This window comes from Anomaloglossus baeobatrachus, chromosome 2 (assembly GCF_048569485.1).
Source record: "Anomaloglossus baeobatrachus isolate aAnoBae1 chromosome 2, aAnoBae1.hap1, whole genome shotgun sequence".
NCBI classification, from domain to species: Eukaryota; Metazoa; Chordata; class Amphibia; order Anura; family Aromobatidae; genus Anomaloglossus; species Anomaloglossus baeobatrachus.
This window is the reverse complement of record NC_134354.1, coordinates 162,537,827-162,826,184: the sequence shown is the minus strand read 5'-3', so window position 1 is coordinate 162,826,184 and position 288,358 is coordinate 162,537,827. Positions and strand designations below refer to the sequence as shown.

At 44.1% G+C, this 288,358-nt stretch overlaps 1 protein-coding gene across 1 annotated transcript; it reads left to right on the top strand.

The window, feature by feature from the left end:
- Positions 1 to 58,889: 58,889 nt before the first annotated feature.
- MXRA5 (matrix remodeling associated 5) lies at positions 58,890 to 188,550 on the top strand. Its single transcript, XM_075335474.1, has 7 exons — positions 58,890 to 59,259; positions 141,065 to 141,275; positions 143,149 to 143,278; positions 160,500 to 160,890; positions 176,441 to 181,219; positions 182,575 to 183,475; positions 185,845 to 188,550. Exons 2-7 carry the CDS (start codon positions 141,073 to 141,075, stop codon positions 187,748 to 187,750), a joined length of 8,310 nt encoding a protein of 2,769 aa, XP_075191589.1. The 5' UTR covers positions 58,890 to 59,259; positions 141,065 to 141,072; the 3' UTR covers positions 187,751 to 188,550.
- Positions 188,551 to 288,358: the final 99,808 nt, after the last annotated feature.

The window sequence follows — 288,358 nt, the reverse complement described above, 5'->3', positions numbered from 1 at the left end:
GACAGTATGTGGTGTGTCCTATGCGCCAAATATAAAAAAGCTTCTGACCATGAAACATGGCTACTTCTGAGACACGTAAATGAGAACTACTGGATATTACTTGTTAATATACAGTTAGGTCCAGAAATATTTGGACAGTGACACAATTTTCGCGAGTTGGGCTCTGCATGCCACCACATTGGATTTGAAATGAAACCTCTACAACAGAATTCAAGTGCAGATTGTAACGTTTAATTTGAAGGTTTGAACAAAAATATCTGATAGAAATTGTAGGAATTGTACACATTTCTTTACAAACACTCCACATTTTAGGAGGTCAAAAGTAATTGGACAAATAAACCAAACCCAAACAAAATATTTTTATTTTCAATATTTTGTTGCGAATCCTTTGGAGGCAATCACTGCCTTAAGTCTGGAACCCATGGACATCACCAAACGCTGGGTTTCCTCCTTCTTAATGCTTTGCCAGGCCTTTACAGCCGCAGCCTTCAGGTCTTGCTTGTTTGTGGGTCTTTCCGTCTTAAGTCTGGATTTGAGCAAGTGAAATGCATGCTCAATTGGGTTAAGATCTGGTGATTGACTTGGCCATTACAGAATGTTCCATTTTTTGCACTCATGAACTCCTGGGTAGCTTTGGCTGTATGCTTGGGGTCATTGTCCATCTGTACTATGAAGCGCCGTCCGATCAACTTTGCAGCATTTGGCTGAATCTGGGCTGAAAGTATATCCCTGTACACTTCAGAATTCATCCGGCTACTCTTGTCTGCTGTTATGTCATCAATAAACACAAGTGACCCAGTGCCATTGAAAGCCATGCATGCCCATGCCATCACGTTGCCTCCACCATGTTTTACAGATGATGTGGTGTGCCTTGGATCATGTGCCGTTCCCTTTCTTCTCCAAACTTTTTTCTTCCCATCATTCTGGTACAGGTTGATCTTTGTCTCATCTGTCCATAGACTAGTTTTCCAGAACTGAGCTGGCTTTATGAGGTGTTTTTCAGCAAATTTAACTCTGGCCTGTCTATTTTTGGAATTGATGAATGGTTTGCATCTAGATGTGAACCCTTTGTATTTACTTTCATGGAGTCTTCTCTTTACTGTTGACTTAGAGACAGATACACCTACTTCACTGAGAGTGTTCTGGACTTCAGTTGATGTTGTGAACGGGTTCTTCTTCACCAAAGAAAGTATGCGGCGATCATCCACCACTGTTGTCATCCGTGGATGCCCAGGCCTTTTTGAGTTCCCAAGCTCACCAGTCAATTCCTTTTTTCTCAGAATGTACCCGATTGTTGATTTTGCTACTCCAAGCATGTCTGCTATCTCTCTGATGGATTTTTTTCTTTTTTTTCAGCCTCAGGATGTTCTGCTTCACCTCAATTGAGAGTTCCTTAGACCGCATGTTGTCTGGTCACAGCAACAGCTTCCAAATGCAAAACCACACACCTGTAATCAACCCTAGACCTTTTAACTACTTCATTGATTACAGGTTAACGAGGGAGACGCCTTCAGAGTTAATTGCAGCCCTTAGAGTCCCTTGTCCAATTACTTTTGGTCCCTTGAAAAAGAGGAGGCTATGCATTACAGAGCGATGATTCCTAAACCCTTTCTCCGATTTGGATGTGAAAACTCTCATAGTGCAGCTGGGAGTGTGCACTTTCAGCCCATATTATATATATAATTGTATTTCTGAACATGTTTTTGTAAACAGCTAAAATAACAAAACTTGTGTCACTGTCCAAATATTTCTGGCCCTGACTGTATGTATAGTAAATGAACCAACTGAACACATTGGAAACTTAAATGTTGTCCTATCGGTAAGGTTGGAGTCACACTTGCAAGTGACTTGCGCGAGTCTTGCATCACATCTTCCGACACCGCAGCTGCTCTTTGGACAGCATCGGGTCAGCTTCATGTATTTCTATGCAGCTGAGAGGCTACTGTCCAGAGAGTAGCAGGTTGCGCCGTGTAATGCGATGCGAGACTCGCACGTCAATTGGAAGTGTGATTCCGGCCTAAATTTGAGACATACTGGTTATGAAAACATGTTGACTGACAACCTATATTTACTATTTACAGTCTTGTAGTTGTAGGGTCTACATATAGATAACCAGTCTCACATAATATAGCTGTAAACTGGTATTATAAAAAGGGGAAAAAACAGTGTCGTAGTGCAGAAAAACTCTAAAAGCCAAACCGCCTTATACTATTACTGAGACTACTGGATTCCTAGAGTACAGTGTGATACATATTTTTAGAGACTCTGATTGGCACTTCAGCTATTCATCACTACCACTCGCCTATAAAAATGTCATTAGGGCAGTGGTGTAGCAAGAGTTACCCGGCTGCAGGACAAAGCAAATTTTGTACTCCCAATAATGTCTTCTTAAAAGTAAGTTTGCCATCTGAGTTTGCCCTCAAAAGTAATGATGTCAGCTTTATGCCATCACCCACATTCTGACTGACCCACCCAGTTGCACTAGCAGTGCCACTCTTAGTTTCTTTCTTAGACAAGAAAGCAACTGGTGACAAACCTAGTCAAGTATTTGGCCCATAGTTTCTGTATCACCCAGCATGACGTACACTCTCTTGACAGGAGCGCCTCAGCTGCATGGAAATACATGCAGCTGACCCGCTCTTGTCCGGAGAGTGTGCGCTGTGCCGGGTAATACTGATGTGAGACTCTCTCAGTGACAGTCAAAGTTCAATCAAGTCCATGGCTCATGGACTCGGGTGAACCCTGATGTCACCGTGAACACGACTGAAAAAAGCTGAAAACTGACAAGCGACGAGCAGTGCAATGACTACCACTAGACGCTAATGATCTGACCAGGAAGCAGAAGCGGCCGGGAGACAGCAGCTGAGCAGGTCTGCAGGATGCGTTGCGGGACTGGTAAGTATAATCATAATGCTTTTTACTAATGTGCATATTTTTACAGCCCTTGGACCCAAACTGTAACACAAGCTTCCCAGGAAAACTCATGTTTGGAACTGTGTGCACAAACACTATGTGTTCAGAACGGACACGAACTTTACAGTTCGGGTTCACCCATCACTAGTTCTCACAACTTCCTAAAGAGGTCCATTCACTATATGAAAAGTGATCAGTGTTTGCTCTTACTTTATTCTCACTGCTGCCCTTATGATTTAGTTTTTTATTTATTTTTTTATAAATCTCTCTAATTGTTCCAGCAGTATGGATGTTTTTATTTGGTGCAAATTATGGGGTGGGGTTGTCAAAGGGGTGTGGTTCACAGGATTCTCTGTAGAGTGGTGTCTTTAGACTACTTTGCAAAATTACTCTGTAAGCCATGCCACCTTGGTAAAGACCAAAACAAGCAACACTAAATAGAAAAGTACATATCTCTGGAACCATACTGTGGGTTTTAAAAATGAACAAAAGAAAAATGATTACTCAAGGGAACAGCGTAAATTAAAATAATAGGAGAAGTTTCCACTTTTGACCTGTTACACCTTAAATTCCCAAATATAGAATTAATAACGTCATCTTTTGTACACAAGTTTCACTATCCTTTAACATACTAAATGATTTGTGTATTCATAGACCTTATTTTATTGCAGGAAGTGATGAGGTTTATTTCTCAAAATATCATGGTTATTAAAACACTTTGAACATGGTTAGTATTTGAAGAGTACAAAGACAAATTGTAATATTTAGAACCACATGTAGAAAGTCTGGACACCAGCTGATTATTTGATCCACTAGTGGAGCTTAAGAAATCTGCGCCAGCTAAGCCCAAACTTGACCACAAGCTTTAGTAGAACACTAAAAAATAGACATGTGGGAATATAATTGAAGAGCAAAGAACCAGGAAGGCTTCATTTTACTTAAATATTGCAAGTCTATTAGAATCTGCCTGAAGAACGTTTAGAATATGGGAATCACTTACATCTCCTCGAATGTAGTACCTCGGCTGGCTGTTAGAGGACAACATCTGTCTTTACCTCGCCTTGTAGTATTCCCCATTCATGCGATGTTTTAATTTTGAGGGCCTTTGCCTAGCTATGCCCTTCTCTTGAATGGCTTATTAATCATTATCCTCTCCCCTTGTACTTTTGATGCTGGTTCAAACTTTCCACCATCACCTACTTCCCTTGAAGATCTTTTATTCCCCTTGGCACAGTGTAAGTTTTAGTGGTGCCACACTCCACGAGTAACTAACTACCTCAACTTCTGAAACTAAGTGCTTTTCACCTACAAGATGTCTAATATTCCACAAATAATCTTATAATCGATGTTTTTGGACTTTTTCTTTGCAAAAGATAAACCTTACCATGGCTAAAATGATAAATAATCCCACCAATTTCTTCAGCACCTTGACCATTAGGTAAACTATGTGACTCAAAAAAACCTGATATACAGTTAGGTCCAGAAATATTTGGACAGTGACACAAGTTTTGTTATTTTAGCTGTTTACAAAAACATGTTCAGAAATACAATTATATATATAATATGGGCTGAAAGTGCACACTCCCAGCTGCAATATGAGAGTTTTCACATCCAAATCGGAGAAAGGGTTTAGGAATCATAGCTCTGTAATGCATAGCCTCCTCTTTTTCAAGGGACCAAAAGTAATTGGACAAGGGACTCTAAGGGCTGCAATTAACTCTGAAGGCGTCTCCCTCATTAACTTTTAATAAATGAAGTAGTTAAAAGGTCTGGGGTTGATTACAGGTGTGTGGTTTTGCATTTGGAAGCTGTTGCTGTGACCAGACAACATGCGGTCTAAGGAACTCTCAATTGAGGTGAAGCAGAACATCCTGAGGCTGAAAAAAAAGAAAAAAATCCATCAGAGAGATAGCAGACATGCTTGGAGTAGCAAAATCAACAATCGGGTACATTCTGAGAAAAAAGGAATTGACTGGTGAGCTTGGGAACTCAAAAAGGCCTGGACGTCCACGGATGACAACAGTGGTGGATGATCGCCGCATACTTTCTTTGGTGAAGAAGAACCCGTTCACAACATCAACTGAAGTCCAGAACACTCTCAGTGAAGTAGGTGTATCTGTCTCTAAGTCAACAGTAAAGAGAAGACTCCATGAAAGTAAATACAAAGGGTTCACATCTAGATGCAAACCATTCATCAATTCCAAAAATAGACAGGCCAGAGTTAAATTTGCTGAAAAACACCTCATGAAGCCAGCTCAGTTCTGGAAAACTATTCTATGGACAGATGAGACAAAGATCAACCTGTACCAGAATGATGGGAAGAAAAAAGTTTGGAGAAGAAAGGGAACGGCACATGATCCAAGGCACACCACATCCTCTGTAAAACATGGTGGAGGCAACGTGATGGCATGGGCATGCATGGCTTTCAATGGCACTGGGTCACTTGTGTTTATTGATGACATAACAGCAGACAAGAGTAGCCGGATGAATTCTGAAGTGTACAGGGATATACTTTCAGCCCAGATTCAGCCAAATGCCACAAAGTTGATCGGACGGCGCTTCATAGTACAGATGGACAATGACCCCAAGCATACAGCCAAAGCTACCCAGGAGTTCATGAGTGCAAAAAAGTGGAACATTCTGCAATGGCCAAGTCAATCACCAGATCTTAACCCAATTGAGCATGCATTTCACTTGCTCAAATCCAGACTTAAGACGGAAAGACCCACAAACAAGCAAGACCTGAAGGCTGCGGCTGTAAAGGCCTGGCAAAGCATTAAGAAGGAGGAAACCCAGCGTTTGGTGATGTCCATGGGTTCCAGACTTAAGGCAGTGATTGCCTCCAAAGGATTCGCAACAAAATATTGAAAATAAAAATATTTTGTTTGGGTTTGGTTTATTTGTCCAATTACTTTTGACCTCCAAAAATGTGGAGTGTTTGTAAAGAAATGTGTACAATTCCTACAATTTCTATCAGATATTTTTGTTCAAACCTTCAAATTAAACGTTACAATCTGCACTTGAATTCTGTTGTAGAGGTTTCATTTCAAATCCAATGTGGTGGCATGCAGAGCCCAACTCGCGAAAATTGTGTCACTGTCCAAATATTTCTGGACCTAACTGTACATTTTTTCACTCATTGTTAGTGATGGATGAACTGTAAAATTTGGGATCCGTACCAGATACCCAGTATCCATGCACAGACCCCGGACATGGAGTCTTCAGAGACCGCTGTGTAACTATCCAGATTCAGCCTCCCAGATAATTATGAAAAAAATAAAGGAAAAATAAAGAAAATAGGGAATAAAGCAGGAGCATTATACTTACCGAGTCTCCCGCGCGGCTGTAACACTACTTCCAGAGTCACTGATTACCCTGTTACATATTCACTGCTTCCCCTGGCCACTGGCAGTTCCAAAGTCTCTGATTGGTGGCAGTCAGACTGCGCCCCCACCCAGTGTGACAGAATGTCTAACTGCTTTCTAATCATACATTCTGTCTGCATGTCTATAGTAGTGTAAAAATATATACGTAAATAAAAAAATTGGCATAGGGTCCCCTCCATATTATGATGCCCAGCCACATAAAGCTTACAGTTACAGGCTGAAGCCCCCAGCCATGTGCTTATCTTGGCTGTGTAGTAAAATAAGAGGGACACCATGTGGATTTTTTTTTTTAATTATTTAAATAAATAATTTTAAAAAATGCTGTGTGGTCCCCCGCAATTTTGACAATCAGGGTAATACAAGGGGTTAATAATAGCTCACAGCCACCACTAAGCCCTAGATTAGCAATGGAAGGTGTCTATGAGACCCCATTACTAATCTGTAAGTGAAAAGAAATAAACACAAACCAAAAAAAATCCTTAATTTGAAATAAAATACAAAAAAACCCATCCTCTTTCTCCAATTTATTTATCCCAAACACCCAGTTCTGACGTAATCCAGGCGTAGTCCCAGGACTATTCTAGCTCTGCTACATACTGAAGTCACCACATGGGCACAGAACACGTCCGCATGCTGTGGCTTCAGGCAGAGACTGACTGAGCAACAGCTGTGAGCGATGACTTTACTCAGTTTATCTGTGGTCACAGCTGGAGGCTTCCATGGTACCCCACCTGTGATTGCAGCTAAAATGACCTCAGGTAACCTCATTAAACTCAGTGACCTCACGTCAGATGAACTGAAGTCACAGACCTGCATCTCCTGGCAGAAAACTGTATTTTTTTGCCAAGAGATGCCTATTTGATGCTGAAATTTATTCACCATATTCCTGACATCAATTTATTTTTTTATTTATTTATACACCACTATAGAGACACAGAAAGTGTGTGTGATTCCAAGCAATCAGACACACTGTCAGACAGGGTGGGGGCGCGGTCTGACTGCAACCAATCAGAGATGCTGAGATTTCTGGTGGGCAGGGGAAGCAGATATGCATGAGGTTAATGAACAGCTCCAGAAGTAGTGCTACAGTCAGGCGGGAGACTGGTAAGTATAATGTGCATGCTTTACCCCTATGTTCTTTCTTTTTCCTTTTATTTTCTTTAATTACCTAGATGGCCGGATCAGGATAATTACCCAGAGTTCCCTAAGAACTCTGGGCTCGGGATCACAGGTACTAGGTAACCCATGTGGATCTGGACTTGTACAGTTTGGGTCCGCCCATAACTAGACACAATGCATTTATTACTAAATGCATAATATTATACCTTGATCTGATGAGGGCCCTTTTGAAGATTTTTGTTTAATAAATATATTAAGTTAAGGCAAGAAAAACACAACTACAGTAAAATAAATAATTGATTATTGTTTTCACAATACTAACATTACACATTAATGAACAGATCTCTTAAAGCTAAAGAGGAATTAGAGTTTCAATATCCTTATTCAGAGTTCTCCCACCTGAGATCAAAATGAGAATTTTATGGGTTGAGATAAATTGTGAGTTCATCTTTCCAGTGTATTCATAAGCTTCTTATAATCATCTCCACCCACCACTGACCATCTTCTCAATGTCCCACCTCACATTGTGTAATGCAAGATGCATCTTGTCAATCTGGTTACGTGTGCAGAAATTGAGATTATCTCATTAACCACTTCACGCCATAGCCATTTTCTGTTTTGTTATTTTTTGGTTGTTTTTTTTTTTCATTTTAAATTTTTCCTCCCCTTCTTCCAAGAGCCATAACCTTTTATTTTTTCGATCATTAGAGATGTATCAGGTCGTTTTTTTTGTGAGATGAGATGGACTTTTGAACTACAACATTAACTTTACCATATAGTGTATTGAAACATTTGGAAAAAATTTCAAGTTCGGTGAATTTGCAATTCCACAATTTTTAAATATATGGTTAAACAGACCTGGCAGTATGATTCTCCAGGTCAGCACAGCACATTTTTTGCTTTTGTTGCCATTTTCTGAGACTCACAACTTTTTTATTTTTTGGGAACTGGGGTTGTGTAATTGCTTATTGTTTGCGCACTAAGCTGGCATTTTTACTGATGCGATTTTGGAGTAGAGACAATGTTTTCATTACCTCTTATTGAATTTTATTGCGATGTTGGGGCACCCCAAAAAAATGCATAATTCTGGAGTTTTTAATTTTTTCATACATTGTTAACTTAATGGATTAATTTATTTTATATTTTGATTAAAGATGAGCTGACCTGTGCAAATTTGGGTTCTGCAGGTTCAGCCATCAGGGGTGTGCCGAGGGAGCTGGGAATGAAGCGATCCCCACCGGTGCATATTAAATCAGCCATCATGTGCAGGTTAAAAGGGTGGTTCACCCATATTTTTTATTTTCTAGATTGATATTATGTTGAGAAACAGTGTTTCTCTCAAATACCTTATGTTGGCAATAGTGCCTGTGAGAGGCGCTATTGCGGATTACTGTTCCCCATCGCCTGATCCAGTGATGTCACGTCAAGTTCCTGTTAACTTGACATCACCGCGGACGGCCGTAGTGTCCGTGAGTGATGGATGGGCAGTGGGCGGTTTTTCACCGCTCAGCACATCCCAGCATGACAGCCCATCAGCTCCCTCCTCCCTCACAGCAGAGCGCTGCAATCAGGAGACACACTGGGCTGTGACGACCGGTGAAATGCCACTCACAGCTCAGTGAGTCAGGAAGACTGCAGCCGGCCGTGGTGGTGTCAGGTTAACGGGAATTTGACGTGACATCACCGGATCCCCGAGGTTACAGACCCCAGGTGTCTGGCATGGTGAACAGCGGTCTGCAATAATGACTCTCACAGGCACTATTGCAAACATAAGGTATTTGAGAGAAACATTGTTTCTCAACATAACATCAATCTAGAAAATAAAAAATATGGGTGAATCACCCCTTTAAGATGCGAAATCGGCATGCGCCCGAATCAAACCAAGGGAAATTACATATAACTTAGGAAACAGTCACAGTATCTTATGGCATCCGATGCAAAAGCATCCAGTGTGATATGCTAATGACACTCAGCTCCTGCTCTGCTGTGAGTGTGAGCTGAGTGTCATACATCTCTGATGAGATCCTGCAATCGGATCACAGCTGCGGAGGAGAGGGAGAGACTAATCTCTCTATCTCATCCAGTGTCAGCCTGTGTGTATATTGCACTGCACTTGGATGTCATCTGAGTACAGTCCGATGTTTCACTTGCACCCATAGACTTGTATGGGTGTGAGGGATCCAAGACTCGCAGAAAATCGTGGAATGCTGTGATTTTTTCCACGGTCCGATAAGGGCTGAGGAAAAACTCGCAGATCTGAGCTCCACCATTGTCTTAAATGGGGCTATGTACAATGCGAGATTTTCTCGCATTGCACTTGTGTGACTGATACGCCAGTATGACTCTGACCTTAAAGGATTATTCCCATCTCCAAGATCCTATCCAACATGTACTAGGTGTCCTTGTAATTTTTACTGTATTTCCTGGAAAACTCTGTAACATGGTCACGGTTCAAAATACTTTAAGTTTATGTCATATGTCATGAAGGGGTTAATACACTAGACTAGACTGATAACATGAATTTTTAAAGTGAGTAATACCAGTCACATGAGGTCTAAGAGATCTATTAAAAAATGTGTACAGATTGTATTGAGAAATATGGTGACAGATCTTGTCAGTATGTTAATAAGAGAAAAATCATCTTTTTAAAACTAGTATATAACTCGTAAGTTTCTAACAGTACCCTGAATAGCCTAGGGGCACAAGCATACTTGAAAAGTTCATATGGAATTAGGAGCGCTCATTTTTATCTTTTACGTGCTGGATTAAGTGCAAGTCACAGAGGAAGACTCTTTGTCCATAATACCTGCTGAGTTTGTAAATTTTAAACCGTGCTGACTATATAAGCTTAATGCTTCAGTCACATCTGCGTATAAAATGTGCGAGTGCAATGCGAGAAAACATCCCATTGCACGCGCACCAATGTTAACCAATAGTGAAGGGCAAATCTGCTAGTTTTATTTCTGAAATATTCTGCATGTCTACGAGTGGCTCCATATCTTGGCAATATAAATCAATGGGTGCAAGAAAAACACGCGGCACATAGATCGCACACGGACTGCACAGACGCGCGTTTTTAACATGGAATTTTACATGCATTCAAAAGCTAGAAAGATAGATAGCTGGATAGGTAGAAAGCTAGGTAGATAGATAGAGAGCTAGATTTGAAACTCATATATATAATGTCCCACCCCCCTGCGTATGGTAATCTTGCACCCTATAGTACCTTTCATGTGGCACTTAAGGGTGTTTAACCTTGTTTTTAGATCCAAATTCATTATGAAAAAAAAAATTGACTTGGGTGTCCCCCTTATTTTTTTTTAGCCAACTAAGGTGAAGCAGACAGCTACAGCCTGCAGACCACTGTTGGCAGCTTTACCTTGACTGGCAATCCAACCCAGAGGGCACCCCATGCTGTTATTTTAAATTATTTATTTAACATTTAAAAAATAGTTTAAAACAAAAAACATGGGGTCTCTCCCATAAAGGATCACCAGTAGTGATAAGCAGAGTCGTAGACAATCGGGAACAGTGGACCTTACCGGATTAAAAAAATCCGTTTCAAGGCCAGAATTGATCCCAGATATCTGGCCGTATACTGGCTTCAATATACATCTATGGGGACCAGATTCCAGCGCTTATAAAATGGTAGTTGAAGGGATAGGGCAAGAGCGCTATACTTAACGAGTCTCCAGTGTGGCTGTAACTGCTTTCAGGCTGCTCATTCTTCTTCCAGGGTAACTCATTATTTCTCATTCATAGTTAATACTTATCCCGCCCACCAGCAGTCCTGGCGTCTGTTATTGGTTGCAGTCAGACACAAACCCAGCCTGTGTGACAGTGTCTGACTGCAACAAATCACAGGCTCTGTCTGCGGGTCACTGTAGATTGGAGTAAAAATAAATAAATAAATAAAAATTGGAATAGGGTCTCCCCATATTATGACCAACACAGTTAAAGCATACAACTACAAGCTGTAGCCCCTAGCCATGCGCTTATCTTGGCTGTGTATCAAAATAACAAGAACCGCATGCAGATTTTTTTTTTTATTGTTATTTAAATAAATAATTTAAAAAGACAGCATGGGGTCTTTTAATTTTGATACCCAGCCATGATAAAGCCCAACAGCTGGGGGTTGGTATTCTCAGGCTGGGCATACCAATGCTTATTGGGTTTCCCACAAGCTTTGGGTCTCAGAAAAATAGCAGCCTACAGCCACCCGGAATTGCCGTACCTATTAGATGTGACAATTCCGGCACTTTACCCGGCTCTTCCGATTGCCTGGGTGTGGTGGCAATCAGGGTAATAAGGGGTTACTAACAACCCACAGCTGCCACTAAGCCCTAGATTTGTAATGGGAGGTGTCTATGAGACCCCCTCATTACTACTCTGTAAGTGAAAATAAATAAACACAAACACTGAAAAAATCCTTAATTTGAAATAAAAGACAAAAAAGCACTCTTTTTAACTACTTTATTAACCCCCAAAACACCCCTGCAGGTCCTATGACAATTCCAGCTCTGCTATATCTGAACGCACAGCAAGCGTTCATAGAACAATGACTGTCCGTTGTGAGCTTCAGGCAGAGATTGAGTGAACCGTGCAATCAGTGATGATGTCACTCAGGTGATTTGAAGTCACAATTGGAGGACTGTGGAACTTGAAAAATAATCAAGTCTCCATATGTATCACAGTGGCAGAAAAGCCTGTGAACCGCATAGATGGCTATGGCAATTTTCCAACCTTCTTCCTACCTGCACATTTGGCACTGAAGCCATGGGATGGCTGGAAACTGTTGCTTCCTTATTAAATGTAAAGAGGTGTTGCAGCAGCTGAGAACAGCTGCAGCACACAAAGAAACATTTTGAGACAATCCAAAGAGGAGATGCTTCTAGACTGACATAACAGTACATAGCAGAAGCCAAACAGATGGTAGAGCATGGCTCTACATCAAGATTTGTTGATCATGCTACACTAGTAGAGGCCTAGCTGGTGAGAAAGGTAGACTCGCAACTGGACTCCATGAAGGCAGTCTACTAAAAAGCGTCAGCAGGTGCACGGGTGATGAAAAGTTTGTTGTGTACTCTGCACTTTATCCAACAAAACAAAGTTGAGCAATGTCCACATGGGTCTGAAAAAGGATTACACAGTTGGGATGAAGTTGAAGGACACCGGTGATATGGACTGTAATCATAACTAGCATGCAGATTTGCAACAGTGAGAGACATTTGACAGCAGTTTGTAAGATGACCCAAGAAGTGATATGGAAGACAGAGCAGTAAAGTGATGTTGAGGTGTACCAAGCAGATGTTCAGCATGTGGATTGTTGTGTTGGAGGTTAACTCCGGCACACTACCACTTCCCATATGCCCAAAAAAAGGAGGAATACAGTTGTTGGATGTCAAAAATCCTTTTTCTCTTATTTTATTTAGTGCCAAAAGTGAAACAGTGCTGTACAATTGTCCGCCAGGAGTCGACGTTTCGGCTAGCAAGCCTTCATCAGGTCGGACAGGCTGAGTATATTATTTACAAGTGAGAAAACAAAATAAAAGAACAAAGATAAATAGAATTAATGACATTAAATCGGTATATTCATCTGGGTACAATAGGCAAAGTTTAGGAACAAGGAGAGAATCAGGGGTGATACCAAGAACATAGGAACAAGGGTACATCATACAGATATTGTAACATTGAAACACTGTGTACCATAAATATATAGGACCTAATAGTCGTGGTGGTGGTGCCACATGGTAGCAGGGTGGAGGTGAGATACAAGAATTTGTGGAGTGTCCGCACAAAGTGCATGGTAAGGATGCTCACCTTAGTTTGTAATAAGATGATGATGCAGTATAAATGCAGAGTAGTTGCAAGAATGTAGGGCCCTCCGTTTGGAGATAGCTAAAGGGGAAAGACAAGTAGAATAAGGGAAATTGTATTGGTAGAACAGAAAGAGCACAATAAAGAAAAGCTGAAAATGGTGATCACTATGACATACCCAGTGCCAGAAGCCGTGGAAAGCCCCGGGAGATCTATGGTATGTTGGATCCTGAGAGGTTTTATGGATTAGGACCAGGGAGATTTGAGACAGAGAGTATTAAGTATATCTAGAAGAATAAAATAAAATGTGAAATGATCAATTGGGCTAGGGAGTAAGTCTGTCTTGGTAGGTGCTCCTATTCGAGAGGTAAAGTGGTGATTACCTTGTTGGTAGGTTATATCCCTTTTGGTATATAAGGCCGTACTTGTGACCATGTGTGTCCCAGGTGAATGGCAGTTCTTGCAGTGGGATGTTGGTATCTATGGTTCCAATAGGACATCATGTTAACAGAGTCACCGTCGCCATGAAAAGAGATAGTGAGTGTGGTAAAATGCAATATTACCTATTAGCTCTGTAAGTATAGCCTAGGGGGATCGCTGCGGCTAGAGGTATATCTGTCAGTGACTCTTATGGAGTAAAAATAGATGTCCAAGATTCACGTGTAGAATCAGGATGGTATGCCTGACCGAGAATCTGTGGTCACAGAAGGATGACATGAGAACAGTGTTACCAACAATAGGAGGTGAAGACACAGTAACAAAAGGGAATTGTAAGGAATTACCTAATGATTTGTTAGGAGAAGTACTTGGATAGAGATTACATGAGAAGGGATGTTCCTGCAATGAGGAGTCAAGGTCCAGGATTCATCCTGGTGATCAAGATATAGAGACTAAATGCCGCTGTATTGAAAGAAAGTGGAGAGGGATTAAGTGAGAATAGAGAGGGAAAAAGATATGAGGAAGAAAGGGAAGAGACGGTTACCTAGTGACTCTGAGGGATATGGCATGGAGGGAGGTCCGTTGGCCCAGGATAGAGTCAAATCTAGCTAGCCAGGAAGAGAGGAGAATTAGTAAAATGACAGATGATAAATGTACAATACGTTGGTGGTATAGGTATGGTAATGTCTGAGTGAGCCACCTTACCAAGCGCCAGTGGTGCCGCAGAGCTGGATCGCACGTCCTGTGGGGTGAAAGGAGTGCAGGAAAAGCATCTATTTAACCACGAGCGTGCTGTGACGTTACTTCCGGTTTTCGTGTGGAATGGTGTCTGCTGGGAACAGGCGTCCTGCGCATGCGTAGGAGAATTCCAATGGTGGAGGAAGTGCTCCGTGGAACGCGGAAGTGGAGCCTTGGAACGCACACGTGACAGGCATGTGATGATGGGGGCGTAACAGTGAGTCACATGGCCATGTGTCCGGACCCGGTTTACATGTTGCGGTGCAGGAGTGAGTGACATACTGATATACCACTGTCACGCAGTGGTATTAGTTCTGTAAAGTAGAAAAGAGGAATTAGGACACAATGTAATACGATAATCACATATTCACATATTTCATCATATATTTAATATCATATTTACGCTGTGGTAAATAAAATGGGATAATGATGAGGACACAATCAATACATAGATTTTTACATCATTGGAAGAGTAATGAATCAACGGTTTGATTAGACCATATGCCCCATTAAATAAGAGGTGGTTCGGAGATAGGAACCCAGGATGCCTCAGATGGATTATGTATGTATATGGCCTACGTATGCATGTGATAAGGACATGTTCGTAGTGGTATCGATGCAATGGGTTCTTTGTCTCTTAATGTAAAGAGGATGGGGAAGAAAGAAGGGGAAAGGGGAGGGAAAGGGAAGTCCTACCACTTACATAAGAAAGGGATTATGTGATGTGAAGGGACCGTACCTCTGTGCAACACTCTGGTCCTCGGTGGATATAATTATGTGGGTACTACAACAGTAGAGGTCAAAAAACTTGTTCATATCTCCGGTTCAGGCCATGGGGCTCAAGAGTGCCAAGGGTATGGATCCATCTAGCTTCCTTCTCCCGAAGGAGTTTGACCCTATCACCACCTCTGCGACTAGTGCCAACTAGATCTATGACTTGAAACCTCAACTGTGAGATCCTATGGCCTGCTGTAATGAAGTGGAGGGGGATGGGAAGTAGGGTATGACCGCACCTGATGTCCGACTTATGTTTGTTAATACGGTCTCGGATATGTTGGGTGGTCTCTCCAACATATCCGAGACCGCAAGGACACTTAATTAGATAAACTACAAAAGAACTGTCACAAGTAAAAAAATCCCTAATTGGGAAGGCTCTACCGGTTCTGGGGTGTGTGAAAGAGCTCCCTTTAGTGATGTTTGAGCATTGGGTACATCTTAGACATGGGAAGGTGCCAAATTGTGGGTTATTAAGAAACCTCTGTCTGGGAACGTGATGACTGGGGCCTATATCCGCTCGAACCAATTTGTCCCTAATGTTTGGGGATTTTTTGTAACAGAAAAGTGGTGGTGTCTTAAATTCACTGATTTGAGGGTAAGCAAGGCCAAGAAGTGGCCAGTGCTTCAAGATGATTCTCTTGACCATTGGAGAGAAGGGGTGAAATGTGTTGATAAGGGGCATACGGTCTGATTGTGTTTGCGGCCTATGGGATACGGGTCTCGTATTAGTCGCTATGTTATCAGGGTAGCCCCTCTGCCTAAACTTGTTGGTCATCTCAACATGTCTCGTCCTGCGTGTGTTGTTGTCACTTACGATCCGATCTACCCTTGTATGCTGGCTGATTGGCAGAGAATTTTTAGTGTGTTTTGGGTGGTTGCTGGTATAATGAAGAAGACTGTTTTTGTCCGTGGGCTTGGTGTAGATGTCGGTCGTAACGGAACCATCCCTGTTTTTGATGACCCAACAATCTAGGAAGTTGATCCTCTCAGTACTATGATTAATGGAAAATGTTAAGCCTGGTTGGAAGGTGTTGATCTCTCCATAAAATGTGAGTAGGGAGTCTAAGTCGCCGTCCCAGATCAGGAAGACATCGTCTATGTATCTCCGCCAGATCAACGCGTGGCGTATGATCAGAGGGTGAGAATGTATGTACCTGTCTTCGAATGCGGTCATGAAGATGTTAGCGTAGGGGGGCGCGACGTTAGAGCCCATCGCGGTCCCCCTACGCTGTACATAAAATTGATCCTGAAATAGGAAGAAATTCCTTTCCAGGATAATCCTAAGTAAGTCAATGCAGAATTCTCTGTTTTCCATTGGTAAGGTGGTGAATTGTTCGAAGAACCATTTCACTGATGCCAGGCCCTCCTCATGGTCAATACTCGTATATAGTGAGTTAACGTCAAGTGTCACCAATATAGATGTGTCTGGGATGTGGTGGAGATCCATTAATATCTCCAAAAAATGGGACGTGTCCTTGAGATACGACGGGGTCAGGGGAATGAAAGGTGAGAGGATCTTCTCGACTGTGCGGGCCAATGGGGAAAGGACAGAGTCCGTTGAGGCCACTATGGGCCTGCCTGGGGGTCGGGTGAGGTGTTTATGGACTTTTGGCAATGTGTAGAAGACAGGGGTGATTGGATGTGGGTTGCTGAGAAAGTCCCTCAATTTCTGGTCAATAACCCCTCGTTCAAAGTGTAGTTGAGCCGTAGTTTTAATGAGAGAAGAAATGGCTGATGTTGGATTGTGGGAGACTGGTTCATAGGTAGATGTGTCAGACAATTGGCCGAGGATTTCTGCGATGTAGTACTGTCGGTCAAGGACCACAATGGCTCCCCCCTTATCAGCCGGCTTGATAATAACCGTCTGGTTGTCCCTCAAGTTGTTAAGGGCCCTAGATTCATCAGCTGACAAGTTGTTCCTGACGTGGAATGTGCCGGCATGAATCTGTTTGTTCAGGTTATCAATATCATTGGAGACTAATGAAACAAAGGTTTCGACCGGATGATATGATCTGGGGGGCATGAATGAACTAGGTGATTTGAGTTGTAGGGATTTCAGCGAGAAGCAAGGGGGAGAGGCTGTGGAAGCCACATCAGTATTAGTAACATGGTCAACAGTATTCATGTTGTCAAAATGCACTTTCAGCCGTACAGTTCGGAAGAAATGCTCCAACTCCTTTTGTACAGCAAAGGTGTCATATGCAGGAGTGGGGCTAAACGAGAGCCCCTTCTGTAGGACAAGATGCTCGGCAGGTGATAGATTGTACGAAGAAATGTTATAGACTAAGTTCGTGTTACCTGTGACCTTGTCCATACTCGGTCCTCCCGGTAGTTGCGGTTGCCGCCTGTACCCCCTCCTCGTCTTCTTACGGGGGGCCGACGTTGGCCTAAAAAACCGGGCTGCTGACGCTGGGGGCGGGTATCGAAGTCCGAACTCCCTGAGGATGAATAGCCTGTGTAACGAGAAGGACGTCGTGAGACAAAGGAGGAGGACTCCCCTGAGCGCCATCGGTAGACGGTCCCCTGGGAGTAGTCCTCCTGATCTCTGAGAAATTTATTGCGCTTCTTAGCCTCTAGAGTCTTCCTGAAGTTGGAAATGTAATCATCAGTCTCTTTCTTGAGTTGTTCTAGCTCGGTGGCTGGTAGAATCTGTTTCAGCTGTGTTTCAGTTGCTGAGATACTAGTAGATAATAGATCAACTTCTTTCTGCAGGAAGTCAATAGTAAGGGTAATAATGTCCATTGAACATTTATTTAATATTGCTTCGAACTTGTCACAGTATTCACTGTTATCAGAAAAAATTGTTGGTCTTAATGTGACCCGCAGACCCCTTGGAATACGCTTTGTCCGATGGTACTCAGCCAGAGTGGTCAGGTGGAGATCCAGGGAAGCATGTTTCTGTAGCACCTTCTCCAGGTCTCGTTTCTTAGTTTCCTCTGCTGGTATGTTCAGAAAAGAGCAGGGCTTAGTGACCCTTGATACTATGTTGTTGGATTCATCTTCATTGTACGTTATGTACAGCGTAGGGGGACCGCGATGGGCTCTAACGTCGCGCCCCCCTACGCTAACATCTTCATGACCGCATTCGAAGACAGGTACATACATTCTCACCCTCTGATCATACGCCACGCGTTGATCTGGCGGAGATACATAGACGATGTCTTCCTGATCTGGGACGGCGACTTAGACTCCCTACTCACATTTTATGGAGAGATCAACACCTTCCAACCAGGCTTAACATTTTCCATTAATCATAGTACTGAGAGGATCAACTTCCTAGATTGTTGGGTCATCAAAAACAGGGATGGTTCCGTTAAGACCGACATCTACACCAAGCCCACGGACAAAAACAGTCTTCTTCATTATACCAGCAACCACCCAAAACACACTAAAAATTCTCTGCCAATCAGCCAGCATACAAGGGTAGATCGGATCGTAAGTGACAACAACACACGCAGGACGAGACATGTTGAGATGACCAACAAGTTTAGGCAGAGGGGCTACCCTGATAACATAGCGACTAATACGAGACCCGTATCCCATAGGCCGCAAACACAATCAGACCGTATGCCCCTTATCAACACATTTCACCCCTTCTCTCCAATGGTCAAGAGAATCATCTTGAAGCACTGGCCACTTCTTGGCCTTGCTTACCCTCAAATCAGTGAATTTAAGACACCACCACTTTTCTGTTACAAAAAATCCCCAAACATTAGGGACAAATTGGTTCGAGCGGATATAGGCCCCAGTCATCACGTTCCCAGACAGAGGTTTCTTAATAACCCACAATTTGGCACCTTCCCATGTCTAAGATGTGCCCAATGCTCAAACATCACTAAAGGGAGCTCTTTCACACACCCCAGAACCGGTAGAGCCTTCCCAATTAGGGATTTTTTTACTTGTGACAGTTCTTTTGTAGTTTATCTAATTAAGTGTCCTTGCGGTCTCGGATATGTTGGAGAGACCACCCAACATATCCGAGACCGTATTAACAAACATAAGTCGGACATCAGGTGCGGTCATACCCTACTTCCCATCCCCCTCCACTTCATTACAGCAGGCCATAGGATCTCACAGTTGAGGTTTCAAGTCATAGATCTAGTTGGCACTAGTCGCAGAGGTGGTGATAGGGTCAAACTCCTTCGGGAGAAGGAAGCTAGATGGATCCATACCCTTGGCACTCTTGAGCCCCATGGCCTGAACCGGAGATATGAACAAGTTTTTTGACCTCTACTGTTGTAGTACCCACATAATTATATCCACCGAGGACCAGAGTGTTGCACAGAGGTACGGTCCCTTCACATCACATAATCCCTTTCTTATGTAAGTGGTAGGACTTCCCTTTCCCTCCCCTTTCCCCTTCTTTCTTCCCCATCCTCTTTACATTAAGAGACAAAGAACCCATTGCATCGATACCACTACGAACATGTCCTTATCACATGCATACGTAGGCCATATACATACATAATCCATCTGAGGCATCCTGGGTTCCTATCTCCGAACCACCTCTTATTTAATGGGGCATATGGTCTAATCAAACCGTTGATTCATTACTCTTCCAATGATGTAAAAATCTATGTATTGATTGTGTCCTCATCATTATCCCATTTTATTTACCACAGCGTAAATATGATATTAAATATATGATGAAATATGTGAATATGTGATTATCGTATTACATTGTGTCCTAATTCCTCTTTTCTACTTTACAGAACTAATACCACTGCGTGACAGTGGTATATCAGTATGTCACTCACTCCTGCACCGCAACATGTAAACCGGGTCCGGACACATGGCCATGTGACTCACTGTTACGCCCCCATCATCACATGCCTGTCACGTGTGCGTTCCAAGGCTCCACTTCCGCGTTCCACGGAGCACTTCCTCCACCATTGGAATTCTCCTACGCATGCGCAGGACGCCTGTTCCCAGCAGACACCATTCCACACGAAAACCGGAAGTAACGTCACAGCACGCTCGTGGTTAAATAGATGCTTTTCCTGCACTCCTTTCACCCCACAGGACGTGCGATCCAGCTCTGCGGCACCACTGGCGCTTGGTAAGGTGGCTCACTCAGACATTACCATACCTATACCACCAACGTATTGTACATTTATCATCTGTCATTTTACTAATTCTCCTCTCTTCCTGGCTAGCTAGATTTGACTCTATCCTGGGCCAACGGACCTCCCTCCATGCCATATCCCTCAGAGTCACTAGGTAACCGTCTCTTCCCTTTCTTCCTCATATCTTTTTCCCTCTCTATTCTCACTTAATCCCTCTCCACTTTCTTTCAATACAGCGGCATTTAGTCTCTATATCTTGATCACCAGGATGAATCCTGGACCTTGACTCCTCATTGCAGGAACATCCCTTCTCATGTAATCTCTATCCAAGTACTTCTCCTAACAAATCATTAGGTAATTCCTTACAATTCCCTTTTGTTACTGTGTCTTCACCTCCTATTGTTGGTAACACTGTTCTCATGTCATCCTTCTGTGACCACAGATTCTCGGTCAGGCATACCATCCTGATTCTACACGTGAATCTTGGACATCTATTTTTACTCCATAAGAGTCACTGACAGATATACCTCTAGCCGCAGCGATCCCCCTAGGCTATACTTACAGAGCTAATAGGTAATATTGCATTTTACCACACTCACTATCTCTTTTCATGGCGACGGTGACTCTGTTAACATGATGTCCTATTGGAACCATAGATACCAACATCCCACTGCAAGAACTGCCATTCACCTGGGACACACATGGTCACAAGTACGGCCTTATATACCAAAAGGGATATAACCTACCAACAAGGTAATCACCACTTTACCTCTCGAATAGGAGCACCTACCAAGACAGACTTACTCCCTAGCCCAATTGATCATTTCACATTTTATTTTATTCTTCTAGATATACTTAATACTCTCTGTCTCAAATCTCCCTGGTCCTAATCCATAAAACCTCTCAGGATCCAACATACCATAGATCTCCCGGGGCTTTCCACGGCTTCTGGCACTGGGTATGTCATAGTGATCACCATTTTCAGCTTTTCTTTATTGTGCTCTTTCTGTTCTACCAATACAATTTCCCTTATTCTACTTGTCTTTCCCCTTTAGCTATCTCCAAACGGAGGGCCCTACATTCTTGCAACTACTCTGCATTTATACTGCATCATCATCTTATTACAAACTAAGGTGAGCATCCTTACCATGCACTTTGTGCGGACACTCCACAAATTCTTGTACCTCACCTCCACCCTGCTACCATGTGGCACCACCACCACGACTATTAGGTCCTATATATTTATGGTACACAGTGTTTCAATGTTACAATATCTGTATGATGTACCCTTGTTCCTATGTTCTTGGTATCACCCCTGATTCTCTCCTTGTTCCTAAACTTTGCCTATTGTACCCAGATGAATATACCGATTTAATGTCATTAATTCTATTTATCTTTGTTCTTTTATTTTGTTTTCTCACTTGTAAATAATATACTCAGCCTGTCCGACCTGATGAAGGCTTGCTAGCCGAAACGTCGACTCCTGGCGGACAATTGTACAGCACTGTTTCACTTTTGGCACTAAATAAAATAAGAGAAAAAGGATTTTTGACATCCAACAACTGTATTCCTCCTTTTTTTGGGCATATGGGAAGTGGTAGTGTGCCGGAGTTAACCTCCAATGCTAGTCTTATTTTCTCCTGAGCACCTACAAGAGGTGATGCATGGTCTTTTTCACTTTATTGTGGATTGTTGTGAACTGTTCAAGTAGCACATATTGATTGACTGTAATCATGTGCTTTCCACCCAATAAATATTCTTCTGTAACTGCTATGATCCAGTACCTGTGTGTAAAGTCCTTGAAAAGTATCTACTTTTTTTCTAGGATATGGCAGGGAATGGACCTCAGCAATTGCTTTTAAAACTTGTCCAATGTATGCTGCTCATGAGTGCACCCAGAGAGGTCTATATCTATAGAAAGTCTTTAACTTTATACTTTACACAATGCAATATAATGCATAGAGATTAAACATGTACCACAAATATTGCCTTTTACAATTAAAGTATGCGTGAAAATAATATACAGTTAGGTCCAGAAATATTTGGACAGTGACACAAGTTTTGTTATTTTAGCTGTTTACAAAAACATGTTCAGAAATACAATTATATATATAATATGGGCTGAAAGTGCACACTCCCAGCTGCAATATGAGAGTTTTCACATCCAAATCGGAGAAAGGGTTTAGGAATCATAGCTCTGTAATGCATAGCCTCCTCTTTTTAAAGGGACCAAAAGTAATTGGACAAGGGACTCTAAGGGCTGCAATTAACTCTGAAGGCGTCTCCCTCGTTAACCTGTAATCAATGAAGTAGTTAAAAGGTCTGGGATTGATTACAGGTGTGTGGTTTTGCATTTGGAAGCTGTTGCTGTGACCAGACAACATGCGGTCTAAGGAACTCTCAATTGAGGTGAAGCAGAACATCCTGAGGCTGAAAAAAAGAAAAAATCCATCAGAGAGATAGCAGACATGCTTGGAGTAGCAAAATCAACAGTCGGGTACATTCTGAGAAAAAAGGAATTGACTGGTGAGCTTGGGAACTCAAAAAGGCCTGGGCGTCCACGGATGACAACAGTGGTGAATGATCGCCGCATACTTTCTTTGGTGAAGAAGAACCCGTTCACAACATCAACTGAAGTCCAGAGCACTCTCAGTGAAGTAGGTGTATCTGTCTCTAAGTCAACAGTAAAGAGAAGACTCCATGAAAGTAAATACAAAGGGTTCACATCTAGATGCAAACCATTAATCAATTCCAAAAATAGACAGGCCAGAGTTAAATTTGCTGAAAAACACCTCATGAAGCCAGCTCAGTTCTGGAAAAGTATTCTATGGACAGATGAGACAAAGATCAACCTGTACCAGAATGATGGGAAGAAAAAAGTTTGGAGAAGAAAGGGAACGGCACATGATCCAAGGCACACCACATCCTCTGTAAAACATGGTGGAGGTAACGTGATGGCATGGGCATGCATGGCTTTCAATGGCACTGGGTCACTTGTGTTTATTGATGACATAACAGCAGACAAGAGTAGCCGGATGAATTCTGAAGTGTACCGGGATATGCTTTCAGCCCAGATTCAGCCAAATGCCGCAAAGTTGATCGGACGGCGCTTCATAGTACAGATGGACAATGACCCCAAGCATACAGCCAAAGCTACCCATTAGTTCATGAGTGCAAAAAAGTGGAACATTCTGCAATGGCTAAGTCAATCACCAGATCTTAACCCAATTGAGCATGCATTTCACTTGCTCAAATCCAGACTTAAGACGGAAAGACCCACAAACAAGCAAGACCTGAAGTCTGCGGCTGTAAAGGCCTGGCAAAGCATTAAGAAGGAGGAAACCCAGCGTTTGGTGATGTCCATGGGTTCCAGACTTAAGGCAGTGATTGCCTCCAAAGGATTCGTAACAAAATATTGAAAATAAAAATATTTTGTTTGGGTTTGGTTTATTTGTCCAATTACTTTTGACCTCCTAAAATGTGGAGTGTTTGTAAAGAAATGTGTACAATTCCTACAACTTCTATCACATATTTTTGTTCAAACCTTCAAATTAAACGTTACAATCTGCACTTGAATTCTGTTGTAGAGGTTTCATTTGAAATCCAATGTGGTGGCATGCAGAGCCCAACTCGCCAAAATTGTGTCACTGTCCAAATATTTCTGGACCTAACTGTATTTTAATTATACAAAGATATCATGCACTCATTTTACTGAGTTAAAGTTAAAAAAAAAGAAACTGCAGCATGTGCAATGCTTCATTGTCACATATCCTCTAAGGAAATACTCCAAGGCATTTACATTTACAGTATGATCCGATTGACAGCTAGGAATGAACAAGAACAGGCATGAGCTCCAGAGAGCCAGAATGCAGAAACAAACATTTCAAAGCAGCAGTTTAAAGGGAATCTGTCAGCAGGATTTCAACCCCAATCTATTTATATGCACATGTAGATCTGTCAAAGACAAGTCCAGCAATATCTTTACATGGCCAGTACTTTAATGAGAAAACAACGTTTAAATTTATATACAAATTATGCTGAACAGCTATTTGCATATCTAAAGCCCCTGTCACTCCAGCTCTGTCAGAGCCAACTCTGATAGAGCCCCTGTCACTCCAGCTCTGTCAGAGCCAACTTTCTGACCAAAATAAAGACTTTATAAAGTGGTACCTTTTTGAATTCAGATCTTGAAAGCGACAGGGAGGCAGACTAACGGACACCAGAGAGCCCACCCCCGTGTACCATTATCAAGATCTGAATACAAAAAGGTACCACTTTACAAAGTCTTTATTTTGGTCAGAAAGGGGGCACATAAACAACAGGAACATTGCTAGAATGCAGCCCAGGAGCTGCAGAGGGGGAATCTTTTAGGTTTAGTGCAAAATTTCTGATGACAGGTTCCCTTTAAGTAGAGACATACTTGAGTTTTCTTGAGAGCATGCCCAGAAAGATTCAGGCATAGTAATGAGCGAAATATATTTGTTACTATTCACTATTCACAGTATTCAGGCTATTAGGTATATAGCGAGAAATGGTATATTTGCCTCGCTATATTCAAATGTCCCGCCCAGCATGTTTGGTACCTGATTTGCAGCCACTAAACATGTTTGGCTTCTTAACCAACCACAGTAATGCCGAAGTCATCTTGGCTGTGGCATTACTGTGATTGGTTGGCCGCCACCATTTAGTGCACATTACATTGCCAGCAACTCTCTCCAAGCACTTCATACTCACTGATTACGGTGCAGCACAGCTGTGATACTGCTCCTGCTGCCTCTCTTCTTCTTCTCTACCCTCTCATTAGCCTCATTACATATTCACTGCACTCGCTCGGTGGGCGGAGGAAGCAGTGAATACGAGATGGAATAATGAGCGGCCGGCATTTTCAAAAGCAGGAGAAGCCGCCGGAGCAGTGTGACAGCTGTGCAGCGCTGCGCCGGTGATTGGTGAGAATGAGAAAGGGGGTGAGAGGGAGAGACCGACTGACAGAGAGCGAGAGACCAGAGAGAGAGACCTACCGACAGACAGATAGAGAGAGAGAGAGAGAGAATTTTAGGCAATTTCAATTTTTCCTATGGCTAATTGCATTTTTCATTCCTTATGTATTATAAAGCAGTTATGCTTGTTCATATTTCTCTGAGTTTTTGTGCAGCTTTCAGTTTACAAAGAGAGAGAGAGAGAGAGACTTCACAGACGGCTTTCCCGTCCTATGCGGCTTTCCCGTCCGGTGCTTCGCTTCCTCGCCGCCTCCCCTCCCGATCCTAAGTTAGGACCGGGCGAAGAGTGCAGCGCCAGAGAGTGGGGAGTGAAGCATCGGGCAGCGGGGAGCGCAGCACCATGGAACGAAGGACCAGGGCGGGGAGCATGCATCCGCTGATTGCTTAAAAAAGCCGGCGGCTTTTTACCGCCCAGCTTTTAAACAATCATGCATCTGTTCCACCCCAGGGCTATGGGGTACTCGGTCTCAGTCGGTGTATTACTGGGATGTGTCACTGGGTGGCCATTGCCTGGTTCTGTGAACCTGGGGGTCGCTTGAAGGGGTTATGTACAGGGTAATATTTATAAAGTTTGTATCGAGAGGCCACTTGCGGGTTGCAGTATAGGTGATGGAACCGCAGCTGCACAGTCTCTCACTGCTGCAGCTGATGTTAGTGGCAGCCTGGATATTGGGCCCTCCGCAAGTAGCGCTGGGGCCCCAGGGGGTAGATAATATAGTTAGGTGTGGAAAGAAGGTAGGCCTCACAAGGGGTTGCAGTGTAACTGGGCTCTTTACTCACAGTAGGTTGATAGCTGGTACCCGGAGGAAGGCTAGTTCTCACCACTGGTCCCCTTAGTCCTAGTTCTGGTTTGGTGACCTGGTGGCTTCTTTACCCTTCACCCTTCTCTAGTTGGTGGGTCCCCGTGGCTTGGGGCATCTGGGGGTCCCCTCCTGGTATTCTCTCAGTCTTTAGTCCGTACGACGGCAGTTTCAACCCGGTGGGGTCGGTGTTCCATTCCGGTCCCTGGTTCTCCTGTCACTGTTGGTGCCCCCGGACTTTACGGTCAGAGAGGTCCTCACTGTGGGCCCCTCACTGTGCAGATTTTATCAGGTCTCCCTGGAGCGTTTGCCTGACCTAGGGCTCTATATCCCTTCAGTGCTATGGTTCCGGGAGTACTCCACCAACAACCACACGCCTGGGCCTTCAGGTCACTGTCACACACTCCCGTCATACCGTCAGTACGGTTACATCCGTTTCCTCTCCCTTCCACTTACTGACTCCCTCATTGTCTGACCCCTCCCACCTGGTTGTCATCTAGTGGACTGGATTGGCTCCACCCCTAGGTGGCCATCCATTGGGTCCAACTCTAGTCTGTCACCAGTCCTAGGGGATGGGGAAAAACTGGGATTATAATGTGTTGTTGTTGCCAGCTGTTTGCTGTTCCCGGCACTGGTCTTCCAGGTTCCTAGGGGTAGGCCCTCTATCTTTGACAGGATGCAGTACCTTGTAGCTCCTGATGGGTTCAGGGGCGCTACACATCCATTTCAGCCTTTTACTCAGCTCCCAGACTGCTCTAGAGGGTCCAGCAGACAATTACTCGCATTTCTCATTGACTTGCATTAGACTCGCTATTCCTAACGAGTAATTACAATGATACTCGTGGAGTAATGAGTAGCCCGAATACCGTACTACTTGGCGAGTACCGAGTAGTCACGAGTATACTCGCTCATCTCTAGCTCTGATAGATGGTCATGAGCCCCATCCAACTCCCCCACCACACAAGTAGTGACATCCAGTTCCTGCTTTCCTACAGGAGTGACACACAGAACCCCCATTACCAATTTAATGACAGCCATAAAATCCCCATAGATATCACACAGAAACAGTATTTTAGATACAGGAGTCCCACCTTACCTAAAATTGGTATACTTGCATCAGGCACTCCCACCACACAATCAAATTCAGTGCCAAGCACCTTGTCTGACTGGCAGTTTCATCCTATACCAAGACAGTTATATAGTATATGCTAATCTGGATCTGATTTTCTGTGCAGGACTATTAAAAAAAGTCACCAACTGGAAACTTGTTCTTGTTAGCCATTTGTTAGATCTGATACAAATGTACCAAGCTGACAGGCAGGCACAAGCCACACATCAGGGGCCCACGAGCTGCACGTAGTCCCCGAGCCACAGGTTGGAGACCAAAAACTTAGAAAATAGACCTAGGGTTGTATTTCCAGTGATATTTACATATTTGTATTATTTATTTTTATGGGCAGATCGGGCACTAAATGTATTCCTATTTATTTATTTTATTGTACTACTATTTACTACGATGTACTCTTGGGCAGTATCTGTATCTTCTTTTTACTGTGGAAAATAGTCAATGGAGAAAGGGTTAAAAGCCATGCTGCCACTATAAGAGACAACTATAGATTCCTGGAAAAGTGATTTATTCAACGCGTTTCAGAGTGGATACTCCTTCAGGATAATCCCATATTACGTACTGCACAATATTGGAGGTATATATAGCAAGAAACAAGGAAACAACTATAATTAATGTAATAACTGTAATTGAAAAATGCAGTAGTTAAAAAAATACTGCAAAACATTGAAAAATTTAAAATAATGAAAGAAATGTGAATAAATAAATTTGTGTAAATAGCGCTATATTCTATGTGCTTGTTGTCAGAGTGTTTTATCTTCCAGCTCTAGCACAGTGGATGCATGGAGGGGACAATATGACATGTTACACAGTGTCTGAACTGAGTCAAAAATAAGATTTGCTGAATAAAGATGCTGTAATGTGAACAGTAAATGAAGGCATAGTTACAGACTAGAAAAGATGTGGATTTATTGTTGGGGATAATAATTTCTCTGGGTGAGACGCATTATTTTGGGATTCAAAGAGTAATTACAAACAGGTTTGTTATAACCACTATGTCTATTTACAGCAGAAATGTTTGAAGAATTGGGGTAACTCAACCCATAGAAGAGCAGAATGAGGGGCCTGCAGCCATCAGGAGAAGTAGGGTGCAGTTAGGAAATGTAGTTTCATCAGCTAAACAGAGAACTACCTATTTAACTCTATGAATGTCTACTTTCAACCTTAAAAACTGTTAAAAAAAATCTGATTGCACAGAGGTGAAGATGGAGATGAAAAACGACACAAATGTTCAAAAATAGAAACTGAGTGTAAGGCTTGATCTATACATTAGCAAAAGTTATGCGGACACTGTTTTTTGTAAAAAATAATGTGATTATTGTAACAACCATTTATATAAAATATTGCCCTATATTCTTGATACAATTTTGCCATAATTTTAAATTTAATACAGTGGTTCTTGAAAGCTTGTGACTAGAGATGAGTGGATCTGTGGAAGTTCAGGCTTGCTGGATTGGGTCGGACTTTAATAAAAAGTTTAGTTTGGGACCCGAACTTGACCCAGACCCTGAACCCCAAATAAGTCAATGAGGACCCGAACGTCTATGCTGTAAAATGGCTGTAAAATGGTTGTAGTAAGGGCTAAGGGGCTGTAAAAGAAAGAAAATGTGGGCAATTGCCCTGCAAGCAAATGTGGATAGGGAGTTAAAAAAATGTTGGTGACTTTGCCATAATTTTGATAACTAGACAAGGTAAAGCAGACAGCTGTGGGATAGTGTTATCAAGGTTGAAGGGTCCCTCATTATTTTGCCCCTTCCAGCCTAGAAATAGTTGCCTGCAGCTGCCAATTGTGATACTTTATCCAGCTCTTCCCCATTGCCTTGGTGCATGTGGCAATTGGGGTAATACGTTTGGGGTTGATGTCAGGTGAGAATTGACAGCTGACATCAAGCCCTGGGGTTAGTAATGGAGAGACAGCTATCAGGCACCCCATTACTAACCCAATAAGTATAGAGTTAAAAAAGACACACAAGAAAAAATGTTTATTTGAATAAAGTCTCTCCCACACTCTCTCGTTCACCAATTTATTAATTCAAAAGGAATCCTGGAAGTTCAGACGCACTCTACTATGGAATTCTGTACTAGGATGCCCATTGATCCCGATGAAGCTTAGTCTCGACAACTTTCTCAGAACGAGGCTCCATAGGTCGGTGGTAGGTACAGAATTTCTCACGAGCGTGAGAAATTCCCAGAGTGCTACTGACAAATAGTTTCACAACACAGAATACAAATTGTTATACAAAATAAGGGTTAAAGCAGAAGAATGATTAAGTTTTTGAACAGCCAAGTCAAAGTCCTACCCTAATCCTCTAGAAATGTTGTGGGAGGACCTGAAGTGACTTGATGCTGTTTTGTAGGGAGCTGATGCGTAAGACTATTCCGCAACTAGCGGAAAAAACTGTAGTTATTGCAGCACTAGGGTGTTGCATCAGATTCAGAAAGCAAAGGATCAAACACCTTTTTCAGACATGAGACATTAAATAATTTTCCATGACAAAGTCTATTTTTTTTTACTCATTTGTTTGATTTAGTTCCATTTATCTACTTTTAGGATTTGTGTGAAAATCTGATGTACTTTTAGATCAAATTTATTAAAAATATGGAAAATTCCTAAGTGTTTCTCAAACTTTAAAGCCCCACCATACATATTATTTGACTAATGTATATCATACCATATAAACAAATTTATAAAAAATACAGAGATCTTGACAGGTTATGACAAATTTATATAAATCCATTTCCAAGACACTTCTTAGTGTATAAATTTCAAATACTTCAGAGAAGGTTATAATAACTTTTAAGCAATCATATAAAATACTGCAGCAGAAATGTAATGCCCCTATCCACACATTTCTCACTGTTACGCTGTAGCTTGTGATACAATTATATAAAATATTTAAAATCGACATTGCCCAATATGGATAAAAGCTGGTGCTACGCAGTGTGCCGGCAGATGACTAAGGTCATGAAATAAAACATTGTTTAAAAGAACTGAAGTCCTCAGTGGTTGATTCCTTTTAATGGCTAACTGAAAAGATGGTAATATTAGCAAGCTTTCGAGACTACTCAGGTCTCTTCTTCAGGCTCAATAAAGAAGAGACCTGAGTAGTCTCGAAAGCTTGCTATTATTACCATCTTTTCAGTTAGCCATTTAAAGGTATCAACCACTGAGGACTTCAGTGTTTGTTTTAAACAATTTTTTATCTCTACTGGCTAACACGGTGCAAAGATATATTTTACCTGTATCAAAGTGAAGTAATGAAAGAAATTCATATACGTCATTCAAGGGGTTCTCCATGGTGGCACTAGGATTATTGAAGAAAACATTTGAAATGTTAATACTTTCCAATATAATTATCTCCTCTGAAGATCTACAATTGAAGATTTTACAATGTGGGGTACATTTCTCAAGTGTAATGATAAAGAATACTGCAGGAAAAAAATTGGAACCCATTTGCCCAAGAATTCTTATTCTTTCTTTATTTGCCTCTCTTGCCATTTTTCCAGAAGGGAAATGGTCATAAATTAAATAAGCACTCCCATTAATATTTTTTTTTCCCATTAAATGTGTCTATATGCACTCTCCAGGATCCAGAGTCATTCCGCCTCTCTGAGTGATGTCACCGCTCTTCAGACTCTCCGATTACATTGTGCTCTTCGTGACCCAGGAGTGGCTTTTACAATCTAAGGCCCCTTTCACACGTCAGTGATTCTGGGACGTTTGTGCTTTTTTTTTCACGTACCAGAATCACTGACATACGCAGACCCATTATAATCAATGGGTCTGCTCACACATCAGTGTTTTTTCACTGAACGTGGCTCCGTGCGGCGTACCCGCGTGTCCGTGATTGCTGCACGGAGACATGTCCATTTTTTTCTGGCATCACTGATGTCCCACGGACCACACAGTGGTGTGATCTGTGAAACGTGCCAGAAAAAAATGTGCATATAAAATAAAAATCAGTTTACTCACCTGGCTTCAGCCGCGCTCTCTGCAGCCTGTATAGCCTGCTGCTTCTGAGCCGGCTCATTACTGTCGTGCATATTCTTGAATGCACGACACAGCCGACCCGGAAACAGCTGCTGCGGGGTCAGTGCTGGCCGGATGCTGCACCGCGGGAGCGTTCAGCACCATAAAGAGCGGGAGCGGGCACAGGTGAGTTAATCCCTATGTGCAATCACGGACCACGGAGAACGGAGCCCGGATTGCACATAGACAACCCACGTGTGCTGTGAATCACAGCACACGGAGGGACATGTGCGTGTTTTACACGTCAGTGAAGAACATCTGTGTTTTTCACTGATGTGTGAAACGGGCCTAAGTCTTTGAAACATCAGATCAAGGCTCCATTGATTTACATTGCTTAGAGCATGCAATAATGTCACTGAATAGAGGAATGGAATGGCGCTGGATCCCAGGGAAAGTAGAGGTAGGTGAGTATAATAATTAATTCACAAAACATGCATATATACACAGATTTCAGGAAAAAAAATCCATAGGAGGGCTTTTTAAAGTGGTAAGGTTTGTCAGCAATAAATTTGTTTGTGGTGTATAGACAACCCAAGATGCACCAAAGAGGTGTGAGGGCATACTACATCCAAACAAATTTACTCTAGTTTATGCTAGAAATAGGAAATAATGCAAAACCTTTTCAGTAATATCCATTTGTGGAGCATGGATATTACAAGATACACCAAATTTTATCAGCAGAGCTACACCATAACTTCTGTGTAAAAAACTGGCGATGGCCCTGGTGTGAAATTTGGATCTGGATTAGTCAAATATATGGGCCCTTGTAGTGTTATAAATCTTATGAGGACATATGAGTTGCCCCCCCTCTAATAATGTCCGTCATCTTGGGCTAATCCTAGTACTTAAGTCCCCCATCCTTTAGTATGGGGGACTTAAATCCTCCTTCCTTGTGTATAAATTCTCCTTCCTGGTATATATGTCCCCATCTTGGGTCCCTTCTTCGTATAGACTGATGATAAAATGGGTAACTATGTTTTGAACTTTTGACTTTCAGGCTCCATATCTCACCATTCACTACAGCTTTCAGCATGAGACTAGCATCATTTTATAGACAATCATCTTGGCTATCTCCTACATAAATTTGACTTGCAACTATTTATCATTTGATTAATTATGCAGATTCTTGTCATGTCACTCCATTGTTACAGTTTTGCTCCTTAAAATCTAAATTTTAACTTTTATTATTTTGTTAGTATTTTGTAAATCCACCTTTTTTCTTTCAACACTACATGAATAGAGATGAGCAAGTACTGTAATATTCATATTCGTTATACTTGTAACGAGTACTTTGTAATATTTGTGCATTCGTTACGAATAGCGAGTGCAATGCAAGTCAATGGGAAATGCGAGTAATTTTCTGCTGGACTTAACAGAGAGGTCTGGGAGCCTGAGGAAAAAGCTGAAATGGATGGGAGCGGGATGAAACTGAATGGGAAGAGCCTGCAGAATATGCCTGCATGCATTTCTGACTCACATATGGTTCCTGGGATGAGGATGTCACAGTATTATGCCACTTATTCTCTTTTTCTCTCTCTCTGTCTGTCTGTCTCTCTCTTTCCAAGCGCTTTATATTCACCAATCATGGCGCTGCACGGCTGTCACACTGCTCCCGCTGCCTCTCTTCTTCTTACCTACCTGCTCATTAGCCTCATCACATATTCACTGCACCCCCTCATTAGGCTCATACATATTCACTGCTTCCCCCGCACACCAGTGGCCATGATTGGTTGCATTCAGAGTGATAGCTGTTTAACTGCAACCACAGTACATTCTGCAGCCAGGAGGAGCTGCCAAAACCCCAGGCTGAGAACAGATGGCAGGCTGTGATCACCGCTCGCAGCAGAATGTACTGACCTCAGTCGCCGGCAGCTCCTCCTGTCAGAGCTGTGTGCTCTTCCAGCAAGAGCTGCCGAGACACTCCAGGCTGACAATAGATTGCAGGCTTTGATCACTGCTCTCCCCGGACGGCATTGTCAGTGTTGCAGTACTGGCAGGGAATGGGACACGGCCCTTAACTTTAACACTCACAATGCCATCCAGGGAGTTCGAGTCAGCCCGCACCTCCATGCCGGCACTGACCCTGTTAAAGTAAAGGACACACCCCACATTTTAAGAGTGCTTCAGGTCACCAGAGGTCATACCAAAGGAACCCGGGTATGACCTCTGATGAACTGTGTGACATCACTACTGCCAACTGGGTCCTTCTTGTCAGTGTTTCCCAGAGCCTGGAGAGATCGAACATGTTTTCAGTCTCTCCAGGCTTGGATGTAGCAGGGCCAGGACTGTCATGTGACCTCGTGTGAGTTACATCGGGTGTTATTGGGGTTAAAAAAGTGATGACAGAGGGTGGTTTTGTATTTTATTCCAAATAAAGAATTTTTCTTGGTGTATGTGTATTTCTTTTTACTTGTAGGATTAGTGATGGGGGGGTCTCATAGAAGACCCCTTCATATCACTAATTCTGGGTTTGACCGGTGGTTGTGATTAGCTGCAGTCAGACAGCTGCCCCTCAGTGTGGGGGCAGGTCTGACTGCAACCAATCACGGCTACCGGTGTGCGGAGAAAGCAGTGAATATGTATGAGCTTAATGAGCGAGTGCAGTGAATATGTAATGAGGCTAATGAGAGGGTAGGGAAGAAGAAGAGAGCCATCAGGAGCAGTATCACAGCTGTGCTGCACCGTAATCAGTGAGTATGAAGTGCTTGGAGAGAGTTGCTGGCAATGTAATGTGCACCAAATGATTGCGGCCAGCCAATCACAGTAATGCCACAGCCAAGATGACTTCGGCATTACTGTGATTGGTTAAGAAGCCAAACATGTTTAGTGGCTGAAAATCAGGCACCAAACATGCTGGGCGGGACATTTGAATATAGCGAGGCAAATATACCATTTCTCGCTATATACCTAATAGCCTGAATACTGTGAATAGTGAATAGTAACGAATACATTTCGCTCATTACTATGCCTGAATCTTTCTGGGCATGCTCTCAAGAAAACTCAAGTATGTCACTACTTAAATGTGATCCTAGGTCTCTTCCACACATTCCTAAAGTTGGTGCAAACTGGTCAACCCAATTGAGTAACTAAACAGCGTTTTCTTGAACGCTATACAAAATTGTTCAATTGGATAAGGCTTGGACTGTGGGGGCCGCTACTTCATTGCTATTAAACTATTTCTTCTCCAATCTTGACCTAAGCTTCAGTCGTTATCCTGCTGGAACACTATGTCGTCATTTTCATACCCATAGCACTCTAGTGTATGAAGTAACTTATCTTGTAGAATACTCACAAACAGCTCAGCAATGAGATCACCATCGATCCTCGTAAAGTATCCAACGCCTCTGACTATGATACAAACCCATATCATTAGGCTTAATCCACCAATTTCTTGATCCCTTATCCCCTTTTTCCCTTGTTTGTAACAGACCCATTTGTACCCATCACAGACTATTTTTTTTACTTTCATCTCGTCACTACAAATGACCTATTGTCAATATTCTACTGCAAACTCAAGCGAACATTTCTTATGACAATATTAAAGTTGAGGCTTCTTCACTTTTTTAGGGCCACAATTCAAGACTTGTATGTCATGCATTGCACGATGGTTGCAAGGACATCTGTTATCTCACTTTTACAAAGCATACGAGCCACCTCCACTGCAGTGTTTGTTGCGCCACAACAGATAGATCTTGTGATGACCAGACTTGTTGACTCTAATATTTTGCCTGGATGTCCACCTCTTGGCATTTGAATGGATGGACGGACATCATATCATATTATTCCAACTGTCATCACTAGAGTTGAGCGCGGTTCGCGGTTCGAGGTTCTCCAGTTCTAGGCTCGAGTGATTTTGGGGCCTGTTCTAGATCGAACTAGAACTCGAGCTTTTTGCAAAAGCTCGATAGTTCTAGATACGTTCGAGAACGGTTCAAGCAGCAAAAAAACAGCTAATTCCTAGCTGGCTTTCCGCTGTAATAGTGTAAATCACTCTGTAACTCACACTATTATGACATTTCAGTGTATAGTGTGCGGGAAAAGCGCCTTCAGATCACTGCTGTATGGATAATGGATCGCCATTTTTTTTTTTTTTCTTGTCTTCCTTCCCTAAGCGCGCGCGTGTAGTGGGGAGGGCCAGCATGTCAGCCAATCCCAGACACACACACAGCTAAGTGGACTTTTAGCCAGAGAAGCAACGGCATGTGTGATAGGATGTCCATGTCACATGTCCCTGCATTATAAAACCGGACATTTTCCTCCAGCACGCCATTATCTGCCTTCTGCGTCCTTGGTGTCAGACACCACTGGCGCAGCTCCGTCCTTTGTCCTATCGCCGATACTGCTGTATGCGCTCCATACACAGCGCTGGACAGCTTAGGGATAGCACTTTCTATCAGTCCTTTTAAGGGCTCGTACCGGCAGGGTCAGAGCCATAGGTGACAGGTCCTGAAAACAGAGACAGCGTCTGTGTAGCTAAGGTCAGGGATTTCCTCGCTGCATTTCCCCATTAGGAGGGAATAGAAAGGCAGGCTTCCTTTCCTCTACCCAGAGCCCCACAATCCTGGCACTGCACCCTCCTGTCCTCTGCACACTCCAACTCATTATAACTAAGCCATTATACTAGCAAACACTGAGTGTACCTAGTGGCATCCTAAACGTGGCTGTTGGACTTCTGTATAGTCCCAGTAGTGCACAGATATTTGCAGCACGTCTGCCTGCATTGCACACTCAAACTGATAGTTACTAAGCCATTATACTAGCAAACACTAAGTGTACCTAGTGGCATCCTAAACGTGGCTGTTGGACTTCTGTATAGTCCCAGTAGTGCACAGATATTTGCAGCACGTCTGCCTGCATTGCACACTCAAACTGATAGTTACTAAGCCATTATACTAGCAAACACTGAGTGAACTTAGTGTCATCCTAAACGTGGCTGTTGGACTTCTGTATAGTCCCACTAGTGCAAAGATATTTGCAGCACGTCTGCCTGCATTGCACACTCAAACTGATAGTTTCTAAGCCATTATACTAGCAAACACTGAGTGAACTTAGTGTCATCCTAAACGTGGCTGTTGGACTTCTGTATAGTCCCAGTAGTGCACAGATATTTGCAGCACCTCTGCCTGCATTGCACACTCAAACTGATAGTTACTAAGCCATTATACTAGCAAACACTGAGTGTACCTAGTGGCATCCTAAACGTGGCTGTTGGACTTCTGTATAGTCCCAGTAGTGCACAGATATTTGCAGCACGTCTGCCTGCATTTCACACTCAAACTGATAGTTACTAAGCCATTATACTAGCAAACACTGAGTGAACTTAGTGTCATCCTAAACGTGGCTGTTGGACTTCTGTATAGTCCCAGTAGTGCACAGATATTTGCAGCACCTCTGCCTGCATTGCACACTCAAACTGATAGTTACTAAGCCATTATACTAGCAAACACTGAGTGAACTTAGTGTCATCCTAAACGTGGCTGTTGGACTTCTGTATAGTCCCAGTAGTGCACAGATATTTGCAGCACCTCTGCCTGCATTGCACACTCAAACTGATAGTTACTAAGCCATTATACTAGCAAACACTGAGTGTACCTAGTGTCATCCTAAACGTGGCTGTTGGACTTCTGTAAAGTCCCACTAGTGCAAAGATATTTGCAGCACGTCTGCCTGCATTACACACTCAAACTGATAGTTACTAAGCCATTATACTAGCAATTTATGCTGCCAGTTTAAGGGCCATAGTTGCATTGGCAGGGATAGTTATTTTTGTTTATTCTGCTGTTAATAAAGCTAGACCACCGCTGCAATCTACACCATCTCTCAATTTTTACTACCACATTTTCAGTGCACAATCTTGTCGCAATCAACATGAGTGGCAAAATGACAGATGCTGGTGGAAAGGGGAAGAGGCGTGGTGGAAAAGGAAAAAAAGGGTTTGTCCGTGGGGAAGGTGGCAAAGCTCCACTATCATCTGCTGAAGATAGACCATCTACCAGCAAAAGTAAGATGTCTACTACTTACCGTGGACAATCCGATGTGCTCCCTTTTTTACGGACACGAACAACAGGAACAAAGGTAGATGATGGCCAAAAAAGGAAAATGCTTGAATGGATCTCAAGTGGTCCAACAAGTGCCCTCTCAGCCACTTCAAGTACCACATCCAAAAAACACCAGTCCTCTGAGTTGTCATCCCAATCAAACTTGCTTTCTCCCAGCTCTGAAGTCTCCATCAGCCCTGCACAGTATGGTGGAACTGAGATGGCTGAGTCTGCAGAGCTGTTCAGTCACACTATAGCCTGGGAATCAGAGGTCTGCTCCCAAGCTACAGTGAGTACAAAACAGAAAATGGTCTGCAGTGATGCCCAGAACCTTTGTGACTCTGATTCAGGCCGTGAGGACCAAGTTTCCGAGCATAATGTTGACCCTTTGTCACAAACTGTAACACCTGTGGTTATAGACAATGAGGAACATACTGATGAAGATGAGACGCAGATACCCGATTGGGATGACAACTTAAATATTCAGTCAGGGCAAGAAGAGGCTCGGTCTAAGGGGGAGGGGAGTGCAAACACAACAATTGATGATGAAGTTCTAGATCCCACCTACTGTCAACCCACAGTCAGGCACTCGAGGAGGTCAACAGAGGTGGTGGAGGAGGATGCAACTGATGACGAAGTTACCTTGCGCCTTCCTGGACAGAGTCGGAATACTGGTAGCACGTCTACAACTGCATCCTCAGCCACCACTCTGACTCTGAGCACTAGTCGGGGTGGATCAACAGGTCGCATGCCCTCTAAGCCTTGCCTAGCCTGGTCCTTTTTTGACATAGCAAAAGATCGCCCAAATTATGTGATCTGTAAAATTTGTCATGGTTCTCTTAGTAGAGGTCAAAACCTCAGCAGTTTGACAACTTCTTCCATGAATCGTCACATGAATAAATATCATATGTCCCGGTGGGAAGCTCACCGTGCTGCAATGCGGCCTAGCGGAGCGAACCATCCACCGCCTGCCCCTTCCAGTGCATCCGCGCGCTCTTCATCTTCTAGGACTGTGGGGACAGCTGTCACACCTGTTTTTCCACGCACAACTTCCACCACTGTAACCGCAACAGGCACTTTGCTTGGTAGGTCGTCAGTTGGTTTGGAAGGGGAAACAAGTGAGTGTGTACAGCTCTCTCAGACATCGATAGCACCAACGTTGGATGAAGGCAACATCATGTCTCCGCCTGCACTTTCCTCACAAACCTGCATTTTTCCAGGGACACCCTACTCAACACCGTCTACGCACAGCAGCCAGATCTCTGTCCCTCAGATGTGGTCAAATAAAAGGCCATTTCCTGCGACCCATGACAAAGCTAAGAGGTTGACTCTATCCCTCTGTAAGCTTTTGGCTACCGAAAATCTGCCTTTCCGCCTAGTGGACACACAGGGTTTTAGAGACCTTATGTCTGTCGCTGTGCCCCAGTACCAGATGCCTAGTTGCCACTACTTCTCTAAGAAAGGTGTGTCCGCGCTACATCAGCATGTCGCACAAAACATCACCGCTTCCTTGAGAAACTCTGTGTGTGAACGGGTGCATTTCACCACTGATACTTGGACCAGTAAGCATGGACAGGGACGTTACATGTCGCTGACTGGGCACTGGGTAACTATGGTGATAGATGGTGAAGGGTCTGCTGCACAAGTCTTGCCGTCCCCACGACTTGTGTGTCAATCCTCTGTCTGTCCAAGTTCCGCCACTGCTTCTGCCTCCTCCACCTCATCTGGGTCCTCCACCTCTGCCTCAAGCCTGCCTGGTCAGGCCACCAGCGTTCTCACTGCGTAGAAGGAATCACGCACCCCTCATTACTATGCTGGCAGCAGAGCGCAACGGCATCAGGCGGTCTTTAGCTTGACATGTCTTGGGAATAAGAGTCACACAGCTGAGGAGTTGTGGTCAGCTCTGCGGTCCGAGTTTAATAAATGGTTGTCTCCATTCAACCTGCAGCCTGGTAAGGCCGTGTGCGACATTGCTGCAAACCTGGGTGCGGCCCTTCGCCTGAGCAAGGTGACACACGTACCTTGTATGGCTCACGTGTTGAACCTTGTCGTCCAGCAATTTTTAACACACTATCCCGGCCTAGATGGCCTTCTGACCAGGGCACGAAAACTGTCTGCTCACTTCCGCCGTTCAAGCGCTGCAGCTGAGCGACTTGCATCGCTCCAGAAGTCTTTCGGCCTGCCGGTTCATCGCCTGAAATGCGATGTGCCGACACGCTGGAATTCGACTCTCCACATGTTACAGCGACTGTGGTAGCACCGCCGAGCCCTGGTGCAATACGTCATGATGTATAGCCTGGGCCAACGAGATACAGAGGAGGGGCAGATCACCCTGATGGAGTGGTCTCAGATCAAGGACCTATGCACCCTTCTGCACAGTTTCGACATGGCGACGAATATGTTTAGCGCTGACAATGCCATTATCAGCATGACAATTCCAGTCATTTACATGCTGGAGCACACGCTAAACACTATTCGGAGTCAGGGGGTGGGACAACAGGAAGGGGAGGAACTACAGGAGGATTCATATGCGCAAGGGACAACAACATCACCAAGGTCCAGACGTTCATCATCACCAACGCAGCAGGCATGGGACCATGGGGGACAGGGATCAACAAGGGCGCATAGTAGCAGGCTAAATGTTGAGGAAGGTGCAGGAGAACATGAAGAAATGGAGGACGAACTCTCCATGGACATGGAAGACTCAGCAGATGAGGGAGACCTTGGTCAAATTTCTGTTGAAAGAGGTTGGGGGGAGATGTCAGAGGAAGAAAGAACGGTTAGCACCTCTATGCCACAAACACAGCGTGGACTTGGTCCGCATGGCTGCGCAAGACACAAGAGTGCCTTCTTGTTGCACTACCTCCAACATGACCCTCGTATTGTCAAAATTAGAAGTGATGATGACTACTGGATTGCCACACTATTAGATCCCCGGTACAAGTCCAAATTTTGTGACATAATTCCAGCCATAGAAAGGGACGCACGTATGCAGGAGTATCAGCAGAAACTGTTACTCGATCTTAGCTCGGCTTTTCCACTAAACAACCGTGCAGGTGCAGGGAGTGATTCTCCCAGTTGTAACTTGCCAAACATGGGACGGTCTCGTCATCTTCAACAGTCTACCCGTACCAGTAGGACCGTATCTGGTGCTGGTAACAGCAATTTTATGGAATCTTTTCATAATTTTTTTAGACCCTCCTTTGCAAGGCCACCAGACAACAAGTCTGACACATAGTCAACGGCTGGAGAGGATGATACAGCAGTATCTCCAAATGAACATCGATGCCATGACTTTGCAAATGGAGCCTTGCTCCTTTTGGGCTTCAAATCTAGAAAAATGGCCAGAGCTCTCCAGTTACGCCTTGGAGATTTTGTCGTGTCCAGCTGCCAGCGTTGTCTCTGAACGTGTCTTCAGTGCTGCTGGGTGTGTGCTGACAGATAAGCGCACTCGTCTGTCCAGTGACAATGTGGACAGACTAATGTTCATCGAAATGAACAAGTTATGGATCCACCAGGAATTTACTACCCCTGTGTCATCCTGGGGAGAGTAAATGCTTGTGGATTTTGAATGTGCTTGATGCAAATCTAGCTGTGAAGTGTACAACTAGGGCACAAGTGCTGCCACTGAATGGGTGGGTGTGTGTGGGGCACAATTTTTGGAAAAAAAAGGGAGACTCCGCTTGGAGTAACCCTTGATTGCTGTGTTTTTTTAAAATGATCCAAGATGAACAGAGCTGGGATCAGGAAAGACTTTGCTACCTACCCCGGTGTCATCCTGGGGACGGTTAAGAATAGCGTATTTTTGAATGTGCTTGATGCAAATCAAAACATCCTGTTTGCAACTAGGGCACAAGTGCTGCCACTGATAAGGTGTCTGTGTGGCCCAATTTTTTGAAAAAAGGGAGACTCTGCTTGGAGTAACCCTTACTTACATTGTTTTTAAAAGAAGCCAAGATGAACAAGTCATGGTTCAGCAAAGACTTTGCTACCAACCCCAGTGTCATCCTGGGGACGGTTAAGTATGGCATATTTTTGAATGTGCTTGATGCAAATCTAGCTGTGAAGTGTACAACTGTGGCACAACTGCTGCCACTGAAGGGGTGGGTGTGTGTGGGGCACAATTTTTGGAAAAAAAGGAGACTCCGCTTGGAGTAACCCTTGCTTACATTGTTTTTAAAAGAAGCCAAGATGAACAGAGCTGGGATCAGGAAAGACTTTGCTACCTACCCCGGTGTCATCCTGGGGACGGTTAAGGATAGCGTATTTTTGAATGTGCTTGATGCAAATCAAAACATCCTGTTTGCAACTAGGGCACAAGTGCTGCCACTGATAAGGTGTCTGTGTGGCCCAATTTTTTGAAAAAAGGGAGACTCCGCTTGGAGTAACCCTTACTTACATTGTTTTTAAAAGGAGCCAAGATGAACAAGTCATGGTTCAGCAAAGACTTTGCTACCTACCCCGGTGTCATCCTGGGGACGGTTAATTATGGCATATTTTTGAATGTGATTGATGCAAATCTAGCTGTGAAGTGTACAACTGGGGCACAACTGCTGCCACTGAATGGGTGGGTGTGTGTGGGGCCCAATTTTTGGAAAAAAGGGAGACTCCGCTTGGAGTCACCTTGCGGTGTTTTACATGATTTTTGAAGGGTGTGCCATGCCTATATCTGTGTGTCCTCCTCTTTTTCCTTCTCCAGCTGTTTTGTTTTCGCATGAGTATATGTCCTCGTCACTTTCCCATGTGTTTGTGTTGTGTTGTGAGTTGTTTGTCACCTTTTGGACACCTTTGAGGGTGTTTTCTAGGTGTTTTTATGTGTTTGTGAATGCCTGCCATTGTTTCCTATGCAGTTTGAGTTCGGTTCGTCGAACGTTCGACGAACCGAACTCGAACGGGACCTCCGTTCGACGAACCGACCTCGAGCCGAACCGGGACCGGTTCGCTCATCTCTAGTCATCACACTTACATGATGCAGTTTGGCAATTTTCTTGGCTGAGAGACCACTACTGATAACTGGATGATGCTGTTTCTTTTTTACTTACATCGTACACATGAGTTCTATGGGCATGGATATGGCTTCCAGCAGGACAACGACCCAAAGCATACATCGAGATTGGTGAAGAAATGGTTCAATGACAATGAAGTAGAGGTGTTGTGTTGCCCCCCCCACCTACAATCCAAAGACCTCAACCCAATCGAACACTTGTGGGTAGAGTTGAAGAAAAAGCTAAATACATACCCAATTGAGATAACCATTATGCATCAAGATTGGGAATATGTAGAAAATATATCACATAAAATAAGGAAATACCAAAACATAAAAAAGTAATAATTTAGAGTCAAAATACCAGAAAAACTGCCAAAATCAAAAAAGAGTATTTAAAAGAGGCAAAGGAAATGAATAATACATAACTGAATTACTTTATTTTGAAAACATGTTTAAAATGACACATAAAAGCCACAAGACAGGGACAAATTAAAAGAACAGAGTGAATAAAGGGGAGGGGGAGAGGCGAGTCTAATTGTAGTGAGAGTAATGAATTAATATTTAGATGAATTGAGATTCACTCATAAATAACACAATGGGAATATGACAGTACATGTGTTCTAGAGCATGATATTATATACATATAAAACTGTGTTTCATATACACAAATACATAAAGTATTGCAAGGAAAATGTGCACATAAAGTGAATATAGCTACATCTCAACTATCATAGCAATACATTATGGAGCAATCAGTGTGCTATACATCAAAAATTGCATGTTCCCCATTATACTGTTAATATATTGTACACACTTGTTGGACATCGATAGATGACCAAATTAGAGGAGTGACACCACTTTGCAGTAAAAACAATCTTTATTTATAAACATAATAAAAAAATATTTTTAGCATGAAGGTACCGAATGAAAGAGAGACACTGGCAGGAAATTAATTAAATCCCTATAATAATCCTAAATCAGTAGTTGGGATATTCACACCAAAATCCAGATGAATGTGTATTAATATTACAGCCAAATATCATATATTAATGAACAAGTGCAGACTCCGTGGTTCTAACCGCGCTGTTATCAGTATTGAAGTAAATTTTCATCACAAAGTCCCCCGTCAATATCTTATACCCATAAGAATAAATAGATAATTAAAAGAGCGTATGGGTTTGGGGTCCATTGTGCAGAAAAGTAATTCAAAGGCATAATATAAATGCAAGTGGAAGCGCATAGAGATTAGCACAGAGCATGCACAGTCCTTCAAGTAAGATAAAACATGTAACATAGGCCGACACATAGCATTGTATCAATAAATTACATCACCTGAATAGAAGTGACCTGCCGTGACCCTCACACTCCGACACGTGTTTCGCAAATGGCTTTCTCGAGGAGTGTGTCAGAGGTGAGGGGCGGGCTGGTTTAAAAGCACAGAGTGACCAATAGAAACAAAGAGCTCTGATCACGTTATTGCGTCAGAGCAGGAAGCAAGATAATCCAATCAGACGGCGCAGGACAACAGTTGCCACAAATGCTGATAAATAGACCTCCCACAGATTGCGATCACGTGACTGTGATGTCACGACCCATATAATGATGAGTCATTGGGAAAGCCTGCGGGTGGCACGGCGGTCATGCACTGGATAATCTGCTGCACTTAGGTGAAAAACAGAGAAGTGTTATAGCTGTTTAATGCTCATTATCGACAGATTTAGATAAGCAGATATTTAGAGGCACACATTTCTTAACAAGAGCCTGCTATTATAAATAGGATGTCAGGACAAATAACTATTTGTATAATTGCTTATTCAAAAACACACATATACAGAAAAGGGCCTTGCTTATAATGTAATAAACCTTCATTACTATGCATTATTTATATATAATCGCTGAAAATCGCAGTAATTCTCATTACAGATACTAGCCCATTATACAAAAAGTTGTCTAACAGTCTCTGGAAAAACTTAAAAATTGGTTCCTCTTCATGGCCATCAATGACTGTCAGAAATAGACATCTCTGTAAGTGTAAGGATAGTACACTCAATAGGTGATAATAAACCGAACATATGGTAACCTAATAAACTGAAAAAACAAACAATTAAGATCATATAAAAACAAAAACCAGGTATACAAATGCAAGAACGCATCAAGAGACTCAAACCATCATATGGACATAAAGATTAGTAACCCCCACTAGACACCACCAAATTGGTTATAAAAAAGCTGAGAACCCCATATTCTCATTCAAACCATTGGGAGTCAACGTTCCCAACTTATATATCCACTTGCTTTCAACCTGGGCGAGGAACCTGCCAAGGTCACCCCTCCTAGACCCTTCATAGACCCCAATGAAACGAGGTCAATACCCTTTGCTTTCAACAATGTGGAATTGCAACCATGAAATGTTTTGTAATGTCTGGGAATAGTTTTTAACTGACTCTCATCAATAACACCTTTAGCTTTATCAATGTCCAAACAGTGCTCACGGACTCTGATTTTTAACTCCCTTGTGGTCAACCCAATGTATACTTTTTTACATGGGCACTCAATCCTGTAAATTACTCCTTTTGAGGAACACGTGATCCGATGTCTAATATCGAACTCACGTGATCCATCAAAATTATGAAATTTCTTAGATTTCACAAGATTGGCACATGCCTTGCAAAGACCACAAGGAAAAAAGCCCACTGGTAATGGTTGACTGGACATACCTATCCGAGATGGTTCATAATTACTATGGACCAGCTTATCCCTCAAGTTTTTGCCACACTTGGCCACAATAGATGGTCGTGATGGGAGAATTCTTTTTAGAACCGGGTCCGTCAACAGAATATTCCAATGTTTTTGGACAATTGTCTTCATTCTGTCCCACTTATTATTATAAGTGGTGATGAGACGCACTGTTTGATCATTTTTAGCTTTCACAGTGTAGGAAAAAAGAAGGGAATTTCTAGATGACCCTGCCGCTCTCTTAAAGCCAAGTCTTATAGTTCTCCGACTATAGCCTCTTGATTCAAATCTATGAGCCAGCTCCTCAGAATGAGTCATGAAACCAGTGTCATCAGAACAAATCCTTCTAACCCTGAGGAACTGGCTGATAGGAGTCCCCTTGATGGTATTTTTGGGGTGAGCGGATGACGCAAGCAGTAAGGAATTGTTGGCAGTAGGTTTACGAAACACCTGAGTAGACAGAAGGCCATCCGGTAATGCCGCAATCCTCAGATCCAAAAAATTGATTTCACGGCCATATTCGAAGGTAAGTTTAATGTTCAAATTGTTTTGATTTAAACATTGCATAAATTCCTGTAATCCATCAACATCACCCTCCCAAATAAACCATACGTCATCTATGTACCTGATCCAGTTCAAGACCTGATGTGTACATAGGTTATTATCACTCACAAAGATCTGCCGTTCCCATGCTCCCAAAAAAAGATTGGCATAAGATGGCGCACAACAAGCACCCATGGCAGTGCCCTGGGTTTGTAGGTAGCACTTCCCATTGGATATAAAGATATTATGTGTCAGTATATATTCTAATAAGACTAGAATTAAATCCACCGTAGGTCGTGCAATATTACTAGATTCCAGGTACCACGAGACAGCTCTCAGACCATCCGGATGTCTGATGGAAGTATACAGAGATTCGATGTCAGCAGACACTATCATCATGTTATCCTCCAGATGAATCCCATCCAGACGTCTGAGAGCCGCTGTGGTATCCTGGATGTAAGATGGCAATTCCCATACCAGCGGTTTCAAATAATAGTCAATAACCTGACAAACCAATTCAATGAGGCTACCATTCCCTGATATTATGGGCCTGCCAGGGGGGTTAATAGGATCCTTGTGGATTTTAGGGATCAGGTACAGAGCCGGAAGTCGTGGATGGAGTTTTTTGACAGTATCCAGGAATTTTTTAGGTATAATCCCCTTCTCTTATGCCTGTTCTAAAATCAAGATTAGGGAACTAAGGAAAGACGAGGTAGGATTACATGGTAATTTCCGGTAGCAATTGCTATCTCTAGTTTGTTAGCCTGCTCCTCATATTTGTCACAAGGCCATATAACAAGGTTACCGCCTTTATCAGCTGGCTTAATTATGACATCCTGCCAGGACTGTAACTCCTTCAAACCAGCCCACTCGGCTTTACTGAGATTTCGGGCTGGTGAGGGTAAGGCAGCTAAATCCTCAATCTCCTGAGAGACCAGTCTTGTAAAAACCTCTAGGGCCGGACAGATACTCAGGCTTGGGAATTTTTTAGATTTATTCATAAGCTGCAACGGTAAATTACCAACCTCATATTCAGAGCTCTCCTCCTCCAAGGACTGCAAAATTGAAAGTGCCTCTTGCTCCTCCCTAGTGGTGAAAATATCGGAAACTTGTGTCTTGTGATGTAATTTTTTAAGCAATATTTTTGTTGAGAAAAGGTGGATATCCTTCACCGGTTTGAACGCGTCTAAAGGATTGGAAGGGGAGAATGTTAATGAGAGCTTGTGTTGAGACAGATTAATTACCTGTGGCCCATCCTTACGTTTGTCCCTAGGATTAAAGATGTCATATCCTTTACGTTTCCCTTTATATCCATTATATGAGGGATCTCTGGGACCTTCTGAGCCACTTGTAGACACAATGCTCTCAGATGCAGAATTCAGGGATTGATTGGAGGCAAACCTAGAGGCAGCCATTTTAGGTTCCTTTTTGGTCTGCCATTTATTAATTCTCTTGGTCTCAAAATCTTGAACATCACATTGATATTTTTTTAGCTTATCAGCACTAATCTCCTTCTCCCAGCGTTCAAAGTCCTTATCCAAGCTCAAAAAAAGTTCTTGTAAATCATCTTTGGACAGATCTTTTTGAATACCTTCCTCTAGCTCCTTTATCTCCTCCTCTAGCTTTTGCAAAGTAATTTTGTTTTTTTCATTTATAATTTTTATAAACTCAAAGGAGCATTTAGCAGCAGGTCAAAACTGGGGTATAGGTGGATTCTAAGACCCCGGGGAATAATCTCTTGTTCACAATAGCGTTCAAGGGAGTTACTTGTCCACCAACTCTTTGTTTTCTTATGTAAAGCATTCTTGTATCTCTTAATGCTATCCTTACATGACACCTGGGGTAAATTCACACCGGCACCCTTGCTAAATATAGTGGAAGCTATATTATATATTGTAAGATTTCATGGTTCCATAATTAGTGGTCAATATGGAGAACCATCGTTAAAGATAAGTATAGTATACAACATATGAATAGGCAATCTCAGTATGCAATCACAATTGTTTATTTTCATTTGTTTCGGTGAGAATAATAACCAAACAACTCAAAATGTAAAAAAAATGCATTCCTGACATTACATATACTGTATATCAGTGACCAATATATGAATCTTCATTTAAATAATTGTCATAAATAGAGATGAACGAATCTTTTTAAATTTAAATATGCAAACTTCAACAAATTTTCCCCAATACTAGATGTTTGTAATTGCTCTTAAAATACAGGTGGGAGAGAGAGAACTTTGCTGACCATAAGAGCTCACACTTTAGAGAGGAGAGACTTATCCAGTGACTTTGGAGATGGAAAATGACTATTCCATAGAAACTGTGCTCCGCTGGGAACAACTGATCACTGATGGTCCAGGTACTGACCCCCACTGTACAAGGTATGAAAATACAGGAGATGTAACAGCTGCAGGGCATTATAGGGAAGCCCAAACAACAGTTTAAATACACCAACAGTGTGGTAAATGGTGACTGGCAAGTTTTGGGTTTTTCTGCAAACCGTAAATTTGATCTAAAAAGGACTGAATTTGCGAGAAACCACACATTGCAGGAATCTCGATACTCCATAAAACAATCTGCTCATTTCTAGTCATAAGCATTCCATCCATGGAGTTTGTCACTTTCTTAATCTGTCGATGAGCAACTTTTTCTGCAGGCCCAGACAAGAGGTGTACTGTTTTTCTACACTGTAAGGCTATGTGCGCAAGTAGCGTTCTGTCCCTGCAGAAATTTCTGCAGCAATTTGAACAGCACACGTGCACTTCAAATCGCTGCAGAAAGAGTCCGTAATGAAAAAAAAAAAAGCCGATTGCATGCGCTCTGAGTGCAGCCCCTCCCATAGACAAAGTGGGGACTGCATGCAAAGCGCACGAAAGAAATGACATGTCACTTCTTAGAATGCGCACTTCGGGCAGCAGCCGAAGCGCTGCGCTCTAATACGCCACGTGCGCACATCTCCTGCATAATCTTCATAGATTATGCTGGGGACGCAGGACGCATCCAGTTACACTGCGGTGCAGATCGCAGCGTAACTGCATGCAAATACGCAATGTGTGCACATAGCCTAAACCTCCAGTTTTAAAAGGGCCCACAAGTTCTCAATAGATTTAGGAACTGATGAGGAAGCTGGTCATGTCATTACTCTTTCATCTTTAAAGGGAATCTGTCAGCATGTTTTGTTATCCTTAGTTTAAAACAATTGCACACACCCTGATAAGAGAAGCAGAGTTTCTTTTTCTTTTTTTTTTTAACTCTTACATAGGGCTGAATGACCTGGACTATAAAAGTCCAGATCCACGTGGTTTCAAAGATGCCCGGGTGCTGGATCCGGGCCCGGGATTCCAGGTGTTTGGTCCGGATTCGGCACTCAAGATATTAAAAAAAATAAAGAAAAATAATAAAACAAGGATGAAGCGAGAGCTTCATACTCACCGAGTCTTGGTGTCATTGCGGCACACTACTTCCGGGTCGCACATTCACTTCTTGTGCCACAATCACATACACATGATTTTCCCTGCTTTCCCCGCCCACCAGCCTTCCTGTTGTCTGTGATTGGTTGCAGTCAGACACACCCCAAGCATGTTTGACAGTGTCTGACTGCAATCACTGACAGACTCTGTACGCGGGTCAGTACCGAGGTATAAAAATAAATAAAGCAATTAGTGCAGGGTTCCACCCGTTATTCTGATACCCAGCACAGATAAAGCTCATGGATACAACCCCCGTTATCTTGGCTGTGTATCAAAAGAAGAGGAACTGCATGCAGCTTTTTTTTTATTTAAATAAATAAATAATTTAAAAAAAAAACATTGTGCGGTCCCCTAAAATTTTCACACCCAGCCATGATAAAGCCAGCTCAGGACTGGTATTCTCAGGCTGGTAAGACCCAGCCTAAAAATTTCAGCCTCCAGCCGCCTGCTGCTTTACAACTTCCCTCATGCATTGATGCTGTGTCAATTGGGGTAATAAGGGATTAATGACAGCGTACAGCTGCTACTAAACCCCAGATTTGTGATGGCCCCGCATCACTAATCCATCAGTGAGAGTAAATTAACACAAACACTGAAAAAATCCTTTATTTGTAAAAAAAGACAAAAAACACCCTCTTCCCCCTCTTTTTTAACTGCTGCCGGGTGATGCGATGCGAGACTTGCATGAGTGCACCGTAAGGCCGGAGTCACACACTTGCATGAGTCTCGCATCACATCGCCCAGCAGCCGCACACTCTTCTGACAGGAGCATGCATTGTGCATGAATTTCTATGCAGCTGCACGCTCGTGTCTTGAGAGTGTGCGCCTGTGATTGGTTGTGGTCAGGCACTCGGGGTGGGGGCGCGTCTAACTGCAACCAATTACACGTGCTGGTGGGTGGGGAAAGCAGTGAATATTCAATGAGGGTTAGTTGCCGGCTCCGTAAGCATGACCCGAAGGAATGTGACGCTATGACGAAGGTTTGGTGAGTACACCGCACACGCTCCTACCCCCTATCCTTTCTACCAACATTTTAATCTCTGGATTTTGGTTCCCATAGACTCAAATGGCTACCAGATTCCAGACCGGATCTGAGTTTTTTTAAAAATTCAGCAGGGACCCGCCGATCCCGGTTTTCTGCGAGTTTGATCAACTCTTCCTGTACCACTGCTTAAAGAGAGAGGCTTCCAGTAGGTTTGGGAGTTGATTTTTGTATGATCTTCAACCTGAAATGGTCCAACTAGCTTATCTTTAAAACTACCAACCTATAACAATACCCCACCTCCACCTTGCTGGGGTCTGAGTGGAGATCTGTGTCCGATACCGATTCTGCCACATGCCCATCTATCTGGTCCTTCAAGAGTTGGTTTGATCTCACCTGTCCATAAAATCTTTGAGAATTTGTATTCAGATTTTTTTTGGCCCAGCCTTAATGTTTACAATTTATGCCTCTTCTTCAGTGGTGGTCGGGTTTCAGTCCTCCTTGGCCTTGTCTCTGAGCACTGAACACCTTGTACATCTAGACACTCCATGGAGGCTGCAGTTCTGGAATATAACAGCACTGGAAGATTATGGGTTCCTAGTCGTTTCATGTTTGTTTCTTATTAAATCTTTGGCAGTTATTGTGCCACCCTTTTTTTCGTCAACAAATTTTTGTGACCCTGTTGACTATTTGCAACTGAACTTTTGATGGTTCTCGTATCATGCCCCAATATCTTAGCAAATTTGAGAATCCTAGATCATTTTATAGAGTTTTAACAATTTTTTACTTTAGTCAGTTATATCTCTCTTTTCTGCCTATTTTGCCTGAGGAAAACAATCTTCCTAATAATTCTACACACTGGTGTTGATATCCTTAGGCCTCACCCTCCTTATTACACAAATGCACATCACTTGATATGGTCTATGCAATAAACATTCAAGCTTAGAGGTGGAACATATGTATTAAAATGATGATATGGTCAAAATACTCACTTGCTTAATAATTCTGCACGCAGTGTATAGTAGTAGCAGTAGCAGTAACAGACCTAGTAGGTAAATACTAATAATAGAACTTGTAATAATCATAGTAGCAGGAGCAGTAGTAGAAATAATAATAGTAATAGCAATGGTAGCAGTAATAGTAGCAAAATGGTAGAAATTGAATTATTAATAATAATAGTGATAGCAATACTAGTGTGGCGCCCTGGACAAGCCAGGACGTCACAGGTAGTACAACAACACACCCCACACTCCGGCTAGGCACACCGAAGTCAGATAAAAATCCTTGTTGCCTCCCTCCAGGGGCTGATGTCCACACCAGGGGGTGGAGCCAGGCGGTTGGCCCCACCCACCGAGGAGTTCACAGTCCTGGAGGCGGGAAAAGGCAGTTCAGTTTTGGAGTTGAGTTGGAGAGTAGAGGAGTGAAGTAGGAGTGGAGCAGACTGACCATGTCCGAGTGCGTGGCCCGGGCACATACAGCAAGGTTGGCAGATGGTGGTGACCGTCTGCAGGAGGGGCTGATTGACTTGAACCGTAAGGACCGGGGACGGGCGGTGGCCCGCCGGTACTGGATCGGGGAGCGAAGAGAAGCCAGCACCATTCGGCAGGGCCTACGGACCCCGACCGGGCTTGGAGTCGCCGTAAAACCGGTCAAATCCGTTAGCGAAGGGAACCTCCTGGGTTTCCTAGCAGTCAAGACCCAATTGAAGGCAACCGCTCAAACCGTGAAGGGAAATACAGTCACCGCCAAGGCTACAGTTCCCAGGGCCAGAGCCTGCGGGCAAAAGGGGCTCCCTCAGCATCCATCCAAGCTGGGGAGCGGGTTACCAGTGGGAAGCCATCAGAACCGAGCACATAACACAGGTGCAGGGAAAGGCAGTCACCGCCAACCTACCGGGAGAAGAACCACCGCAGCCGTCTGTGGGACCCGTCCATCCAGCCGTTTGTTTTACCGGAGACTTTGCATTCATCATTGGCTGAGTGAGTACCACCGTGCCGTGTGGCACCGCACTGCCCCCGCGACCCTGCACCTCACCAGGCCCCGTAACCCACCTGCCATTCCTCCCTCACCGGGCCCCGGGACAACCAACCCCCCTACCAATGGAGGGGAAAAACAACATCTAAGCTGCTCCCTGTCATCGCTCCCGGGATCCCCGTCCAGAGCAGCGGTGGTGTCCCAACCTCACCACAACCGTGGGTGGCGTCACGGACAATAAATCCCCCAAACCATTGCCCTTTTCACTCACGGGCGAGGAGCGCCGCTCGAGTCCCCGGATCCGGCCCACCGCTCGAGCCACCAAGCAGCAAGCGAAGCAGCAGCAGTGCCGGACCCGAGCGTGGTGAGCACAGCGTCCTCCTCCCCGCCCGCGACAACTTGGCGTCACGAACAGGATCTTACCGCTCTGCCATCTGGTAGAGGTGGCCTTGTGTCCTGCCGGAGGTGTCCGGCCGAAAATTTTGAGAAGCCGCCATTTTGGGCGCGAAAAGTCCCCACTCGAGCGTCTCCTCGTGCAGTGGAGGCGCGAAAGCCAAAACCCCGCCCCTGTAGAGGAGGAGCCGGAAAATGACTAAGGGGGACGGATGGCGTCTGGCCACATGTAAGCTGCAGCTATAAAAGCAGGGACGCTAGGACTCTGCAGCCATACTGGGTTCCTGGAAAGCACCATTGGCGAGATGCACAGTCCAACCAACAACATTGTAGTCCCAGCGCCCGGCACCGCGGCGTGGGTGAAGGACTGGACCGCCCCGCTGAGTAACCGTCTACAGGCCCGCATGCAGCTCCTCCTGGAGGAGTGGGAGGCCGACATGGCGGATGTGGTGGCTGCTATGCGGAGACGCGAGGTGGAGGAAGATCTGGAGGAGCGGGTAAGAGACCCACGCCCCTGTATTCCCGAGGGATCGGCCACTGCGGTTGAGGGGCCCGGCCTGCACCCGCTCACCCTGCCGCCTCCCCCGCTACCCGTGTTAGTCACTGCCGCCCCGCCACTAGGCCCGCTACCCGCCCAACCGGTAGTGGTACCCTGCCCGAGCGGACCGACCGGCTGCAGACACTCGGGGCCGCCCTGAACTGCTCCCCTGGGAGCCGCCGAGGCCGCAGCCCCTTAACGAAAATGTATCAGAGGCTCCGGAAGGGATCGCGCTAGGTTCCGTGCCCGAGCCCGGGACAGTGGCGTGGATAAAGGCCAGAGTAATTGAATTCAACCAACACCAACAGAATCAGATATACCTCATGATGGAGCAGTGGACCAATGAGGTGGAAACGCTGGTTGCGACTGGCCCAATGTATGAGATGGGAGCCGACATGATGGGGCCGGCGAGTGACCCACGCCTCCATGTCATCAAGGACCGGCCACTGCGGATGGGGGGCCCGATCCGGTCTCGGCCCTCGTATCGTCCCTGCCATTGCCCATGGGGCGCCTCAGTGTTGACCGACCTGACCTGCTGCCTCGTGCTACAACAGTATAAAAAAGCAAAAAGGAAAATATCATTACTTACAGCAAGATGGAATTGCAGCTGTATATTGCTCAGGCCAAAAGACTACTACTACTCCAGCAGGATACAGCTAAACCCCCACTAGGTGGAGCCATTCACACTCACTTCCAAATATGGAGGAGGTGATGGCTGGATGGTAAAACTGCACACTGGTGGCTTGCATAGAGCACTGTTCACACTAGCAGACGCACAGTCACAAACCCGCAGCCTATTAGGTGACGCCCATACTATTAGATCAGGCGGGCTGCCAAGCCGTACCCCCACTGCGCGCTACGTAGGGACAGAAACTCTGATAGCAAGGCCTAACAAAAAGGGGCCTGGCTGTATCCTGTACAAAAAAGTTTTTGAGGTTTTTTGTTAGCGTTATGGCCATAAGACGTAAGCCTACAACCCTCGTCACGGGAACCTCGTGCTACAACAGTAGAACCTGACGTGCTGAGTGCCGGAAACCCGGAGACTGCGGCAGCTGGCGGCAACCCGCCTGGTGCAGGGACAGATGATAATGACTCCGGCCCCGAGCCCGTCTCTGAGTCTGAGAAGGCGAGTGAGCGTCTCCGCTATGAAGGAGGGCCGGTGGTTTTCTATAGCCCGCACACCGGTGGAAATGGATACCGGGCACCCCTCTCCCAACAGGCCTGTCACTGCATGTTCAAAATGTTAGTAGCAGAGGATGAGGCCACCTCAGCGGAAGAGTCAGAATGATGGCAGCGGAGCCCCGCTGCAAGTTGTCCCCGTTGGGACCACCAGTACCGTTAGCAGTTTGAATGATAAGAATAATCAACCGAAGAAGTTATCTGATTGGAATCGTGATTGAACCGGCCGTTGCCGGCAACTAGTCCCCGTAGGGACTTTCTGCAGCCGTTTGCATAAGGAACTGCTTACGGACAAGCCTGAGAACTTGCAGGGCAACCACAAACTTGTGGGATGTAAATATTTGTTTGGCTTAAACCGTTACCGCCTCCGGAGAGGCAGATTTGGAGGATGGGCCTGGAGGAAAGAGATGGCCCAGGCCCGCCACTACCGTAACCGGTGGCGATCCTCTGGGGGTTCAGGGGTCCCCATGGACGCGGGTCCCCTGACAGGGACTGTACCCGCTTGGGCAACTTGGTTCTGGACTGGGGTCATGGGGTGTTGCCCACTTCTTAGGGGCAGCATCAGGGCCAGGTTGTTTGGGTGGGAGAAGAGCGGAAGCCGTTACCGTTTAATAAAAAGACAACCGTTTCATAACGTTTAAGAATGTGCCTCCCATTATGGGAAGTTTGATTAAAAATGCTTATGTTTTAAATGTGTTTACTCTTTTACAGTTGTGAAAATAAAACCGGTGATGGACAGGCAGCCCGCGGATGGTCTGCATATTACTAAGGGGGAATGTGGCGCCCTGGAAAAGTAGCAGTAGCAGTAACAGACCTAGTAGGTAAATACTAATAATAGAACTTGTAATAATCATAGTAGCAGGAGCAGTAGTAGAAATAATAATAGTAATAGCAATGGTAGCAGTAATAGTAGCAAAATGGTAGAAATTGAATTATTAATAATAATAGTGATAGCAATACTAGTGTGGCGCCCTGGACAAGCCAGGACGTCACAGGTACTGCAACAACACACCCCACACTCCGGCTAGGCACACCGAAGTCAGATAAAAATCCTTGTTGCCTCCCTCCAGGGGCTGATGTCCACACCAGAGGGTGGAGCCAGGCGGTTGGCCCCACCCACCGAGGAGTTCACAGTCCTGGAGGCAGGAAAAGGCAGTTCAGTTTTGGAGTTGAGTTGGAGAGTAGAGGAGTGAAGTAGGAGTGGAGCAGACTGACCTTGTCCGGGTGTGTGGCCTGGGCACATACAGCAAGGTTGGCAGACGGTGGTGACCGTCTGCAGGAGGGGCTGATTGACGTGAACTGTAAGGACCGGGGACGGGCGGTGGCCCGCCGGTACCGGATCGGGGAGCGAAGAGAAGCCAGCACCATTTGGCAGGGCCTACGGACCCCGACCAGGCTAGGAGTCGCCGTAAAACCGGTCAAATCCAATAGCGAAGGGAACCTCCTGGGTTTCCCAGCAGTCAAGACCCGATTGAAGGCAACCGCTCAAACCGTGAAGGGAAATACAGTCACCGCCAAGGCTACAGTTCCCAGGGCCAGAGCCTGCGGGCAAAAGGGGCTCCCTCAGCATCCATCCAATCTGGGGAGCGGGTTAATGGTGGGAAGCCATCAGAACCAAGAACATACCACAGGTGCAGGGAAAGGCAGTCACCGCCAACCTACCGGGAGAAGAACCACCGCAGCCGTCTGTGGGACCCGTCCATCCAGCCGTTTGTTTTACCGGAGACTTTGCATTCATAATTGGCTGAGTGAGTACCACCGTGCCATGCGGCATCGCGCTGCCCCCGCGACCCTGCACCTCACCAGGCCCGTAACCCACCTGCCATTCCTCCCTCACCGGGCCCCGGGACAACCAACCCCCCTACCCACAGAGGGGAAAAACAACATCTAAGCTGCTCCCTGTCATCGCTCCCGGGATCCCCGTCCAGAGCAGCGGTGGTGTCCCAACCTCACCACAACCGTGGGTGGTGTCACGGACAATAAATCCCCCAAACCATTCCCCTTTTCACTCACGGGCTAGGAGCGCCGCTCCAGTCCCCGGATCCGGCCCATCGCTCGAGCCACCAAGCAGCAAGTGAAGCAGCAGCAGTGCCGGACCCGAGCGTGGTGAGCGCAGCATCCTCCTCCCCGCCCGCGACACTAGCAGCACTAATAGTAGTGGTAGTAGTAGTAATAGCAGTAGTAGTTATTATAATAGTAAAGTAGTAAGTAGTAATAGCAATAGTAGCAGTTGTAGTAATAATGGTAGTGGTTTTAGAATTAGTAATAGTAACATTAGCAGTAATAGAAGTAATTGTAGTATTAGTAGTAGTAATAGTAGTAATAATAGTATGAGTCCTGCAGCAGTACAAGAGCCTCAGGATGGGATCCACTGCTCCATTACTTGCTGCCCATAGATATGTCCAATACCTATATGTAAAACTGTAATAACAAATAAATGGTCTGCACTCAGGCTGAGTTGAGGATGGTGCTAGTGAAAATGGGGTAATACCCGAAAGTCATGTATGAATAAATTCACTGCACTCGTTATTGAACGTGAAATAATTTTTAATGAAACATGGAAAAGAAAAAATATCCAACGACGTTTCGACCCACCGGGTCTTTATCAAGTCGCTAGAGTGAAAATACAAACATATAATCAAAATTAAAGAACGTATATACAGTAATTCCTAATATACAATATAAATGTATACAAAATATATGCAGATAAAACAGATCAAAATATCAAGTCCAGGATATGGTGGTATGTAGATATGGGATAAACAGGAGAAATGCACACCGGCAAGGATTTACCTGTCTGATAGGTGACTGTATAAGGTGAGGAATATAGTGCACTGAAGCACTAAGACAATTGAAAAAGGTGCCTGGTGAAATAGAACAACATTTCACCAGGCACCTTTTTCAATTGTCTTAGTGCTTCAGTGAACCTATCAGACAGGTAAATCCTTGCCGGTGTACTTACTATTGTGTGCATTTCTCCTGTTTATCCATTATGCCTCAGTGATGCTATTCAAACTCCAGCATTTAATGATTTTACATCTAATTTCTTGTGTCTATAAGCGTTAACATATAAATATGATACTTGTAATTTTGAACGGAATATAAAATTCTACTTGTTACTATGTTGCCATAGCAACTGTTCCCATATCTACATACCACCATATCCTGGACTTGATATTTTGATCTGTTTTATCTGCATATATTTTGTATACGTTTATATTGTATATTAGGAATTACTGTATATACTTTCTTTAATTTTGATTATATGTTTGTATTTTCACTCTAGCGACTTGATAAAGACCCGGTGGGTCAAAACGTCGTTGGATATTTTTTCTTTTCCACGTTTCATTAAAAATTATTTCACGTTCAATAACGAGTGCAGTGAATTTATTCATACATATAAGTAAAACTGTACATAGCCAAATCTTTGACAACTAGTGATAGGCAAGCAGTACAATAATTGGTGTTCGGTACTCGTAATGATGAGTGAACACTTTGAGTGCTCTTTACTCGAGTCCAGCTGGTCAGACGATCTGATGGGCTTGACTCCAGTAGTGAGTATATAGGAATTCAATAATTAGGCAGTTTGGGTCTCCACCCACATACAGGAAGCCATACACAGTGCATTTCTGGAGAAGAGTGGGTGTTTTTGGTTCTTTTTTTTAGACACACTGCATCGGAAAATGTTGATTTTATCCCCAGTGAGAGCCATTCAGAGACTAAAGCCTAAGACACACGGCATGAAAATTGGTGCGAGTGGAGTGCGATAAAAAATCGCATTCTACTCGGACCAATATTAGCCTGTGTGTCAGCACACATGAGTGAATATTTTCTCAGCCCTAATCAGACCGAGAAAACAATCGCAGAATGCTGCGATTGTAATGCGATCATTGTTTCTCTCGCACCCATTCAAGTCAATGGGCTGAGAGAAAAATCGCACTGCACTCACGGTACACTGGTGTACCACGAGTGCAGTGCGAGGATGGCAATAGCCGGCTATAGAGGAGAGAGGGAGATAAATCTCTCCCTCCCCTCCTCAGCACCGCCCCGCTCCTCCTCAGTACCGGCATGATTGGATCTCAATCACAGGGACACTCGCATGACACTCGACTCTGACGTACTGCCAGCGTGAGCCGAGTGTCATTCGAGGGGATTGCAGTAATCCCCGTGTGGCCCCGGCCTATAAGTGGCTCTCACTGGGGTGCTGGCTCCCATCATTCAGTGAATCAAACCTGTGTTTTGTGTTCGATGTTTCATGAACGACACATCTGAAGTCCAGTGATATTTGGCCAAACACAGAGCATACCCAAGCACCCAGATGCTCAATTGAGTACCGAGCAGTGCCGAGTATGCTTGCCCATCATTACTGAAAACCCATTTTTTGCCTGCTCATTTTTGAACTATATCTGTAGCAATAATGAATTTTTCATGAGCTAATTTAGGCTGGGGAAAATCTCATGTATATTTTGTCAGCCTAATTTGTCCAAGACACGTATTGTATACTTAAAGCTGACAACTTGCAAATCAGCTTACTGCTTGTAAGTAGCCCAGATCTGTGTAATTCATATGTTAGGATTGCTGTTTGCTTATACCCACTGCTATGGGCTCAGTGTGTTTGCACTAGGATTGTTTCTGTGCCTTGGGGAATTTCTCTCTCAGTCTACCTCCACACCATCTGAGAAGTTCAGGCTAGCTCCTTCCAGCATCTCCAGGCTTCCTTTGCATCAGGTCCTGTCTGGAGATGGAGCCGCCCACCAGGCTGCACACCCCTCCTAAACACACTCCACAAAAGAAGGACGGAGCAGGGCACGAGTCCTTATTCTAAGGTTCATGCTTCCAGTCTTGCTTGCTCCCTTATCTTGGATCACTATTTCTAAATGGATGATGCTGTATGATTCTGAAATGAAATTCTGCTTCAGACTTCGCTCTCCTTAAAGTTGACTAATATTTGGAATATTCCGCATCAGTTTCTGGAGCTGTTAAATGGATTTGTGTTTTCATCTGTACTTATATATCTGTGCTTCCTTCAAGTGGATACAGTGATAACAGTATACAGATCACAAAGGGTTAAAACACTAAATCACAGGAGCAGAGAGAGTGCAGAGGCGCAGGAGTTTTCTCCAAACTTCCAAGTTACTGATTCTATTCTCAGCAAGATGGACTGTGACAGATTGGTGTGACAGTGCTGCAATATTGCCACCAGCCAGGTATGTTTATATACTCAGTTTAGCATTTTTTTAGCTACTGTTTCTTCTAATTTTAGCATTTTTTTGTCACTTTTGCATGTAGATTTCTTTTAGGAATAGCTATTATGCAATTTGATGAAGTAGCATGTAATAATATGCACATTCTAAAACACTTTTTGTAATATACTTTGTGTTATCTCTAAGGTATTGGCTTTCTAACTATGGCATTTATTATACGTTTTGCTGTTTTTTTTATATATATATATATATATATATATATATAGGAGCGCAATTGAAATTTACAGCAATATAGTAACAGACTTCATCCAACTCATGACCAGTTTTGAATATCTATATTACTGATTCTCTGATTCTGAATAGTTTTTTATACAGTAGTATAGTAATTGTAGAGCGATAGTTGATGATCTTGAAGGATAGACATATGTAATTGCCTATGTGTGCAGTTTTATCTATAATCAGTGAGGATAATAATGGATGTTTCAAAACTGCACAAGTTTTAGGTAATAACTCATCCCACTTTGGCTGTTGTGTGTCTCCATCCTCAAAGCTATGCTGTGATCACATGTATTGTCCAAAACTTTCTAAAATAGCATTGTTTCTATAGGATTTTAGGAAACCACTCTGATATGTGAGCTCGACCATAGTCTTGGTGCGAGTGTGATGCCTGGATGAATGAGTTTGGCTAGGTTCCCACCACATTTGGGGTCAGTGTTTAATGCTGAGTAATTTGGTAAATGTAGACTATCCTTCGCTCCTTATGTGTCTATTGTATACAATTGGATGGCATAACGCAATATACCTTTACCACAGCAGTGATGTCCTCTTTTGGCGTGAAAGGAGATGGCAGACCTAATTGGCATATAGTTGCATACATGTGGGCATGTGCTTGATGGACCATTTTGAATGGTCCTGCCTTAGTTGACCTCAACGTTGTGGGAACCCAGCTTTGGGCATAATGGCACATTGTGCTGCATCGTTGCTACAATGGAAGGTGGTTCTCATACAAGCGGAGTCCTCTGAGGAGCCATACATGTGACCAATTTTAATAAATGCTGTCAAGTATAGAGGAAGACCCCGTTTCATTATTCTCATTCTCCCTTTATATGGAGTCATTTCCTCCTTTTTAGTAGCTTTACTATGTGCTTCTCATTCTCCATATGTTTTGAGCCACTTTTTATATTGTCTTTCTTATTTGTTTTTTTTAATTTTCCTTAACAACTTTGCTTGTTTAGACAAACTCATGAAATGCAACTTTTACCAAATGTCTCGTTATTTTTGGGGGCTCATCTCCTCCATTCCACCGTGCCTCAAATAAAGTTTCTGGAGAAGATTTCAATTTTGAGCATTTTTGCCTCTTTTTAAAGGGGCTAAAAATGTGGTTAAAGTGAAAAAAAAAGCATTTTTGATTTTCCTTCAAATTCATGAACTTAAAGAATTTGGCGCAAAAAAGCTTCAATGAATAGAAGGGCATAAAAAGGAAGGTGACCAATAAATCACAAATGATGAATCCGTTCCCGTGTCTTTACATGCCCCAACACATCTCCTCTCATGAACACATTTATATAAAGAGCAGCAACACAAAAAAAGGTACATAAACTATATAAATCTGGGGAAAACAACTCTAATAGTTTACAAGAGCAAAGGATTAGGATATTTATGAAGATAAATCTCTGAATATCACAACGTCATATTAATCACTAAATTATCTTTATATAAATGAAACCCCCCGAAGTATACAGTGTAATAGAAATAGCAGAAACTCGGACCTTCGAATGGAAACTTACATAGATTAAAATAAATCTTTCCATTTGGTTTCTTTTCCTTTGTATGTCGCCCTGGTATAGGGTTAACAGCCTTCATTAGAGCTCAGTGAAGTAGCAGAGTTTGCTAATGGGAATCATGTGTCAGTGAGGATGATGGCAGGCAGGGGGCAGGTGTGTCCGTACTCTGCTCACCGACTGCTGCCAGACATAGGATCATAAAAGGGGATAGTAGGAGGAAAAACTTCCTTCGCTGCTTATGTAGCTGGTTAAGTCATCAGCATATCAATGTGTTGCTGTATTTTACTCAGTTGGAAGACATAAGGAAACTCATGCCAAGCAATTCTGCCTCCTGCTGTATTAAATCAAACGCCTTCTAAATGTGTCTGGACAAGGGTGAAAGATGACAGTCCCTATCTGCGGGGTGAAAGATGACAGTATCTATCTTCGGGGTGAAAGATGACAGTACCTATAAGCAGAGTGAAAGATGACAGTACCTATCGGTGAGGTGAAAGATGACATTATCTATCGATGGGGTGAAAGATGACAGTACCTATTGGTGGGGTGAAAGATGACAGTACCTATCGGTGGGGTGAAAGCTGACAGTACCTATTGGTAGGGTGAAAGATGGCAGTACCTATCGGCGGGGTGAAAGATGACAGTACCTATCGGTGGGGTGAAAGATGACAGTACCTATCAGCGAGGTGAAAGATGACAGTACCTATCGGTGGGGTGAAAAATGACAGTACCTATCAGCGGGGTGAAATATGACAGTACCTATTGGTAGGGTGAAAGATGGCAGTACCTATGGGCGGGGTGAAAGATGACAGTACCTATCGGTGGGGTGAAAGATGACAGTACCTATCAGCGGGGTGAAAGATGACAATACCTATTGGTAGGGTGAAAGATGGCAGTACCTATCTGCGGGGTGAAAGATGACAGTACCTATTGGTGGGGTGAAAGATGACATTACCTATCGATGGGGTGAAAGATGACAGTACCTATTGGTGGGGTGAAAGATGACAGTACCTATCGGCGGGGTGAAAGATGACAGTACATATCAGCGAGGTGAAAGATGACAGTACCTATCGGTGGGGTGAAAAATGACTGTACCTATCGGTGGGGTGAAAGATGACAGTACCTATTATGACCAGACCTCATCTTTTTAGAGGTGGCATCTGTGGAAGTCACTTTTTTTTCTTAAGCATTATATCAAATATCCAAAATGTCATAAGCCAATATCAAAATTCTTCTTTAGAAAATGAAGAAGGAAGTTTACTTATATTCATAGACATTGTTACCTCACTTAAACCATTTGTGCTTACCATTTTCACTGGATTTCTGGAAAGCTCACTTTATTTATAACATCACAATGTAATATGGTGGCGGTTCCAAATCCATAAAAGGGTTAATCCCATCTTCCAGATGCTATCCCAATAAGTAGAAGGTGTAATAATAATAATATTAGCGAATACCTCCAATTAGAAATGTAATATAGTTCTCCTCATAAAGTCATGTCTCTTACCTCATGTGCAGGGCATTGCAGCTTAGGTATCCATGGTTATGTCCACTCATATAGTGACAGTTGCTTGTGGTCGTTGTGATGACATGGACTCTGTCAATGCCTATCATGGGTTAAGTTTCTTAAAATTTAGCCAGACATGAAGATAGTTTGTTTATAGACGGGGGATAAGCCCCTCAATGTTTCTACAAGACTCTTAGTAGTCTAGTGTTACAGTTCTTGTTGACTCATGTAATTGCCTTAGCCAGTGAAGGTCAGACACCCAGACAAATCAATTATGCAAACCTCCCATTGTATTACTATGTGTATTGCTAAATGTGATGTAACTTAGCTGTCTCTCCCTTGTCTCTGGATATTTTATATATGGCTTGAAATCTAGCCAATAAGAGCCCAGTCTTATCCACCAATCGTGAAAACCCCAATGGTCTGAATGGAGAGCTCAGGGGTATAAGAAGGAGGACTGTCCATTGCCTGGGTAGACTCTTGCTACATGATACCAATCTATGACCTGTGGATCCGATTGGCAAGCCATAATCAAACCTGGATTATAATACTATATGGACTTCAGCATCGAATGCAAGGATTGGCTGAGCTATCAAAGACTACCTAAGGATCCAGCTTGGGACAATCCAGTCACCTGACTACAGGTTTTGCGGTCCTCAACCAGCTTCCTAAATCTGGTGTTATTCCATTCTCGGTGGGTGCTTGCCGAAAGCGGGGTGCTGCTGGTTTGGAGTAAGTAGCCCTGGAATGTCTGAGGCATGGACATTCTAATCCCTGGTGAGCCAGCGAAAGGGTGAGAAACTGTTGCCGGTTACATTCTGTGGTTTTGCTGGTTATGTGCCATATGCCGTTAATTGTTTGTGTATCCAATAAAGTCTTAATATTGTAATTCCCTCACCCTGTGTTGTCTGAGTAGTGTTCCGCCCACGATTAAGGAGGTTGGGCGTTCACTTGGGATGAGCACTGGGCCATGCTGTCTTTCTAAAGGCTGCCGGGCCAGCGGACGAGAGCACACCACTAACCCCCGTGTCTCCACAGTCGTAACCATGGATACCTACTCTGCAATGCCCTGCAAATGAGGTAACAGAAATGGAGAACTATACTACATTTCTAATTTGGAGGCATTTGCTAATATTATTATTATTACACCAACTACATAATGAAATAGGCTCTTGGAGAGGGGAATACCCCTTTAATTCCATATTATTAATTAAAAATGTATTGTTCTGATCCTCCACTTGGCACATGCTGCCATAAAGGAAAAGTTTACTTTTGATTCTTCCATTGGCAGTAGGTTTTCTGGTTTTAATGCAGGTAAATGAGCATATTATTGTGCCAACAATGCATATAACACACGGACACTTTAAAGGTAAGATATATGGACATGTGCAAAGTTTACCTAGTAATTTACTTTTGTTAGTTGTCTCCAACTCATGACTCTAGAGTTATTTAAGTCCTTGAGTCAGCCCTGGTTTCAAAACCAATGTACCTCAGTATGCCTCCATGTCTACATGGCAGAGTTAGGTAGAGTATGACTCTATAGAGACATAGACAGGTTTTGCTGAATCCCATTTCATTGGAAATTGTATTACCAGAAGCATTCGCAAGGGGGATACAATGTTAAAAGATTGGATTACCAAAATGTAAAAGTTGAAATTAAGTCTAAGAAGGATAGCATTGAAGTCATGATGTGAGAAGCAACAATCCTTTATTATTCATCCAACAGGGAATAGAGTGCAGGCTCTTGTGTCTACACCAGCTAGTCACTCAGGTCTACTGTGCTTCCCTGGCGGACCTTTGTATAGTACTGTTTCACCTTTCACGAGCAAAATAAAAAGATAAAAAGATGTTTTCAATTTACTATGTTTCTTTGGTTCTTACGGGAAATTAGTAGTGTGCCCGAGTTACCCCACTCTATTTACTGTGCTTCCCTGCACCATGTACCGTGCAGGACGAGGCCCCATAGAAGCCCCTCAGGGAGGAGATCACCCGGGGATGTGCTTGGAGCCTCCACCTATCAATTAGATAGGAGGAAGCAGCTGCTGCACAACAGCTTCTGTACCCAGCTCCGTGTTGAGTTATCATAGAGCTCTAGACTACTGCATGAGATTATACACAAAAAAGTTTTCTGCCAGGAGATGCAGGTCTGGGGATTCAGTGAGAGTTCATTAAGGTCCCCAAAGGTCAGGTTACCTGCAGTCACATGTGGAGGGCCGTGGGAATCTCTGGCTGTGACCGCAAATAACCTGAGTGACCTCACCACTGATCATTGGAGCTCAGTCTCTGCCTGAAGCTCACAGCAGGGGGAGATGTTATGGGCCGCATGCTATTCCTTCAGATGTAGCAGAACTGGAATTATCGTGTACCTAATGTGGGTTACATCAGACTTTGGTCTCTTGGGAGTTAATAAAGTGGTAAAAAAGGATTTTTAGTCTTTTATTTCAAATTAAGGATTTTTTGGGTGTTTGTGTTTATGTACTTTAACTGACAGATTAGTAATGGGGGTCTCATAGATGCCTCCCATTACTAATCTAGGACTTAGTGGCAGCTCTGAGCTGACATTAAGCCTTTATTTCCCCGATTGCCACTGCAAAAGGACAATCGGGAAGAGCCATGTAAGGTGCTGGGATTGTCACATCTAATAGATGCGACAATACTGGGCAGCTGCAGGTTGCTATTTTTAGGCTGGGGAGACCTAATAAGCATGGGTCTCTCCAGCCTGATAATACCAGTCCCCAGCTGTTTGGCTTTATCTTGGCTGGGTATCAAAATTGGAGGAGACCACACATTTTTTTAAAATTATTTATTTAAATAGTTTATTTAAAAAAAGTTGCATGCATTTCCTCCTATTTTGATACTCAGCCAAGATAAGCACAGGGCAGCCTATAGTCAGTCGTGGGCTTTATCTGTGCTCATATCAATAGATGGGGGGACCCTACACCAATTTTATTTATTTATATATTTTATACCGCGATATAGATGCGCAGACAGGGTCTGTGATTCCAACCAATCACAGACGCAGTCTGGGAGTGGGGTTTGACTGCAGTCAATCAGAGACGCCGGTGTGTGGTGAAAGCAGTGAATATGGATGAGGGATAATCAACAGCCCTGGAAGTAGAGCCGCGGGAGCATTTACAGCCAAGGGGAGACTCAGTAGGTATGTCGTGCTTTAACCCTTTTGCTGCCTTTTTTTTACAGTGATTTCCCTGGCCAATCACAGCCATGCTAATGCTTGACATGGCTGTGATGGGGCCGAGAATGGGTTTTCTGCAAACGAACACTTACTGAACAATGCCGAATGAACCAGCCAAGACTTGTACCGAAGCTAAAACAGGTTTGCTCATCTGTAGTAAGAACACCCATAATTCTTAATTTTTCCAACCTGAATAAGAAAGGAGCCTCACTTGGGACCATCTTACTATAAGCCACAATGAAAATCTGAAAAACCCAACTCATCCATGCTTTACATGGGAAACTATTCTTTTAAACAACAATCATTTTATGCTATAGTTCTCCTGCAAAACCCTTTTCTAGAAAAATGAGTGGGCATATTACCAGTGATTGTAAATTATTGCCAAACTTTTTTCAAAAAAGGTTTAATGAGACCAGCCCTGGTACAAGCCCACCTGGTTTGTTGCCCCTAAAAGCAAACTTCATATTTACGCAATGTATTTCTTTTGCTAAGACTTCTGGCTTCAATAATCATAAAGAGACATGGTTTAATAGTTATTAGCAATGCAACCCATTTATTAAGTGAAGAAATATGGCAAACAGACCGACAACTAAAGCAACATTTATAAATTTCCAGCTTCATATGCTTGTCTGTAGGGATTCATGCCCCCTAGCATTTGAAGCATAAGAATTAATTACACATGCTTGAAAAATGCCTTAAATCATTGGATTTTATGCTAAGTTTGGCCCGGTGTGAGCTGTCTGTTACTGACATTGTGTCTTCACAATAATAAAGATTCATTGATTTCATAGAACAGTGATGCCTGTAATAAGCGCCATTACTGCTGAACCTTCACATGACGGATGGAGAAGACAGCATGGGTGGAGTGCAGAAGCATGCAGCATTACATACCAATTAGTCATACCCTGGTAGATGCCAATGTTTTAGGATCTCCTCAAAAGTTGAAATTGCAGTGAAAATGTACTAATCAACTCCACTAGTAGCTTCCATCCAGATCTGTTCTGTATTACTTCATAGACCTACACATGAATGAAGTACCTTAAAGGGAACCTGTCACCAGATTTGGGGCCTATAAGCTGCGGCCACCACCAGTGGGCTCTTATATACAGAATTCTAACATTCTGTATATAAGAGGCCAGACCGCTGTGCAGAATGTAAAAATCACTTTATAATACTTACCTAAATGGTCGCTGCAGTGAAGTTGGGTCATATAGACGTCTCCATTCTCCGGTGCCTGCGCCATCCTCTTTCGACCATCTTTGTCATCCTTCTTGTGAATCCGGGGTACATGACATGTCCTACATCATCCACACTTGCCGGCATTGAGGTCTTGCGCAGGCGTCATGCACACAGGCTTCAGAAGGAGGACGAAGATGGCTGAAAGAGGAGGCACTGGCACCGGAGATGCCCATATGGCCCAACTCCACCGCAGCGACCATTTAGGTAAGTATTATAAATAAGGATGATCGAATACCTAAATATCCGCCTTCGTGAATATCTGACGAATAGGTCGGCACTAGTCGACTATTTGCGAATATTCAATGCACAGTGTAAGTCTATGGGAAACTCGGATTTCATTTCATTTCATGTTGGACCTAATGGCGAGCTGTGGTGACTGAGGAAGAGGCGTAAATGGATGGGAAAAGGTAGAAACAGTATGGGCACAGGCACAGTCTCTCTCTCTCTCGGCGTGTACATTTCCAGAATGTCAGATTGCCTTCCTTTGACTCTCGATCACATGACTCCAATGCCCGCCCATAATCTGAATGAAAATTAAAGTATCGAGCGGATGTGGTTTTATCCATCGGATACCGAATGGTGCGATCAGCCTGTTATCCGTCGGATACCAAATAATGGCGAATACATTAGCTCATCCCTAATTAAAAAGTGTTTTTTACATTCTACACAGTGGCCTGGGTTCTTATATACAGCATGTTACAATTCTGTATATAAGAGCCCACTGGTGGTGGCCACAGCTTATAGGCCCAAAATCTGCTGACAGGTTCCCTTTAAACATGTCTATCCTACATGCACATTTTTAAAAGTAAGAATTTAGGGGGAGATTTTTTTTAACAGCCTTAAGAGCAAAAAAATGCATTACATGGCATACTAAAATGAACACTATATATAAAAAAAACATAGAAAAACCTCTAATTTTTTTTATAAAGATTGTTCATTTTGCTAACACACCTACATGTATAGTAACTACAATCCAATGAACCTCAGGGTAAATTTTGGATGTGGCCCCTACTATATTTAAATACATTATGTTAAAATTATTACAAGTAATCCTGCTAGTCAAAAATCCGTAAACATATTTTTTGCATTCAACGCCCTAGTATAAAGAACACATATTTGCGCACCTTTTAACCCCTTCACCCTCAAGCAATTTTCCGTTTTTTATTTTTCCTCCCTTTCTTCCAAGAGCCATAACTTTTTTATTTTTCCATAAATATTGGGATATGAGGACTTATTTTTTGTTTGATGAGTTGTACTTTTGAAGGAAATCATAGTTTTACCCTATGGTGTACTGGAAGACGGGGAAAAAAATCCAAGTGCTGTGAAATTGCAAAAACAGTGCAATTGCACGATAGTTTTTTTGGATTTTTTTTACCACATTCACTCTGTGGTAAAACTGATGGGTCCATATAATGCCTGACTTCGGTACGAATTCGGAGATACCAAATTTGTATGCTTTTTACTTTTATCTAAGTGGTGAAAAAAAATTCAGAACTTTGTCCAAATAATACCACTTTTGTCGCTATATTATGAGACCCATAGCCAGTGGCGTACCGTCCATAGAGGCAGGCCCCGCCACTGCTATGGGGCCCGGGACCATGTAGTGATAATATTTGGTCATTGTGTGGCGGCATTATTTTGCATTTATACTAGTGTTATTGGTTTTGATATGTGGGTGCTGAGCGAGCGTCAGGCAGCGCGGTGCTGAGCGAGCGTCAGGCAGCACGGTGCTGAGCGAGCGTCAGGCAGCGCGGTGCTTAGCGAGCGTCAGGCCCTGCGGTGCTGAGCGAGCGTCAGGCCCTGCGGTGCTGAGCAAGCGTCAGTCAGTGCGGTGCTGAGTGAGCGTCAGCAGTGCGGTGCTGAGCGAGCATCAAGCAGTGCGGTGCTGAGCGAGCATCAGGCAGTGCGGTGCTGAGCGAGAATCAGTCAGTGCGGTGCTGAGCGAGCGCCAGGCCCTGCAGTGCAGAGCGAGCGTCAAGCCCTGCGGTGCAGAGCGAGCGTCAGGCCCTGCGGTGCTGAGCGAGCGTTAGGCCTTGCGGTGCTGAGCGAGCGTCAGGCCCTGCGGTGCTGAGTGAGCGTCAGGCCCTGCGGTGCTGAGCGAGCGTCACGCCGTGCGGTGCTGAGCGAGCGTCAGGCCCTGCGGTGCTCAGCAAGGGTCAGGCCCTGAGGTGCTTAGTGAGCGTCAGGCGGTACGATGCTCAGAAAGCATCGGGCACTGTTACTTTGGCTGCTGCTGGTTTGTACTTTTTTAAGAGGTTCTTGAAGGTATTCCAGGGTTGTTCTATTCACATCAATGGTACAATGCTGTAATACTGCTATATAGTCGGCCGATGGATTGATCTCCAGATGTGATAATGGCCTGTCCTAAGGAAAAGACCTGAAACTGTGAAGGTTGGAACATGCACTTGATGCTGTGCAGTGGACTACTCTGAAATGAAATGAAATTTAATTTTATTCCTAAATCTCTGTCTATCTAAATTCGCAATTTAATATTTTTCTAATATACAGTACTCCATTTCAGGAGCTGGGCTCGTCCTTGCTCTATTGATTATATGCCGGCTGTCAATTACCACGGATAGTCAGTGGAATCTTGTAACTGTGCAGAATTCTTCTCAGTGCACAATGGCAGTGCACTCCCTCGCCGGTTCTGATTACAAGTGACAAGCTGGCAGCAGACCGCACGGTCAGTGCACATGCTAAGTAAAGAACGAGCAAACAGAGACCAGAGCCATTCCCACAAGTGACGTCACTTCTGGACAGAGCTGGCGAAGGAGTGCACTGTCATTGTGCACTGAGAAGAATAGTGCAGTGGTAAGATTCTACTGAGCATCTGTTGGAATTGACAGCTGGTGCATACAAAATAAAGCACAGATTAGCCTGGCCCCTGAAATGGAGGTCACTGATGATGTTTTGTTTCAGCAAGAGGGCAGAGGCTGCAGATTGACCAGTCTCTGCCCCTTAATGACGTTTGAGTATCCCAGGGTGCAATGGGAATCTTCAAACAAAGTGTCATCATAGAGGAAGTAGTAAAACAATAAGGCAGAGGAGTGAGAGAATTTTTCATTAACGTATTTTAGAAAAAAGATTGGATTATAACAGATTTAGAAGTAAAGTAAAATTTAGTTTTGGACCACCTCTTTAATGAATCAGAGCCAATAAGTATAGGCCACTTATCAGGGGCCACTGCTTTGTGCTTGACCCCCAGGAAAATATTCGCCAGCCAGCCCCTGATTCCCAGCCAGGCTGAGTGTCAGACTGTCAGTGTCTAAAGGTCAGCGCCGGTGTGTCGTGTACACTGCAGTGTCCTAGAGGTTCCTCCTGCTCTGTTGCGCTTCTGGAGGCAGGCAGGCGGGTAGTAGCCATTGGTATTTGTACTGCTCACGGGCGGCTCAGCACGGAGTCTGCACCCGGCAGAGACTCAAATGGGCGCACCAGGCACAGTCAAAACAGCAGCATGGTAATAGTCTACTTACTGGACTGGCACCGGAGACGCCCATATGGCCCAACTCCACCGCAGCGACCATTTAGGTAAGTATTATAAATAAGGATGATCGAATACCTAAATATCCGCCTTCGTGAATATCTGACGAATAGGTCGGCACTAGTCGACTATTTGCGAATATTCAATGCACAGTGTAAGTCTATGGGAAACTCGGATTTCATTTCATTTCATGTTGGACCTAATGGCGAGCTGTGGTGACTGAGGAAGAGGCGTAAATGGATGGGAAAAGGTAGAAACAGTATGGGCACAGGCACAGTCTCTCTCTCTCTCGGCGTGTACATTTCCAGAATGTCAGATTGCCTTCCTTTGACTCTCGATCACATGACTCCAATGCCCGCCCATAATCTGAATGAAAATTAAAGTATCGAGCGGATGTGGTTTTATCCATCGGATACCGAATGGTGCGATCAGCCTGTTATCCGTCGGATACCAAATAATGGCGAATACATTAGCTCATCCCTAATTAAAAAGTGTTTTTTACATTCTACACAGCGGCCTGGGTTCTTATATACAGCATGTTACAATTCTGTATATAAGAGCCCACTGGTGGTGGCCGCAGCTTATAGGCCCAAAATCTGCTGACAGGTTCCCTTTAAACATGTCTATCCTACATGCACATTTTTAAAAGTAAGAATTTAGGGGGAGATTTTTTTTAACAGCCTTAAGAGCAAAAAAATGCATTATATGGCATACTAAAATGAACACTATATATAAAAAAAACATAGAAAAACCTCTAATTTTTTTTATAAAGATTGTTCATTTTGCTAACACACCTACATGTACAGTAACTACAATCCAATGAACCTCAGGGTAAATTTTGGATGTGGCCCCTACTATATTTAAATACATTATGTTAAAATTATTACAAGTAATCCTGCTAGTCAAAAATCCGTAAACATATTTTTTGCATTCAACGCCCTAGTATAAAGAACACATATTTGCGCACCTTTTAACCCCTTCACCCTCAAGCAATTTTCCGTTTTTTATTTTTCCTCCCTTTCTTCCAAGAGCCATAACTTTTTTATTTTTCCATAAATATTGGGATATGAGGACTTATTTTTTGTTTGATGAGTTGTACTTTTGAAGGAAATCATTAGTTTTACCCTATGGTGTACTGGAAGATGGGGAAAAAATTCCAAGTGCTGTGAAATTGCAAAAACAGTGCAATTGCACGATAGTTTTTTTGGATTTTTTTTACCACATTCACTCTGTGGTAAAACTGATGGGTCCATATAATGCCTGACTTCGGTACGAATTCGGAGATACCAAATTTGTATACTTTTTACTTTTATCTAAGTGGTGAAAAAAAATTCAGAACTTTGTCCAAATAATACCACTTTTGTCGCTATATTATGAGACCCATAGCCAGTGGCGTACCGTCCATAGAGGCAGGCCCCGCCACTGCTATGGGGCCCGGGACCTGAAAGGGGCCCCGTGACGGCTGCCCGCTCTGATTGCACTCTCACTTTCATAATTCCCAGCATGGGCGGGCTGCCCCGGGGAGGTCACCAAGCAGCTGATTAAGGGAGCTAGGGGCCCGCACTGTTCTATAGCTGTACGCTGGCTGCAACACCAATATGCAGACACTGCACACAGCGCAGCCTCTGCTGAAGAGGAGGGTGTCCCCGGCAGCGTTTTCTTCCAATGGAGAGCTGTGAGAGATGGCAGGAGGCGAACAGCCAATCAGGAGAAGGGCGGAGCTTGTTCAGAACAGTGCGGGAGATAGGAAGATGAAAAACAAAGAGCAGAAGAAGCAATGAAGGAGCAGGAAGCATAATGAGCAGAGACCAGAGAAAACCTAGCAGCGCAACAAGGCAGGAGGAGCAGAATCAGCACAGCAAACACAGAGCAGAGCACACAAAGAGAAGCAGAAAGCAAAAGAACCAGAAAGAAAAAGCACAGGACAGGATCTGAACACAGCCAGACCCACAGGAAGTGCAGCAGAGAGGGGAGCTACTAATATCTCTCACAGCACAGGAGCAGGTGAGCATTATAATGTACAAATGTACAACACTACAGAAACTGCCCTGTGCTGTGCCATCACTGTGTATTATCCCTGTACTGTGCAGAGTTTTACTATAGATTCTAAGGCTATAAAGAGGGTCATAATTGTTACCATTATATGGGGGAGACAGATGTGAACATTTATATTATGTGTGGTGAAGGGCACGAAGGAGGACATACTACTTAAGGCCAAGTTCACACACTGCAGACCTGGGGTGGGGGGGATTTGCAGTGTTATCCCACTGGTTTTGGTGCAGTGGACTTTGCTCAGTAACAGGATGATGGCTATATTCAGACTCCATGTAGTGATAATATTTGGTCATTGTGTGGCGGCATTATTTTGCATTTATACTAGTGTTATTGGTTTTGATATGTGGGTGCTGAGCGAGCGTCAGGCAGCGCGGTGCTGAGCGAGCGTCAGGCAGCGCGGTGCTGAGCGAGCGTCAGGCAGCGCGGTGCTTAGCGAGCGTCAGGCCCTGCGGTGCTGAGCGAGCGTCAGGCCCTGCGGTGCTGAGCAAGCGTCAGTCAGTGCGGTGCTGAGTGAGCGTCAGCAGTGCAGTGCTGAGCAAGCATCAAGCAGTGCGGTGCTGAGCCAGCGTCAGGCAGTGCGGTGCTGAGCGAGAATCAGTCAGTGCGGTGCTGAGCGAGCGTCAGGCCCTGCAGTGCAGAGCGAGCGTCAAGCCCTGCGGTGCAGAGCGGGCGTCAGGCCCTGCGGTGCTGAGCGAGCGTCAGGCCCTGCGGTGCTGAGCGAGCGTCAGGCCCTGCGGTGCTGAGTGAGCGTCAGGCCCTGCGGTGCTGAGCGAGCGTCACGCCGTGCGGTGCTGAGCGAGCGTCAGGCCCTGCGGTGCTCAGCAAGGGTCAGGCCCTGAGGTGCTTAGTGAGCGTCAGGCGGTACGATGCTCAGAAAGCGTCGGGCACTGTTACTTTGGCTGCTGCTGGTTTGTACTTTTTTAAGAGGTTCTTGAAGGTATTCCAGGGTTGTTCTATTCACATCAATGGTACAATGCTGTAATACTGCTATATAGTCGGCCGATGGATTGATCTCCAGATGTGATAATGGCCTGTCCTAAGGAAAAGACCTGAAACTGTGAAGGTTGGAACATGCACTTGATGCTGTGCAGTGGACTACTCTGAAATGAAATGAAATTTAATTTTATTCCTAAATCTCTGTCTATCTAAATTCGCAATTTAATATTTTTCTAATATACAGTACTCCATTTCAGGAGCTGGGCTCGTCCTTGCTCTATTGATTATATGCCGGCTGTCAATTACCACGGATAGTCAGTGGAATCTTGTAACTGTGCAGAATTCTTCTCAGTGCACAATGGCAGTGCACTCCCTCGCCGGTTCTGATTACAAGTGACAAGCTGGCAGCAGACCGCACGGTCAGTGCACATGCTAAGTAAAGAACGAGCAAGCAGAGACCAGAGCCATTCCCACAAGTGACGTCACTTCTGGACAGAGCTGGCGAAGGAGTGCACTGTCATTGTGCACTGAGAAGAATAGTGCAGTGGTAAGATTCTACTGAGCATCTGTTGGAATTGACAGCTGGTGCATACAAAATAAAGCACAGATTAGCCTGGCCCCTGAAATGGAGGTTACTGATGATGTTTTGTTTCAGCAAGAGGGCAGAGGCTGCAGATTGACCAGAGTCTCTGCCCCTTAATGACGTTTGAGTATCCCAGGGTGCAATTGGAATCTTCAAACAAAGTGTCATCATAGAGGAAGTAGTAAAACAATAAGGCAGAGGAGTGAGAGAATTTTTCATTAACGTATTTTAGAAAAAAGATTGGATTATAACAGATTTAGAAGTAAAGTAAAATTTAGTTTTGGACCACCTCTTTAATGAATCAGAGCCAATAAGTATAGGCCACTTATCAGGGGCCACTGCTTTGTGCTTGACCCCCAGGAAAATATTCGCCAGCCAGCCCCTGATTCCCAGCCAGGCTGAGTGTCAGACTGTCAGTGTCTAATTTTCAGCGCCGGTGTGTCGTGTACACTGCAGTGTCCTAGAGGTTCCTCCTGCTCTGTTGCGCCTCTGGAGGCAGGCAGGCGGGTAGTAGCCATTGGTATTTGTACTGCTCACGGGCGGCTCAGCACGGTGTCTGCACCCGGCAGAGACTCAAATGGGCGCACCAGGCACAGTCAAAACAGCAGCATGGTAATAGTCTACTTACTGGACTGGTAAATGTATATCCTGGCTAAAACAAAGATTAATTCCTAATGTGTATACACAGTGTTCAGAATTATTAGGCAAATGAGTATTTTGATCACATGATGCTTTTTATACATGTCGTCCTACTCCAAGCTGTATAGGCTTGAGAGCCTACTACCAATTAAGTAAATCAGGTGATGCATCTCTGTAATGAGGAGGGGTGTGGTGTAATGACATCAACACCCTAACTAAGGGGTGCTTAATTATTAGGCAACTTCCTTTCCTTTGGCAAAATGGGTCAGAAGAGAGATTTGAGTGGCTCTGAACAGTCCAAAATTGTGAGATGTCTTGCAGAGGGATGCAGCAGTCTTGAAAATGCCATACTTTTGAAGCGTGATCACCAAACAATCAAGCGCTTCATGGCAAATAGCCAACAGGGTCGCAAGAAGCGTGTTGGTCAAAAAAGGCGTAGAATAACTGCCCATGAATTGAGGAAAATCAAGGGTGAAGCTGCCAAGATGCCATTTGCCACCAGTTTGGCCATATTTCAGAGCTGCAACATTACTGGAGTATCAAAAAGCAAAAGGTGTGCCATACTCAGGGACATGGCCAAGGTAAGGAAGGCTGAAAAACGACCACCTCTGAACAAGAAACATAAGATAAAACGTCAAGACTGGGCCAAGAAATATCTTAAGACCGATTTTTAAAAGGTTTTATGGACTGATGAAATGAGAGTGACTCTTGATGGGTCAGATGGATGGGCCAGAGGCTGGATCAGTAAAGGGCAGAGAGCTCCACTCCGACTCAGACACCAGCAAGGTGGAGGTGGGGTACTGGTATGGGCTAGTATCATCAAAGATGAACTTGTGGGACCTTTTCGGGTTGAGGATGGAGTGAAGCTGAATTCCCAGATCTACTGCCAGTTTCTGGAAGACAACTTCTTCAAGCAGTGGTACAGAAAGAAGTCGGTATCGTTCAAGAAAAACATGATTTTCATGCAGGACAATGCTCCATCACATGTATCCAACTACTCCACAGCGTGGCTGGCCAGTAAAGGTCTAAAAGATGAAAAAATAATGACATGGCCCCCTTGTTCACCTGATCTGAACCCCATAGAGAACCTGTGGTCCCTCATAAAATGTGAGATCTACAGGGAGGGAAAACAGTCCACCTCTGGGAGGAGTGTCTGGAGGCTGTGGTGGCTACTGTTTGCAATGTTGATCGTAAACAGATCAAGCAATGACAGAATCTATGGATGGTAGGCTGCTGAGTGTCATCAGAAAGAAAGGGGGTGTTACGGTTGCTGTGGCACTGGAGACTATGTTCGGATTTCTTGCTACTGCACATGTGCAAGTGCTGGAGACTAAGTCCTATCTTGGAGCCATTGCACATGTGCGGGTGACATCATCGCTGACACGAGGTCACATGTCTCTGACACCTTCTAAGCTGTTTGGCCGCTGGTCATGTGCTTGTGACGCTTTGCTCGGTGATAGGCCAGCGGGACGTCATTGCTGTCATTCTGGCAGCGGATTGGCACTAGTGTCCTCCATCTTGAGGCACAGAGTCTATATAAGACCCTGACGCACACCGCCCGGCGCTCAGTCCTCTTGGTTCATGCATGAGAGTAGACGCTCTGTGCACGTCCCTCTAGGCATCTCTCTGTCTATGTTAGGTGATCGCTACCGGCAGGGAAGCGTTCTTATACCTTACAGCTTCGGCTGCGGTCCGTATCCTTATCTCTTAGTGGAGCGGACATAGGCAGCTGCCTGAGGCACATGGTCCGGCTGGGTCTTGTGATTCTACTCGTAGGTGGACGTTGCCGCTAGGGTAACGTTCCTTATACTGCGTCTGGCAGTTGTTCGTATCCTCGCACACTACGGGAGCGAACATAGGTAGGAGCTTTGTGCGGCTTATGCTGCTGTCTGTCTCTTTTGCACCACTAGTGGAGCGGACCTAGGCAGGTGCCATATCTAGTGGTTCGTGTCCTCGCACACTAGTGGAGCGAACGCAGGTAGGAGCTTTGTGCGGCTTACGCTGCTGTCCGTCTACTGGCACCGCTAGAGGAACGGACCTAGGTAGGTGCCATTTCACATTCACTGCTTTTGTCTCTGTGACCATTAACAGAGACCATACCACACACCCTCCAAGTAAGGAAGGAATTGCTTTATTTTCTAATTATATTCCTCTGTGAGTTTAACAGAGGTATTGCACTCTGCACTTGTGCTATTACTATTTACAGTGGCACACTTATATACCCCTTATCCTCTGCCATAGTCTGCAGCAGAGTCTTTGCACGGTGGACTCTGACTGTCTGATATTCCTTTGGGTTTTATTATCAGACAGCCCCCCGTAACATTAGGACTGAGCCAAGGGTCTGGCAGTTATGGCAGAATATCAGCAGTTACACAGTTACATACAAGTACTTGAGTCGCGGCTCAAGACTATTGAGGATAAACCTCAGACCATAGTGACATCTGCACATGATCCTCGACTTGCTCTGCCAAACAGGTATTCTGATCATGTCGTGGTTTCATTAGTCAGTGTCAGATACACCTAGAGGTCAACTCTTCTCGCTTCTCTACAGAGAGGTCCAGAGTAGGATTTATCATATCCTTACTTCAGGACAAAGCCTTAGAATGGGCGACTCCCCTATGGGAGCGCTCTGATGTGGTTACTCTGAGACAGCAAGACTTTCTTGAAGCTCTTAAAGCGGTATTCATGGGTCCGCAGGTTACCCATGATGCGGCCCTGAGACTGTTAGATCTATCTCAGGGTTCGTTATCCACTAGTTCTTATGCCATTGCTTTTAGAACTCTGGTGGCAGAACTAGATTGGCCAGAAAAGGTGTTGATTCCTATCTTCTGGAGAGGGTTGGCAGGCTATGTCAAGGATGCCCTTGCTACTCGTGAGGTCCCTGCTTCTCTGAAGGACTTAATCACTGTAGCAACAAGGATCGACGTACGCCATAAGGAACGTAGACTTGAGGTCTCTTCCTCATGCCCTAAGCATCGGGCTATTCCAGTTGTTGAGGGTCCACTACCATCTTCCTCAGCATCTGAGACATCTCCCACTCCTATGGAGTTAGGTCATACGTCCTCCAGACTATGCATGTCTGTTCCTCCAATATTTTACATATGTCGTCAGGCTGGGCACTATGCCAACAAGTGTCCTAGCCGTCAGGGAAACTCCCAGGCCTAGTAACCATTAGAGGGGGGTTACTAGAGATGTCTTCTGCACCCTCTAAGTGTAGTATCCCAGGTCAGCTCTCATTCTCTGGGAATATATGGCCTATTATGGCTTTTGTGGATTCCGGAGCTGACGGGACTTTTGTGTCCTCAGGATTTGTAAAGAGACACAATATTCCCTCTATCATGTTAGAGGCGCCTATTCCTGTCCGTGTTGTTAATGGGACTATGTTGTCTGACTCCATTACATTGAGGACAGTTCCCTTGCGCCTTTCCCTGTCTCAGGGTCACATAGAGGAGATTTCTTTTCTTGTTTTGCCTGAGGGTATAGACGACGTTCTTCTGGGTCTCCCATGGCTTCGGACCCATGCTCCTCTAATTGACTGGGAGTCCGACAGCATTATTAGTTGGGGTTCGAAATGTCAGTCCCGATGTCTTCCCTTACCACCTAAGGTCGTTGCGGTTGCATCAACTGATCTCTCTCCCATACCTACACCCTATTTGGATTTCGCTGACGTGTTCTCCAAACAGGGTGCTGAGGTTCTTCCACCCCATAGGCCGTATGACTGCGCCATAGACCTTATCCCAGGTTCGGTTCCACCTAAGGGCAGGGTTTACCCCCTGTCAATACCTGAGTCGGAGGCCATGTCGACCTATATAAGAGAGAGTTTAGAGAAGGGGTTCATTCGTAGGTCTGTCTCTCCCGTGGGAGCTGGGTTTTTCTTTGTTCGAAAGAAAGAGGGTGATTTGCGTCCCTGCATAGATTACAGGGGTCTCAACAAAATCACAATAAAGAACAAATACCCGTTACCTTTAATTTCGGAGCTCTTTGACAGACTGAGGGGAGCTCAGGTTTTTACGAAGTTGGATCTGCGGGGTGCGTATAACTTGGTACGAATTTGAGAGGGTGACGAATGGAAGACCACTTTTAACACCCGAGACGGTCACCATGAATACCTCGTCATGCCTTTTGGTTTATGTAATGCACCCGCAGTATTTCAGGACTTCGTAAACGATGTGTTCAGGGATTTACTGTTATCCTCCGTCGTGGTGTATCTGGACGACATCCTGATTTTTTCTCCTGATCTGGAGACTCATCGTCAGGATGACGTTCGTGTCCTTTCCCGTTTAAGGGAGCATTCATTGTTTGCTAAACTCTAAAAGTGTGTATTCGAGCAGTCATCCTTGCCTTTTTTGGGTTACATTATCTCACAAGAGGGTCTGGCTATGGATCCTGCGAAGCTCTCTGCTGTCCTGGAATGGTCCGAACCTCATTCCTTGAAGGCGGTGCAACGCTTCTTAGGATTCATAAATTATTACCGGCAGTTCATACCCCATTTCTCCACTTTGGTGGCCCCTTTGGTGGCCTTGACTAAGAAAGGTGCTAATCCAAAAGTCTGGTCTACTGAGACATCCCAGGCTTTTGAGGCAGTAAAAAGACACTTTTCAACTGCTCCCTTTCTTCAAAGACCCGATGAGAATAAGCCCTTCCTCTTGGAGGTTGATGCCTCTTCAGTGGGTGCTAGTGCGGTCTTGTATCAAAAGAACGGTGTAGGTAGAAAAAGGCCGTGTTTCTTCTTTGCGAAAACCTTTTCACCGGCAGAGAGAAGCTATACCATTGGGGATAGGGATCTGCTCGCCCTGAGATTAGCCTTGGAGGAGTGGCGTCACTTGCTAGAAGAAGCAAAACATCCTTTCCAGGTCTATACAGACCATAAGAATCTGACGTACTTACAAACCACTCAGCGTCTGAATCCTCGCCAAGCCCGCTGGTCCTTGTTTTTCTCCCGCTTTCACTTCTCCATCAACTATCTGTCTGGGAGTAAGAATAACAAGGCAGACACCCTGTCTCGCTCTATAGTTTCTACCCAGAAAGAGATTGACGAACCTCGTCTTATCCTTCCCTCCAGGGTTTTTCATACGCTCTCCCCTGTGACGTTAGACCAAATCCCACCGGGCAAGACCTTTGTTCCACCGGATCGACAGAATGATATACTGTCGTGGGCCCACACCTCAAAGGTGGGTGGGCATTTTGGTATTAGACGGACACGAGAGTTACTCGAGAGGTGGTATTGGTGGCCACACTTAGCCAGCCACGTCAAGAGATATGTCGGTTCCTGCTACTCGTGTGCTCGCAACCGTCCATTACGTCAGAGACCGGCTGGGCTCTTGCATCCTTTACCAGTGCCAGATAGACCATGGGAGGTGGTAGGCATGGACTTTGTGGGTGATCTTCCGTGTTCACAGGGACATCAATTTGTGTGGGTCATTACGGACCATTTCTCCCGGATGGTTCATCTTGTACCGTTATCGAGAATCCCATCTTCCAGGGTACTAGCCAAACTATTCCTCAAGCATGTCTTTAGGCTTCACGGGATGCCAGATCGTATCATTTGTGATAGAGGTCCGCAATTTGCTTCCCGTTTCTGGCGAGATCTTTGTAGCCTTCTGCAAATTGAGTTGAATCTCTCTTCGGCATACCATCCGGAGACCAATGGTTTGGTTGAGCGTACCAATCAATTCATGATTATATACCTTCGACACTTTGTTGCTGAGAACCACGATAACTGGTCCTCCCTCCTACCCTGGGCAGAATTTGCCCTTAACAATTCGCTGGCTGAGGCCACTGGGCAGACACCGTTCGTACTCAATAATGGGCAACACTCTAGGGTACCGGTACCGTTTCCCGCTGCTGCACCTCCTCCTCTTGCGGCCGACTGGGCAACTAATGCCAGAGAGGTTTGGGATCAGACTGAAGAGTCGATCCAAGCAGCTAAGGACCGTATGAAGACTGTGTCCGATCGGTTTCGTCGCCCGGCTCCTGTCTTTTCTCTGGGTGACTTTGTGTGGCTCTCTGCAAAACACGTGAAACTTAGAGTGAGCTCTGTCAAATTTGCTCCTCGCTTCCTGGGTCCTTATGAGGTTCTTCGACAGGTAAATCCTGTAGTCTACCAATTGAAGTTACCCGTACATCTTAAGATCCATGACAAATTCCATGTTTCACTGCTGAAGCCGGCTATTTTACCTCACGCTCGTGAAGTGCACTCTCCTGCCTCTGATTCCTCTCGCTCTAGCTATGAGGTACGAGCCATAGTTGGTTCTAAGATGGTTAGAGGGCGCAGGTTCTTCTTGATAGATTGGGAGGGCTACGGCCCGGAACATCGCTCTTGGGAGCCTGAGGAGGCTGTCCATGCTCCCGACTTAGTTGCCGATTACCTGCGTTGCTGGGAGGGGGGCCCTTGAGGGGGAGGTACTGTTACGGTTGCTGTGGCACTGGAGACTATGTTCGGATTTCTTGCTACTGCACACGTGCAAGCGCTGGAGACTAAGTCCTATCTTGGAGCCATTGCACATGTGCGGGTGACATCATCGCTGACACGAGGTCACATGTCTCTGACACCTTCTAAGCTGTTTGGCCGCTGGTCATGTGCTTGTGACGCTTTGCTCGGTGATAGGCCAGCGGGACGTCATTGCTGTCATTCTGGCAGCGGATTGGCACTAGTGTCCTCCATCTTGAGGCACAGAGTCTATATAAGACCCTGACGCACGCCGCCCGGCGCTCAGTCCTCTTGGCTCATGCATGAGAGTAGACGCTCTGTGCACGTCCCTCTAGGCATCTCTCTGTCTATGTTAGGTGATCGCTACCGGCAGGGTAGCGTTCTTATACCTTACAGCTTCGGCTGCGGTCCATATCCTTACCTCTTAGTGGAGCGGACATAGTTAGGTGCCTGAGGCACATGGTCCGGCTGGGCCTTGTGATTCTACTCGTAGGTGGACGTTGCCGCTAGGGTAACGTTCCTTATACTGCATCTGGCAGTTGTTCGTATCCTCGCACACTAGGGGAGCGAACATAGGTAAGAGCTTTGTGCGGCTTATGCTGCTGTCTGTCTCTTTTGCACCACTAGTGGAGCGGACCTAGGCAGGTGCCATATCTAGTGGTTCGTGTCCTCGCACACTAGTGGAGCAAACGCAGGTAGGAGCTTTGTGCGGCTTACGCTGCTGTCCGTCTCCTGGCACCGCTAGAGGAACGGACCTAGGTAGGTGCCATTTCACACTCACTGCTTTTGTCTCTGTGACCATTAACAGAGACCATACCACACACCCTCCAAGTAAGGAAGGAATTGCTTTATTTTCTAATTATATTCCTCTGTGAGTTTAACAGAGGTATTGCACTCTGCACTTGTGCTATTACTATTTACAGTGGCACACTTATATACCCCTTATCCTCTGCCATAGTCTGCAGCAGAGTCTTTGCACAGTGGACCCTGACTGTCTGATATTCCTTTGGGTTTTATTATCAGACAGCCCCCAGTAACAGGGGGCTATATTGGACACTCAGTTTTTGGGGTTTTGTTTTGCAAGTCAGAAATGTTTATTTCTAAATTTTGTGTAGTTATATTGGTTTACCTGGTGAAAATAAACTAGTGAGATGGGAATATATTTGGTTTTTATTAAGTTGCCTAATAATTCTGCACAGTAATAGTTACCTGCACAAACAGATATCCTCCTAAGATAGCCAAATCTAAAAAAAACCCACTCCAACTGCCAAAAATATTAAGCTTTGAAATGTATGAGTCTTTTGGGTTGATTGAGGACATACTTGTTGATCAATAATAAAAAATCTTTAAAATACAACTTGCCTAATAATTCTGCACACGGTGTATACGCCCCTAGTAACTTGTATGCCGGCCCCCAGTAGCTTATATGTCCCCCCAGCAACTTATATGTCCCCCCCAGATGTGCGCTGTTTATTATGTTAATATTTTATTGTATTTTTTTTATCGCGTGGGGGGCCCCATTCAGCTTTTTGCTATGGGGCCCCATGACTTCTATGTACGCCCCTTCCCATAGCATTCTCATTTTTTAGGATCTGGGGCTCAGTGATGGCTTATTTTTTGCGTCTTGAGCTTACATTTGTAACTTTAGTATTTTTGTCTAGATGCGTTTTTCTAATCACCTGTTATTGCATTTTAAAGGAATGTTGAGGTGATCAAAAAACGTAATTTTGGCATTTGGAATTTTGTTTCTCGCCACGCTTTGTACCGATCAGATTAATTGATTTTATATTTTGATAGATCAAGCATTTATGAATGCATTGCAGACTTATCAAATATGTGTATTTTTTAAAAATTTTTGACTGTTTTATTTTTAATGGGGCGTGATTTGAACTTTTATTTTTTTTATTCATATTTTTTAAACTTTTAATTTACATTTTATTTTTATTTTGATAGTCCCCCTAGGGGACTATATCACTGCACAGTCTGATTGCTTGTGCATTTCTGCTGATTATAGCAGCATCGCTCTTATCAGCAGAAATTCTCATTTCCTGTGATTGGCGGCATTCTGTTGGCTCTCACAGGAAGTGAGTTATGGCAGCGTCAGGGGTCTTCAGCTACCATGACAACACATTGGCACTCTGTGATCACATTACAGGGCTGCCGATGGCAGCGGAGAATGGCACAATCACGATCGTGGCCCATTATATTGCGCTGTCAGTGTTTGATAGTGAGATCTAAGGTGTTAACAGGTGCCAATGGATCTCCAATCCACCTGGGCCTGTTAGCCACACATGTCTGCTGATCACATCAGCAGACATGTTTGGTTATACCATCAGCTCACAGCCGGAGCCTGCGGTAACTGGAGGGAAGCAACCTAGGACATACCAGTATATCCTTGGTCATTAAAGGAGTTATCGACTATTAGGAAAACCCCTTCTGATTCCACTTGTTTCCCCCAGAAAAAATAAAAGACCCTGTATCTCTCCTTCTGGTGCCGTTCCAGCACTGGAGGTAACTCTATTTCATTGGGTGCAATGGCCCTTAAAGATGAAGAACATCCCAAGAATAAGGAAAAGTGCTGTGTGGAGAGGTCTAGGCTGAGATCTAAATTATTTGATGTGTTCTAGTCTGGGGTCTGCCCGAGAGCCCCACATCCAATCACCGCCAGCGGCTTCTCTCTCCCCGCCTTCAGATCAAATTATTTAATCAACAGGAAGTGACTCTGCAGCTGCCACTCACTACCTGTTGAATGCTCATTTGTTCTGAAGTTGGGGAGAGAAAAGCCGGCTGTGATACGAAGCTGGGCTCACATGATGTCACAGTGTTCAGGGCTCATGTGACATTGTGAAGTCATGTGAGCCCAGCTTCGAATCACAGTCGACTTTTCTCTCCCCAACTTCAGAACAAATGAGCATTCAACAGGAAGTGAGTGGCAGCTGCAAAGTCACTTCCTGTTGATTAAATAATTTGATCTGAAGGTGGGGAGAGAGAAGCAGCTGGCGGTGATGGGACGTGGGGCTCTCGTGTAGACCCCAGACTAGAACACATCAAATAATTTAGACCTCAGCCTAGACCTTTCCACACTGCACTTTTCCTGATTCTTGGGTTGTTCTTCATCTTTAAGTGCCATTGCACTCAATGTCCTAGAGCTGACATTGTCAGAATCTTTTGTGCACGGTATGTTCAGGCGCTAAGAAAGAGCCTGGGATCAGACAGTGAGAGTTTCATTGCCCAATATGTATTAGATAAAATCCAAAAAAATGGTCCATTAAGGAAAAATAGTCAAGTTATATTGAGCCGATAATCGAGACCTTTCCCTCCCAGTTAGGTCACAGCCCTACCTCCTTGAGAGAGATCATTACAGCTTTGGCCACACATCGACTGTTATATAGAACCTAATCCTAAAAAAAAGTTGGTCTACAGCTTTCCATTTTTGAAATGCTAACTGATTGCCGTAGGCAACTAGGCCAGCTGTATTGATAAGGATTTATTGACAAATTTGAATCATAGATTTAGCAAAAATTTTAAAAAATCCAAATGTTTTGCAAAAGCCATAGTTTGACCACAAACATGGTCATTAAAGGGTTGGTGGAGATCCCTTATCTTAACTGGACTAGAAGAGCACTTGGTTATCAATATTGCCTTGGAATATAACTTTTGGTTTAACCTGTCAGTTGCCACACACTAAAAATGCCCAGCAAATGGTCTTTAACTTTAATTTTAGTCCAACCAACTGTGTTTTTTGCAGTTTATAGTATCACAGCTGCACAAATATCTAGATGAAGAAGCAGATATCCGTGACAGCCGCAAAACCTTAGAGGGAGCTACAGCAAGCCTATTACTGTTTATGTTGTTTTTACCATTTGAACCAAGTTTCATACGGGTGTTTCTCCTTAAGGAGAAAAAAAAATGATGTTTTGCTTTTAAAACGGTAAAAGATAAAACTAATTAATAAACTTCAATTACGACATAATTCTGTACCTGTGTCTGATCTTGGTAGCTTCTCTTCTTGCTTTTCTGCTATAACTGTTTGACCACACGCGATCCAATTTATATAGCCAGTTTAAGATATACATCATTAGTCACATGCTGACTTAAGGTGCATTTAGACTTTAAAATTATCATTAATGAGCATTTCTAGGAAACCTCATTTCACAAAACGTTTGCGGTATAAACAGATTACTAATCATCTAATGAAAGAGCAAAACACTGGTTCATCAGGTAACATGATTTTCCGTTCTGCGCAAACATCATTCTTGACAGCACATTATCTACATACATATATGCCAGTTGTGCCAGTTGTGTGTATCACCCTATTCTGGCATGCACTATGGCACTGTGAGTTGCGCAGGTGCAGTTCGAACTGCACGAGCTGCGCGTGTGCAAGTAGCGGTAACATTACCGCTCCTCCCACACACACAATGCATGTATACACTGAACACAGACACACACATATGTCTTCACACACACACACACACACACACTCACACAAACACACATACTCACTCTGCTGTATACTCTCCTGTCCCCAGAGATGCGATTCCCGGCACTGAAGTACCCAGCGCTGCTCCGGCATCCAGCTCTTCAGTGCAGTGAATATTCAGTGAATATAATGAGCGATGGTCAGGAGCGGGAGGCAGCAGAGCCGATGACAGCATCGCTGGATACAGGTAAATATACAAAATCTTTTAGAGGGAACTACACTTTCCAGCATGTCCATGTTATAGAATTACAGGAGGGAACTACAACTCCCAGCATGTCCATGTTATATAACTACAGGAGGGAACTCTACCTCCCAGCATGTCCATGTTATGGAATTACAGGAGGGAACTATACCTCCCAGCATGTCCATGTTACATAACTACGGGAGGGAACTACACCTTCTAGTATGTCCATGTTATATAACTACAGGATGGAACTACACCTCCCAGCAAGTCCATGTTATAGAATTACAGGAGGGAATTACACCTCCCAGCATGTCCATGTTATATAACTATGAGTGGGACCTACACCTCCCAGCATGTCCATGTTGTATACAGTTAGGTCCAGAAATATTTGGACAGTGACACAATTTTCGCGAGTTGGGCTCTGCATGCCACCACATTGGATTTGAAATGAAACCTCTACAACAGAATTCAAGTGCAGATTGTAATGTTTAATTTGAAGGTTTGAACAAAAATATCTGATAGAAATTGTAGGAATTGTACACATTTCTTTACAAACACTCCACATTTTAGGAGGTCAAAAGTAATTGGACAAATAAACCAAACCCAAACAAAATATTTTTATTTTCAATATTTTGTTGCGAATCCTTTGGAGGCAATCACTGCCTTAAGTCTGGAACCCATGGACATCACCAAACGCTGGGTTTCCTCCTTCTTAATGCTTTGCCAGGCCTTTACAGCCGCAGCCTTCAGGTCTTGCTTGTTTGTGGGTCTTTCCGTCTTAAGTCTGAATTTGAGCAAGTGAAATGCATGCTCAATTGGGTTAAGATCTGGTGATTGACTTGGCCATTGCAGAATGTTCCACTTTTTTGCACTCATGAACTCCTGGGTAGCTTTGGCTGTATGCTTGGGGTCATTGTCCATCTGTACTATGAAGCGCCGTCCGATCAACTTTGCGGCATTTTGCTGAATCTGGGCTGAAAGTATATCCCGGTACACTTCAGAATTCATCCGGCTACTCTTGTCTGCTGTTATGTCATCAATAAACACAAGTGACCCAGTGCCATTGAAAGCCATGCATGCCCATGCCATCACGTTGCCTCCACCATGTTTTACCGAGGATGTGGTGTGCCTTGGATCATGTGCCGTTCCCTTTCTTCTCCAAACTTTTTTCTTCCCAACATTCTGGTACAGGTTGATCTTTGTCTCATCTGTCCATAGAATACTTTTCCAGAACTGAGCTGGCTTCATGAGGTGTTTTTCAGCAAATTTAACTCTGGCCTGTCTATTTTTGGAATTGATGAATGGTTTGCATCTAGATGTGAAGCCTTTGTATTTACTTTCATGGAGTCTTCTCTTTACTGTTGACTTAGAGACAGATACACCTACTTCACTGAGAGTGTTCTGGACTTCAGTTGATGTTGTGAACGGGTTCTTCTTCACCAAAGAAAGTATGCTGCGATCATCCACCACTGTTGTCATCCGTGGACGCCCAGGCCTTTTTGAGTTCCCAAGCTCACCAGTCAATTCCTTTTTTCTCAGAATGTACCCGACTGTTGATTTTGCTACTCCAAGCATGTCTGCTATCTCTCTGATGGATTTTTTTTTTTCAGCCTCAGGATGTTCTGCTTCACCTCAATTGAGAGTTCCTTAGACCGCATGTTGTCTGGTCACAGCAACAGCTTCCAAATGCAAAACCACACACCTGTAATCAACCCCAGACCTTTTAACTACTTCATTGATTACAGGTTAACGAGGGAGACGCCTTCAGAGTTAATTGCAGCCCTTAGAGTCGCTTGTCCAATTACTTTTGGTCCCTTGAAAAAGAGGAGGCTATGCATTACAGAGCTATGATTCCTAAACCTTTTCTCCGATTTGGATGTGAAAACTCTCATATTGCAGCTGGGAGTGTGCACTTTCAGCCCATATTATATATATAAAATTGTATTTCTGAACATGTTTTTGTAAACAGCTAAAATAACAAAACTTGTGTCACTGTCCAAATATTTCTGGCCCTGACTGTAACTACAAGAGGGAACTACAAATCCCAGTATGTCCATGTTATATAATTACAGGAGGGAACTACACCTCCTAGCATGTCCATGTTATATACCTACAGAAGAGAACTACACCTCTCATCATGTCCATGTTATATAACTACGGGAGGGAACTATGCCTTCCAGAATGTCCATGTTATAGAACTACAGGAGGGAACTACACCTTCCAGCATGTCCATGTTATAAAATAATAGGAGGGAACATCACCTCCCAGCATGTCCATGTTATATAACTATGAGAGAGAACTACATCTCCCAGCATGTCCATGTTATATAACTACGGAAGTGAACTATACCTCCCAGCATGTCCATGTTATAGAATTACAGGAGGGAACTACAGCTCCCAGCATGTCCATGTTATATAACTACAGGAGGGAATTGCACCTCCTAGCATGTTAATGTTATCGAAATACAGGAGGGAACTACACCTCCTAGAATGTCCATGTTATAGAATTACAGGAGGGAACTACACCTCCCAGCATGTCCATGTTATGGAATTACAGGAGGGAACTACAACTCCCACTATGTCCATGTTATATAACTACAGGAGAGAACTACACCTCCCACCATGTCCATGTTATAGAATTACCCGAGTCAGCCTGCTGCCATGACTAAGCTTAACTAAGGTCACTCCAGGGGCCTCCCCGCCCGCTGTCACACAGCTAAATACATAGATATATAATTTCTTAATATGATAAACATAGATGATAGATATATAGACATATTTAGATTGAGGAGACATTATAGATACAGAAATACATAGTTTACCCATATATACATCTAATATATAAAGCTCAGTGTATGTATGTGTGTATGTTTGTATGTGTGTGTGTGTGTGTGTGTGTGTCCACTAAAGGAATTCACACCATTGCATTTACAATCACGAAATTTTGCACAGACACTCCATGTGACTCAGGGAGCGTTATAGACTATGTTATGATGTGAACATTTAACCCTGCGCTTTACAGTTACTCTCCAAAATCCTGCTTCCATTAAACTGAATGGAGGTGGGAGCTACAAGCTATTAATAGCAACTGTCAGTGGTTGCTATAGGAACAAAATAAACTGTTAGTATAAGAAGCTTATGTGTGAGGTAATATGATGGCGGTGGTGAGACGGATAGAGAAAGAGACAGCAAGAGACAGACAGACAGACAGAGACAGACGGGCAAAGAGACAGATGGGCAAAGAGACAGATGGGCAAAGAGACAGGCCTGGAAAGAGACAGACCTGAAAAGAGACAGACGGGGAAAGAGACTGACCGGGAAATAGATAGCCCTGGGAAGAGACAGAGGGGCAAAAAGACAGAGGGGCAAAGAGACAGATGGGCAAAGAGACAGACCTGGAAAGAGACAGCTCTGGAAAGAGACAGACGGGGAAAGAGACAGATGGGGAAAGAGACAGGGAAAGAGACAGCCCTGGAAAGAGACAGCCCTGGAAAGAGACAGACAGACAGATGGGGAAAGAGACAAATGGGGAAAGAGACAGACAGACACACATATAGAAATAAGCCAGATTCCTACTCCACACTGATGAGGGGCAAATACCCCGAAACGGCTGTCTGTGGATGGTTACCATGTTTGGTATAGGTGGTCTCCTTGACTGGAGACTGCCCTTCCCGTGGTTGTTCCTTCCCGGTGAAAGACCTGGCTAGTTTCCTGCCAGCGTTGAGAAACACGTGACGGTGTCTCCGCGGCTTTCTTATTTGCATACTTCCCAGGGGGCAATGCTCTAGAATCACTGCGTTGAGAAACACGTGATGGTGTCTCCGCAGTGGATATGTTGATCTCCCTAAGGTCAACAATGCTTGCTTAAGTAGTCTTTTACTAGGCATTGCCCCCACTAGCCAGATTCCTACTCCACACTGATGAGGGGCAAATACCCCGAAACGGCTGTCTGTGGATGGATACAATGTTTGGTATAGGTGGTCTCCTTGACTGGAGACTGCCCTTCCCGTGGTTGTTCCTTCCCGGTGAAAGACCTGGCTAGTTTCCTGCCAGCGTTGAGAAACACGTGATGGTGTCTCCGCGGCTTTCTTATTTGCATACTTCCCAGGGGGCAATGCTCTAGAATCACTGCGTTGAGAAACACGTGATGGTGTCTCCGCAGTGGATATGTTGATCTCCCTAAGGTCAACAATGCTTGCTTAAGTAGTCTTTTACTAGGCATTGCCCCCACTAGCCAGATTCCTACTCCACACTGATGAGGGGCAAATACCCCGAAACGGCTGTCTGTGGATGGATACCATGTTTGGTATAGGTGGTCTCCTTGACTGGAGACTGCCCTTCCCGTGGTTGTTCCTTCCCGGTGAAAGACCTGGCTAGTTTCCTGCCAGCGTTGAGAAACACGTGATGGTGTCTCCGCGGCTTTCTTATTTGCATACTTCCCAGGGGGCAATGCTCTAGAATCACTGCGTTGAGAAACACGTGATGGTGTCTCCGCAGTGGATATGTTGATCTCCCTAAGGTCAACAATGCTTGCTTAAGACACACATATAGAGACAGACACAGCGATAGAGAGAGACAGACAGACACAGAGATGGAGACAGATAGACTGATACAAATACAGACAGAGACATAGACACTGATAGACAAAGAAAGACACAGACAGACAGCGACACACAGAGAGAGACTGGGAGAGAGACAGAGAGACAGTTATTTTCCCGGGCAATGCCCGGGTAATACAGCTAGTCTAATATATAAAGCTCAGTGTATGTGTGTGTATGTATCTCCGCTAAAGGAATCCGCACCGTCGCATTTACAATCACAAAATTTTGCACACACGCCTCATGTGACCCAGGGAACGTCGTACACTATGTTTTGACAGGAAAATTTAACATTGCACTTTACAGTTACTCTCCAAAAAACATGCCTACATTAAAGTAAATGGAGCCTGGAACTACTGGTTTTAATAGTAGTTGTGATTGGTTGCTAAAGGGACTAAGGACATTCAAAGTATAAGAAGCTTATGTGTGAGGTAATATGATGTCAGTGGTGAGACAGATAGAGAGAGACAGAGAGATAGAGACAGACAGATGGTGAAAGAGTCAGACAGAGACAGACGGGGAAAGAGACAGACGGGGAAAGAGACAGACGGGGAAAGAGACAGACGGGGAAAGAGACAGACGGGAAAGAGACTGACAGACAGGGAAAGAGAAGACAGCCAAAGAGACAGGCAAAGATAGATGGGGAAAGAGAAAGACCTTGATAGAGACAGATGGGGGAAAAGACAGAGAAATAGAGACAGGCAGACAGTGAAAGAGACAGACAAGAAAAGACACAAAGATATAGAAGAAGACAGACAGGGAAAGAGACAGACCTGGGAAAGAGATAGACCTGGAAAAAGACAGACCTGGAAAGAGACAGACGAGGAAAGAGACAGATGGGGAAACAGACAAAAACAGACGGGTAAAGAGACGGAGGGGGAAAAGAGACGTAGGGGGAAAAGAGACAGAGAGGGGGAAAAGAGACAGACACAGAGCTAGAAAGACAGACAGAGAGACTGATACAGAGACAGGCAGGCATGGATAGAGACTGACACACAGACTGGTGCAGGTCACAGGGATTAGGCTGAAGTCCAGGAGTGGAAACTGGTGCAGGTTAACAGGATCAGGCTGAGGTCCGAAGGCGGCGACTGGTGAAGGTTAAATGGATCAGGCTGAAGTCCAGAACCGTAGACTGGTGCAGGTTACTGGGATCAGGCTGGAGTGTGTGCTCAGAACAGTCCTCGGTATCTGCAAGCAGAGACAGAGTTACACCAAGCACAGGCATAGAGGGACCTGAACAACTAGTACAAGAGACAAGCTACAGAGACACATTGAACAAGCACTGGCCATGGGGAGTAGCAAGTCTTAAATACCCAAGGTTACTTATTAGTTATACTCTGGAAAGCTGTGCTGGCCCTTTAAGTCAAGGAGAGTGCACGAGCAAGCGCCCCCTAGAGTGCACGTGTGAGGGCCGCAACCCAGAAATCAGAGCCAAGACCACAGCAGGAGAGGCAGGACGCTGGGGCGCAGGTGGCTGCAGTGAGTGAGCGGCGCAGGGACGGGACCGACAGGAAAAAGGTATGGACGGGGTAACTGGAGCGTGGGCTCAGTGGGGAGCGGGGACCCCAGGGGTTGGAGCGACGGGTGGTGAGAAGCGCGGTCGGGCAGGGTGCGTGACACTTGGACGTCTGTGATCTCACTATTACGAAGCATACCATCCACCTCCAATGCTGTGTTTGTTGTGCCAGAAGTGATAGTCTTTGTGAGTAGCCAACTTGTTGAACCCGGTATTTTGCCTGGACTTCAGCCTCTTGGCTTTTGAATATGTGAATGGACTTTGCACTCATATGATGCAGTTTGAAAATGTTCTTGGCCGAGAGACCACTATTGATGATCTGGATGATGATGTTTCTCTTTTCTTGGAAATCTTCTTCATGGCTGCGCCTCAATTTAAACCAGTGACTTTAACTTGGGAATCAACCTAATAACACACTGAGCTATTAGAGAATGTGAGTACAGATTGTAATTTGTAGCATACAGGAAGAGAAAGATTTTTTTCACCACCAAAAGCAAAAACAGTAACAATGCAGTGTCATGACAAGCATACAGTCATATGAAAAAGTTTGGGCACCCCTATTAACCTTTTTTCTTTATAACAATTTGGGTTTTCGCAACAGCTATTTCAGTTTCATATATCTAATAACTGATGGACTGAGTAATATTTCTGCATTGAAATGAGGTTTATTGTACTAACAGAAAATGTGCAATCCGCATTTAAACAAAATTTGACAAGTGCAAGAGTATGGGCACCCTTATCAATTTCTTGATTTGAACACTCCTAACTACTTTTTACTGACTTACTAAAGCACTAAATTGGTTTTGTAACCTCATTGAGCTTTCAACTTCATAGGCAGGTGTATACAATCATGAGAAAAGGTATTTAAGGTGGCCACTTGCAAGTTGTTCTCCTATTTGAATCTCCTATGAAGAGTGGCATCATGGGCTCCTCAAAACAACTCTCAAATGATCTGAAAACAAAGATTATTCAACATAGTTGTTCAGGGGAAGGATACAAAAAGTTGTTTCAGAGATTTAAACTGTCAGTTTCCACTGTGAGGAACATAGTAAGGAAATGGAAGAACACAGGTACAGTTCTTGTTAAGCCCAGAAGGGCAGGCCAAGAAAAATATCAGAAAGTCAGAGAAGAAGAATGGTGAGAACAGTCAAGGACAATCCACAGACCACCTCTAAAGACCTTCAGCATCATCTTGCTGCAGATTGTGTCAATGTGCATCGGGTAACAATACAGCGCACGTTGCACAAGGAGAAGCTGTATGGGAGAGGGATGCGAAAGAAGCCGTTTCTGCAAGCACGCCACAAACAGAGTAGCCTGAGGTATGCAAAAGCACATTTGGACAAGCCAGTTACATTTTGGAAGAAGGTCCTCTGGACTGATGAAACAAAGATTGAGTTGTTTGGTCATACAAAAAGGCGTTATGCATGGAGGCAAAAAAACATGGCATTCCAAGAAAAGCACTTGCTACCCACAGTAAAATTTGGTTGAGTTTCCATCATGCTTTGGGGCTGTGTGGCCAGTGCAAGAATCAGTGACGAAGTTGATGTTACGCAGGGGATGGATATTTCAGCAAGACAATGATCCAAAACACCGCTCGAAATCTACTCAGGCATTCATGCAGAGGAACAATTACAATGTTCTGGAATGGCCATCCCAGTCCCCAGAACTGAATATCATTGAAAATCTGTGGGATGATTTGAAGCGTGCTGTACATGCTCGGCGACCATCAAACTTAACTGAACTGGAATTGTTTTGTAAACAGGAATGGTCAAGTATACCTTCATCCAGGATCCAGGAACTCATTAAAAGCTACAGGAAGTGACTAGAGGCTGTTATTTTTGCAAAAGAAGGATCTACAAAATATTAATGTCACTTTTATGTTGAGGTGCCCATACCTTTGCACCGGTCAAATTTTGTTTAAATGTGGATTGCACATTTTTTCTTAGTACAATAAACCTCATTTTAATCCAGAAATATTACTCAGTCCTTCAGTTATTAGATATATGAAACTGAAATAGCTGTTGCAAAAACCCAAATTGTTCTAAAGAAAAAAGGTTAACATTAATAGGGGTGCCCAAACTTTTTCATATGACTGTAAATAATCATATGTTAAATAGTTACAAGTTATATTTATGTAGAAGATAGCCAAGATGACTATAAAATGAAGGTAGCCTCATGTTTGAAGCTGTAGTATTTAGTGGGATATTAAGCATGAAAGTCAAACATTCAAAACATTGTTACCTATTTGCTCATCAATGACATTCCAGTTGCTAGCACCTACGACCAGTACAGTTATAATAACATTGGAGCATATTTCTTAATTCAAGTATATTTCAAGAGTAAAACTTTTTTTTCTTGTTGAATAACCCATTTAAAGCATTATTTTTCATCTTCATAAATGACATGGGAATACCACCACTAGTGGCAAGCCACGCAGCCGCTATGAGGTTTTGTGAGCTGGGAGAAGCATGGTGCCGAGCCCCAGCAACCTCTCCATACCCCTTTCATTGAGCATTTTAATTTCAACAGTATCTGAATTTTCAGTATGCAGATGCTGATGTATGCCATGAGCCATCAGCTCCCTGCTCCACCATTCTACTTGTGCATCTGAACACTGAGTCTCAACCCAGAAGTTGTGAAGATCTCTGCAGGGTGAGCCTCAGTCTAAACAGCGCACAGTATGGATCATAAATATATTCTTTTTATCAGGTCATTTCTTGTGGAGATTGTTTTGGGTACATCATTCTGTGTGGCAAAACGTAGGCACCATTATACTGTTGCGGCATTATACTGCATAGGGGCTGTGGAAACATCATACTGTATGGGACCTACAAGGACCACATAGTGTTTGGCCTACAGTTAGACCATAATTCTGTTTGGTGAGTCTTGGGACCACCACATTATTTGGCGACTATGGGACAATCATACTGTTTGGGGGACTGTTTTACCATCTTACTGCTTAAGGAGCTCTGAGGGCCATCATACTGTTTGGAGGGATGTGGAACAAAAATACTATGTTGGGGCATCATAATATGTGGTGGATTATGGGGTCCATTATACTATAGGACCATCATACTGGTTGGGGAGCTGTGGGAACCATCATTATAAATTACGTATGGGGTATCAAACTGCATATGAGGGGTATTTGTGGAGACAGCACACTGTATGGGGGCTATGAAAAAGATATGGTAGTGGTTGAGGACACTATGTGACACAATATATGTCACTGTCTGTGTTTAGAAGTTTGAAGATATGTGTTCCAGTAAATTCACATATGTGGCTTGATATAATCTACTCCTCAGAATTTTTTTGCTTGCTTTTGGGGTAGAGGGCAATATGAAGCCTTGCAAAGAGTTCTATGTACACCCCTTATTAATTGATATTGTTGGATAGTGCTTTTAAGTACAAGAAGATTTGCAATTCATTGCTTATTGAAATTTCCAGCTGTTCTTCAGATATGAACACTTCTGTTTATACTGTAGCCTCTTGCCCTGCAGTGGGACCGCTCCTGCTAGACAGTAAAACATGCACAGTGCTAACAAGCCTTTTATTTATTGATCTTGCAAGCTGTTGAACCAGGACAGGTTCGATGAAAGTGCCGTTAACTTCCTAATCCTGGACAGTTTCAGTACAGTGCTTTCATGCTAGACAGCAGCGGTGGTCGGTCTCCTAGGGAATGAGCTGTAATCAAAGACAAACAAAAGTAATATCTGAAGAACTGCGGAAATTATCAGAGTTGGCTTACCATTATATTTATTATTGAACAACAACAGGATATGGCTTAATACAAAGGAATCAAAAGGTAATATGATGGGTCACAGCCAATCAGTTTGCATGGGAAAATAAACATAAACACGTATCTGAATACTTCTAATAGAGCTAACACAGCGGTATATACTTCCTAATGCAAAATCAGTAACCTTGGATTAAACTACCATCAACCTCTTATATTTGTCAGTATTACTGTCCAACAAAATCTATTATGGGGAATCTGAGTGATGCACGTATACTTCAAAAATAACAGCGGACATTTGATAGACTAGCACAATAGCAATACAGTCCAATTTAGGAACTACTTCACATCACTAAGTACAGCACAGCTAGGCAGGAAACAATGGCCTGGCCCAATATGATTGCCCACAGGAACTGGTCTTCTTGACTTGAGTATGCAGTCTGGAAGTTGGGTGTCTTGACAGGTGATGTCTTGTCTTCTTGACTTGACAGCACAGTCTGGAACTCGAGGGACTAGACAGGCGTTGTCTGGTCTTCTCGGCTTGACAGTGCAGTCTGGAAGTTGGGTGTCTTGACAGGTGATATCTGGTCTTCTTGGCTTGACCACACAGTCTGGAACTTGGGGGTCTTGACAGGCAACGTCTGGTCTTCTCGGTTTGACGGCACAGTATGAAGCTCAGGGGTCTTGATGGGCGATGTCTTGTCTTATCAGTTTGACCGTGCAGTCTTTAACTCAGGAGTCATGATGGGTGTCATCTGGTATTCTCAGCTTTACCGCACAGTCTGGAACTCAGTAGTCTTGACAGGCGGCATCTGGTCTTCTCGGCTTCACCGTGCAGTCTCAAGCTGTGGGTCTTGACAAGCAATGTCTGTGGGGTTTCAGTAGGCCCAGTTGCTTTCTGAGCAGGAGGGTGAGCGCTGTGCACTCCTGCACACACGTCTGCTTCCTTCTATTTAGTGCCAACTCTCTTTATCTCTTTAAGGCTGCTTGCTCCTTTAATCACATAATGTGGGGAGACCTATCACATCTGCTCCCCTCCTATTATACTGTTGGAATCCTTATACCCATGTCAGCTATAGTTTATTCAATGTTAGTCTGTGAGAGTCTCTCTGGTGAAAGTTGTGCTTAGTTGTGCATTTTGCTTTTTTTGCGGACTGAGTGATCCATGCAAAATTATGGAGACATGTCCAATATTGAATAAAACTAGGCAACACAATTCTATGGGTCTGTAAAATAATCAGACAGCATTCGCTGGCATAAAGATAGAAGTTGGAGAAACCTTTTTTTTATCAGTGAAAAAAATTGATAGCATTCTGATGTTACTCTGATGAAAATCTGATGATGATCTGATGCAACTCTAATAAAAATAATTGATGAAATCAGTCCGTTTTTCTTGTAAGTAAAAAAAGCAACTGATGTCTGACTGACACCTTACTAGAACTCCTCATTAAAAATTTCTTGATTTTGCTCATAAAACATGCATAATAGCATGTTCATGGTGTGCTTTGCCCACAACAAGGTAAAACTGATTCTTGTGCACACATCAGTCTAATATACACTGACAAGCAAAACGTTAACAATTAGTGATAGGCGAGAGTGCTTGCCACTGCTCGATACTCAATGAAGCGTCATGGTGATGGACACACTCGATCAAGAATCCCTGGTGCTTGTGGGCCATGCTTTTCAGCCGCAAGACACGCGGGTATTGCTTGTCAATCACTGTAATGTTGTAGCCATGTTGGTTACTGGCATTATTGTGATTGTCCAGCTGCAAAGCATCATCGGGTGACCCAATGACGTGACGCTCGGCTCAGTGTACCCCGGAAACATTTTAGTGACAGCTGCTGCCTAAGAGTTAGGTTTGGTTTAGAGGCATATATGCAGAGATTAGAGACCTACAGTCCTTGCTGCTACAACCTTTCATTATCTATCAATACAGCTGTTACCTGCATTTAATGTACCTGACATTTTAAGATTACAGATATATATAGGCAGGGTTAGAGCTTTACAGTCTTTTCTACTGCACGCTAAAACCAAAAGTTGATTGTCAAAGCTACATCAATTCTATTCCCTGTTAATATTGCTATTACCTGCATTCACTTTAGAACTAGCTGCTGGAGGAGGGATAGTTTTGGATTACAGGCATACAGACAGGGATTATAGCCTTACAGTCCTTGCCACCACATATTAAAACCAAAAATCCTTTGTCAGGGCTACATCTATAGTATTCCCTGTTAATACTATGGTTACTTGCATTCACTCTAGGGATACCTGCTGGAGGAGGAATATATTTGTATTACAGGTATAAAGGCTGGGATTAGAGCATCAAAGTCCTTGCTGCTGCAACCTAATATCAAATGTCCCTTGTCAGTGCTACATCTATTCTATTCCCTATTAATACCACTGTTACCCGCATGCACTGTAGGACTAGCTGCTGCAGGAGGGATAGGTTTGGATTACAGGGATTAGAGCCTTACAGCCCTTGTTTCTGAATCCTAAAATCAAAAGTCCTTTCCAGGGCTACATCTATTTTATTTCCAATCCCTATTAATAAAATAACATTTGCAGGCAAATATTATCTACCTAATATAATATGTGCAGGATATAAAGTAAGGGACAGGGAAGTGGACCTGTTGATTAAGGTGCACCCAGAGGCTGAGGCCATGGGTCAGGTGAAACTGCGCTTTCTGTGGGAGCACAAATAACACACACATCCATGAGACCCAGCTTCCTGTCGCACTCTTGAAGCCAGAACAGTTCAAACAGGTAGTCGGTTGGATGGCAGATAACGCTTCCAGTATGTTTACCAGCGTCACTCTGTCTTATACACCATCCAGTCTCACTAGACAAGAAACTGGACCCCATAATCCTCACTTATTTTCTCCTTCCTCTCACCATGGCGAGTTCCAGAAGACAAATGATCCCACACTCTAAAGGGTACTTTACATGCTACGACATCGCTAGCGATCTCGTTAGCGATGTGAATTTCTAGATCGCAAGTGCAATCTTTCGAGATCGCACATGCGTAAAATGACCTATGTGCAATCTCAAAAGATCGCACTTGCGATGTAGAATTTCACATCGCTAACGAGATCACTAGCGATGTCGCAGCATGTAAAGTACCCTTATACTTTGAGTAGCTTTTTATATTTTCATTTATTGATTCATTTGTCGCGTTGACCAAATATTTGAGCAGCCAAAGTCACAAGAGGATGACAGTGGGGAACAACAATTATTGTTTCAAGAGGTCGATGATGAGATACAGTTGCCAACAATTAATGTTGTTAAGTCAACAAGTCAGGAGGAGAACCAGAATGTGGTAGATGATGAAGTCATTGACCCAACTTGGGAAGGTGCAATGCAGAGAAAGGACAGCAGAACAGAGAGGAGATTTGCAGCACCGCAACAGGTGGGAAAAGGAAGTGGGGTGGCCTGAGGGAGAAGGTGGGCAACTGTTCACCAGAGCACCCAAATGCAGCAAGTTCCCAGGCCAAAGGTTAGGTATGCCTAGTCTGATGCTTTTTTTAAGAAAGTGCGGACAATAAAAAACCGCTCATTTGCAACTATGCCATACCAAGATTTCCGCAACCAGATGGCAGTGGCCATTCCTCAGTACTCTGTCCACAGCCGCCACTATTTTGTCCCAATGTGCCATCCCTGCTTAACACAAACACTTTTCCCATAGAATCACACAGTTTACTGGGCAGGTCCACTTAATCACTAACACGTGGACATGTGCTTGTGGCCAGTGACATTACATTTCCCTGATGGCACAATGGGTGAACCTTGTGGAGGCTAGGACCGAGTCAGACATGGGAACAGCTCTCATGCTAACAAGGCCTAGGGTTGCTGGTCCTATTTCCATCAAGGTTTTCTCCATCTCCTACACTAGTTCCTTCTGCCTCCCCTCCTCATCCTCCATCTCCAAATTTTCATCAACACAAGTCATAAACTAGAAGCACTGCAGCACTGCCTCAGTAAAGTGACAACAGGCTCTTCTGTAAATAATTTATTTAAGTGACAAACAGCACACCGCTGTATAGTTGAGGAAAGCTCTAACAGACCAGAAAGATCTGTGGCTCTCAATTTCTCTCTGAACCTATAACCAGGCATGGTAGTGTGCGATAATTACCATAACATGGTAGCAGCTCTGATTCTTGGCAAGCTCGCACATGTACCATGCCTGGCACACATACTCAACTTAGTGGTTCAGCGCTTTCTGTAAGCCTACCCAGATTTGCCTGAACTACTTATGAATGGGCTGTGTGTATTTTTCGCATTTTTCGCATGTCAGCTACAGCTGCTGCCTGTCTTGCAATACTGCATTATTGCTTGCAAGTACCAACTCATCATCTGGTGTGTGACTTGCCCATGCACTGGATTTCCATGTTAAAAAGGTAAGGTTTTGTGAGCAGCAGAGAGCAGTAGTTGAATACCAACTACAACATGACCATCGGCATTCCGGTCAGCCTCTGCACATAAGAACCAGCGAGTGGGCATGGATGTCTGACATCGGTGATGTTCTACAAAACTTTGAGGAATCAACTAAGATGATGCTATAATCAGCGTAACGATCCTACTTCTTTGTATACTCAAATGCTCGCTGGTGACTATTAAAGAAGAAACTTTGAATGAGGATCAGGTGAGGGAGGAAGAAAGTACACAGAGTAATACTACTTAATCAAGCCTTATCTCATCTTCTCAGTGTGGATTTTGTAATAAATAGGAGTAGGAGGCTAAGGAGGAGGAACAGGAGATATTTTCCTGCACTACAAAGTGTACTATCCACACCAGCTTCATCCTATCTGTTCAGCGTGGATGGGCAGAAGAGGAGGAGGAGGAAGAGAACAAGAGGAAAGAGGAGGAAGTGTCATCCTCCTAGTGGGGATAGTGAAGTCTTGCCCGTTGGTATTCTGGCACACCTGGCTGACTTTATGCTGCCTTTCCCATAACTCTTGCGTGATACGCATTTTGGCCAACACTGATTACTGGTTGTTCACTCTTCTTGACCTATACTACAAGGAGAACTTTCCATCTTGCATTCCTGTGGTGGAGAAGCCTAGTAATATGGGGTAATAAGAGAAAGCCCTAGTTGACAGCATTGGAATACAAAGGAAATTCTTATGTTCCTTGTTTTCTGGTGTATTCCCATGCAACCTTCCCTCCCAAACAAGCGTATATGGTTCTTATTTTATTCTTTTTTATGTTCTTCTCCTCCTCTTCAACCATATCAACAGAGTCATAGAGAACATAGGCTTTCACAGTCTAGGAGTTCCACTCCTTAAAAAACTGTATTCTGAGGCTCACCTTTGTGTGTCTTCCAGGGTGAATTGGAGTCCCTTCTAATTTTTGGCAGGCCTTGCACACTGTCTATAGGCTTTACTACTCTATGAGTCCCACTCCTTAATAATAAAAAAAAATATTCTGAGGCCCTCCTCTACGTGTCATCCAGGGTGTATTGCAGTCTCTCTTAATATTTGCCAGGTCTTGCACCCAGTGCATGGGCTTTACTAGTCAAACTGTCCCACTTCTTAATAATTGGAAAAAAATTGCATTGAAATGAAATGTGGTGGACAAAATAAAACAAACTTTTAGTTTTTATTCAGGCTGTGTAACCTGCTTTTTATTTGACTATGTGCTATTAAATACATAAGAAAATATTGACAGTTTTGTATGGGGATGAAAGTAACTCATATTACATTTGTAATGCATATGTTTTCTAACCTTTAAATGATAAAACCAAGCATCTCAGGGTGATATACTGTACATGTTTTAAGGCTAAAAGGATCTTGATTCCCAGAATAGAGAATGTGAACCATACTAGGATTTACCATGTGAGACAACTACTATTTAGCTTAAGTAACGTATAGGAATTGACATATTTATAGCTGTGGATCATTTACTGGGACACAATCTTATGAGTTAGCTCTACATTCCACAGTTTAAAGATGGTATTTACAAGCAAATGCTTGAAATCTGACATCCTCCAAATCATACCATCAGTGATGGGCCAGATGTGGGCTAGCATTTAGAAAAAAGAACGTTTTTTAAATGTTTACTATTATCAGCTTCAGTGAATTATATGTGGTTTATTATGATTGGTTTTATGTTTTAAACCTTGAGATTTCATATTGATAGTGGAATAGAAGCTACCGAATAGCATGTCTTCTCTTTGTCTTATTTAGGTAGCGGTATTTTAAGCTGAAGTGGTACACTTTTCTGTGACCTGGTTGAGCTCAGTTTTTACTACAAACAGATATTGCATATTGTAAATTGAAAATATTTAATTGTATATTGTAAGTATTTTTATTATTGCACCTTTCCCATGTGTATTACTAATTATAACATTGTGGAATATTTAAATGCCTTAAAGAGATGTTCAGAGATTAAAGGGGTTGTCAGCTACTTTTACATTGATGGCCTATCCATAGTATAGGTCAACAATGTCTGACTGGCCGGAGTCCGACACCCGGCACCCTTTTTGATCACCTGTTCTCTGTGCCAGCGATGGCAGCACGCAGCCAGAAATGCTCAGTTCCGCAGCTGCCATGACTTTTGATAGCATCCGTTGTCGACTACTGCACATTCACCTCCTATTGATTAGAATGGCAGGTGGATATACAGTGCCCGGCCGCGACCACAATCAATTCATAGGGCAGTTCCAGAAGTGAGCATTTCCGGCCGTCTGCTACAACCGGCACAGAACAGCTGATTGGCGAGGGTGCTGGGTGTTAGATTGTTAGATCCATTGCCAGTTAGATATTAATGACCTATCCAATGAATAGGTGATCATTGTAAAAGTAGTGGACAACCCCTTTAAAAAATGACTTGAGGCTATGCGTTCCATAAAATAATTGTTAGATCCATTACCGCACGCTGCTCTCCGATGATCATATTTTCACTGTGCTGCAGCAATGACATGCCCATCTACTTAATCTTTAGCCTCATTGGTGTATAGCATGAGACTGCTTATAGGCCATAATTCAATATGTTCATGGCACACCTTTCAGAAATGGTTTACGTGATGGAGGATACTAGTTTCTTTGGATCCGACCATTGAGATCCAGTCAAACTGTAGTAGATAGAAGTAAGAAATAGCCCAGCAAGTCGGCATGGGGATATTAATTACACTTTTAAAATATCTCTATCCATAAATCACACCATAGTTGATATAAAAATATGTAAACTAATTAATGTTTCAGGTATAACTCATGTCATCAGACATGTACAGTGGGGAAAATAAGTATTTGATACACTGCCGGATTTGCAAGTTTTCCCACCTACAAAGAATGGAGAAATCTCTAATTTTTATCAAAGGTACACTTTAACTGACAGTCAGAATCCCCCCCTCCAAAATTAAAAAAATTATATTGTATGATTTTTAATTAATAGTTAGCATTTTATTGCATTAAATAAGTATTTGATCACTTATCAACCAGCAAGAATTCTGCCGCTCACAGACCTGTTATTTTTCTTTAAGAAGCCCTCCTGCTCTGCTTTCATTATCTGTATTAATTGCACCTGTTCGAACCCATTTACCTGTATAACAGACATCTGTCCACACAATCAATCACACTCTAACCACCATCGCCAAGACCAAATTACTGTTTAACGACACCAAGGACAAAATAATAGATCTGCACAAGGCTGGGATGAGCTAAGGAACAATAGGCAAGCAGCTTAGTGAGAATGCAACAATTGTTGGCACAATTATTAGAAAATGGAAGAAACAGAAGATGACTGTTAATCTTACTCGGTCTGTAGCTCCATGCAAGATCCTGCCCTGTGGGGTAAGGATGATTCTGCGAAAGGTCAGGAATCAGCCCAGATCTACACAGGAGAACCTGGCTAATGCTCTGAATAGAGCTGGAACTACAGTCTCAAAGATTACAATTAGTAACACACTACGTTATCATGGATTAAAATTCTGCAGAGCACACATGGTCCCTACTTACACAAACACATGTCCAGGCCCATTTGATGTTTCTGATTTCCCTAGTGTGGTTATTGGCTTAATAATATTGTTATTAATGTCAGCTGTGAAATGACAGCTGGCATCAAGCCCAGGGTTTAATAATAGTGATATGTCTACAAGACACTCCCATTACTAATCTGGCAAGTGTAGAGTTAAAAGAACAGACACAGGGAAAAATTGTTTATTTGAATAAAGATTCTCCCACACTCCCTTGATCACCAATTTATTAATTTGAAAAAATCTTCAAAGTTCCGAAGTAATCTAATTTAAAAATAAAGATTTTGCCACACTGCCACTTTCACCAATTTATTACTTTAAAAGAAATCCTGGAAGTTCCAACATAGTCCAATACAGCAATGTCCCACAATGTCCATTGATTGTTATGAAGCCTTCTCAGAATAAAGCTCCTTAGGAATCATTTGACATTGTAGGACATTACTCCATTGGATTACACCAGAACTTCCAGGATTTCTTTTGAATTAATAAATTGGTAAATAAGGAGGGAGTCTGGGGGAGTCTTTATTCAAATAAAATATTTTCTCCCTGTGTGTATGTATTTTTTACCTTTACACTTGCCGGGTTAGTAATGGGATGTCTGATAGACACCTCACCATTACTTATCCCTGGGCTTTATGGTTGATGGATAAATAGGCATATCATTACATAGAGTTGTAGAAGCACTAGAGCAGCAGTAGTGGAGTGGCAGATGGTTAAAAATGTAAGTACAGGTCCTTTTGTTATTTTATGTTAGTGTTTCATATATTGGTAAGCAACTTTATCTTGGAGGTTTTTTAACATTGTATTATATCACATTTGTATAATGACTGTCATCTCCTCTATGGCCCAGATGGTACGATAACCTCTCCAGCCCATTTTAGTTATGTTCCAGCCTCCATATATTCCACCTTTCTACTATGGTCTGGAAACATGCTGATAGTTTAATTTGTAATTTTGTGTGTATCTACTATAGGAATATTAGATGAGGCCCAATGAAGAGAAAGACTGAAGTAAGACCGTGTAGGATATGTTGATGATATATAATAAATACATTTTAAATAAAGCTTGGAATCTTCCTCTATAGGTCATAACCTGCAGTCAGTTGTAATTGTGTGTTCAGGTAGTTAATAACAATTGTAGATTTTATTAAATGTCTTACATAGAGCTGTAGGGGTAAAATAAAATGTTTTAGGATATTTTCTTTTACTTCATTTTGTTAAGCATAGGTTCTATAAAAAGTGTATAGTTTTTGTAAATCAGCCTTAAATAGTTTGGAAACATATTGCCTCCTTCACAGGTATGCACTAACTCCACAGCAGATGCAGTCATAAGAATGTGCACCAACTGGACTAAACTGTCCTGCTGGAAACAGTAGCTCACTGTTTGCCATCTGGCAGACAGTTTACGGGAAACCAAAACATTCTTCACTGTTAACGATATGATCTTGGTTATTAAAGAACTCGAGGTGTCTTTCTTTCTGATTGGCTAAAGTCAGTGTGGGAAAGGGTATATGGGAATCTTTAAAGCTGGGATATTAATTTGGCAGTGAAGAACCTTGAAGAGGTGCAAACCTTAAAACAGCCACAGAGTTCTAACGATATTATGTAATATGATGTCACTATAGACCCTTTCAAGTGACTGTAGCTGAAGTGCAAACATACGTATTTATTTTCTTTGGAACTCAACCAGTTAACTCCATGTGTGTAATATACATCTGGAAAACAGCTAATGTACTTATAGGACGCTAACTGTGATTTGGAAAATCCGATACTTACAATACCACTATTCTAAAGCTTATAATTAATTGCATTTATTCAATAGAAAAGTTTAGAATTTATTTTCCACTCTGACAAAACACTAGAGGCAGGGAAAGGTCAGAACCTCCAAGGCATAGAGGGACACTTCATGCCTCATGTCTAGCTTGGAAACCCAATAGTTGTATGGGACAGAGGAATGATGGAGGAGTCTGGTAGGGTCACCTAGGTGCTCTGTCATTATCTTCAAAAACTTTTACCTCCTTGTCAGACTACCCATCAGGGCCACAGCGCTGGGAGGGTTTAATGACATGGTCCCAGATCTTTGATAATATTCACCTACCTCTGTTGGACCTTGTGTGTGTCTCCCTCATCTCTCCTCCTTGGTTGCCCAAAGAACTATGACCTCAGAGTTGTCTGTTGGGAATTATTGTACTAATTGTTGTACTAGGACCTTGTGGTATTGCACAATTTTGTTAGCTAAAGCGGGCTTTACACGCTACGATATATCAAACGATATGTCGTCGGGGTCACGTCGTAAGTGACGCACATCCGGCATCGTTTGACATATCATAGCGTGTGACAGGTATGAGCAAGTGTGAATGAGCAAAAATACTCACCTTATCGTTGCTCGTTGACACGTCGCTCATTTTCAAAAAATCGAACGTCCTTCTGCGTGCCGGTTGTTCATTGTTCCCGAGGCAGCACACATCGCTCCGTGTGACACCCCGGGAATGATGAACTGCAGCTTACCTGTGTCCTGCCGGCAATGAGGAAGGAAGGAGGTGGGCGGGATGTTTACGTCCCGCTCATCTCCACCCCTCCGCTTCTATTGGCCGGCGCTGTGTGACGTCGCTGTGATGCTGAACGTCCCTCCCCCTTCAGGAAGTGGATGTTCGCCGCCCACAGCGAGGTCGTTCGGAAGGTAAGTACGTGTGATGGGGGTTACTGACTTTGTGTGACACGGGCAACAAATTGCCCGTGCCGCACAATCGATGGGGGCTGGTGTGATCGCACATGCGATCGCACAAGAAATTGATGCGTGTAAAGCAGGCTTTACTCCCGAAGAGACTCAGAGAAGTGTGACAACCCCAGGGCAGTGGGATACTCAGTCCTGGGCGTGTGGTGAGCAGGGTTGTCGTGGTCGTGGCCGTTGCCCAGTTTCATGACCCCGGGGGTCGATGCAAAAAAGGGTGAAAAAAAAGGAAAAATAAAAATAAAATAAATAAAAGAGTTTTTGACTACACCACTTGCGGGTTGTGGCTATTTTGTAGGAGCCACCGCTGCGTGATCTTCCTGGGGAGGGTAGTATAATGCAGCTCAGGTGTTCTGGCCCTCTGCAAGTAGGGCTAGGCCCTGGAAGAGGATGATGGTGGTTGTAGTGTGCAGTGTGAGTTGATGATGCACCAATGCAGAAAGGATTCAAGCCACACAGGCGCTGCAGTTTAAACTGGTCTGTTCTGGTAATGCCACCTGGGTGGTGCTGGTTTTCAGGTGTTCCCTAACCCTTTGTTCCCAGTGCCAGTTAGTGACCTGGTGAGCTGTCCTCCATGCACACTTTGGTTTTTGGTTGGTCCCTGTGGCCTAAAGCTTCCTGGGATCCCCTCCGTTTCCCAGTCTTTTCCCGTATAGCAGGCAGCCTGGAAAATGTAATGGGCTGGACTCCTGTCCCTGTCCCCAGGTCCCCTCCTTGCTGCTTTGCTCTGGACACTCAGGTTGGTGAGGGACCCTGATGATCCCCTCACCTGGCAGATTTAACAGGTAACTTTAAGCGTACTCTCATTCAAGGGTTTTGCACCCCGTCTGTGCTGGATGTTGTGAGTCCTGGTCCCGCACTAATCTGGCAACCCTGGGTTCCTTAAGAACTGGTTCTTTACTCCCCAGCAACTCTCCTCTTTTTTAGCTCCAGTTCTTTCTTCAGGTTTTAACACCTTTCTCTCACTTCTGACTACCTCCTAACTGACATCCTCCTTGCTCTTAACTGACTTCAGTTTCCGCTCTCTGTTCAAGTTTAGCCCCTCCCTTTCCCAGGTTTCTAGCTTACCAATTGGATGAGCCCCCTTCCAATAGGTGGCTTCCATCAGGCCATTCTCTAAGCTGTCACCAGGCAGGGAAAAGGGGTTGTGTGTTTGTGTGTTGTGTTGTCACTGTCACTGATATTCAAGGGTTTGGGTTGTCCACAGGTTACATATTTTGTGGCACCTGATACTTCGGGGGTACTACAGAAGTACACATTGGTGCAAAATGGTCGTTGTCTCAGTTCTTACACCTGTTCATCCCTCTCTCCCTTTATCCGCTGCTCCTGTATGGCAATTGTTTTTATGAAGATTTAATAAAGGGCTTGTTTAACTTATTGTGAATGCTGCTGACTTCTGTGTCATTGCACTACTTCACTTTACCCACTGCCGGGATTCAAAAGCAAAGCACCACTGGTTCCAGATGAGGCACACAGGATTATGAACTCAAATGGTTTGTTATAAGAATAGGGCCAAATTAATATTTTTTTTTTCTTAGATTTACTTAGTGCACTGGTTTGAATAGTACTCTCTGTAGCACAGACAACCATCTCCTGTTCCTTCTCACCTCCTCCTCCACAGCCTCCTCCTCCACATTATCATTCAATCCATGCTGAGAAGATGACAGACATTGGGTAGTATCACCCTGTGTTCTTTTCTTCCTCCATCTCCACCTGGTCCACATGCAAACTTCCTCTTTAATTTTGAGTGTGAGCTTTTGAGTGGACACAGAAGCGGCATAGTTACACTGATTAAGGCATCATCACCGCTCACCATCTTGGTTGATTACTAAATGTTTTGTAGAACCTCACAGATGTCAGACATCCATAGCCACAGCTAATTGGAATACCGATATTTTGTAGCTGTTATTCAGCTACTGCCCTCTGCTGCTCACAAAACCTTCCCAACATTTGTAATGTTGAGTTCGAGAGCGTGAGCATATCGCAACACCAGTAGGTGAGCTGGCACTTGCAAGCACTGCTACAGCATTGCTAGACCAGCAGCAGCTGCAACTGACTTGGGGAAATGGGTGCACATGTGGCGTACCTTCCCAAGCAGCTCAGGCAAATCTGGGTAGGTTTTCAGAAAGCACTGAACCATGTTGAGCATGTGGGCTAGGCATGGTACATATGTGAGCTTGCCAAGCTTCAGAACGTCTACCAGGTTAAAGCCATTATTACACTACCATGCCTGGTTGTAGGTAGAGATGAGCAAACCGGTCGCGGTTCAGCTCGAGGTCGGTTCGCCGAACGGAGCTCCCGTTCGAGTTCGGTTCGTCGAACGTTCAACGAACCGAACTCGAACTGCATAGGAAACAATGGCAGGCAATCACAAACACATAAAAACACCTAGAAAACACCCTCAAAGGTGTCCAAAAGGTGACAAACAACTCACAACACAACACAAACACATGGGAAAGTGACAAGGACAAATTCTCATGTGAAAACAAAACAGCGTTACGAGGAAATTGAGGACGAGACACAGATATAGGCATGGCATGCCCTTCTAAAATCATGTAAAACACCGCAAGGTGACTCCAAGCGGAGTCTCCCTTTTTTCCAAAAATTGGGCCACACAGACACCCCTTCAGTGGCAGCACTTGTGCCCCAGTTGTACACTTCACAGCTAGATTTGCATCAAGCACATTCAAAAATACGCCATACTTAACCGTCCCCAGGATGACACCAGGGTAGGTAGCAAAGTCTTTCCAGATCCCAGCTCTGTTCATCTTGGATCATTTTTAAAAACAATGTAAGTAAGGGTTACTCCAAGCGGAGTCTCCCTTTTTTCCAAAAATTGGGCCACACTGACACCCCATCAGTGGCAGCACTTGTGCCCTAGTTGTACACTTCACAGCTAGATTTGCATCAAGCACATTCAAAAATACGCCATACTTAACCGTGGCCAGGATGACACCGGGGTAGGTAGCAAAGTCTTTCCTGATCCCAGCTGTATGCATCTTGGATCATTTTTTAAAACTATGTAAGCAAGGGTTACTCCAAGCGGAGTGTCCCTTTTTCCAAAAATTGTGCCCCACACACACCCACCCATTCAGTGGCAGCACTTGTGCCCTAGTTGTACACTTCGCAGCTAGATTTGCATCAAGCACATTCAAAAATACGCCATACTTAACCGTCCCCAGGATGACACCGGGGTAGGTAGCAAAGTCTTTCCTGATCCCAGCTGTATGCACCTTGGATCATTTTTTAAAACTATGTAAGCAAGGGTTACTCCAAGCGGAGTGTCCCTTTTTCCAAAAATTGTGCCCCACACACAACCACCCATTCAGTGGCAGCACTTGTGCCCTAGTTGTACACTTCACAGCTAGATTTGCATCAAGCACATTCAAAATCCACAAGCATTTACTCTCCCCAGGATGACACAGGGGTAGTAAATTCCTGGTGGATCCATGACTTGTTCATTTTGATGAACGTTAGTCTGTCCACATTGTCACTGGACAGACGCGTGCGCTTATCTGTCAGCACACACCCAGCAGCACTGAAGACACATTCAGAGACAACGCTGGCAGCTGGACATGACAAAATCTCCAAGGCGTAACTGGAGAGCTCTGGCCGTTTTTCTAGATTTGAAGCCCAAAATGAGCAAGGCTCCATTTGCAAAGTCATGGCATCGATGTTCATTTGGAGATACTCCTGTATCATCCTCTCCAGCCGTTGACTATGTGTCAGACTTGTTGTCTCTGGTGGCCTTGCAAAGGAGGGTCTAAAAAAATGATGAAAGATTCCATAAAATTGCTGTTACTAGCACCAGATACAGTCCTACTGGTACAGGTAGACAGTTGAAGATGAAGAGACCGTCCCATGTTTGTCAAGTTACAACTGTGAGATTCACTCCCTGCACCTGCACGGTTGTTTGGTGGAAAAGCCGAGCTAAGATCGAGTAACAGCTTTTGCTGATACTCCTGCATACATGCGTCCCTTTCTATGGCTGGAATTATGTCACAAAATTTGGACTTGTACCGGGGATCTAATAGTGTGGCAAGCCAGTAGTCATCATCACTTCTAATTTTGACAATACGAGGGTCATTTTGGAGGTAGTGCAACAAGAAGGCACTCATGTGTCTTGCGCAGCCATGCGGACCAAGTCCACGCTGTGTTTGTGGCATAGAGGTGCTACCCGTTCTTTCTTCCTCTGACATCTCCCCCCAACCTCTTTCAACTGAAATTTGACCAAGGTCTCCCTCATCCGCTCAGTCTTCCATGTCCATGGACAGTTCGTCCTCCATTTCTTCATGTTCTCCTGCACCTTCCTCAACATTTCGCCTGCTACTATGCGCCCTTGTTGATCCCTGTCCCCCATGGTCCCATGCCTGCCGCGTTGGTGATGATGAACGTCTGGACCTTGGTGATGTTGTTGTCCCTTGCGCATATGAATCCTCCTGTAGTTCCTCCCCTTCCTGTTGTCCCACCCCCTAACTCCGAATAGTGTTTAGCGTGTGCTCCAGCATGTAAATGACTGGAATTGTCATGCTGATAATGGCATTGTCAGCGCTAAACATATTCGTTTAAGCAAAGATAAACAAAATATCTTTGCACTACTGGGAATATACAGAAGTCCAATAGACACGTTTAGGATGCCACTAAGTTCACTCAGTGTTTGCTAGTATAATGGCTTAGTAACAATGAGTTGGAGTGTGCAAAGGGCAGGAGGGTACAGTGGCAGGGTTGTGGGTCTCTGGGTAGAGGAAAGGAAGCCTGCCTTTCTTTCCCTCCTAATGGGGAAATGCAGCGAGGAAATCACTGACCTTAGCTACACAGACGCTGTCATCTTGTGTAGCTGTTAAACTCTGTTTTCAGGACCTGTCACCTATGGCTCTGACCCTGCCGGTATGAGCCCTTAAAAGGACTGATAGAAAGTGCTATCCCTATGCTGTCCAGCGCTGTGTATGGAGCGTATACACCTGTATCGGCGATAGGAGCTGCGCCAGTGATGTCTGACACGAAGGACGCAGAAGAGATAATGGCGTCCGGACGGGCAGATACTCGTTTTTATAATGCAGGGACATGTGACATGGACATCCTATCACACATGCCGTTGCTTCTCTGGCTAAAAGTCCACTTAGCTGTGTGTGTGTCTGGGATTGGCTGACATGCTGGCCCTCCCCTCTACACGCGCGCGCTTAGGGAAGGAAGACAAGGAAAAAAAAAAATGGCGATCGCCATTATCCAAACAGCAGTGATCTGAATGCGCTGTTCCCGCACACTATACACTGAAATGTCATAATAGTGTGAGTCACAGAGTGACTTACACTATTACAGCGGAAAGCCAGCTAGGAATTAGCTGGGTTTTTTGCTGCTAGAACCGTTCTCGAATGTATCTAGAACTATCAAACTTTTGCAAAAAAGCTCGAGTTCTAGTTCGATCTAGAACAGCCCCCAAAATCCCTCGAGCCGCGAACTGGAGAACCGCGAACCGCGCTCAACTCTAGTTGTACGTTCAGTGGCAAGAGTCACAGATCTGTCTGGTCTGTTATACCTTTCAACAATTGCAACGGACTGCTGTCTATCACCTAAACAAATTAGTTTCAACAACGCTTGTTGGTTCTTCACTGAGGCAATGCTGCAGTGCTTCCAGTTTGCAACTGGTATGAACAACGTGAGATAGAGGATGATGTGGAAAAGTGGGTACAGGAACTGGTGTAGGAGGTGGTGGAAACCATGATGGAATAAGGGCCCACAATCCTCAGCATCAGTAGAAAGTTTGCTGTCCCCGGCTCCAACTTGGTTCCGGCCTCCACAAGTTTCACCCAGTGTGTCATAAGAGAGATGTAGTGTCCCTGGCCACAAATACTTATCCACAAGTTGGTTGTTAACTGGACTTTCCTAGTAACTGAGCTGGTCAGGGCAATGGTGATGTTATTGGACAAATGCTGGTGTAAGGTGGGTATAGGTCCCCAGGAAAAATAATGGTGACTGAGGTCTGAGTACTGGGGGATGGCCCCTGCAAGGTGGTTGTGGTAAGCCGTATCTACAAATCTAAATGCTAACATTTCGAGAGCAAGCAGTCTCGAAATGTGCCTTTTTAGTGAATGGGCCTGTGGGTGGGTGGCTGAGTATTTACATTTGTGTTCCAAGGCCTGGGGTGAGGACTGCTGAATGCTGCACTGGGACAAAGAACTGGACCTGGTTTCTGAGTGTTAGATCAATTGTCTCTTGGAACTCACCATAGTAAGAGGAAGGAAGATTAGGGGGAGTTTTATGTGGTCTAGACTTTTGACTAGTCTAGTGATACTGGTCAATGGGGAAAACAGTATGATGCTGGGAAACATACTGGATTTATCTGACATCCAACCGAACACCTGTTCACATTGTTTGGCTTCAATAGTAGTGTCTCACGCCTCCCTGCAAAGTAGAAAAGGAAGCTAGGTATAGATGAGTGTGTCGGATGTGTTCCCACAGCAGGCACAATTTCACCTAGCCTACGGCCTCAACCTCTGCATGCACCATCAGTAGCATGTCCACATCCCCATCCGTTACCACACGCCTTGCTTAATTTAAATTATATAGATACTACATATTCCGGCAAACATTAATGAATACAATATTCATGGAAAAAAAATAGAAAATAGAAAAGAGGCAAAAACAAGGAAGTAGTAAATCTGGGGACCAAGTGACTACATTAATATTCATTACCTGAAAGAGTCTGGGGGAGAAGGAGGCAGTAAAATACAGGTAGAATAAGGGCACTCGTTATCCTACCTCCCACAGACCTAAAATCCAAATAAAGTCCCACTTATAATCAGGGGGCTACCCACACTCTTAACTACCACAGGTCCCCACCCCGTACAATATGGTATCAAAGTACTCAATGGTATTTACGTTAGGGACACTCGAATAGAAGTGTTACATACCCTACTGATAGACAAGCAGGATGCGATAGTCACTGGTCCAAGCCCGACGCGTGTTTTGTGATCCTTTTTCAAGGGCCACTACACGTTCCGGGAAACATTCAGGTATTAGTGGGGAAAAGAAAATATATAGACCAGAAAAGGAGTTTTGTTTTTAGGTTGTAGCAGCAGTACAAGTACAGAAGGACTCTAAGGCAATAAACCCGGCCAATATGCCTCTAATCCATCCTATCCCTACACTGAATGCGGGTAATAGCAGATTTACTAGAGAAATGATAGTATGTAGCTCTGAAAAGGACTTTTGTTTTCATGGTGTACCAGTGGTATACAATTACTGCAATACCAATTAAACATTGCCTATGTGCCTACTCTAAAGTTATCTCTCCCTCCTACATCAACTCTCCCTAAACTGATTTCAAAGGAGTGCCGAGCATAGCATCATCCGGGTCTTACATAAGACCCAATGTTGCAATGCAGCAGGCCAATCACAGCATTTCCAGCAGCCAATGTGGCAACTGTTATGGGGGGACCGGCAGATTGGGACCAGGGGGTATATATCCTAATCGCCAGTCGGGGCCCACCGTGCTCCAGATGGTAATGGAGCTGCTGGCATCCTATGGGTTAGGCGGAGACTAAAGAGCTGATGACTCAGAGATAACCCAGGAGACCTGGGAACCAGTCACGTGTGTAAGGACACATCAGACCGGACGACAACTAAGTTAACGTTTTGATGGAGCGGGCGCTACTCCGACCATGTGTGAAGGGAACATGTCAGGCCGGTGGTGACCAGGTAGCGTTGACCGAGAAGACCGCTGTGACAGCGCCCTGTCGGCCACGTGTGTAAGACACGTCAGGCCAAGCAGTCCTCTGATTAGCGTTTCTGGTCACCACTCGACTGGCCTTGTGTGTGAAGGACACGTTAGACCAGGTAGTCACACCAGTAGCATTTGACTGGCAAGCCGAGGAGGGAAATAGGGTTCACACACCCAATCCAGGAACACCCTGTTAACTCCACAGGGGTTCTGGAATATGCTGTCCGTGCGCGTAGAGGGCACAACCGGACCGGTGATGCAGCAGGTACGCTGTCCATGTGCGTAGAGGGCACTCTTGGACAGGTGGCTCAGATGGTATGCTGTCCTTGTGCGTAGGAGGCACAAACGGACAAGTAACGCAGCAGCCGTAGTCCAGTTAACGCCACTGGACTGCTATGGCACTACTGGAATGGCAGCAAGGAAGCACGGCACCTGACCCTGATGTGCTGAGCCACGAATCTTGGCATGACAGGCACCGTTCGCCTAGCCCTACCTACCGCTTCCAACAAGGCTTATGCTACCACGAACTCTAAGTGAAGACTGCGTGCCTCCATGTTGTCTCCAGCCCCTTTTATAACCTGGGTCTGCCCCAAACCCAGGGTGGAACCACCAAGGTTTAATAGCAGAGTGCCATGTCATCAGTGACGTCAACAGCAGCCTATCCTTAACCGCCATGTCATTGATGACCTCATGGCAGCCATGCCCCAAACACTTCACCAGTCATCGTCTGACGACCAATGGTGAGGTGCCAGATCATAGGGGCGGGACTCTGCGAGCCAGTCCGGAGTGGCCACGTCATCAGGACACCTGACACCCTCTGCCCTATCAGGACTTGCCACTTCACGGACATGCTCAGTGAGGTCCTTACCGGACCTAACCTCTAATGCAACAAGTGCCTGAGCATGCTCAGTAGCCTGAACAACAGACTCAGAAATCAAACTATCTGCCTGAGCATGCTCAGTAGGCACAACACAGGAGGACTTAGACACAGCACGATGTCCAAGTACCTGTGCAAAGAGGCTTTTCGCACTAAGTGTAGGAGCATGCTCAGTAGCCTGAACCAAGGACTTAGCCTCAGAAATGGCACTATCAGGCTGAGCATGCTCACTAGGCGAAACACTGGACTTAGACTCTGGCTGGGGTAAATCGGGGCGCGCATGCGCACTAGCCGCCTCTCCACACTTAGACGTGGAGGAAGAAGCAGCCAGCTGGACTACCCGAGGCATGGCCAAAAACGGCAGCCGGCGCCTGGGTGCAACAGGAACCGCAGCAGGCTGCTTGCGGCTATGGCGGTGCTGATTCGTAACAGCAACGGCATTAACGTGTATGGCAGGCAATCTCCGCATGTTGATTGGCTGTCTTAAAGGCGCAAAACATTTGAAGTGGAAACTTGAGCATGGCGCTCGAGAAACTACAATGCTCAATCAAGTAACGAGCGTACCTGAGCACTCGGATGCTCAATCGAGCAGAGGTGAGTACGTCTGATCATCACTAATTGATAACCTTTTGCTCATCATTATAAAAATTCTGTATATATGCACACAGTGCCTGAATGTAATATTTATATGTGTGCATACATGCAAACTGTTTGTCTGCTCATGACTTAATACCAGCCTTGTAGTCTTCAGAGGAGTAGTTGCATCCCTAATGAATCTATGTATGTATTGGCATATTTGGTTTAGTGGTATGGTCCCTCTCCATAATCAGTATTTACGACATAGCATGGATATGCTACGAAATGGTTCATATGGGACTTCTTTTCGTATAGTATCTGTGGCACTCTGTTCTGGAGGAAGATGCAACCATCCCATGCAGTAATATTACATAGTAACCTTTTAAAAATAAAAAAAAATAAATCTTTATTTTTATATAACCTTTTAGATGAATCCATCAGTGCTGCTTCTTATCAATAGCTGTCCATACTAGCTTACAGAGGGAGATCCTAAGCAGGGGATTTCTTTTGACCCCCATAATATCCACATCCATTTCCATTTTTATATCTATATGCAAATTGCCTCTTCGGAGAGAAAGAGTACTTGAACTTAAGTACCTCCTGTTGGACGTAGCAATACTAAATTATAGCATCAACCCTTTAACGAGCCTTACTACGTGACTTAGGATATCCTATGGTTATCTTAAGTCATGTGATAATGCCAGTAGGTGGCACTTGACTTCATGCCCTCTTTCTCTCTAAAGAAGCAATTTGGATATCAATTTCCCAGAAAAGCATTCCATGGCCTATTAGTCTCCTTATACCAGCATGTCAGGCATGGAATCTCCATGAGACCCTATTTATATATTTAATATTTATTATGAATTGACTTACAGGAATCTAGAACTTGAAGTAGATTTTAAGTCTTAAATACAGTAATACTGATGTGATCTTTTAAGAAAGCTCCTGTAAATGTAGAACTAAATACCAACATTTGTCTATCAATATTCCTAATCTTTCATCACAGTATTGTGTGTTCTGCGGATGCAGTCTAGTCTCAGGTGTAAAAATATATGTGGAGAAATAAACTACATATTTCAGCTAAAGTCTCAGTATTATGGTATCATTTGGCAGCAATGCTCTTTTCCTCTTTGTCTGAAGTTAGAGGAATATAACTTGCCTTCAGATCATGTTGATATAATGAAATCATTATATGTATAAAAATATATCCCTTACATGAGTAGCATAATTGTTACAGCAACAAGTGTTTTACAGCCAATTATGGGATGTTAACATTTGCCGCGGAGATCCCTATAAAAGAAGGAGGCTGTAAGAGGAGTTTTACTGAGGTAACGGAACTCTTCTTGATGATATCTCTGTGGGTTTCAGGGATTGAAACCTTTCAGGATGTAGTTTGTATATTTTCTTTTTACATAAGAATGTAATTCCTTGTTAGAATAAGATACTCGACCATTGATCCATTTTTTGCTGATGAAGCATTACTTTGTCTAAACTAAGAATTCCAGCAATCAGATTCATTTCTAGAGCAAAGTTGGCCAGTCCTAGAATTTTCTTTGGGACCATCTGACTATATTATCTGTATCAGAGCCTTTCGAACTCTCTCCCTAACAATGATGTGGGGGAAAATAGGGAACAAGAATGCTTTTGTTTTCAGGTGACAAATATTGCCCTCAGAGGTTTTTGTTAGTGGTTTATTTACATATTGAAATCACATGCAAACATGTATTTGCAGGTTTAGGAATGATCGCTGTTGACTAGTGATCAGCAAGCACTGAAATGCGCAAGTGCTCGGTACTCAAATCGAGCAGGTCAGACGAGCGGACAGGCTCAATTTGAGTAAAGAGTAAAATGGAAGTTTTATTTAAACTCAAGCATCTTTCTGGAAGACCAGACCCTAATAGCCGGGCTGAGGGGGGCAGGAAAATAGCTGAAGTAGATGGAAATACCACTGAAATGGAATAGGAACAGCATGGAGATGATGTCTGGACACATCTCGGACTCCCAGGTCACTGCTTAGAACAATGTTTAACCATTAGGCTATGTGCGCACGTGTGCGTATTACATGCAGTTACGCTGCGATCTGCAGCGCAGTGTAACTGCATGCATCCTGCTTCCCCTGCACAGTCTATGGAGATTGTGCAGGAGCCGTGCGCACGGGGCATATTAGAACGCAACGATTCGGCTGCTGCCCGAATCGCTGCATTCTAAGAAGTGACATGTCACTTCTTCCATGTGGTTTGCATGCTGTCTATAGGGAGAGGCAGCATGCAGAGCGCACATTCTCTGCCGGCACCATGCGCTCCAGAACAGAGCTTTTCAGCTGCGCTCTGAAGCGCACCTTTTAGGTGCGGTGCAGAGCGTACATGTGCACACATAGCCTTAGGGTAGGTACACACGTTGAGTGTTTGGATGCAGAATTTTCTGCACTACTTCTGCATCTCTTGGTAGGAAAAATGCAGCAGTAAAAACATGTATTTTGCACTGTTTTTGCTTCATTTTTGCTATATTTTTCACTAGTGTTTTTTTAGCATTTTCAGGTCACCAATTAATGCTACAGGGATAGATGATAAATAGAAATAGATATTAGATAGATAGATAGATAGATAGACAGACAGACTGATAGATACAGTAGACAGACAGACAGGTAGATAGACAGACAGATAGATAGACAGACAGATAGATAGACAGACAGACAGACAGACAGACAGATAGATAGATAGATAGATAGATAGATACAGACAGATATATATATATATATATATATATATATATATATATTACAGACAGACATATAATTGCACAAGCAAAATCATATAATAAAATTTAACCCAGTGGAGATTAGTAGACAACTTCTTATGTTTACATAAATGACTAAATGAAAAAAACACCTGGGGTCCCCCTTATTTTAGATAACCAGCAAAGGTAAAGCAGACAGTTGCGGGTTGATATTATTAGGCTGGCAAGATCATTGGGCCCTTCCCAGCCTAAAAGTGCCTGCCTGCAACTGCCCCAGAATTGGCATATCACATTAGATGCTCCAGTTTTGGCACTGCACCTTGGCTCTTCCCAATTGCCCTGGTGCGTTGGAAAACAAGGCAATGGTTTATGTGGTTGCTGTGTAGTTTCAGCTGGCATCAAGCCCTGGTGTTATTAAATGAGTCATTTATCAGACACCCCCATCACCAACCTAATAACTTAAAATAAAAAAAAAACACACACATAAAACATACAAATATTTTGTTTTAAATAAAACGCTCCACAACTCTACCACTCGTGAGACATTCCGAGTCTCTTTCTGCCCTCTGTGTGACCTGTGAGATCGGTTATGAGTGGTAACATTACTGACGTCATTACCACTTGTCACAGATTTTGAGGATGTTGTAGAAATGCTATGGAGCTGCGGGGTTTATTTTTTTCATAATAAATTGTTGAATGAGGGACTGTCTCTTGTTGTCAGATTTGGCGGTATACTTCAGATCTGCATGGCTATTTTTTTTATAAATTGATGAACCAAGGCAATAGTAGGGGAGTGTTTTTTAAAATAAAATATTTTTGTGGGTGTTTTAATATACTATACTTACTAGGTTAGAAATGAGGATGTCTGATAGATGCCTCTTCATTATCATGGCTTCATGCCAGCTGTCATTACACAACTGACATCAACCCTAAGTACCATTACCCCAATTGCCACAGGACCAGGGCAATCGGGAAGAAATGAGGAGAAGTGACGGAATTGGCATATCTAATGTGGTGCTCCACTTCTGGGGCGACTGCAGGCTGCTATTTTTAGGCTGGGAAAGGCCAAATAACCACAGACCTTCCCAGCCTGTGATAACATCAGCTCTTAATGTATATAAGAACATATTTACATTTTTCTGCTTATTAGCCTGAACAGTGATCTGCTACAGACAAAAACTCTTTTGAGTGGATACAAAATGTCATAGACCCATCCATTATATCCCGATTATCTATGTAATATACTTTATACTTTACATGTATATAATATAGCTATAAATTGCTCCTGCAGCAGTGAAAGTGACCAAATATTTTTACTGAAAAAGTCTGAAAGTATATGAATGTAAGAACAAATTGTACAGCAAACAAGATTCCTCTATCCAAAGTACTCAATTTCTAGTTTTCTTATTCACCTTTTATTCTTAATTACGCCATTACCTCCTGAAGCTGTACAGTTTGTTCACATGTAACCACAATTTTCTAGTTTACAGGAAAGATTTAATGTGCATAAAAGGTTACAGTGGCATGCAAAAGTTTGGGCACCTTCAGTCAAAATTACTGTTATTGTAAACAATAAAGTAAGTTGAAGATGCAATGATCTACAAAAGACATAACGATAAAGATTACACACTTCCTTTGCATTTTAGGCAATATATATATATATATATATATATATATATATATATATATACACATATATATACATTTTTCATCTTTTACATTATTATGTTAGCAAAAAAGAAAATGGGTAGATGAAAAGAAAAAGTTTGGGCACCCCACATGGTTACTAGCACCCCTTTTGGCAAGTATAACAGCTTACAAATAGAGATGAGCCACCCTCCTAGAGTTCGAGTTTGGTTCGTTGAACGGTGCCCCGTTCGACGAGCCGTTCGACGAACCGTTCGACGAACCTCTCGAACCCCATAGGAAACAATGGGAGGCAATCACAAACACCTAAAAAAACCTGGAAAACACCCTCAAAGGTGTCCAAAAGGTCACAAACAACTCCCAAGACAACACAAACACATGGGAAAGTGACAAGGACAAATACCTATGCGAAAACTAAACAGCTGGACGAGGAAAAAGAGGAGGAAACACAGATATAGGCATGGCATGCCCTTCTAAAGTTATGAAAAACACAGCAAGGAGACTCCAAGCTAAGTCTCCCTTTTTTCCCAAAGTTGGACCACACAGACACCTCTTCAGTGGAAGCACTTGTGCCCCATTTGCCAACCTGACAGGTAGATTTGCATCAAACACATTCCAAAATACGCCATTTTAACCGTCCCCAGGATGACACCGGGGTAGGTAGCAAAGTCTTTCCTGATCCATGATTTGTTCATCTTGGCTCGTTTTTAAAAACACAGCAGGGGGACTCCAAGAAGCGTTGCCCTTTTTTCCAAAAATTGGGCCCCACAGACACCACTTCAGTGGCATCACTTTTGCCCCTGTTGTACACTTCACAGGTAGATTTGCATCAAGCACATTCAAAAATACGCCAGCCTTAACTGTCCTTAGGATGACACCAGGGTAGGTAGAAAAGTCTTTGCTGAACCATGACTTGTTCATCTTGGCTCGTTTTTAAAAACACAGCAGGAGGACTCCAAGCGGAGTCTCCTTTTTTCCAAAAATTGGGCACCACAGACACCACTTCAGTGGCATCACTTGTGCTCCAGTTGCAAACTTGACAGATACATTGGCATCAAGCACATTCCAAATCCACAAGCCTTTACTCTCCCCAGGATGACACAGGGGTAGTAAAGTCCTTGCGGATCCATGACTTGTTCATCTTGATGAACATTAGTCTGTCCACATTGTCACTGGACAGACGTGTGTGCTTATCTGTCAGCACACACCCACCAGCACTGAAGACACGTTCTGAGACAACGCTGGCAGCTGGACACGACGAGATCTCCAAGGCGTAAGTGGAGAGCTCAGGCCATTTTTCAAGATTTGAAGCCCAAAATGAGCAAGGCTCCAGTTGCAAAGTCATGGCATCGATGTTCATTTGGAGATACTCCTGTATCATCCTCTGCAGCCTTTAACTATGTGTCAGACTTCTTGTCTCTGTTGGCCTTGCAAAGGATGGTCTAAAAAAATTATGAAACGATTCAATAAAATTGCTGTTACCAGCAACAGATACGGTGCTGCTGGTACTGTTAGAATGTTGATGACAAGACCGTCCCATGTTTGTCAAGTTACAACTGGGAGATTGACTCCGTGCACCACGGGGGTTTGGTGGAAAAGCCGAGCTAAGTTTGAGTAACAGCTTCTGCTGATACTCCTGCATACGTGCGTCCCTTTCTATGGCTGGAATTATTTCACAAAATTTGGACTTGTACTGGGGATCTAATAGTGTGGCAACCCAGTAGTCATCATCACTTCTAATTTTGACAATCCGAGGGTCATGTTTTAGGTAGTGCAGCAAAAAGGCGCTCATGTGTCTTGCGCAGCCATGCGGATGAAGTCCTTGCTGTGTTTGTGGCATAGAAGTGCTAACCGTTCTTTCTTCCTCTGACATCTCCCCCAACCTCTTTCAACTGAAATGTGACCAAGGTCTCCCTAATCTGCTGAGTCTTCCATGTCCATGGACAGTTCGTCCTCCATTTCTTCATGTTCTCCTGCACCTTCCTCAACATTTTGCCTGCTACCATGCGCCCTTGTTAATCCCTCTCCCCCATCGTCCCATGCCTGCCGCCTTGGTGATGATGAACGTCTGGACCTTGGTGATGTTGTTATCCCTTGCGCATATGAATCCTCATGTACTTCCTCCCCTTCCTGGTGAACCACCCCCTGACTCAGAATAGTGTTTAGCTTGTGCTCCAGCATGAAAATGACTGGAATTGTCATGCTGATAATGGCATTGTCAGCGCTAAACATATTCGTCGCCATGTCGAAACTGTGCAGAAGGGTGCATAGGTCCTTGATCTGAGACCACTCCATCAGGGTGATCTTCCCCACCTCTGCATCTCGTTGGCCCAGGCTATACGTCATGATGTACTGCACCAGTGCTCGGCGGTGCTGCCACAGTCGCTGTAACATGTGGAGAGTCGAATTCCAGCGTGTCGGCACATCGCATTTCAGGCGATGAACCGGCAGGCCAAAAGACTTCTGGAGCGATGCAAGTCGGTCAGCTGCAGCGGTTGAACGGTGGAAGTCAGCAGACAGTTTTCGTGCCCTGTGCAGAAGGCCATCTAGGCCGGGATAGTGTGTTAAAAATTGCTGGACAACAAGGTTCAACACGTGAGCCATACAAGGCACGTGTGTCACCTTGCCCAGGCGAAGGGCCGCACCCAGGTTTGCAGCATTGTCGCACACGGCCTTACCTGGCTGCAGGTTGAGTGGAGACAACCATTTATGAAACTCGGACCGCAGAGCTGCCCACAACTCAGCCGCTGTTTAACTCTTATTTCCAAGACATTTCCAGCTAAAGACCACCTGATGCCATTGCACTCTGCTGCCAGCATAGTAAGGAGATGTGCATGATTCCTTGTGCGCAGTAACAACGCTGGTGGCCTGACCAGGCAGGCTTGGGGCGGAGGTGGGGAACCCAGACGAGGTTGAGGAGGCAGAAGCGTTGGAGGAACTTATACATACAGAGGATTGACGCACAAGTCGTGGGGACTGCAAGACTTGGTCAGCAGACCCTTCTCCATCTATCACCATAGTTAACCAGTGCCCAGTCAGCAACGTGTAACGCCCCTGTCCATGCTTACTGGTCCAAGTATCGGTGGTGAAATGCACCCGTTCACAAACAGAGGTTTTCAAGGAAACGGTGATGTTGTTTGCGGCATGCCGGTGTAGCGCAGGCACACCTTTCTTAGAGAAGTAGTGGCGACTGGGCATCTGGTACTGGGGCACGGCGACGAACATAAGGTCTCTAAAATCCTGTGTGTCCACCAGGCGAAAAGGCAGCATTTCGATAGCCAAGAGCTTACAGAGGGATAAAGTCAACCTCTTAGCTTTGTCATGGGTTGGAGGAAATGGCCTTTTATTTGTCCACATCTGAGGGACAGAGATCTGGCTGCTGTGTGTGGACGGTGGTGAGTAGTGTATCCCTGGAAAAATGCAGGGTTGTGAGCAGGGCCGTATTTACCATTAGGCACCCGTGGTCCGGTGCCTGGGGCGGCAGGTTGTGGGGGGCGGCACCTTTTGGCAGCAAAAAAAAAATTTTTTTTTTTTTACTTTACATTTTTTTTTTTGCGGCCGCCGAGCCCAGGGAGCTGATTGACCCCGGAACTGCCGGCACCTTCACTTCCGGGGTCACAGGCGCGCCAATCAGCTCCTTCCTCTGTGTTGCGTCCACTGCTGTGTGGACGTCACATGCAGAGCTCACAGCAGGACGCCGCGGAGGACGCCATGATGGAAGCCGGTGTCAGAAGAGGATACTCACGTGAGCTAGGAACATGGCGCCGGGCACTGGAGCAGGTAAGTGGATTCATAAGGAGCGTGGGGGTGTCTCTAATGCAGACCAGAGATCTGCGCATGCGGGGGGGGAAGGCTGATACTGGAGGGAGGCAGAGGCTGAAACTGGGGGGAGGCTGGAGGGAGGCAGAGGCTGAGACTGGGGGGAGGCTGGAGGGAGGCAGAGGCTGAGACTGGGGGGAGGCTGGAGGGAAACTGAGGCTGAGACTGGGGGGAGGCTGGAGGGAGGCTGAGACTGGAGGGAGGCTGAGGCGGAGACTGGGGGGAGGCTGGAGGGAGGCTGAGGCGGAGACTGGGGGGAGGCTGGAGGGAGGCTGAGGCGGAGACTGGGGCAGGCTGAGGCTGGGGGGAGGCAAAGGCTGAGACTGGGGGAGAGAGGCTGATGCTGGGGGAGAGAGGCTGATGCTGGGGGAGTGGGAGAGAGGGGCTAATGCTAGAGACAGAGGACAAGGGATGAGGGATAGTGCAATGACAAAATCGATTGGGTGGGGGGAGTGTAAGGACTCAGAATAAGAGGGGGCAGCATTGGGAGCTCATTATGGAGAAGGGGCAGCATGTGTGGGATCAGTATGGAGTGGAGCAATGTAGGGGAGTCAATATCAAGAGTGGGGAAGTGTGTGGGGGGGGGGTCTCAGCATAAGCGTTAGTGTGGTGGTCTTAGCATGAGTAGGGCAACATGAAGGTCTCATTATGGAAAAAGAGGAAGGCAGCATTAGGAGCTCATGGAGAGGGGCAGCATGCATGGGACATTGTGAGAAGGGGGCAGCATGCATGGGACATTGTGAGAAGGGGGCAGCATGCATGGGACACTGTGAGGAGGGGGCAGCATGCATGGGACACTGTGAGGAGGGGGCAGCATGCATGGGACACTGTGAGGAGGGGGCAGCATGCATGGGACACTGTGAGGAGGGGGCAGCATGCATGGGACACTGTGAGGAGGGGGCAGCATGCATGGGACACTGTGAGGTGGGGGCAGCATGCATGGGACATTGTGAGGAGGGAGCAGCATGCATGGGACATTGTGAGGAGGGGGCAGCATGCATGGGACATTGTGAGGAGGGGGCAGGATGCATGGGACATTGTGAGGAGGGAGCAGCATGCATAAGACATTGTGAGGAGGGAGCAGCATGCATGGGACATTGTGAGGAGGAAGCAGCATGCATGGGACATTGTGAGGAGGGAGCAGCATGCATGGGACATTGTGAGGAGGGGGCAGCAAGCATGGGACATTGTGAGGAGGGGGCAGCAAGCATGAGACATTGTGAGGAAGGAGCAGCATGCATGGGACATTGTAAGGAGGGAGCAGCATGCATGGGACATTGTGAGGAGGGAGCAACATGCATGGGACATTGTGAGGAGGGGGCAGCATGCATGGGACATTGTGAGGAGGGAGCAGCATGCATGGGACATTGTGAGGAGGGGGCAGCATGCATGGGACATTGTGAGGAGGGGGCAGCATGCATTGGACATTTTGAGGAGGGGGCAGCATGCATGGAACATTGTGAGGAGGGGGCAGCATGCATGGGACACTGTGAGGAAGGGGCAGCATGCATGGGACGTTGTGAGGAGGGGGCAGCATGCATGGGACATTGTCCTCACATCATGCTGCTCCCTCCTCACAATGTACAGATCATATTTCATAATCGAGGAAGGTGTGGTGGATATACAGTAGTTTATAAGGGAGGGCAGCCAGTGTGATGTTTTAGTTTATTAGGGGCAGTGTGACAGTCACAGTATATAAGTGGAAATGGTGTGGTGGGAATATTTTATACTCATGCTATGTTTTGATGTGCCTGTGGTGATTCCCATTGGGGGGGGGGGGTTAGTGCCCTTCGTTTCTTATTGATACTTTTTAAAGTGTGCTACAGAGTAGATCTGCCTTAAACGGATGTCGTGAGCGAAAACTCAGTTTTACGTTGTCACTAAGGGGCGCGACCACTTAAAGTGCCTAGGGCAGCATGAAGGTAAAATACAGCCCTGGTTGTGAGGAAAGTGCAGGCGGAGAATGATGTTGCCTTCATCCAACGTTGGTGCTATCGATGTTTGAGAAAGCTGTACACCCGCACTTGTTTCCCCTTCCAAGCCAACTGACGACGTACCAAGCAAACTGCCTGTTGCGATTACAGTGGTGGAAGGTGTGTGTGGAAAACCAAGTGTGACAGCTGTCCCCACAGTCATAGAAGATGAAAAGCGTGCAGATGCACTGGAAGGGGCAGGCGGTGGTTGGCCCGCTACGCTAGGCCGCATTTCAGCACAGTGAGCTTCCCACTGGGAATTATGCTTGGTATTCATGTGACGATTCATGGAAGAAGTTGTCAAACTGGTGAGCTTTTTGCCTCTACTTATAGATTCCCGACAAATTTTACAGATCACATGATTTGGGAGATCCTTTGTAAGGTCAAAAAAGGACCAGGCTAGGCAAGGCTTAGAGGACATGAGACCTACAGAGCCACCCCGACTTGTGCTCAGAGGCAGAGTGGTGGCTGAGTATGCAGTTGTAGACGTGCTACCAGTGCTCCGACTCTGTCCAGGAAGGCGCAAGGTAACTTCGTCGTCAGTTGCATCCTCCTCCAACGCCTCTGTTGACCTCCTCAAGTGCCTGACTGTGGGTTGACAGTAAGTGGGATCTAGAACTTCCTCATCAAGCGTTGTTTTTGCACTCCCCTCGCCCTCAGACCTAGCCTCTTCCTGCCCTGACCAAATATTTAAGTTGTCATCCCAATCTGGTATCTGCGTCTCATCGTCATTAGTATGTTCCTCATTGTCTACACCAACAGGTGTTACAGTTTGTGAATGAGGGTCTACATTATGCTCATCTGGGCTGTGGAGTCGGAGTCGGAGTCGTGGAGTCGGAGTTGGAGCTCATTTTGGTGGAGTCGGAGTCGGTATAAAATGCACCGACTCCGACTCCTAAAATATATAATAAATTGGGGACAGTAGTGCAATGCAGAATGTGCTGAATATTTTACTAAATAATACCATTTAGTATAATGCTTATATTTAACCCCTTAACGACCGCCGATACGCCTTTTAACGGCGACAATTTAGGGTACTTCTTCTTCCAAACCGCTGCTTTTTAACGGCAGTAAGAAAAAAGGGTCTAGCGCCCCCCAGAGTCGGAAAATTTCCGGGGTCTCAGCTGCTGGGGATAGCTGAGACCCTGGAGATCATGATTCAGGCCGTTTTTTCCGGTCCCCGCTCACCTGATGACCGGTATACACCGTATACCGATGATCAGGTTACAGTAAATGGCAGCGACGGTAAAAAATGATTTATCTCCCATCTGGCATAAACAAACATGTCAGAAGGGAGATAAATGTCCTCCCCGGTCCCCTCCGGTCCCCCGGTGTCGACAGAGTGTCCCCCTCGACCCCCCCTCCCGAAAATCAAAGATGGCCGTATTTCTCTGGTTTCTGTCGCATGTGCTATGACACGACAGAAAACTGCTCCCCAGGCCCTGTCAGGTCACCCCCTATTCCCACCGCGGTGTTTCCCGGTGTCCCCCGTACCTGTCTCAGCTCTGATCCCCCGCGGCCCCCTCCTCCTTCACAGTGAACGCTGGTCACACGTGCAGAGCGCGGCTGTCAGCTCCGCTTCCTGGTTTGCTTTCAGAGACGCTGGCTCACTGCTCACACTCTGCAGCTGTGACCCGGGGAGAGTGGGTGCAGATTATTTGCACCCACTCTCCTCAAATGGAGGGTCTGAACTTCAAGAAAATGGGGGATACGTTCCCTGAACGTGCCCCCCATATTCTAGAAGGTCCAAAATCGCCGCGGGATTTTCAAAATGGATTACAGGGACCCGATTTTTTTTTTCTTTTCTTCAATAAATTGGTGAAAGAGGCAATATTTTGGGGAGTGTTTTTTCAAATACATTTTTTTTTTGTTGTCAATTTTTTTTTTTATTACTGTCAATTAGTTATGTCTGGTATCAAATAGACGCCGTGACATCACTAATTGCTGGGCTTGATGCCAGGTGACATTACACATCTGGTATCAACCCCATTTATTACCCCGTTTGCCACCGCACCAGGGCAACGGGATGAGTTGGGGCGAAGCACCAGGATTGGCACATATAATGGATGCGCCACTTCTGGGGCGGCTGCGGCCTGCTATTTTTAGGCTGGGAAGAGTCCAATACCCATGGCTCTTCCCACCCTGAGAATACGAGACCCCAGCTGTCAGCTTCACCTTGGCTGGTGATCTAATTTGGGGGGACCCCACATTTGTTTGTTTTTTAATTATTTATTTATAAATAATTAAAAAAATAAAACAGCTTGGGGAGCCCTCCAAATTGATCACCAGACAAGGTGAAGCTGTCAGCTGTGGTTTGCAGGCTACAGCTGTCTGCTTTACCCTAGCTGGCTGTCAAAAATAGGGGGGACCCCACGTCATTTATTTTAATTATTTTTTTTCTTTTGGGCTAAATACAAGGCTAAGCATCCTTTAGTGCCACATGAAAGGCACTAAAGGGCGGCAGAATATGCAAAGGGGTGGGATGTTATATATGTTTGACAACTATCCATTCATCCACTGTAGCATTTTAGGCTGTGTGCCCACAATCAGGGTTTGCAGCGTTTTGGGCGCAGAGTGTTTTCCCTGCATCCATAACGTTGCATTGTGCAGTAGAAGCACAGTGGAAGGATTTTTAGAAATCTCATGCCCACTGTGCTTCTTTTCTCCGCAGCATAAACCGACCTGTGGTGCAGCTTCCAGAGCCTCAGCAAGTCAATTTATGCTGCGAAGACAAGAGTGTTCTCTGCAGGTAGAATAGAGCTAAAGTCAACAGCAGCCTGAACCCAAATCGTGGGCATGGGCAGCTGCGTTCTCCCGTGGACAACACTCACATCTCTGCAGTAAGGCTGACACTGTGTACTAGATGCCGTGTCGCTGGATCATGGCCACATAGCCTAACAGTGAGAATATTGTTCTTGCAGCAACATTTTTGTGAAGTACCTGTGGATTCAAAATGCTTACTTTACTCCTGAATAAAATCCTTGAGGAGTCCAGTTTACAAACTGGGGTCACTTGTGGGGGAGTTCTGATGTATGGGTACCCAAGAGGCCCTGCTAATGTGACATGGTGCGCACAATTTATTTCAACTTTTCCAAAATTCAAATGGTGCTTCTTCCATTCCAAGCCCTCCCATTTATCCAAACAGAGGTTTTTGGCCACATATGGGGTATCCCTGCGCTCACAAGAAATTGGATAATAACCTGTGGGGTTCACGTTTTGTTGTTGCCTCTTGAAAAAGTGAGAAATATGATGCTAAAGAAACATTTTTGTGAAAAAAATGAAAATTTTCAATATGGCAACCTAAGCTTATCAAATTCTGTGAAGTATTCGTGGATTCAAAATGCTCAATATACACCTAGATAAAAGCCTTGAGGTGTCTTGTTTCCAGAATGTGGTCACTTTTGGGGGACCTCCACTGTTTAGGCACCTTATGGGCTTTCCAAATGCGACATAGCGTTCCAGCCAAATGTTCAGTCAAATGGCACTTTTTCCCTTCCGAGCCCTGCTGTGCACCCAAACAGTTGATTTCCACCACACATAAGGTATCAGCATACTCAGGAGAAATTGCAAAATAAATTTTATGCTGCTTTTTTTCCTTTTACTCTTGTTAAAAAAAAGCTATCTGGTTGAAGTAACAATTTTGTGGTAAAAATGTATTTTTTTTATTTTCACAGCTCAACATTATAAACTTCTGTGAAGCACCTAGGGGTTCAGGGTACTCACCAAACATCTAGATAAATTCCTTGAGGGGTCTATTTTCCAGAATAGGGTCACTTGTGGGGGACCTCCACTGTTTAGGCACCTCAGGGGCTCTCCTAATGCAACATGGTGTCCGCTATTGATTGCAGTCAATTTTGCAGTCAAATTGCCCTCCTTCTCTTCCGAGCCCTGCCGTGTGCCCAAACAGTTGATTTCCACCACATTTAAGATATCATCTAACTCAGCTGAAATTGCACAATAAATTTCATGGTGATTTTTTTCCTTTTACCCTTGTGAAAAAAAGCTACCTGGTTGAAATAACAATTTTGTGGTAAAATTTTATTTTTTTATTTTCACGGCTCAACGTTATAAACTTCTGTGAAGCACCTGGGGGTTCAAGGTACTCACCAAACATCTAGATAAATTCCTTGAGAGGTCTAATTTCCAATATGGGGTCACTTGTGGTGGTTTTTTGCTGTTTACGTACCTTAGGGGTCCTCTAAATACGACATGGTGCCCGCAACCTTTTTCAGCCAAATTTCCTTACCAAAATTCAAATATTGCTCCTTTTGTTCCAAGCCCTCCCATTTACCCAAACAAAGGTTTCTGGCCACATGTGGGGTATTGGCGCACTCATAAGAAAGTACGTAACAAAGTGTGAGTTCCAATTTTTGGTGTTACCTCTTGAAAAAGTAAGAAAATTAGTGCTAAAGCAACATTTTTAGGTAAAATGTTAATTTTTATTTTGTTTCATTCCACATTACTTTAGTTCCTGTGAAGCACCTGAAGGGTTAATAAACTTCTTGGATGTGGTTTTGAGTACCTTGAGGGGTGCAGTTTTTAGAATGGTGTCACTTTTGGGTATTTTCTTTCACCTAGGTCTCTCAAAGTCACTTCAAATGTGATGTGGTCCCTACAAAAATGGTTTTGTAAATTTTGTTGAAAAAATGGGAAATTGCTGATGAACTTTGAACCCTTCTAACTTCCTAACCCCAAAAAATTTTGTTTCAAAAATGGCGCTGATCTAAAGTAGACAAGTGGGAAATGTTATTTATTAACTATTTTGTGTGACATAACTCTCTGGTTTATGGGCATAAAAATTAAAAGTTTGAAATTTGCAAAATTTTAAATTTTTTTCTCAAATTTTTAGAATCTTTCACAAATAAAATAAAAAAATATCATCCTAAATTTACCTCTAACATGAAGTCCAATATGTCACAAAAAAACAATCTCAGAATCACCGGGATCCATTGAAGCGTTCCAGAGTTATTGCCTTATAAAGGGACACTGGTCAAAATTACAAAAATTGGCCTGGGCATTAAGTACAAAATTGGCTTCGTCCTTAAGGGGTTAAGACATTTAATTATTTCTATGATACAATAATCAAGATATCTAGATAGAACATAAAATATATTTATTGGAATACAACTTTAGAACACAAAAAACTAATAAATTGTAAATATGTAATACAATATGTAATATATATATATATATATATATATATATACACACATACACACAAGATATATATGTAATGTACTGTATATTAAATAGTGTATTACATACTTACAATTTATTATAGTTTGTGTTTTAAAGTTGTATTCCAATAAATATATTTTAAGTTCTATCCAAATATCTTGATTATTTTATCATAAAAATTATTAAATGTCTGATGTTCACATACACATGTTCATGTATTACAATAAATGTTTTACCTAACTAAAAGCAATATATGTAGGATTCAGAGTCGGTGCAAGAGAAATTGAGGAGTCGGAGTCGAAGGTTTGGTTTACCGACTCCACAGACCTGATGCTCATAAACTTGGTCATCAGGGCCTGAATCTGAATCACAAAGCTTCTGGGCATTACTGCAGACCATTTCCTGGTCTGTACTCACTGTAGCTTGGGAGCAGACCTCTGATTCCCAGGCTATAGTGTGACTGAACAGCTCTGCAGACTCAGCCATCTCTGTTATACCATACTGTGACTTGAGAGCTTGGAGAAAGCAAGTGTGATTGGGATGACAACTCAGAGGACTGTTTTTTTTATGTGGCAGTCGAGGTAGAGGAGAGGGCACTTGTTGGAGCACTTGAGATCCATTCAAGCATGTTCTTTTTTTGTGCATCATCTACCTTTCTTACAGTTGTTCGGCTCTGTAAAAAAGGGAGCACATCGGATTGTCCACGGAAAGTAGTAGACATCTTACTTTTTCTGGAAGATGGCTTATCTTCAGCAGATGTTAATGTAGCTTTGCCACCTTCCCCACAGACACAAACTTTTTTTCCTTTTCCAACACGCCTCTTCCCCTTACCACCAGCATCTGTCATTTTGCCACTCATTTTGTTAGCAACAAGATTAGCCACTTAAAATGTGGTAGCAAAAATTGAGAGGTGGTGTAGATTGCAGAGGTGGTCTAGCTTTATTGACAGCTGAAGAACCAACACTGACTATCCCTGACAATGCAACTATGGCCCTTAAACTGGCAGCACAGTTTGCTATAAAAATAGCGTAGCAAAAATGGGCAGGAGGGTAGAATGCAGAGGTGCTGGAAATTGCTTGGCACCAGTGGGACAATAATGCAGTATAGCAGACACTTTGTGGATTCCACTTATGTTTAGCACTGTTTGCTATAAAAATAGCGTAGCAAACATGGGCAGGAGGGTAGAATGCAGAGGTGCTGGAACTTGCTTGGCACCAGTGGGACACAAAATTAGTATAGCAGACACTTTTTGGATGCCACTAATTTTCAGCACTGTTTGCTATAAGAATAGCATAGCAAAATGTGCATGAGGGTAGAATGCAGAGGTGGTGGGACTTGCTTGGCACAAATGGGACACTAAATTAGTACAGCAGACACTTTGTGGATGCCACTAATTTTCAGCACTGTTTGCTATAAAAATAGTGTAGCAAAATGTGCATGAGGGTAGAATGCAGAGGTGCTGAAAATTGCTTGGCACCATTGGGACAACAATGGAGTATAGCAGCCACGTTTTGGATGCCAGTTTCAGCACTGTTTGCTATAAAAATAGCGTGGCAAAAGTGGGCAGGTGGGTACAGTGGCCGGGTTCTCTGGGTCAGTGGACAGGAAAGGAAGCCTCACTTTCTATCCCTCCTAATGGTGAAATGCAGCAAGGAATTCCCTGAGCTTAGGTACACTGACGCTGTTATCTGAAGCTGTATACAGCGTTTCCATGGACCTGCCTTTCACCTATGGCTCTGAGCCCCAGGAAATCAGCCGTGAAAAGGGCTGAAATAAACTTCTGTCCCTAATCTGTAGAGCGCTGTGTGTATAGCATACACAGCCAGAGCAGCGACTGGAGCTGCGTGAGCGGTGACTGTCACCTACACGCAGAAATCAGATAATGGCGCCTTGAGGGAAAATGGCCGTATTTATAATGCAAGGACATGTGACATTCACAGCCTATGACACAAGCCCTTGCTTGTCTGGTGTGACGTATCAACTGGCTGTATTACAAAGGGCCGGAATGTTTTGCAGAAGCATGGGTGCTCTGCAATGTAAAGTTGGCTGGGACCTGTGGTTCCACAGGATTGCATTACATGCAGAGCCATGGAAGGGTGTGTGATGCTGATTACACACTCCTTACCACCTGTGGGTGTGGCTCCAGGGGTTAAAGCAATCCTGTCTCTGAACCTAGGTGGAGTGTGTCTAGGGCAGTCTAGATAGAGACTAGCTCCAGACGTCCAGTGTGTGGACTGGAAACAAGTGGAGCAGGGAGCTCTGAGTGTGTGTCTAGGGCAGTCTAGATAGAGACTAGCCCCAGACGTCCAGTGTGTGGACTGGAAACAACTGAGAGCAGAGCCAGGAGCTCTGGGTGTATCAGCCTGTGTGGAGGCTGAACACCAGGCTCTGATATTGAGTCTGAGGTGAGTGCAGCCAAGCCAGTCCAGGGCTGTAGGGCCGAATCTCTCCAGGAGGAGAGACAGACAGAGGTCTGCAGAGGGCCCTGGGTGCTGGAAGGAACCTTGGCTAGAGTTGTACGCTGGCAGGAGCCAGAGAGTGGGGAAGTTGCTAAAACTTCAATTATGGACTTTTTATTTATGTTTGAAGGCAGTTTATGCTGAGTGTTTTTAAATAAACTGCCGGAATTTCTATGAAGAGACTGTGTACGTGTGTTGCTGAAGCTACCTCACACCGCTGCAAGCAAATGGAACCCCCATGTTGCAGGGCGCAACGTTACACTGGCAAAAAAGACCACTCAGCTGTGTGTGTGTCTGTGATTGGCTGACATGCTGGCCCGCCCCACTGCACGCGCGCTTAGGGAAAAAAAAATGGTGATTGCCATTATCCCAGCAGCACTGATCTAAACGCGCCCCGCCCTGCACACTATATGCTGAAATTTGATAATAGTGTGAATCACAGAGTGACTCACACTATTACAGTGAAAAGCCAGCTAGTAACTAGCTAGGCTTTTTGCTGATCGAACCGTTCTTGAACTTAACTCGAGCTATCGAGCTTTTAGCAAAAAGCTCGTGTTCGAGTTCGATGTCGAACACCCCCAAAATCACTCGAACATGAAATTGGCGAACCTTGAACCTCGAACATCGCTCAACTCTACTTACAAATGCCAAGATACTTTCAATTCCTGTTTAAAGGGAACCTGTCACCTAGAATATGTGTTCTGACCTACCAGCAGACGCATGTGTGCCCTAATTATACCTCCCTATCCATCCCTATGCTGTAAAATTGTATAATATGAAAGTAATAAAAAAAGGTTTTATTACCTTCATATTTCGTATGTAAATAGCAGGGAATGTAGTCACAGGGGTGGCGCCTTGCCCTATGGACGTCTGCATATTTCCGTGCTATCATGCCCCTGTGGACGTGATACCATGGAGCGACGTCCCCATCACTCATTCTATCCTGCGAGCATTGCGGCAGGCTTGTCTTCCCGGGTTCTCCTTGTCAGTTTCAGACGCGCACTGTGCATGCGCAGTGCACGTCTGAAGCTGGCGATTGAACACCCAGAATGATCGACGGGGACGTCGCTCCATGGTATCACGCCCACAGGGTCGCGATACCACGGAAATATGCAGACGTCCATAGGGCAAGGCGCCGCCCCTGTGACCACATTCCCTGCTATTTACATACGAAATGTGAAGGTAATAAAACATTTTTTATTACTTTCATATTAAACAATTTTACAGTACTGGGAAGGGTAGGGAAGTGTAATTAGGGCACACATGCGTCTGCTGGTAGGTCAGAACACATATTCTAGGTGACAGTTTCCCTTTAAGGGATTTTGATCCATCCTTCCTTGGAAAAGTCTTCCAGTTCTGTGAGCTTTCTGGGTTGTCTTGCACGCACTGCTCTTTTGAGGTCTAGCCACAGATTTTCAATGATGTTCAGATCAGGGGACTGTGAGGGCCATTGTAAAACCTTCAGTTTGTGTAGTCTATTGTGGATGTTGACGTGTGTTTAAGATCATTCATTATCCATTTGTAGAAGCTATAAGTTAAGCTGTATTGTTACTGTTATATGTAAGGGGCTTACTGGGGCTCTGGGGCAATTATTGAGTGCTGGCAGCGCTCTCACATACACTATCCCTAGGGCCTTATTCCCCTATCTACATGTATTGCTGCACCTTGCTGCTGCAGCTGCTCTCCATCATTTTGTATGGGTAGCTATGACTGAATTATGTTACACTGATTGTGGGACATTTTCTTTTTTCTCCTACAGTCCTGGCCGGTGCAACTCTCTTTATTGCTACATAGCATATTCCATTTTGCATTTAGAATAATTTCAGAGTTTTACTGTTTGTGCATTATATATACCTATGTTAAATAGCTGGAATGGTTTATGTGATTGCCCTCCAGACCATTAATGTACTTGAGTGATTGTTCATGCCCCTTTGACCCTTGTGTCTTTTTTTAAATTTTTTAGTGAGTTGTTGCTCCTAAAATATTTTTATTCCTTTAGTCATTTGTGTGTGCACTTATATGTAGTCTTTTCTCTTGTTACATAGTGGTTCTTGCTTTTTCTGCATACAGTAGCACCTTATGCTATATTGTGTATTTTGAGCGGGGCACCATGTCGGTCTATATATTTTGGAGAATGGTGACACAAGAGAAAACATTTATTTTGTTTCACAAATTGCCCCCCAAATTTTAACTACGTAAATAAAATTTTTGGGGGGTATTTCCATATTTGTACAGACCTAGAGAAGCACAATGCTGGTATATTTAAATATATAAATTAATAGTTAAAATACTAAGCCCTCATGTGGCTATGTGGACAGAAAAATAAAAAAGTTTTGACATTTGGATGAGCGGAAAAAAACAAAAATGCTAAAAGGAAAAGCCAAGACAGGAAGAGGTTAAAATTTTTGAATGAACATTAGTATCTTGTAATTCAAAGCAAGTGTAAAGTGTTACAATTAACTGTATTTGATATGCATGGAAATCTGGAAAAATTACAATTTTAATGCTTCCACTTAAGGTTTCTGTATGTCAATATCAGACAAATTGGTACAGACTCTTTGGGGCACTTTGCACACTACGACATCGCAGGCCGATGCTGTGATGCCGAGTGCGATAGTGCCCGCCCCCGTCGCAGCAGCGATATGTGGTGATAGCTGGCGTAGCGAAAGTTATCGCTACGCCAGCTTCACACACACACTCACCTGCCGTGCGACGTCCCTGTGGCCGGCGACCCGCCTCCTTGTTAAGGGGGCGGGTCGTGCGGCGTCACTGCGACGTCACACGGCAGGCGGCCAATCAGAGCGGAGGGGCGGAGATGAGCAGGATGTCAACATCCTGCCCACCTCCTTCCTTCCGCATATCCTACGGAAGCCGCAGTGAGGCCGGTAGGAGACGTTCCTCGCTCCTGCGACTTCACACACAGCGATGTGTGCAGCCGCAGGAGCGAGGAACAACATCGGACCGTCGCGTCAGCGTAATCATGGATTACGCCGACGCTGCACCGATGATACGATTACGCCGCTTTTGCGCTCGTTAATCGTATCATCCAGCCTTTACACACTGCGATGTCGCATGCGATGCCGGAAGTGCGTCATTTTCAATTTGACCCCACCGACATCGCACCTGCGATGTCGCAGTGTGCAAAGTGCCCCTTTGGCTCTGAGCTCAATTTTTTTCTTGGCTTCTATAAGCAGAAAAAGAAAAATTATCAGATGTAAAATGCTAAAATGGCGATATTCCAAAATAATTATTTTATTAAGTTATAAAGTGTGAGGTTGCGCTTTATATGTCTCCTAACCTGCTTTATCTACAACTTTGTGATATAAATAAGAGGATTAGTGTAAAGGATTAAGAATCAATCACTGCTTGAAGATTATCTGAACTATCATAGGAGAATGAAAGAGTTACATTACCAATATTTAATGTAGAAGCTGAAAAAAATACATTTTCAATTCATAAATAACTTCTATACTCATCTCCTTTTAGCTAAAATATACTGTATAGTAGAATATTTTGGACCATGGTGCTTTCAGTGTGATGTGCCGTGTTAGTTTTCTGCTACACACAGCGTATTGCATTTAGCCTGAAAAGGTCTACTTTGGTGTCATCTGATAAGAGCATCTTCTTCCAATTGCCAGCTATATCCTAATACATGGCATTTAAAAAAAAAAAGTTCTTGCATCAGATGAAAACAAAGTACAACTCTTTGAGCTAAATCCAAAATGATATGTGTTGCAGAAAACTAACACTACACATTATTCTAAAAAACCATCCCCACCGTCAAAAATGGTGGTGCCAGCATCATGCTCTGTGGATGTGATTATTCAGCAAGGACAGTTAAGCTGATTAGAGTTGATGGAAATATGGATGGAGCTCAATCCAGAGCAATCTTGGAGGAAAACCTGTTAAATGCAGCAAAAGACTTGAGGCTGGGTAGTAGGTTTACCTCACAATAGGACAACATAAATCCAATGTGCTTGACAATCCGTTGCAAGACTTGAAAATTGTAGTGCACAGATGCTCTCCATTCAATCTCAATGAAATAGAACTATTTAGCAAAGAAAAATGGGTAAAAATGTCAGCATAAAACTGGTAGAGACATACGCAAAAAAACTTGCAGCAGTAATTGCAGTGAAATACAAAGTGTTAACTCAAATGCACATCACAATTTTGCATCATTTTAGGTAATAGTATTTTTGTTGTTTTAATACCTCACAAACACTTGCTACTTACTGTTGGAATATTGCAGGAAATCACAATAAAATACATTTACATTTCTGAGTGTTATGACGAATCAACATCAATAAGGAATATCTGGCCACTTGCAGGAGGGGTCCTGAAATGGGAGCTTAGGTGGGATTCTACAGGACTTCAGCCTAGGGACCATTGTTCCAGCTAGTAGATTACAGAACTGCTCCACTACCCAGCACTGAGTCCACAAATTTGCTAGGAAAATCAGATTGGGAATATCTGGTCACTTCGCCACATACCTCATTGAGCTTGGGCGGCTTACTAAGCTTGCCGCTATCTCTTCTCAGTGGGTGCCCACCAGAAGCAGGGTGTTGCTGGCTGAGGTAGTGGCCCTCGATGCCCTAAAGACATGGAGGTTCTAATCCTTGGCGAGTCAGCGGAAGGGTGAGACTCTGTCACTAGCACCAGCTCCTGTCCTAGCTGGGAATGTACTATATGCTGTTTTTTGTTGGGAACCTAATAAAATCTTACCATAGTGTGGAAACCTTAACCTTTGTTATCTGAGTAGTGTTCTGCCCATGGGGAAGGATTATTGGCGTTCAGTGGGATGAGCCCCGGTCTGTACAGTCTTTCTAAAGACAGCCAGGCCAGCAGATGAGAACACTTGACCCACTTGTCTGCACAGGTGTAATGTGAAAAAAGTAGAAAATTTCACAGGGTAGAAATACTTTTTCAAGGTACTGTATATCGAATGACTTAAAGAGGATCAAATCCATTGAATCACATATTTGGGAAACAAATTAATTCACATTCATTCAATAAAACCATGAAAACAATTTTGGATATTACCTCAACAGAAACCTAATGGGTATTTATCAAATTAACAGTCATTTTTTGTTTTACTAATTTTTAGTACATTAAAGTCACCTTGTCAAGTTTTCATCTATGTAATGTGTTTTATATTATATTGTCTTCTTCCAGTGATCTCCTATTACCACTTGTTGACCAAATATTTTGGAAAATTAACTTATTATAATTGTTTCCTGACAGCAGTTGTTATGTATAATACCGCTGCTTTGAATAAAGAGCACATGTTCATAGGAATCACATTACAAAAATATATACTAGGTAGGGGACAATTGTTTGTCAATTTCACAGTTAATGGCTCCGTTTCATCTCTGTAGTTATGTAAAATAAAAGTGTCAGCTCTAATATGACAGCGGGATCCGATTATCCTCATTCAGCATTCCAATCCTATGACATGAATGGATACACAACTGTCACTTTAGAACAATACAGTATATCACTCGGCTGTTCCATCAATACTACTGCTATTACTTTTAGTTTTTACACTCATATATGTACCTGTGCCAGAAGTAACAGTTGTTATGTAAATCTTTGGTTCTTTGTCCATTAAAATGTAGTGCTTTACTGAGATGGCTCCACAGAAAAACCTGTAGACATAGATAGGTTTCTTGGAACATGACCTGACCACTAGAGATGAGCGAACCTGAGGCTCGGTTTTTGAACAGAACACAAAATTTAAAAATCAAGTTTCGGGATTGGGCGTTGGATGCTTTACATGTAAGCAAAACTCGTGCAAGTAAAGCTGTGCTCAGATACACTCGGTGCTCAGCCCTGTGTGAGCAGTGTTTAAATGGTGCACACTGGGGGTAACAACAGCATGTTCAGTTGTAGTGTGAAACAAAAAAAATAGTTTGAAAAAGACCGCCCACCCTCACCCGGAAGTCATCTGGTTAATGCTGGTTGTATATGGGCAGAGACTCAAACTGCCAATCAGTGACTGAATCCAGGGTTCGAGTCACGCTTAAGCCTGTGGAGCTAGGCTCATTTGCTGCCGGCGAACCGAGCCTCGATAGAACCGCTCATCTCTACTTTTCACTCAGGTTATTGGGCATTATTATTTCTTAACGTTCTCAAAAGAAGAGGTATATGCATGTTAATACTTCACATGAGGTAAAGCATTTGCATTATTTCTTTTGCAGGAGGAAGCAACTTTTCTCTCTAGTGCTACTTATTGGTAGTAGTTATCTTTTTACTCAATGTCCAACCCGTTAACAAAACTACCTACATGACTTATGATCTGGAGGAGCATTGCCCAGCTCATAAGCCTTCCTAATCAAGTTGGTGGTCTTCCCAGGGTGAAACAGTACTCCCTATACTTCTATCAAAGGCCATTCCCTTAGCTAACCAATGCCCTACACGCTTCTAACAGCCTACCAATACTATGCACTGACATAGGCAAGAAACCCAAAACAGCTGTCTAATAATTAACGGATTTTCTTTTGGTAAAGAGTCTGGTTTGTCTAAACTTCCTCATGTGGGAAGCCCCTTAATAGGTAGAACATTCACTTATAAGCTGACTACCTTCAAGAGGTGGCACTAGAGACTCAGTTATCGTCCTACTGGAGGGGGGCTATAGCCCTCCTCTAACTTTCAGCCCAAAGTGCTGAATGATGATCACAAGATTCTCGTTTTCCATAGTTGGATGTCTTAGAGGTGAAATCCTAACTATTAGGCCTTCATTAAATTTACTCTAGATATCTCTTCATTTAACTAATGAAAAGGGCTTTTTGACCATATGATATTTAAGTGCAGCACTCCTAGCTCCGACTCTCATGTGAAGAGTCACCCCATGGTGGTGGTAAGCTGGTAACCTAAAATGACTGCCATCCAGCATGCAAGATTAAAATTTTTAAAGAAAAAAATATGACCATGCATGGCCAATCACATATGGATTTCAAACCCTTGTGAAGTAGCAGATCAAAGGGGTTTTAGGCTGGCTGTATACATTAGATGCCTGCTGCCCACAAGATTCTGCCGCCGTTTGTTCAGCCAACAGTCATCTCAGCCGACACTCCCATACACAAGAGCTTGGATGAGCTCTCCTGTGTCCTCTATGAGAAAGCCACTGACTGATATGTCAGCTGACAGTATACAGTATCTTGGGAAGAACAATGTGATCGGCAGTCCGAAATCAGACATATGAGATCGACATATGTTCACACCATCAGTCAGCCAGAACCCTCAAACACATTAGACCATTGGCCGAACCCATCAATATCCACAGGTTCAGCTGCCATTAGTCTAATGTGGATGGGAGCCATAAGAAGCTCTACTTGGAATTATCAGCTGCTCACCAGGCTGGCTTCATTATGTATTTTTCCTTTTGAGTCCTAAGGCTTGTCAGTTATCTATTGAATTATTTTATACTTTTCATTAGTATTAATTAATATTAATTTTTATTAGCCAATGCAATAGTAATGCAACACCATTGTGCCCTAAACTGACATGACTGTGGCCACCATCCTTTGTTGTAACAATGTCCACTATGCGATTGACAGACATTCTGCTATTTATACACATTATAGAATACTACTTTTAGTATTTTATTGTCAATATCTTTTCCCAGATTTTTATATATTAATCCCAGTGGAGCATTTCATGGTTAAAGTTTGGGCAAATATGTGCTAGTAATTTTATTCGGGGTGAACTGGACTTGTTAGTGTTTTTAAACAGAAAGTAACATATTCTCTTGTTTTGTATCTACAGGAGCAAAAATGAAGACACTAACCAGAATGTACCATGGGATACATTTATGGTTGTTTCCATTGATCATCATATCGTTGAAGTTTCCACACAGTGCCTTTTCCTGTCCTCCCTCTTGTGCCTGCTATGTCAATTCTGAAGTTCACTGCACTTTCCGATCTCTAGCAACAGTACCAACACGAATTCCAAAACATGTGGAAAGAATTAATTTAGGGTTTGTATAAATACTTCTTATCCTAGTGTGAGATTTGCAGTTTGTATGTATGAAAAATCACCACTTAATTTCCTGAAAGTTACTAAATGGGAATGTATTTACTATAGATGAGATGCAGGCATTTGGCTTGCTTCTGGATTGCTGGACTGTTAAAGGGAATCTGTCAACCCCAAAACACAATTTAAACTACATGCATAATTATATAGGGAAAAGTGCTCCTATAAAAATCATACATTTCATTGTCTTTGTGGTCCAGAAAAGATAATTAGGCCGGGGCTACACTGCCGCTTTTTGTAGTAGTACTGAATGCTTTTAGCCATTAAGTGGCAGCTTTTGCCACCCAATTGCATTGAACTTGTGTATTGCTTTTGGCTGCAGCTGGAGCTAAATAGTTAAAAAACAATTTCTAGTTATACAAAAAGTCATAGTGTAGCCCTGGCTTTATTTTATAAGCAAATTAAGGAGCTCAGTACATCTATGGCGCGACCGCATGTTAAGTGCAAAATTCATAGTAACTTAGGTTGAAAAAAGACCTAGATCCATCTAGTTCAATCTTTATTCTTCCTACCAATCAACTGCTTGGACAGAAGCTTTTAGCATGCTCAATACCAATAGGAGTGGATGAGCAGGCGTGTGCACACAGCCCAATCTTCTTTTTGGTGCCATCACTGGCTAACCTGTTGTATGTTTTAGAAGAGTGAATGGCTGCAGCAGAGAGAAGAGAGGACTGTATTTTCACGCTGCTTCAGTCACATGATGTTTGTGTTCAGAAGTGCAAGAGACGTCAAATAAATTACAGTAATATGGCCAGGCCTGCAAATTGAGGGGGCAAAATTGTGCAGAGTGCTTGGTCATGCATAAAGTGCGCTGTGCATCTTAGTTTGCCTATAGAATATAGATTGTTTTGTGAAATACAATAGCAGTGAAAACTACACTACCGGTGTGATTTTATATAGGGTCCTGCTGTGTAGGAGGCTTAAGGGGGCTTTACACGCAACGACATCGCTAACGAGATGTCGTTGAGGTCACGGAATTTGTGACGCACATCCGGTCTCGTTAGCGATGTCGTTGCGCGTGAAACGTACGAACGACCGCTAACGATCAAAAATACTCACCTAATCGTTGATCGTTGACACGTCATTCTAATCCCAAATATCGTTGCTGGTGCAGGATGTAGGTTGTTCGTCGTTCCTGAGGCAGCACACATCGCTACGTGTGACACCCCAGGAACGACGAACAACACCGTACCTGCGTCCTCCGGCAACAAGGTGGGCGTCACTTTCTTTCGGCTGCTCTCTGCCCCTTCGCTTCTTTTGGAAGGCTGCCGTGTGACGTCGCTGTAACGCCACACAAACCGCCCCCTTAGAAAGGAAGTTGTTCGCCAGCCACAGTGACGTCACTAGGCAGGTAAGTACGTTTGACGGGTCCTAGCGATGTTGTGTGCCACGGGCAGCGATTTGCCCATAACGCACAACCAATGGGGGCAGGTGCTTTCACCAGCGACATCGCTCGTAAAGCAGCCTTTAAAACTGGGTGAGGAAAAGACAAACTCTGCTACAAAGGTGAGGCTGTGGAAGACAGTTATATATCACAGGTCATACACCCTGGCAAGCACAGCAACAAGACACAAGGTTGTTATACTCCATCAATAAGGCCACTCCTATGCAATTACGAAAACTGTATGGAAGTGTACCTTCAAGAATTAATGCTGTTTTCAAGGCAAAAGTTAAGACATTAAATATTGATTTGATTTAGATTTTCACACCTGCCTAAAACTTTAGCAAGGTAACATAAATAGATAGATAGATACAGTAGATAGATAGTTAGATACCATGAATATTCCCATCTGCTGAACAATGCTGTTTGTTTCCAGGTTCAACAGCATCCAGTCCATCCCTGAGCATTCATTATCTGGATTATCCAAGTTAGAGATGCTTCTCATTCATAGCAATGAAATTCAAAATATTCCCAACGGGGCATTTAAAGACTTAAGTTCCCTACAGGTAATACATATATTTTTTTCCCATTATTTTTCATACCAATTGTTTAATTTATTACAATATTCAGGATGTGTCATTTATCCAAACAATACGATCCCATGTCACTATTGTAATAATTACCCCATTGCTTTTACTTTGTGTATGGATTAAGTGGGAGCAATTAATTTAGATTATTGAAAAAAAGGCTTATTTCAAACAGCATTCACTAATATGATAGCTCATTAGCCAGCACTGTTCCAAGAACATTAAAATAATGGAACTTGTATATACTTCCCATGTTTGTGATTTTGTGTGTAGCAAGAGGCCACAGCAGAGAGCAGAGGGGTATGATCATGAAACTGCATGCATTGACACTACTTGTGTTCTCTCCCTCTGCAGTGTCAGTTCATGTAGAGGAATGGATTTAGACCACACAGCACTTCTACTCTCTCTCACTCCACATTTTTCACGCTACACCCGCAGACTTAAAGGGAACTTGTCAGTTGCAATATGCACCCAGAACCACGAGCAGTTAGCATGGGGTGTAATAGCATGGTATTCAATGCCCATTGCCCAGCTGTAACGCTGGTACCTTTGTCTCTTGTCACCGCTTCAGAACACATGAGCACAATGCCTTGCACTTCCGGTCATGCGCACTAGACTTCTCTGATGCTGGGACATGTACACCCAGCTTCATAGTACACATGACCAGAAGTGAAGGTCATTGTGATCTTGCGCACTGACCCTAAGGGGTACTTTGCACGTTGCGACATCGCTACTGCGATATCGCCAGGGTCAAATCGAAAGTGACACACATCCGGCGCCAGTAACAGCATCGCAATGTGTAAAGCCTAGATGCACCGATAAATTATCGCAAAAGTGTCGTAAATCGTGATCTGTGTAGTGTCGGTCATTTTCATAATTTCGCTGCAGCGACAGGTACGATGTTGTTCCTCGTTCCTGCGGCAGGACACATCGCTGTGTATGAAGGTGCAGGAGCGAGGAACTTCTCCTTACCTGCCTCCACCGGCTATGCGGAAGGAAGGAGGTGGGCGGGATGTTTACGTCCCGCTCATCTCCGCCCCTCCGCTTCTATTGGCCACCTGCCGTGTGACATCACTGTGACGCCGCACGACCCGCCCCCTTAGGAAGGAGGCAGGTCGCCAGCCAGAGCAACGTCGCAGGGCAGGTAAGTGCGTGTGAAGCTGCCGTAGCGATAATGTTCGCTATGGCAGCTATCACAAGAGATCGCATGTGCGACGGGGGCGTTTACTATCGCGCTTGGCATCGCTACCATCGGCTAGCGATGTCGCAGCGTGAAAGTACCCCTAAGCCCGGTGATATGAAGCAGTGACAACGGTCACAGGTACATGCGTCAATGCTGGGCAATGGGCATTGAATAGCATGTTAGCACAACCCTGTGGGTGTGCTAACATGCTAATAGGACAGAAAGAACGCAGGAACTAACGCCCTTGCGACTAGTCCCTGCTCTCATAATTTTTAAATATCTCTTTATGTATGCTACTAGATGCTGGGACAGTTAGACAGGGAATAGCAATATGCACCCAGAACTGCTCGTGGTTGTGAGTGCATATTGCACCTGATAGGTTCCCTTTAAATGTATCTTATTGGGATTTTTTGTGCTATGCCAATACTAATTAGCAAATATTTGTGAAGTGTTAAGGAAATGAAACATAGCTTTCTAAACATTTTAAACATATAGATGTGAAAAATATGATGTGCATTTGTATTCAACCCAATACTTTGTATGGTCACCTTTCACAGCAATTACTGTTGCAAGTCTTTTGGGATATGTCTCTACCAGCTTTGCACTTCTAGAGGCTAACATTTTTTCCCATTCTTCTTTGCAAACTAGCTCTAGCTGGCGAGTGTCTGTGAACAGCAATTTTCAGGTCTTGCATAGGTTATAATGGGATTCAGTCCATGACTGAGCCATTTACACATATGAATTTGGTTTGATCTAATCCATTCTATTGTAGCTCTGGCACTATGTCTTGCATTGTTGTTCTGATGGAAAGTGAACCTACGCCTCAATCTCAAGTCTTTTACAGCCTTTAACAGCTTTACATTCAGGATTGTCCTGTATTTAGCTACATCCATATTTCTATCAAGTCAGAGCAGCTTTCCTGTCCCTGCTAGAGAAAAGCAACACCTTAGCATGATGCTGCTACCATCATGTTTGACAGTGGGTAGGGTGTTTTCATGGTAATATACAGTGTTAGTTTTCTACCACACGTAGCATTTTGAATTTAGCCTAAATATTCTGCATTGGTCTCATATGAATAGAGCATTTTTTTAGCTCAATGCATCTGTTAGCTGTGTCACCGATATGTCTTTTTGCAAACTGAAAATGAGACTTCTTATGGCTGGCTTTCAAAAATAGATTTCTTTTTGCCATTTTTCATAAGGACTTTTTGGCCCTTACCAGCCTAAAAATAGCAGTCCACAGTCGCCCCAGAGGAGGCACATGTATTAGATGTGCCAAATCTGGTGCTATACTTGAGTCTTCCCATTGCCCTAGTGCATTGGCAAATGGGATAATATATGGAGTTGATGCCAGCTGTGAATTGCCAGCTGGCATCAAGCTCTGGTATTTGTAATGGGTGGACATCTATCAGACACCCCCATTACTAATCCAGTAGAAATATAAACTGTTTTTATTTGAACAAACACCCCCGACTACAGTCCTTGTTCACCAATTTTTTAAAAATTTGTTTAAAAAAAAGCCTGCCATAATCAATAGTGATGTCCCATGACATTCTCCAAAAGCAAATCTTGAAGATATAAGAAGAGAAAATGAACTGCGATTACCTCATGAGGTCAGTCGAGGTCAATGCAGTGGGTCACTGCAGTAGTGAGTAATCGACTGTGGGCAGGGATGACTGGTGACAGCATGAGTTAACCACAGGTCAGTGCCTGCAACTCTCACACAAAGTATCATGAGAGCCCGCAGAAGTGAACTTCAGGAAAATTTATGAAATAGCTGCAGTTCAATGCCCATGGCTTTTCTCATGCCAAGTGTTGCAAGAACCCCCTTGCGATACTTGGCCTGAGAACAGCAAGCAGTGAACTGTATTTAACTCAAGAGCTCACCAAAGTTTAATGCCCATGGTTTTTCTCACTCCCAGTATCGCAACAACCCTTCCTCAATACTTGATGTGAGAACAGAAGGCAAGGAACTGAGTAGAACTCATGAGTACGCTGAAGTTCATTGCCACAAACTCTCACGATACTTGGTGGGACAGCAGCGTGCACTGACCTGTGGTTAATTCATCCTGTTACCACTCGTCATTGTCCACTGTAGCTCAGACACTAATGCATGACCCGCTTCAGAAACCTGGGCTGATCTCATGAGGTCATCTCAATTAACTGCAGTGATTCTCACAGCAGTGTGTAAGCCTGTAGTGACTGCTCTCCCTGCCAATGAGGAATGACCGCTTCTGAATTGGCTAGGACAGGGAGTCTTGGAACATGGTTGGACTACCTTTTGGATTACGTCGGACCTTGGTTTAGAGTTTTTGCAGGGAAATAAATTGGTGAATGAGGGTGTCTTTTGTCTATATTTCTTTAATCATTTTATATTTTATGTCTCTCAGATTCACTTTTGGGGAACCTCTTGGGACATTGCTATTGATTACTGCAAACTTTTCTTAAATATACATTTTTAACAAATTGGTGACTGAGGGCTGTAGGCAGGGGCTGTTTGTTAAAATATTTTTTTATACTTTTATTGGATGAGTAATGAGGGTGTCAGATATATGCCCACACATTACAAATACAAGGGCTTGATGCCAACTGGCAATTCACAGCTGGCATCAACCCCATATATTACCCGGTTTGCCACTGCACCAGGGCAATGGGAAAAGCCAAATACAGCACCAAATTTGGTGCATTTAATAGATTGGCCACCTCTGGGGTGACTGAGGGCTGCTATTTTTAGGCTAAGAAGGGCCAAATAACCATGGCCCTTTCCACCCTAAAAATATCAGCCCCCAATTGTCTGCTGTCCCTTGGCTGATTTTGAATATCCTATGCCATTTTTTTAAACTATTTGTTCAAATAATTCTACAGAAGCATCAGTTGGGCATAATGTATTGGACACTATGACGGCAGACTTTCAATTTTCACTCGGCAACTTCTCCTGTGTGTTTGTTTCTGGAAATAGCCCATAGCGTGAAAATAGTCACTACACCCATAGATGAATTTCCAGAGGAGTGTAAATTCAAATAAGGGGTCACTTGAGGGGGGTTTCTATTGTTTAGGCACATCAGGGGTAAGCAAATGGAGTCCACAAACTATTCTAGAAAAATCTGCTCTGAAAAAGTCAAATATTGCTCCCTCCCTCTCAAACCCTGCCATGTGGCCAAACAGTACTATACAGCCTCTTATGGGGTATTGCCATGTTCAGCAGACACTGTATAATAAATTAAGAGGCCTATTTTAGCCATTTCCTCCTGTAAAAATAAAAAATCTTATGCTAAAAAAGTATTTTAGTGATAAAAATTGAATTATTACTTCTTCAACACAGAATGGTATAAAATTCTGTGGCACATCTATGGTGTTAATATGCTTAGAGCACCCCTAGATGAATTCAGTGATGGGTGTAGTTTGTAAAATGGGATCACTTGTGGGGGAATTCTGCTGTTATGGCACCTTAGTGGCTCTGCCAATGTGACATGGCATCCCCAAACATTCCACCTAAATCTGAACTCAAATATGGTACTCCTTCCCTTCTTCACTTTGTACTGTACCTCAAAATAGTTCCCAATTACATGGAGGGTATTGGCATACTAGACAAATTGTGTGGTCTAGTTTTTTCTTATGAGCCCTGAAAAAATTAAAAACTTGGGGCAAAAAAAACCCATTTCTGTTAAAAAAATGTAATTTTTTTTCTTTTTTGCCCACTGTTATACCATTTTTTGGCACACTTGTTTTGTCAACATGCTCACTACACCCATAAAAATGAATTCATTGAGGAGTGTACTTTGTAAAATGGGTTCACTTATGTGGGGGTCTGCTTTTCTGGCAAGTCAGGAGCTCTGTCAATGTGACATTGCACCTCCAACTATTCCAACTAAATCTGATTTCCAACATGGCGCTCCTACTTCTTTGAGCTATGTACACTGGCTCAAAAGTAGTTTTTGACTACAGGTTGGGTATGGTCAAACATATCGGTGGAAAAAATAGTAATATTTTATATTCACAGCTCAATGTTATACAATTTTCTGATCATCTAAGGGTTAAAAATGCTTACTACACTCATATGAATTCCTGAAGAGGTGAAGTTTTCAGAAAGGGTTCACTTGTGGGAGTTTCTGCTGTTCAGGCATGTCAGAGGCTCTTCAAATTTGATATGGCATCAGCAATCTACTCTAGCCAAAATGGCACTCCAAAATTAAAATAGCTCTCCTTCCTTTCCAAGCCCTTTTGTCCTCCCAAACAGTAGTTTTCCACCACATATAGGGTATATGTATACTCTGGAAAAAATTGCACAACAAATTGTTGGTCCACATTATATATTTTCATTTTCACTGTTCAACATTATAACATTTTATGAAGCACTTGTGGGTTCAAGATGGTCATCCCAACTCTATATAAATTCCTTGAGGGCTGTAGTTTTCAAAATTGGGTCACATGTAGGGGTTTCCACTATTTAGGAACATCAGAGTCTCCACAAATGCGACATGGTGTACATCCACTATGTATTCCAGAGAATTTTGTGCTCCAAAATTCAAATAGCACTCCTTTCCATCTGAACCCTGCCATGCACCCAAACAGTAGTTTTTGATCATATATCAGATATCTTTGAACTCAGAAAAAAACACAACACATGGTCCAGTTTCTCCTATTACCTTTGGTAAAATGAAAATTTGGGGCTAAAGCATTGTTTTTGTGGGGAAAAGTTAAACCTTTTTTTTTCCCTTTACATTTCTTTATTTCATGGAAAGCAACTAAAGGGTTAAACAACTTCTTGGTTGTGGTTTTGAACAATTTGAGGGATGCAGTTTTTACATTGCTGGCCAAAAGTATTGGCACCCCTGTAATTCTTTCAGAGGATACTCAGTTTCTTCCTGAAAATGATTGCAATCACAAATTCTTTGGTATTATTATCTTCATTTATTTTGCTTGCAATGAAAAAAACACAAAAGAGAATGAAACAAAAACCAAATCCTTGATCATTTCACACAAAACCCCAAAAATAGGCCAGACAAAAGTATTGGCACCCTAAAGCGGGCTTTACACGCTGCGATATCGGTCCCGATATCGCCAGCATGGGTACCCGCCCCCATCTTTTTGCGCGACACGCCCAGACCCATCACACATACTTACCTGCCCGGCGACATCGCTGTGACCGGCGAACCGCCTCCTTTCTAAGGGGGCGGTCCGTGCGGCGTCACAGCGACGTCACTGAGCAGCCGCCCAATAGCAGCGGAGGGGCAGAGCTGAGCGGGACGTAAAATCCCGCCCACCTCCTTCCTTCCCCATAGCGGCCGGGAGGCAGGTAAGGAGAGCTTCCTCATTCCTGCGGGGTCACACGGAGCGTTGTGTGCTGCCGCAGGAACGAGGAACAACCTCGTTACTGCTGCAGTAATGATTTTTGAGAATGGACCCCCATGTCACCGATGAGCGATTTTGCACATTTTTGCAACGATGCAAAATCGCTCATCGGTGTCACACGCAACGGCATCGCTAATGCGGCTGGATGTGCGTCACCAATTCCGTGACCCCAACGAGTTCGCATTAGCGATGTCGTAGCGTGTAAAGCCCCCTTTAGCCTAATACTTGGTTGCACATCCTTTAGATTAATACAGCCACTGGTATGGTATTTGAAGGTACAGTAAAGACTAAATCAGCAAAAATACCTAAAATATAACCTTTATTGGTTTCTCTAAAAAAAGGAAAGGAAAACCTTACCTCATAAAATATAAAAACAATGTCTGCCGCAGAGACTGAGGTACTGCAACACCCTTCAATCACATAAAGGGATTAATACACTCTGCCACATGACATGTCAGTGTTATGAATGGTACAATCAGGTATTACATCTGACCACACAGGTACACACTGGTTCTGCACAATTGGCAGTGTACATGGGTAATAAACAGTTGTTTTAACTGATCACTTTGCCTATACAACAATGCACCAATACCCCTACTCGTTAAAGGGGATTAATGCACATTGACAATCAGACATCCAGACCACCAACCTGGCGTCCGGGCATCAGACCAAATATGCACTCAGGGTTCAGATGAAAATTGACAATGCTCTGAGATAACCATACATAAGGATCCCAAACATAGCAGTGTCCAGAAATGTGGAAAAGGAACGATCTCATCCGTTTCGGTGTGGCCTATTCCCACAAGGGCAGCTTGTCCTCATTATAGGCGTCTCCATGACCCCTCATACGAGGGGTCGTGGAGACGCCTATAATGAGGACAAGCTGCCCTTGTGGGAATAGGCCACACCGAAACGGGTCTGGACACTGCTATGTTTGGGATCCTTATGTATGGTTATATAGGCAAAGTGATCAGTGGAAACAACTGTTTATTACCCATGTACACTGCCAATTGTACAGAACCAGTGTGTACCTGTGTGGTCAGATGTAATACCTGATTGTACCATTCATAACACTGACGTGTCATGTGGCAGAGTGTATTAATCCTTTTATGTGATTGAAGGGTGTTGCAGTACCTCAGTCTCTGCGGCAGACATTGTTTTAATATTTTATGAGGTAAGGTTTTCCTTTCCTTTTTTTAGAGAAACCAATAAAGGTTATATTTTAGGTATTTTTGCTGATTTAGTCTGCACAACCTTTAGCCAAAAAAACTGCGCACAACCGCTTCCGGTAACCATCAATGAGTTTCTTACAATGCTCTGCTGGAATTTTAGACCATTCTTCTTTGGCAAACTGCTCCAGGTCCCTCAGATTTGAAGGGTGCCATTTTGAGATCTCTCCACAGGTGTTCTATGGGATTCAGGTCTGGACTCATTGCTGGCCCCTTTAGTAGTCTCCAGTGCTTTCTCTAAAACCATTTTCTAGTGCTTTTTGAAGTGTGTTTTGGGTTATTGTCCTGCTGGAAGACACATGACCTCTGAGGGAGACCCAGCTTTCTCACACTGGGCCCTACATTATGCTTCAAAATTTGTTGGTAGTCTTCAGATTTCATAATGCCATGCACACGGTCAAGCAGTCCAGTACCAGAGGCAGTAAAGCAACCCCAAAACATTAGGGAACCTCCACCATGTTTGACTGTAGGGACCATGTTCTTTTCTTTGAATGCCTTTTTTTTTCCTGCAAACTCTATGTTGATGGCTTTTCCCAAAAAAGCTCTACTTTTGTCTCATCTGACCAGAGAACTTTCTTCCAAAACGTTTTAGGCTTTCCCAGGTAAGTTTAGGCAAACTCCAGCCTGGCTTTTTTATGTCTCGAGGTAAGAAGTGGGGTCTTCCTGGGTATCCTACCATACAGACCCATTTATCATTCAGACGCCGACGGATAGTACGGGTTGACACTCTTGTACCCTCGGACTGCAGGGCAGCTTGAACTTGTTTGGATGTTAGTCGAGGTTCTTTATCCATCATCCGCACAATCTTGCGTTGAAATCTCTCGTCAATTTTTCTTTTCCTTCCACATCTAGGGAGATTAGCCACAGTGCCATGGGCTTTAAACTTCTTGATGACACTGCACACCATAGACACAGGAACTTTCAGGTCTTTGGAGATGGACTTGTAGCCTTAAGATTGCTCATACTTCCTCACCATTTGGATTGTCAAGTCCTAAGACAGTTCTTTGGTCTTCTTTCTTTTCTCCATGCTCAATGTGGTACACACAAGGACACAGGACAGAGGTTGAGTCAACTTTAATCCATGTCAACTGGCTGCAAGTATGATTTTGTTATTGCCAACACCTGTTAGGTGCCACAGGTAAGTTACAGGTGCTGTTAATTACAAAAATTAGAGAAGCATCACATGATTTTTCAAACAGTGCCAATACTCTTGTCCACCCCTTTTTTATGTTTGGTGTGGAATTATATCCAATTTAGCTTTATGACAATTTCTTTTTTTTTCATTGAAGACAAATTAAATGAAGATAATAATACCAAAGAATTTGTGATTGCAAATCATATTCAGGAAGAAACTGAGTATTCTCTGACAGAATTGCAGGGGTGCCAATACTTTTGGCCAGCACTGTAGAATAGTGGGACTTTTTGGCATTTTCTGTCACATAGATCACTCAAAGGGACTTCAAATGTGATGTGAGCCCTAAACAAATTGACTTTGTTGCAGTATACCGCTAGTTGTACTGTCAAATGCACAATACAATTGGCCTCCTTTTTATTCATGGGAAGGAAGTGGAGGGTGTAATGAATTACATGTCAAATCACTTATATCAGTCACAGCAGGATAATGTTATTTTTTGCTTGATTACAAATGACTAAAAAACAGTCCAAAAATCATACTTTTTAAAATATGAAAACCAAGTAAATTCATGCTATTTAAGGTTGTTGGTTTCTAGCAGGTTACCATCCACTTCTATAAAAATCAGCAAAAAAGAACCGGAAACGCACTATTGGATGTTATTCAACCAACCATCCATGGAAAGAAGTCCTGCTGTTTTTGCACTTCAAATTGCAGTCATGCTCACCCTCCGATAGATCAGTAATCCAAAAGACAATCCAGAAGAAAAAATGGGGGGGCATTGACCGAAATTAAACCTTCTTATTTTATTGAAAACTCATAAAAAACATGTAGAAATGTTGGAAAGCGCAAAATGGCTGTCGTCCAAACGTCTCCTGCATCCTACCGCATATCTGCTGTCCAATTCAGCTTATTTTTATGAGTCTTCAATAAAGTAAGAGGTTTTCATGTCCCCTCATGCTTTCTTCTGTATTGTCCATCAATTTCTAGGGTGAAGTTACTTTGAGACTACAAAGGCTGTATTGTGTTAAAAAGATTGAAAGAGGTTGGATACAGTCCTCAAAGTCCTCAGGGAGTTACACATCTTTCCGAGAAGTTAGAGGATTTGCAGTACTGCAATTTGTAGCCAGTTAATTAACTGCAAATCCAATTTTTTGTTTAATCTCTTAAGGACTGGGTGATTTTTCATTTGTGCTCTTTAGTTTTTTCCTCCCCTTATTTCAAAAGCCATAACTTTTTATTTTTCCATCAATAGAGGTGTGAGAGGGCTTGTTTTTTGAATTCTGAGTTGAACTTTCGAATAACACCATTCATTTTACCATATGATGTAATGGAAAGCAGGGAAAAAATTATGTGTGGCAAAATAGCAAAAAAAGTGAAATTCTGCATTAGATTTTTGTTTTTCTATTTACAGCTTTCATTTTACCGTAAATCTGTCCTGGTAGCATGATTCAATATGATTATGTGGATACCAAACATGTATAGTTATTGTTATTAGTGATGAGCGAGTACGCTTGTCACTACTCGGTACTCGCACGAGTATCACTGTACTCGGGCTACTCGGTGGGTACTGAGTAATCTCGAGATACTCGTGCTGTACTCGTGGTCTTCATCCCTGCATGTTGGCGCTCTTTTGAGAGCCAGCCCTCATGCAGGGATTGGCTGGCAGACCACTGCAATGCCACAGCCCTGTTAGTTGTGGAATTGCCGTGATTGGCCGGCCCGCACCACGTGACCGAGCCTTTATACCGGCGGGCGCACTGTGCTCTGCACACAGCCATCCAGACAGTCAGTGCAGGGAGAGTGTTCCTGCTTCAGGGAAAGATTTGCGGCCCTTTATAGTTATTTCCGTAGCAGGGCTGCAGACAGTGTGACCAGAAGTCCTTCGCAGGCAGGGTATAGCCAGGTCGGAGTACAGGAGAAGAGTCCTTCTCAGGACTATTGTAGCTGTATACAGGCAGGCAGGCAGGGTATATAGCTATTCCTAGTGGTGACCATATACCAGCCTTCATCATATCTGGGACTGGTGTACACAGTCTAAAACAGTCCTGATAGTGTCAGACTTCTCAGTAATTGTTGCTCCTAAAAAGCTATTAGGTTCTTAGTGCGTCCGTGCGTGCATTTAAAAACCGCACATGTGTGCCTGTCGGTGGCAGCGTACAGGTGCACTTGTGTGCGTTTTGCACAAACTAGGATATAATGCACAATTCTAGTGAATAATACACGTCAGCAGTGTCTGATAGTGTCAAACTTCTCAGTAATTGTCGCTCCTAAAAACTTGTTAGGTTCTTAGTGCGTCCGTGCTTGCATTTAAAAACCGCACGTGTGTGCCTGTCGGTGGCAGCATACAGGTGCACTTGTGTGCGTTTTGCACAGACTTGGATATAACGCACAAGTCTAGTGAATACACGTCAGCACAGCATTGCAAAATGCGCAAGGGCGTTGGCAACGAACAAGGAAGTGGACGTGATGGTGGTGCAGGCAGAGGCCGAGGTCGTGGGCAAGCTTTAATTTCGACACAACAAAGAGCCACATCTACTCGCTCGCACGTCCTGTCCCAAATTCTTGGGGACTGCAGCAGTACACCGCTCTTGAACCAAGACCAGTGTCAACAGGTTGTTAGTTGGATAGCGGATAATGCTTCCAGTCAGATTGGCACCACCACAAACACTCTGTCTTCCACACGGTCAAGTGTCAGTAGCCATGATACTGCACCGCACATTTCAGAACCTGATCCTCCTTCCTACCACCAGGCCGAGTACACGTCCACGGACATTACTGATCCCACACTTGGACACTCGGAAGAGCTGTTCACGTTTCCATTCGCACATTCTGGCCTCTCGCCAGCTCCTGTTGAAGTGAGTCATGACGAGATCGTATATACAGATGCCCAAATATTTGAGCAGCCATGTTCTCACGAAGTTGGCAACGTGTCTCAACAAGGGGTGGACGATGATGAGACACAATTGTCAGGAAGTCAGGAGGAGGAGCAGGGTGAGGAAGAGGAAGATGACGTGGTGGATGATCCAGTAACTGACCCAACCTGGCAGGAGGATATGCAGAGTGAGGACAGCAGTGCACAGGGGGAGGGAGGCGTAGCATCCCAACAGGCAGTAAGAAGCAGGGTGGTGGCCCCAGGCAGAAGTCAGGCAACCGTTCCCCGGAACAACAACACGACACAAGGTGCCTGTACAAATGTTAGGTCTTCCCGAGTCTGGCAGTTTTTTAAGTTGGCTCCAGATGATTCTAAAAAGGCCATTTGCAACACCTGCCATGCCAGCATCAGCAGGGGTACCAAAACTAGCAGCCTGACCACCACCAGCATGATCAGGCACATGTCAGCCAAGCACCCGACTTTGAAGGATGTACAACAGAGTCGAGGAGCAGTGATTGCTGATGTCACTGCTACGTCTTTGCTTGTTGTGCATGCGAGCCAATCCCCTGTCCATGCTGCCTGCGAAGAAGCCTCCTCCGGTCCTGCACCTGCAGTTGCCCACGCAGAAATAACACCATCATCAAGCACGTCCTTGTCCCAGCGCAGCGTTCAGTTATCCATTCAGAAAACCTTTCAACGCAGGCACAAATACACTGCCAACGCCCCACATGCCACACTTCTAAATGCTAACATTTCGCAACTGCTTGCGCTGGAAATGTTGCCTTTTAGGCTGGTGGAGACAGAAGCATTCCGCGACCTGATGGCGACAGCTGTCCCACGTTACTCGGTCCCCAGCCGCCACTATTTCTCCCGGTGGGCCGTCCCCGCATTGCATAACCACGTGTCACAAAACATCACACGTGCCCTGAACAACGCTGTATCAGCCAAAGTTCACCTAACCACAGACACGTGGACAAGTGCTTGTGGGCAAGGCCGCTACATCTCGTTGACGGCACACTGGGTTAATATTGTGGAAGCTGGGACCCAGTCTGAGCGAGGGACGGAACATGTCCTTCCCACACCAAGGTTTGCAGGCCCCACCTCAGTCAGGGTTTCACCCACACTCTACAGCTCCGGAATGTCATGTTCCTCAGCCTCCTCCTCCTCCTGCGCATCCTCATCCACTTTACCCTCCACACCAGTCCCAAGCTGGAAGCACTGCAGCACTGCCTCGGTGAAGCGGCAACAGGCTGTGCTGAAGCTAATCTGCATAGGTGACAAACCCCACAATGCAGAAGAGGTGTGGACAGCTCTGAAACAGCAGGCAGATCACTGGCTCACACCTCTGAACCTAAAGCCAGGAAAGGTCGTGTGTGACAATGGCCAGAACCTGGTGGCAGCTTTGAGGTGAGGCCAGCTGACACATGTTCCATGCGTGGCCCATGTGCTCAACCTCGTGGTTCAGCGGTTTCTAAAATCATACCCAGAGCTGTCTGATCTGCTGGTAAAAGTTCGCAGCCTGTCTGCACATTTTCGAAAGTCACCTACTGCTTCAGCCGGCCTTGCCGGCTTTCAGCGCCGTTTGCATCTTCTGGCTTGCAGATTGGTGTGTGATGTCCCCACGCGTTGGAATTCAACTGTGCACATGTTGGTCAGGATATGTGAGCAAAAGAGGGCAGTTCTTGGGTTCCTGCATCACCTAAGCCGTCGGGAAATGGGTCAAACTCCACACATAACACCTGAGGAGTGGAGATGGATGTCCGACCTATGTACCATCCTCCAAAACTTTGAGGACTCCACCAAGATGGTGAGCGGCGATGACGACATTATTAGCATTACCATACCGATTCTCTGCCTTCTAAAACGGTCTCCGCTCAAAAACAAACATGATGCATTGCAGGCGGAGCGCGATGAGTTGGAGCAAGAAACAGTAGTGGGTGTGGGTGATAACACACAGCCCAGCCTCGTCTCATCACAATGTGCAGTGGAGGACTATGACGAGGAGGAGGATGAAGACATGGAGCAACTTTCCGGCCAAATTGAGGATATGACATGCACACCAGTCATTTCCTCGGTTCAGCGTGGCTGGCCAGAGGACAGGGTAGATGAGGAGGAGGAGGAGGAGGACAGCATGTTCAGTCATCGTGTTGGTCAGTATGCTGAAGTGATGGCTGTTAAGAGTCTGGTGCACATGACTTACTTTATAGTAAGCTGCCTGTCTCGTGACCCTCGCATTAAGAACATCTTGGCCGACAATCATTACTGGTTGGTAACACTGTTTGACTCACGCTACAAGGAGAACTTTATGTCTCTTATTCCCGAGGCGGAGAGGTCAGCCAAAATGCAGCAGTTCCGGAAGGCCATAGTCACGGAAGTAGGCAAAGCATTCCCCTCACAAAACGCTAGCAGCATAGGTCAGGAATCAGTGGACAACCAAGGCGTACAGCCGAGAGGGGCACAAGTCCAATACGCCAGAGGTAGGGGAACAGTCTGTAAGATGTGGGACAGTTTTCTCAGCCCCTCACGTACCACAGCCCCTGAGGTGCGGGGTAGTGCCACAAGAAATTTTAAGTTTGCCCAGATGCTCAAGGAGTACCTTGCAGATAGAACAACTGTACTCCAACATTCCTCTGTGCCTTACAATTATTGGGTATCCAAGCTGGACACGTGCCATGAATTGGCTCTCTACGCCTTGGAAGTCCTGGCCTGCCCTGCCGCTAGCATTTTGTCAGAGCGTGTTTTTAGTGCCGCAGGTGGAATCATTACAGATAAACGCACCCGCCTGTCAAATGAAAATGCTGACAGGCTGACTCTGATCAAGATGAACAAGGGTTGGATTGGGCCAGACTTCACCACACCACAAGCAAATGAGAGCGGAATTTAAATTTTGCAACCGGAATTTGCCATGTACCTCCACTCACCCATGGGTACACACTTCTGGACTTTGGCTAATCGCTGGACTGCTCCTCCTTCTCCTCATGCGCCATCATGATGACCATTACAATAGTTAGGCCATTGTTTCAGGTATACCCCCAGTGTTAAATTTTTTTGCCCATTCTTTCAGAATGGGCATTACAACGGCAGGAGACCCGCTCCTTTGCAATGGGAACAATGTTTTGAGGCCCTCATGCACGTCTCTATCCAGGGACAATGTGGAGCCTCCCAATTTTTGGCTGCTCTGCCAAAGGGCTATACTACAATAGACCCACTTCCTTACAATGGGCACTTCAGGTTTACAGGCCATCATGCACGTGTCTATCCAGGGACAATGTGGAGCTTCCCAATTTTTTGCTGCCCTGCCAAAGGGCTATACTACAATAGACCCACTTCCTTACAATGAGCACTTCAGGTTTACAGGCCATCATGCACGTCTCTATCCAGGGACAATGTGGAGCCTCCCAATTTTTGGCTGCCCTGCCAAAGGGCTATACTACAATAGACCCACTTCCTTACAATAAGCACTTCAGGTTTACAGGCCATCATGCACGTCTCTATCCAGGGACAATGTGGAGCCTCCCAATTTTTGGCTGCCCTGCCAAAGGACTATACTACAATAGATCCACTTCCTTACAATGGGCACTTCAGGTTTACAGGCCATCATGCACGTCTCTATCCAGGGACAATGTGGAGCTTCCCAATTTTTGGCTGCCCTGCCAAAGGGCTATACTACAATAAACCCACTTCCTTACAATGGGCACTTCAGGTTTACAGGCCCTCATGCACGTCTCTATCCAGGGACAATGTGGAGCTTCCCAATTTTTGGCTGCCCTGCCAAAGGGCTATACTACAATAGACCCACTTCCTTACAATGGGCACTTCAGGTTTACAGGCCATCATGCACGTCTGTATGCAGGGGCATTGGTGAACCTCACAATTTTGGACTGCCCTGGCAAAGGAAAATACTACAAAGACTCACTTGAACTTCCTCAAAATGGGCCCATTAGACTCAAGAGGCCTTCATGTACATCTCTTCTCAGGGACATCGGAGTGCCACACAATGTTTTCACATAAAATCTTTCATGTAATCTCAAAAAGTAACATACACCAGCTCTATCTCACTATTGGGTATGTGCCCTTAACATTTCCGCCATGAAAATTCATTTTGGTGTTATTTTGGAAGGTTTTCTGGTGAGTCCGTAAAAATGGCGTAAAACTCGGACAAAATTGTTCACAGCTGTGACTTTTGAGTGATAACTGCTTCAAGGGGTCTTCCCCATGCTGTTGCCATGTCATTTGAGCACTCTTCTGAGACTTTTGTGACATTTTTAGGGTTTCTACATGCTGCCGGGGGGTCATTTCATAAAAATACTCGGGTCTGCCATAGGATAACATTGGGCTCGGTGCTCGGGCCGAGTACACGAGTATCTTGGGATGCTCGGCCCGAGCCTCGAGCACCCGAGCTTTTTGGTACTCGCTCATCACTAATTGTTATATTTAAGTGGGGAATAAACATTGAGAACTTTAGAAAATTAGAAAATCTTGTTGTGTTATAACTATCCAAGAACTGTAACTTTTTACATTTTTGGAATATGGAGCTGTGCAAGAGCATGTTTTTTGTGACCCGAGCTTATATTTTTATTGATATTATTTTAGGGTATAAAATATGTTTTGATCGCCTTTTATTATTTTTTTTTCTGCTGTTGAAGCAACCAAAAAACTACAATTCTGTCTTTTTGATTTTTTTTCTTGATACTCTGATCCAATTAACTCACATTATATGTTAATCAGACTTTTATGAATGCAGCAATACCAAATATGTATACATTATTATTATTATTATTTCTTAATTTTTAATGTAGTAAAAGGGGTAATTTGAACTTTGACATATTTTTTCCATATTTTTTTAAAATATTTCTATTTTACTTTGTACTGCATTTAATAGTCAGCTATGGGGACTTGAATCTGTGATTCTCTGATCAGTTGGTCTGGACAGCAATGCCACAGCATTCCTGTATTAAGAAGTAATCACAGCCTCCTATGAACACCTGCCACAGGATGGTTTTCATAGGAGTACAGAGATGCCAGACAAAGGGGTCATCAGCTAACCCCTGGCTTTTATGACAACTCACTGCTGGGCATGCCGATGAGGGCTCAGAAGTGTGCGTCCCTCTGCCAGTGCATGTTAAAAACCACTGTCAGAGATTGACAGAGGCATTTAATAGTCGCAGGCAGAGTGTCAGTCCACCCCCAATCTGTAAGATGCAGATGAAGACTGAATGATTCAGCCTTCATCTGCAGGGAAAGATTCGAGCCTACATCAAAGGCAGGGAAATGACTCACAATATACATAGCACGTCACGTAAAGGGGTTAAAATCTTTGAACCTGGAAATTTGAATTTCAAAATAATCTATCAGCTCTATTTGTAATAATGGTTAAAATTGGAATTTAGTTATTTTACAAAATTCTTTCTTCTTTTGTTTTCTCTAAAGGTTTTCAAAATGAGCTACAACAAGCTGAAAGTAATTAACAGCCACACATTTCATGGACTATCTGGTTTAACAAGATTACATGTTGACCATAACAAAGTTGAATTCATACACCCCAATGCCTTCAATGGATTAACTGCCTTACGACTACTACATTTAGAAGGAAACTTGCTTCAGCAACTGCATGCAAACACCTTCTGCACTTTTAATTTCTTGGGCTACTTCAGGCAATCTACCTTGAAGCATCTTTACTTATCAGACAACATGATTCAAATGCTCCCGGCAGACATGGTCCAAACATTGCCATTACTCGAAAACTTGTATCTTCATGGCAACCCTTGGGCCTGTGATTGTCAATTGAAATGGTTACTCGAATGGGATGAACAGTCCAATGGTAAGTGTTTTTGTTATAACCATGGGAGATCCTGGCAACTACATTTCTAGCTTTCTGTTTTGGAATTTGACTATGTGGCATCTGACTGAAACTGATGGTTGTATAGCAGAAACCTTGTTTTACAAGGTGTGTCTAACTTAAAATCTACCCTCACTTGCTGTATATATGAATATGGCTGTAATGCAGTAATCTGAAAAATAATTGTATTATACATTGCAATACATTGCAATACATTGCATTGCAGATTTTGCTTGCAACTTGAGACGCTAGTCTCTACACAGTCATGAGGCAGGGTAATCAAACATTCCGGGGTCTGATACTGGAAGAGCATGTCAAGAAATAACAGTATAGACAAAGGCGTAGTCAGGTCATGGTCCAGAATCAGAATACCTGGAGTATATCGGATCAGAGCAAAGGGAAAATGCAAACAGAATGTCAAGTGAAGTCCAAGGTCTGGCAGCAATAGATCAAAACACAGAACACAGATAACCTAGGCAAACAAGCACCACTGAGTAGAATGCTATGACTGGCAGTGTTACAGGATTAACTGCTCAGCTAAGCAGCTGGGCATTCACAGAGAACAGGGAACACCTGAAAACACCCAGCACCTCCAAGTATCAGATTACATGGCTGAGCTGTCACTCAGTACACTGACAGCTCAGCACACCCAGATTCCATAGTACAGCAATTAGTCACTCATTAGGCCAAGACGCACTGAGCGTAGGAATCGTGACATAAATAGCAGCATTATTCAACACTGGTCCATGCAGTTGGGCGCTCATAGCTGAGCCTTAGGAGATAGAGTGCTCTATTCTGCTTTCCGTGCTTACATATCCAGTACAGGAGACAGTACTGTAAAACTACATTGTATTTTACAAGAATGGCTCCTAAAAACGTCATATAGCAGCTTTGGAAACAAAGCATAAAGTAAATACAAGCAACCAGTAGCAAAGACAGTGGCCTGTGCATACTCCCACATTCCTAAACTTTAAAAGTTTATTCCGTATTTAATATTCAACCCTTAGTAGAAAACGTAAAGCAGATCTTTCACCCGATTTAACAACAGAAACAACATACACTATTACATACATCTCAAGAGACCTGATACTTGGAAAGTCCATGTAAGTTAAGTTTAGAAGCCTTTGTGAATGTTTCCTTGAGTAACATTAAAATGGAAAATTCATAAGACCCCCTGCAGCTGAACTCATTTTATGCTCATTTAAATTTTAGGTTAATACAGGCATTCTGACATTGATTTTCTAAGTCATTGCACCAGCCTTACCAGGTCAAAAATATCTATTTCATGATGTTTACATTTTTCACAAGACATTAACTTTCAAACAGCATTATATTTTCTGAAGATCCAAAAGATCATAGCAAATAGATTATCTCTCATGAAGGCAAATCATAAAATGTTTGATCTGTGTCTGTTAGAGCTTGTACAGATAACCATATTTTTGGTCCGAGTGCGATCTGAGAAAATATGGGATCACACTCAGACAAATGTTATTTAATGGGGCCATGACCACTAGAGATGAGCGAACCGGTCGCGGTTCGGCTCGAGGTCGGTTCGCCGAACGGAGCTCCCGTTCGAGTTCGGTTCGTCGAACGTTCGACGAACCGAACTCGAACGTATAGGCTATAATGGGAGGCAATCACAAACATATAAAAATGCATTATAAATGTACACAAACAGTTAATAAACATTGCCATAACACTTACCGGTCCTCGCGATCCCTTCTGCACTCTGTCTCCTGCCGCTATTCCATCCGATGATCGCTGAATCCTCCCGGTGACCTGCACTGCCAGCAGAGAAGCAGGACCTATCGTGACGTCAAAATAGCCATGTGACCAGTCACGTGGCTATTATCTCATTGGCTACAGACTGGTCACATGACTATGACACGTCATGTAGGACCTGCGAGTGCATCTCTCCGGTACACGGTGCACATATGTGTATCGCCGTGTACCGACGACATGCTCTAGCACACGGTCGACTCCCCGTTCCGTTAGGGACCGGCTGACACAGCCGGTCATTAACGGAGATCACCGTTGCCATAGCAACGCAGTTAGCGGTGACGTCACCGCTAACCGCGGCTCCGAGAGCACCGTTGCTATGGTAACGCGTCTGTCAGCGTTACCGCTAGCAGCCAGCAGTGATCACTCACGGAGTGAAGGCTGCACGCTGCTTCCCGATTGTAGTGAGCATTGTAGTTAGGATGGAGGTTCCCCAGCCCCAAGTGATGAGCTGGTGAATCTCATCCTTCCTCACTACAATCGTCACTACTACTACACTAGAAAGAAAGAAGACAGAAGAGCAGGATCGTGGAGGGCTGACAGGGGTAATAAAGATGGAGTCTCTAATGTGTCTGTGTATTTATTTCTATTAAAGTATTTTTTCTCTGTGTGGTGTCTTTTTTTAACCCTTTATTGGAGATTCTTAATGGCCGGGTCAAACGTGCCTGACATTAAGAATCTCTGGCTTAATACTGGCTGGTAAAACAAAGCCAGTATTAACTCATGATTACCCAACAAGCCACCCGGCTCCAGGGCTGTTGGAAGAGTTGGATACAGCGCCAGATGATGGCGCTTCTATGAGAGCGCCATTTTCTGGGACGGCTGCGGACTGAAATCCGCAGCAGAGGTGCCCACAAACCTCGGGCTAACCTGTGCTGCGGATTCCAATCCCCAGCTGCCTAGTTGTACCCGGCTGGACACAAAAATAGGGCGAAGCCCACGTCATTTGTTTTTTAATTATTTCATGAAATAAGTGAAATAATTAAAAAAAACGGGCTTCCCTATATTTTTGGTTCCCAGCCGGGTACAAATAGGCAACTGGGGGTTGGAGGCAGCCCGTGGCTGCCAGCTGTACCTGGCTAGCATACAAAAATATGGCGAAGCCCACGTCATTTTTTTGGTGGGCAAAAAACTTCTGCATACAGTCCTGGATGGAGTATGCTGAGCCTTGTAGTTCTGCAGCTGCTGTCTGCTCTTCTCCATACAGACAGACAGCAGCTGCAGAACTATAAGGCTCAGCATACTCCATCCAGGACTGTATGCAGAAGTTTTTTGCCCCCTGAAAAAATTATGTGGCTTCGCCATATTTTTGTATGCTAGCCAGGTACAGCAGGCAGGTACGGCTGCCCCCAACCCCCAGTTGCCTATTTGTACCCGGCTGGGAACCAAAAATAAAGGGAAGCCCTTTTTTTATTATTTCATGAATTTCATGAAATAATTAGAAAACAAATGACGTAGGCTTTGCCCCATTTTTGTGTCCAGCCAGGTACAACTAGGCAGCTGGGGATTGGAATCCGCACCACCGGTTGGCCTGAGCTTTCTGGGCCCCACTGCTGCGAATTGCAGTCTGCAGCCACCTCAGAAAATGGCATTTTCATAGAAGCGCCATCTTCTGGCGCTGTATCCAACTCTTCCAGCACCTGCCTGCTATACCTGGCTAGCATACAAAAATATGGCGAAGCTCACGTCCTTTTTTTGTAGCTTTTTGGCAAAAAAAAAAAAAAAAAATGCTTCCCTGGATTTTCCATTGCCAGTGAAGGTAACACCAAGCAGTGGGGGTTAGCAGCCAGTAGCTGCTTGGATTACCCTTAGCTAGCAATACAAAAAATGCAGTGGGAGCTAACATATATTTTTTTTAATTATTTATTTAAATAACTAAAAATAAAATGGGCTTCCCTGTATTTTGATTGCTGGACATCACAGTGCTGTAAAAATAAATCTTTAAAAAAATGACGTAGCGCTCCGCGGTATTTTTGATTCTCAGCGCAGATAAAGCAGACAGCTATGGGTTGCCACCCCCATCTGCCTGCCGTTACCTTGGTTGGCAATCAAAATACAGGGAAGCCCATTAATTTTTTCTATTTAAAAAATAGTTAAAAAAAAAAAATTACGTTGGGTCCCCCCATTTTTGATAGCCAGCTAGGGTAAAGCAGACGGCTGTAGCCTGAAAACCACAGCTGGCAGCTTTACCGTGGTTGGGGATCCAATGTGGAGGTCCCCTCAGGCTCTTTTTTATAATTATTTTATAAATATTAATAATTACACAATAAAAGTAGGGGACCCCCCAAATTGGATCACCAGCCAAGGTAAAGCGGACAGCTGTGGTCTGGTATTCTCAGGGTGGGAAGGTCCATAGTTATTGGGCCTTCACAGCCTAAAAATAGCAGGCCGCAGGCACCCCAGACGTGGCGCATCCACTAGATGCGCCAATCCTGGCGCTTCACCCCAGCTCATCCCGTGCCCTGGTGCAGTGGCAAACGGGGTAATAAATCGGGTTGATACTAGCTGTAAAGTCACCTGAGATCAAGCCCAGCAGTTTGTGATGTCATGGCGTCTATTAGATACCCAACATCATAAACTGTCAGTACTAACAAAAACAAAAAATCGACAAAAGAAATTTATTTGAAAAAACAGTCCCCAAAACATTTCCTCTTTCACCAATTTATTGTAAGAAAAAAAATAAAGGGGTCCCACGACGACTCTGGACCGTCTAGAATATGGGGGGGAGACACTCAGGGAACGTATCCCCCATTTTCTAGGAGTGCGGACCCTTCATGTGAGGAGTGTGGGTGCAATGAATCTGCACTCACTCTCCCCGGGTCCACAGCAGCAGAGTCCATGTCGTAATGGTTGCTACCAAAGCTGCAATGCCCTGCTCATGAGGTAAGGGCATGCCTAATCAGGAGAACTACTGTAGAGGAAGCTCTGCTCACTGGTATATAGGTGCTCAGAGGTAATAATAGATAAAATTAGTGAGTAACCTCGGCACTCTATATCTCCCAGACTAAGTCAGTAAGTCACAATGGATAGTAATGCAAAATCACTCTTTATTGGTCCGTATTAAGAAAATTTTTTTTTCATAAGCATATATGTTTTTGTCCAAAACAAGTTACAAATGACGTTTCGGCCTGAGCCTTCGTCAGATTGGACTTATCTGCATGTAATCATGAAAAATGACAATAATCAGTATCACATAAGAGTGAGAGAACAATAACATAAACTCGAACAATGTAGAGGTACAATTGGGATGCAGCAAAAAAATTGCAACACAGCAAGAAATGAAACACATGATACAAATGTCATAATACAGTACAAGGACAATATAGTAATGACAAATATGGGGTCAGAGTAGACTTAGACAGCTCTGGTACGAAAGAGATGTCAATCATAAAGTAACATGTGCAGTAGGTGTAGAGCTACACTATGCATGGCAGAGCTAATGGGTAGACCGACCATAGAAAAAGTAGAGAAAAAGTGGAGAAAAAGTGGAGAATAAGTGGAACATAAGAGGAGAAAAAGTGGAGAAAAAGTGGAGAAAAAAGTGGAGAAAAAGTGGAGAAAAAGTGGAGAAAAAGTGGAGAAAAAGTGGAGATTAAGAGGAGAAAAAGTGGAGAAAAAAGTGGAGAAAAAAGTGGAGAAAAAGTGGAGCATAAGAGGAGAAAAAGTGGAGAAAAAGTGGAGAAAAAAGTGGAGAAAAAGTGGAGCATAAGAGGAGAAAAAGTGGAGATTAAGAGGAGAAAAAGTGGAGAAAAAGTGGAGAAAAAGTGGAGAAAAAGTGGAGCATAAGAGGAGAAAAAGTGGAGAAAAAAGTGAAGAAAAAGTGGAGAAAAAGTGGAGCATAAGAGGAGAAAAAGTGGAGAAAAAGTGGAGAAAAAGTGGAGAAAAAGTGGAGCATAAGAGGAGAAAAAGTGGAGAAAAAGTGGAGAAAAAGTGGAGAATAAGTGGAACATAAGAGGAGAAAAAGTGGAGAAAAAGTGGAGAAAAAAGTGGAGAAAAAGTGGAGAAAAAGTGGAGAAAAAGTGGAGAAAAAGTGGAGATTAAGAGGAGAAAAAGTGGAGAAAAAAGTGGAGAAAAAAGTGGAGAAAAAGTGGAGCATAAGAGGAGAAAAAGTGGAGAAAAAGTGGAGAAAAAAGTGGAGAAAAAGTGGAGCATAAGAGGAGAAAAAGTGGAGATTAAGAGGAGAAAAAGTGGAGAAAAAGTGGAGAAAAAGTGGAGCATAAGAGGAGAAAAAGTGGAGAAAAAAGTGAAGAAAAAGTGGAGAAAAAGTGGAGCATAAGAGGAGAAAAAGTGGAGAAAAAGAGGAGAAAAAGTGGAGAAAAAGTGGAGAAAAAGTGGAGCATAAGAGGAGAAAAAGTGGAGAAAAAGTGGAGAAAAAGTGGAGAAAAAGTGGAGCATAAGAGGAGAAAAAGTGGAGAAAAAAGTGAAGAAAAAGTGGAGAAAAAGTGGAGCATAAGAGGAGAAAAAGTGGAGAAAAAGTGGAGAAAAAGTGGAGAAAAAGTGGAGAAAAAGTGGAGCATAAGAGGAGAAAAAGTGGAGAAAAAGTGGAGAAAAAGTGGAGAAAAAGTGGAGAATAAGTGGAACATAAGAGGAGAAAAAGTGGAGAAAAAGTGGACAAAAAAGTGGAGAAAAAGTGGAGAAAAAGTGGAGAAAAAGTGGAGATTAAGAGGAGAAAAAGTGGAGAAAAAAGTGGAGAAAAAAGTGGAGAAAAAGTGGAGCATAAGAGGAGAAAAAGTGGAGAAAAAGTGGAGAAAAAAGTGGAGAAAAAGTGGAGCATAAGAGGAGAAAAAGTGGAGATTAAGAGGAGAAAAAGTGGAGAAAAAGTGGAGAAAAAGTGGAGAAAAAGTGGAGCATAAGAGGAGAAAAAGTGGAGAAAAAAGTGAAGAAAAAGTGGAGAAAAAGTGGAGCATAAGAGGAGAAAAAGTGGAGAAAAAGTGGAGAAAAAGTGGAGAAAAAGTGGAGAAAAAGTGGAGCATAAGAGGAGAAAAAGTGGAGAAAAAAGTGGAGAGAACGTGGAGAAAAAGTGGAGAAAAAGTGGAGCATAAGAGGAGAAAAAGTGGAGAAAAAGTGGAGAAAAAGTGGAGAAAAAGTGGAGCATAAGAGGAGAAAAAGTGGAGAAAAAAGTGGAGAAAACGTGGAGAAAAAGTGGAGAAAAAGTGGAGAAAAAGTGGAGCATAAGAGGAGAAAAAGTGGAGAAAAAGTGGAGAAAAAGTGGAGCATAAGAGGAGAAAAAGTGGAGAAAAAAATGGAGAAAAAGTGGAGAAAAAGTGGAGAGAAAGTGGAGAAAAAAATGGAGAAAAAGTGGAACACCCTTTGGTACCTTTCATGTGGCACTAAGGGGTGCTTAGCTTTGTATTTAGCCAAAAAAATGAAAAAAAAATGACATAGGGTTCCCCCTAGTTTTGTAGCCAGCTAGGGTAAAGCAGACGGCTGCAGCCTGCAGACCACAGCTGGCAACCTCACCTTGGCTGGTAATCCAAAACTGAGGGCACCCCACGCTGTTATTTTAAATTAAATAAATAATTAAAAAAAAAAACACGTAGGGGTCCCCCAAAATTGGATCACCAGCCAAGGTAAAGCAGACAGCTGGGGCCTGATATTCTCAGACTAGGGAGGTCCATGGTTATTGGAATCTCCCCAGCCTAAAAATAGCAGGCCGCAGCCGCCCCAGAAGTGGCGCATCCATTAGATGCGCCAATCCTGGTGCTTCGCCCCAGCTCATCCCGCGCCCTGGTGCGGTGGCAAACGGGGTAATATTTGGGGTTAATACCAGATGTGTAATGTCACCTGGCATCAAGCCCTGGGGTTGGTGAGGTCAGGCGTCTATCAGATACCCGACATCACCAACCCAGTCAGTAATAAAAAAAAATAGACGACAAACACATTTTTATTTGAAAAAACACTCCCCAAAACATTCCCTCTTTAACCAATTTATTAGATTGAAAAACAAATCCAGGTCTGGTGTAATCCAAGGGGTTGCCATGACGATCCACACTGTCCCAGTCAATGAAGAGCAGGATGTTCCCCATTGACTGGGAGAGCAGTGCAGTGACCTGAGCTAACATCAATGGGTCAGCCCAGGTCACTGCAGGGGGGTGACAAGTGCTGCTGTCAGCGAGGTACATTACCTGCGCTGATCTCCAGCACACTGACAGCCCCTGTCACTGAGGTCAATGACCGGCGCCTTCACAGCAAGTATCGCGAGAGGTCCGTGACGTCACCGCTAGTCAGTCTCGGGTCGGAAGCGATAGGTGATGTGACAAGCGGCGGCCATGGAGGACAGTGACAGCGCTGAGGTCGGGATGGCGGGACTTCATCACCGCAGGTAAGCCGAGCGAGCGAGCGAGCGAGCGAGCGGGCGGGCGGGGGGGGATGGGGGGGATGAGGGGGGGATGGGGGGGGGGGATGTGTGTGTGTGTGTGTGTTTGTGTATGTATGTGTACATGCCGCGGGCAGGAGGGGGCGGAGCGAGCTGAGCGGGAAAGTGTGGGCTTCCTGCACGTAACTAAGATAAACATCGGGTTACTAACCAAAGCGCTTTGCTTGGATACCCGATGTTTATCTTGGTTACCAGCTTGTGGCAGGCTGCCAGCGATGGCTCCTGCACACTGTAGCTGTAAAAAGCCCTGCTTTTTGCTGCTAGAACCGTTCTCGAACGTATCTAGAACTATCGAGCTTTTGCAAAAAGCTCGAGTTCTAGTTCGATCTAGAACATGCCCCAAAATCACTCGAGCCGCGAACTGGAGAACCACGAACCACGAACCGCGCTCAACTCTAATGACCACATGTCCATTTTTTTTTCCTTAGACTGAGTATGTTCAAGGAAACAAAAAGGAACGATTTTCATCCATAAATCAGATTGCACTCGGCCATGCAAGTGTCACGATTATCTCACAGTGGTGAGAAATTTGTGACAGTTTTAGTATTTTAGCCTCTTCTTCCTCCTCTGGAGACAATATTAAATGTAGTTTGCTTACTGTTATTGTGGAGTTACACCTTGTCTTGTGTTTTCTTCCCTGCTTTGGTTTTCCCCTTACCATTTGTTGTCTTATTCCTCTGTGCTGGGTGCAGTGTGACTGTGTTTTGGTCCCCCCCCACGATTTGTCTATTTTTTATGGGGTTACTGCTCTGATCCCGGTCCCCCTCATGGGTGGTGGGAGAGGGGGTACTAGATCAGGGCTAGTTAGGAGCAGGGCCAGGGTGGTGGCCAAGATATCCTCACCTCCAAATTCTGGGCTCAGTCATAGCTAGGGCCCCCTAGCCTGAGAGTCAGATCAGTAGCCCTTATCCTCATTATTTCCATTCCTTACCATCATATTCCCCTTTACCTCCTCCCTTTCCGTGAAAACAAGTCAATGAGTGTGTGAAAAATATCAGACCTAAATCGGTTGACATCAAAGTGCGGTCCGATTTTCATGGACTGATAGATAAAAGAAATTGTTTCTCTATTTTCTCAACATTCAAGAAAATCGAACTGTAGTCTCATCAAACTCTAATAAGAGTGTGAGTCACATAATGAAACTGATTTTTTCAGATAAGAGAGAATATGGTCATTTGACCCTAGCCTTAGAAGAAATTCTTAGTGTTGTATTTGCTTGTTGCTACTCAATGCACTTGTGGTCATCTATAGTAATTTACAACAGGTGTAGGAAGAAAGTCACCCACTAATTATGTTTAGAAATAGCCTCACACGATATGGCAGCCATATGTTAGGGCCAGGTGGACGGGCAGACCCAGGAGGTGGATCCACTGGGCCGAACTCCTCACTGAAGGCAAGGGGTCCGGTAGCCGGAGCACTACAGGTTGCAGGACAGTCCATTCCAAAGAGTGGAGTGTAGAAGTCCCTGGGACCACAGAGTCACCGAAGGTGGTCCGGATGGCGGAGCTCAGGTTCGGAGGCCGAGATGTTGTCAGGCAGAGTCCGGAACCGATGGAGCGAGAAGACGGGTCACCACAGGGATCAGAGATGGAATGGACTGACGGGATGGCGGACAGTCACCGTTCGGGGTACGGGAATCGTCAGGACCGGATGGCGTGGCAGGAGCGGCTCTAGGAGAGAGATAGGTAAGTATATCAGCAGACACAAGGAGACCTGACTCCTAGCTTAGCAAAACACGAAGAACAGGCCCCGCCCACTTGGAAAAGATCCCCCTATATACCCAATACCTGATCCTTCAATATCCTGTTGGAGGACACTGGCCCTTTAAGAAAGGGTCAATGACCGCGCGCGCGCCCTAATGCGCATGCGCGAGGCCCGGGTACCAGAAGTTAGGGCAGGGAGCGGCGAACAGGAGGCAGGAGAGCTGGGCTGGAGCACAGCTGCCGACGGACGCCGGGAGCGGGGACCGGGACGCCTGGGGATCACAGGTGATGGGGCCTGGAGGCTGTGGAGCGGGGGACGCCGGACAGAGGAGCCGGGGAGCGAGCCAGGGAAGCCGGGGAGCGTGGCAGGGGAGCCGGGGAGCGTGACAGGGGACCCGGTGAGCGTGACAGTACCCCCCTCCCCCACGCCCCCCTCCCCGCAACCGGGACAGGAAGGCACGTATCAGGGGAGTACCCACATTCTCCCGGGGTTCCAAGGACCTATCCTCAGGACCATACCCTGCCCAGTCCACCAGGAAGAACTGTCGGCCCCGTACAGTTTTCATGGCCACAATATCCCTTACCGCATAGATGTCATCATCAGCAATAGGAGGAGGAGCAGAACTGGCAGCAGCGGAGAAGGGACCAAGGACAACCGGCTTGAGCAGGGAGACGTGGAAGGAGTTGGGTATCCTCATCGTGGCCGGGAGCTTCAGCTTGTAGGTGACCTCATTGATCTTGCTGAGGACTTTAAACGGCCCGATGTAGCGAGGACCCAGCTTGTATGAAGGTAGCTTCAATCGGACGTACTTGGAAGCAAGCCAGACCAGATCTCCTGGAGAGAAACACGGAGGATCCAGACGCCTCTTGTCTGCGTGTCTCTTCATCCGCATGGAAGCACGTCCAAGGGACGCCTTGACAGAGTCCCAAATTGTTGCAAAGTCACGGACTACAGCATCAGCAGCAGGGACATCCGAGGAAGAGGACACATGTAAAGGGACGGAAGGCTGAAGTCCGTAAACGACATGGAAGGGAGAGCTGGAGGAGGACTCACTGACGTGGTGGTTATGGGAGAATTCAGCCCAAGGAAGAAGCGTGGACCAGTCGTCGTGATGGGCGTTGACGTAGTGACGTAAGAAGGAGGTCAAGATCTGATTGACTCGTTCCACTTGGCCATTCGACTGAGGATGGTAGGCTGAAGAAAAGTCCAGAGTCACTCCCAGATGTTTGCAGAGAGCCCTCCAGAAGCGGGAGGTAAACTGAGTTCCTCTGTCAGACACAATGTGTGAAGGAAAGCCATGCAACCGGAAGATGTGCTGTATGTAGGCGTCAGCGAGTTCCTGGGCAGAGGGCAGTCCAGCCATAGGGACGAAATGAGCCATTTTGGAGAACCAATCCACCACGACCCATATGACTGTGTGTCCGGAGGACAGGGGCAAGTCCGTAATAAAGTCCATTGCAATGTGTTGCCACGGAACGGAGGGTATAGGCAGAGGCAGAAGACGGCCATATGGCAGGTGTTTGGGCGTCTTGTTCCTGGCACAAGAGGAGCAGGCTGAGACAAAAGAAGCGACGTCCGTGCGAAGGGATAGCCACCAGTTGTGACGTACAATTGTACTCCATGTTTTCTTCTGACCAGCATGGCCGGCTATTTTCGAGGCATGGCCCCAGTGCAACACTTTTTGCCTGTCGGTCTCAGAGACATAGGTCTTCCCGGGCGGTATCTGGGCCAGGGTGACAGAGGCCACCGGAATGATTTTACTAGGGCAGATGATGGGCTGGGATGTCTCCTCCTCCTGCTCCATGGGCATGAATGACCTGGACAAGGCATCTGCTCGTACATTCTTGTCCGCGGGTCGAAAATGGAGCTGAAAATCGAATCTGGCAAAGAACAAGGACCACCTGGCTTGCCGTGGGTTCAGTCGCTGAGCGGACCGCAGGTATTCCAGGTTCTTGTGGTCCGTGTAAATGATCACGGGGTACACTGCTCCCTCCAGAAGGTAGCACCATTCCTCCAGAGACAGTTTGACTACCAATAGCTCTCGGTCACCGATGGTGTAGTTGCGTTCAGGCGCTGAGAAGCTCTTGGAGTAGAAACCGCAAGTAACCATCTTCCCGGAGGAGGACTTCTGCATGAGCACTGCTCCGGCTCCCGAGGAGGAGGCATCCACCTCCAAGGTGAACTGTCGGTTCAACTCAGGACGGTGGAGCACAGGGGAGGAAGCAAATGCCTGCTTCAGGGAGCCAAACGCGGTGTCGGCCGCAGGTGATCAGTCCTTTGGATTAGCCCCCTTCTTGGTCAAGGCGGAGAGAGGTGCAGTCAGAGCAGAGAAGTGAGGGATGAACTGACGGTAATAGTTTGCGAATCCCAGAAAGCGTTGGATTGCCTTCAGTCTGGAAGGAGGGGGCCAGTTGAGAATGGAAGAGACCTTCTCCGGGTCCATCTGCAGACCGGTATCGGAGATTACGTAACCCAGGAAGGGAAGAGAAGACTGCTCGAAGACACACTTCTCGTACTTGGCGTACAGACGATTCTCCCTCAGTCTTTGTAGTACCAGCTGCACGTTCTCTCTGTGGGTCTGGAGGTCCGGAGAAAAGACCAGGATATCATCGAGATACACCACCACACAGACGTAGAGAAGGTCCCGGAACACGTCGTTCACCAATTCCTGAAAGACTGCTGGTGCGTTACACAGGCCGAAGGGCATCACACAATATTCATCGTGCCCATCGCGAGTATTGAATGCGGTCTTCCATTCGTCCCCAGAGAGGATGCGGACCAGGTTGTAGGCACCCTGAAGATCCAACTTGGTAAACACACGAGCTCCTCTAAGCCGATCAAACAATTCGGGGATGAGCGGCAGGGGGTATTTATTTTTCACGGTGATTTGATTCAATCCCCGGTAGTCAATGCATGGGCGTAGGTCGCCCTCTCTCTTCTTAACGAAGAAGAAGCCAGCTCCAGCAGGAGAGGAGGATCTCCGAATGAATCCCCTTGCCAGGTTCTCTGTGATGTAGGTAGACATGGCCCTTGTTTCAGCAGAAGACAGCGGATATATCCGTCCTCGAGGTGGTGTAGTTCCCGGGAGTAGGTCGATGGCACAGTCGTAAGGACGATGTGGCGGCAGTACCTCTGACTCCTTTTTATCAAAGACATCCGCGAAGGACCAATAGGCCGAGGGCAGTCCCGGTAGGGACTCTGGAACTGGAGGTCGTCGGATGTGTTGAATAGTCTTCAGACAGTTCTCGTGGTAAGAGGAGCCCCATCGGGTGATTTCACCAGTACCCCAGCTGACTGACGGTTCGTGTGTCCGTAACCAGGGGAGTCCCAGCAGGATTTGATGAGACATGTGTGGGAGGACGTAGAGAGAGATGTTCTCAGTGTGCAGGGCACCGATACGTAGTTCCACCGGCTTGGTGATCCACGAGATGGTGTCAGAGAGGGGTCTCCCATCTACAGAGGCAATCACGAGGGGTTTGTCGAGTGGAGTAACAGGCACCTGGTACTTGTCGACCGTGGCCTGCTGGATGAAATTGCCTGCTGCCCCGGAATCGAGGTACGCCTCGACCGTGAACCGCGTTTCTCCCGTTGTCACTTGAACAGTCCACGTAACCGGGTCTGAGAGAGTCCCAGCACCTAGGGTGGCCTCTCCTACCAGCCCTAGGCTTTGGCGTTTCCCGACCTCTCTGGACAGGAGCGTAGAAGGTGTGTGCCCTCTCCGCAGTAGAAGCAGAGGCCCTTGGCGAGCCGTTCTGCTCGGCGTTGTTCGGACTGCCGCAAACGGTCAATCTGCATGGGCTCGTGGACAGAGACACCAGACGACGTTGACTGAAGTACGGCGGGCTTCTGCGGAGGAGAGGAATACCGTATCGGACGTCTCTCACGGGACACCTCTTTGGATCGTTCCTGGAATCTGAGGTCCACGCGGGTGGCTAGTGCGATCAGGGCATCCAGAGTAGAAGGAACATCGCGGCCTGCCAGCTCGTCCTTAATACAACTGGAGAGTCCTTCCCAGAAGGCGGCGGTGAGGGCTTTATTGTTCCAGCCCAATTCTGAGGCCAAAGTGCGGAAGCGGATGGCATACTGCCCCACCGTCATGGTCCCCTGACGTAGCCTGAGGAGTGATGAGGCGGATGCGGCGGCACGGCCGGGTTCGTCGAAGGTGGTTCTAAACGCCTGCAGGAAGTCCTGGATGTTAGTGGTTACAGGGTCCTTCTTTTCCCACAAGGGGTTCATCCAGGCCAGTGCCTCACCCTCTAGATGGGACATCACAAACGCCACCTTGGCTTGGTCAGAGGCAAACAGGTGCAGAAGCAGCTTGAAATGGAGGGAGCACTGGTTTAAGAATCCTCTGCAGGTCTTGGGATCTCCGGCATATCGGGGTGGAGAGGCCAAGCGGAGTTTAGAAGCTTCCAAGGTAGCCGCTACGGGAACCGTGACCGTGGACTGTGCAGTGGTAACCTGAGATGCCAGGGACGTGGCAGACGCTTGCAGCGTGTGCAGGCGGGTATCCACTGAGGTCATCATGAAGGCCAGCATGCGGGACTGAGTCTCGCGCTGATGTCCGAGTTCCTGCTGCAGGGTGCCCAGCTGGGCCGCTAGTGCTTCGGCGGGATCCATGGCCTGTTCTTACTGTTAGGGCCAGGTGGACGGGCAGACCCAGGAGGTGGATCCACTGGGCCGAACTCTTCACTGAAGGCAAGGGGTCCGGTAGCCGGAGCACTACAGGTAGCAGGACAGTCCGTTCCAAAGAGTGGAGTGTAGAAGTCCCTGGGACCACGGAGTCACCGAAGGTGGTCCGGATGGCAGAGCTCAGGTTCGGAGGCCGAGATGTTGTCAGGCAGAGTCCGGAACCGATGGAGCGAGAAGACGGGTCACCACAGGGATCAGAGATGGAATGGACTGACGGGATGGCGGACAGTCACCGTTCGGGGTACGGGAATCGTCAGGACCGGATTGCGTGGCAGGAGCGGCTCTAGGAGAGAGATAGGTAAGTATACCAGCAGACACAAGGAGACCTGACTCCTAGCTTAGCAAAACACGAAGAACAGGCCCCGCCCACTTGGAAAGGATCCCCCTATATACCCAATACCTGATCCTTCAATATCCTGTTGGAGGACATTGACCCTTTAAGAAAGGGTCAATGACCGCGTGTGCGCCCTAATGCGCATGCGCGAGGCCCGGGTGCCAGAAGCTAGGGCAGGGAGCGGCGAACAGGAGGCAGGAGAGCCGGGCTGGAGCAAAGCTGCCGACGGACGCCGGGAGCGGGGACTGGGACGCCTGGGGATCACAGGTGATGGGGCCTGGAGGCTGTGGAGCGGGGGACGCCGGACAGAGGAGCCGGGGAGCGAGCCAGGGAAGCCGGGGAGCGTGGCAGGGGAGCCGGGGAGCGTGACAGGGGACCGGTGAGCGTGACACCATATTTTCAAGGGCTAAATGCAAGCATGTGTTTTCTGGTAATACTTTGGTTTTGCCACAAACTCATGCACTATTTTGCCCTCCCATGTGATTTTCAGTCAAATTCAACCTCCTCAGTGGTACTCTGCCATGAAAACAATGCTTGGTTTTATCACAATTTATCTAATTGCACAATACACATTGTTTTATGCTTCTAATTGTACCAAATAAAAATGTTTTATAATGAAAATATTTCTTTTTTTCATGTTCTCCTAGGTGTGCTAAAATGCAAAAAAGACAGATCATATGAAAACGGACAACTGTGTGCTATGTGTTCTAGCCCGAGACATCTACAAAACCAAGAAATTCAAAGTTTAAAAGATATGTCCTGTACTCAGCCTACTATTTCTTCACCATTAAGGATAAACAGGACTGATGAGAACTCTGAAGACGATGACACCGAGTCTCAATTGTTGGAGTTAAATAAGGATTTTCTAGGACAAATTATTTTAAATATGACCGATGAGCATGGAAACCTAGTCAATTTGGTTTGCCAAGTGAAGAAAACTGAAGACTATAGCAAAATTCAGTGGAACCAACTTCATCAAGAAGAAATTGATGTTAATGCAACCTTCGCTTTAGATTTTGAATGTCCAATGACTCGGGAAAACTATGAAAAATTATGGAAGTTAATAGCCTACTACAGTGAGGTTCCTGTGAAGTTGGAAAGAGAACTCCAGTTTACAGACAGCTCTAAGCTAACATACAGATACAAACAGAATCTGGATCATGATTCATATTATTACACAGGAGTTCGAGCTGTCATATCAGCAGAACCTGAATGGGTGATGCAAACTGCCATAAAGATTCAGCTGAATAGAAGGAAAAGCACGGCCAAGAAAGTTACCCTGTCTTTCTCCACGCAGTTCTCCCAATCAATTCACACAAAAGAGATTCAGTATCCAAAGAATAGCTGGATCATGATAAATAGGAATGAAAACACCAAAACATCATATAGTGTAATTAAAGGGAGTGTCTGCCAAATGACCTGCCATGTAAAGTCTTCCGAGACACCTACTATAGAATGGAGTTTCCCAGATGGAACAACATTAAAAGCTCCATACATTGATCGAGATAGCAGATTCTCTATATCAGCAAGTGGACAGTTGATGATAAAAGAAGCAGATTTCCAAGATTCTGGAATCTATCACTGTATTGCTCAAGTAAAGCATGAGGTTGACACCTTGGCTGTAAGAGTGCTGGTGCAGCCTCCATCAAATGAGATATCTGAAAGCAACATTAAAGTGGTCACTAAAAGTGTTGGAGAACCTGTAACTCTTCCATGTAATGCTGTGGCAAATCCCAACGCCAACGTGAATTGGATTTTACCAAACAATAATATTATCAATTCAGGGACAAATAAAACAGGTGTATATTTATCTATTAATGGATCATTGTTAATTCCAACTGTAAAACTTACCGATACTGGCCTTTATCGATGCATAGCACTCAATCAATATGGAGCAGATCACTACAGTGTGCAGGTAGCAATCTTAAGAAAGTTTTCCGAACAGTTAAATAAAGTAACAATAATAAAGAAACGTCCTATGGTAAAGGTTTCTTCAAAGCCCACATATGATCTGATAGATGATGATAGGGGATCTGGTGAAAGGGACGTAGAAGAAGAAACAAAGAAATACAACGTTCAAGACAGAATACAATCTGGAAAAGATAAAAATGCTAGAGTTCCAGGCAAGGTTGGCAGAAAAGACAGGAAAAAAATTAATTCATGGAAAAATACAGATAGGGATGAAGACAGCAATATAGCAGAAGGCAGAAGAAAGTTTGAATCCAGAAGAAGAATAATAGGTGGTAATAAGCAGATTGATCCCAAGAAATGGGCCACTATTTTGGCCAAAGTTAGAGGAAGAAATAATCTGAAAACTACTGATGTTCCTTTTCTAACTACCCCAAGAGCCGTAACTATCCCAACCTACAAACATGAAGACACAACTTCTTCGATATCTGAATCACTGTATACAATTAAAGAAGAAGCAAGCAATATAGTGGAAGCATCAGCAGATGATGATGTATTATATATAACTTCTTCTCCAAAAGTGACCATAACACAGTATCAAGACCTAACAAAGGTAGACAATGATTTGTCAGCAACTAAGGAGGATGTAGATGATTATAGTGAAGTTCCATTTGTAGAGGAGATTCAAGAGGAAGCAACAACAGAATCTTCTATCAACGTTAATACTTTGAGTGCAACAAATCCTGTGGTATCACCTATTGAAAATATAGATATAGAAGATTCCATTTATTCTATAGATGAAGATTTTAAAGCCTTTACAGAAGATGATACTGGTATTGAAAGTGTTGATCCAACAAATGGTATTGAAACTGAAATCTATCAAACTGATTCTAATCCAGAACAAAAAGAAAACTTTGTGATTGAAGACCCTACTTTAATTTCAAGCAGTACCATTACTACTATGCCTAGTATTGAAATAGATGATACAGAAGATGTTGGAATAGCTATAACACCAAGCTATGATTCCACACAACATAATACAGATGAAATATTCAATCATAAATATCCAACAGCACCAGAAATTAATGAAAACAGCAATAATGTTAATTTACAAGTGGACAATGACATTTCTCCTCTATTTCCACCTGAAACTGCTATTCCTGAATATGATCAGATAGTCTCTAAAGCCATAGATAGTATTATACCTAAATCAAACGGCATTACTTATACAACATCACCCCCTATTGCAAATACTCCTGATTCGGATGTCATGTTTACTGTTCCAATCATCTCTGAAAATCTTGAAGAAGTATCTACCACTGAAAGTGACATCATTAACCTAAATTATCCAGACACCTCAATAGAAACAGAGCAACCTTTATGGATGACAACAAGTCCACATACTTTTGTAATAGTCCCAGGAACAACTCATAGGTCTATGCTGATTACTACACAAGAACCAACTACCACAACAGCATTTACAACGAATGCCTATATTCCATATCCTAGGAGAAGAAACAATGGGAGACGAAAGTTCCGACCAAGATTCCGTCACCGCCAAAACCAAGTTCATCCCACAGTGTCTTCTACACAAAGTCATTTAAATATGGTAACTCAAAAAAGACCAATTCCTGAACAGGAAAAGAGCACAGAATTTTTGTCAAATCAAGATATTGTACATCAACCTAGGGTAACTACTCACCCAACACATGTTCAGCCAACATATCGCGTATTGCTTCCTTCATCAGAAAAGGATGAACAGCTTGTATCTATTACTCCCACACAAAGACCTGGCATCAAGGCAAAAATACCACTTGCTCCCCCAGTTACAGCAAAAGAGATTTTGGACTCTATAGATATAAAAGGTGACAAAGAATTATATGTATTAAAAACTATTGGTGATTCAGAAAAAGAGAATAAAATTCAAACTATGGATGTACCACATACAAAGAGCACCACAACAGAATCACCAAAAACGAAACCACGTCAATATTGGCAACCTGTAACAGATGACATTCATATTTCAAAAGAGACTGAAATAGAACTTGCAGACCTTTTAACAGAATCTCCAGTGCGTCTTATAGAAGAGCGTTCAACATTACCCACCTTTTCTGCTAAAACCCAAGGTTCATTAAAATATGCAATTTTTACCCAAAAAGATACATATAGGCAGTCAAAAACAGTGCAACCAACTCAAAAAACATCAACTTCTTTTAATAAAGACAAGTATAATCAAAGAACGTTCCACAATTATCACTCAAATACAGCAATATTTAACCACCCATTTAAGCAGAATGTAACGCCCAATCCTGGGAAATATGTGACAGCTAATCCAGTTACTAAAAATGTTATTCTCCCCACTACACATTTTTCCATGACTTCTCCGAGCAGGCAGCATTTACCAATACAACCTTTAATTCCTAAGGACAAATATCAAGAAATTTTACAACCAATTTCACCAACCAAGGGAGCTAAATTATTCCAATCAAGTACTCTTCCCTCAAAGATAAATGAGCTAGATTCTTATTCTTCCAACCAGAATAAAGTGTTTGTGCAGTCTAAACAGGAACAATTTAAAGATACCTTTGGTGTAAAATCAAACAACAGCCTACCTTATAACCCAAAGTATCGTCATCAACCTCGAGTAGTGAACAACTACCATCATGGAATAGTTCCACCATACTACAATCCATCCAGAGGAAATATTAGACCACCTCAAATTGGAACTAATGGACCTCTGCGCTACTATGTTACAAATCAGCCTATTGTAATAACCAATAAACCTGAAATTACAGCTTATACTGCACATACAATGCAAAATGTCCCAGAAAAGAAACAATCCACTCCACATATGTCTACAACTACTCCAGTAACAACTACAACTACAGTTATTCCAATATACAGACCAAGACCAGTGACACCAAATAAATTTAATCAGGGACAAAGAATTACACCCAATTATAGACCATATGGAAATAACTTTATAACGGATAATAAAGGTACCTCAGTACGTATCCCTTTTTATGGAAATCCATATAATATTAACCCAAGAATCCCATATCGTTTTAATAGAACTAGGCTTTTTCAATTAACTGTTACAGCTAAGCCTAGTCCCTCAACTAATTTAGCCCCGGTAAATACAAATAATAAAGTTTGGAGCACAGTTTCAAGCGGGATAAAAACCACTACTTCCCCTCCTCAAGTAGTTACCCGAACCTTTACATCAACCGCATCTACTACAACCCTTGCATATTTTGTGCAAAGTCGTACATCTCAGGCTTCTACTACCACCACCCAGCCATTGTGGCATTTCTTTAATGCTAATAAAGGACCTCGTCTTACATCCTATAAAGCAGAATCAACAGAACAAATCAACAAGGTCCAAGAAAGCAAAGCCAATATTGTGACCACTGGATACCACCAGCTCGTATCCGTACCATTTGGACTGGATGCTATTTTTCCATGTAAAACTACTGGGGAACCTAAACCTTTGATTACTTGGACAAAGCTTGCTACAGGTAATACATACAAAGTGTCTTTAAGCAAACTGTGTCAAAAAATGACAAACTATTTTAATCAGGTTTTAATGCAACGTATGTTTTAAAGATTTTTTTTCTACAATCAGTATTGAAAAGGAGATTTTATTACTCTGAACACAGAGGCTATTGTAGACTCTTGCTTCCTATTCTTTAATGAAATTCACATGTACATTATCAGCGATAGACTCACTCAGATCCTTTATTTTGTAATAAGGCAGTTAATGAGCTTGTGAAAAGGTCACTGTTAAGGGCACTTTACACACTGCGATCTCGCTAGCAAGATCGCTAGCGAGCATACCCGCCCCCGTCGGTTGTGCATCATGGGCAAATCGCTACCCGTGGCGCACAACATCGCTCGGACCCGTCACACTACTTACCTGCCTAGCGACGTCGCTGTGACTGGCGAACCGCCTCCTATCTAAGGGGGTGGTTCGTTTGGCGTCACAGTGATGTCACTAAGCGACCGCCCAATAGAAGCGGAGGGGCGGAGATGAGCGGGCCGAACATCCCGCCCACCTCCTTCCTTCCTCATTGCGGGCGGCCGCAGGTAAGGTGAGGTTCCTCGTTCCTGCGGTGTCACACATAGCGATGTTCAGTGACGCTGCTGGGATGTCGCTGTGACGCTGAACGCACCGCCCCCTTAGAAAGGAGGCGGTTCGCCGGTCACAGCGACGTCGCAGGGAAGGTAAGTCCGTGTGATGGGTCCGGGTGATGTTGTGCGACACGGGCAGCGATCGGCCCGTGTCGCACAACCGATGGGGGCGGGTACGCACGCTGGCGATATCGGTACCGATATTGCAGTGTGTAAAGCGACCTTTAGTGAAATGGAGCCAGAAAGTTTATCCCAAATGCACACCTCTTCTACAGACCCTTCTGCATTGATCAGTTAACACAGTTAAAGTACTATTCCAGGGGCTTTTTTGCATCACCATATAGGTATTAGTAATGTATGTTCCAGGTGTGTAGTAAAATACCTAAAAGAAATCTGTCAGCAGCTTTTTGCTACCTCATCTAAGAGCAGCATGATGTAGGCAAGGAGACCCTAAATCCAACAATGTATCACGTAGATTACTGGGTGCAGCCATTCTGACACAATCAGAATTATTAGATTTTTACTACACATAAGGAGCATACATTACTGATACCTATCCGATAGTGAAATTTAAAAAAAAAAAACCTGAAATGATATTTTAAATAATGTGGAAAGAAGCATAAAATGGCAGAAAAAAAGTACTTTTATATTGCATTCATTTAAATGATGCCGGTTAAAGTTTTATATGAATTTTTATACAGTATGTTTTTGCTTACACTTATTTTTCTTTTACTTTTTTCAGGTGCAATAATGTCCTCAAAAAATAAAATACAACGGTTCGAAGTGTTAGATAATGGAACATTGCATATACAGAATCTGCAACTTCAAGACCATGGGCAATATATGTGTACTGCTCAGAACAAACATGGTACCGATAAGATGACTGTTACTTTGTCGGTTGTGGCTCAGAAACCTAAAATAATGCTACCTCGTTTCAAGGATAGTTTAGTATATCTTGGAGATACAATTACAATGGACTGTAATACTACCGGTATTCCACCACCTCATATTTCTTGGATACTGCCAGATAGAAAAATACTACGTACGGTCACCACTATTGAATCTCGTGTAATGCTGCTTTCTAATGGAAGTTTATCCATTAAAGAGGCAACATTTCCTGACAGAGGCGTCTATATGTGTGTTGCCAGCAATGTGGCAGGAGCAGACAGTTTAACTATCAAGCTTCAGGTATCACCATTGCCTCCCATAATTCAACAGGAAAAGGTGGAAAATATTTCATTGCCACAGAGCCATAGCATTTATATTCATTGCTCAGCAAAAGGTGCTCCTCCACCTACTATTCGTTGGATTCTCTTAGATGGTACACAGGTCCGCCCTTCCCAGTATGCAAATGGAAATTTATTTGTGTTTCCCAATGGAACACTGTATATACGTAACAGCTCACCAAGAGACATCGGGAAGTATGAGTGCATAGCAGCAAACATTGTAGGTGCTGCCAGGAGAATAGTGCATCTGGATGTAAGGAAATTTTCATCAAACGCAAAGATCACTGCAAGTTCTCCACAGAAGACAGATGTTTCATATGGTGGGACTCTACGCTTAGAGTGTAGTGCAGCCGGTGATCCATGGCCAAGAATAATGTGGAGGCTTCCTTCTAAACGTCTGGTAGACTCCTTTTTCAGGTGAGATGTAATCATATTTTTTTTATAATTTCTGATATTGCATTTTGTAATAACTCTGGTACAAAAGTAATATCCATGTATATACATATAAATAAATATAAATACAGTGGAACCTTGGTTTGAGAGCATTTTGCAAGGCAAGCAAAGCTTTTTACAAATTTGTAACTTGGTTTAAGAGCAATGCTTTCCAATAAGAGCAAATACTCACCATGCACATTTCCGATTCTGTCCTTTCACCGGGCTCTGACCCTCTCTGAAGGTAACTTTCTGTACTTATGTACTGTATACAGAAACAGAAGTTCCAGGCGGCACACAATCCTTCAAGGTGCACGTGTCCAAGGAAGGCATCCACAGTATATTTAATACAAAGGACCGGCACTCCAAATCTTCTGAAATATTTTTGTAGTTTATTCCATCATATCATACAGGCGTAAATTTATGCCTGTATGATATGATGGAATAAACTACAAAAATATTTCAGAAGATTTCAGAAGATTTGGAGTGCCGATCCTTTGTATTAATTATGTACTGTATACTGTATACAGTATGCCATCGTACAGTACAGTATATACTATATAGCATGTCTATCAATTTCCATTTGTTGATACATTATTGTACTTTCTTATTGATAAACAGTACAGCACATTGCTTATACTGTTCCTCTCGCACACCAACAATTCATTGTAAGCTAAAGTGCAGTTTAATTTGCTTTATATGCTTTTTACTGTACTGTACAGTATTTTTTATTAGTGTACTGTAATAATTTTATATGAATACAGTACATTATTTGGCATTACTTTAATACATTTGTATAAATACGGTAAATATTTTTGGGTTGTGGAACGAATTGTCTGCATTTCAATTATTTCCTATGGGAAAATTTGCTTTGATAAGAGTAACTTGGTTTAAGAGCACACTGCCGTAACGCATTATGCTCTTAATCCAAGGTTCCACTGTATTGTTTTTAGATATGGATCCTAAAACTTATCTATTGAGGAATGTTTCCAAGGTCACCTAATCTAGACAAGATTTTCAATTTTTTTATCATATTAATATTGTATATTTTAAAAAGACACCCTATAATAGATATCCTTAGATAATCAATAAATAAACGAAAAAGTGTGAAAGTGCATTTAAGAATATTAAACCTGCATACCTTTTAAATACTTGTGATTAGTGATCACTGGCCTGTGTGTCTGTCTCTTGCCTCCAACGCACGTTTCATCACCATCATGTTTGCCTAATAGTACATTTAATCCCACACTGCATCTGCCTATTTAAAAATATAAAAATATTCAGCTATTAGACTCTGCAACATGTTTCACCATAACAGACTACATCAGGGGTTACAGCCTTATAACCTCCTTCACCTGATGTAGCCTGTTATGGTGAAACATATTGGGGAAGCTAATAGCTGAATACTTTTAGGTAGGCAGACACAGGGTGGGATTAAATGCACTATTAGGGTGAGCACAAAGTAAAATGGTCCCCGGCCATATATGTATTGAATTCTATCTTTGATTAGATACCCTATATTTCATTTACAGGCTTATAAAAATTGCAAATACACTGCCCTACTATCTGTGTTTTTAATCATAGGCCAGTTTTGATTAATTTATAGATTAAAAGTTATATTTTAGTATTAGTCTGTTGTTAGGGTACCTCTTGTTGCCTTTTGCAAAATGTGTTCATGTTTGTAATCTTGTACTCACACATAGAAAAGAAAGTCATCATTTTCTTGTACAGTAGGTATGGGTGGTCTTTTTCTTTCATGTATGCTTTTACGGTGAAAAACAAGACCCAGATCATCACATGTCAAGGTTGGGCACCAATAGCAGATGTTTTGTTTTTTGAAATGGAGCTCACCTTCTTTTGTATACATTGCTTGCTAATTTTACTGGGCTGTAGATGGCCTCAATGATTATTGTAAATAATGAAATGACCAACCTAAGCAGAGTTCGCATCTATCTGTATACCTCAGGATCTGAATATGTTGTACACGTACCCTTTCTTCCTTACATTACCCTTTTGCAATTTTTATTTTTTACATTGGAAAAATTTACAGTACTTTTCAACACATGGATTTTGTTTTTCATTTATGTAACTAAAGATTCAAACCAAGCTTTGCTCCATGAAATTGCTTTCAGAATGGATGACAATGATTGTCACTTGTAAAAGAAACCTCCATCAAATTCTGAAGCTGATCAGAAATAACTAAAATACAAAAAATAAAAATTAAACTTGCTTTGATATGTTACTTTGTAGAAGTGTTTGCATAAAATGCTGGATTTTATAAGTTTTTGGCTAAGAACAGATATGTTGTATTGGTTACTTAGATTAATAATATATTTTTATTTTGTATTGAATAGCTTTGACTCAAGAATCAAGACTTTTGCGAATGGAACATTGATCATCTATTCAGTGACTGAAAAAGATGCTGGGGACTATTTGTGCATGGCCCGAAACAAGCTAGGAGATGACTATTTGGTGCTCAAAGTGAATGTCATGATGAAAGCTGCTAAAATCCAGCAAAAAAATGATGTGGATCATAAAGTTATATATGGTGGAGATCTAAAGGTTGATTGTGTCGCAACAGGTGTTCCTAATCCTGAAATCTCATGGAGTCTACCTGACGGAAGTATGGTCAATAATGTAATGCAATCAGATGACAGTGGGGCACGGTCAAGAAGATATGTGGTATTCAATAATGGAACTTTGTACTTCAATGAGGTAGGAATGAAAGAGGAAGGTGATTATACGTGCTACGCTGTGAACCAAATTGGACAAGATGAGATGCGAGTAAGTGTCAAAGTAGTAGCTGAAAAAGCAGTTATTAAAAATAAAACCTATTCAGTTACCAATGTGTCCTATGGCGACGTTGTCTCTGTTTCGTGTGAAGTCAAAGGTGAGCCTATTCCCAAAGTAACATGGCTTTCACCAGCAAATCGACCCATACCTTCTTCATCTGAAAAATATCAAATCTTCCAAGATGGGACTCTTTTAATCCAAAAGACTCAACGATCTGATAGTGGAAACTACACATGTTTGGCACAAAACAAAGGGGGTGAGGATAAAAAAGTGGTTCATATTCATGTAAATGTTCTTCCACCAAAGATTAATGGATATTCTAATGCTATAACGACAATACAAGAATCTGCCATGAAAGATACCCGATTATTGATAGACTGCAAAGCTGAAGGAATCCCAACACCTCGTGTCATGTGGGCTTTTCCTGAAGGAGTAATTCTTCCTGCTCCTTACTATGGTAACAGAATCACAGTTCATCGCAATGGAACCCTTGAAATTAAAGTTCTACGGAAAACAGATTCAGTACAGTTAGTATGCATTGGAAGGAATGAAGGGGGAGAGGCAAAGTTAATTGTGCAATTGACTGTGAATGAGCCAGCAGTGAAACCTCAATTTAACACTGACAATGAAATTGTTGTTGTGGCCGAAGGCCAGTCTGCTAAACTTAACTGCTCAGCTACAGGTATTCCACAACCAGACATAATATGGATACTTCCAAATGGAACACAAATTATTAGTGGAAATCATCTACACCGAATTTTCCATGGACAAGATGGTACTTTACACATTGGTTCTACAGCAGTACCAGATGGAGGAGCCTATCGATGCCGAGCTGCAAATATTGCGGGATCCGCTGACAGAATGGTCACTTTGCAAATTGGTCGTAAACCTCAAATAAGTAACAATTATAATAACCTAGTTAGTATAATCAATGGGGAGACTTTACAGCTTCACTGTGTTACACAAGGAGAAACAAAGCCTCAGATCTCTTGGACCTTACCTAATGGAGTAGTTATCGATGGTCCACAAGTTAAAGGTCGCATTTCTCTATTACAAAATGGCTCCCTTGTTGTACGAGACACTACTGTTTATGACAGGGGAAGTTATCAATGTAAAGCAAAAACACAATATGGTTCATCCACAATGAACGTTCCAGTGATAGTCATTGCTTATCCTCCCCGTATAACTACGAGCCCTGCACCTGTTATTTATGCTCGACCAGGAAGCTCCGTTCAGTTAAACTGCATGTCAATCGGGATACCAAAAGCTGAAATATCCTGGGAGCTTCCGGATAAATCTCACGTGACGGCAGGAGCTCAGTCTCGCTTGTATGGAAACAAATTTCTTCATCCTCAAGGGACATTAGTTATTCAACATTCTTCAAAGAGAGATGCAGGTTATTATAAATGCACAGCTAAAAATATATTAGGCAGTGATACGAAAACAACTTATATACATGTATATTAATACAAATAAGAATATCCACCTAAAAGCCCATGACTGCCATGCAAGTGCAAAGTATACTGTATCACTTCTCTTTTCAGACATCCTCCGATAATATAATATAATCAAACGGTATAACAATGTACATTCAAACCAGAAACCAAGAGTACTATTAATGAGACCAAAGGCATAGATGTACAATATATCAGATTTTAAGGCTTTTGAAGCTCAATCATGTTATTTACCATTTGTATTTCGGGATGATACAGTATCACATTGACTTGATCTGCACCTTACTACCAAAGAAGTATTAATACCATACACATCCTCCAGTTATATGTCTTTTTTACTTTGTGTTTGAAGATGTATCGTTTTCCATTTCCTCTTAGTGATCTAACTCCACTATCTTTAGAGAAAAATGATAGTGAAAATTACAAGTTGCCTCTAACAAAAGATAATTACCAATATTCCATCATAGGTTTTCCTATAGGAGCAATTTGCCTTTCCATTAGAGTTTGTCTATAGCGACTGTTATGTGTGCATCCACATACTGAATTACTAATGTTCTGCCATGCTGAAAGTCACCCTTCTCAGTTCCCATATGGGCTACGAGAAATATGAACTTATGAATATGCAACAGAAAAATATGACCGCGGTTATTGCTTTTTGCATATGTTTTATCTTAGTAATCTAACCATGAGACAAAAAATACTGCAAACCCTGTCTCATTTCTATAAATTATTTGGTCTTTAAAAGACTTTGCTGAAAACTGTGTTTATATTATTATGATTATTGTACTGTACATTTTATAATAAATATTATTTTCCAAACGATCGTTATAGCGCTAGAATTTTATTGAGGTCACCCTAGATTGGGGTCAGCTTTAAGATGAAGATCTAACGACTGTCGTAGTTGGAAAAATATGTGCCTGAAGACTAATTGTAGAGTGTGCTTTCAAGTAAGTTGTCAGAAAAATGTGTTATGTGTGAGTACATGAGGAATATAACAACATTTTTGGCCTTATGTGACATATCCAAATTATCTTTTCACCACTTTTCTGCTCTACATGCTCTGATCTATAAATTGCAATCCACTTAGAGTCTGGGAAAAAGACAAGCTTACAGTGGTTTCTCCCATAGACGGCACAGAGAGGTGAATTCCTTCTTTTCATTCACTTTTCTAGCACACAGAGCAAGCTGCAGCAATATGGAGGACATTATACAGCAGAGTTGAGCTGTTTCAATCTCAATCAAGCTCTGATTTGAGGTCAATCTTTGGCTATGAAGTAGTGATGTGTCGGTCATGACCGAAAGAGCCGGCTCCCTTATGTGAACGATGGGAACCGGCACCACAGTGGGAGCTCTCACTGAGCGTAACATTTCGGTGTTCAGCAAACAAAATCCCACCCACCTGAATAAACCCCACTCAACATTTTAAGTTTTTTGTTGCAAGTTGTTGGGGTTTTGGTAGTGGGTGGGTGAGGTTTTCCATCACGTTAACATCATCTTTAATATTTGTTTACCTGGGGTGAACATATATATTTAATATGGGTCCTTTTGGATCCAAAAGATATGGCTCTTTTAGGAGAGCGGAGCCAAGGGAGCTGAATCACCAAAAAGAGTCAGACAGCACATCACTATTATGAAGCTCTGCATGAAGCTTATCTGTCTACCTGTAGCTGTATCCTTCTGTGCTCTTTACTCCTTCTCCCACTTTCCCTTTCCATAGAGAATAATGGGCTGTATCACATGACTCGTACAGTTTGTCTCCTTGGTAGAGTTGAGCGCGGTTCGTGGTTCGTGGTTCTCCAGTTCGTGGCTCGAGTGATTTTGGGGCCTGTTCTAGATCGAACTAGAACTCGAGCTTTTTTGCAAAAGCTCGATAGTTCTAGATACGTTCGAGACCGGTTCTAGCAGCAAAAAAAACAGCTAATTCCTAGCTTGCTTTCCGCTGTAATAGTGTAAGTCACTCTGTGACTCACACTATTATGACATTTCAGTGTATAGTGTGCGGGAACAGCGCATTCAGATCACTGCTGTATGTATAATGGCGATCGCCTTATTTTTTTTTTTTTTCCTTGTCTTCCTTCCCTACACAGCGCTGGACAGCTTAGGGATAGCACTTTCTATCAGTCCTTTTAAGGGCTCATACCGGCAGGGTCAGAGCCATAGGTGACAGGTCCTGAAAACAGAGTTTAACAGCTACACAAGATGACAGCGTCTGTGTAGCTAAGGTCAGGGATTTCCTCGCTGCATTTCCCCATTAGGAGGGATAGAAAGGCAGGCTTCCTTTCCTCTACCCAGAGACCCATAACCCTGGCACTGTACCCTCCTGCCCTTTGCACACTCCAACTCATTGTTACTAAGCCATTATACTAGCAAACACTGAGTGAACTTAGTGGCATCCTAAACATTGGTATTGGACTTATGTATAGTCCCAGTAGTGCAAAGATATTTGCAGCACGTCTGCCTGCATTGCACACTCAAACTCATTATAACTAAGCCATTATACTAGCAAACATTGAGTGAACTTAGTGGCATCCTAAACGTGGCTATTGGACTTCTGTATTGTCCCACTAGTGCAAAGATATTTGCAGCACGTCTGCCTGCATTGCACACTAAAACTCATTGTTACTAAGCCACTATACTAGCAAACACGGAGGAAACTTAGTGGCATCCTAAATGTGGCTATTGGACTTCTGTATCGTCCCACAAGTGCAAAGATATTTGCAGCACTTCTGCCTGCATTGCACACTCAAACTCATTGTTACTAAGCCATTATACTAGCAAACACTGAGTGAACTTAGTGGCATCCTAAACGTGGCTATTGGACTTCTGTATAGTCCCACTAGTGCAAAGATATTTGCAGCACGTCTGCCTGCATTGCACACTCAAACTCATTGTTACTAAGCCATTATACTAGCAAACACTGAGGAAACTTAGTGGCGTACAAGAAGTGGCTGTTGTACTCCATTAGTGCCCCACTGGTGCAAATCTGTGTGCAGCACCTGTGCAGGACACCCTCCTGCTCTGTTTTTAATAAGCTATATTGATAGCAAAAAATACTGCCATTTAGTGGCATCATAGAACCGGATGTTGTATTCCATTATTGTCCCACTGGTGCCAAGCTATTTCTAGCACCTGTGCAGGACACCCTCCTGCTCTGTTTTTAATAAGCTATAATGATAGCAAAAAATACTGCCATTTAGTGGCATCATAGAACTGGATGTTGTATTTCATTATTGTCCCACTGGTGCCAAGCTATTTCTAGCACCTGTGCAGGACACCCTCATGCACATTTTGCTACGCTAATGTTATAGCAAACTCAGGGAATTCATTGCTGCATTTGATAATTCGGAGAGATAGAAAGTGAGGCTTTCTTTAGCTTTTCCTTCTGTTCATAGACAGCATCTCCAAGTCCACACCCGAAGAGCAATTTCTCCTCCACGTGTAAGTGTGGAGAGGCAGCTAGTGCGCATGCGTGTGCCGATTTACCCCAGCTGCAGCTTAACTACAGTATTTCGCCTAATGAGTAAGCTCAGCCTGACTGTGCCATTCCTGACGCTAAGTCTTCATTTCGGGATACAGCGCATGCTCCCACACTTAGTGTGAAAAGCCTCTTTGCACAGGTACTTGCATTCCGTGCCGGGTCTAAGTCCTGTTTTGTACCGAGACACCATGCTAAAGCTGATGTCGTGGCAGCCATGAGGTCATTATTGAAGTTGCGGTTCCAAATAGGACGCTAGGTATGCCACTCATGACGTGTCACCCTGCTTTTTTCTCAAGGAGGTGCATTGTGGTCCACCCTGGTTTGGGGCGGACCCAGGTTATAAAACGGGCTGGAGCCAACAAGGAGGTGCGCAGTCTTCTATTATGCTCCGAAAGAGCACACCTCCATGTGTTGAACCCATTGCGGCTTTAGACCAGAGGTAGGCAGGAATAGGGCGTCAATGCAGGCCACCACCACAGTTGGTAACGCAGAACGGTTAAGATCAGCTCCTGTCCTACAAGTCCTGCTTGTGCAGCCCAGTGGCATTAACAGGCCTGCTGCTGCTGATGCGCCTGCTGTCCACAGGTGTGGCCCCAATGCACAAGGTCAGCGTACTCAATGGCCCCTGTGATGTTAACAGGGAGTTCCTGGGCTGGGTGGGCGTGTGGACGCTGTGACGCTAACAGGGCTCCCACTCTCAAGATCCGAGTGGCATCTAACTCGGTTCAGGCAACTATTAGTTTCATAGCCACACAGCTCTGTATCCTCCACCTAACCTTCCAGTTGCCAACCTCTCCTTTTCCATCTGGGAGCACGGTGGACAATGACTGCTGATGGGGATATATACCTTTCTCTTTCTTTTCTTGTTAATTTTCGTTATATACCGCTAACATAGTATATACCACCTTATCCAAATCTGCCAGTCCCACCGTAACAGATGGTGTTTCTTCATCAAATGTTACTTTTGCTTAACCACCAAACCCACGGACAAAAACTTTTTTCCCCTTTCCAACACACCTGTTCCCCTTTCCACCAGCATTTGTCCTTTTTCAACTCATTTGGTATATGACCAAAAGTGCAACTCTGCAGGGACACCGTACTCAATGCCATCTCAGCCCAGCAGCCAGCCCTCGGTCCCTCAGATGTGGACAAGTAAAAGCCCATTTCCTCCTATCCATGACAAAGCGTTGAGATTCACTCTGTGCAGCACTGGTGTTTACTGGAAAAGCAGATCTAAGAATCCGTACCACTTTCCGCAGATACTCCTGTATACGTGCGTCCCTTTTTATGGCTGGAATTATTTCGCCAAATTTTGTCTTGTACCGGGGATCTAACAGTGTGGCAACCCAGTAGTTAGCATTACTTCGAATTCGTACAATCCGAGGGTCATGTTGTAGGTAGTGCAGCAAGAAGGCGCTCATGTGTCTTGTGCATCCAGGAGGACAAAGTCCTTGGTTTGTTGGTGGCAGAGAGGTGAGAATCGTGCCTCCTTCCTCTGCCCTCTCCCCCCAACCTCGCACAACCGAAATGTGAGCAAGCTCTCACTCATCTGCTGAGTCTTCCATGCCCATCGCAAGTTCGTCCTCCATTTCTTCATGGGCTCCTGCACCTTCCTCAACAATTTTTGCTGATACTATGCGCCCTTGTTAATCCCTATCCCCCATCATTACTGCCGCCTAGGTGCCGCTCAACGTATGGACCTTGTACATCTTATTATCCCTTCTGCATATGACTCCTCCTGTACTTCCTCCCCTTCCTCTTGGACCAACACCTGACACCGAATAATGCTTACAGTGTGCTCCATCTTGTAGATGACCAGAATTGTCACGCTGAGAATGGCATCGCTAGTGCTAAACATCTTCGTCGACATTTGTAAACTGTGTAGAAGGGTGCATAGGTCCTTGATCTGACACCACTCCAGCAGCGTGATCTGCACCACCTCTGGATCAAGTTAGCCCAGGGTATACATCATACCGTATTTCAGCAGGGCTCTGCGGTGCTGCCACAGACGCTGCAACATGTGCAGATTCCAATTCCTGCGTGTCGGAACATCGCATTTCAGGCGTTTAATTGCCAGACCCTAAGACTTCAGGAGCGATGAAAGTTGTTGAGCTGCTGGGTGCGAAGGATGAAAGTAAGCACATAGCAGCGTGCCCGCTGCACAAGGCCATGTAGGCCGGGATAGTATTTTAAAAATTGCTGGAGAATCAGATTCAACACGTGAGCCATACAAGGCATGTGTGTCACATTGCCCTGATGAAGGGCCGCAGACAGGTTTGCATCATTGCCGCACACGGCTGTTAAGTCACCAGCGTAGTCCACTCAATCAATTTGTACTCCGGTCGCCAGGTGACAACGTGTTCCTTTCGTGCATAGTGCTGATGATGGGAAAGGAGTCGATGCCTGCGGCACAGGTGGACGCAGGTTATGGTCACCCACTGGGTTGCGTTACCTTGACAGATACAGAACCACAGGCTGAATGTAGGTGGTGGGTATCTCACAGATGAAGTACCATCATTCAGCTACAACCAATGGGAAGACACCACACCCTTTTTTAGGCCCCTCCTGTCTGCAGACCACTGCCAGACAAAGCTATGAACCTTTTGTTACTGTTACCCCCAGTTCAGTTTTATGAGTTTGTGTGCTTGTTACCTGACTACTTTTCCTGCTTGCTGTTTATGTACCTCGTTGGCCGATCCGCATTTCACCTCTGCTTGTTTTCTGATTAAGTCCTGGCCATCCCATTCTGTTCCTCTTCCTCAATTAATGTTTTTGACCCTGCATGACTACTATTCTCTGGAACTGCAGCCTTCCACAGGTATTGATCAACTTGGGCCCTGTGTAATTCCAAATCACTGTATAGGGGTTAAAGGGTTTCAGGGTTCTGGGTGTCCAGCTTGGTGAGTGGCTTGCCTCTAGCCTATCCTTTACAGCCCATCTGAGTGTGTCGATCCAGGCAGGCGTTACACCGTGCCCTCTGCAGAAGGCCATGTAGGCCGGGATAGTGTTTTAAAAATTGCTGGACAACCAGGTTCAACATGTGAGCCATACAATGCACGTGTGCCACATTGCCCTGAAGAAGGGTCGCAGACTGGTTTGCATCATTGTCGCACCCGACCTTCCCTGGCTGCTGGTTGAGTGGAGACAACCATTGATGAAACTCGGTCTCACTCTCCAGAGCTAACCGTCCACAATTCCTCAGCGGTGTCTCACATTTCCCCTACATTTAAAAAGTAAACATTTGACCGCCTGATGGCCTTGAGCTCTGCTGCCAGCATAGTAAGGAGGTGTGTGGGATTCCTTGGGCGCAGTTACAAGGAAGGGTGGACTGACCCCACAGGGTTTGGGCCGAGGTGGAGGACCCACACGAGGTTGAGGAGGCAGAAGCAGTGGAGGAACTTGTACATACAGAGGAAGGATTGACACACAAGTCGTGGGGACGGTAAGACTTGTACAGCAAACTATTCTCCATCTCTCACCAGTTACCCAGTGCCCAGTCAGCAACATGTAACTCCCCTGTCCATGCTTACTGGTCCAAGTATATGTGGTGAAATGCACCCTGTCACACACAGAGTTTCTCAAGGAATCGGTGAGGTTGTGTGTGACCTACTGTGGTAGCGCGGGCATGCCTTTCTTGGAGAAGGAGTGACGACTGGCCATTAGCTCTTGGGGCACTGCAATGGGCATAAGGTCTCAAAAATCCTTGGTCTCAAAAGGGTGTAAAGGCAGCCTTTCTGTTGCCAACAAGTTGCAGATGATGAAACTCAACCTCTTAGGCATGTCATGCCCTTCGAAAATCATGTAAAACACAGCGAGGGGACTCCAACCACAGTCTCCCTCGTTGCCACTAATTGGGCCACACACACCCCACTTGACTGGCATCACTTGATCCCCCTTTTCAAAATGAAAAACATGCTTTGCATGAAGCACTCTCAAAAATACGCGTGCCTTTCCCGTCCCCTGGCTGACCCAGGGGAAGAAAAGTCCTCTGAGAGCCATGACTTGTTCATCTTGGTTCTTTTAGAAACACAGCGAGGGACTCCAACCACAGTCTCCCTCGTTGCCACTAATTGGGCCACACACACCCCACTTGACTGGCATCAGTTGACCCCCCTTTTGAAAAAGAAAAAGATGCTTTGCATGAAGCACTCTCAAAAATACGCGTGCCTTTCCCATCCCCTGGCCGACCCAGGGGAAGAAAAGTCCTCTGAGAGCCATGACTTGTTCATCTTGGTTCTTTTAGAAACACAGCGAGGGGACTCCAACCACAGTCTCCCTCATTGCCACTAATTGGGCCACACACACCCCACTTGACTGGCATCAGTTGACCCCCCTTTTGAAAAAGAAAAAGGTGCTTTGCATGAAGCACTCTCAAAAATACGCGTGCCTTTCCCATCCCCTGGCTGACCCAGGGGAAGAAAAGTCCTCTGAGAGCCATGACTTGTTCATCTTGGTTCTTTTAGAAACACAGCGAGGGGACTCCAACCACAGTCTCCCTCATTGCCACTAATTGGGCCACACACACCCCACTTGACTGGCATCAGTTGACCCCCCTTTTGAAAAAGAAAAAGATGCTTTGCATGAAGCACTCTCAAAAATACACGTGCCTTTCCCGTCCCCTGGCTGACCCAGGGGAAGAAAAGTCCTCTGAGAGCCATGACTTGTTCATCTTGGTTCTTTTAGAAACACAGCGAGGGGACTCCAACCACAGTCTCCCTCGTTGCCACTAATTGGGCCACACACACCCCACTTGACTGGCATCAGTTGACCCCCTTTTGAAAAAGAAAAAGATGCTTTGCATGAAGCACTCTCAAAAATACGCGTGCCTTTCCCGTCCCCTGGCTGACCCAGGGGAAGAAAAGTCCTCTGAGAGCCATGACTTGTTCATCTTGGTTCTTTTAGAAACACAGCGAGGGGACTCCAACCACAGTCTCCCTCGTTGCCACTAATTGGGCCACACACACCCCACTTGACTGGCATCAGTTGACCCCCCTTTTGAAAAAGAAAAAGATGCTTTGCATGAAGCACTCTCAAAAATACGCGTGCCTTTCCCGTCCCCTGGCTGACCCAGGGGAAGAAAAGTCCTCTGAGAGCCATGACTTGTTCATCTTGGTTCTTTTAGAAACACAGCGAGGGGACTCCAACCACAGTCTCCCTCGTTGCCACTAATTGAGCCACACACACCCCACTTGACTGGCATCAGTTGACCCCCCTTTTGAAAAAGAAAAAGATGCTTTGCATGAAGCACGCTCAAAAATACGCGTGCCTTTCCTGTCCCCTGGCTGACCCAGGGGAAGAAAAGTCCTCTGAGAGCCATGACTTGTTCATCTTGGTTCTTTTAGAAACACAGCGAGGGGACTCCAACCACAGTCTCCCTCGTTGCCACTAATTGGGCCACACACACCCCACTTGACTGGCATCAGTTGACCTCCCTTTTGAAAAAGAAAAAGATGCTTTGCATGAAGCACTCTCAAAAATACGCGTGCCTTTCCCGTCCCCTGGCTGACCCAGGGGAAGAAAAGTCCTCTGAGAGCCATGACTTGTTCAGCTTGGTTCTTTTAGAAACACAGCGAGGGGACTCCAACCACAGTCTCCCTCTTTGCCACTAATTGGGCCACACACACCCCACTTGACTGGCATCAGTTGACCCCCCTTTTGAAAAAGAAAAAGATGCTTTGCATGAAGCACTCTCAAAAATACGCATGCCTTTCCCGTCCCCTGGCTGACCCAGGGGAAGAAAAGTCCTCTGAGAGCCATGTCCACATTGTCAGTGGACAGACGCGTGTGCTTATCTGCCAGCAGACCCCCAGCAGCACTGAAGACAGGTTCTGAGAGAACGCTGGCTGCAGGACACGACAAGATCCCCAAGGCGTACGTGGCAATCTCAGGCAATTTATCCAGATTGGAAGCCTAAAATGAAAAGGGCTCAAGTTGCACAGTAATGGCATCGATGTTTCCTTGCATATACTCATATATCTGTGTGTCCTCCTCTTTTTCCTTGTCCAGCTCTTTTGTTTTCGCATGAGTATATGTCCTTGTCACTTTCCCATGTGTTTGTGTTGTGTTGTGAGTTGTTTGTCACCTTTTGGACACCTTTGAGGGTGTTTTCTAGGTGTTTTTATGTGTTTGTGAATGCCTGCCATTGTTTCCTATGCAGTTCGAGTTCGGTTCATCGAACGTTCGACGAACCGAACTCGAACGGGAGCTCCGTTCGGCGAACCGACCTCGAGCCGAACCGCGACCGGTTCGCTCATCTCTACTCCTCGGAGTAAGATGAACTTGGGTTAATAATTCACAGTGGATGACTAGTTAATAAGAGGAGCTGGGGGAAGTGTCTGATAAGTGAGGAACAAAACTGATTTCTCTGATAATATACAATGCAAGGTTTCTTATAATCTGTACTATTGTTTCATAAGAGAAAAAAGTATCTGATCAGATCACCTCTAGTAATTTGATTAATCCATAAGGAGTGCAAGGATGAAGAATACCGGTCGATAAGACATGGATGCCGATCAGGAAAAATCAATGAGAAAAATTCAGCACTTAACATTTTTTGAATAGAAGCTGAAGGATTACCAAAAATTTAATAGAACTTTTAATAAACTGATTAAAGTACTGAAAAGCCAACAACACACTTTTTGTGCAAAAACAGAATACAAGACATGACATGCAAAAGAATAAGGCTGTCTCAACAAGAAGGCAGCCTCATGAATAGATGGCAATATTGCACAACACTTAGCTAACTGCTGTAATGAGCACAATTGTAAACAAGGAATGACTACTCAACTAACACTATCACAGTACACCAAATGTAAACAGATATAGGTGCTAAAGTGCATAAAGTGACCAAATCAACATTGCACTGTACTCATAAGCAGCTGAGAAAAAAATACCAAATGTAAACTTATTAAGTGCTAAAGGGCAATTTAAAAGTAATGTGAATAAGTATTGGGTAGCGTTCTTACCCAGCATAGCTCCTGCTTTAATCAAAATCTGGTATTACCTTAATATGAATGGGGTTCCTCAACATGCAAATAAGTTACCCCTTAAGAACCAGATACAGTCACAGCTAACGCTACTTCCCGACGCGTTTGTTCAAATTCATGAGTCATCAGGGGACATTAAGGAAATTCCAGGATGAGGTACTATGAGCTACATGCCACAAAATCATGCAGCATATGTGAAACAGGCTATTTTCAGTAGCTTAAATAAACTTCCTCCCCCTGAGAATTAGGCAAATTAATTATGCAATTGTCGTAAAACTGCGAGTATTTCACAGAGATGAATGTCCGGCATTGGATATTGTGAACATACCAAACTGGTCTATTAGGCAGAAATGTTAAGTTACTCACCGATCACCTGTGAAATGACTCATGTTCATGCCGGGTGTCACACCCCTTCTGGTACGGTGGAATGCAGTGAAGTGATGGAACGCATGCGGAATTTACCATAACTGCGCCGCACAGACATCAGGAGGCTGTGTGTAAGGCATAAATGTTTATTGTGACATCTACAATGATAATAATAATAATCTTTATTTCTATAGCACTAACATATTCGGCCACACTTTACATTTCAGAGGTTCATATACAAACATAAGTAACAGTTATAGAATATACAATAATTAAAGCAAAAACAAAGACAACCTTGCTCGTAAAAGCTTACAATCTACAATGTAAGGTAATGCAAGGTAAGGAGGGGGTGACAAAGTTCAAGTACTTATTTACGACGGTCCAGCCATCTCGAAGAAATAGGGGATAGATAAATGCTGCATGAGCCAGTCATCAGCCAATCTTCGTAATGCATTTGGCTGCAGTGGAGTATGAGGGAGAATTATGTTCTGAGAAATAGTGGAGGGATATATGTGAATTGACTTTGATTAGGGAGGGTGATAGGCTACCCTAAAAAGATGCATTTTTAAGGATCATCTGATGCTGTGCAAGTTGGGGATCGTCCTATTTTCTTGGGGTAGAGCATTCCAGAGGATTGGTGCAGCTCAGCAGAAGTCTGGAAATGGGAGGTTCAGATTAGTGTGGCTGTTATTCGAAATTCATTTGTGGAGTGTAAAGAACGGGTAGAGCGATAGACAGATATAAGGGTGGAGAGGTAGGGGCTGCCATGCTGTGAAGAGCTCTATGGGTTAGAACAAGCAATTTAAATTGGATGCTATGATGCATGGGCAGCCAGTGCAATAACTGGCACAGAGCAGAAGTATCTGATTAACGATTAGCCAGATAGATGATCCTGGCTGCAACATTAAGGATGGACTGGAGAGGGGAAAGTCTAGTGAGGGGGAGGCCAATTAATAGAGAATTGCAGTATCAAGGTGGGTATGGATCAGGGTCACAGTGAGGGTTTTTGTTGTTTACCTGTTTCCAGATAGGGGCATGCAGATTCTAAAATATCCTTGAGGCCCCCTTCACACGTCCGTGAAAAACACGCACGTGTGTTACGGGCCGTTTTTCGGGTCCGTGTCCCGTTTTTGTGTCCGTTTTTATGGTCCGTGTGGCACCTGTGTGAATTGCGTATGCTAGCCGTGTTTGTGTGCAGAACGTCCGTGTGTGCGTGTGGAATTAACGTGTATGTGTACGTGTAATGTCCGTGTGTAATGTCCGTGTGTGTGATGCACAATGTCGTTTATAAATGTCGGCTGACAGCAGATAGAGTTGCGCGATGAGAATGAACTCGGGTGAACTTCACCCGACTTCATCCTCATACCGCGGCTCTGTCTGTGTCGAGTACTGATTAGCGGTCACCTGTGAAGGATTCACCGGTGACCGCTAATCCCCCGATTGACTGAAGTGTCCCCCCCTCTCTCATACTCACCGATCCCCGATCACCGGCGCTGCAGGGCATTCACACGGCTGCGGCGGCTTTTACTATTTTGAAAAAGCCGGCCGCTCATTAAACAATCTCCTATTCCCTGCTTTCCCCGCCCACCGGCGCCTATGATTGGTTACAGTGAGACACGCCCCCACGCTGAGTGACAGGTGTCACACTGCACCCAATCACAGCAGCCGGTGGGCGTGTCTATACTGTGCAGTAAAATAAATAAATAAATAATTAAAAAAAAACGGCGTGCGGTTCCCCCCAATTTAAAAACCAGCCAGATAAAGCCATACGGCTGAAGGCTGGTATTCTCAGGATGGGGAGCTCCACGTTATGGGGGGCCCCCCACCCTAACAATATCAGTCAGCAGCCGCCCAGAATTGCCGCATACATTATATGCGACAGACCTGGGACTGTACCCGGCTCTTCCCGATTTGCCCTGGTGCGTTGGCAAATCGGGGTAATAAGGAGTTATTGGCAGCCCATAGCTGCCAATAAGTCCTAGATTAATCATGTCAGGCGTCTATGAGACACCCTCCATGATTAATCTGTAAATTACAGTAAATAAACACACACACCCGAAAAAATCCTTTATTTGAAATAAAAAACACACACAAATTCCCTCATTACCAATTTATTAACCCCGACAAACCCTCCATGTCCGGCGTAATCCACGGACCTCCAGCGTCGCGTCCAGCTCTGCTGCATGGAGGTGACAGGAGCAGCAGAAGACACCGCCGCTCCGGTCACCTCCACACAGCAAATGAGATGAGTAGCGCGATCAGCTGCTGTCAGTCAGGTTACCCGCGGCCACCGCTGGATCCAGCGGTGGCCGCGAGTTACCTGACTGACAGCAGCTGATCGCGCTACTCACCTCATTTGCTGTGTGGAGGTGACCGGAGCGGCGGTGTCTTCTGCTGCTCCTGTCACCTCCATGCAGCAGAGCTGGACGCGACGCTGGAGGTCCGTGGATTACGCCGGACATGGAGGGTTTGTCGGGGTTAATAAATTGGTAATGAGGGAATTTGTGTGTGTTTTTTATTTCAAATAAAGGATGTTTTCGGGTGTGTGTGTTTATTTACTGTAATTTACAGATTAATCATGGAGGGTGTCTCATAGACGCCTGACATGATTAATGTAGGACTTATTGGCAGCTATGGGCTGCCAATAACTCCTTATTACCCCGATTTGCCAACGCACCAGGGCAAATCGGGAAGAGCCGGGTACAGTCCCAGGTCTGTCGCATATAATGTATGCGGCAATTCTGGGCGGCTGCTGACTGATATTGTTAGGGTGGGGGGCCCCCCATAACGTGGAGCTCCCCATCCTGAGAATACCAGCCTTCAGCCGTATGGCTTTATCTGGCTGGTTTTTAAATTGGGGGGAACCGCACGCCGTTTTTTTTTAATTATTTATTTATTTATTTTACTGCACAGTATAGACACGCCCACCGGCTACTGTGATTGGGTGCAGTGTGACACCTGTCACTCAGCGTGGGGGCGTGTCTCACTGTAACCAATCATAGGCGCCGGTGGGCGGGGAAAGCAGGGAATAGGAGATTGTTTAATGAGCGGCCGGCTTTTTCAAAATAGTAAAAGCCGCCGCAGCAGTGTGAATGCCGTGCAGCGCTGCGCCGGAGATCGGGGAACGGTAAGTATGAGAGAGGGGGGGAAACTGACCGACAGACTGTGAGAGAGGGACAGACAGACAGAGAGACCGACAGAGAGACAGAGAGACTGACCGACGGACTCAGGGAGATTGACCGACATACACAGAAATAGAAAGAATAGCCGACATCACTAGAAATAAAAACACCAAACGGACACGGACTATAGGTATATGCATACGTGTTTACTAACGTGTGTGCACATACCCATAGACTTTCATTGTGTCCACGTGTGCGTGCTCCGTGCAGATAACGGACATGCATCCGTGCCAAACGCAAACACATACGGATCACGGACACGCACACACGGACATAATGAAATAACGGACGTGTGACCACAATCATAGATTAACATTGGTGCACGTTTGGCCGTGTCTCCGGTATATACGGAAACGGACCAAACACGCACGTGTATCACGGACGTGTGAAGGGGGCCTTAGGTGCAGGTGACAAGAGTAGGCAAGAGATTGTATATAGGAGGTGAAGGACAGATCGGTATCAAGCATAACATCTGAAAATGAAAATCACACACATTAAAAACAGGACATGCTGAAGAAAGGAATACTGATCTGCATGTTTCAAACCAATGTATGTGTACTACTTTAACTCATGGTTTCTGGTTTATGTAAAGTTTTCTTAAAGAAATCCCATTATAACAATATTATCATTGCAGTGTTTACTCCTACCTAACCCATACATAACCCATACCAATCTCATTTGGCATTTTTCCATAGTCACATTCATAAAAAAGTATTTTTTTAATGTTTTCATTAATTATATAATGATTAGAGATGAGCAGATCAAGCTAAATTTTAATTTGCTGGTTTGCACAAATTTTATTGCGAAATTTGATATGCAAAGCAGTTATTTCCATATGAATTTATTATACTGTGTCAAACTCCAGAGCATGATGAACGTAAGATGTGAAAAATAAAAAAATTGGTATTCTCTCTTTACCGGTAATCTTCTTGGTCCCTCGGCTCCTCACCAACACCTATCCAGTCCTCAGTGCATCTTTTGATCAGCGCCGCAAGCTCCTAATCTTTGGGTCCCTTCATTCTGGGTCCTTGCATGTGTATTTGCAGTACCATCCTCTGCTTCACCAGAGACAGAAATCTTGATTTAGCATGTAGAAAACTGGGGATTCAATTCTTGGGTTGGAGATCAGATGAGGCCACAAGGACCAAATGCACGTCAATGAGGGACTGAAGAGGTGAGCAGTAAGATGAATTACAAACCACGCAGAAGCGAATTACAATATAAAATATTGTCGAATTTCGATATTTGCACAATTTGGATAAATTTTAAATTCCACTCAAATATATTTATCATCTTGAATAGTGATTGTGTAAACCTTATTTATACTCTGTAAATCAGAACATTAATTCCTGTCAGTAATAAAATGATACAGGAGGTACACAGCCTAAACATAATATAGCCATTGCAGGCCTGGAAGTCATTTTTCACAAGTAGAGGTGAGCGAACCTGAGGTTCGGGTTTCGAACCAAATACCACATTTTAAAGTCAACATTTGGGTTCAGCGTTCGGATGCTTTACGTGCGAAAAAAAACTAGTGCGAGCAAACCTGTGTTCGGTGCTCAGCCCAGTGACAGCTACTTGCAGTGTTCGAACGGCGTACAACGGGAGTAACATCAGTGTCATCAGATCTAGTATGCAACAAAAAAAATTGAAAAAGCCTGCCCACCCTCCTCTAGAAGTGACCTGCATATGGCTGGCTGTATATGGGAGGAGGCTCAAATTGCCAATCAGTGACTAGATCCGGGGTTCGGGTCAAGCTCGAGTCTGTGAAGCTAGGCTTGTTTGCTGCTGGTGAACCGAGCCTCGATGGAACCGCTCATCTCTATTCACAAACTGCCAAATTTAGTCATGATAGGAAACAATATGAGGCCATTAACAGCCAATAATCATAATATATTGAATTGATGCTGTGACAGAAGAAGCAATCTACCTGTTCTAATCACCTAGATGGTCCATTGACTACTGACTGCAGCATCTAACAGGTTAAAGGGGTTTTTCCTGGGTTAAGATATTGATAACCTTTCATTAATATCTCAATGGCAACCCCACCAATAAGCTGTTCTCATTGAATGGATCTGAACGGCAAAGCCATTTTCCCTGTATAGTGGTTGTACCCCGATTATTGCATCTCAGCTTCTTTGCATAAAAGCTAATGGCTTATTTATATGAAAGTGATTCAGTTTCACTTATTATAGTTTATTCAGTATTACATAAAGGAGACGTTGCTACTACCATGCACATCTATCTTTACTTACAAATTATTTCACTTCTCACATGCAGCCACGATGACACTTTAGACATTTGGCTGCCTTAAGTGATTGCTTGTGTATTCCCAGCTGTTGGCAAATCCAAATACTGTGCTACTGATCCTTACTGGCAGCAAAAAGTCATAACATTTCTAAAACTTGTTACTAGAATCCAAAGAAAATAACGATTAGTTACCATTAGGGTAACAATTTTATTTCTTGGCTATATCTTATATAGGGTAGCTCCAGCTTTGGAAAGCTCACCATCACATAAATACATTTTGGAAGATTGTGGAAATATCCTTGTAAACATAGTAAAAGGGAAATGAAGAAGAGCACTGGAAGCATACCGGCACATGTAAAGTAGGAGGTGGTGGTAAAAACCTTCCTATCCTATGATCACCGTAAAAGAAAATTAAACATAATTGAACCTTTCACATTCATAATCTAGTTCCATCCAAAAGTGCAATCCAACGTGTAAACAAAGCTGTCGACATTCTCTGTGCATTGATTGGAATGCATTTGTGACGCCCTGGATTAGCCAGGTAGTCACATACATACCAACATACACACCCCCACCCTAGGCAGATACACCAGCCAAACACAAAACCCTTGTTGCCTCCCTCCAGAGTCTGATGTCCACACCAGGTGGGGTGGAGCCAAGCGGTTGGCCCCACCCACCGAGGAGTTCACAGGCCTGGAGGCGGGAAAAGTGACAGTTTAGTTCAAGAGGTGAAAGAGAGAGGAGTGAACACTTGAGGTGTCTGGGTAGGAGCCCAGACACTAACAGCAAGGTTGGCAGACGGTGGTGGCAATCTGCAGGAGTTAGTGGAACTCCGCTGAGCCGCAAGGGCCAGGGTCGGGCGACGGCCCGCCGGTACCGGACCGGGGAACGGAGTGAAGCTAAGCACACAGGCAGGGCCATCGGACCCCGACCAGCTTGGAGCCGCCGTCAATAGTCAAATCCGAAGGTGACAGGAACCCCCGGGGTTCCCTAACAACCAAGTCCAGACTGAAGGTCCACCCAGAGAGGATATACAGCCACCGCCACAGGCTAGAGATCCAAGGGCCAGCGCCTGCGGGCAACACGGGCTCCTACGGCACCTATACGCCGGGGAGCGGTCTACCGGTGGGCAACCACAGGAATCAAGAACTTTCTAAAAGGTGCAGGGAAAGACAGCCACCATCAGCCATCCGGGGAGAGCACAACAACAACACTTCAGCCGGCTGCGGGACCCGTCCATCTAGCCGTTTGGTTTACCAGAGACTCTGTCATTGTCTATCTGTGTGAGTACACCAGAGCCATCCGGCACTGAGCTGCACCTGCACCCTGCACCCCAGCCATCTGGCCTCCCCGTTACACCACCGGGCCCCGGGATCACCAACCCCCCTACCCACGGAGGGGACAACATCTCAGCTGCACCCTACTATCTCTCCCAGGATCCCCGTTATCAGCAGCGGTGGTGCCATGATCACCACATTCCGTGGGTGGCGTCACGAACAATCTCCCTAACCAAACCACCCTCTTTTCACTCAAGGGTGAGGAGCGCTGCTCAAGTCCCCGGGTCCGGTCCACCGCTCGAGCCACCGAGCAGCAGCAGCAGAAGCCCCGGACCCGAGCCTGGCGAGCGCGTCCCCTCCGCCCACTGCACATTTACTTTATTAAAAGGGAACCTGTCACATACTCACCTGCAAGGACCAGTCTGATGGGCATCACTGGTCTTGATCCAGTGCCTCCTCCCTTCTAGCAATTGCTGTCCTCCTTCCCTGCTTCGTGTGGCTGACATGTCCTACGTCATCTGCAGTGTCCTCCACGTGTTCTACGTCATCCACACGGTGTCCTCCTTGGGACTCCTGCACATGTGCACTTCTCTCTGCCATGCTGAGGGCAGATCAAAGTATTGTATTGTGCATGCGTGGTGTTCTTTGACCTTTTCTCATGCTATAGAATTCCAGTACTTTTCTCTGTGCGCTGCCAGGTAGAGACAATTGCGTGTATGGAGGAGGACAATGGAGGGCACTATGTGGATGATGTATACCGTGTGCAGAATTATTAGGCAAGTTGTATTTTAGAGGATTTTTTATTACTGATCAACAACTATGTTCCCAATCAACCCAAAAGACTCATAAATATCAAAGCTTGATTTTTTTGAAAGTTGGAGTGGGTTTTTTTTTAGATTTGGCTATCTTAGCAGGATATCTGTTTTTGCAGGTAACTATTACTGTGCAGAATTATTAGGCAACTTAATAAAAACCAAATTTATTCCAATCTCACTTGTTTATTTTCACCAGGTAAACCAATATAACTGCACAAAATTTAGAAATAAACATTTCTGACATGCAAAAACAAAACTCCCAAAAATTAGTGACAAATATAGCCACCTTTCTTTATGATGACACTCAACAGCCTACTATCCATAGATTCTGTTAGTTGCTTGACTGTTTACGATCACCATTGCATGCAGCAGCCACCACAGACTCCCAGACACTGTTCCGAGAGGTGTACTGTTTTCCCTCCCTGTAGATCTCACATATTATGAGGGACCACAGGTTCTCTATGGGGTTCATATCAGGTGAACAAGGGGGCCATGTCTTTATTTTTTCATCTTTTAGACCTTTACTGGCCAGCCATGCTGTGGAGTAGATGGATGCATGTGATGGAACATTGTCCTGCATGAAAATCATGTTTTTCTTGAACAATACCGACTTCTTCCTGTACCACTGCTTGAAGAAGTTGTCTTCCAGAAACTGGCAGTAGGTCTGTGAGTTGAGCTTCAATCCATCCTCAACCCAAAAAGGTCCCACAAGTTCATCTTTAATGATATCAGCCTCTAACAATACCCTGCCTCCACCTTGCTGGTGTCTGAGTCGGAGTGGAGCTCTCTGCCCTTTACTGATCCAGCTTCTGGCCCATCCATCTAACCCATCAAGAGTATCATTTCATCAATCCATAAAACCTTTGAAAAATCAGTCTTACGATATATCTTGGTCCAGTCTTGATGTTTTATCTTATGTTTCTTGTTCAAAGGTGGTCGTTTATCAGACTTCCATACCTTTGCGATGTCCCTGAGTATGGCACACCTTGTGCTTTTTGATACTCCATTAATGTTGCAGCTCTGAAATATAGTACAAACTGGTGGAAAATGGCATCTTGGCAGCTTCATGCTTGATTTTCCTCAATTCATGGGCAGTTCTTTTGTGCCTTTTTTGCCCAACATGCTTCTTGTGACCCTGTTGGCTATTTGCCATGAAATGCTTGATTGTTCGGTGATCAGCTTCAAAAGTTTGGCAATTTCAAGACTGCTGCATCCCTCTGCAAGAAATCTCACAATTTTGGACTTTTCAGAGCGCGTTAAATCTCACTTCTGACCCATTTTGCCAAAGTAAAGGAAGTTGCCTAATAATTAAGCACACCTTATATAGGGTGTTGATGTCATTACACCACACCCCTCCTCATTACAGAGATGCACATCACCTGATTTACCTAATTGGTAGTTGGCTCTCAAGCCTATACAGCTTGGAGTAGGACAATATGTTTAAAAAGTATCATGTGATCAAAATACTCATTTGCCTAATAATTCTGGACACAGTGTAGGATATATTATCCACATGAAACAAGAAGGAAAGTGGAGATCGCAAGAAGAGAGGAGACGTCGAGTTGTTTAGCGACGCCCATCAGACCGGGCCACCCTGCAGGTGAGTAGGTGACAGGTTTCCTTTAAGAAAAAAAGTTTTGATACTGTTTTAACCAGTTGAGAAAATATTGCTCTCAGTGGGAAAAAAAAACAAAATAATCTTGTAGTTATGATTCCATTTAAGGGCTTACAAAAATAAAACAAATGATGGTACAAAGCAAGCTTTCGAGACTTCTTACTTCTCTTCATCAGGAAATGGTATAACAAAGTATCTAAAAAAAAATACAAATATATACAAAAAGAACAGAGACATGGCAGAATAAATGGACATTTAAATAATTGGCTATGTTAATACAGGACTTTTTTTGGTAAGTTTTTTCCTGACCAAAACCTGATCGTGTGGCAGGAAATCTCCTCATCTGCGTTTTTGTACGTTTTTGGTGAGTTTTTCATGCGTGTTTTAGTGGCGTTTGTGGGTTGTATCAATGAAAAAATGCAGCAAATCTGCAGCAAAGAATTGACATGCTCATTCTTTAAAAACCTGACCAAAAACGCAGGTATTTGACAAAACAGTCAGGAAAAAAACCTGAAGTGTTTGTGTGGGCATGAGATTTCAGAAATCTCATAGACTTTGCTGGGACTGTAGAAAGCAGCTTTTTATTAGTATGTATTTGCATAAAACCAAGGTAAATCTGCAGCTAAAAACTTAACAAAAAAGCCCTGTGTGAACATAGCCGAGTGAATCTTTAATTATATTAGAGTTGTGAAAGTTTTATAGTCCTATTATCCATGTAAGATCAGAGACCTGGTGCCTTCACTGTCTCCTCCAGATTCTTTGCTAAATAATAAATCCTTGAGATTAATTCCCTCCACACATGATTAAATCTATGACTTTAATATGTTTGTATTCCAAGAACCTTCCATGTTTTTGTGTTTTTTTTAATATGACAACATTCATATTGTTTCTGGTGTGTCCTGGACCACAGCACTGTTTGGTCACAGGTAAATGATTTTTTCTTCTGTAATTGTGTGGCAGTGAGATCTGATCCTTGCTTTTAGTTTCTGTCCTGTTCTCCAATATAGAAAACACCACATGGGAAGAGGAACATGTGAATGTCCCAGGAATCTTATAGTCCTTCTGAGGGTCGCCATCAGGGCATTACTACTGTGACTGGTGTACCAGGCCCGGTGAAGAGAGGGGGCCCGGCCAGGCCTGGCGTAGTTACTTAGCTTTATTAAGCCCCAGGTAGGACTGGTCCCTTCTCTTCACCAGTGGACGGGGTAAGCATGAGATGTGCTGTGTTCCTGTCCCACTGAAGAAGAGGAGCAGCAGTTTTACTGGCCTACCAGCTGTACGTGCTGTGAGTCTCCTGCCTCCCTGCTGTGCGAGCCTCACTGCTGTACCTTGTCTCCCGCTGCTGTGCGCCTTCTGCCTCCCTGCTGTGAGCCTCCTTGCTGTGCATGTCTGCCTGCTATGAGCCTTCTGCCTTTCTGCTGTACCTGCCGCCTCCTGCTATGCAAGCCTCCCTGCTGTGAGCCTCTTGCCTCCCTGCTGTGTGCACCTACTGCCTACCACTGCTGTGAGCATCCCGCCTCTCTGCTGTGAGCCTCCTGCTGTGCAAGCCTCCCTACTATGAGCCTCTTCCCACCCTGCTGTGAGCCTCCTGCCTCTCTGCTGTAAGCCTCCTGCTGTGCAAGCCTCCCTGCTGTGAGCCTCTTCCCTCCCTGCTGTGAGCCTCCTGCCTCTCTGCTGTGAGCCTCCTGCTTTGCAAGCCTCCCTGCTGTGCACCTCCTGCCTCCCTGCTGTGCATGCCTCCCTATTGTGCATGCCTCCTGTCTTCCACTACTGTGCATGCCTCCTGGTGCTGTGAGCGTCCTGCACCCCTGCTGTACCTGCCTCCCTCTGCTGTGGGCCTCCTGCCTCTTTGCAATGTCTGCCTCCTGCTGCTGTGAGCCTCCTTGCCTCCCTGCTGTACCAGCCTCCTGCCTCCCTGCTCTGAACCTTCTGCCTCCCTGCTGTGAGCCTCCTGCCTCCTTGCTGTGAACCTCCTGCCTCCCTGCTGTGAGCCTCCTGCCTCCTTGCTGTGAACCTCCTGCCTCCCTGCTGTGAACCTCCTGCCTCTCTGCTGTGAGCCTCTTGCCTCTCTGCTGTGAGCCTACTGCCTCTCTTCTGTGAGCCTCCTGCCTCTCTGCTGTGAGCCTCCTGCCTCCCGGTGCTGTGAGCCTCCTGCCTCCTGGTGATGTGTGCCTCCTGCCTTCCGATGCTGTGAACCTCCTGCCTCCCTAGTGTACCTCCCGCTTCTGTGTATGCCTCCCACTGCTGTGCCTGCCTCCCAGTACTGTTTGCCTGCCTCCCAGTGCTGTGTGCCACCCTCCCAGTGCTGTGATTCACCTTCCCTCCAGTGCTGTGTGCCACACTCCCCATTACTGTCTCTGCCCCTCCATATATATATATATATATATATATATATGTATATATATGTATATATATACCAGGAGGCCCCCAGGATGGGACATATATACCCGCATGTGCCCAGGAGGGGAATATATATATACACCAGAAGGCCCCTAGGATTGGATATAAATACTGGGAGGAGGACATATTCACCAAGAGGGACAGAAACCGGGCCGGGAACATACATACCCACATGTGCCCAGAAGAGGGATAAATAATAATTATAATAATTGCAATATACAGTATATACAGTACAGAACAAAAGTTTGGACACAGCTTCTCATTCAAAGAGTTTTCTTTATTTTCATGACTCTGAAAATTGTAGATTCACATTCAAGGCATCAAAACTATGAATTATTACATGTGGAATGAAATACTTAACAAAAAAGTGTGAAACAGCTGAAAATATGTCTTATATTCTAAGTTCTTCAAAGTAGCCACCTTTTGCTTTGATTTCTGCTTTGCACATGTGCCGCCCCATGCTCGGCTGCAACCGAGCCGCTCGGATCCGGGCTCGCTGGTGGGTGGCTCAAGCAACTCCAGACCCCAGAGCCCCTGCGGTCACTCCGATCTAAAAGGAGGGTTGGTGGTCTTGGGACGTAGGTGTACGGCCGGAGCCGTGTTTTGAGTTTGTGACACCACCCACGGGATGTGGTGAAGGTGGACACCACCGCTGCGGTTACGAGGCACCCGGGGGAGATGTTATGCAGCAAGTTGTTAACCCCTTCGTAAGCAGGGATGGTGGCCCCGGGACCCGTTGGAGTGTTCTGGCGGTGCAGGGAGATGGGCGGCCGGAGGGCACTAGTGTACTCACTATTAGAATTAAACACTCGAGTCTCTGGTAAACCAAGATGATGGTGGTCAGTGCCCGCAGCTGGTTGCAGTCGGGATCCCCCACCCGGTTGGCGGTCTCTGCCTTTCTCCTGCACCTGTTTGAACTGTTGGGCTGCCTGCACTTGCAACATCAGGAGCCCGTTCCCCGGCTTGTGGATGTTGGGAGAGCCCGTTTGCCCACAGATGCTGGCCCGTGGGATCTCTGAGCCTTGGCGGTGGCTTTCTATCCTCCTCGTTGGGCTGTTATCTTCTATGAGGGATTTTGCATGGGGAAGGACCTAAAGTCCAGACTGCAATTAGTTAATTAACTAAGTCCAGTAGTTTCTAGACCTCGTTTCAGGGTCTGAGTACCCCTCTTGTGCTCCGGTTTCCGAGTCGGTTCCCGGGTCGGTACCGGCGGGCCACTAACCTGTCCCGGTCCACCACGGTTCCACCGAGCCGTCTTCCTGGCTCCTGCAGGCAGAGGCCTCCGTATGCCTCCTAGTCAGAGGTACCAGTGCTCCAACCCCGGCACCTGTCAGTCTGTCACAAGCCTGTCACACGGGCCTGTCCTGCTCTCTACTTCACCTCCAAAACTAATCTGACATTTTTCCCACCTCAGGCTCTCTGAACTCCTCAATGGGCGTGGCCAACCTCCTGGCTCTGCCCCTGGTGTGTCCATCAAGCCCTGAGGGAGGTGACTAGGTTTTAATGTGGTTGGCTGCTGTTACCTAGTTAGGGACTGGTGTAATGCAGGACCCTATCTGTTACTACCTGGCTAGTAGAGATGAGCGAACCGGCCGTGGTTCAGCTCGAGTTCGGTTCATCGAACGGAGGTCTCGTTCGAGTTCAGTTCGGCGAACGTTCGACGAACCGAACTCGAACCAATAGGCAATCACAAACACATAATAATGCATTATAAATGTACACATACAGTTAATAAACATTGCCATAACACTTACTGGTCCCGCGATCCCTCCTGCACTCTGTCTCCTGCCGCTATTCCATCCGATGATCGTTGAATCCTCCCGGTGACCAGCACTGCCAGCAGTGATGCAGGACCTATCGTGACGTCAAAATAGCCATGTGACCAGTCACGTGGCTATTATCTCATTGGCTACAGACTGGTCACATGACTATGACGCATCATGTAGGACCTGTCATTGCACTCTCCGGTACACGGTGCACATTTGTGTATCGCCGTGTACCGGCGACATGCTCTAGCACACGGTCGACTCCCCGTTCCGTTAGGGACCGGCTGACACAGCCGGTCATTAGCGGAGATCACCGTTGCCATAGCAACGCAGTTAGCGGTGACGTCACCGCTAACCGCGGCTCCGGGAGCACCAGTGCTATGGTAACGCGTCTGTCAACGTTACCGCTGTTACCGCTGACAGCCAGCAGCACTGATCACTCACGGAGTGAAAGCTGCACGGGAAGCAGCGTCTTCCCCCATGCAGCAGTGATGGAGCAGAGCTGCATTTGTTGAATGAGAAAGACAGAAGACCATGGATCGTGGAGGGCTGACAGGGGGTAATGAAGATGGAGCCTCTAATGTGTCTGTGTATTTATTTCTATTAAAGTATTTTTTCTCTGTGTGGTGTCTTTTTTTTAACCCTTTATTGGAGATTCTTAATGGCCGGGTCAAACGTGCCTGACATTAAGAATCTCTGGCTTAATACTAGCTAGTAAAACAAAGCTAGTGTTAACTCATTATTACCCAACAAGCCACCCGGCTTCAGGGCTGTTGGAAGAGTTGGATACAGCGCCAGATGATGGCGCTTCTATGAAAGCGCCATTTTCTGGGGCGGCTGCGGACTGCAATTCGCAGCTGAGGCGCCCAGAAACCTCGGGCTAACCTGTGCTGCGGATTCCAATCCCCAGCTGCCTAGTTGTACCCGGCTGGACACAAAAATGGGGCGAAGCCCACGTCATTTGTTTTTTAATTATTTCATGAAATAAGTGAAATAATTAAAAAAAAAACGGGCTTCCCTATATTTTTGGTTCCCAGCCGGGTACAAATAGGCAACTGGGGGTTCGAGGCAGCCCGTGGCTGCCTGCTGTACCTGGCTAGCATACAAAAATATTCAAAGCAAGAAAGCCTGCGGAGACACCATCACATGTTTCTCAACGCTGGCAGGAAACTAGCCAGGTCTTTCACCGGGAAGGAACAACCACGGGAAGGGCAGTCTCCAGTCAAGGAGACCACCTATGCCAAACATGGTATGCATCCACAGACAGCCGTTTCGGGGTATTTGCCCCTCATCAGTGTGGAGTAGGAATCTGGCTAGTGGGACATTGCCTAGTAAAAGACTATGTGAGAACGGATGGTTGACGGAAGGAACAACCACGGGAAGGGCAGTCTCCAGTCAAGGAGACCACCTATGCCAAACATGGTATCCATCCTTGACTGGAGACTGCCCTTCCCGTGGTTGTTCCTTCCCAGTGAAAGACCTGGCTAGTTTCCTGCCAGCGTTGAGAAACATGTGATGGTGTCTCCGCAGGCTTTCTTGCTTTGAATATTTCCCAGGGGGCATTGCTCTAGAATCACTGCGTTGAGAAACACGTGATGGTGTCTCCGCAGTGGTGGATGTTGATCTCCCTAAGGTCAACCATCCGTGCTCATATAGTCTTTTACTAGGCAATGTCCCACTAGCCAGATTCCTACTCCACACTGATGAGGGGCAAATACCCCGAAACGGCTGTCTGTAGATGGATACCATGTTTGGCATAGGTGGTCTCCTTGACTGGAGACTGCCCTTCCCATGGTTGTTCCTTCCCGGTGAAAGACCTGGCTAGTTTCCTGCCAGCGTTGAGAAACATGTGATGGTGTCTCCGCAGGCTTTCTTGCTTTGAATATTTCCCAGGGGGCATTGCTCTAGAATCACTGCGTTGAGAAACACGTGATGGTGTCTCCGCAGTGGTGGATGTTGATCTCCCTAAGGTCAACCATCCGTGCTCACATAGTCTTTTACTAGGCAATGTCCCACTAGCCAGATTCCTACTCCACACTGATGAGGGGCAAATACCCCGAAACGGCTGTCTGTGGATGGATACCATGTTTGGCATAGGTGGTCTCCTTGACTGGAGACTGCCCTTCCCGTGGTTGTACCTTCCCGGTGAAAGACCTGGCTAGTTTCCTGCCAGCGTTGAGAAACATGTGATGGTGTCTCCGCAGGCTTTCTTGCTTTGAATATTTCCCAGGGGGCATTGCTCTAGAATCACTGCGTTGAGAAACACGTGATGGTGTCTCCGCAGTGGTGGATGTTGATCTCCCTAAGGTCAACCATCCGTGCTCATATAGTCTTTTACTAGGCAATGTCCCACTAGCCAGATTCCTACTCCACACTGATGAGGGGCAAATACCCCGAAACGGCTGTCTGTAGATGGATACCATGTTTGGCATAGGTGGTCTCCTTGACTGGAGACTGCCCTTCCCATGGTTGTTCCTTCCCGGTGAAAGACCTGGCTAGTTTCCTGCCAGCGTTGAGAAACATGTGATGGTGTCTCCGCAGGCTTTCTTGCTTTGAATATTTCCCAGGGGGCATTGCTCTAGAATCACTGCGTTGAGAAACACGTGATGGTGTCTCCGCAGTGGTGGATGTTGATCTCCCTAAGGTCAACCATCCGTGCTCACATAGTCTTTTACTAGGCAATGTCCCACTAGCCAGATTCCTACTCCACACTGATGAGGGGCAAATACCCCGAAACGGCTGTCTGTGGATGGATACCATGTTTGGCATAGGTGGTCTCCTTGACTGGAGACTGCCCTTCCCGTGGTTGTTCCTTCCCAGTGAAAGACCTGGCTAGTTTCCTGCCAGCGTTGAGAAACATGTGATGGTGTCTCCGCAGGCTTTCTTGCTTTGAATATTTCCCAGGGGGCATTGCTCTAGAATCACTGCGTTGAGAAACACGTGATGGTGTCTCCGCAGTGGTGGATGTTGATCTCCCTAAGGTCAACCATCCGTGCTCACATAGTCTTTTACTAGGCAATGTCCCACTAGCCAGATTCCTACTCCACACTGATGAGGGGCAAATACCCCGAAACGGCTGTCTGTGGATGGATACCATGTTTGGCATAGGTGGTCTCCTTGACTGGAGACTGCCCTTCCCGTGGTTGTTCCTTCCCGGTGAAAGACCTGGCTAGTTTCCTGCCAGCGTTGAGAAACATGTGATGGTGTCTCCGCAGGCTTCCTTGCTTTGAATATTTCCCAGGGGGCATTGCTCTAGAATCACTGCGTTGAGAAACACGTGATGGTGTCTCCGCAGTGGTGGATTTGATCTCCCTAAGGTCAACCATCCATGCTCACATAGTCTTTTACTAGGCAATGTCCCACTAGCCAAATTCCTACTCCACACTGATGAGGGGCAAATACCCCGAAACGGCTGTCTGTGGATGGATACCATGTTTGGCATAGGTGGTCTCCTTGACTGGAGACTGCCCTTCCCGTGGTTGTACCTTCCCGGTGAAAGACCTGGCTAGTTTCCTGCCAGCGTTGAGAAACATGTGATGGTGTCTCCGCAGGCTTTCTTGCTTTGAATATTTCCCAGGGGGCATTGCTCTAGAATCACTGCGTTGAGAAACACGTGATAGTGTCTCCGCAGTGGTGGATGTTGATCTCCCTAAGGTCAACCATCCGTGCTCACATAGTCTTTTACTAGGCAATGTCCCACTAGCCAGATTCCTACTCCACACTGATGAGGGGCAAATACCCCGAAACGGCTGTCTGTAGATGGATACCATGTTTGGCATAGGTGGTCTCCTTGACTGGAGACTGCCCTTCCCATGGTTGTTCCTTCCCGGTGAAAGACCTGGCTAGTTTCCTGCCAGCGTTGAGAAACATGTGATGGTGTCTCCGCAGGCTTTCTTGCTTTGAATATTTCCCAGGGGGCATTGCTCTAGAATCACTGCGTTGAGAAACACGTGATGGTGTCTCCGCAGTGGTGGATGTTGATCTCCCTAAGGTCAACCATCCGTGCTCACATAGTCTTTTACTAGGCAATGTCCCACTAGCCAGATTCCTACTCCACACTGATGAGGGGCAAATACCCCGAAACGGCTGTCTGTGGATGGATACCATGTTTGGCATAGGTGGTCTCCTTGACTGGAGACTGCCCTTCCCGTGGTTGTTCCTTCCCAGTGAAAGACCTGGCTAGTTTCCTGCCAGCGTTGAGAAACATGTGATGGTGTCTCCGCAGGCTTTCTTGCTTTGAATATTTCCCAGGGGGCATTGCTCTAGAATCACTGCGTTGAGAAACACGTGATGGTGTCTCCGCAGTGGTGGATGTTGATCTCCCTAAGGTCAACCATCCGTGCTCACATAGTCTTTTACTAGGCAATGTCCCACTAGCCAGATTCCTACTCCACACTGATGAGGGGCAAATACCCCGAAACGGCTGTCTGTGGATGGATACCATGTTTGGCATAGGTGGTCTCCTTGACTGGAGACTGCCCTTCCCGTGGTTGTTCCTTCCCGGTGAAAGACCTGGCTAGTTTCCTGCCAGCGTTGAGAAACATGTGATGGTGTCTCCGCAGGCTTCCTTGCTTTGAATATTTCCCAGGGGGCATTGCTCTAGAATCACTGCGTTGAGAAACACGTGATGGTGTCTCCGCAGTGGTGGATTTGATCTCCCTAAGGTCAACCATCCATGCTCACATAGTCTTTTACTAGGCAATGTCCCACTAGCCAAATTCCTACTCCACACTGATGAGGGGCAAATACCCCGAAACGGCTGTCTGTGGATGGATACCATGTTTGGCATAGGTGGTCTCCTTGACTGGAGACTGCCCTTCCCGTGGTTGTACCTTCCCGGTGAAAGACCTGGCTAGTTTCCTGCCAGCGTTGAGAAACATGTGATGGTGTCTCCGCAGGCTTTCTTGCTTTGAATATTTCCCAGGGGGCATTGCTCTAGAATCACTGCGTTGAGAAACACGTGATAGTGTCTCCGCAGTGGTGGATGTTGATCTCCCTAAGGTCAACCATCCGTGCTCACATAGTCTTTTACTAGGCAATGTCCCACTAGCCAGATTCCTACTCCACACTGATGAGGGGCAAATACCCCGAAACGGCTGTCTGTGGATGGATACCATGTTTGGCATAGGTGGTCTCCTTGACTGGAGACTGCCCTTCCCGTGGTTGTTCCTTCCCGGTGAAAGACCTGGCTAGTTTCCTGCCAGCGTTGAGAAACATGTGATGGTGTCTCCGCAGGCTTCCTTGCTTTGAATATTTCCCAGGGGGCATTGCTCTAGAATCACTGCGTTGAGAAACACGTGATGGTGTCTCCGCAGTGGTGGATGTTGATCTCCCTAAGGTCAACCATCCGTGCTCACATAGTCTTTTACTAGGCAATGTCCCACTAGCCAGATTCCTACTCCACACTGATGAGGGGCAAATTCCCCAAAACGGCTGTCTGTGGATGGATACCATGTTTGGCATAGGTGGTCTCCTTGACTGGAGACTGCCCTTCCCGTGGTTGATCCTTCCCGGTGAAAGACCTGGCTAGTTTCCTGCCAGTGTTGAGAAACATGTGATGGTGTCTCCGCAGGCTTTCTTGCTTTGAATATTTCCCAGGGGGCATTGCTCTAGAATCACTGCGTTGAGAAACACGTGATGGTGTCTCCGCAGTGGTGGATTTGATCTCCCTAAGGTCAACCATCCATGCTCACATAGTCTTTTACTAGGCAATGTCCCACTAGCCAAATTCCTACTCCACACTGATGAGGGGCAAATACCCCGAAACGGCTGTCTGTGGATGGATACCATGTTTGGCATAGGTGGTCTCCTTGACTGGAGACTGCCCTTCCCGTGGTTGTACCTTCCCGGTGAAAGACCTGGCTAGTTTCCTGCCAGCGTTGAGAAACATGTGATGGTGTCTCCGCAGGCTTTCTTGCTTTGAATATTTCCCAGGGGGCATTGCTCTAGAATCACTGCGTTGAGAAACACGTGATAGTGTCTCCGCAGTGGTGGATGTTGATCTCCCTAAGGTCAACCATCCGTGCTCACATAGCATACAAAAATATGGCGAAGCCCACGTCATTTTTTTGGTGGGCAAAAAACTTCGGCATACAGTCCTGGATGGAGTATGCTGAGCCTTGTAGTTCTGCAGCTGCTGTCTGCTCTTCTCCATACATACAGACAGCAGCTGCAGAACTACAAGGCTCAGCATACTCCATCCAGGACTGTATTCAGAAGTTTTTTGCCCCCTGAAAAAATTATGTGGGTTTCGCCATATTTTTGTATGCTAGCCAGGTACAGCAGACAGGTACGGCTGCCCCCAACCCCCAGTTGCCTATTTGTACCCGGCTGGGAACCAAAAATAAAGGGAAGCCCTTTTTTTATTATTTCATGAATTTCATGAAATAATTAGAAAACAAATGACGTAGGCTTCGCCCCATTTTTGTGTCCAGCCAGATACAACTAGGCAGCTGGTGATTGGAATCCGCAGCACAGGTTGGCCTGAGCTTTCTGGGCCCCACTGCTGAGAATTGCAGTCTGCAGCCGCCTCAGAAAATGGCACTTTCATAGAAGCGCCATCTTCTGGCGCTGTATCCAACTCTTCCAGCACCTGCCTGCTATACCTGGCTAGCATACAAAAATATGGTGAAGCCCACGTCCTTTTTTGTAGTTTTTTGGCAAAAAAAAATAAAAAATGCTTCCCTGGATTTTCCATTGCCAGTGAAGGTAACACCAAGCAGTGGGGGTTAGCAGCTAGTAGCTGCTTGGATTACCCTTAGCTAGCAATACAAAAAATGCAGCGGGAGCCCATATATATATTTTTTAATTATTTATTTAAATAACTAAAAACAAAATGGGCTTCCCTGTATTTTGATTGCTGGACATCACAGTGCTGTAAAAATAAATCTTTAAAACAAATGACGTAGCACTCCGCGGTATTTTTGATTCTCAGTGCAGATAAAGCAGACAGCTATGGGTTGCCACCCCCATCTACCTGCCGTTACCTTGGTTGGCAATCAAAATACAGGGAAGCCCATTAATTTTTTCTATTTAAAAAATAGTTAAAAAAATATGACGTTGGGTCCCCCCATTTTTGATAGCCAGCTAGGGTAAAGCAGACGGCTGTAGCCTGAAAACCACAGCTGGCAGCTTTACCGTGGTTGGGGATCCAATGTGGAGGTCCCCCCAGGCTCTTTTTTTATAATTATTTTATAAATATTAATAATTACACAAAAAAGTAGGGTCCCCCCCAAATTGGATCACCAGCCAAGGTAAAGCGGACAGCTGTGGTCTGGTATTCTCAGGGTGGGAAGGTCCATAGTTATTGGGCATTCACAGCCTAAAAATAGCAGGCCGCAGGCACCCCAGACGTGGCGCATCCACTAGCTTCACCCCAGCTCATCCCGTGCCCTGGTGCAGTGGCAAACGGGGTAATAAATCGGGTTGATACTAGCTGTAAGGTCACCTGACATCAAGCCCAGCAGTTTGTGATGTCATGGTGTCTATTAGATACCCAACATCATAAACTGTCAGTACTAACAAAAAAATAATCGACAAAAGAAATTTATTTGAAAAAACAGTCCCCAAAACATTTCCTCTTTCACCAATTTATTGTAAGAAAAAAAATAAAGGGGTCCCACGACGACTCTGGACCATCTAGAATATGGGGAGGAGACACTCAGGGAACGTATCCCCCATTTTCTAGGAGTGCAGACCCTTCATGTGAGGAGTGTGGGTGCAATGAATCTGCACTCACTCTCCCCGGGTCCACAGCAGCAGAGTCCATGTCGTAATGGTTGCCACTAAAGCTGCAATGCCCTGCTCATGAGGTAAGGGCATGCCTAATCAGGAGAACTATTCTACATTTTCAAATATTGGTATTTGCTGATATTATTGCTATTCCACCTACTATATATTGGGGATAGGATCTTGGAGATGGAATACCCCTTTAAGTCCAGTTATCCAGCTGAATGAATACTTAACAACAGAGCTCGCTATTTAGATGTGTTTTCTTTTGGCGTATAACGGACTCTCATGTTTGGTAGTCATTCAGCAGGGAAGCTATAAAAGCAAATCCCTCCATTTGGAAATGTAGTATATAGCTCTCCTGATCAATTATGTTCCTTACCTCATGAGCAGGGCATTTCTGTAATAATAATTTATTCATTTATATAGCGTTATTAATTCCATAGTGCTGTATGTCTTTGGAGTGTGGGAGGAAACCGGAGTACCCAGAGGAAACCCACACAAACACAGGGAGAACATACAAACTCCTTGCAGATGGTGGCCTTGGTGGGAATTGAACCCAGGACCTCAGCGCTGCAAGACTGCAGTGCTAACCACTAAGCCACTGTGCCGCCCATTTAGCTTACAGATGCATAACCACCACTCACTGTGTCTGAACACAGGAAGCTGAGCTGACAGCCGCTCTGTACATGCGGCAGCGTCTATTGTGAAGGAGAGGGCCGTGGGGGGATCAACGCTGCACAGGTACCGTGGGACACCGGGGAACACCGGTGGGGTTATAGGGGGTGACCTGGCAGTGCCTGGGGAGGAGTTTTCTGTCGCATGTGTCATGGCACATGCGACAGAAATCAGAGGAGTAAGGTGAATGCGGCCGGTGCGCTGCTGTTCGCGTGAACATCTTGGATTTCTGGGAGGGCATCGGGGGGGCACTTTGGCGACGCCGGGGGACCGGAGGGGACCGGGGAGGAGATTTATCATGTTTGTTCATGCCAGATGGGAGATAAATAATTTTTTATCGGCGCTGTCATTTACTGTAACGTGATCATTGGTATACGGTGTATACCTGTAATCACGTGAGCGGGGACCGGAAAAACCGTCCTGAATCATGATCTCCAGGGTCTCAGCTAGCCCTGAAACCCCGGAGATTTTCTGACGCTGGGGGGCATTATTCACTTATTTCTGCCTGCTGTTTATAAACGGAAGATCAGAATAAGGCTACATTAACACGACCGATCCATTTTTGCGGTCTGCAAAAAACAGTCCGTTTTTTTTCACGGGTGCATCTGTGTGGCATCCGTTTCCATTCCGTAGACGGTCCGTATGTCATCTGTTTGTCATCCGTGTGCCTTCCGTTTTTTTTTGTGTACTGCAAAAAAACTGAAGGAGGGTAAATACATAAATGTACCCAGGATCCATAGCTTCATCCTACATGAGGCGGTCACATGTTCACTCCAGTGCCATTTTCTACTGCTTTTCACAGCGTAGAGTGCTCTGGTGATTTTCCTGTGCTTGTACACTTCATATCAGTCTTTTCTGTCATTATAATGGCAGAAAGACACATAATGTCCCACTCTCCTGCATTTTGTAATTTTGCACCCTTTGGTGCCTTTCATGTGGCACTAAGGGGTGCTTAGCTTTGTATTTAGCCAAAAAAATGAAAAAAAAAAATGACGTAGGGTTCCCCCTATTTTTGTAGCCAGCTAGGGTAATGCAGACGGCTGCAGCCTGCAGACCACAGCTGGCAACCTCACCTTGGCTGGTAATCCAAAACTGAGGGCACCCCACGCTGTTATTTTAAATTAAATAAATAATTAAAAAAAAAAACACGTAGGGGTCCCCCCAAAATTGGATCACCAGCCAAGGTAAAGCAGACAGCTGGGGTCTGATATTCTCAGACTAGGGAGGTCCATGGTTATTGGACTCTCCCCAGCCTAAAAATAGCAGGTCGCAGCCGCCCCAGAAGTGGCGCATCCATTAGCTCATCCCGCGCCCTGGTGCGGTGGCAAACGGGGTAATATGTGGGGTTAATACCAGATGTGTAATGTCACCTGGCATCAAGCCCTGGGGTTGGTAAGGTCAGGCATCTATCAGATACCCGACATCACCAACCCAGTCAGTAATAAAAAAAAATAGACGACAAACACATTTTTATTTGAAAAAAACACTCCCCAATACATTCCCTCTTCAACCAATTTATTAGAAAGAAAAACAAATCCATGTCTGGTGTAATCCAAGGGGTTGTCATAACGATCCACACTGTCCCAGTCAATGAAGAGCAGGATGTTCCCCATTGGCTGGGAGAGCAGTGCAGTGACCTGAGCTAACATCAATGGGTCAGCCCAGGTCACTGCAGGGGATGACAAGTGCTGCTGTCAGCGAGGTACATTACCTGCGATGATCTCCTGCACTACTGACAGCACCTGTCACTGAGTTCAATGACCGCCGCCTTCACAGCCAAGTATCGCGAGAGGCCCGTGACGTCTCGGGTCGGAAGCGAGAGAAGGTGATGTGACAAGCGGCGGCCATGGAGGACAGTGACAGCGCTGAGCTTGGGACTTCATCACCGCAGGTAAGCCGAGTGGGACCATGTGTGCAGAGTGCAGGTGGGTGGAGCCTAGCAGGGTAATGTGTGCAGAGTACAGGTGAGCGGAGCCATGTGTGCTGGCGGCGGAGTGCAAAGTGGGTGGCGCTGAGGACTTCAGTGTCGTGGACTGCTTGGCTGGGGACAGGTGAGTGTGACTGTGAGTGTGTGTGTGTTTGTGTATGTGTGTGTGTGTGTGTACATGCCGCGTGCAGGAGGGGGCGGAGTGAGCTGAGCGGGGAAGTGTGGGCTTCCTGCACGTAACTAGGATAAACATCGGGTTACTAACCAAAGCGCTTTGCTTGGATACCCGATGTTTATCTTGGTTACCAGCTTCTGTCAGGCTGCCAGCAATGGCTCCTGCACACTGTAGCTGTAAAAAGCCCTGCTTTTTGCTGCTTGAACCGTTCTCGAACGTATCTAGAACTATCGAGCTTTAGCAAAAAGCTCGAGTTCTAGTTCGATCTAGAACAGCCCCCAAAATCACTCGAGCCGCGAACTGGAGAACCTCGAACCGCGAACCACGCTCAACTGTACTGGCTAGTGCAGGGTGTCACACTCCCCCTTGGTTAACCACAGACCGTCCGCGGGCTGTCCGACCACCACCGGTTTATTTTTGCTCTAAACTGTAGAAAGATAAAAGAAAACATATACAATTATAATAACATTATTTACATTACATGAAAGCTTGTGGTCGTCCCTTGCGGGAGGCAGTTTACTTAAACGTTTCAAACATTTTTATTAACCGGGAACGGGACGGGACCGGGTCCTTTTTATTTTTGCCCAACCAAGCAAACCTAGTCCTGATGCTGCCTCTAAAAACTAAGTCAGCACCCCTTTTCCCCAGTCCAGGAAACGGGTTCAGGTCCGGGTACTGCCCACATGGGCCAGGTAATAGGTTCCTTACCCAGCAGTCTCTCAGAGGCCCCACGTCCAGGGGACCCCTGACCTAGAGGGTTGTCACAAGTCTGCATGGTGACGGGACCTCGGCCTACAACATCCCGCAGGCCCTTCCTCCATCCAGCCTCTCCAGAGACTGTAGGACAATGAAAAGGGTGGGCCAGGGATTATTTACAAGGCCCAATAATGTTTTTGGGTGGCCTGCAAGTTCTTGGCCTTGTCTCTATTTTAACTTTCAAACGGGAACTTTAGCTTAGTCCCAACGGGGACGGGCAGTGTGGTAGCTGGGAACCGCTACCTCTCAACATTTTCCTTCATCCTTGGGACTGTATGGCGGGCGAGGGGAAGGGGTGTGCCTCCGGGCACTGCGGCTCACCCTGCTTTTTACATCGAGGGTGAACCATCCCCTCTCCCCGCAATGCTGGGTGTTGCTCACTAGCTCTCCGGGCTCCAGATCCCAGTCGGGGTGACCAACGGGAAGATGTGGGTACACGTCCCTCTGGGACACAAATATCTACACCTCCAGGCCCGGCTCATAGATGAAACCCCATCCACGGCGGGAGTCAAAATGCCGAACTTGTCCTTCAAAGGTTGGGCCCCGCACCTGATAGGTGGCGCTGCGAAGATTGTCTTTTTCTTGGATGGTCCAGGCCAGCACCTCCGCTTTCTCCTTTTCCCGGGCCGCAATCTCCCACCCCAGCTGGTTCTGCTGCCGCTCCCAATACGGAGCGTCTGCCCGCTCCGGGTCACTCTTCGCGGGGGTCGGGCCCAGCCGGAGCGCCCCTGTGCCGGCTACGACCGGCACCTTCTGCTTTGGGGAACCCCACTGTGTCGTGGCCTGCTTGGCTGCCTCGCAGCGGCAAGTCCGCGATGCCTCAGCTGGATCCTGGGAGCGGCCAGCTTCGCCCGCTGAGCCAACTTCCGGTCAACATCCACCTCCATCTTGGCCGGGCGGACTGCCGGGGCCTTGAGTAGCTGAGGCACGGCTTCTTCGGGACTGTCTGATTTACTCCGGGGCCGGGCACCTTCCTGAGGTTACTTTTCCACGGTAGCGGTAAAGGCGCCGGTCGAGTGACTGGCCGTCTGCAGGCTGCTTACACAGGTGGGTCCTCTCGGGCAGATAGGACGGACTCCGCTGCCAGTGCTGGGGGCAGCGGACCGAGCGGGGGATGAGCGGCAATCGGTATGGACAGTGAGGGAGGCAATATAGAGGGCAGGGGAAGATTGGCCGGTCCCTCAAGGACATAGGGGCGAGGGTCGCTCACCTGCTCCACTAATGTTGCCTCCACTTCGCGTGCCTGCACGACCGCGGCCAGCTCCTCAATCTCAGCCATCCACCGCTCCATTAAGAACCATGTCTGGGCTTGTATTCGGTGACACATCTGGGTGGTCCGGGCTTCCAGCCATGCCGCTGTTCCGGGCGCGGGCTCCGGTGCTGCGGGCTTGCGGGATGGCTCGGCCATGTCGCTCTCGCGGGGTCCAGGAACCAAAAGGGTGGGAGGGTCCTGGAGTCCCTGCCCTTTATCAGCTCGGTCACATGTCACTGAATCTTCACCCGCCCCCCTTGGTCTTTTCACGGCCTTCCTCTCTCCGGCCGGCAAGTTTCGTTTTTCGACTTTCGGAACTGCTTTACAGCTGTGTTCCCAGGGGGCGGGGCTTCAGTTTTCACGCTCTTTTCGCGGGGAAGAAGACTCTGGCCAAAAGATGGCGGCAAGATGGCGGATCTTGAAAATTTTACAACGGATCACTGCTGACTGTCCGTACAAGGCACACTTCACTAGGTAAGTGAATGGGTAAGTATCCTGTTCGTGATGGTATGCAGCAAGTTGTTAACCCCTCCGTGGGCAGGGATGGTGGCCCCGGGACCCGTTGGGGTGTTTTGGCGGTGCAGGGCACTAGTGTACTCACTATTCGAATGAAACACTCGAGTCTCTGGTAAACCAAGATGATGGTGGTCGGTGCCCGCAGCCGGCTGCAGTCGGGATCCCCCACCCGGTTGGTGGTTTCTGCCTTTCTCCTGCCCCTGTTTGAACTGTTGGGCTGCCTGCGCTTGCTGCATTAGGAATCCGCTTCCCAGCTTGTGGATGTTGGGAGAACCCGTTGGCCCGCAGACGCTGGCCTGTGGGATCTCTGAGCCTTGGCGGTGGCTTTCTATCCCCCTCGTTGGGCTGTTGTCTTCTATGAGGGACTTTGCGTGGGAAAGGGCCTAAAGTCCAGACCGCAATCAGTTAATTAACTCAGTCCAGTAGTTTCTAGACCTCGTTTCAGGGTCTGAGTACCCCCTCTTGTGCTTCGGTTTCCGAGTCGGTTCCCCGGGTCAGTACTGGCAGGCCACTACCCTGTCCTGGTCCACCATGGTTCCACCGAGCCACCTTCCCGGCTCCTGCAGGCAGAGGCCTCCGTATGCCTCCTAGCAGAGGTAACAGGGCTCCAACCCTGGCACCTGTCAGTCTGTCACAGGCCTTTCACACGGGCCTGTCCTTCTCTCTACTTTACCTCCAAAACTAATCTGACATTTTTCCCACCTCAGGGTCTCTGAACTCCTCGGTGGGCGTGGCCAACTGCCTGGCTCCGCGCCTGATGTGTCCATCAAGCCCTGAGGGAAGTAACTAGGTTTTAATGTGGTTGGCTGGTGTTACCTAGTTAGGGACTGGTGTAATGCGAGGCCCTATCTGTGACTACCTGGCTAGTCCAGGGCGTCACACACACTCTTGGCATTCTCTTGATCAGATTCAAGAGGTAGTCACTGAAAATGGTCCTCCAACAGTCTTGAAGGAGTTCCCAGCTTTCACTTGTTGTCCCTTTTGCCTTCACTCTGCGGTCCAGCTGACCCCAAACCATCACGATTGGGTTCAGGTCTGGTGACTGTGTAGCACCCCATCACTCTCCTTCTTAGTGAAATATCCCTGGAGGTGTGTTTGGGGTCATTGTCCTGTTGAAAAATAAATGATGGTCCAACTAAACGCAAACCGGATGGAATAGCATGCCGCTGCAAGATGCTGTGGTAGCCATGCTAGTTCAGTATGCCTTCAACTTTGAATAAATCCCCAACAGTGTCACCAACAAAGCACCCCCACACCATCACACCTGCTCATATTAGCCATCGGATAGCGAATACCTCGAATACCCCATTATCCGTCGGATACCGAATAGTGGCGAATACATTCGCTCATCCCTACTGTTAATCTTACTCGGTCTGGGGCTCCATACAAGATTTTGCCCTGTAGGCTAAGGATGATTCTGAGAAAGGTCTGGAATCAGCCCAGATCTACACAGGAGAACATGGTCAATGACCTGAATAAAGCTGGAACTACAGTCTCAAAGATTACAATTAGTATCACACTATGCCATCATGGATTAAAATTTGCACATGTCCAGGCCCATTTGATGTTCCTGATTTCCCTGGTGCAGTGACAATTGGGGTAATAATATCAGGATTGAGGTCGACTGGGAAATGACAGCTGTCATTTAACCCAGGGGTTAGTAATTGGGACACATCCACAAGACACTTCCATTACTAACATGGCAAGTGTAGAGTTAAAAAACACAGCCACAGGGAAAAAAATGTTTATTTGAATACTCTCCCACACTCCCTTGTTCACAAATGTATTAATTTTAAAAATGTTTGAACTTCCGAAGTAATCTAATTCAAAAAGAAAGATTCTGCCAAACTGCCACGTTTACCAATTTATTACTTCAAAAGAAATCCTGGAAGTTCTGACGTAGTCCAATGAAGGAATGTCCCACAATGTCCATCAAATCTTATGGAGCATTCTTAGAATGAAGCTCCATAGGAATCATTTGACGTTGTGGGACATTACTTCATTGGATTATATGAGAACTTCCCGGATTTCTTTTGAATTAATAAATTGGTGAATGAGGGAGTGTGGGGGAGTCTTTATTGAAATAAAATATTTTTTCTCTGTGTGTATGTGTTTTTTACCTCTACACTTGCCGGGTTAGTAAAGGGTTGTCTGATAGACGCCTCTCCATTACTTTCCCCTGGGCTTGATGGATAAATGGTATATCATCACAAAGAGTTGTATAAGCAATGGAGCAGCTGTACTGGAGTGGCCGATGGTTAAAGAGGTAAGTACAGGTCCTTGTGTTATTATATGTTATTGTTTCATATATTGGTAAGTCATTTTAATTTGGAGGTTTTAAACATTTCATTATATCACTTTTGTATAATGACTGTCATCTCCTCCATGGCCCAGATGGTACTGTAAACTCTCCAGCTTTCTACTATGCTCTGGAAACATGCTGATAGTTTAATTTGTCCTTTTGTGTGTATCTAATATAGGAATATTAGATAAGGCCCAAGGAAGATAAGGACTCAATTAAGACTGGGAAGGATATGGTAATGATATACAGTACAGACCAAAAGTTTGGACACACCTCCTCATTCAAAGAGTTTTCTTTATTTTATTGACTCTAAAAATTGTAGATTCACATTGAAGGCATCAAAACTATGAATTAAAACATGGGGAATGAAATATTTAAAAAAGTGTGAAACAACTGAAAATATGTCTTATATTCTAGGTGTGCTTTGCACACTCTTGGTATTCTCTTGATGAGCTTCAAGAGGTAGTCACTGGAAATGGTCTTCCAACAGTCTTGAAGGAGTTCCCAAAGATGCTTTGCACTTGTTGGCCCTTTTGCCTTCACTCTGCAGTCCAGCTCACCCCAAACCATCACGATTGGGTTGAGGTCTGGTGACTGTTGAGGCCAGGTCATCTGGCGTAGCATCCCATCACTCTCCTTCTTAGTCAAATAGCCCTGGAGGTGTGTTTGGGGTCATTGTCCTGTTGAAAAATAAATGATGGTCCAACTAAATGCAAACCGGATGGAATAGCATGCTGCTGCAAGATGCTGTGGTAGCCATGGTGGTTCAGTATGCCTTCAATTTGGAATAAATCCTCAACAGTGTCACCAGCAAAGCACCCCCACACCATCACACCTCCTCCTCCATGCTTCACGGTGGGAACCAAGCATGTAGAGTCCATCTGATCACCTTTTCTGCAGCGCACAAGACATGGTGGTTGGATCCAAAGATCTGACAGCTGACAGCCCAGGCTCCTCCCCTTTCATTCCTCTGCTCACCGGGCCCCATGGGCAGGGGGCAGGGACGTTGCACTGGCAGACATATCGCGGTGCAGCACCTGCAATCGCACAGGGGCCCCAAGTTGGAGCGGGCCCCTAGAGCCTGAAAACATGTTAACCCCTTAGCGACCTATGACGTACTGGGTACATCATGGCTCCCTGGTACTTAAGGACCCATGACGTACCCAGTACGTCATGGCGAAATCACGGCCCTGGAGCCCGCCACTGAACCCATCTGCTGCCTCCCCTCCATCTGATACTGCTCTCCCCCATCAGCTGCTGCCCCCCTCCCTCATCTCCTGCCCCGTCTCCCACCTCTCACCTTCCTCCACCTGCTGTGACCCCCCCACCTGCTGTGATCCCCCTCACCTGCTGTGACCCCCACCTGCTGTCATCCCTCCACCTGCTGTGATCACCATCCACCTGCTGTGATCACCCCCCACCTGATGTGACCCGCCCCCCACTATCTATCTATCCATTCCTCTCTCTAGCTCTCTATTCCTCTATCTTTCTCTGATTCTATCTATTTATTTCCTATTTATCTGTAGCACCCACGGCGCAGGGGTTAAATGTTACCCGTAGCCGGGCCGGTGATGTCAGGTCAGGGATGTCACAGGTGGCCCTGCTCGGCTTCGTGGCCCCAAGGTGTACAATAAAATGGGATTTGGATGATGGTGGGGGAATGATGGGGATGATAGTCTTGTGACGCCACCTGTGGTACGTGGCCAGATATTAGCCGCCGCTGCTGTCGCTGTCCTTCGGGGCGGATGGTGTTGCAGCAAGGATGACTCTGCTCCCCACAGGTGAAGCGGGGCCCCAGGGAGGATGATGAGGAGAGTAGTGGCCGTTGGCGCCGAAGAGAGGGGCGACGGCAATCAAAAGGCTGAATCAGCTGCTGTGGTTCCAGCCGTGATGGGCCCCAACCGATCCCGGATCCGTTGGATGTTAGAACCGGTACGGTGGTCGATGGGCCCTTCCTTGTTGCGCCTTTAAAGATGGATCCCCATGGCCTGAAGCTGCTTTGGGACTCCGGGTTGTGTAGTGTTAGCTCCTGTCCTGTATGTAGGTGACGCGGAGCCGCTGTGGGGCTTGACTGTAATCACGACTCCGGACCCTATGTGGCACTGTGCTCCGGGATCTCGTGATGGTCAGAGGGACATGCAATCCCCCTGACCTGCAGATTCTGGTGATACAACGTGAAGTCTGTTCCCCCCTAATACTCTACACCCTGAACCGCACCGGTCCCGCTCCTGTTCTCTCCTGCTGGAGAACAATCTAACTGTTGTGTAAGCGTCTAACTCCCCCTGGTAGCTGCTCCTCCCCTGGTTCCCTGTCACTAGTGGGTGGCTGCAACCCAATGTTTGGTGACTACCTTAAGACCCGACCCTAGCCCGGTCCCCAATGGGGAGGGCAACCTGGTTGTGTGTATGAGTTTGTGTTGTGGAACTGGTACTGACCTCCTCTGGATCCAAGATGAGTACTGCACCTTAAGTGAGGTGCAGTACCCTGTGGTGACTGAAGCTACAGGGGCGCCACATATCCATCTATCTATATATCTAGCCATCTACCTATGATTTTAACTGCTGAAAGAGCCTTAAAGGGAATCTTTCAGCAGGTTTTTGCTCCCCCATCTGAGAGCAGCATAATGTAGAGACAGATACCCTGATTCCAGCGATGTGTCACTTACTGGGCTGTTTGCTTTCATTGTGATAAAATCAATGTTTTCTTTGCTGCAGATCTAGCAATTTTATAGACCTCATGAATATTCTGGACTACCTGCAGCATGACAAGTAGCCCTGTAATGATAATCTCCTGCTGATTAACCAGTATTGTTATCAAAAGTACACTAAGCAGCCCAATAAGTGACAATCGCTGGAATCAGGATCTCTTCCCCTATGTTATGCTGTGTTCAGATTAGGTGTTAAAAACCTGGTGACAGGTTCCCTTTGAAGGGGTTGTTAGGTCTAAATCCACAAGTCAGCATTATTATAATTTGGTTTCAATTAGTTTAAAAACTGTATGTGACACATTCCCTTAAAGAACAAAATAGATATACCAAAAATAAATATATGCCAAAGAAGTTAGATTTAAAAAAAAAAGTTAGAGTAGAGAAGGACCCTGACAAAAGAGTCTACCTTGTTGTGGTGGCAGGCTTAAAAAAATCTTTTGGCCAAAACAAAATCAGATGGCTGCGTGTGTGATACGGTGTGGGAAGGGTTCATGTGTGATTGGGGAGGTTGTAGTGCAGAAGGGAAGTTTTTCCAAGAGTGGCGGTGAGACTGTGGAAGATTCGCGGGGTGGAGGCAGAGCTGGGGTGGAGGCAGAGCTGGGGTGGAGGCGGAGCTGGGGTGGAGGCAGAGCTGGGGCGGAGCCTCAAGGGGGCCCCTAACTTTTGCCAGTATGGGGCCCTGAAATTCTTAGTGGCAACCCTGGTGTTGAGGATCTGTATCCGGTCTTTGGTGCAGGTTTTGTCAGTCTTTATATTGCAAGAATACATTCCTCTTGGTGTATCTAACTGCATAGAACTTGGAATCATGATGTTTCTTAAATTAGGAGGTTGCCTGTAGCATCACAAGAGAAGGTCTTTGACTATTCCTTTTAGACGGTCATCCTTGTGCAAGATATGATGAGGTTTTTCTCGGTTTTTCTCAATATCTCAAGTTTGGGTTGTAAGTCACCAGCAGAGGTATATGATTATTTTCCTCTTTTTCTCCATATTGAAGTAATTGACTTCTGGGGATCCTAGTGCCTCTAATGATCTAATCATGAATGGATGTTGTATGGCAGAATTGGTTTAAAAATATATTTTAACTCTTTCACCCCTGGGCGATTTTCTGTTTTTCATTTCCATTTTTTCCTCCCCTTGTTCCGAGAGCCATAACTTTTTTCTTTTTCTATAAATATTACCATATGTGGGCTTATTTTTTGTGGAACAAGTTGTCCTTTTGAATGAAACCATTACTTATACCATATAGTGTACTGGAAAATGGAAGAAAATTCCAAGTGTAGAGAATTAGTGAAAAAAATTAAATTTTACAATGGTTTTTAGGGCTGTTTTATTTACCATGTTCACTATATGGTAAACCTGACATAGTATGATGCTTAACATCGGTAAGAGTTCGTAGATACCAAGCATGTATACTTTTAGTTTTATCTAAGGGGTGAAAAAAAAATCTGAAATTTCCCCCCATAAATAGCGCTTTTGTTGCCATTTTCCAAGACAACCAGAGTTCTCATGTTTTGGAATCTGACGTTTTTAATTATACAATTTTTGAGTAGATGTACTGTTTTCATGGCCTAATATTACATTTTAAAGAAATGTTGCAGAGACCAAAAAACGTAATTTTGGTGTTTTGAATTTTTTCTTGCTAGACTGTGTACCGATCAGATTATTTGATTTTATATTTTGATAGATCGGGCATTTCTAAATTCGGTGATACCAAATATGTTTTGGGTTTTTTTAACTGCTTTACTTTCAAGGGGGTGATTTGAACTTTTATTTTTTTGTCATATTTTTTAAGACTTTTTTTTACATTTTTTATTGATTTTAATAGTCCCCATAGGGGACTTTGTCACTGCACAGTCTGATCACCTTTGAATTTCTGCTGATTAGAGCAGCATTGCTCTGATCAGCAGAAATGCTCATCTCCTGTCAGTGTCGGCGCACTGTTGTCTCCCACAGGAAGTGAGTCATGGCAGCATCAAGGGTGACCAGCTGACCCCGCGCTACCATGACAACACATTGGCGCCCCAAGATCGCGTCATTGGGCCATCGATGGCAGAAGGGAACAGCACAATCCCGACCGCAGCCATTTAAATTGAGCTCTCAGTGTTTTACAGCACATAATAAGGGGTTAACAGGCATTTCTGACCATCCTGTGCCTGTTAGCCACACATGTCTGCTGATTAGATCAGCAGAAAGGTGTGGGGATTACCACAGGCTCACTGCTGGAGCCTGCGGTAACCGGAGGGAGGTGACCCAGGATATACTAGTACGTCTTTGGTCGTTAAGGGGTTAAAGGTGGGTTAAGTGTTCATCCCTGTCCATTGGGTTGGAGCTGACACAATTAAATCTAAAGTCCTGGCTGTAGATGATGGAATTTTTAATGTATTTTGGGTAAAAGCTGTCCCATCTGAGGTTTCTGGTGCTTTCAGTTGGTTTCTGATACAGTAATGTCTGGATTGAACCTTTTTGAATTTTTATGGTGGTATCCAGGAAGTTGATTTCCATGTTTCAGTAGTCCAATGTCAAGTTTATGGTGGGATGAAATGTATTGAATTTGTCATGGAATTTTAGAAGTTCTTGTTCAGAGTCAGTCCAGATTATTAAGATGTCATCGATGTAACGAAAATAAGGCATTGGTTTGACAGAGCAGGATGCTAAAAGGTAATTTTCCAGTCTAGCCATGAAAAGGGTGGCATAATGGGGTGCTAGTTTGCTACCCATAGCAGTTCCGTTGTGTTGTAAATATAGTTCCTCGCAGAAAGAGAAAAAGTTAAGTGATCCCATTAGCTTCAAGAAACATTTGGCAGGCGGTTATTCCATTGTCATGTGGGATCTTACATTTTCTACTTATTCTGAGATTTTTTTTCAGTGAGTATTTCCAAGACCTGAGATGATTGGTCTTCTGGGTTACCTGGCTTATGAATATTGGGAAGGTATAGAAAATTTCTATCATAGGATTCTCAAGTAAAAAGTCCAGTAGATTTGTGGATTTTTTACACAGACCTCTGATGCATGCTGGTATACTAAAACAAAGTGTCATCAGGAGTAGAACCTGCAGTTTCTGACGCAGCTGGTCCCAGGGCACTGAGCACTGTGCGATGTGCACAATAACAGTGCATTCTCTATTGTCGCTTCAGATCAGCAGTAACAAACTGGCAACAGAGCAATGTTAGAATACCTCATGTGAAAACCAGTGACATCATTTGCGGGGGCAGCACTGGTCTCTGCATGCTGGGTATTCTGACAACGCACTCTGTTGCCAGCTCATTACTACTAATCTGAGATAACAGAGAGTGCACTGTCATTGCGCACATCATACAGTATACAGAGTGCAGGAAGTAGCCCAATCCCCCAGTCACTGATGGCACTTTGTTTCAGGAATAGGGCAGAGGCTGTGCCACAGACCGTAGCCTCTGCCCCCAGATGATGCTTCCTTTGAGTATCAAAGCATGCACTGGGATTCTCAAACAAGGCATTTTCAGATACGAAGTAGGGGGAAAAATACAATAGCAGTTAGATAGTATAGTTAGGGAAGGACAGGGGATTTTTAATGCAGCCATATTAGAAATGAGTTATGATTATTGCAGATAGGGATTTAGATGAAAATACTTTGGCCTTCTGACCAACCCTTTAATGTTTTTAATTTTGGAATGCAAGCAATTGCTCTAATTCCTGGTACAATTACTCTGTGACCAGATATCTTACTGTTAATCCTCTGTAACACTGTGTGGCACCCCTTTAATATATTGCAGAAAAGGAACATATTATAATAGAAGTAACAGCATGTAAATAGCCGTCCATTCACCAATACACGGAATAAAACATAAGGGATTGTTTTTGCTGTGATATTCAAGACAAATATATTCAAAAGATTTAACTACAGAAAATTGCCAGGAGGTGTTTACAGGACTGACATTCATGACATTCCAAAATTATTTACTTTGGTATATTACAGTAAAGGGAATAACATGAAAAAAATGTTAATAAATGATAACAAAGAATTAGCATAGAAGCCAAAATATACATACATAAATATAAAATAGCAAAGAATAAAGTGCAGAAGCAATGTTTGTGCGAAATGGGTTCTATGTAAAAGAATGGGAAGGGACATTGCTAATCAGAAGACAAAATGTATTAAAGTAACAAAATCAGAATTACAGGAAAGTTAATGGTAGAAAGACACAGAATCTATCATAGGAAAGACATCATACAAGTGGGCGGCGAGTAATGTGCGAAGGGAATGGCAAATGCCATCAGCGCTACTGCAGGAGATGAAGCCGGCTTCATATAGACTCACCTCACTTGCAGTGAGTAAAGAGTGAAAGGAAAAAAATGCAGCTATTAAGCTGCTGCAGTATATCACATATCAATCAGTTCACAGTCACATTGAGTGACCATACAGCTTCAAGAGTTCCCTATATAACACATGAAGCTTTAGTTTAGTAATCACAAACTGAGACTATCACCCTTATTTTAAACCTAGTACATTAGCACTAAAGTATTGCCACACAATCACACAATCAAATATGTCCTTTTTATATATGCTGTGTGCACTGAGCTCCTATCTCTACACACTACAAGCATAAAATGGTATGCCTAAGCTGGTTCCTTTTTTTTATATTGTCTGTGATAGTCCAGCTTAATCAATCAGGGGGGCTATGTGATCTGATTAGAGGTGAGCCAGGTTCGCCCGAAATTAAGTTAAAAGTTCGATTCTAAAGGCCCGGTTACATACAACGACATCGCTAACGAGATCTCGCTGGGGTCACGGAATTCGTGACGCACATCCGGCGTCGTTATTGACGTCATTGCGTGTGACACTTACGAACGACCGCTAACGATCCGAAAAACGTCAAAAATTTTTGATTGTTGACACATTGTTCTTTTCCCAAATATCGTTGATCTTTTAGAACGCACGCATTCGTCGTTCCTGAGGCAGCACACATCCCTACGTGTGACACCCCGGGAACGATGAACAACAGCATTCCTGCATCCTCCAGCAACGAGGTGGGAGTGACTTTAATGCGGCTGCTCTCCGCCCCTCCGCTTCTATTGGTGGTCCACTGTGTGACGTCACTGTGACGATGCACGAACCTCCCCCTTAAACAAGAATTTGTTCGGCGGCCACAGCTACGTCGTTAGGAAGGTATGTGCGTGTGACGCGTACTAGCGATATTGTTCGCCACGGCCACGGGTAGCGATTTGCCCGTGACGCACGCACGACGGGGGTGGGTGTGATCGCTAGCGATGTCGCAGCGTGTAAAGCGGCCTTAACCCGAACCTGACCCCAAACCCCATATAAGTCTATTGGGATCCACACTTTTGTGCTGTAAAATGACTGAAAAGTGGTCGTAATAAGGGTTAAAGGTCTTCAAAAAGAGGGAAAAAGGGGAAAATTGCCCTGCAATCATTTGGATATGGAATAAATAATACCAAAAAAATAGTGTGTGCTCCCTCCTATTTTTGATGACCAGTACAGGTAAAGAAGACAGCTGCAGGCTTCATCCCTCAGCTGTCTGCTTTACCTTGGCTGGTTATCCAAAATAGAGGGAATCCCATCATGTTTTTTTAATTTGATTATTTAAATAATTTTTAAAAAATGGCATAGTTTCCCTCCTATATTTCATAACCAGCCAAGATAAAGCAGATAGCTGGGGGCTGGTATGATAAGGCTAGGAAGGCCCATGAGTTTTGGGCACTTACCAGCCTAATAATAGAAGCCCACAGCCGCCCCAGACGTGGCGCATTCATTAGATTAACCACATCTAGCACTTTGCCTGGCTCTTCCTGATTGCCCTGGAGCATTGGCAATTGGGATAATACTTGTGGGGTTGATGTAAGTTGTGAATTGACAGCTGACATCAAGCCCAAGGTTTAGCAATGGATAGGCATCTATCAGACACCTCCATTACTAAAGCGGCAATTAAAGATCTAAAAAAAAAACACAGACACAGTAAAAAATGTAATTGATGCACCACTTCTGGGACAGATGTGGGCTGCTATTTTCAGACTTCGGGGTCCAAATTACCATGGGGCTTCCCAGCTTGATAATACCAGTCCCCAGCTTTCTGCTTTATCTTGGCTGGTTATCAAAAATAGGGATGACTCCACACCATTTTGTTTTTTAAATTGTTTAAATAAATAATTTTAGAAACGTTGTGGGATCCCTTCTATTTTTGATAACCAGCAAAGGTAAAGCAGACAACTGAGGGTTGCAGCAAGCAGCTGTCTGTTTTACCTGTGCTGGCTATCAAAAATAGGCAGGAGCCCATGTCATTTATTTTTTTTATCTTTATTAGTCACAGCAGTGTACAGTCAATTTTTGCATGCAAGAAAGCTTGTTAATTGGCTTCGCCACAGCCTTTCAACAAACTTTTTTAGCATACGAACAGTACCCGAACTCCGAACTCTGACACAGACTTTTTTTTAAAAGTCCATATTCTAATTTGAGTTGCGGATACCCAGTGTCAAGTATGAGACCTGAATTTACCTTTTGTGTTCGCTCATCCCTAGATTTGATTACTGCATGGCATCATGAAGAAGCCTATGTGGTGGTGTCTGACGCCATTAGCATACTCTGTGATTCATCAGCAGTATGTGAAATGTTGACAGACATATCTTTTGGGGGTACTTGTAAATTTGAATACAGAGTGTTTAAATTTACATGAAACTATAATTCACAGGAAATTCGAGTCAAACTCAATTATCCGCAGATTCATCCGCTTATCTGGTTTCATTATATTTATACGAAAGCTCTGGTGAAAATACATTATTACACCTATTACAACATTTCCATGATGAAGTTTTTTATAAAGCTTTACTCAGGATTTCTGAAATCTTCTATAGGAAAGGCAAAATATTCTAATTCATGATCACACTGTTAAAAGAAGTATAGGCACAATAAAATATCTTTTTCCTTAAGATTATTGTAAATGAACTCCCCTTTATAACTACCAGTGTTTGACATATTTCCATGATGTTTCCATTGTATGGCTCGATTTAATAAATAGCGTGATTGTGGATTTAGCAGTATGCTAAGAGATAAAATGAAAGCCACATATTTTCTTAATTTACGTTACCTTTTTCTTTGAAAACTTCATTTATTGTAACTTATTCTTTGAAAACTTTGATGGATGATCTGTTGCAATAAAGCTCATAATGTTTAATGTATGATTTATCAAAGAGCTTTTCTATACTTTGATTTTTAAAAGAACTCACCAGATATGCTGGCAAAGGTAAGGTAGATTGAATTTTTATATTCCTTTATAGCGACCAAAGAGCAATTTACAATAAGCGAATAATTCAATTACACGCTGAAGCTTTTGAAGGAGATGCATGTGCAGAATACAGATGTGATCTGTGAGAACAGACATATATTTGTAGTCAGTTATTGATACCTTTAACTGAAAATAAGGTAATAAGTAGCAAGCTTCATGACTACTCAGGTCTCTATATCAGACTACCTGACTAGTCTTGAAAGCTTGTTATTTATGACCACCTTTTCACCTCTTCACCCACAGGCGATTTTCCATTTTTCCATTTTTTTTTTTGCTCCTCTTCTTCCTAGAGCTGTAACTGTTTTATTTTTCCATCAATCTTGCCGTATAAGAGCTTATTTTGTTGTGGAACGAGTTGTACTTTTAAATGAGACCATGAGTTTTACCATATAGTGTACTGGAAAATGGCAAAAAATTCCAAGTGCGTAAAAATTGCAAAAAAGTTTGATTGCATGATTGTTTTGGGGGAACTTTATTCACCATGTTCATTATATGGTAAAACTGATGTGTCAGTGTGATGTCTCAGGTCGGTACAACTTCGTAGACATGAAACATGTATTGGTTTATTTTTATCTCAGGGGTTAAAAAAATCTGTAGTTTGACCAAAAAAAAATGGTGCATTTTGCACCAGTTTCTGAAACCCGTAGTTTTTCAGGATATGAGGCTCAGAGATGGCTTATTTTTTTTCATCTCGAGCTCACATTTTTAATGGTACCATTTTTACTTATATGGTATGTTTTGATCGTCTGTTATTGCATTTTGTGCAAAATTTGCAGTGACTAAAAAATGTAATTTTTGAGATTTAATATTTTGGCCGCTATGCCATTTACCAATCAGAATAATTGATTTTATATTTTGATAGGTCAAGCAATTCTGAATGCGGCAATACAAAATATGTGTATATTTTTTTAACCCTTTAATTTTTAATGGGGCAAATGGGGGGTGATTTGAACTTTTTGTTTTTTTTTATTATTTAAAATTTTTTAAAACTTTTTTTAACTTTTTTTTTTTTTTACTAGTCCCCCTGGGGGCTATAAGGGTTAGCAGTCTGATCACTTGTTCATTTCTCCTGAACATAGCTGCATAGCTCAGACCAGGAGAAATGCTGCTCTTCTCTTATGCGGGCATCACACGGGACGATAAATCGTGCGATCGCACCCACCCCCATCGTTTGTGCGTCACTGGCAATTAGTTGCCCGTGGCGCACAAAGTCATTAACCCCCCGTCACATGCACTTACCTCCCGGGCGTCGTCGCTGTGGGCGGCAAACTTCCTCTTCCTGAAGGGGGAGGGACGTTCGGCGTCACAGCGACGTCACATGGCAGCCGGCCAATAGAAGTGGAGGGACGGAGATGAGCGGGGCGTAAACATCCCGCCCACCTCCTTCTTCCGCATTGCCGGCGGCCGCAGGTAAGCTGTGTTCGTCGCTCCCGGGGTGTCACACGGAGCGACGTGTGCTGCAACGGGAGTGACGAACAACCGGAGCACAGAAGGAGGAACGAGATTATGAAAATGAACGTCGCCTCAACGATGAACGAGAAGGTGAGTATTTCTGCTCGTTTATAGCTGTCATACGGTACGATATCTCTGACGATGCCGGATGTGCGTCACTAATGACGTGACCTCGACGACATATCGCTAGATATATCGTACCATGTGACGCCCGCATTACAGCCAGCGCTCTGCCAACTGTATGAGGAAGAGAGTCATGATATTATGATAGTGACAGGAGTCATCACATGACCCAGTGCTAACATGGCAACCATCAGCTCCCCGTGATTACATCACTGGGCCTGCGATTGTGGCGAGGAAAAGAGATTTCCCTGTCACGGCCATTTACATTACACTGTCAGACGGCAGTGATTATGAGCCATGACGTACCTAGTACGTCAAATTTCATAAAGGGGTTAAATGCCGTTCTCTGAGGACTCTCACATTGTTGTTTTTTTTCTATCTATTGGCTAACATAGTTTAAAGATATATATTGGTGAGCAAAAGGGTAACAATGTTTTGATCTTTTGACTTTCTGGCTCCATATCTCACCACCCACTACAGCTTTGAGAGTGAGACCTTCATTTTATAGACAATTATCTTGGCTATCTCATACATAAATTTGACTTGCCACGGTTCAGCATATGATTATTTATACAGATTCTTGTCATGCATGCCAGTGAATGTTTTGTATATCTGGTCCAGGCTGACATTTTGTCTTCTTTTAGCCATGACTCATCTGAAGACTTTACAACACAGACATATTTGACTCCTCACACAGCCAGCACCATATCAATCAATTCCCAACCCACCCAAGCTTCCCATCCAACTGATATCCCAATGCTGATCCTGTATGCCATATGTGTCCCTATTACTACACCTCCCATATGACTCTCTATGTCATGCTGTGCCCCATGTGGAAAGAACTGTGGAAAAACCAAGCGCAAATAGGGTTTTACCCCAATATGTACGGGGTAAGGAGGGGGGAGTCAGACTACTCACCGAATTTAGTTGTGAGAGTCACAACTACTATGAACGCATGTGATGTAGATCCCAGGCAGCAGCCACCAGCAGACAGCAGATCACAGAGAGTAAAGGAGAGAGGTGTTCATTTGCTGCGCCAAAGAGATCACTTCAGTGGATGTTCAGATTAATACCACTTTATTAATCATATAGGTCAACGCGTTTCTGGAGCTTCTGCCCCCTTTATCAGGACCATCAAGAACAAGAAAACATCAAATCTGTCCCAATCGGACAGAGACATACATTATATAGTATACATGACGTCATCAAAGGAAAAAAAACAGGCGGGAAGCACAGCCACGCTGTCAAACGTGACGTACTTCAGCTAGCCTACCCAATTAAAAAAGAAATAACATGTGTAGCCCATCAGAAGGCAGTACCGATGTGATCACACCACCACCATCTGAACCAATTGAAATTGAGAAAAATATATAGATAGGTAAAAACCTTAGTAAAATATAATTGTGAACACACCATTCACTAAGTGTGCAGTTTGAGATTTCATGTGCAAAAGCCGTATATACCACAATATTAATGTATCTAAACTCGATGTGACGGCACAAAGTGGAGAGGTACACAAACTCTGGAAGCACTCAGTCTGCAGATCCCACTAGGACAGGGCTATACAGACTGAGCTCATGCTGCCACCCGAGCGTGTGTATCCCTTTCATTGAAAACGTGTCCCATGTAGCGAGTAAAGTGTATTTGTGAATGGATATGCAGGAGCATGAAAACCCGCTTCAGATCAGTAAACCAAGCAGGGTTCACGGAAGGACAGGAGCGTGGGAAAAAATCAAAGGACGCATGCGTCAGTGATATGGATCCAGATCTATCTAGGGTTCACTGGAGGTCGAGAGCGTGGGAAAAAAACTAGGTGCGCATGCGTTAGAGTGAAAATAAGAGAACCTTTTCACCCATCATGAGAATCCAAGCAAACACATTGAATAAGTGTAAAAGGGGTATCCGAAACTCCCTAGAGAGAGTGCGTTCATCTCAATATGAGCCAATAAAGTGAAAAGAGAAAAGATGTGGACCCCCAGGGATACCACAAACTCCTGTGCAGCAATGATTTATAGTGAAATAAAGGAATGGAGCAAACAGACAATCACCGATAAAGATATAAAAGGGAGCCCATGAATCTTTAGAAAATCCTCACTAATAAAACAGAATATCTCGACAATCAGAGTGATATGTCGAAGTGAAAATCCACATGTAAAATTATATATATATAAATACACATAGAGATATAATTATATACTATCTCCAACACAAATATATTAAAAAACATGATATGTCCATGATAAAACCAGGTCCATGTGACGGTATAATCCCATAATATAAAAAAAGCATAAATATAATTTAAAATCATCATAGGAGTGACATAATATCATAACAATAAAAAATTGATACATTAAATAATAATTAATGAATGGTAAAAAATATATATATGATAATAATTTAATAAAACTAACAATTAAAAATATAGAACTAAAATAGCATACTGATCACTCTAGTTAGTATTAATGAAATAAATCAGTAACCTCATTCAGGCCCTGAGGTTTTAAAGTATTCAACTTATATATCCAATATGTTTCTTTTTTGTTTAGGGTATCCATCCTATTAGGAACAAATGGGGGTATTTGTTCGATTGGAGTCACTTTTAGTTTTATTTTCTTCTCATGACATACAGTGGTGTGCCGAGACAATCCATGGAGTAAAAATCCCACCTTAATATTGTGTCTATGGGAATTAATTCTTTTATGTAGGGCTTGAATAGTCCTCCCTATGTATCGTTTGTTGCAGTCGCACTCAATTAAATAAATATTATGGGATTATACCGTCACATGGACCTGGTTTTATCATGGACATATCATGTTTTTTAATATATTTGTGTTGGAGATAGTATATAATTATATCTCTATGTGTATTTATATATATATAATTTTACATGTGGATTTTCACTTCGACATATCACTCTGATTGTCGAGATACTCTGTTTTATTAGTGAGGATTTTCTAAAGATTCATGGGCTCCCTTTTATATCTTTATCGGTGATTGTCTGTTTGCTCCATTCCTTTATTTCACTATAAATCATTGCTGCACAGGAGTTTGTGGTATCCCTGGGGGTCCACATCTTTTCTCTTTTCACTTTATTGGCTCATATTGAGATGAACGCACTCTCTCTAGGGAGTTTCGGATACCCCTTTTACACTTATTCAATGTGTTTGCTTGGGTTCTCATGATGGGTGAAAAGGTTCTCTTATTTTCACTCTAACGCATGCGCACCTAGTTTTTTTCCCACGCTCTCGACCTCCAGTGAACCCTAGATAGATCTGAATCCATATCACTGACGCATGCGTCCTTTGATTTTTTCCCACGCTCCAGTCCTTCCATGAACCCTGCTTGGTTTACTGATCTGAAGCGGGTTTTCATGCTCCTGCATATCCATTCACAAATACACTTTACTCGCTACATGGGACACGTTTTCAATGAAAGGGATACACACGCTCGGGTGGCAGCATGAGCTCAGTCTGTATAGCCCTGTCCTAGTGGGATCTGCAGACTGAGTGCTTCCAGAGTTCGTGTACCTCTCCACTTTGTACAGTCACATCGAGTTTAGATACATTAATATTGTGGTATATACGGCTTTTGCACATGAAATCTCAAACTGCACACTTAGTGAATGGTGTGTTCACAATTATATTTTACTAAGGTTTTTACCTATCTATATATTTTTCTCAATTTCAATTGGTTCAGATGGTGGTGGTGTGATCACATCGGTACTGCCTTCTGATGGGCTACACATGTTATTTCTTTTTTAATTGGGTAGGCTAGCTGAAGTACGTCACGTTTGACAGCGTGGCTGTGCTTCCCGCCTGTTTTTTTTCCTTTGATGACGTCATGTATACTATATAATGTATGTCTCTGTCCGATTGGGACAGATTTGATGTTTTCTTGTTCTTGATGGTCCTGATGAAGGGGGCAGAAGCTCCAGAAACGCGTTCACCTATATGATTAATAAAGTGGCATTAATCTGAACATCCACTGAAGTGATCTCTTTGGCGCAGCAAATGAACACCTTTCTCTGTGATATGCTGTGCCCCATGCAACAGTAATATTATGCCATCTAGATCATTAAACTGTTCGATATAAAGTAGTAACATCTAACGTGTAATTGCCATGGAGCAAGTGGCCACTATATGACCCGGTGTCAGCGGCAGCGGCACCGGGCCCCCACCTTCCCCGTCATCGCACACAGCAATGATAAAGCATCGAGCGTCCCACGCTGCTCCATGCTTCATCATTCTCCCCCTGTGCCTGCGCGGTGACATCACTCCTGTGCGATAGCTGTGCTGCGATCACAGAGCGCAGGACGAGAGGACGCTGACCGCAGCAGCGTGGTAACAAGGAGAGAGGTGAGGACGGAGCAGCGGGGGACAGGTGAGTACTTGTTGTGTTTTGTTTTTTTATAAATCAGTGAGTACACAGAAGCCTGGGGGGCTGTCTGCATGATAGATGGAGGCCTGGGGGAGCTGGCTGCATGATAGATGGAGGCCAGGGGGGCTGGCTCCATGATAGATGGAGGTCTGGGGGGGCTGGCTGCATGATAGATGGAAGCCTGGGGGGCTGGCTGCATGATAGATGGAACAACCAACAATATTAATTTATCCTTCACATGAGAAGTTGGCATAGATAGACTGGCATTCTTGGACGTTTTACTTACAAGAGGGACTGAGGGACAGATTGAGACCCAGGTCTATAGAAAGAGTACGGCAACGAATAGCCTTTTACACTGTACAAGTCATCACCCCGAACCCCTAAAGAGAGGGATACCAAGGGGGCAGTACTTAAGGTTGAAACGTAATTGCTCGAATAATCAGATCTTACATAAACAGGCAGGGGATCTCTGTCAGAGGTTCACCAGTAGAGGTTACCCCTTTGATACTCTTAGAGAGGGTATAAGAATGCAGTCCAATGCAATAGGGAAGATCTGTTGGTACCTAGAACAAAAGATGACTGAGACAGAATCACATGGATTATCGGAACATTTGATAATCACAATCGTGAGATTTATACTATCTTGGAGAGACACTGGGGCATCTTAAGAGCAGACCCTAACCTTAGGGAATTTATTGGAACACATCCTATGATCACATTTAGAAAAGGGAGATCTCTAAAATATAGGTTGGTACATAGCTTCTATAAAGCACCTAGCCAGGGAGGTACTTGGCTGGATAGAAAGATCAATGGTACATTTAAATGTGGTCAGTGTAAGTTCTGTAAGTGGATATCACCAGGAAAACAGATTGTTTTCTCCGCCACAGGACATAATTATGAGATCCGTGACTTTGCCAATTGTAGCACGGAAGGGGTCATATATTTTGCTACCTGTACATGTCACCTAGATTACATAGGCAAGATGAAAAGGGAGTTGCGAAAATGTGTGGGAGAACACTTGGTGGATGTGAGAAATAACAGGGATACCTCCGTGTCGAGACATCTCCGACAAGTTCATGGAGGTGACACAAAATCCATTGTCTTTAGAGTCATTGAGGTTGTCCCCGAACCTGAAAGGAGGGGAAATTGGAATAAGCTGCTCTTACAAAAAGAAAGCAGATGGATATATCGATTTGACTGCGTACAACCCAGGGGGGCTAAATGAGCATCTCCCTTTTGGTTGCTACCTATAGATGCTAAGATTCCTTTTCAGAAATGCCTTTGATGTATGTTGCACTAAATAATACCTGCCTGGCCATCATAGGTGATACACTTGTTCATCACTTTCCTAACCGTTTTAAAAATATTTCTCTGTTCTAAAATATACTTTGGTCCTGGTGTATTGGATGATGACACCACTTTATAGAATAACAATCCGTAAGGTAACTGGAGTTCCCCTTCTTTAAGCCCTCTGTACGTGTTTTGAATATGTTGATGCTCTGATTTTGGATAACTCAATGTCACTGTAATATATGGACAATGGGAACAAACATTTTATATATAATGAATAAATCATAAGCATAATGACAAGTACAGCAATACATGTAATTTTTTACATTATGGAGTGATATAACGAGTAATAACTTGTTTCAATCTTGGCACATCAGGGCATTCTGACAGCCTGCAAAAAATTACATTAGGGGGGTGGAGACAAGTGGTCATGAGGTAGTCATATGACAACCCCACCGTCCAGCGTCTATCCCTGTTTGGGAACGGTATGCCCCCTTTTTTGTGCTTAAAAAACATTGAAATTAAATAGAGATCTAGCCATCTAGCCTGCTGTGCATTAGATAATGCACTATGATCCAGCACTAAGGATAATGGTGCAAGCTTAGTGTATTCCACAATAATAATACTGATGGGGGCGGGATGGAGCGGTGAGGTGATGATCACATGATATCGGTCTCTGATGCACTTCCGGTTTTACAAGTGGAACACATAGTGCTCCACTGCAATAGCATCACAAATTATGATGAAGACCGGGCAGTGGCATACTGAAATATGAACGATTTAACTAAGCTGAATGCCATTGAAAAATTATCCAAAGTTTGAATGTTTTGTCATCAATGATGTTGATGGGGCGGGACCAGGTGATCACATGTTTGGTCATGTGACACCGCTTAGCCGGCGTCTTTTTTGATTCCATGTGGAGCAGGACATGTTGCCCCATAAACAAGAGGGGTATCTATGGAGATGGGGTGGATCATACTCAGGTGGGTCACATCATGTCATTATCAACATGTATAAGAGTCACTGGTCATGGCGTGACTGTGTCTGCCACATGCACTGTCTTGGAGGGACATATGCTGCCACATGTGTGGTTGAACATCAGAATAATATGTAGAGACTTGTGTTACCCCCACCCATTTTTGTAATGGTATATTTAGGACAGGGTTTCTTAATTGAAATGTCTATTCCACAGGCAATTGGGCCTTAACTCCTCATGAACCCCAATATATGAGTGGGGGGAAACGTATCGAGTTTTTTGGACTTTTTGCGGACTGTGTCTATGGAAAGCTTGGGTATGATTATATACCAATGAAAACAATGCAGAGAAGCTGCCGTGAATACATCTAAGATAAGTGATTACTGTGAATTATTATCTATTGATCTAATCTACCCGAATCTAATTTAGTGAGGGAGATTAGGGGCAGCTTCTGAGGGACATCCGTCATGGAATGTGGGCACCACTTGAACCCTAGGGTGCGTGTAACGTAAGCTATATCTCCATTGATAGGTAGCGGACAAATTTGGTATAGGGTGCATATAGATTACCTGCCCCATCATAGATAGATAATACCAAGAAATCCATAGCGACTCTTTGGTAAAAAAATATAAAAAAAGAGTCTTTCGTTGTGGCTTCATAGAGTCCAATTTTGTGTTTTGTTTGTGTGTATTTACTCACGGTGTTCAATAGTTTTGTGATTTTAAGAAATCTTTAATAAAGGAATTGTTTTAGAATATAATTAAGGTAGATCTAGTGTAAAATATTGATATACTGCCTAAAAATTACTTTTACGTCTGTATTGCTGGTAGGTGGAGGCCTGGGGGGACTGGCTGCATAATAGATGAAGGCCTGGGGCGGGCTGCATAATAAATATGAAGGACACCTTATACATGGACTATAGGGGTGCATTATACATAGAGGTCTATGAGGCTGCATTATACATGTATGGAGGTCTATGAGGCTGCATTATACATGCATGGAGGTCTATGGGGCTGCATTATACATAGAGGTCTATGGGGATGCATTATACAACGTGAAGGACACCTTATACATGGAATACAGGTGTGCATTATACATGGAGGAGTATGGGGCTGCATAATACAAAATGAAGGTTTATGGGGCTGCATTATAATACATATAGGACTATGGAGGCTACATTATAATACATGAAGGACTATGGAGGCTGCCTTATACATGGACTATGGGGGTGCATTATAAAACATGTATGATTATTTGGTGCAGTATAATAATTGGTCTCCCCCTAACTAGACTCTCTCCTCTACAGTACATCCTTAATGCAGCAGCTAGGGTCACCTATCTGGCTAACCGCTACTCGGATGCCTCTGCTCTGTGCCAGTCAGTGCACTGGCTGCCCATATATCACAGGATCCAATTCAAACTGCTTGTTCTCACCCACAAAGCTCTCCACAGTGCGGCACCCCCCTACATCTCGACCCTCCTCTCTGTCTATCATCCCACCCATTCTCTACACTCTGCAAATGACTTTCGACTAACATCCACACTAATTCGAACCTCCCACTCCCAAATCCAAGACTTCTTCCAATCTGCACCAAATCTCTGGAACGCTCTACCCCAAGACGTTAGGACAAATCACAACTTACTCAGCTTCAGACGCTCCCTAAAAACGCATCTTTTTAGGGTGGCCTATCACACTCCCTAGCCAAACAAATTTCACCTAATCCCTCTACAACTTCTCAGAACATAACCCCATGTCAAACTCCATGGCACCCAAATGCATCTCAAGGCTCTGGCCAACTGGTCCAGGAAGCCATTATCTATCCCCATTTCCTTGAGATGGCTGGATTTTCATTGTAAATAAGCACTTGAACCTTGCCCCTCCCCCCATCTCATTGTAGATTGTAAGCTCTCACGAGCAGGGTTGCCTTTTTTTTCCCTTTAAGTATTGTATCTTCTTTAATTGTTACTTGTTTCTATATGTTTATGTATATGATATGTATATGAGCCTCCTGAATTGTAAAGCACTGCGGAATATGATGGCGCTATAGAAATAAAGATTATTATTATTATTATATGCAGAACTAGGGGTGAATTATAATACATCGAGAACTATGGGAAATGCATTATAATACATGGAGGACTATGGAGGTGCATTCTAATATGTGAAGGGTTATGTGGATCCCTTTACAATATAGGGAAGGCTATGTGGGGGCCATCATAGTATTTATATAACTCTATACGAGGGGGACAAAGATACAAGCATGGTATGGGAACATTTTTTGCTGAGGGAAAAAGGCTTTCTTTCAGCACACATCTTTCCTATGCTCTCTATACATCTCTCAGCAGCACCTAGTTTTCCCAGGCTCTGATATGGGAAAGCTGGGTGCTGAGGGAAAGATGTATAGCAGAGCTTGGGGAAGCTGAGTGCCGAGGACACGATGGATATCAGAACATAGGAAAACAGGGTGCTGATAGAGGGATTTCAGATAATGGGAAGCCCGGGTGCTGCGGGTAAGAGCCAAGTGTCAGCGTCATTATCCTGTACCTCGAGTGTCAGTGTCATTGTCTCATACCCCAAGTGTTGGTGTACGTGGATGGGGGGGGCCCAGGTCCAAACTTTGCACCAGGGCCCATCATACTCTAGTTACGCCACTGCCCACATGTGTATTTTCTAAGCAATTGCAAGTGTTCCAGTATGACAGTATTAAATATTTATTTGTTTCAAACCAATTTTTAGGGGGAAAATTTGGCAAAATTGTCAAATTTCAAAACATCCGCTCATCTTTAGTAATAAAGACTCCTAGGTCCCTGCATATTTCGTGGAACTGTCCTTACGTGCCTCCGTATATTGTAATTTTACCACCTGAATCCCCCATATATAGTAATAATGACCCCTGAGTACCCCCAAATATAGTAGTAATGCTCTGTAAGGCTCCCTATATATGGCAATAATGCCCCTGAGTTCCTGCTCAAAAAGGCAAAAGTGCAGCAGAAAATTAAATTAAATAAAAATACACTTGCCTATACCCAAATCCTAATGAGTCAGCATCCCAGTGCAGGTGCAGTGACAACGTGATGTCACTGTGCCACCTGTGCTAGGAAACATTACATGTGTCACCTACAGGTCTTTAAGCTGCAGGCCTAAAGTAATCTGCCACATACAAAATGGGACTTGTTAGTACAGGGAAACCATGGCTTCATACTCAACTTTTTTTGGCCTTCTGTGCTTGCTGATACAGCTGTTAAAAGTGACAGTTGCTCAATGTTGGCCCCCTGACATCCCGACAGCTTTCTGCAGCATCCCTGCAATGCCCACCTACGGAGTCCTAGCATCTCCATTTGATACTATGGTCTATAGTCCAGCATTAGAAATATATACACCTTGTTTATTTATTTTAACCATAATATGCTTATGTACATAAGATCTATTCTTTACAAATGTTATTAATCATCTGACTGAAAATTAATTGACTTTTGCAAATATTTGAATTTTTACAATGTGTAACACAAATATCAAAGGGGTATTATCATATGTATGGTATATCAAGATAAAATGTCAATAATTATCTGAAAGATACAATCCACACCTACACCAAGAACAGTGGTGAAAAATATGGAGTCACCTGTACATTCATTCACCTCCTGAAAGCTGCTTCCAATGTCCACCCGATTAGGAGGCCAAGAAGAAATAAATCTAAGATTGGACATGTATGTATCAATTACTTGCTGATAAAGCACATTTCTAATGTGAACCTTTTCTAAAACTGTTTAAAGGGGATTCCCCACAAACAAAGTTAATTTTAGAGTTAATTTTAATTAATACAGTTTGGAATAATAATACATTCCCCAATTGGATGTGTTTACATTTTTTTTCCTGTGCTCAGATAATCTTAAAAAAGGGCCCATTCTATGTTCTGTACGCATTGAGTATCTGCATTCCACCGCAGCTCCTCTATGCATTCTACTGCAGGTCCTCGTGCTCCACTGCACAGCGTTCCAGGTTCCCCTGCAGGCCAGAAGCAATAGGTTTCACTGGATGTGGTGTGTGTGTATGTACGATCTGATATATGATTGTGTGTGTGATCTGATATGTGTGTGTGTGTGTGTGCAATCTGATGTGTGTGTGCAATATGATGTGTGTGTGTGTGTGTAAGTGTGTGTGTGTGTGTGCAATCTGATGTGTGTGTGTATGAGTGTGTGTGTGTGTGCAATCTGATGTGTGTGAGTGCTGGCCAGACCGCAGGGGAGCATACCTGCTGGAAGCGCCTGGTGAAGATCCCAGGAGGACCTGGGAGTGACACAGACGTCCGTTCGGGGTCTGGTAGGTATGATTCTCCTGGGAAGGGGGTCTGCTTTTTAGAGGGTAAACTTACCTCTAACTATGTTTCAGTGAGAATAAGCACTACCCCGAAAATACGCCATAGCGGATTTTTCTTGGCAAAAAGTAATATACCTGTGTCTTATTTTCAGGGAAACATGGTAGTATTGTTCTTGGGTTATTGTGGAGCTTGGCAGCGACGATACCAATGTCTATATATATATACTACCCGGCTTCACCCGGGTTAATAACTGCTGTTAACAAAATAGTCTATCTCTGTCACTTTCCCGGTCTGTCTCTTTCCCTGTCTGTCTCTTTCCCTCTCTTTCCCTCTCTTTCCCTGTCTGTCTCTTTTCCTCTCTTTCCCTGTCTGTCTCTTTCCCTCTTTCCCTCTGTCTCTTTCCCTGTGTCTGTCTCTTTGTCTGTCCCTTTACCTGTCTTTGTCTGTCTCTTTCCCTCTCTTTCCCTGTCTGACTGTTTTCCTGTGTCTGTCTCTGTCTCTTTGTCTGTGTCAGTCTCTTCACCTGTCTCTCTCTTTCCCTCTCTTTCCCTGTCAGTCTGTCTCGTTGTCTGTTTCTGTCTCTTCGTGTCTGTCTCTCACCCTGTCTATGTCTGTTTCTTACCCTGTCTGTGTCTGCCTCTTTCACTATCTGCATCTGTCTCTTTCCCTGGCTGCATTGTGACACGCCAACATTCCACATAAGGGCGTGGCTGCACATGGTTCTGAAGTTCTGGCTGCACTGTGGCTCCCAGCTCCATTCGCTTTAATGGAGGCAGATTTTTTGGCAAATAACTGTAAAGAGCGGGGTTAAAATTTCCCCTCAAAACATAGCCTATGACGCTCTCGGGGTCCAGACGTGTGAGTGTGCAAAATTTTGTGGCTATAGCTGCGACGGTGCAGATGCAAATCCCGGACATACACACACACATACACACACACACACACACATACACACACACACACATTCAGCTTTATATATTAGATATATATATATATATATACGGTATATATAGTATCCCCACTGTGAATGCCTCAATAATCGACATAACAATGAAACACACTTATTGATTGTCAATTGCGTAATTGACCTGATAATATGGAGGTGACAGAGGGCTGTTTTGGGACATGTCTATATACTCTTTTACTTCCTCCCCTGGCCAGGAGATGTGGTATGATCAAATCATGACCCTGTACTATCAGACACAGCCATTACACAGTACATAGTAGGGACACATATATAAGATTATCTCAGCACAAGAAAAAAAAATGTAAACACAATTGTGGAACCTATTATTATTGTAGCGCCCCTGACTGGGGTGAGTCATTATTACAAAATCTATTGATTAAAATTAACTTTGTTTGTGGGAGACCCTTTAACAATATCAATTCTCTTTATACTGTATATAAACTGTAAAAGCCTCATCCCCTGAAAACCGCAGAGTTCTAGAATTGATGTAGGATGTGTCTGGAGTCTATTTCTAAATGTTTCTAATACCCAGTAGGTTCTGTTCTCTGAAGTGTCATGTCATGCCTCCCAAGTAAATAGATCCTGCTGCGCTAAACTTTACACCCGGCAGCTGACTAATCTGTGATGTGTGAGGGTGATGCTAGTGACAGCCTGGCAATGCACGCCAATATGAAACACCTGGGATCCTAGGAATCTTAGAAAAACACATGCTTACTGAAGTTGCCACATTCCAAATCTCACGTCCCCTGGACTTTATAAAACACTTGGAGCAATATTTAGTCTGCAATTTATTATGGTTTTTGCAGCGAATTAATTGGTTGTAAAATTTGTACAAAACTTCTTGTCAACCTAATAAACATGTCATTGAATTGTCATTTACAGCATTGTAAAGCACACGTTTTCATAAAGCAGACCTGCCATCCCTTCTGACCTTTCTGATGGATTAAATGCTTGTATTCCCATAAAATAACAGCTCTAGAGCATCTTTTCTCAGTAATTTCCTAGGTGTGCCTTTCTTTTGTTATTCTTTCCTGAAATGTATGAATAGATTGACCACAGAGTTTTCCCAGTAAAAGACGTCCCACCACACACCGACACTCTCAGATCTGTTTGAACAGTGTCAGAATGTGTGAGGACGGACTTACATCTGTCAATTTATTCATTAATTTTCAACATAAAGCTCTAAAACGTGATGCCCTAGAGCAGTTATGTTATGGGGAACAGGGCATGTCCTTTTTAACCCCTTTTTACTAGAGATGAGTAAACCTGTTCGGTAAAGGTTCGCCAATTAAAAATTCAGTATTAGCCTTAGTTTGTTCGTTCAGACTCAGCAACCCCGAGTACTTTCCTCAAAAGTTGGTAATGTTCATTTTTGTTCATTTTCTCCCCCTGAATGCTTACTTAATAGCATTTTCTGCTTTTGTTTAGGATTGCGGTGCTGTCGGATGTGGGGATGTGTAAAATGAGTGGACGAGGTGGGGACACTTTATTTGTGGATGTTACTGCAGCCAATCACAGAGCAGCAAACATCCACAAGGTTCAGACAGAAGTGCTTCTGTGATTGGCTAGCTAAGTCACATGCTGTGAATGTGAAACGTTAGGTAAGGTGCTGCCACCGGGGCTGCTAGACTGTGAGCTTAATTATGTTTCTAATCCTTGGTAGCTGAGATAGATAGGAGAGCGGTAGTTTACAATAGAGATGTGCAGTGTAGGGAAAGGTGTGAGTGCCCCAAATCGGCACATTTAATGGTATAATTAGAGATTGGTACATGTAGTGCCTGCTAAAGAGTTGCCAGTTAAGCATGTGACTAGGTTATGCTACGTATTGCTGCCTGCTCAAAAGTATGCATACACATTTATAGGTATTGGTAGTTAGTCATGCCTGGTCTAAAAAGTTGCTAGTGAAGTATCTAAAATGTGTTTCTTGGAAATTTTAATTCTCTGCTGAAAATTACACAAACACATTTATAGGTACTGGTAGTTAGCTGTGCATGGCCAAAAAAGTTGCTAGGGAAGTATCTAAAAAATGGTTCTTGGCAATTTTAATTGCCTGCTGAAAATCATGCAAATCATTTATAGGTATTAAACCAGAAAAAAAGGAGGAATACCTCAATAAAGAGTACCGCTATGATAATGTCAAAGGGGAACACCAGAAAAAACAAGGACCAAAGGTATAATGAAAATGCACAAATATTTATTCAAATAGTAATAGCAAGGTGATACAGCCAAAAAGTGAAGGTGGCTAAGATAACATAATCCACGAAGGGACAAAGTAAAAAACCACACCACCAACAGATACTACCTTGACAAGTGCAATTACAACATAGCATATAACAGTGCATAGGTAATGCAGTCTAAACACACCACAGCATAAACTACCACTAGATAGAAAAGGCAGTGTAAGAACCAATTCTGCTGATCAAGCATAGATAATAAGTAACAGTAACCTTAAAAGAGTAAAATAATGAACATTCAATTATATTAAATCTGTGTAGGATCACAACAACGAACAGTTGCTGCAAAAAAACAGGGAATGCATGACATCAAATATTATTAGGCACATTCATAGGTATTGCTAGTTAGCTGTGTATGGCCTTAAAAATTGCTAGGGAAGAATGTAAACAGTGTTTCTTCGTAATTTTAATTGCCTGTTCAAAATTACACAGTGAAACACATTTATAGGTATTCTTATTAGTTCCTGCTGAAAATTTCCTTTTGAACAAGCTTAAAAGGTCTTCTTGACACTTTTCCATGTCTGCTCCAAATTACGCAGTGAAATGCATATGTAGGTAGGAGTACTTTTTAGTGCCTTCACAATATTACTAACTCAGGCAGGAAATAAATATCTAATCTTTTGTGTCAGGTGTCTGACAGGTGTGGGCGTAGGTTTGCAAAAACATCTGTTTGAAAGGGAAAGGGTACTTCAACCATGAGTAGTAAATCATGACAAGGTTGTTGTGGACGGGGAAATAGGCAAGATGTTGGAGGTGTACTTGTGGGAAGTTCTATTACTTAAATGTCTAGTAAGCAAACACCAGCTCATCCTATCCCAAGAGAAATGAGAAGAACTTCCATTACTGGACAGCCTACTCCACTAGATTTCTTTGGAAGCTGCACATCGCTTCAACTTTGAAATGAGGCTGATAAATAGCAGGTGCCAGAGTGATCGTGGTCTCTCTCCTCTTCCTGCACCTGAAGATCACATAGAGTTCATTCCTCAGAGGTACCATCCCAATTACACTTGCTTCCATCCACATTACAAATCTCTAACCAGCAAACTAAGTGTGGGGAAGCACAAATAGGTGAATCTCAAGAGCTGTTCATACATTCTGTCCCATGAGCCTCTGCACTGATGCCCAAAATCTTTGTGAGTGGATCCTCACCCGGATGAAGTAGGGTCCCAGAAGGATCGTCAACTGGTGGAGGTGAGGATGTTGAGACTCAGAAACTTGAGGTGCAGGAAAACTGTCCTGTGATGTCAGGCCAGAAAGAGGAGGCGTGGGACAACATGGATTAACCACAAAAGAATACACTGATCCATATCAAAATCTATATATAGTTTTTCAGAAGTCACCATAACCAATAGTTAGACTTGAACTGACTCTGTTACCATGTTTGAAACAATAATAGTAGTGGCAATGTGCCAGAAACATTTATGTTTGAAACAATAATAGTAGTGGCAATGTGCCAGAAACATTTTGAAACAATAATAGTAGTGGCAATGTGCCAGAAACATTTGAAACAATAATAGCACACTCCCTGCACCTCCCGATGAAGCAAGAGCGAAACACGTGTTGAGGTGCAGGGCAGCGTGCATAGCCAGGTTACTAACAGGTGGGCGACTGGCACTTTCCTGCAGGAGCCGTTTACTTTGCAATAAGCATACAGCTTTAAATCTTTTCATCTATTGTTGTCATATATCACTGCATTATGACATGGTTCTCTAATAATATAATGTGATGCAAGGCTGCTCTGGTAGTAGCACACCAGCTTGTATGTACTATGTTTATAGGATTATACTGACATATATGTTAATGCTGATAGCAAGTCTTCATAATGTCTGCTATTTTTCTTAATGTTTAAAAACACTATCTAGACTAATATGGTACATTAGCATAAATCTACAACGTATGGTATATATGTATTACAAACTATCATTGCAGTCTGTACCCTGCATTAACTCTGTAATTATTGGTGGTTCAACTATGTGAGACCTCTAGTGGCCAAACTTGGTAATAATGTCCAACTGCTATTATAGACAAACACACTGGTGTATATATTATCAGTAGCAGTTTTCCATATTATCTATTCTCATTATAGTGATATAAAGATACCATTCAGACCACTACGGTATATTATTATAATCTATATCGCATGGTGCACTGTCACTATAATTGTCATTGCAGTTTTCATCCTGCATTAACCCCATAATCATTTGTCGTCTCAATCATATGAGACCTCTAGTAGCCAAACTTGTTATACCGAGATTATTACAATAATTATATAATTAAGCAGTTATCCACCTTGACCACTTTTTTGATCTCTCACATATTATATTGTCCATATAACTGAGATCTGCACATATAAGTAGCCCCGACATGCATTGCTGCCCTGGTTTTTGTGCTTGTGTGCATTGTTTTTAATTCACTATATTCACTCTCTGTGTATTCCTATGTCGCATTGCTCTATAAATAAAATATTTTGTATTTTTGCAAGAAAAATGTTTCTGGCACATTGCCACTACTATTATTGTTTCAAACATGGTAACAGAGTCAGTTCAAGTCTAACTGTGGGACAACATGGAGCCTGATGATGAAGTTGTAGATCTCAGTTGGTGTGAACTCAGAGGCACGCAGCTGTATAGCTCAGCAGATAAGAAGGAGGAGGATGGCAATGAGGATACCTTGGCAATTCCTAAATGGAGTCTTCATTCATATGTGTATAGAAGGGCAGCAATACTGCCAAACTAGGGTAAAAATCAGTCAATTCATGTATGAGGATTTTGTTACAGTCTACATGAAAAAGATACCCTTTTTTTCCACCTCACACGCAAAGAGATTTTCAACCGTGAAGTTCAACCAAAAGTCAGGTTGTATGCTGCAACTTACAATATTTCCTCTTGGTTGAGAAATTGATTCACTTGGTCCCATATTGCTTTAATGTTTCTTGTGCGACATCCTTTTCTTTATCATAGTTGCAGAAACGCCTGCATGTGCAGCATCAGCTCTTGATCGCTGAGCTGAGGCCCTGCCAAATGGAGTCTTCATTCATCTGCAAGGGCAGCAACACTGCCAAATTAGGGTGCAAATAAATCACTCAAAGTCTGATGATGTTGTTATCGTCTACATAAAAAAGAAATTCAACACTCTAAGGCCGTGTGCAACATTCTCTTTTGACTGCAGTTGCAGTGGTCTGGAAGCAAGAGGGTTACACCTGTTTTTTTCTTGCTATCTCTGGTGAAGGTCCAGGGCCAGTCCCACGTTGCTATGTTGCTTAGTTGGCCTATTTGTAGTGTGTGCTAATTGTTGCGACTTTCCTGTTATGTGACCTTCATTTTTGGAAATGTGGAGACTCCAAATAGAGTCTCCAAGTTGGCTTTTGTCTGTAGTACCAGGAGAATGGGAGCACCATCCTGTCTTTTATCTTGCTGTCTCTGGTGAAGGTAGAAATGCTGTTTCAGACTTCGTTCCAGGGCAGTCCCACACAGCCATGTAGCTTAGTTGGCCTATTTGTAGTCTGTACAAATTGGTGCTATTTTTCTTGTTACCTGACCTTAATTTTTGGAAATGTGAAGACTCCAAGTCGGGTCTCCAAGTTAGCTTTTGTCTGTAGGGCCAGCGGTATGGAAGCACCAGCCCTACAATGTCACTCATGCATATCTTTATTTTTAAAATTAAAATACAAGGCCTCATCTGGTGCATAAGTCAACGCTGCCAGGCAGTGCTTAAATTGATATGCATTGGAGAATGCAGTCACACAGCTGCAAAGTTGTTGACCACTCTCCAGGCCCAGTTTGATCAATAGCTGTCTCCACTGAACCTGGAGCCAGGGAAGACCAGGTGAGATAACGGTGTAAACCTGGTGGCGACACTACGTTTGGGTGACATCAAATGTGCATTTCATGGCTCAGATGCTCTACCTGGTTGTAAAGAAATTTCTAGGGCACTATTCCTGTCTGGATGTGCTGATGCAGAAGACACAGTCTCTGTGTGCTCACTTTTTAAAATGGAAATGCCAGGCCACATTCTGTGTGTTGCATGGACCATACTTTCCTGCTGTGCTGAGACACTATGGGGAAATGGGGGACGGGGGAGCACGTGATGCCACTGTCCTGCTGTCTGCCTGAAATGTTTTTAAATCTCTAGACTCCAAGATGAGTCTCCAAGTTGTGTCTTGTCTGCACTGGTAGAGGTATGGGAGCACCCGCCCTACACCTATCTCTCATCCACCTCTATATTTCTTATATCAATAGTCTAGGAAGCAAATGACTATGGAAAAACTGTGGTGTTGCATTGTAAAACATATTTTTGTGTTTTGGAAGTTTTTCAACCCCCTTAACGTGTTATCTCTGCTCTACGCTTGAATTCAATGGTGTTCGGAAAGGTTCGGTAAAGGTTCGCAAACCGAACCTTGAGAGGTTCGCTCATCTCTACTTCTAACCAGGCCATTAAATTTTCTTAATTTTTGCTGTTTCATTTTTCCTTCCACTTTTTCCTGAGATTTTCTGTTGTTTTGTAAGATGATTTAAAGTTTTGAAAGTCACTGATCACTTTACTGTAAAATGTATTGAAAAACTTCAAAGTTAGCTGAAATTGTGAAAAAATAGTAATTTTCCTTCATATTTTTCGTGTTTTATTTTTAGGACATTCATTGTGTAGTAAGACTGACTTGGCAATATGATAATCCAGGTCAATAAAATTAGTCATAGCAAACTTATATAGTTTTTTTTATTTTATGGGTGAATTTGTTTAGAAATTTGGGAAAAAATCATTTTTGTATTGGCAGTTTCTGAGACTAACTTTTTACATTTTTTACTGTTTGAGTTCAGTGTGAACTGATGTTTTTAGTTATACTTCTTTATGTTAAATGTTTTATAACATTTTATTGTTTATAGCATTTTTAGTGGAAATGTGGCAACTGAAAAAATAAAAATATGTACTTTGATTATGTTTTTATCTTTTCGGTGTTTACCATGTAGGTTAAATAGCATTGGGAAGATGCCTGGTTGCATTTCTGACTCCCACATTGCTGCTGGGAAATAAATCAATAAATAATCTTTAAAAAAACATATGGCCCCCCTATTTTTGATGACCAGCTAAGGTAAAGGAGACAGATGGGACTGATATTATCAGGTTGGGAAGGTCCATGGCTATTTGGCACTTCTTAGCCTAAAACATCAGCCTGCAACTGCTCCTGATATGTTGTATTGCATTAACTATGCCAATTCTGGCTCTTTTTTCCTGGCTCTTCCAGATTGTCCTAGTATGGTGACACTCTAAGTAATATTTTTGGGGGTTAATGTCAGCTGTGTAATGTCAGCTGACAATAAGCCCTGGGGTTAGTAAAGGAGAGGTGATATCCCTCGTTCATCAATTTATTATTAAATGTTCATATATTTCGTTCTTCATGGACTATCCCTGCTCTAACTGGTCCAGTTAGTCCCAGGGATTCCCAGTTCAGACCTGAAGTACATACGTACTTCATAATTCTTTTTCGATCTGATTCTGCGCCTTATGCGCAAATAATACATTATACAGGGTCAGGTTAAATCCTAGTTAAACACTATGGTTTCCCTTTGGGGATGTTGATTTTTTGACTGCTGGCAATGTTCGTGGTGTGTTCGCTATGCACTGACACCCGACACCTTGGACTCTCTTTTTGCATATAAATATACAACCGTCCTCAGCACTGGCTAAGCACTTTATAGTTTTGGACTTTATTCCCTTTGGACGTTATTTGTTGTCTTGCATTGATCACACCATGGACTTTAATGAATAAAATGCACTTTGCAATATGACCAATTGTGTCTATAAAATTATAAAAAAAAATTTGTCAGCAGCATGCATTTTTTTTATAAATCTACCTGTTAATAATCCAGCCAATATATTTATGATTATGAATTGAATTGTCTGCCCTCTCCTTGTATCTGGTGGTACCTTTTATTTTGTCTGTATAAATTTTTTTTAATAATATTTCTTAATAAAAAAACATTTTTAGGCCTTATACTATTGCATCCTGTTGTTCATATTAGGTTTAGTTGATGGCCCTATGTAATTGAAAAAGATGAGCTGTTTTTTTTCATAAGAAGGAGTTAAGGTACTAACAAGTACACTGTCAGTCAGCCTCAGGCAACAGACATTTCCAGAGTATATTCGCTCAGGGCATTCCAATAGGGCCACGTACTGCCCAGAGCATTGTGTACTTCCTCTGCTATCCAGCCCTATCAGACTCTTTACCCAGAAACCCATTTCTGTCCCCATACACTAACCCCTCCCATAGTGGGATAGTGCCAAATGTAACTATCTCTGTCCCTGCAATCTAATACTGACAAAATTACCCTTTTACCTTATAACATTCCTATACATAACATTGCACATACATTATAGTCAACACAAAGATGTTTGACATTTTTCACACGCCAGTAAAACAATGCGGTTGGTATCTTCAGGTGTAAACGCAACCATAGGTTTGCCTTTCTTCACATGTGATAAGAACAATAATAACTAGCTGAGCATTAGTGTACAGCCTCAGGCTCTGTTCACATGCCCATCAAATCATTACATTTGTCTGTTCCATTTTAGAAAGAGATAAATGGAATAAGTGATCCATTATATCAGTTATGAGAACATAGTTAGTGAGATCCCAGTGATTATTGTGGGATATACCCGCGTTCTGTTTTTTTAGAATGGAAAAAAACTTCCTCATGCAGAACTTTTTTTTTCCCATAATAATAAAAACAAATATACACCAAACTCCCCTAATAATGATATGTCTGAATGGACATGTGAACAGAGAGCCTTGCAACCCCTTTGTCTTTTCCATTGTTCTGTATAGGTCTGTCTGCACTGCCGTTTTGAGACATAGTAATGAAATTCTACTTCACTTGATTGTTAACACATTCATATGTAAATTAATACACTATTACTATAATATATTATCTTTGATACTAGCAATAATACTAAAATGTGTATCCGTGAGTAGTTTTTGAGTAGATTGTAGGACCATGTGATTGTCCCCTGTATGAAATTTGATCGTCGTTGAGACTTTTTTTAATCATTAACATTTCAAAACTAAGTGTGCTAAAGCTGAGTAGAAAATAGAAAAGTACACATAATGTTTATGTAGGAGAGGAGCAGGCTGATTTTGCCACTTAAGTAAAGGAAATAAGGCGAAACGTGCACTTAGGTTTGTTATTAAGAGAATGAATTAAAATTATTACAAGGAAAGCCACCCAGAATGATGACAGGGTTTCTTTAAGAGCTGCAAATATGCTACTATGGTATCAGATTTAAGACAAATATACAACATTTTAAAGGTCTTTATAAGAATAAACAAAAGTCTGTTTATACATAGGAAAACAATTCTTCACTAAAATGTTAAAAAAAGAAGTCTAAAAATGAAATGTTCAACGTATTCTAAACTCTAAATTATTATAGAGTTACATACACTGCTTTCTGTAATACCCTAAATATTGTCGGTAGTGCTGAGGTGGCCTTTATTTTAGTGGTTGTTCCATGTCTTCTAAGAGATGTTTGTCCTCCTCACAGCATGCATTTGACATGCCCACACTGGGGCCGTGGGGCACTCCTTACCGAGCCGCGGTTCTGTTTTTGGGATGCTGCGGTCCGTGGACCCTGTCGGGTGGCTTGTAGCTCTGTCCCTTGGCTCTATGTGGTCACCTTCCAATGGATTCATGTGCGGGTTTGGCTTTGGTACTAGATGTGTCCTTAACCTCTGGTTTTAATAGCGGATCACGTTGGTTCTTCTCCTCTAGTCTAGAGACTGCAGCCAAGTCCCTCCACTCCAATATGTTGTATGTGGAATGAGACCATGGGTGTATGGCGCACTTTCCCGTGGACTCTAGGACCCCTTCTGTCTTGTGTTTGGGTTGAGCTGCACTAACTCCAGACCGCAGGTCTTCACTCCTCCACTGCTCCTTCTTGACTCCCTGACACTACAGTGTCCATTCACTAACTAGACTCCACCCCCAGGCCCTGTCAGATTAGGGGGAGGGAGATGCCATCCAGTGGTGGCTATTCATAGCATTAATGGTACCAAGCCCTAACCCTGACTCGGTGGAGAGCTGGTAATTTGGAGTGTTGTGTGTTTTGTGTTCAAAACTGTGGATGACATCTTCCTTACCCAGGATGGAGTACCACATCTCTGGCTGAAGTGCAGTACCTCTGTGGCGACTGAAGCATCAGGGGTGCCACACATCAAGGCCCCATTCTCCGGATAAATGTAGGTCACAATGGAGGGACACACAACTATCAGACATATGTGGCATACCCCATGGATTTATCATAGATGTATGAGATGTGACAGATCAAGCAATACTGTTTCCTTACTCACAGATATAGTTAGCTTGAGGTTGACAAAGGACTAAGGTTTGCCATGCACAAAATAATATTTATATCACCCAACTTCTTGATACACTGGAGAATTCCTAAGGGAGAGAGGAGAAAGCCATTGCTACGCCCAGCTGGTAATGGCTCATCTTCTTTGAAATTCCAAAAGCCCAATCCTTTCTTCCCTGACATCATCTGTTGGGCCAGAGTCAGAATAGCCTAAAGACATCTGACTTTCATCCCTTGTGGCCAAAGGAAGGGTATTTGACCATCTTTGAGTTTGTAGGCTTTAATGGTAATCTGTCAGTATTATCACCCCTACTAAGCCATTTATATTAGCCTTCAGGTCATAGAAAGTCAAATAAAATGACACCTTGATATCTGCTGTCCGATGTCTTTATTCCAGTGTAATCCACACTTTTGATAATATGTAAATGAGTTGTTAAGATCTATGTGCTGGACACATACTGTATCTCACTGATGATTTGCCTCCAGACCAGACTGACAAATTCCCTTTAACAGTAGGAGCACCATTTTCATCTAATTTACATCTAATTTCAGCTAATGGGTGATCAGTAGTGATCTCAGTATCTTAAGGGATAAATGACTGACTGAGATTTAAGTTTTTGTGTAAAACTAAGCTGCTTTCTTTCAGGTGGATGCATGCACACAGTTATCTTGACATAAAGGTATACATATGCTTGCATGAAAGATATTTATATGTAAAAAAAGTTTAAAGTGATTGTCCACTACTTTACAACAGCTCATTATTAATCCCAGGGTGATAGTAAAAAGGTAATAAATTGATAACTAGAAATGAGCAAACCTGAGATTCGGTTTTCAAACCAAACACCAAATTTAAAAATCAAGGTTCGGGTTTGGAGAGTTCGAATGCTATATGTGCGAACAAAACTCATGCGATCAAAGATGTGTTCCGGTAGGGTTTGTTGTCAGCCCAGTGCGAACTGCTTGCAGTGTTTGAACGGTACGCACTGGGGGTAACAACAGCGTGATCATATGTAGTGTACACCAAAAAAAAAATTGAAAAAGCCCGTCCACCCTTCTCTGGAAGTGATCTGCTTATGGCTGGTTGTATTTGGGTGGAGACTCAACCTGCAAATCAGTGACTTGATCTGGGGTTCGGGTCAAGCTCGAGCTTGTGGAGCTAGGCGCGTTTGCTGCCAGAGAACCAAACCTCAAAAGGTTTGTTCATCTCTATTGATAACCTGCTGGACTGGCACTGCTCCTCCACACTTGATGCTGTGTTCTTCACTGGTCTCCTTGCCTCCTCTTTCAGCAGTGTATGTGTTGTCTGTAGCCAATTATTGGCTACTGTTCACTTGTTATCTGCACATTCCTCCCAAGCTGGAAGAAACACTGTAAATTGTTTGCATAATCTCACTCTAATATGTGATGGTTTCAAAATGAAAGAAAAATCTCTTGTCATATTTAAACATTTGACAAATTTATCAACCACCACGCGACATTTTGATGAATTTGTTGTTATTAATGGAAGAAATTGCCTCCAGCAAAAATAACTCCAAAAATATAACACAGTTTAAATTCCTCTAATACTACATACATATGTAGGATATCGTATACATGAAAAAACTCTTAACCAACCCTAACAGCAACTGCAGTTTTATTTTGTATTCTGCTCTTAAAAAATGAAAACATCTATGTGACTTGGTTCTCAGACACTAAAAACAGTCTTTAGAGAGCTACATAAATTTGTCACAATATTTTTATTTATACTACCTCAACAGATGATCATTAGAACTGATCAAATCTTTTGAAGTTTACAATTTGATACATTTTTAACCCTGCTTTTCTATTTGCATTTATTATACACTTGTACTGTTTCAGTTCAATATGACCCAACCTATTAAAATCTTGATTTTTAGCTACTGTAAGTGTTTTATTTGAATACCTATTTCATTATTAATCTGTATTTGAACACGGTTGATCATATACAAATTAAAAATGAAATTAAAACTTAATTTTTATTTATTTCAGAAAAAGGTTACACGGGCTGTTTGGAATTATGCTCGCTTTATAGCATTCTGTACACAAATAACAAACATGCTTTAGATTTCTATTACTATAAAATGAGATCTAACTAAATCTAACTTTATGATAACATATTTTCTAAAAAAAAAACCAAATGATAAATAATACAAATTTCATTTTTTCTTTTTTTCTATCTAGAAAGGTTGAACAGGTTCTTGCATTTTTACATTGAACACAATAATAAAACACATGTCCCTAAGGCCCCTTTCACATGTCAGTGATTCTGGTACGTTTGTGCTTTTTTTTAAACGTACCAGAATCACTGACATACGCAGACCCATTATAATGAATGGGTCTGCTCACACGTCAGTGATTTTTCACTGCACGTGTTTCCGTGCGGCGTACCCGCGTGTGCGTGATTGCCGCACGGAGACATGTCCATTTTTTTCTGGTATCACTGATGTCCCACGGACCACGCAGTGGTGTGGTCCGTGAAACACGTGCCAGAAAAAAACGTGCATTTAAAATAATAAACATTTTAACTCACCCGGCTTCAGCCGCGCTCTCTGCAGCCCGTGCAGCCTGCTGCTTCTAAGCCGGCTGATTACTGTCGCGCATATTCATTATGCGCGACACAGCCGACCCGGAAGCAGCTGCTGCAGGGGTCAGCGCCGGCCGGATGCTGCACCGCGGGAGGATTCAGCACCATGGAGAGCGGGAGTGGGCACAGGTGAGTTGATTTCTAAGTGCAATCATGGGCCACGGAGAACGGAGCCCGGATTGCACTTAGACAACCCACGTGTGTCGTGATTCACGGCACACGCAGGGACATGTGCGTGTTTTACACGCCAGTGAAAAACGTCTGTGTTTTTCACTGACGTGTGAAACAGGCCTTACATAGATATTTTGCACACCCAGCACATGTCAGATTTGTTTTATTGTCACAAGAAGATGGACAGAAGGTCCATCTCCTCCTTTTTTGGCTGGTAGCTGTGCTGGTGGAGGCCGTGGGTATCGTAGCTGTGCTGATGGAGGCCGTGGAGTCTCTTTCTTGAGCATGCTGCTGGACACTATTAACAATGGCTGCTGCTCCTTCACTTCTAGGGTTTTTCTTTTCTGACTTCGATATACGGCCTAACTACGGATTTTCCTAATTTTGCGAGAAAAAGTCTTCTTTTATGCAGCTTTTTTCTGATCAAATTTTTGTCGATTTCTCTCCATAAAACAAATGCATTGTATGCAGAACCATCCAGAATGTTGTAAAATATAATCATTGGCCACTGATTGGATTTGCGTTTGCATGTATATGTTATTATTGCTTGATCTAGAATATCAACTGCCCCTTTTGTGGCATTATAACCTAATATCATGTCCGGCTTTCTGTCTTCTCAATTACTTATTGCATTGTCATGATGCATTGTGCTCATTAGAATGACCTGTTTGGTTTTTCTGGGAACGTAAAACACAACTGTTGTATCTCCAGTATAATAAAAAGAAGAACTATACACACAGGGTCAGACTGGGGTGTCTGGGGCCTACCAGGGAAATTAACTCCAGGGGCCCACCTTACAGTGATATGCAAAAACCTGTTAGTCGTTATCCCGGACACCGTTATAGTGAAGTGCTGACTGTAAAACACAAGCGGCTCCTGCACAACTCCTATGCAGTAGAGGGTCTTTGGTGAAAACAAGTTATCACCGATCCACAGGTTACGTAGGTGATAACTTATTGATTGGTGGAACCAGACCAGTGGAAACCGCACCGCTCGGAAGATTGGGGAACTTTTATCCCTGACAGGGCACTTGTATCCTCATTATAAATTGGAGCGGGAGGTGGGATGTGTGACCTCAGCTCCATTCATCTTCTTTGAGGTGCTCAGAAAAAGCCAAAAACATCACACGGCAGCCACTGAGGGAATGAATGGTCAGGGGTCGAGTCAGACATGAGCTCCAGTATAATGGGGATAAAAGTTGCACATTTTGCCGATCAGTGCAGGTCCCAACAATCAGACCCCACTGATGACTAAGTTATCACTTATCCTTAGGCCACGTTCACATGTTCAGTATTTGGTCAGTATCTTACATCAGTATTTTTAGCCAAAACCAGGAGTGGGTGAAAAATCCAGCAGTGGTTTCTATTCTACTTTTCCTCTGATTTTACCACTCCTAGTTTTGGCTACAAACACTAAGGTAAAAACCTCATCAAATACTCAACATGTGCACATGGCCTTAGGCCTAGTGCCCACACTGGGGATTTATTGTGGAAATTGCCGTGGATTTTTTGCAGATTCGCGATTTTCAAAAATCTGCAGTACAGTGAGTCCCCAGCTATTTCTATGGCATTTTGGAAGTCTTGTGCCCCTGCTGTGTTTTTTTCCGCAGCAGAAATAGTGCAGATTTCTTTGCGGAAAAATCTGCAGCATGTCAAATATTCCTGCTGATTTTTCTGCGGATTTATCCAATGCAAGTGAATGTGAGCTCAAAAATCTGCAACAAATCCACAGGCCTGTTCCCACAGGGTTGTTTTCATGCGTTTTTGGTGCATATTTTCCCGCCAAATCCAAGGGTGAAAATCTGCACCAAATTCCGCATCAAATTTAGCATCAAAATCCGCATCAAAAATGCTCAAAAAACGCAAAAAAACCACAAAGTTTTGGTGCTGTTTTCTGAAGGATGATGCAGTTTTTGCTACAAAAAATCCACACAATCTTTTGTCCATGGGCACTAGGCCTTAGAAAAGGTGATTACCTATTTTCAGAGGTGAATCTCTGTAAGTAAATACTTTCTGCTGTGTAATAATCACAGGACAGAGAGGAGTTAAATGTTCAAATATTTCATCTCGATTGGAAATAAAGAATCTTCCCCATATTGATATCCAAGAGAAAAAGTGACCTTCATACACTACACAATCCACTATACCAAGATCAATAATATCACATACAAGGGAGAAATACTGCAACACTTTGACCAGACCACATATTACCACCACAGTGACCAAATGCAAACAATCACATACAAGGAAGAAATACTGCCACACCGTGACCAGACCACAGTGACCAAATAATACCACAAACAACAGAGAAATACCACCATACAGTGACCAGATCACATATTAACACCACATGGTGATCGAATACAACCACATACAAGGGTCAAATACCAACACCCCATGACCAGATAACATAGTAACCGAAAACTACAATAATACTCATGAATAAAACCACAACACTAATAATACTAATAACAATAATATTACTATCACTGCCATTACGCACAGGAGCTCTGTATATAGTATCAGTGTACAAGTAATACAGTGATCACCAGCGACATAATACACAGGAGCTCTGTATACAGTGTATAGGTAATACAGTGATCACCAGCGACATCATACAACCCCTGGCCTTGAAAGGATTGTAAAGAAAAGGCCATTTAAAAATGTAGGGGAGATTCACAAGGGGTGGACTACTGCTGGAGTCAGTGCTTTAAGAGCCACCACACACAGACATATCCAGGACATGGGCTACAAGTGTCGCATTACTTGTGTCAAGCTACTCATGACCAATAGACAATGCCAGAAGCGTCTTACCTGGACCAAGGAGAAAAAAAAAAACTGGACTGTTATTCAGTGGTCCAAGATGTTGTTTTTAGATGAAAACTAAATTTAGCATTTCATTTAGGAATCAAGGTCCCAGTATCTGGAGGAAGAGTGAAGAGGCCACAATCCAAGCTGCTTGACGTCTAGTGAGTTTCCATAATCAGTGATGGTTTTGGGAGCCATATCATCTGCAGGTCCATTGTATTTTATAAAGACCAAAGTCAGCTCAGCCGTCTACCAGGAAATTTTGGAGCACTTCATGCTTCCCTCTGCCGACAAGCTTTTTGGAGATGGAAATTTCATTTCCCAGCAGGACTTGGCACCTGTCCACATTGTCAAAAGTACCAATACCTGGTTTAATAACCACGGTATCGTGTTTGATTGGCCAGCAAATTCGCCTGACCTAAACCCCATAGAGAATCTGTGGGATATTGTCAAGAGGAAGATGACAGACAGCAAACCCAACAATGCAGATGAGATGAAGGCTGGGCTTTCATAACACCTGGGCTTCCATAACACCTCAGCAGTGCCACAGGCTTATCGCCTCCCTGCCATGCCACATTGATGCAGTAATTCATGCAAAAGAAGCCCCAATCAAGTATTGAGTGCATTTACTGTACATAATTTTCAGTAGACCAACATTTCTGAGTTTCAAATCATTTTTTCAGTTGATTTTATATAATATTCTAATTTTCTGAGATAATGACTTTTGGGTTTTCTTTGGCTGTAAGCCATAATCATCAACATTAACACAAATAAACACTTGAAATAGATCACTCTGTTTGTAATGACTCTATATACCGTATTTTTCGGACCATAAGACGCACTTTTTTTCCCCCAAATGTTGGGGGAAAGTGGGGGGTGCGTCTTATGGTCTGAATGTGGCTGCGGGGAATGTGGGTGCTGCGGTGGAGCGGGTCATCGGGGGCACGAGCAGGCTGTAGCAGCCTGCCGTGACCACGTGGACCCGCTCATTTAATATGCACGCCCATCCCCCGCCCATCATCCCTCAGCGCTGAAGCCGGCGCTGACAGGTGGGCGGGATGATGGGCGGGGGATAAACAGCCGGCTCGCATGATCACCCCTGGCAACTACGGCCTGGAGTGATCATGTGCGGCTGTATTCACTGCTCCCCGCGCGTCATCATCAGCGCGGGGAGCAGTGAATCAGTGAGTGTACAGTACTCACTGTTCCCTGCAGCATCGCTCGTCCTTCCATCTGTGTCAGCGGCAGCGCCGCTGATTGGAGCCGTCCCCATTACCCTGCTGGATCGCGATCATCTCCTGTGTTTGTGCCGGCAGCTGAGTGGAGACTAGCGGCCGCACAGCGATGACGTCATCGCTGTGCGCACGTGTCCATACACAGCCGCCGGGACACTGGCACAGACACAGGAGATGATCGCGATCCAGCAGGGTAATGGGGATGGCTCCAATCAGCGGCGCTGCCGCTGACACAGACGGGAGGACGAGCGATGCTGCAGGGAGTGAGGTAAAGTGAGGTGAGTATGAACGTTTATTTTTTTTATGTGCCACAGGATGCGGCCATACACCAGGATGGGGGCATATTATGAGCCGGATGGGGGCATATTATGAGCAGGATGGGGGCATATGATGAGTCGGATGGGGGCATATGATGAGCCAGATGGGGGCATATTATGAGCCAGATGGGGGCATATTATGAGCCGGATGGGGGCATATTATGAGCCGGATGGGGCATATTATGAGCCGGATGGGGGCATATTATGAGCCGGATGGGGGCATATTATGAGCCGGATGGGGGCATATTATGAGCCGGATGGGGGCATATTATGAGCAGGATGAGGGAATATGATGAGTCGGATGGGGGCATATGATGAGCCAGATGGGGGCATATTATGAGCCAGATGGGGGCATATTATGAGCCGGATGGGGGCATATCATGAGCCGGATGGGGCATATTATGAGCCGGATGGGGGCATATTATGAGCAGGATGGGGGCATATTATGAGCCGGATGGGGCCATATGCCATGATGGGTTATATAGCAGGATGCGGCCACATGCCAGTATATAGCAGGATGCGGCCATATGGCAGGATTACGATATATAGCAGGATGAGGGACATATACTGTATATACCAGGCAGGGAGGATCATTACCAGGATGCGGCACCTTAGTAGAGAATTTGGGGAAATTACCCCCATAACAGTGTCAGCAGCAGATCCTCGCCCAATGACAGTGTGTCATGACCACATTTTTTTCTTAAAATTTTATTTTCCTATTTTCCTCCTCTAAAACCAGGGTGCGTCTTATAGTCCGGTGCGTCTTATAGTCCGAAAAATACGGTAATATATGTGTTTCCCTTTATGTATTGAATTACTGAAATAAATTAACGTTTTGAGGATATTCTAATTTATTGAGATGCACTTGTATCTTTTGTCATGGCAGCCTTTAGTAGTATTAGTAGTACCCACTGGAAATAGAGAATCTACTAAAATTAGATTTTATTTCTTAACCTACAGATATTTGGAAAATATGTGCTCAAATTTCACAATGATGACAAGTAAAATTTAAGATGCAAGAATTAAAGCACAGTTTGTATGAAGTTTTTAAAGTTTTAAAAAAATTATATTAAAGGCCTAAGTGATGTTGCTCTCATATACTGTGGAGGTATTTGGCAAATATGTTAAAGGTGTCTGAAAATTTAAACTTCAATTATGATGCTGTCTACATCTTCATAAATCAAACTTTTACGCTTCAAAGGGAGCACATTTTGAATATTACTCGAAGAAAACTACAGTGATACCAGGTTCCAGCTGTAATGTGTTGTTCATTTTTAGTTTGTATATTTTGTCAAAGGCTCGTGTTTCAGTGAATGGTTATACTTATGTTTTCATGAGACGGCTCAGACATTTTGGTACTATGGGATTTTAACTTTTTTGTATAAGTTTTCATCATGGATTAGGCTAAAGTTTGTGTAGGACTTTGCTTATATATACAGATGGTATTTTCAATTAGGTATGAAATGATTTAAGGATTTAGAGAAATTCCTCATTTCCACTTTATATCTAAGGCAAAGTTCCGCACATTATTAAAAATAAAATAACAACCCAAGGCATATCACAGCCAGATTGTCTGAATCACCATGCCCCATATAGAGATTAAAGTTTTGGACTTAATGCTATTTTATGAAAAAGGACATTTGATTGTGATGTATACCCCAACATTATGTGAGCCTAATGATTCATATTATTATTGATGAAGAATGTTCAAATAATAACACTGTACAAGGCTCAATCACTACTTCCAGGTAGTGCTCATTACACTGTGTGTGGGATTATTAGGCAAGTTGTATTTTGAGGATTTTTTTATTATTGATCAATAACTATGTTCTCAATCAACCCAAAAGATTCATAAATATCAAAGCTTAATATTTTTGGGAGTTGGAGTGTTTTTTTTTTAGACAGCAGCCACCACAGCCTCCCAGACACTGTTCCGAGAGATGTACTGTTTTCCCTCCCTGTAGATCTTACATTTTATGAGGGACCACAGGTTCTCTATGGGGTTCAGATCAGGTGAACAAGGGGGCCATGTCATTATTTTTTCATCTTTTAGACCTTTACTGGCCAGCCACGCCGTGGAGTAGTTGGATGCATGTGATGGAGCATTCTCCTGCATGAAAATCATGCTTTTCTTGAATGATACTAACTTCTTCCTGTACCACTGCTTAAAGAAGTTGTCTTCCAGAAACTGGCAGAAAGGTCTGGAAGTTAAGCTTCACTCCATCCTCAACCCGAAAAGGTCCCACAAGTTCATCTTTGATGATACCAGCCCATACCAGTACCCCACCTCCACCTTGTTGTCATCTGAGTCAGAGTGGAGCTCCCTGCCCTACTGACCAGCCACTGGCCCATCCGTCTGGCTCATCAAGAATCACTCTTATTTCATCAGTCCATAAAACCTTTAAAAAAGTCAGTCTTAAGATATTTCTTGGCCCAGTCTTGACGTTTTATCTTATGTTTCTTGTTCAAAGGTGGTCGTTTTTCAGCCTTCCTTACCTTGGCCATGTCCCTGAGTATGGCACACCTTGCGCTTTTTGATACTCCAGTAACATTGCAGCTCTGATATATGGCCAATCTGGTGGCAAATGGCATCTTGGCAGTATCACGCTTGATTTTCCTCAATTCATGGGCAGTTATTTTACGCCTTTTTTGCCCAACACGCTTCTTGAGACCCTGTTGGCTATTTGCCATGAAACGCTTGATTGTTCGGTGATCATACTTCAAACATTTGGCAATTTCAAGACTGCTGCATCCCTCTGCAAAACATCTCACAATTTTGGACTTTTCAGAGCCCATCAAATCTCTCTTCTGACCCATTTTGCCAAAGGAAAGGAAGTTGCCTAATAATTAAGCACACCTTAGATAGGGTGTTGATGTCATTACACCACACCCCTCCTCATTAGAGATGCACATCACCTGATTTACTTAATTGGTAGTTGGCTCTCAAGCCTATACAGCTTGGAGTAAGACAACATGTATAAAATTATCATGTGATCAAAATACTCATTTGCCTAATAATTCTGCACACAGTGTAGAATGGGGAAGTCTATAGAGTCATTTTTTTAAATGCTCAGAATTGGATAAAAAGAAATACAGTGCTCTTAATGAAGGCCTCTGGGTCTGCCACCTTTGAACCCCAATTAATTTCTACTTTTTTTAATGGCCTTCAGCTCAATCTCGAGCCATGGCGACTTGATTGATAAATACTCTATAAGAAGATCGATCTTGTGAAAGCCTAGATATGTCCACCAGGGTCTTCTCTGCTGTTATTTTGATAGTAAAAAGACATTGGCTTCACCTTGTTCCTTCTATTCTGTCCTTCTCTAGTGACAGCTCTCTTCGTATAATGTGTCCAGAGTAGGCTAGTTGTAGCTTGGTCATCCTTAGTTCTAGTGACATGTCTGGCTTGTTTTGTTCTAAAAGTGATTTATTTGTTCTTCTTGCCATCCATGGTATTGATGAAATCCTTCTCTAGCACCACATTTTAAAGTCATTGATTCATCTTATGTCTTGTTCCTTTATTGTCCAGGTTTCGCATCCATATCTGACTACATAAAAGACCAGACTATGTACAAGCCATGTCTTCATCGCCAGTGAAATTTTCCTCAATTTGAGGACCTTGTCCATTGATGTCATTATTGATTAGCCCATAGCTATTTTTCTATTGCTATCTTTGCTGCAACTGCAGTGATCATTGATCCAAGGAGGTTGAAGTCCATTACAACTTCCAGTTCAATGCCGTGGATCTTAAATGTGTCCCAGTTGTACCTGGCAGTAGTCAATATCTTTGTCTTCTTTGTATTGACTAGTAGTCCAATGTTTGAGCTTTACATTTTGACACTCCTTAATAAGTCCTACTTTCCATCAATGCTTATTGCTATCAATATTGTATTGTCTGCGTTTTTAAAAGTGCTGATGATTCGCCCAGGAATTTTTATTCCTTCTTCTTTTTTGGCAAGTTCAGCGTTTCTGAAGACAGCTTTTTACATTTAGGCCAAGTTCACACACTGCGTTTTTTTGACGCTGCGTTTTTGTGCGTTTTTTGCTGCAAAAACGCCCAAAAACGCACCTGCGGCAAAAAAACGCGGCAAAAACGCAATGCGTTTTTACCGCGTTTTGGTGCGTTTTTTGCTGCGTTTTTGCTCACTTCGTTTTTATGCGTTTTTTATCAGTGAACATTGCCATTAAAGATTGTTGAAGAAAAAAAAAAAGAAAAAAGGTCTGATGTCATTTCCTTCTTCAATATGTTCTTCATTCTCCACTAGTGTGTGCAGGAGGGCAGACAGCTGCAGAACTACAAGGCTCAACATGCTGCATCTAGGACTGTATGCTGGAGGGAGAGTCAGGGGGAGCAGACCTACAAGGCCCAGCATACTCCATCCACTAGTGGATGCAGGAGAGCAGACAGCAGCTGCAGAACTGAAAGGCTCAACATCCTCTATCCAATAGTGTATGCAGGAGAGCAGACAGCAGCTGCCGAACTCCAAGGCTCAGCATCCTCCTTCCAGGACTGTATGCAGGATTTCTTTGCCCCCCAAAAAAATGATGTGGGCTTCGCCATATTTTTGTATGCTAGCCGGGTACAGCAGGCAGGTACGGGCTGCCCCCAACCACCAGCTGCCCATTTGTACCCGGCTGGGAACCAAAAATATAGGGAAGCCCTTATTTTTTAATTATTTCATGAATTTCATGAAATAATTAAAAAAAAAATGATGTGGGCATCGCCCAATTTTTGTGTCCAGCCAGGTACAACTAGGCAGCTGGGAATTGGAATCCGCAATGCAGGGTGCCCAAGCTTTCTGGGCACCCCCGCAGCGAATTGCAGTCCGCAGCCGCCCCAGAAAATGGCGCTTTCATAGAAGCGCCATCTTCTGGCGCTGTATCCAGCTCTTCCAGATGCCCTGGTGATGGGTGGCTCGCTGGGTAATAATGGGGTTAGGGCTACCTGTATATTATCAACTGGCCCTAAGCCCGAAATTCATGGTGTCATGCCAATATTAGATATGGCCACCATGAATTTCTAGTACAGATAAAAAAACACAACACACAGTAAAATATTTTTAATAGAAATAAAACACAACACAATTAGTGACTCCATCTTTATTGAAATAAAGAACCACCCTCTGCAGTAATCCTGGATCAAGGCAAAGCGATCATATGATGTGTCAGGTTCAAGGGCCTGAATCACACGAGACAGCAGCTGATTGTATAAATAGCTTTTATACAATCAGCTGAAAGAAAGACAGAAAGAACGAAAGAAAGACAGAAAGACAGAAAGAAAGAAAGACAGAAAGAAAGAAAGAGAAAGAAAGAGAAATAAAAAAAGAAAGAAAGAAACAAAGACAGACAGAAAGAAAGAAAGACAGAAAGAAAGAAAAAGAAAAAGACAGAAAGAAAGACCGAAAGAAAGACAAAAAGAAAGAAAGAAAAAGAAGGAAAGACAGAAGGAAAGAAAGACAGAAAGAAAGAAAGAAAGACAGAAAAAAAAGAAAGATAGAAAGAAAGAAAGAAAGACAGAAAGAAAGACAGAAAAAAAGAAAGAAAGACAGAAAGAAAGACAGAAAGACAGAAAGAATGAAAGACAGAAAGCGAGAAAGAAAGAAAAACAAAAAGAAAGAAAGAAAAAGAAAGAAAGAGAAAGAAAGAAAGAAGGAAAGACAGAAAGAAAGACAGAAAGAAAGACAGAAAGACAGAAAGACAGAAAGAAAAAAAGAAAGAAAGACAGAAAGAAAGACAGAAAGAAAGAAAGACAGAAAGAAAGACAGAAAGAAAGAACGAAAGAAAGAAAGCAGAAAGAAAGAAAGTGCTGTAGTGGGGGAGACAAGAAAGGCGCAATAGGGTTTTACCCGGTTTACAGAGTGAAAGAGGATAAAAACAGTGCACTCACCTGGCCGGGTTGTGCCAGTCACAACCCCTTTATTAGCATGGATGAGCGCTTGGGTGGTTCTGCAGCGGAGATTCTTTTTCCCTGAGGAAGGAGGCAGATGAGCCTCAGAAACGCGTAGGAATGATCTAAATAAAGAGAATATTTTGACTTATACATGCTCGTGGTTTTTAGCGCGGCAATAAACCCGTTTTCTCCAGTCCTTCATATTCAGAAAGAAAGAAAGACAGAAAGAAAGAAAGAGACAGAAAGAAAGAAAGACAGAAAGACAGAAAGAAAGAAAGAAAGAGAGAGAAAGAAAGACAGAAAGACAGAAAGAAAGAAAGAAAGACAGAAAGAAAGAAAGAAAGAAAGACAAAAAGAAAGAAAGAAAAAGAAAGAAAGACAGAAAGAGAGAAAGAAAGACAAAAAGAAAGAAAGAAAAAGAAAGAAAGACAGAAAGACAGAAAGAAAGAAAGAAAGACAGAAAGAAAACAGAAAGAAAGACAGAAAGAAAGAAAGAAAGAAAGACAAAAAGAAAGAGACAGAAAGAAAGACAGAAAGAAAGACAGAAAGAAAGAAAGAGAAAGAAATACAGAAAGAAAGACAGAAAGAAAGAAAAATAAAAAAGACAGAAAGAAAGACAGAAAGAAAGACAAAAAGTAAGAAAGAAAAAGAAAGAAAGACAGAAAGAAAGACAGAAAGAAAGAAAGACAGAAAGACAGAAAAAAAGAAAGATAGAAAGAAAGACAGAAAGACAGAAAGAAAGACAGAAAGAAAGAAAGACAGAAAGAGAGAAAGAAAGAAAGACAAAAAGAAAGAAAGAAAAAGAAAGAAAGACAGAAAGAGAGAAAGAAAGACAAAAAGAAAGAAAGAAAAAGAAAGAAAGACAGAAAGACAGAAAGAAAGAAAGACAGAAAGAAAACAGAAAGAAAGACAGAAAGAAAGAAAGAAAGAAAGAAAGACAGAAAGAAAGAGACAGAAAGAAAGACAGAAAGAAAGACAGAAAGAAAGAAAGAGAAAGAAATACAGAAAGAAAGACAGAAAGAAAGAAAAATAAAAAAGACAGAAAGAAAGACAGAAAGAAAGACAAAAAGTAAGAAAGAAAAAGAAAGAAAGACAGAAAGAAAGAAAGACAGAAAGAAAGAAAGACAGAAAGACAGAAAAAAAGAAAGATAGAAAGAAAGACAGAAAGACAGAAAGAAAGACAGAAAGAAATACAGAAAGAAAGACAGAAAGAAAGAAAGACAGAAAGACAGAAAAAGAAAGACAGAAAGACCGAAAGAAAGAAAGACAGAAAGACAGAAAAAAAGACAGAAAGAAAGAAAGACAGAAAGAAAGACAGAAAGAAAGAAAGAAAGACAGAAAGACAGAGAGAGAAAAAGAGAGAGAGAATGAATGAATGCAGCCTCATTCCGTAAAGCGGCTCACAGTTGATGTCCGGCTACACCCCTGTGTGCATAATTAAAATACAAATATAAATAAAGAATAATAATTAATTTAAAATTGAAAATAAAAAAAAAATTCTTTACCGACCCAGCCGGGACTTGAACTCGTCTATGCTTCTTAGGCGAGTGCGCTATCCATTCAGCCACTGGCTCCAATGAGGAACAGAGGTAGATTTCGTAGTCTTGAGGTCTGCAATGTAGATTGAAGTCTGATGTGACAGTGCGATTTTCTTCATGTGCTACGTGGAGCAGACACAGAGCACTTGTGTTCTGCAGCAGAGCTGACAGTGTCGTGTGGATTACTTCAGACCTGGAGGGGTATTTGGGGATTTTAATAAAATGGGGAAAGAGGATGTTTTTTTTGTCTTTTATTCCAAATAAAGTATTTTTTGCTGTGCGTGTTTCTTTACTTTCACTTACAGTTTAACCATGGAAGGTATCTTGGGGAGACGCCTGGCATGATTAACTCATTATTACCCTGATTGCCACCGCAACAGGACAATCGGGATGAGATGGGTGGAGTCCTGGGACTGTCGCATCTAATGGATGCGGCAATTCCGGGTGGCTGCTGGGTGATATTGTTAGGGTGGTGGGCTTCCCGTAACGTGGCATTCCTCATCCTGACAATACCAGCCTCCAGCCGAGCCGTGTGGCTTTATCATGGCTGGTATCAAATATGGGGGAACCGCATTTTTTTTTTTTAATACTTATTTATTTTACTGCACGATATAGAGCCACCTGCCGGCGGCTGTGATTGGTTGCAGTGAGACAGCTGTCACTCATCGTGGGGGTGTGTCTGACTGCAACCAATCATGGGTGCCGGTGTGCGGGGAAAGCAAGTAATAACTGATTGAATAATGAAGCAGCAGCCATTTTCAAAAGAGGAAAAGACGCCGCAGATTTGTGACAGCCGTGCAGCGAGGCGCCCGTGATCGGTGAGTAGGAAAGAGAGAGGGTTTGTGCTGGGGACGCAGGACACATGCAGACAGCAACATGTGCACATCGCCTTACTGTGAAAAGCCAAGTTTGTGGTCCTCAAACTGTTCTCGAACGTAACTCGAACTGTCAAGCTTTTAGCAAAAAGCTCAAGTTCGTCGAACGTCTCGAACACCCCCCAAAATCCCTCGAACATGAAATTGGCGAACCTCGAGCCTCGAACATCTCTCATCTCTAGTCATCAGTGGTTGATATTGTGATGACATGGACTCTCATGGGTTAAAGTTTCTTAACATTCAGCCAGACATATTGTTCTTTTGTGTATTAACTCATGTTTGCTTAGCTATTGTTTCTCCAGACCCTTCCAGTAATCATTGTAATGTAGTTGTGTATTGCTAATGTAATTACAATAGTAGCCATTGTCTAGTCTGTGACTTGCAGACTACATGTAGATAACCTCAGTCTTCCTACCCACATAATTTAAATGAACATTATCCATGCAGCTTGAAATTCCTCCAATGGGAGAAGCAATCTTATCCAACTAATCCGATGAGGCCGCAGTGTACCCAAAGGGAAGGCTGTGGCTATAAAAGGGAATTTCTTTAAGTCACCAGCTTATTGTTGATGGATGCTGATGGATCCAGTCTAAGCTCTTAGGAGCTGACTAGGGGATCATAACCAATATATCTTGTGGACTCAGTCTAGGGACTTTGGCTCCGACTAGAGGAACACTTGGTTACAAGACTTCAAACCAGAGACTACTTAAGGAGGAAACCCAGGTTGGGACAATTCGGTCACCTGGTACAGACTTTGCAGACCTCAGCCAGCTTCCTAAATCTGGCGTTATTCCAGTCACTATGGGTGCCCGCCGAAAGCGGGGTGCTGCTGGATTGGAGTAATTAGCCCTGGAACATCTGAGGCATGGACATTCTAAATCCCTGGTGAGCCAGCGGAAGGGTGAGACTCTGTTGCCTGTTACATTTGTGTGTTTTGCTGGTTATGTGTTATGTGCCGTTAATATTTTGGGGATCCAATAAAGTCTAATTTTTGTGGTTCCCTCACCCTGTGTTGTCTGAGTAGTGTTCCTCCCACAGTTAAGGAGGTCGTGCGTTCAGTTGGGATGAGCCCTGGACCACGCTGTCTTTCTAAAGGCGGCTGGGCCAGAGGACGAGAGCACCCACTGAGCCCCGTGTCTCCACAGATATATTTTAGTGATTACCTGAAAAGATGATGTCAAATAGCAAGTCTTTGAAACTACTTATGTAGGTAACTCAGTTCAAAGGTGTATTTTATTAATTACCTATAAAGGTGACTTGATATATTATTTTAACTGTGTTACACTCTCCCAAAAGGGAACTGGTCCAGTGGTAGGAGCAGAAACAGACAGATGAGGGACCGTGTGCAATTTATGGACCCTTTGCAGTCCAATAGTTCATAATAATGCCCATTTCCACCTGCTTTGGAATTGGCCCCCTTACCTATTGGGCCCCTGTAATGCTGCACAGGTTGCACCATTGGTTTGTCTGCCCCTGTGAAATGGCTTAAAATCTGACAAAATATTAAACTTTGTTATTCTATTAGAATACAAACTCATTGGAAGCTGATTTTGGATAAAATTCCATTTGACTTAGGAAGTGGTGTATTTGGATAATATGGACAATGGGGGACAATTGCCTCTAGTTTAAAAACACGTGAAAAATAAAGCACCCACATGGAAATTTGATTTCCAAAAAGCACAGAACACAATAGTATCCAGGAGATTCATCGGACCGGTTGACAAACTTCCACCAGAGCCTCTTGGAATGAAGCGCTTCATGGAGATTTCTTGTGCACAATGCCAGAGAGCAGCACCCTACCGCGAAGCCCTCTGAAGAAGTTGTCATGTATGTGTCTCGGGCGGAGGGGACGCACTCGCCACGCTCGGGTCCGGGGCTTCTGCTGCTTCTGCTCGGTGGCTCGAGCGGTGGACCGGACCCGGGGACTCGAGCAGCGCTCCTCACCCGTGAGTGAAAATGGGTGGTATGTTTAGGGAGATTGTTCGTGACGCCACCCATGGGACGTGGTGATGATGGCACCACCGCTGCTGGTAACGGGGATCCCGGGAGAGATGGTAGGGTGCAGCTGGGATGTTGTCCCCTCCGTGGGTAGGGGGGTTGGTGATCCCAGGGCCCGGTGGTGTAACGGGGAGGCTGGATGGCTGGGGTGCATGGACTGCGCGGTGCGGTGCTGGATGGCACTGGTGTACTCACTCAGACAATCACTAACAGAGTCTCTGGTAAAACAAAACGGCCGGATGGACGGGTCCTGCAGCCGGCTGCAGCATTGTTGTTGTGTTCTCCCCGGACGGCTGATGGTGGCTGAGTTTCCCTGTACCTGTTAGAATGTTGCCACCGGTAGTCCGCTCGCCGGCGTATAGGTGCCGTAGGAGCCTGTGTTGCCCGCAGGCGCTGGCCATTGGATCTCTAGCCTGTGGCAGTGGCTGTATAGCCTCTCTGGGTGGACTGTTGCCTTCAATCGGGACTTGGTTGTTAGGAAACCCCTGGGGTTCCTGTCACATTTGGATTTGACTATTGACGGCGGCTCCAAGCCTGGTCGGGGTCCGATGGCCCTGCCTGTGTGCTTAGCTTCACTCCGTTCCCCAGTCCGGTACCGGCGGGCTGACGCCCGACCCCGGTCCTTACGGCTCTGCGGAGTTCCACCAACTCCTGCAGATGGCCACCACCATCTGCCAACCTTGCTGTCAGTGCCTGGGCTCCTACCCAGACACCTCAAGTATTCACTCCTCTCACTTTCACCTCCAAGACTCATCTGACACTTTTCCCGCCTCCAGGCCTGTGAACTCCTCGGTGGGTGGGGCCAACCACCTGGCTCCGCCCAACCTGGTGTGGACATCAAGCCCTGGAGGGAGGCAACAAGGGTTTTTTTGGTTGACTGTTGTAACTGTCTAGGGTGGGGGTGTGTGTGTGCTGGTATGTATGTGACTACCTGGCTAGTCCAGGGCGTCACATATACAATAAATGAGATAGGTGCACTGAGTCCTGATGTCTAGAGCAAAGGTTCACCTTTTAGAAAGCTGAATTCCAAAGCTGAATTTTACGGGAAACATTGTCTTATGATTCCTTGAATGTCCTTTGAAATGTGTAGACTTGTACTTCAAATAAAGGAATCTTTTACAAGATTGAATCCTGTGGTATAGGGTGGCTGAAACCCGATTTCTTCTCTATTGGAAATAAAAACTGAATCTTAGACTGCAACAATGGAACAAAAAGGGTTTTACTTATTTTTAAGGTAATTTTTTTCAATTAATATATACCACAAAAAATAATTTTGTAATTTACAGACCATAGCAGTGTCAAGTAACTGTGCATTATGTAACAAATAATGATATGACATGGCAGGGGAAAAAAAAAACAAATTGTGAGGGCAGATGTTGTGTACAGCAGGTTTAATGAACAGGCTCACTGTAGTACAATGTGCACACCATTTACCATATTAGGTACATCTCTAAACTAGCATGTGCAGCCTCCAGATATGTACTCCACTTAGGGACTGGATCATGTTTCTGGAGTCAGTTATGCCACTGAAGTGCTATAACTTTTCATAAATAGGATAACCACACATACCAGACCAGGAACGGACATGTAAATGCCAAAAGTCGCAATATTTTGGTGCAAATTCTGAGTTCTTATAATGTAACTTAAGGTGTTTTAACCTAGAATTCTGACAACTTAAGAGAGCCTGTCCTAAGATTTGGCCCTTATAACCTGCGGCCACCACCAGTTAGCCCTTATATACAGCATTCTAAACTACTGTATATAAAAACCCAGGCTGCTCTGTATAGTGTAAAATGTAAAAAAACATTTTATTATATTCACCTGTGGGGTGGTCGAGACCGATGGGCATCGCTGGTTACGGACCGGCACCTCCTCACTTCATTCCATTGCCGTCCTCCTCCTTAATTTGTGTGGATGATGCGTAGTACGCCATCCACACAGAGGCTGCCATTGTGCTCCTGTGCATTTCTCTCTGGCCTGCTGAGGGCAGATCAAAGTATTGTAGTGCGCATGCATGGGTGGTCTTTGATCTTTACATGTGCCTGTGACGCACCCACGGGGTCTTGGGTTACCGTCACTGGGCCGCGATACTCCTCCTCGGTCGCCGCGGTGGCTTTGCCCACTTTCATGACCTTGGCAGTGTCAATAAAGCTGGGGATGGGGATGATGGGGGTAGTTGTTCGTGATGCCACCTGTGGTGTGCGAACAATTAGTAGCCGCCACTGTGGGACTTCTCTCTTCTGGTACGGATGGTAACGCAGCTCTCCACAGGTAGAGCTTGGCCCCACGGAGGATGATCGGAGTGGTAGTCGCCTATGGCGCAGGGGTGCGATGTTGAAAGCGCCATTAGTAATGGGACGACACAGAGGGTGCAGTTCAAGTTCTTTACTCACTGGAAGCACACTACCGTTGGAGCACCAAGCTACGCTATGATGGGTCCCAGCCAATCCTGGATCCTTCTAAGGTCGAGGCCAGTGTTTCCTTCTGTGCGTCACCTTTCGACGGTTTCCCTCCACCCCAAGCCCCTGGGCTGTGGCGTTCCCGGGTCGCGGGTGCCTTCTGCACTCCCATCGAACCCTAGAATCCCCCTTCCTAACTAAAAACCCAGGTCGAGCTTCCAGCTTTAGACCACGGGCCCTTAAATGTCCGTGTCTCTGCTTATCTCCTCCTGAGTGTGATCTGGCGCTTCCTGCGTCCAGAGCTGACTGACTACTGAGTGTGATGGCTCCTCAAGTCTGTACTCACTCCTGGTCCTGGGACAAATTCCTCCAGCCGCCCGTCCCCAGAACCTCTCCCTTGCAGCATTGCTTCCTTCTGCTTCCTCAGACTGTCTGCATGTGTGTCTGCTGACTAACCACTTCCCTCTGTCTCTGTGCTTCTCGCCCCTCCCCCCAAGGTTCATGAGCTAGTGAGCAGAAGGTCCATTACATTAGTGATGATCACCTTCTAATGTCTCTACCCTAGCCCAATCCCAGTGAGAGAGCATAAAACTGTATATGCTGGTGGATGGTGGTGGTTTTACCGATGATGACCTCCTCCGTATCCGAGATGAATACTGCACCTCGGGTGAGGTGCAGTACCCTGTGGCGCCTGATGCCGCAGGGGCACCACACCTGCGCATTACAGTACTTTGCTGTGCCCTCAGAAGGGAAGATTAAAGTACGCTTTTGCTGGAGCACAATTGCGGCCTTTGTGTGGATCATGAATGACATGTCATCCACACGGAGCTGAGAAGGAGGATTGCGATGGAAGAAAGAGAGGAGGCTCCGGACCGAGACTAGCGATGCCATCAAACCCGACCGCCTCACAGGTGAGTATAATAAAAGATTTGTTTTATGTTATACAGAGTGGCCTGGGGTCTTATATACAGTATTTTAGAATGCTGTATATAAGGAGTCACTGGTGGTGGCCACAGCCTATAGGGGAAAAACCTGTTTACAGGTTCCCTTTAATGAAATGGCCCTAAAAACTCTGTTTTACATTTCTATAAAGCTTCCTCTATTAGCTTTGGAGTAATAATAATACAGATACATATTTTTTTAGCAATGGCATAAAAGCATATGGGGCTACATAGAATACCAGTGGTTGGGGAATTACTTTATTTTGGGGTGATGTATTATCTGCATTAGAGGAGCATGGTGAGCATCTAATTCAGCTACCTCTGCTATATGTTATAAATTACACAAACACACCAAAGTTTTATGGTAGAAGATCTTATTTTATCATCCCGTAAAACCCTGAATGCCTTCTGCCACAAATTAATGAGTATTTTTTTAAAGTTTTCACAAGGGAGGCTTTGCCCTCTGCCATCCCACAGTCCATTAACTAACACAACTGCTAACTCTTCCGGCTGAATGTAAATAATCTGACTCTGATGTAGGTACAGGACTTCTTTGTAATGTAGCCTTGTAATTGTCTACTATTCTACAAATATACCATCTTATTACCGTAAGTGTAATTATAAACATTCTCACTGTTCTTGCTGTTATGGATGATGCGACTCGCTGCTGTATTGATGTGTAGGAGCAGATTCCCTTAGGATTGAAATAAACAAAATTATAGACTGATTACCCCCAGATGTAGAGATGTGTAAACAGGCAGTTATGTGCTGAAATATTTCATTCATATCGTTTGTCTTGTTAAACTGTATTTGTATTGTGGATGTTACCTAATAGCTGACACATGCTGAAAGGACTTACTGCTCTAATGGTGCACTAAGTATTATGTCATCGGACTTACAAATCTGTACATCTCTCCTGTAACTGAGCGTAAATGTGTTACAATCTGGAAAACAAAAATGTGTTGAGTGAATAAAAGTCATTTTAGATAATCCAGATCTACACAATAAATCATCACAACGTGAAGAACATTTTGAGATTCGATATGCTGTTCACCAAAACCAACCTTGCCCAACCCCATCTTACATATTGATGAAGATACAGAAATGTCTTTTGCATTGCGGCTCAGGCTTCCACATAATATCTTGCCGGCTTGTCAGCTAAGAGATTATCACACCTTGTACAGTGGTGGTAAGTCCATGGGCCATCACAGATCAGCAGATCCTAGTGGAGCACAGCTTGTATGGTGGTCATTTTCCATCTTCAGCGTTTGTCTCATGTGTGAAGTGGAAGCTCTTATGGATGGTAGGTTTCTTTCTCTATCATTCTCCCCTGCAGTATGTAAACTCTTATGGTCAGTGGGGCCCTCAATTTTTCGCCTGTAAAGCATAAGCACTTATCGTCAGCAGAGTCTTCTCTCTCTCACCTATCAAGTGAAACCTCTTATTGCCAGTGAGATTCTCACTTTTCTCTTCCCTATGTGTTTCTTACAAGCAATTACAAACTTTCCAGTATTGAAATTAGCAGAAATTTATTCACTGCAAAACAATTTTTTTGTGAACAGTTTGTGATGTTGTCAAATTTGAATTTTAAAACAACTACTGATCTCTAGTTGCCACCGTGCTTACATTTCCAAAGATAGAAGAATTGTCGGCACTTCCTAAACTGAAAGTCTGAACTGGTGCAAAATGAACAAAGCATATAATATCCCAAATAACAGTTGCACTCAAGTAAAGGGGAGGGAAAAATAACTGAAAAATCTAAATAGCGAACATTGACTTAAGAATATGCATTACTGTCCAGAAAACATGAAAAAAGGTTTTGAGAAAAAAATGAATTATTTTGCAAATAAAAATTGGCCAATGTATGCTATGTTCAGTTTGCACCAGTTTAGACTATATGATTAGGAGGTACCGGCAATTATTGTATTTTGTGTTATGGAGTCATGTCTTTTGTTTGTGCATTCCTCCCAGTTACCTCAGGTGTTTTAATTTTCCTTTTGCAGGTTCTTTTCTAGCCCAAATTTATATTAGGACCCAGTTGAGAGTAAAGGCCGCTTTACACGCTACGATATATCTAATGATATGTCGTCGGGGACACGTCGGTAGTGACTAGAGTTGAGCGCGGTTCGTGGTTCGTGGTTCTCCAGTTCTAGGCTCGAGTGATTTTTGGGCTGTTCGAGATCGAACTAGAACTCGAGCTTTTTGCTAAAAGCTCGATAGTTCTAGATACGTTCGAGAACGGTTCTAGCAGCAAAAAGCAGGGCTTTTTACAGCTACAGTGAGCAGGAGCCATCGCTGGCAGCCTGCCAGAAGCTGGTAAACAAGATAAACATCGGGTATCCAAGCAAAGCGCTTTGGTTAGTAACCCGATGTTTATCTTAGTTACGTGCAGGAAGCCCACACTTTCCCGCTCAGCTCGCTCCACCCCCTCCTGCCCGCGGCATGTACACATACATACACATACACAAACACACACACACACACACATCCACACCCCCCCCCCCCCCCGCCCGCCCGCCCGCCCGCTCGCTCGCTCGGCTTACCTGCGGTGATGAAGTCCCGCCATCCCGACCTCAGCGCTGTCACTGTCCTCCATGGCCGCCGCTTGTCACATCACCTATCGCTTCCGACCCGAGACTGACACTGGCGGTGACGTCACGGACCTCTCGCGATACTTGATGTGAAGGCGCCGGTCATTGAGCTCAGTGACAGGGGCTGTCAGCAGTGCTGGAGATCAGCGCAGGTAATGTACCTCACTGACAGCAGCACTTGTCACCCCCCTGCAGTGACCTGGGCTGACCCATTGATGTTAGCTCAGGTCACTGCACTGCTCTCCCAGCCAATGGGGAACATCCTGCTCTTCATTGACTGGGACAGTGTGGATCGTCATGGCAACCCCTTGGATTACACCAGACCTGGATTTGTTTTTCAATCTAATAAATTGGTTAAAGAGGGAATGTTTTGGGGAGTGTTTTTTCAAATAAAAATGTGTTTGTCGTCTATTTTTTTTTATTACTGACTGGGTTGGTGATGTCGGGTATCTGATAGACGCCTGACCTCACCAACCCCAGGGCTTGATGCCAGGTGACATTACACATCTGGTATTAACCCCAAATATTACCCCGTTTGCCACCGCACCAGGGCGCGGGATGAGCTGGGGCGAAGCACCAGGATTGGCGCATCTAATGGATACGCCACTTCTGGGGCGGCTGCGGCCTGCTATTTTTAGGCTGGGGAGATTCCAATAACCATGGACCTCCCTAGTCTGAGAATATCAGGCCCCAGCTGTCTGCTTTACCTTGGCTGGTGATCCAATTTTGGGGGACCCCTACGTGTTTTTTTTTTTAATTATTTATTTAATTTAAAATAACAGTGTGGGGGGCCCTCAGTTTTGGATTACCAGCCAAGGTGAGGTTGCCAGCTGTGGTCTGCAGGCTGCAGCCGTCTGCTTTACCCTAGCTGGCTACAAAACTAGGGGGAACCCTATGTCATTTTTTTTTCATTTTTTTGGCTAAATACAAAGCTAAGCACCCCTTAGTGCCACATGAAAGGTACCAAAGGGTGTTCCACTTTTTCTCCATTTTTTTCTCCACTTTCTCTCCACTTTTTCTCCACTTTTTCTCCATTTTTTTCTCCACTTATTCTCCACTTTTTCTCCACTTTCTCCACTTTTTCTCCACTTTTTTCTCCACTTTTTCTCCTCTTATGCTCCACTTTTTCTCCTCTTAATCTCCACTTTTTCTCCACTTTTTCTCCACTTTTTCTCCACTTTTTTCTCCACTTTTTCTCCTCTTATGCTCCACTTTTTCTCCACTTTTTCTCCACTTTTTCTCCACTTTTTCTCCACGTTTTCTCCACTTTTTTCTCCACTTTTTCTCCTCTTATGCTCCACTTTTTCTCCACTTTTTCTCCACTTTTTCTCCTCTTAATCTCCACTTTTTCTCCACTTTTTCTCCACTTTTTCTCCACTTTTTCTCCACTTTTTTCTCCACTTTTTCTCCACTTTTTCTCCTCTTATGCTCCACTTTTTCTCCACTTTTTCTCCACGTTTTCTCCACGTTTTCTCCACTTTTTTCTCCACTTTTTCTCCTCTTATGCTCCACTTTTTCTCCACTTTTTCTCCACTTTTTCTCCTCTTAATCTCCACTTTTTCTCCACTTTTTCTCCACTTTTTCTCCACTTTTTCTCCACTTTTTTCTCCACTTTTTCTCCACTTTTTCTCCTCTTATGCTCCACTTTTTCTCCACTTTTTCTCCACTTTTTCTCCACTTTTTCTCCACTTTTTCTCCTCTTATGCTCCACTTTTTCTCCTCTTATGCTCCACTTTTTCTCCACTTTTTCTCCACTTTTTTCTCCACTTTTTCTCCTCTTATGCTCCACTTTTTCTCCACTTTTTCTCCACTTTTTCTCCACTTTTTCTCCTCTTATGCTCCACTTTTTCTCCACTTTTTCTCCATTTTTTTCTCCACTTATTCTCCACTTTTTCTCCTCTTATTCTCCACTTTTTCTCCACTTTTTCTCCACTTTTTCTCCTCTTATTCTCCACTTTTTCTCCACTTTTTCTCCACTTTTTCTCCATTTTTTTCTCCACTTTCTCCACTTTTTCTCCACTTTTTTCTCCACTTTTTCTCCTCTTATGCTCCACTTTTTCTCCTCTTAATCTCCACTTTTTCTCCACTTTTTCTCCACTTTTTCTCCACTTTTTTCTCCACTTTTTCTCCTCTTATGCTCCACTTTTTCTCCACTTTTTCTCCACTTTTTCTCCACTTTTTCTCCTCTTAATCTCCACTTTTTCTCCTCTTATGCTCCACTTTTTCTCCACTTTTTCTCCACTTTTTCTCCACTTTTTCTCCACTTTTTCTCCTCTTATGCTCCACTTTTTCTCCACTTTTTCTCCTCTTAATCTCCACTTTTTCTCCTCTTATGCTCCACTTTTTCTCCACTTTTTCTCCACTTTTTCTCCTCTTATGCTCCACTTTTTCTCCACTTTTTCTCCACTTTTTCTCCTCTTATGCTCCACGTTTTCTCCACTTTTTCTCCACTTTTTTCTCCACTTTTTCTCCTCTTATGCTCCACTTTTTCTCCACTTTTTCTCCACTTTTTCTCCACTTATGCTCCACTTTTTCTCCACTTTTTCTCCACTTTTTCTCCACTTATGCTCCACTTTTTCTCCACTTTTTCTCCACTTTTTTCTCCACTTTTTCTCCTCTTATGCTCCACTTTTTCTCCACTTTTTCTCCACTTTTTCTCCACTTATGCTCCACTTTTTCTCCACTTTTTCTCCACTTTTTCTCCACTTTTTTCTCCACTTTTTCTCCTCTTATGCTCCACTTTTTCTCCACTTTTTCTCCACTTTTTCTCCACTTTTTCTCCTCTTAATCTCCACTTTTTCTCCTCTTATGCTCCACTTTTTCTCCACTTTTTCTCCACTTTTTCTCCACTTTTTCTCCACTTTTTCTCCTCTTATGCTCCACTTTTTCTCCACTTTTTCTCCTCTTAATCTCCACTTTTTCTCCTCTTATGCTCCACTTTTTCTCCACTTTTTCTCCACTTTTTCTCCTCTTATGCTCCACTTTTTCTCCACTTTTTCTCCACTTTTTCTCCTCTTATGCTCCACGTTTTCTCCACTTTTTCTCCACTTTTTTCTCCACTTTTTCTCCTCTTATGCTCCACTTTTTCTCCACTTTTTCTCCACTTTTTCTCCACTTATGCTCCACTTTTTCTCCACTTTTTCTCCACTTTTTCTCCACTTATGCTCCACTTTTTCTCCACTTTTTCTCCACTTTTTTCTCCACTTTTTCTCCTCTTATGCTCCACTTTTTCTCCACTTTTTCTCCACTTTTTCTCCACTTATGCTCCACTTTTTCTCCACTTTTTCTCCACTTTTTTCTCCACTTTTTCTCCTCTTAATCTCCACTTTTTCTCCACTATTTCTCCACTTTTTCTCCACTTTTTCTCCACTTTTTTCTCCACTTTTTCTCCACTTTTTCTCCTCTTATGTTCCACTTATTCTCCACTTTTTCTCCACTTTTTCTCTACTTTTTCTATGGTCGGTCTACCCATTAGCTCTGCCATGCATAGTGTAGCTCTACACCTACTGCACATGTTACTTTATGATTGACATCTCTTTCGTACCAGAGCTGTCTAAGTCTACTCTGACCCCATATTTGTCATTACTATATTGTCCTTGTACTGTATTATGACATTTGTATCATGTGTTTCATTTCTTGCTGTGTTGCAATTTTTTTGCTGCATCCCAATTGTACCTCTACATTGTTCGAGTTTATGTTATTGTTCTCTCACTCTTATGTGATACT

What these genes read in the sequence shown, in the direction of transcription:
- MXRA5 (XM_075335474.1), top strand. Translation starts at nt 141,073, where the DNA reads ATGAAGACACTAACCAGAATGTACCATGGGATACATTTATGGTTGTTT. An exon ending in ATGGGATGAACAGTCCAATG is followed by an intron (nt 160,891 to 176,440) that starts GTAAGTGTTTTT and finishes ATGTTCTCCTAG; the next exon opens with GTGTGCTAAAATGCAAAAAA. An exon ending in CTGGTAGACTCCTTTTTCAG is followed by an intron (nt 183,476 to 185,844) that starts GTGAGATGTAAT and finishes TGTATTGAATAG; the next exon opens with CTTTGACTCAAGAATCAAGA.